Genomic DNA, 249,346 nt, shown 5'->3' on the forward strand with positions numbered 1-249,346 from the left:
TCCTTTATTTTCATTTTTATTTTTATTTTTGTCTGTTTGTTTGTTGAATCACTTAACACTAACATGAATCATTCAAGCGTTAAAAAGCAGGAAGTGGACAATCAGTGAACAATAAAAAGGAAGTAGCAGGCCTATAAAGGACTAATTACAGCAGATGAACAGTATCTGAAACTTATGTTCTTAAGAAAAAGGACAAAAATCAACCGAAGATTTGACGCAGGACTAGAGAGACGAATCTCTCTTTAGTTGGTCCATCTATTGTTCACTGAAAGCCTCATCAGAAGTGGTCTCAGTGGAAGGGTCGCTGTGAAGAAGCTTAAATTGGGAGAAAAAGCAGAGATATCTGCACTGTATGTTGCCTATATATGCCTATAAGATCTAGTTAATATATCACTAATATCTGTCTTTTCCCCTGCCCAACAGAAAAATTGTGGACCGAATAGACAGCGATGCAGACGGCTACATCACCACAGCTGAACTCAAGGCTTGGATAAAGCGCGTACAGAAGCGTTATGTGTATGAGAATGTAGCCAAGGTGTGGACTGATTATGACCTGAATAAGGACAATAAGATTTCCTGGGATGAGTACAAACAAGCCACATATGGATACTACCTCGGTATGGGCTCACTAGTTCAAGACACATGATGTATTTTGTTTTGTTTTTTTAGTATTAAAGTATTACATGGCTATTAAACCTGATTCATTTTTTATTCATCTTTTTTTTTCACCCTCTTAGCCAACCCGGAAGAATTTGAAGATGCCACGGACCAGTTCAGCTTCAAGAAGATGCTCCCTCGTGATGAGAGGAGGTTTAAAGCAGCTGATCTGAACAGGGACCTGGCAGCAGACAGAGAAGAGTTCACAGCCTTCCTCCACCCTGAGGAGTTTGAACACATGAAGGATATCGTGGTTCTGGTAAGCCCTTTGTGTTCATATGATCTTTAAGTAAGGAGTACGCACGTCGGACCTCAAAGAAGTGACGTTCCCAAAAGTAAGAGCACATCTGCCTAATAAGAAATATGATTTAATTCCAAGAGTTTTGAGTTTCTGTTCCATGTGTTTGATCTCGCTACTTAAATAAATGTGCTACATTTGAATAACCTCCTAATGAAATTTTAACTTGGCCCAGAAATGATTGAGTTCCTATATTTTTTTTGGGAACAGGTCCAGTGGGACAAACCGACCGTCCCATTTAAAACTCAATCTTTAAATATAAATTCAGCTTCGTGGAATGTGGGGTGGTGAATGTTAGCAGTGATGCACTATGCTGCTCTGTTCATAAAATTTGTACTACCCATTTGACAGAGTTAATTATTGATCTCTCATTTTTATGATGTTGCTGAATGTTACCAAAGAACGGTTCAGCCTTCACTGATTGTGGTGAATCTGGCTAGAGCTAACACGATAGTCACACATACATACATGCTGCATTCATACTTTATACTTACAATGAATTTTTCAGAAACACTGATCTTTCTAAAACTATGCAAACGAATGAGTAACTGATGGTACATGCGATCATAGGAAAAACATTAGAAAGGATGTGGCTGTAGGCTAGCGTGAACAATAACTGAAGGAGACTGCTGTGCAGGATCAGGGAGGAACATGAAGTTGGTAAGCGCCAACTGGAAACCTACACACACTTCACAATTCTACCTTCAAACTGCTTGTGTTGCTGCCATCTACTATTGGCACCAGAGAGCTCCTGCACACTACAAACGTGGAACAATACCAGTCCTTAAGAATAGTAGATTAAATTTGGCAGACGAGAAATCTTTCATTCTGAAGCGTAACACTTTGCATGAGCATTCACATGTATTTGGCCAAAGTAAACAGAACAGAACCGGTCGTAGTTAAGTCAGAGAGATGTGAATAATCAAGGAGGCATAGTTTTTGATTAGGAATTTAGGAAAACTAGTCAGGAAGCAAAACTTGGATGTATGTGGTGGTGCTTATGTAGGTCTTCATTTCTTCCTTTTAACACACCATTAAGAGAATTTCTGAATTTCAACCTAAAAAGAGTTACAAAAGGGTCAGTTTTAGTGATCTGAAACTGTTTGATGTGAAAGAAAGCTCATATAAAATGCTTTAGTTCATTGCTGAACCCATTATGTTATTTTCCAAGCAAAGACAAGATTTTATAGCAGAACATAGGTTTTAATTATGATACCGATTATACTGCTGTGAATTGTCATGTCCTTTTTGCATCCTTATAAAACGGAGAACATCTTACCCTTTCAGTGTTTATTTTGCTTTTTGCTTACCCTGCACAGGCTATGTGGGTTTAAGAAAAATATTTTCTTTTTTCCTCTTAGTGAACTATTAGAAATTCCTCCATCTGCCCTTCTGCTACTTAGCAGGGCATCCTCCCTGCCCAAAACACTGAACCTAGGAGGCATCCAGGAGTCATTCAAGTCAGATGTAGGAGTAGCAGCTCTAATCTAAGTAACTCCAGAACAGCCAAGCTGCTTGCCCTGTCTGTAAAGGGGACCCCGAACACCCTTTGGAAGAAAATAGTCTCTGCATCATGTATCCAAGATTTCATTCTCTTGTTTGCTACCCAAAGTTCGTGACCATAAGTAAGAGTAGGAACCAAACTGACAGCTTTGCTTTCATGCTCAGACCACTACAGCATCCACATCACTACAAGTGCCACCCCCACATGAACAAAACCCTGAGATACTTAAACTTCCTTCCCTTTAATTAACCAGTTAGCCAAATTCACATACTGTCAGATCCAGTATGTTACAGATAAATCTAGTGGAACCAAGTGTTTGCTGAAAAGGGTAAATCATTGTTGAGTGCAACTCATCAGCAGTCCTGTATTGTTGTGTCACTCTGCCGGCCCAGCTGTGAGCAGAATCTTATAAATTCACTTTTACACCCCAGGGCTGCACGTTTCTCTTCTATTACTCAAAGCGAAAGTTCCTCTATAGTTGACGGACCCTTGTGTCTTCCTTTAATGATATTATTAACTCATTCTCTATGCAGGAAACCTTGGAGGACATTGACAGGAACAGTGACGGGCATGTGGATGAGGACGAATATATCGGTGAGTTAATTCAAAAATTCAAAGCAATTGGTAAAAAAATAAAACCCATTAGCTCTCAAACATCCACTTAAAACCTAACAATATACCACTCAGTGTTTTTAAAACACACACTGACAATTTGAAGCATACAAAGGCGAACAGGAATTTGAATAATATAATATTTCAACAATTTGCCTCAATCCCCTAATCACTGGAAAAAAGTGGATTTTAAAGTGTTGCAGGAGTTTGCAGAAACTTTTCAGCTCTTTTTAGAAAATATGAAATATGTGCATGTCCTCTTGATAGCATTATGTGTGCACAGTTCTTTAATTATGAATCATTTAGTGTTGATGATTTTTCTATCAGTGCACTGAAATGACAACTCTGCCGAAATAACAGGACACAGTGGATTGTATAAACTGTAATTTAGAACTCCTGATAGCGGCCTTTAAATTAACCATGCCAGATAGGTCTCCAGTCCAGCCAACTAGATGGCTTTGCAAAGGTCAAAATTTGGGGATTCGGGGGGACTTTAAATGTCGTCCCAGTGGAGCTAATATGGTTTTCCAGCCTTATTACTAACAGACACGTCACCCATTGTCTGCCACAACGTGGTTAATGCAGAGAACTGTGCTGACAGCAGCGTTTCTAAGTATACTGAAAGGTATGTTCTGCTGGCTCCAAGTTGAAAGAAAAAGTTTGACACCACTACTTGAAATTATTGTGATGTCACTGCTGACATATGGCTCAGTCTGCTGAGCATAAGTGGTATTCGTTGTAGAGCAGTTGCTATTATCTCTTTCCGGTGCTTTGTAAGCTGTTGACTCTCATCTTGTTGAAAATTCATGATGTTGAACGTACTTTACAAAAAAAGGGAAACAACCATTGTCACAACACAGGAACAGAGAGCTGTATGATGTCAGGATGCATAGATTGGCATGTCATTGGTGACAACATAAATGATCTGTTTTTTTTAAACTTCACCTCCACTATAGATGGATGTTAGGGTTCTGAGCTTCAGTGTCATTAGTGTTTGCTTTGGAAAGCTTGCATGTGAAATGGTGTACATTGTGTGTATGCCATTTCTGTAGGAATTTATACCAGGAGTGTATTTAAGGTGTAAATTGTGTGTTCTCTTCAAATGCAAACTAAAAAAATGTTGAAATGTCTTATTCAAATATTCTTTCATCATTTCTTTGGGTTTCAGCGGACATGTTTGCACATGAGGATGGTGGTCCAGAACCAGAGTGGGTCAAGACTGAGAGGGAACAGTTTTCTGACTTCCGAGACTTGAACAAAGATGGAAAAATGGACCAGGATGAAATCCGTCACTGGATCATGCCACAGGACTATGATCATGCACAGGCGGAGGCCAGACATCTGGTGTACGAGTCTGATCAGGACAAGGTATACTGTTAGAGCTATATTGATATGATTTCATATCTATTGCTTGTGCCCTTGTGGATGTGAGAGCTTGTCAACACACGGTTCATTAGAGTCACCGGGTACGAGCTGGAACCTGTCCTAGCCGACAGAGGGCAAAAGTAAGTGTACGATCTGGACGGGCCGCCAGAGTGCAGGCACAGAGACGCCATGCAAACGCGTTAATTTTCTTTATTGGTGTATTTCGTATTTGTGTATTTTCAGTTCACACCAGAATTCTTCACTTGAGTGTTTTTCTGCTTTCGGGAGAGTGTTTTTGTTTACATTTAAATAAGAGCTTTTTTTAATCATCATATTTCACACGTTCTATCTCCCTTATCAGGATCAGATGCTGACTAAAGAGGAGATCCTCGAGAACTGGAACATGTTTGTGGGAAGTCAGGCTACTAACTATGGAGAAGACCTCACCAGGAACCACGACGAGCTCTGAGCTCTCACTGCAGCTTCGTGTGTGTGTTCGTGTGTGTGTGTGTGTGTGTGTGTTCGTGTGAGGAGCGCTGGTCTACAAAGATACAATCACACACAGTGACAGTAAGAGTGGGACAGATGTCAGTTTGTTAGACTTCAAACCAACATTGTACCAAATGAGAGGACGCATGAGTGTCGATCCTACCACTAACTCTGTGGGTCTGTTTCAATCTTCGTATCGATGTTGTGCTTCTGACATTCAGGAGCAAAGCCAGACCCCGTGGACTTACTTTCCAACAATGGTGCCTTCCAGTCGAATCGCCAGATTCATTGCCTCAGAGATTTGTGTAGATAGTCTGTAACAAAACTTGTCAAAGCTTAGTATTGTCAGACATGGGAACAATTTTTGATGCTAATGTGAAACCACAGCTCAGAACGTTTGTTCTGAATTTATTTATTTATTGAATTGCTTCTGAACTTTAGGTTTGAGAGGAATATAGTGTTCTACTAAAGGTCTTTTCCTTTTCACAAAAACAGACAACACAAATTTAGTTTTTTCGTTTGTTTGTTTACAGTTTTATTGTCCTGATAACTAAAGACTTTTTATATCCTTTAAGTATTTTAAGAATTGTTGATTACTGATGTTTAATGGCATGGTTTTTGCACGCATTTGGTTTTAGTGTAGCCTGTGAAAAAAATGTTTCTCCACATTTAGTTTGAAATGTATTTATTGGTATACGTAAGGCCAACTGTGTGCTCAGTGTTCACATTTTCACTTTTTGATGTTTCATTTTTAACTTTATCTGTTTACAACTGTCTGATTTTAAGGTCAATTAGGCTAAGGCCTACTGAATATGTAATAGGTGGAAATAAAGTTTCCCTTCCTTGATTTCTCACGAGTAAGTTCTTGCTTACTTTTACCTCACTCCAAAGACTTATTCCTTGTCTTGGCATTGTACCTATCAACCTGGATTATTTTTATTATCATTATTATTATTATTACAACAATGTAGTGTGTGTGTGTGTGTGTGAAAATAAATGTCAGTAAATGATCAGGATACTGTTGCTCAATCCCCCCACACACTCACACTCACTCTTACACACACCTTTTAAAAAAAAAAATAAAAATCTTTAATGTTTTCCCTGTCTTGATGTCCCAAACCCAAGTTGCATAATTTGCATACCACACAGGCACAAACCTGCATTAGAAACTGCACATGCTCACAAAATATATCCAACTACAGTTGCTATGTGATTTCACACATGTAGAAATGTGTTTTCTTTTTTACTCCATGTTACTTGCACTTTTAATTTGTGTTTGAGTTAAATATGACATGTCTTATTAGAGGCCAGCTATTTCACATTGTTCAGTGTTTGTTCTGAGTTAAAGGGCTTTCAGCAGTGAGTTGAACTTTATTAGTTAGACTTTCCCAATAGAGACTTTGATCTCTTGTGCCATCAGAATGGCCCTAATTCTCCTTCCCGTTCTTAGTTGTGACATCCAGTAGAGGTGGGAATCACCATACATCCCACGATACGATATTATCACAATACTTAACGCACGATACGATATTATTGCAATTTTTTAAAAATATTTTGCAATATTCAGATTCTGTACATAAAGGTAAACTTTATCAATATTCATTTTATCTAATATCAAAGTCTCACACTCAGTCTTTCTCTCATTTCAGTCAGTTTTATTGTTGACAAACTTGAACGGTTTGTATTACAGTCTAGTCCAACTTAACTGAATGCAACCATCTGGTACAATTATAGCTATTCTGAACTATGTAATTTATGAAAACTATGCAGCCCATTCAGCAACTGAAGAATTTGAAAGTAAATTAAAACAAAATATAATTTTACATTAAATAAAAAAGTTTTAAACTTAATTAAAATAAAACATGTCTTAAATTAAAATTAGTAAACTGTCATGTTTATTGCTGCCAAAAAACAAGTTAAACACATTTGGACAGTGAAGGAATGTCAGGATTCTTGCTCAGAAAAAGGAGCTGATCAACATGCTCTGAAGTCAGAGCATGTTCCAGTCCACAAAAACTTTTTTGTAACAAAATATCGATTTCTGCTGTCCCTGTATCGATACATTATTAGCAAACAAAATATCACGATACTACACAGTATCGATTTTTTCCCCCACCCCTAACATCCAGTGTGGTCTTCTGCTGGTGTACCCCATCTGCCTGAAGGTTAGACTTTTCCAATTAGGTATGCTCTTTTGCATACCTTGGTAATAAGTGGTTATTCGGGTTACTGTTCATCAGCTCAAAGCAGTCTGGCCATTCTCCTCTGAATCAGATCAGAGGCTCTGATCTGTGGCATCAATAAGGCTTTTTTTCTCAGGGGTTTGCCACAGACTGCATATTTCTAAGTGCCAAAATAGCGGCACCAACAACAATGCCATGCTTAAAATCACTTAAATAACCACGTTTCCTCATTCTGATACACAGTTTGAACTTCATTTAAGGCAAACTGCAGTTTTAGGTTAACTATGTCTAAATGCAGCACTGTGACACGATGGAACTGATGCCTCACTAGAAGAAGGTCCTGAGTTCAATTCCACCACCTGGCTGGGGTTTTTTTCTGTGTGGAGTTAGGTCTGTTCTCCCCGCGTTTGCATGGATTCCCTCCGGCTACTCCGGCTTCCTCCCACAATCCAAAGACATGCAGTTGGTGAATCTAAATTGCTCATAGATGTGAATGTGAATGCGAATCGTCTCCCTCTCTCTGTGTTAGCCCTGCGCCAGGCTAGTGACCTGTGTTAGCCTCGATAGGCTCCAGCCCCCCTACGACCCTGACAAGGATAAGCAGAAGAGGATGGGTAGAAGTCTAAATGCTTAAATGTATTGGGTTGGGAATTCATATAGCTAATACTATTAGCTAAATTAATAACCTCAAACATAATCCTGGGTTTCTGCAGTTTCTGAATCGTCAACATTTACATTTATTTACAGCATCATCGTCACAACTTAATAAAAATCATTGTGCATGTAGAAAACCAGTTAAAATACAAATTTTCCACTGTCAGTGTGACATGGTGTCATGCTCTCTCTGTGTCCTTGCTACAAATGGTAACAGGTACAGGTGAACACTGGTGTTCATCTGTTTCACTGACTGGACACCAGCCTACATACAACACGTAATACTTTTAAACACACCACTGAGTTTCTCAAAACTTCCTTCCTATTGTGCTGCAATATTTATTTATTTATTTTTTTGTCAGTCTTTTTTGGGGGCTTGCCTTCCTAACCTCTGTAAAAAGTCCCTGTGTTTGAATGCTGCCTGTCTTTATAGCTTCACCAATGAAGACAGCTAATCGTCCAGGCAACTCAACTTTTCAAGTCTGGATTCAACTTTTTTATTCGTTGAACATCAGGAACAAGCGCACGCTATTAACACTTCTCAGGACTAATTACAGACTTCACACACACACACACACGTGTGCGTGGAAAGCAGACATGGAGTTAAGCTGACTTGCTGTTGCTCCTGGCTGTTGCAGTAAAACTCTCAGATGTAACTGAGAAAGCAGTTCTGCCACCCAGCCTGTCCCCTCTGCTTGCTCATGTGGAACATATGGATATATGTGTGCCAGTTAGCAAGACAAGTCAAGCGGGACCAATGCGATAAAGCTCATTAGGAACAAGGGACAGAGCAATGTATGTGTGGGCTGTTTTATTCTGTTCTAATGAAAGACCTCCTTCTTCTTCACTCTCAAACTAGAAGCCAAAAATGGCTACAAAGATAACCTCCAAATATCCAAGTCATGTTTGATATTTTTACTCTGGTTTGAATTACTTGAGAGCTTTTTTTCAGGTTTAAATAACAATAAGAATGTTTGTTTTTTTGCTTTTCTCCATAAGAATTTGTTGAAATAGGCTAACAAACATGGGCATGGCTCCACTTGTACAGTCATCCAAGAATACATGAATTTCTTTATCTGTCAAAAAGAGAAAAAAAACAGGTCCAGCTCTGAGGAAGGTTCAGAGCGGAGGTGTCTGTATTGTCTGCTTCTTTTTTTCTCTCTGTTAGATAACATAATATTTTCTCTACTGCTTTGCTAAGGAGTGTGGAGTCAGTCTTGCTTCATACATTTGAATAATTGCACTAAGTTACTCAATGTACTTCCTCCAGATACCATATGAGGGTTGTCATGTGTCAGGGTGCATCTATGTCCTTGAGCCAATGTGTGAGTGAAGGTGGACAAGTATTAGTGGTGCACAGAGATGTAAAAGAACCAAATCTGTGTTTGCATGAACAAGATGGGGGACTGGGGGGGGGCGTGGACTACCTGCCTAGCGGCCATGTTTAACGGTCTGCTCCTCCTGTTTATGATAGGTTCTAGTCATTCACACTGGGGGAGTGTGTGCACATTAATGCCTTCAGACGGCTCTCATATGAGTGTCTGCGTAGATCAGCTCCTCTCCTCTGACAATAATGAGCCCTCTGGGTGAAAACAGGGTGGAGACAGTGGGAGAGGAGGGTCATAAAGTGCAACATATTAATGTCTACAACCTCACCCTCACCCACCCTTCCGATCCAATACAATTTCCAAGTGTCCACCAACAATCTCCTCTTAAAGAGCTTTTTTATAGCACACTTCTATTTCCATATCAGCAATTAACAGCTCCAAAGCCAAAATGACTGCTACAATTAAACAGCCACCATAACGAAGTACACATAGCATCCAGATCCCCCTTAGCTCCCCTGCTCCTCTCTGACTCTCATAATCACGATGCCCTATTTTTCATCCAAGTGTACACTCCCTCATCTTTGTCTATTATTATGTCCTGTGTTTGTTCCTTCCACCCTGGGGATTTATAGCCCAGGGTGTTGTTTATAATGATCTTTGGGACATCTGACCCATCCCGTTCTGAAGCTTTCATAACAAGCTTTATACCCATTATATAATAACAGGCATAAAGGCGAAAAAAGTCCAACTATTTTTTTCATATATATATGATACGTGGCTTAATGTGACAGCTCAAACAATATTATATATTAATTTCTGTACTTATTAGGCTAAACATTTGCTGTAAACAAAGATGTTGTTAAAAAGATACATAACATTTAGAATAGTAACATTGTTCTTAAGATTATTTATTGTTTGATACAAGTATCACACCTACTTCCTGGTTACACAAGCTGTGTAGTCGATAGATGTACTAATGAAAAAAAATATACATATAAAGTGTCCAGTCAACATGAACTTACATTAGCTTACATTAACTACAGTGAAATGTACCAGGCATTACCACCTACTGAACTTTAAACACTGCATCACAAAGAATTTTTTGTTCAGTTTCTTGCTCACCAGATGAAATTTCCCACAATCACTGTTCTAGAAGAACTCATCAGAAATGGACATTTCACTGAAAGAGCGGATCCCTCCATTTGTCATAATGAACATTAAAACATCCAATCATCCTCAGTCTCACTTAAATCACATAATTAAGTCTTTCCACTATGTAAAACATTCAGCATGTCTTTATTTGATGTTTTTTTGGCCAAAAATAAATAAATAAATAAATAAAAAAAAGGTATTCAGGATTTTTCCACCAGACTTATTCAGGCTAATATGTACAAACAGCCTTTATGTGAGGAATCGTTTGTGTGTGAAAACATTTCAAACATCCAGATGACTACAGAAATATATTTTTTCCTTCCTGTCTAGGCTGATTTGAGGGAACTGCCCTCATGCAAAGGCCATTACGTCTGTCATCCAATTCATGTGATTGTATTTAATTGTAAATGTGGGCTAATAAATGTGTTTCTACTTATGGACAATGACTCTTGTATCTTTTCTTTTACCAAAGAGAATTATCCGAGGACTTTACTCCTCCTAGTGGTGGTGAGACAGAATAAGACGTACACCCTGACTTTTTTTTTTTGTGAACTGCACTTGCGCTCATCTATCACCATGAGTTTTTATGTGCCCATCAACACAGTGTAGATAGGGAATCAGCAATTAATGACTACACAATTAGAGAGAAGGCTTTAAAAAGCAATATATTTCAATTTAGGAACCATAAACTTAGTGAGTTGGCAACTAATTGTAACTGCCTCAGGAGAAATGGGAGCCCTTTGGACTGAGGTCAGGAAGACTCAAAATCAGTTTCAAACAGATTTCAAATGGCTTCTTCAGTCACTCACACATTCTGGCAAGCTGCAGCATATCTCACATGATATACGCTGAGAGGAACTTCTCAAGTTTTAATTAAAAAGCAGGCAAAGTGGCCCGCAGTTGAGTTGTTTTGAAATTCATCACAGTGAGGGTGTAGAGAATGCTGTCCCCGTGAGACTTGATATCTTTGGACAAAATGACTCTCTCGCTCCATTTGTCGACATTTTCATGTCTTTTTCTGTGGGTTTCTCTCCCCATGTCCCAGCATCTGGATACCTTTGGGATGGAGAGGGGAGACAAGGTCTTTCCCATCCCACTGTTCCCCCAGGGGGCATGAGTTGGTTTGTGAGCTTCTAGATCACATGATAGAGACACATCTAATCCTGTTAGACGTTAATATCTTCCCGTGGCACAGAAGAGACAGCAGGAGGGAGAAATGATGGGAAGATAAAAGATGAAATTTCTGATGAGAACGTGAATACATAAAATGTGCTATCTGCTTCTCCTTGCTGTCCCACATATTGGTTTGTGGTTAGGGTATATGTAAGTGTGTGTTTGTTCCCGTGTCTGTGTACCCTCATGGGATCTTTCCGGCTGCTGCCTGCATGTCTAACAGACTCCTCTCAAGGTGTTTTCCCCTCGCTGTCTTTCTGTATCTGCTCCATCTCTGCTCCCTGAGTGAGAAAGTTTACCCTGTAGGCCCCATCTGAGCTCCAGGCCCCCCAAGGCCTCTGCATTCCCAAAGCTCCTACATACCAGAGCCCCTCAGGCTCCCTGCTTTACTACAGGGAATACCCCCAAGAACCCCTAGACCCCCTCAGACTGTGAAGCAGCAGCTCTGCACCAGAGAGCTAGCCTGAAGGGAGGGGGAGAAAGCTGTCTGGGAATAAAACTAACAGCATGCTTCACTTAACATGTGAACATTACCTGACAGCGCCTCCTGTTGGCATAGCATTGTTTTTGCATGCGGGCCTCCTTGTAACCCTTCTGAGTTGTCTCTCTGGAGGGTTGACCTTGTTAACAATCCCTTGGGGCTCCTAAGAGCCTGTGTGTGCTACATGTGCACTGACCTTTCCAGTTCCTGGAGGTTAAATAACGTCTTTTGGCCCAAAGAAACGCAGCAGGAAATGTATGCTGATGTTGGAAGCACCTGGGACTTCACCAAATGACATAGTGAAAAATAAGACCACTCCTTTTTAAACCAACTACAAAAAACAGCTTGTTGTTCCATACAACTAAATCATGAAAAAGATGCACCTTTTCTTTTGCTTTCCTTGTGACAGTGAATTTAAATAACTTTTACTTTTGATAGAAACCTTTTCGGGACATTGCATGTGGTTGTGGAGGCTGTGAAGCTAGCAGGCCTGCTGTCCTACAGATGTCTTGGGCTGTGCCTTACCAGGTGTACGTCACCTGAGATTACCCATGCCGACACCCCTTAAAGGCAAACTGCCAGCAGTACAGCTGAGGGGGCATCTGGTGGCGTGTGCGCGAGCGAGTGTGTGTACGCCTATGTGTGTGTTCATGCATTCAGACTGGGGGTAACATTTGGCAGGATGGGACTGAGTGCATACATTTATTGTGTTGTTTGGGTAATACACATGCCCGCAAAGAAATGCAGAAGATCAGTGTATAGGGCACAGATCTGAGTGAGTGTGATAGTCATTGGTAGTAAAGACTGAGGACATTTAAAGCATCAGAACCTCATGCGCCGTAAAGCCTTGCCAATATCCAGTAAAGAGTGAACTGAAGTGAGTAAAATGTTCAGCTCTGTCTTTCACTCTGTCCGTCTGATCTTCCAGCAATTCACAACACCCCCGCTGAGAGAGAACAAAGACGAGCCCTTCTTAATCAAAGTGCACTGGATTAAGAAGCAGAAAAAAACATCACAGAGAAACTACCTCTCTGCCATTATGGGAATTGGAAAACAACCTGAATCTGCACTTCAAATGAGCCGTCCGTGACCCTGAAGTAGGAGAAAGGCATTTTAATCTTTGTTAATTCGTCAAGTGTAAAAGGGCTGCCGTGAAAAGAGCAGGTACATACTGTACCCTGTTTGGGCTTCTGTTGACGTATGTTCCATATGCGAGCACACTGATAACAGTTAAAACATACTATGAGCCATGCAACAACACTTTCTGCCCACACTGAGTCATATTTTATTAACACACCCTCTGAAGCTGAATCATCCCATCGCCTTTCCTCTAGATTTGCAGATAAGCTGAAAAACACACATTCTATTGAAACCATGTATATTTCACGGACCAAAATATAGTCTGTACTGATACTCAACATGACGACGGGCAAGAATAAATTGGACATCTTCAGGCTGAGGTGGTAAAATATAAACAGTATATGAATTCAGTCACAGTCGAGAACTCTGAGTACAAGTTCCATTTGCAAGACGAGAAAGGATGACACTGCCATCATGTGGATAAAAGGTGTAAAGTGTTGTTCTAAACTGCAGGCTATTATGTACAGCAAGAACTCAAGCATGTGCATGTGTGCATTTTGGGGCCCAGCCTGCGTAGAAGGGGGCAGTCAGTGGAGAGCAGCCTGCTGACACTGAGGTATGTGTCTTTTCTAATGAGATTTATTGGGCTCCAGATGTTCCTAGTTATGAAGATGTGTGCTTGAGATTTAGGAGGGTGAGATCTGCACCCTGTCAGAGTCACAGAGGGGTGCTGTTTTACTGTCTGTCACCCACCTCACACCCCCACCTCGTCTCATAGGTGGCCTCTTAACCTGACAACACCCACACCTCCTTTGTCTCTCGCCAACACAAGCATGCACTGATGTGACTCAAGATTTTATAAATGCACAAGAATATAAAAGGCACCATATATTGTGAGCAAATGCACCACATGAAGTATATACAAAGCAATCTGGGCAGTCTAATGTACACTTTAGGAAGATAAAGATGTCGACATTCCCACAACCGAAGATTCTCTGTGTTCAACTTAACAGACAAACACTGAGGAGTTGTTCTTATTGCTCTAAATCCAGTTTACAATATCCAACATATTGAAGAGGTGAGACCATTTTAAAAACAAAAGAAGAAGCCAGTGCATGTGTCGTAAAATATTCAAAATAGTATGTCAACATTTTCCTCATCTCATGAAGTTAAAAACAAAAATCTTGGCTCAGCGTTACTGTGGCATTATACCCTCTCAAAATGGCACTTTTATTGCTAGTAGTAGTTGAAGTGCATCTTGACGACCTTCGGGATCATCTGTGAGTCTTGACGTTGACGCAGGCATCAGCTGCGCTCGCCACTTCGGTAAGTCTGGCAAAGCACCATAACCGCTGACCAGGATCCAGGCATCTTTTTCTACTAGCTGGCACAACATACTGTCACATTCCTCTTTGTCCTCCTCCTCCTCCTCTTGCTGCTCAGATGGCAGGCTGCAGCTTGGTCAGGTTCCTCTGGTGCATGCTGTGGTGGCGCACCAGCTCGTCAGAGCGGGCAAACTTCTTCTGACAGTTGGACCAGCGGCATGTAAAGGGCTTCTCACCTGACAAGGAGGGGACACGCAAAAAAAAGGGGAAAAACAGGAGAAAGCATTGCTTTAGAGTGAATTCAGTGAAGGCACTTATTGTGTGTAAATCAATTCGAATGGAGAAGTAGAAAATAAAGGTATACGCACTTGTTTTACCTGTATGAGTCCGGGTGTGTGTCTTAAGATGATCTGACCGTGAAAACTTTCTCTGACACGTCTCACACTGAAAGGGCTTCACTCCTACGCAGAGATGACGGTTGTTGTTGCACCATCAGAAACATGAATGAGTGTGGAAACGGTAAGAAGAGGGTCAGAAGTTAAGTGTAAGATTAAGTGGTTAAAAATTGCTATTAAGAAAATGTGATCAAATTTACTCTAGATTCATTCTAGATATGGGAATTCTAGCATTCATGGATTATAATTGATCACTCTGGTTATGCAGCATTCAGTATTATCAATTAAATAAATACAAAATCACAATACATAGAAAAATTATTTGTTTCTCGTAGTGAATTAATTTCTAAATATTTATTTTGTTGTCTTCCTGGATTGAATTATATAGTTTTATGCATTACGGGGTCTTGAAGCAATAATGATGGCCGCTATATTTTTAGAAAGCAGTAAGAAGGTTTAAGAAAAAAGAGTTAAAAGGCGAATTAAGGCAGCAGCCAGGATTTTATAAATAATGAAACACTAATTACAATGACTAATTTCTCGCTTCAAAAAATATTCATTAATCATTCAAAACTGCCTCCTCCACACTACCAGGAAATTCAAAATCCTTTAAGTAATTAGTTTTTAAATGTATTGTCCAAAAAGGAAACCTGATGTACCTATCTATAGTGGAATGAGGGATTAGATATACTAGCTTAACACCACTCTACCTGTGTGTCTGCGCTGGTGTCTCTTTAACTGGTCCGAGCGAGAGAATCTGCGGCCACAGTCTGTGAAATCACACTGGTATGGTTTCTCTCCTGCAATACAAACCAGCCGTCATCATCGAGGCCTAAAGTCGTCACATTTCAAAGTGGGCAGGACAAATGAGTACAAATGTTCTAATCAGCCTCCACCTGTGTGTTTGCGGCCATGCATCTGCAGATGGGACAGTTTGAAGTATCTCTTGCTGCAGCCGGGATAAGCGCACACAAACGGTCTCTTCTCACTGGCCTCTGAAGTCTTCGCAACAGGGGAAGTGATACCAGATACCCGTCTGACATCCTTTAGGAAGAAAGGAGAAGGATTTACACTGAGGAAGTTCACCTTCTGTCTTTGTTCATATGTGTGACCAAATCTTACTAACCTGAAGTCCTCTGAAGACGCCGTGGGTGTGTATGTGGTACTGGGTGCTGACAAGCATGGGTGGAGGTGGGGCTATGGGGTCACTGTCATAGCTGGTTGGATGGCCGCTGGTAGGCAGGAACAAAATATTCTTCAAAATTACAAGTTAATTATAACAGTGGAGTAGGTAGGAGATAAATGCCATGTTTCCTGAGGGATTTCCAACTTGAACAAAAGCCTTTCTCCTCTTCTCTTCCAAACAATCCTTAAACATGCCTGCCTCTAACAATATATCCAGGGCCCTGAAGATATTTTTTCTCACTCAGCTTGTAAATTTAGGTGACGGGATCCTACATAAACTTCATCTGAGACTTTTTTTTTATTTTTTTGAGCAAGGAAAGCTTCGTCTCACATTCTTTAGCACAAATGGCCCCTTCTTTCTGTTTTCCTTCTTTCTGTTTTCCTTCTTTTTTCTTCCTTTTTTAAAGTTTGAATGACTTTATAGTAACCTAAACCAGAAAACCTTCAAATACTCAACTCAGTATTTAGAACATGCATTAGAAGTGAAAGACTGCACATAAACAAAGCACCAGTGAAGACTAAAAACTGTACCATATGGTGTTGAAAATAAAAAGCGACAAAGTCTCACCTCTTTATAGATGATGCCAGGGAGTTCATTTGGTTCCATGTTACACACTCCAGCTGAGATGCCATTTGGTACAGGTTATCACTGAGTAAAACATACAGCATACGGCATTAACAGGGTTAACATTGCACTTACAGAAGAGTTAGGAAAGCGGGGGAAATTAATTTATAGACTATGTTCAGGTTTTTTTTATTTATTATTTGGTTACTTTTTGGAAATAACCTTGAAATTAATAATCACAGACAAGATTTACTCTGAATTCCTCCTGACAGTTTTCTTCCCTTGTACATAAAATGAAGATGTTTCATTCAGGGGAAGTCCAAATGGTTCACTTATTAACACATGCTGTCCACCCACCACACTCCTCACTGGCCTCATTAAAAGACACAGGCACTGAGCCATTCTTTACCTTGGCAGATCACACTACTTCACACAGACACACAAACACAGCACACAAACTCGCACACTTGAAGATGGGATTGTGCACTCATTGTGGGGGTGAGAGCCTCTGTGCCTAGTACACCCTGGACCCGTGGATGACATCACTCTGTCCTCGGTATCATTAATGGCGGGAAACACTTTCAGGGGAATTCTGGATCACATTCCTTCAGAAGTCCTTGAGGGAAGGATTGCGATGGCTCACTAATCAGTTCTGAACTATGTAAAACTGTGCAAAGACTCACTGATATCTGACATATATACACCATGTGTATGAGCGCGTGCACCCGTGTGCATGTTTGTTTGAGGGTTTCCAGTTCATGCAATAGCTCTAACAACAGTGCAGTCTTCCCCGTTCTTATCAGCTGCCGTCCCAGTATTTGAGTTGTACATGTTCCTTTTCTTCAACAACATCGCAGGCCGGCATTTGAAGAATTTCATCCTAATTTACCCTTTGAGATGTTTTCCATCCAAATGAAAACAAGTGAGAAACACGTCTACAGATTCAAATAAGCAGATTTTCAGTGGCAGCTTCTCCGCCACTCTCGCAACTCTCACTTTCACTTAACATTTCTCCTTTTTACTTTTCTCCTCATTTTTCCTGAGGGTGGACTGAGACACATCAGCAGTAGATCACTTAAGTGTTTGTTTTGGCCTGCTGAGCACCAGTGGGCAGCACTTAACCTCAGAACAAATTAGGATTCACAACCCAGACGCTGTAGAGGCAAACACGGGGCTTAATGTGGGATCAGGGAGAGTTCACACTTCTAAAAATTACCAGCAAGTGAGCAAGCTGCATATGGTGTCAGTGGAAAGAATCTGACATTAACTGATGACTGAGGACCAGAAAAAGGGGAAATAAAGCAAAAACAAACTCATACAGGGATAAATTATTGTACCTGTTGTAATTTCGCAGCAGCAGCGCTTGGCTGCTCGGACAAGAGTCTGAAGGATTATGGCAGCCGAACATAGGATTAGGCGCTGGAAATTGCTGGTCAACTAAATCAAATGAAAAAAATACAAAGGCTGGTTTAAAATATGGATGCAGTGTTTACAACAATTTCATTTTCAGATTTTAAAATAATATGCTTTTTTTAAATGAAAAGCTGGGAGTCTAGAAAAGATCATGAAACTGTGAAATACATAGAAAAAAACAGAAAACACTGAACACATTGTTAATTTTAGTGGTTTTTGGTTAAAACTATATATTACATACAATACATCACTGTTCGACTTGCGATATAAATGCTTCTAAACCATTGATATTATATTGAATCATTTTCCAGACACACTAAATATATTTGTAAAACAAATATGAGTTCATTTCAAAGACACAGGCATGAACAGCAAGAGAGAAAAAATAACAGAATGGAGAACAGGTCGTTGAGAACCACTGGTCCTTTTCAGGTTCACATAGTATATTGGTCCCTAGACAGTTTTTGACATTCCAACAGAGTCGCATAAAGCCATTTCCTCAAGTTATAATTTCCAGAATCATTAACCTTTTGTATGCTTGAAGAGCAAGAGGGACAGTGTGTTTATGTATGTCTGCGTATATGAATATGTGTGCAGACAGAGATGGGGAGAGATGAAGGGAAATGGATAATAGCGGTTCTGTTGTGATATGAAAAATGATGGGTTACTTATATAACCTTGCTGTGACACGACAGCCTTCCAGTCTGCAGATCAAATGAAAAGGCGTCGGGGCGTAAAGAGTTACCTATGCTGTTTGGCGGTGACAGTGTCTCCTCGTGTTTGAATGACAGGCTGGAGAGCTGAGGAGTGTGGTGAGACGGCGTGTGACCATAACTGGGATTGCTGTCTAAACCGACTGCTCCATAACCTAAGAGAAAAAACAAAAACAACAAAAAAGAGAGGTGATGGAAATAAAATGAGCCTATTTGCCTGCTCGAGTCATTAGATCATCATCTCAAACATCACTGCAACATTCTGAAGCTTGCAAAGTCTTCAGTATCTGGTCAGTTATCTATATCCCCTTGATAGTAGCTCTTAGTCCCTGGCAGGCTTACCGCAGGGAGACATTCATCGCACTACTAAATCCTCTTTCCTTGTAACATATTCTTTTTCCCCCCATCTATCTTTGGCTTTGTGGTTGCATTATTTATGGCAGGTGGAAAAAGAAATTTGGCAGACACACCACAGATGGACTGATGTGAGCTACTGTAGCATATGCTTTGTTAAAAAAAAAAAAATAGAAGGGGAGAGAAAAATTAGATGAGTATCATTTTAGTTATTTGACGGGGAAAGAAACGTAACGAAAATGGTGCAACTATTTTAATCTATTCTGCTGTAGCACACAAGTATTGTACAATCACAAGTCCATACTGTGTTTACAAACACAGTATGGACAGTTTGTGATATCCAGTGTCAGGCCCAAAAGGGATGTCAGTAAATTTCTAAGAAAAATGACTCACAAACTCCCTGATTCCTGCAACGTGCAGAAAACCACTCTGTTTTATCACTTCATCAAAAACTACTTTGCGCTGGGCAAAGAAGTCTCACTACCATGCATACTTCCTCTGAAAGCAGCAGGCGAACGTGTAGGTTAAATGTACCCCAGCAGATAGCAAATGCAAGAATTGTTTATGACAGTGGCAGATGTGTCTTTTCTCCTGTATAGAAACATTGAAACAAAATTTATGTCGTTTCATTTTTAATTATGATTCCAGATAAGAACCAAACTAATCTTCTGTTTTGTATAAAAAGTTGCTCAAACAGCAGCTGAAGTCAAAGGACTCAATTTTTATTTTTTATACTTACACTTTTTATGTGATAAGTATACATGCAATACTGTGTTAATTAAACCCAAAACTGAGAGGTAATAATAATGATGATGCCAAAGGACTTGTTGTGATTTGAAATGACCTAGTAAAGAACATGACATGCTGCTCAGACACAACATTACTGACAACCCTCTTAAACATCAAGAGCACATTTAATGGAAGTATAGAACGATGCTGTCTCTAAAAAACATTTTATTGACTGATGGTATCACAGAAGGGATTAGCAGTAAGAATGCTTACCCTGATTCCTAGGTGTAGGAGGGCTGTCCACACAGCTGGGCAGGTAGGTTCCATTGGGAAACATTCTTGGCTGGTTTGAAGGTGGTTCTCCAAAGGCCCCGGTCCGACAGGGGCCCGAGCCTGTAAATTGGCCAGTGAAATGCACTGTGAAGGCCCCAAGTCCACAGTGAGGGTCCTCTATCGGATCAGCGGTGCCCCAGCCAGGCTCCTGCTTGATGAGGGAATGGTGGGAGGGCAGGGAGCTGTATGGAGAGCCAGGGTGGAGGTCCAGCATCTGGGTCCACGGGCCCCCGCCAACAGACATCCCACAGCCGCCACCAGCTCCTGGTAAGGATGGCACAGGAGGCGCAGGTTGTAAAAGGGTCAGATCGCGAACATCTGAGCCCAGTGACATGGTTCCACACGGTTCGGTCAACATTAGCGAAGGAGGTTCAAGAAAATCCAGTCCAAAAAAGTAGTGATCGTATTCCAAAAGAAGGTACGACTAAGAAATCACAGTAACATTAATGAACTCTTAAGCGTGTAACAAAAACAATATCTGAAGAAACAAGAAGCATGGAGGAAATACTTCTGCAGAAACAGACATCAGTGGTCACAATGCGCTAGAGGAGCCATGTTTCCAATCTTTTGTGAGAAAGTGAATAATGAAAATAACTGACTGTTGAACAAAATCTGGATGCCAAATTTCAGGCTCCCTGGGTACCTGCCGTGGATTTGGAGTGAGAGCCTGTGAGATAAACAGTTCCTTGTTCCTCTGTCTCTATAATGTCTGGCTTTCCTTATTCTCTTGAAGGCTCAAATACTGAATAACTCAGTGAAGAAGGGGAGGAGCAAGAGAGGATGAGAAGAGGATGACTCCCTTGCTTTTCCCCAGCCAGCTGAGACTGCAAATCTTTTTATTGTTTTTACAGACTGCACTTCTGAGTAGATTCTAACTAATGTCACATTTAGATTAGAGGGTGTTGTTCTTCCTTCTTTGTTCAAGTTTAAGTGTTTCTCATCGATTGCACGTACATGTGCACGAAAGAGGGAGTCAGTGTTACATGTCCAGTGTTCAGGATGCAGAACAAACTAGAAACCTGAGCAACTAAAAATACAATTTGAAAATAAAAAATGTTTTCAAACATGTGTTCAAAAACAGCAAAATGAAAATGTTAGTCAGTGCACTGGTGACCTGAGCCGTTCTTACAAATGCTTATCGTTCTGGACTCCTGTGACTCTGACTCTGACTCATTTGTTTTCAGAAATATACACTTTCAAAATTTATACTTACTGGATGAAGCAACAGTTTAGCGAGCAGCAAGACAGCTGCTTGCAAAAACACTGCACTAGACTGAATAAAAACTACAGGTGAAACAGTAATTGCTCAAAATGTAAAAATGGTAAAAACAAAAATGCATAAAATATGGCCAGAATGTTTCCATTTTGGATATGGTGCTGTTTTTTACTAAAAGCAGCTCACATAAACTCCAGGGCCTTGGACCAAAGCCACATCACACTGAAGGATAATTATTTATTAGAAGAGAGGGTGTGTGTGTGTGTGTGTGTGTGCGCGCGCGCACATGTGTATCTGTGTGTGTATGAGCACGTTAAAGATTGGGTTTTGACCTTAACTCTAGCTTAACTCAGAGGAACTGCACAGGAATGCAGCAACTTCAATATGCCTATAAAAACCAAGACAGCTGCTTTGGATCTTTTAACATTACAGTATTTGTGCGATCAGCACTCGGGTTCCTCCTTCTTTTCTTTAAAAGCTTGAAAGAATCACAATATGTGCTATAAGCAGTGCAGTATAACAATCAATCATAGCTGGCCCGAGATAAGACCACGGTAATCATCAAGCTAAAAAAGTGCTTGTATCGTTTTTAACATTTGTTTAAAATGCAATATTATAAAAAATGTGATTTGGTATTGGATTAATGAGGTTCATGTTAGAAATCTTGAAACATGGATTATGTGCAAAAACTGTCTGTCCTCACCATGCCTATCGACTGAGAAAACTGGGATCTAAAACACAAAACGTACTATTTCTCTTATAGCCCAGAGTGTGTGGGTAATATGCTCATACTCTGTGTATAATGTTTGTTCTTTTCCTCCTGGGGACATGAATGAGAGCAAAAAGAGCAAAAGTCTTAAGTAGTCTGTCACTTCCAATTACTTTAACTCTGAACCGATGCCAAATTGGATAACTTTACGATTCAGACCACAATACTGTGGATAAATTGTCCATCAGTGAATTAGTGTGAGACATGGTAAGAGTGTTAACCAGTTTCTTTCATCACTTTCTCCAATGTAATTCAAGAAACCAGTAAATGTTATTGACCCCAGAATCAACTTAAAAAGAAGTGGTGGGTTAGTTACTTTTGAAATGGGAAACAGAAAGAGAAGGAAACAGTGAAGGAAAGAGGTGACAAGCTGCTTTGAGTGATGAAATAACCCGACAAACTGCTGAAGTAGCATTACAGAGACAATTGTCAGTCATTGTTGCAAAATTACAGTGATGCGTCTTTCAGTACTCATAGTAAGTACTTTGAATTGCTGCTTTCTGAAATATTCCAGGAATTTATTGACCGTATCTGATGAAATCCATTACAGTGGTCATAACCTTACGATGCCCTTAAAATTTAAAGCACAGATTCATCTGGGTGGTTTGCGGACATGGAGAAGATTAAGAGTTTTCCGACTTGCTCTATTCTTGGAAATAAACAAGTGCAAAGGCAGCCCCACATCCCTGAGGAACACGCTGACATTTAGAGGATGTCCACATCGCAGATTTGAAAATAGAAGCGAAGAAAATTAATTTCTCCCAATGCAGTTTTTAAAAACCTTGTGTGGTCCGCCCATCACAAACAAACAGAAACTAAAATGATGTCCTTTATGGACAAAAGGTTGTGGCACATTTAAAAGTATCTTGTCAAACTTAGAAAGAGAAAGAGGAGGAAATGCAGTGTGTCTGAGCCAAGGCAAATGCTGGCCGTGCCTTCCAGAGTGGAGCCTTTAATGGGAATTCATCAAAGGTGACAGGGTCGGGAGAAAACAACCCTTTCAAGCCTTATGACGAATGGCAGTCCCCAAATACACCCATTCTTCAGATCGATCTATGGTTAACTCAGGGTTTAAAACAACATTACTGTGCAGTAGAAAGGAAATGGTCAATACTGCCTCTGACCCCTAACAAGAAATACACAAGACTGGAACTTTCTACAGCACGATGACTAAGGGGGAATTTGAGAAGCCGGAGAGATCCATGATAAACTACAGAGATATTTGACCTGGCAGGACAGATGCAAAATAAATTACTTTTTCCATTTTAATAAACATCTGCGTTCAAGCTATTGGATCTGAACATAGGTTACAAGGCAGTTTCTGTTTTTTCAAAACAAGAGCACTGCTGATTTAAAATGATTTATTAACATTTTTGAAACATTAGTAATCAGCAGTGCAGTAGCTTTGTTATAGCATTTAACAGCAGCAGAGAAATGCCAAAGAGCAGCAAGTGTTAGTTTGATGTGCTGAGAGTGGCACAGAATAACCCAAATCCCTGCTTATTTCTAAATATGCTGGTTTCTGTTAAACAGGAAGGGTACACATGGAACTGTTTGTTCCTTACCCCAAATTCCTTTTTTCTTCTTAAAGAGAACACCAAGCTATGTTTTATAAAGCTTGTACACTTGTTTTAATTAGCCCATATCAACTCCAAGCACTCTTCAAAGCGTGGTATATCAGACTGGAGATAAGAAACAGAGAAGAAAGGTCTGTGGGAGAATGTGCGTTTCTACAGGTCACGTGTCAGCCTCAACACTTGTCCAGTGATGTTTTAAACACCCACTGGTTTCTTCTTATTGGCCACTTTTATTCATTTGAAAAGTTTCAGTAGGTGAGCCTGTGTGAAATGCAAAAAGGAAATCCACTCACTTCCCACTTTTTTAACTACAGCTTGATAGTTACAATATATATAATTCTTCGTGGCATGGATTCAACAAGGTGTTGGAAACATTCTTCAGCAATCTTGGTCCATATTCACATGACAGTTGCTGCAGATTTGTCAGCTGCACATCCATGATGCAAATCTCTCATTCCACCACATCCCAAAGGTGCTTTATTAGACTCAGATCTGGTGACTGTGGAAGTCATTTGAGTACAGTGAACTCACTTTCAAACTCAAGAAACCAGGTTCAGATGATCTGAGCTTTATGAGAGCATTGAATGATTCACTGTACACAGTCATCAGGGATAAAGGGATGGGCATGGGCAGCAACAATACTCAGATGTTTAAATGATGCTAGGTTGGTACTAAGTGGCCTGAAATGTCTCAAGAAAACACCACCTACAACAGCCTTAATTGCAGATACAAAACCGGATGCAGCCATACTTTCATGTTGCCTATGCCAAATTCTGACCCTACCATCAGAATGTAAGAGCACAAATTTTGTAAGACAAGGCAACGTTTTTACAAACCTCTGTTGTCCAGTTTTGGTGAATCTGCTTGAAATGCAACCTCAGTTTAGTGTGAGTTTAGCGTTCTTAGCTAACAGGAGTAGCAGCCGATGTTGTTTTCTGCTGCTGTAGCCCCATTTTTCTTCCTATCTTGGTCGTAACAAGTGGTTATTTGAGTCACTGTTGCTTATCTATCAGCTCGAAGCAGTCTGGCCATACTTCTCTGACCTCTCGCTCATCAGCATGGTATGTTTGCCGGAGAAGTATTGCTAACTGGATATTTTCTCTTTTTTGGAACATTCTCTTTAAACCCTGGACATTGTTGTGCAGAAAATTCCAGTAGATCAGCAGTTTCTCAAGTACTCAGACCAGCACATCTGTCAGCAACAATAGCACCACACTTAAATGACTTTTTTCCTCATTCTGATGCCCAGTTTGAACTTGCTTAAATGATTGAGTTGTTGCCATATTGGTTGGCTCATTAGATATTTGCATTAATAAGCAGCTTAACAAGTATATCTAACAAAACTCATGTCAACCAAGATAAATGCTTTCAAAAAAAGAATGAATGAAAAAAATTGGATTTAAAATGCATTTCTGAAAGCTTTATTAATCTCAATAAAGTCAATAAATTACACAGATCATTGCACTAGTCTTTTTCTCATTACACGACTCCACTAGTAAAGACACAAATACATGAATTAATTGTAAAAGGAAATGAAACAATCAGCAAATTGAGCACTGCAGTTTTTAACTTGTAGCTATTTTCAGCAGCAGAATAACACGTCATCCACCAACAAGAAACAGGGTGGTATATGTGTGATTAACGAACAGCAACAAATGTCAGCACCCTTGTTCATTACAACATGTTAGTCTGCATTTTCTTTACGAGTTGTGGGACAATGAAGCATTAAGGCACAGAAAGAATTTTTTTTTTAATGATATCCAACGACAAGAAGAGTTTGAATTGTTTTGTTGCTACTCTCTGTGATCTGTTAAAGAACAACTATAAATAAAGGCACTTTATTCACATGTTTGTATTTGTAATCTCTACTTTAAAAAGGTAAATGATCCTTGTGCAAGCCACCAAAGATAATGATACTGACCTTGCATAAAGCATTGATTAAAACATCTGGCCATAAGACGACTATATGACCTACATCTCACTCTGGGACATATCTGTGACTCAGAAGGTTAAAATTCTGTTAAGAGTGGTTTGTGTCACTTTATGGGAATGTATAAGTACAAGCATAAGCATATGATGCATCATCATCATCATTAACCCACAATTTGAAATAATCTGAAGAATAATAATTTTTATTATTGTTATTATTTATAGAAGTTAAGAAACCAACTTTGAATTCTGAGGAACTTCTCATTTGGAAAGTGTAAATTATTATTTTACACTCATTTCATATGTCAGTGCCGCACTAGTGAGTTTTCCTCAGTGATGTCTCATCCTAGCAGATGGGTGTGTGTCAAGATCAAGGTCAGTCTTTATCGGTTCTTTACAGTAATTCACAACCTCTTCCACGCGGTCGCACCCTAGCAGCTGTGGCTGAGGCTTACACAGTCATCAGAAAACATTTTAAGATATCTGTAGCGGTTAGAGACTGTTGTCATACCCTCGAGGCTCATTCTGAAGGTAGGTGAGGAAATGTTTACAGGATAACTATGAGATATGCGAACAGTGATGGGAAAATATACAAGTTACTGCAATCAGCACAAAATGAGACCGTGAACTCTGACACATGGTTGTAAGGAAATACCGATTTGCTGCAATTTTCTCAGTCCTGATACAAACATATAATAAAGCTTTTGTATATTATTATATTGATATTGGTTTACAGAAATCTGCTGACTATCAAAATCCTGAAAGCAGAAGCAGAAGAGGAACAGCAGCAATGTTTTACTCTAGTTTAGTAAACCTTAGTGGAAAAACACAAAAACACCTGTTTTATTTGTCGTTATTTGTCATTCACCTGGCCCTTTTTCAGAGTTTCTACTCATTTTCTCAGATTTTTTTTATTTTTTTACTCCCTACTATAAACAAAAACACAGGCCAAAATGCAAATAACTCATAAGCATGGAAGGAAAAGTTGATGTCCTAATGTAGACGATCTGTCATGATCCTGGGTCATGTTGACCCAGCATTCTTAGTTTTCATGTGTTTTTGTATTTTGTTCTTTATTTATGCCATGGTTCCTAGGTTGTTCTGTTAAGATGTTGCTTATTTGATTTCCCCTCGTGACTTTACCCCGTGTGCCCCCTCTGTGTATCTGTGAGTCCTCGTTTCCCCTCCTTGTGTTTTATTCCTCTCTCTCCCCCTGGTCTGCCTCTGTGTGCTTCCTGTTTTACTTTGATGGTCTCCCGTCAGTGTTGTGTTTGCTCCTGCCGTGTCTTGTTATGGTTATCAGTGTCACCTGTGTTCCCCGTGTGCTCCCACTTCCCTCGTTAACCCTCTGTGTATTTATGTCCACATCTCCTTCAGTGTCGCGTTGTCAACGTCTCTTCCCTGAACCTGTGTGCCTTTCTCTGTGTTCCCTCGGTCCATTCCCAGTTTAGTTCTGTTTCTTTGTGAAGCCTGCAATAAAGCAGAGATTTTGAGTTCAGCTTTTGTCTCTGTGAGTTTTGCATTTGAGTCCTCATCTGCCTGCACACAGCTAGTTCATGACACGATCTTTGTTTGGCCTGGAAAATAAGTCTGTTGCTCTATTAAAAGAAAACAACAACCTAAGTTTGTTTGTTTCAACACTGTGATACACTGTGACGTAAACAGCACATCTTCACCACTCAATTTTTTTCCATTCCCAAGTCTTTGTATAGCACTGCCGCATGCCATTCACTTGTCTTCTTACTTCATTACTCCGTGTATTGTCCTGTCTCCCTATCCTCTTTTCTTTTCTCTTTCAGCCCCTCCCCCACCTTCTACCCAACCAGTTTGCTAGATGTTCCTTCCTCTTAAAAGGGATTTTTTCTTTCCCACCGTCACAAAGTGCTTGTCACGGGGGGGCTGATTGATGGTTGTGGTTTTATCCAGAATACTGTAGGATCTTTCCCGTACAGTATAAAGCACCTTGCCTCAACTCCGTTGTTATGTTTTGGCAAGATATAAATAAAGCTGAATTGAATTGAACTGAATACCCTAAATAATTTCTGGAAAAAAAAACAAAAAAACAATTCTGCTTTTTTTTTGTCAGTTACATTCATTACTGAGAAAGTTTTAACGGTTGTCTGTTCTCTGTCTTCACCATTGCATTTATCAGCACTGATGAAACAGTCTAAACAGAATCTTGCAGTTACAGGGTCACGTAGTTGAACATGCCTCTAATTAGTATTTCTGAGCTCTGGCATCTATAGCTTCGCGCCAGACATTGCACAATGTATCCCCGGTGGAAACACATTTGATTTTTTTTTTTGACTGTGTCTGTGACTTTTAAACTCTTATTGCCCCTACTAGCCTGTGAGAGTGTGTAATATAAACACTCTCTGATGACAAGAGGCCATTCCATCATCGACAGAGCCACAGTTCTAGTGTAGTGACTCAATCTATCTAGACAGGAACGCCAGAATTCCTGGAAAACAGCAGCTTTTATTCCCTGCTGATGCCATTAGGTTGAAACAGAGCACACAAATTCCACATTGAGGGATTAGCAACTTCAGATAACTCAAAACCACAAATGCAAACTCACACTGATTGATTGCTGTGATCCTCAGTGTGATATAAAGCGGAGCATTAACAAGGTAAGATAACAATGGTATTTGATTATTTTTTTTCTGGTGATCTAAAGACTTTTTTTCACCCATCTAGAAGGTGTACACAACACAGCCGATCACCAGAAATTCTATGTGGACTAAAATTATTTTTTCACAAATGCAGAGGTGTGACATTAGCTGCAGTGCATGATTGATTATCTGCTTGAGGAGGAGATAAGTGATCACAAGAATAAACAGGCATTCAGCTTGATGAGACTGCTCATCAAACATGTATTCAGAGCGTGAAAATGAAACACACAAAACTGCAAAGGACATTACACAGGCTTATTGTATATCCATTTCCTGTAGACTTAACCACAATTACTAGTTGCCCTTACAATTATGTTGAATTTAACCTAATCAGCACTTTTTTAGCCTCAGGACTTTTTAAAAAACTATCTAAAGAGGATTAAAGACAAATTTCAAACCAAAATAACTTCAGTACGAAGCAGAAAAGGTAATTAAAATAAAATAACCAGTTTACTAGTTTCTGTGCTAGTAAACTGGTTATTGTGAAATAAATAAATAAAAACCCAGAGGTCATCAAAGTGATTTATTATACATTTCTTGCCTGCATTTATGAACAACAAAAGCCCATCAGATTGGCCCCATAGGATTTTATATGCCATGCAACACTTTGGCCTTAGACTTATTCATACTTAAGACCTTGACTTTAATGTTTTATTTGTTAACTGTATGTGTTTTTACCTTTTTAAGGGAGGATGGGTCAGCTTATAAGTAATTAACAAGCAATTTGCTCCACCTAGAGAAATAGGGAAGTTACTCATGCGATGCTCTCTGACAAGGTCACTGGCTGATAGATGAGTCTGAGCAGGGGGATCTTTTGGAGACTGTGAAAGCAGGCAGAACTGTGGGAACCAGACAATTAGTGGGTGGAAGGTAGGCAGCCATGTTGGATGACAACCATGAGACTGGTTTACATGGATACTCATCACTTGGCTGGTCGACAGGGAGAAAACAGACACCTGGGCTCAACCAGCTATTATGACACAGTCATTTATCTTTGAGGAGGCTGAGCAGGCAATTTGCCAGCAGTTTAGCATGAAAGCGTGTGCAATTTCCCTTCAAGCAAATAGGGATGAAGTCAGTGTAGACATTTAACAATAAATATTGTTTCCAATTAGCTTTAGCAGACATATACTGTGGGTTGAGGAATATTAAAGATGGAGCATGAACCAACACCTAAAGTTCTTATTTGCATTTTAGTCATTTTTGAAGTTTTTCTATAGCTACAATGCAGTCTTTAAAAAAAAAAGAAAAAAGTAATAGTTACAAGATAAACACATGAAAACTATCACTTTCTGTTCCCCCGAGAAAAATAACAACCTACTGTAACACAAAGACACACACACACGTACACACAAAGGAAAATTGGAATTTACCATAACACATGTCCCTAAGAGAAGATTTTAATGAAAAATCTTTGGCAATGTCTACCATTATTTCACAACCTTATACGGGAACAATGCTTGACAAAAGCAGAATTACAACTAGCCTTTCACAAATTCTGCTAACAAAAACAAACAAATGAATAAAAGAGGGGAAAAAATACACCCTAAGACACATCAGTGTCAGTACCTGAAAAAAGGGTGATATCTGCTGCTAGCCTATTTTCTTTCCTCTAAAGTCATCTATGCCAGTTTAGATTTATAATGATATCAGACAGACTAAATCCCAGTTTAATACATGTACCAGGTACGGGCTTCTCTGAGTTAAAAGGTTTATTGCACTCCAATTTCAGTGCTATTTTCAGAGCACTGTTCGACAAATATGATAAAGACTATTAAGCATCATAACATTCCATGACACTTTAAAGACCTTTTAAAGAAGACAAAAACAATGTCTCACATGCACCTGGAGCTTCAAAGCACACAAAACTCTTATTCTGGACTTGAAATACACCAGGCACTTGACAACAGCTGTTAATCAGATAATGAAAGCCTCGGTGTTACACAAGCACACTTGTAGAGAAATGGCTATAAATTCTTTGCCATGACAGCTCACAAGGGCAGGGAGATCTTGAAGCTGGGATATGGTACCAGGCACTTGCCTTCCCAACAAGATGACGCATCATACGAGCACTATGATGAAATGCTTCTTCAGCCATTTCCCCTCAGTCCACTATTTTGAGCTATTTATCCTCAATGCAACAGATTTAAGTTCCCTTTCTGTAAGTGCTATGAGAAATAACTGACTACCAGCCAGTGATGATGCAGTGTCATGGGTTTCCATAGTTTCCGATTTTGTGAAAAATACACAGATCCTGATGGCAGATGAGGTGAATGCTGGAGCTTGGAGTTTAATAAGACTCCAGTGTCGTCACCCTGTGCTTAGATGTCAGTAACTCGACTCCATAGTTTCAGGGTGACCTCCTGCTGCACTTACCCTCTTCACCTCAATCACCAAGTAACCTGCCATTGTAACAATACACAGGATCCCACATGGTATAGGGGCCCAACATGCGCACCCATAGGTCAGCGGGTGTATGGTGAAGAACACTGCCCTCTGACACTGGCGGTGTTTACTACTTTGGAGAGCTCTTGGCCAGGCCTTCCATGGTGGTCTGCAAAGATGGACTACAGCTAAATCAGATAACCTTTCACGGGGTTCAGGTTCACCTCTCATCCAAGACATCCAGGGATAATCCTCCAGGAAAGGAGAGGAATACATAAATTAGAGGCAATAGAAGTCAGAGGAAGTCGTGACAAATACAATTTAGGAGTTTTCACAATATATAAACCATCATGGACAGGAATCAGATTATAGTCTAATTCGTGTCCATTAGATTAATGCTCGGCGTATTTAAAAGTAGCAATAAGGACAGACGTACTTCGGCTATTACACAAGCGCCAACCAACAGCCTTCGGTTAAGGCTACTGTGGCTTTAACAAAACATGACCCGGAAGAAGAATTTTGTCGCCGGCAGTCTCCTTGTTCTTTTCCGGTCAGAGCTCTGTAGTGGTGCGAGCGTGGATTTCATCATCTAGGCTCACAAAATCACAAGAAAATGAGCGTACCAGCATTTATCGACATAACGGAAGAAGATCAGGTACAATCTACGTTTACAATAACTCGTTGAGTAGATATAAGCGTTATATTGTCGCGGATGAGTCGCTAAATGATACCCAATCAAAAAACTTAGCATGCTCGCTAGCTAAAATGCTAACCGTCGGTCGTAGCAGCTGATATCTGCACGCTTATGTTTAGAATATGCGTGGTAAAGCATTTTAAGTAAATATGTTAAATATCCTGTCATCCACATTTTCTTGTAGGTAATTTAATAGGTATATTTTTAAGATCATCGTGCTTGGGGTTTAGCGTGTCGTAAGTTTCTTTTGGGGTTTAATAATAGCTAATGTTGCTAGCTGTTTAGCCGCACATCTAAACAAACAAAGGCGTAAAAATTCTACACACACGATTCAACAGGCTGCATATAGATGGGATAATACCTTCACTCAAACAGTTGCTTGTTGCTGTCCACTATATATCTACAGTCCATATTTTAGTCAGCCACAACAAAGAGATGTAAGAGTATAGATAAATAAAGTCTTCCAGACCTTTTTCTTAAATATAATGTCCACTCTGATGCGAGCACGTAACTTGCCGCTTTTCGTTCTCTTAAATGTTGAAATGCTCTGTATTTACTGTGTATGTTATGTATTGTTTTTAATATAAATGTATTTTGTACTGCAGGCTTCAGAGCTGAGAGCCTATATTAAATCTAAAGGAGCTGAAATCTCAGAGGAGAACGCTGAAGGCGGTCTTCATGTAGATCTGGCTCAGATCATCGAGGCGTGCGATGTCTGCCTTAGAGACGATGATAAAGGTAGGCGATGAAGAAAATTGCTGCTCCTTTTTGATTAGTTCATCCTCTTCATCCTTACCTCAGGCTTCACCTCCTGAACTGAAGGCAGGACTCTAATGCACAAAATATGCATAAAACGTGTAAACTCTTTCAGGATATTGTCACAGTTCCTTGTTGTTAGACCATCCCATCTTGGGGACAACAAGCGTGGTAAAACAACACCATCTGGTTACAACATAATGTTAGGCTCGAGTGTCTTAAAAGTTACACTTTCCCTCTGATAAACAGTTTGATTACATTCTCACATTGTATGAGTGTTCATTTGCTGAGTGTCAGAGTCTGACAACATTAGAGCCACTTCATATACTTTGTCTATAAAAACATTTTTGTACATCAACAGTAGTGGAACACACCGCCTGTCCAGGCGTCCTGTTTTGTCCATGTGTCCTGTCCATGTTTGTTGTGGGATGCAGAGGGTTAAGTTAACTTGTCTGGTTAAATTTGCTTTCTTGTTAAATGTTTGTTTGACAATTAATGCCCTAAAATTGTGCAACAGTGTCTTAATGCTCATGGCCCTCTCTCTCTCTCTCCACAGATGTTGAGAGCGTGATGAACAGCATCGTGTCTCTGCTGTTGATCCTGGAGACAGACAAGCAGGAGGCTCTCATTGAAAGCCTATGTGAGAAGCTTGTGAAGTTCCGTGAAGGAGAGAGACCCTCCCTCAGAATGCAGCTGTTAGTCCCATCGAGTCCTTTCCATGAAGACAAAATAAGAGGTTGCTTATTTAATTGCAATTATGTAATCTCTTTTACTTTCTGGTGTCACAGGCTGAGTAACTTGTTCCATGGCATGGATGAGAACACTCCCGTGAGGTACACAGTCTTCTGCAGCCTCATCAAAGTGGCCGCCACCTGTAACGCCATATCCTTCATCCCCACTGACCTTGATCAGGTATATACATTCATGGTGATTAATCCGTATGACTGGCCAAAAACACTGCTAGTGTTATAATGCAGTGCCTTGCTTTACTGAGCTAGTAAAACAATATTTCTGCATTTTCTTTTTGCCCTTTGTAATTAATGTATCATATGTATTTGTGCCCATAATCAGGTGCGCAAGTGGATTGTTGACTGGAACCTGAACACAGAGAAGAAGCACACACTTTTGAGGCTGGTATACGAAGCACTTGTTGACTGCAAGAAAAGGTAAATCCACATAGGGTTTCTTTGTGTACGGATTACTTCAAGAGAAAAGAAAAAGGACAAGATAAAATTTAGACATAAGACTGTATGAAAATGTTCTGCATAGATTATCTCAGTAGAAGCATTTTCAACAATATAATTATTTATTTTATAGCGAAGCTGCAGCAAAAGTGATGGTTGAGCTACTTGGAAGTTACACAGAAGACAATGCTTCACAAGCACGCGTTGATGCCCACAGGTAAGCTTGTAGAACTTGTTGAACGCTTGACATTACACTTCAGCATTGTCCTCCTCAGCAGTACATTAACGCATCTGTCTGCCGTCTCTTAGATGTATCGTCCGTGCTCTCAAAGATCCCAACACTTTCCTGTTTGACCACCTGCTCACCCTGAAACCTGTTCGCTTCTTGGAGGGGGAACTCATCCATGACGTAAGTGCTAAAGATTGCATAGAGCATTTATAATTATTTATTTATTAGGCTTCTGCCGCCACGACCCGGCTGCAGATAAGCGGAAGAATATGGATGGATGGATATTTGTATATAAATGGAAACATCTGCCCCAATAACCCTCATCACAATTTGCCCTTCGGTGCCTTTCATACTCCACAAAGCACATAAAGCATCAAACAAATTTATTTTTATAATGTTGTGTCATGACAGTACAATCCACGTCACACATGAGACTTGTTATTAAGTTTGAGTGATTCACTTGAGGAATCTAGAACATTTCTACCTGAGTGCGTTCAGTCTATGACAAAAAATTATTCAGGGTGCGTCTACAGTTTTCAGCAATCTGACGTAGATAATTATAACAATTTTTAGCCTGTGTGAACAAAACAACAATCAAGCTGATTGTACATCATACAGTGGCATTTGACCCTCTTCTCCCTCTTCTTTTTCAGCTATTAACCATCTTTGTGAGCGCCAAATTGGCAGCATATGTCAAATTTTACCAGAATAACAAAGACTTCATTGATTCTCTTGGTAAGTAGCCATGATGTGAGCTGTTATACACATGACACATGTAAATGCAAACAGAAACCAGAATACAAGGTAAAAAAAAGTGTATAGATTATTAATTATATGTAATAGAAATACACGGATGAGATTTTCTTTTAAAGTTTACATGTAGCTGAGCATCGTTTGTGCTTTGAGGAGCTAGTGTTTCTCACACAATCTTGTGCTGTGTCAGCACTACAGAAAAGTGCGTTCATGTTGTTATCGTCTCACTACTAAAGGTTTAAGTGTAATTAAAAGCTTGTGTAGGATGGACTCTCAAAACAGACCCTGTGGAGTGATGTTTGTGTTAATGAGTAGATTCCCTTACTGCAGTCTCCTAAATCTAGAAACAATTAACACAGGGAAACTCCCTGAGTCAAGACTAATTGACTGTGACTGTTTTGTGCTTAATGATCCCTGCATGTTGCTTTCCAGGCCTGTCTCATGAGCAAAACATGGCCAAGATGCGTCTGCTGACATTCATGGGCATGGCGGTGGAATTCAAGGAGATCTCCTTTGACACCATGCAGCAGGAACTGCAGATTGGAGCCGATGACGTTGAGGCTTTTGTCATTGACGGTATGAACAATTCTTGCCACGTTCCTCCCTTTCCCAAAGGAAAGTGATTGAACATGATGTGAAGCGATTCTAATGAATCATACAAGACCAGTTAGACTTCATTGTTTGTTCATCAGTAAGCAGAGTAGCCTATTTTTTCTGGTTTAGTCCCAATTTTGCATTTTATTATTCAGTAAAGAAATAAGATAAGTAAAAAAAAATTTCAGTAGTCATTACTTCACTGCTTTATATAAATCTACTGGACAGATTTCAATCTATCAATCAAAACAGTCACTGAAAATATAATTTCATTTGGGAGAAAAAATGAGGTACATGTTTTTGCTTTGTTACAAAATAATCTTTCCCCGTGTAAAATCCTTCCACTTAAACATAAAATTTAAATCTTTTATAAGGTTATTATGTTTTCCACCAGTCAGGTGTTAAATCTTTAGAGCAAATGGTTTTTCCTGCCATACAACTGCAGCTGCATTTTTGTGAGGTTTTTCCTACCTCCAGGTGTATTATGTCACAGCAATTTGGGATCAAGTCGGTTTGAAATCTTAAATAGCATTTTCTTTGTAACAACCACTTGATTTTATTTTTTTCGACAACAAACCTGTTGATGTAATGTCAGAACTCTTGCTGTCTTTTAATCACCTCTTACCTGCTTTTTCATTTTAGCTGTTCGGACCAAAATGGTATACTGCAAAATCGACCAAACACAGCGAAAAGTTGTTGTGAGGTATGTGGTCATTATACATTGTTCTCTAAACATATTGCGTCATTATTCTGTTGTTATATTATTCTGTTTTGTGTTTTGCTATTAAAGACAAGACTTCCTGATCACCTTGGTTGCCTTCTCACTGGTTTCAAAAGTAGAAGTGAAACAACTTTAAAAAACTGCAGTTCTGTTCATTTACAAAACTTCAGGTTTATATTCAAGGTCTCACATTTGTGAGGCTTTATTTTTTCATCTTCTTTGATTAGGGTTGCTTTTTTTATCTCTGTTATGCTGGAGGCTGCAGAAAATGTAATTGTTTTTGTTTTTTAAATTCAAACCTGCCTCCTTTTTGAGTGTTTAGTCATGTCTTAAACAAGTCTGTATGGCATTGTCATTAGCTTATCATAGCACATTTATCGAGCTCTGTGTATGACTTTGGCCTGTGTCATTTTTAAAACAAAAAAATTCTATCTCCACCCCTTCAGCCACAGCACACACCGCACCTTTGGCAAGCAGCAGTGGCAGCAGCTGTACGACAGCCTCAGCTCCTGGAAGGCCAATCTAGCAACCGTCAAGACCAGTCTGCAAGCCCTGTCACCTTCTGCTTAATCCCACTTTACCCCAACTGTTTAGACTGGTTCTTAGTGCTTTCCAAATTCCCAGACTGCAATGGTCGGTTTTTTATTCATCCAATAAAAGAACAGCGACAGTCAACTGTGTTGCTCTTCGTGTCTTAATCTTTTTTTTGTTGTTGTTTTATTAATGCTCAAACCAAACTTAATTTATGTACATTAAAGTGCCATTAATGGGTAATAAATGTGCAGTAATGAATCTTTTTAGACAACTACCCCATATCATTATCTAACCAAGCTGCACAGTGACTTTAATTGGGGCTCATCCTCTAGTGGGTCTCAACATCTGGTTTTAGTTAAAGGTAAGCATGGCGGTAAACCAGATGAGCTGAGGCTTGGGGTGAGAAATGGCTCTCAAGAGGAGGGTCACTTGCGTGTGAACACAAGAGAAGTGACAATGGCAGTGTGAACTTAGAATTACCCTGTCTGCTGAGGTCAGAGCTACAATACTGTAATATCAACACTTACGGCACTGGCTGATTCAGTGCCTGTGCAAATCTGAAGCTGTCCTTTGGGTTAGTAGATATATTGTTCAGCTGTGGTCAGCATGATGCATTGTGTGAGAGCATCTGAAAAGTTTAAAAATAAGTTTTGCTGTTAGATTACTGTGGCCTCGCCCATTGATATAAAGTAAACTGCCATTTCTTTAGCACAATAATCTGTTTCAGGCACCACTCCAGCGCATCAGGATGTGTGAAATCTAATGATATATTGCCCAGGCATTAGGTGTAAAAGGGGTCTGTTATCTCCCTCAGGGGCTATGGTTTAATCAGCACAAACTGACAAAGTGCAGAGTACTGACATTGCACCCTGAAATCTCCACCCCCTAATCTACAGTGCTTTTTCTTTGACAGTTAAACCTACAGCTGTTTACTTTTTGTATTGGACTGCCTCTAATTCTGTAAAATTAGCTCTTTAAGTCTTGCTAAGAAAATGTTTTACTAAGATTAAATGGGCACAGATGTATACATTTCTTGCTATAGTACACTGTTTTTTTCCTATCATACCAGAGGTCTGCTATGGCTCACTGCTCACTTCTGTCCAGCTGCCCACAGGGAGCAGCATCCCCCGTTCTTATCATAGGGCGTAAATCACAAAACACCTTCTCCGAAATATAGCCACCCGCAAGGTGGAGCACAGAGCAGATAAAATAACAGAATGTGTGCAAATTCTTATATCTTACATTCTTTCAGCATATACTCCATTTTCAGTGAGCAGTTACTTCTCAGGTGCTTCTATTGTTCTGGGTAGTGGTCCTTTCCCCTTCCTGTATCTAATTTATCTCACTGGATTTAAGTAACAGTTTCACAGTTGTCTTGAGATTCTTAGATGTAAGTGCTATTTACCATACTTGGTATGCAAGCAGCATGACCACTTGCAGTTTTTAATATTTCAGTAAAGAAAAGCAAATTACTTCATATTGCATTTGGGAGCTAAGCTGCTAAATCGGCCTCTTTTGCACATTACAGCGAAGGTTATCAGAGGTGGACAAAAAATATGAACGATATCGGTTTACTCTCATATCTACGATTCAGATGGTTAGTGGTTCGATCACTGGTTTCTCCGGTCTGCATGCCAAATATCTTTGGCCAAAATACTAACCCCAAGTTGCTCTCCAGTGCATCCAGCATGAATGTGTGTGAATGTTGGATAGAAAGCACTTCAAGCACAGAAAGAACAAGTGCTTGTGTGAGTGAGGCAAGTTGTTTAGAGTGCTCAGAAGAATAGAAAAGCACTTTATAAGAGTCCATTTATCTTTTAGCCCTTTATTCTAACATTGTTCTTTTTATTCCATCACGTGTATATTATTGCTATTGGAAATCAGTTTCAAATAAAATAAACAAACAAAAACACATATGTTAAAAAAATGCACTGTTTAAAATATACACGGTGGTTTCCTTTCCCCTTACAAAATCCACTTATTTAGTTTGTGTGGTTTCAGAAGCTCATGGGCTGCTTGCCACAAGTTTTAAGCAATGTTAGAAGTTCCACCACAGAAACAAGCTTGTGATGTTTTGGAAAGGCCCTAACCCCATGTGACCCACTGAACTACTAACTGTAAAAGAAACAAAAAAGTCAAGTTCAAGTTCAGTCTCTACCAGTGTGGGGTATAACGTGTATTACAGTAACATCACATTACATTTCCCAGCATCGCAGTAATGCAAAGCATTACTTTACTAAATTTAGTAATTGCATTACAGTTACAATTATGTCGTTAAAAATGGTTCTTCAGTTATCTGTGTTCCAGGTAAATAGAAAGAAAAAAAACATATAAAAAATCAAATAAACATCTTTTTTTCTCCCTGAGCATCTGTGCTACAATCAGTTGATTTGAGTTCCTAAAGCTGAGTGCCAAAGCCAGGCCAGCAGCCAGACCCTGATCTTCAACATGTAACAAAAGCAGTGATGACTTTTTAAGTCCTTTAGGGCTTGTTTTCGACTTTGCTCTCTGAGATAACACATTAGCTAAAGTCTGGAATATCTAATTTTCCTTCATACCTTTTCTTTGGATTGACATTCCTCTGGGGAATTCTAAGACTCTGACAGTATCCAGAGATGTAGCCTAGTACAGCACAGAGGATCTCACTGCTGTTCAATTAGCTCCATCCAGTAGGCTGCAAGATAATGTTCTGTTGTATCCTATCTCTGCTTTACATAAACACAGAGTAAGAGGCCCAGAGGCTCTGAGACAGATATTTACATGGAAGAGTGTGAAGCATAAACACTATTATAGGATATGCTTTGCCAGCCAAAAACAAAATGAAGCAAAACAAAATTTCTTCTTTAAATGTGTCCTCCCATTACTTTGTTGGTGCCTCATGTATTCCTATTTGTTTTGTCTCTAAGGTTTCTATAGCAACTATTATTTGCACTCGAAAGGGCAAAAATTTGATGTAACCCGCATGCCTCTTCTTTGTAAAAATGACTCCAGACTCCATTACACAACACTTCCCACACAAGCCCTGTGTTTAGTGTTGTAGTGTAGTCACCAGTTCCTGAGCTACTGAGAGATCTCTTGAGACAGAGTTTGGTGCTTTTAAAAGAGATCTGATGCACAGATCCAAAAAGATAGCATTGTGTTACAGCAGTAATTTGTGCCTAACCATTAAACGTGAAGATACAGCACTGTAAACATGTGAGACTCAAGCAGTTCAGATGTCTGGGCAAAGTTTATACGTTTGTCCCTTTTAAAGGTCACAAAGTAAAATGACCCCCGTAAATCAAAGTTTATGTGAGAGAACTCCTTAATCCAAGATGTGAGTGTCTGAGATGGAAGTATGACACCTGTGTTTAATAGCTATCTTTATGAGATTGTGCCGCACAAACGCATTTATGTGTTTATTGCTCATACGACACATGTATAGATATATAATAGCAGAGCCGTGACTGGTATTTTTAAGGCTGCGGTGCCTTACCACTTGGATGATTTTAATGAAATTGGATACAATCGCATTTTTTTTCTTTTATTGTAATAAGCGATCAAATAATGTTTTTTTTGTTTTGTTTATTTGTTTAAACGCATATCAACAGCCAGTTGATGCTTAGCAGAAGAAAGAAAGAAGAAAGAAAGAAGAAAAAAAGTCCCCAAAACTATCTTTCATTGTTCATTGGGTGGAGTAACATGCTATCTGAGTCATATAAAACTTTTTCAATACTTTGCTGTGTAAAGTTAACTTTCCCGGCTTCAGCTGCCACCTAGCGTTCACTGTTGTACATATTTGTCATACAGTTCAGGTAGGTGATTGATTAGTCGAGTCTGCCCAGGTAAACGTGAGAGATAGCTCGCCAGCGCAGGCAGTGCGAGAGTAGCTGACGACACATCTATTTTGAGTAAACAAGTCCTTTTTTTAACCGGAACTTTTTTAATCTGCTTTCAGACGAATTCATCCTTCAAATGATCGTATTTTTACTACAAATAATGATGTCATTTTTTCTTTCGCCGGAGGAACTCGGCAAGCTCAGCCGGTGTTTGTGAATATCACCGAACGTTTCCTGACTGATCTCATCCGCGCCGAGCCTGGAACACCTGACGCTCCTTTGGACTGGTTTCGTTTTGTTGACGCTGAGCTCTGTTCGTCTTTATGTAGCATAATGTAGAGGACGGAAATATTGTGATTTGTCGTTAAAGTGCGCACACAGTATTTTCCAGAAGCAGGGTCGCTGTTGGTTATCATCTGCCTTCTGTACTCTTAGTTAATGTCGCGCGATTGTCAGTGCGCAGGTGCGCTCATGGCAATGTTGCTTCATCTGTTTGTTCTTTTTCAATTTTTCACCTGTGGAGATCTGGCCTTTGTGGGACAGTTACCTTCCGAAAGTGAAGAATCACAAAACCAAGGTAAGATTTTTATTATACTTTATTTTAAGAATTTGATTCTTAAAAGTTCGTGTTACCCTGTATACATCCCGATATTGTAGCTTTCCTGGAAATAATCTCTTTGGATCCGCCCAGTGTTTGTAGATGAGGGGCACGCAAATTCTTTCCTGGGTCGCCACCTGCTGTTTAATCGGTTTGACTTTGAAATGTTCGTACCTGGAAACTTGGAAAGGGAGTGTATTGAAGAAGTCTGTAATTACGAGGAAGCAAGGGAGGTGTTTGAAAACATCCCAGATACAGTTAAGTGATGCTGATGGGTGGAATCATTAATTAACAATTAAGAGGGATTGCCATGTTGATTAATCTTTTGTTGGTTTGTTTTTTCAGGAAAGATTTTGGAAGGAATACACCGCAGGTAAGAGGGGAATAAGAAATACTTCAAGTTTATATAAAATGTGTCATCCAGGAAGTTTGTTGATGAAACTATGACTTGACTGTAGTTGTTGTTGTTTGTGTAAAACCTGTTTCACCACACACCAATGAATGCATGGTAAATGTGAAAGTACAGATTATATACGTTAAATCAGTCAAACTGAATTCCAATTCATCAGTTCTCTTTCCATCCAATTAGTAATTTAGACTTTTTTTGTATTCAGTTTACAGATGAGTGACAAATTAGTGCTAGGCCTCACATGCAAAAGATTCCCTGTTTGAGGTCGGGAGGGGATACAGTACAAAAACACCCTCAGGAGGTCACACGCGAGTATGATTCTTGTGTCAGTTTGAAGCTGGAATAGTTGGAACGATTATGTCAGGGAGGGGATCCAGTCTGAGATCTGCTCCAAATCTAACACACAGCTTCATCCACTGTAGCAACCCAGCCAAAAGTACCTATATTAGGTGCTGGGCTAACAGTTGATTGTTGCTCAAAGAAGTTATGACATTTGAGTTATTTATATTTGCGTATATATAACTCAAATATAACTCAAATGTTGTATATATATCTTTCTACTCACCAAGTCATTCATTGATCCCATCATGTCGTCATAATGGTTGCAAGGAAAAGATCAATCCCGCTCATTAGAAATGCTTCATCACAAGATACCGGTGATCGCTCAAAAGCTTTGTATTGATGTACGTTAACTATGCCACCTACCCTTTATTATTCACCTATCAGATATATCAGATGTAAATGAAATGATGGTTGTCTACTTGGTAATAACTTGCACTGCCATTATGAAACAAGTTTGACACTTCCTCTGTGGTTTGTGATGATTTATAGACAAGGGTGGCCGCTCTTCACGTGTTGATGTGGTAGCTCTTTTGGTGGGACTCATTGCTGGTGGAGTGGCCATTGTTATCTTTGGCATCGTTGTATGGCTTTTGTGTCAGCGCAGATGGAAGGGTAACTTAAGCCATGAAAGGTGAGAGAGAAGAATTTGTGACACTGTCCCAGTAGGTCTTTTTCACCTGTTTATGAGCATATTCTGCCAATTATTTTCTTCTTTAGTCATTGTTTCTAAAAAGTAAAACAATGCATAAATTATGTGTCCATTTCCCAAATCTGATGAAAGCAGACTAAATAGAAATAACTTGTAATATTTTTCATAACCCAAAAATAAATGAAATAACCCATTCAGTTTACCATGATTATGAAAGAGTCCAAAGTACTCTGGATGTGTATTTTTCTTTGCACTCATTGAGTTTTAAATAGTGCTGCTCTTCTGTTACCCCTTTTTGCTACACCAACTGTAACATCTACAAATGTATTTCATTGTGCACGGTTATATAACAAGAACAAAGATGACTTTCACCTTTGATACTTGCACTTTGAGCTTGAAGTACGTCACAAGTGAATGACCACTATGCTCCTCACAGTTCCATTAGGGTGCGCCAGAGGAGGAGTAATGCTTCTCTAATAATGCGAAGGCTAGAGGAGGTCTCCCTGCACCCTGTGCCTCCCTCCGATGACCCACCCGGGCTTCCTTCCTATGAACAGGCAATCGCGAGAAATGGGCCGCATGACGCCCCACCTCCTCCTTATCCTGGGTACGTGCATGTTTGTGCTTTTGTTGCAGTCCATGATGCAGTTTTATGCGGTTTTTTGTTGTTGTTGTTTTTAAAGATATCTTTTCTCTTTCTTTTAGCTCACGAACTGGGAGTACTCGGCAGTAGGCTTTCAGTACAACACGTGTGCACGTCTGTGAGAGGACAATTAACAGCTAACACCTAAACTGTGCAATTATGATGTATCAATTTGTCAAATATCACAAAATACTAACTTTCCTTGATTAGCCTCCCTTTTTCCTCTTTTATATTTATTTTTTTCCTGGTCTGTTTGGGTAGTCTTTTCTTTATTTTTTTTTCTTAAATATTTTTCTTGTTCCACCTTCTTGATCTCCTAGTTCCAAACATTTGATTCTTCTTTGTAATATAACTGAAGTCTTGTGATGAATAAGCTTTCTAAAATATTTTATCCACTTTGTTGCTTTTTTAATCAAGATGAAAATGAAGGAAGAGCTGCTTTGTACACAGCATGTATAGTGACACTGAGAGCAAGATCATGAAGATGTTTTATTATACAGTGTCAACTGTAATAAAACAGAGATGGACGGATTTTTGTAGTCATGCAGCTTCATACAGCTGTTGCTCCTTCAGAAGGAAAACCTGCAATACTGCTTGTACTTGTCTAATGGTAATGTTGACGTAACTGGAAAATACTTTTACAAATACTACCTGTGTATTTAATGCACTGGTCTTCCAGCATACCTTTAATATTCACTGCATATTTTCATTGTTTTTGTAAACATAGGCAGATCTATAACTGTTTTACAATATGTCAAAAAACATCTGCATGTTTGACTGTTCTCTCCAATGTGAATTTATTGTTTTTGTTTTTTTCTCATCTACATTGTGATAATATTTTTTAATGCAATACAGATATGTGGAAGCACAGGCTTCACAAAATATTTCTATTTATCTAGAACATTTAATTAATTTGAGTGAAATGACGTCAGCTACTTAACTGCAGTTTTGATAAGGATCTCACACTCATTGTGTCCCTGTAAATTATTGCAAGGGCTGAGGGGTTTCACAGAGCCACCTTTTCCTCTGAATGGATTTCATAATCTTTTTTTCCAGGTCTCCCTTAAAAAAAAAAAAAAAAGATTTTAATCTCAAGGGACTTCCTGGTTCAAAGATTAAAAAATTTGTATAAACAGATTTTGAGAATTTATTGATATAGCTATGTTAAAGCTGATCTGATGCAGAAGTATTTGAAATGGAAGTCTTTTATATTCCTTTTTAATTAAAATTGCTATTTTAATTAACTTGGTCTTGTCTTTTGGTGTGTGTGTCTATGTATGACTTTGTGACATGAAAACAGCAGTTGCAGGAGCCCATGGCTGTTATACCAAGTTGCCTTGCAGTAGATGTTAGGAGCTATTTTATGTGTTCCTGTTTCAGTGGATATATTTAGGGTGTAAATCAGTATTAAGAACAATATGTCAGTATCATTTTATTTTATTATCTATTGCTCAATATGGCTTTCTTTCCTTTATCAGCACACTGTTTATGCTGTTCCCAGGGGAATGGTAAATGGCCTGTATTTGTATAGTCCCTAAGGACCCCAAAGCGCTTTTACACAACCAGTCATCCACACATTCACACACTGGTGATGGCAAGCTACATTGTAGCCACAGCCACCCTGGGGCGCACTGACAGAGGCGAGGCTGCTGGACACTAGCGCCACCGGGCCCTCTGACCACCACCAGTAGGCAACGGGTGAAGTGTCTTGCCCAAGGACACAACGACCGAGACTGTCCAAACCGGGGCTCAAACCGGCAACCTTCCGATTACAAGGCGAACTCCCAACTCTTGAGCCACGATTGCCCCTGTGTAGTCTCTCTGAATCTACACAGATCTGACTTGGGACATACAGGATTAATTCTTGTCACTAACATAGAATCGGTGTTACTTAAAAAAAAAAAATATTCAAAACTCCCCACCTTGGACATTTGTTGTAGTATGGCTTCAAGATGCTAGTATTCAGAATAGCACAGGATACTAGCATAAAAAAAAACTTAATTAACTTCATTTTTGCACATTCAGTGACTTACCAGTGTAATTTAGACAGCCATCCAAGGCAAATAATGAAGGATTTACAGCAGTTTTAGATTTTGGAGCACCTTACATGCGTTCTGTTTCTAATACATGAGCTGATTGTTCAGTCAAAGAGGTTAATACAGCTTTTTCACTCTCTCACACTCACCAAACAAACATGCAGACATGAACAGCTGCAGCTTGACCCACAGCTCCTGAGCAATGAGGCGATATCAGACGTATCTGTTATCGCTGGTGTTATATGTTGGTGTTGTGACTGCAACATCGTAATAACGTTCGTCCAGGATCAACATAGCAACTGACCAGTTACGTGTTTTGATGTTATAGCTTTGGAAGGGGAAGGAAAAGGGGGAGGGAAGGGGTGCCTTTGTTTATATAAAACTGTTGGAACAAATGGTAAGCATTTCAAGTACTTTGTTAATTTATGCAATATAACAAATGAATTATCAACCTAGCTTGACAGTATAAAAAAAGTTAAATAGATTTAAATTAAAACTAAACCGCCTACGAATGTATGACAAAACATTCAGCTGAAAATTACATTTCTGTTATATTTTTTTACATTATTTTTTATCTTTTATTTTATTTTATTTTATTTATAGTACCACCCATCTATTGACCAGACTATTTTGTGTATATTTGTACTTGTGAAGAACAAAATCAGATAAGAATAAAGACCACATCATGTAAATGATTGGGAAGCTAGATTTAACACTGATGATGGTCATGGATATTTTGTGGTTAGGGTAAATGAGGAAATGAACATAAGTTCAGCTAGCATTATCTGAAGTAAAGAAAGCATAGCATTTTGTACATGCTGCTGCTGTTAAACAGAAGGTCAAAGCTCAGGTAGCCAGATGCTTGAACACTTGTTTTAGTTCAGGGAGAACAGAGTTCACAACTCGCTGTGGCAGACCGGTGGGATCACCCTTCATTCAAAGGCAGCGCCGCTGCACTGGTACCGGGTTCGCCTGGTGGTCACGTGACTTTTTTCGCGTGGCGAAGCGAACCGTCGGTACAACATCTCGCTTCGATACATCTGCTCGTGAAGTCGATACCGTGGCTTGTCGGAGAAGTTTGCTTCTAGCGTGACACTGCAACTCATTTCTAATGTGAGAAGTTTCAGTTAGCCAGCTAGCTGCAGCCAAGCGTCAGTGCCTTAGAGAAGTCTCGTGGCAGACTAACTTTACGTGACGGGAGATGAACAAAAAAATAACGAAATCACCCGGTGATACTTTTTTCCACATGATAGCAGCTTGACGCTGTTTTTTTCTGTGGACTGTAAATTGCATTGACGGGACTTGCCTCGGTCGGTGGGTCCCGGGCTGCTACGATGTGTGTCCGCTGCTCCACGAAGCTCTGCTGGGGAAGTGAATCTTTCACCGGATGATGGACAGGAACTACCCGAGCTCCAGCTTTGCGGACGCGCTGGCTCCACCAGCACAGACCGTAGCTTCGTGGGCCTATGACCGCGGCTCAGCTACTATCAAGCCAAGGTAAAAGATGAAGGAGAGGGCGGGTCACCTTCCGAAGGAAATTTCGGTGATGGAGGGCCTAGCTTTGCTTTTGGAGAAAAGTGCACAGGTCCTTGCGGTTGTCGGGAACACTGGGAGAAATGGTTAAATGTCACAGACGCTGACTTGTCAGTGGTTTCTTAGCCGTGCGTTACTTTTTCCCCACCTTGCTAATTTTTGCTAGCATATCGTGCTTTCAGCATGAGCACACACAGAGTCAGTGAACACAAACTACTCAAGATAATTGCTTTATATCTCTATAATAAGGTGGTCATCTGGGTATCCTAAAGTAGCATTTAATCGTTGTGTTTTCTTCAACCACAGGTGCTCGTCAAAGGTAAAACAAGAGAGACAACTAGCAACCGAAGCTAGTTACTATATAACAGTTACAACACTTCAAATTAGTAATTTTCTTTGCTGTGGCGACATGTCTACATTTTTGTAAATCTGTGCTTTTGTTCTAGTAATGAAAGCTTGAGGTCCTTCGTTATATATAGTCCGTGTAACCACAGAACTTGCAAAAGCTGTTGAGGTCTTAGTTCGTGACTTATGACTGATGTGTTATAGTTTGTTCTAATTTGCTATAAAGAGGGGCCATCCTTCATGGCAACATTGTTTTATCTGCTACAAATAAGCCACATTGTTCTCACAAGCGGAACAAAAGTAACAGTCTTTGTAGAACAGATAAACAAAGAGTATAAGTTAGCCTGTAAAAAAAAATAAATACTCTGTCATGTGCTGGATGGCAAAAAATGTAATAATTATGAAAATCAAGTGGCTATGATAAATAATGAAGTAAATTATTGTGGCTGATCTCTGCTTCAGAAAATCTAAGATTACACCAGTTTGTCTTATTTTATAACCTGAATAACATAAGATAGTGGCTGCTGATTAGCAGGGATGTTTCCATTCTGAAATCTAACTCATCAGAGTAACATGGTAATTAACATGTTGTGTGTTGCACTTGTTGTTATTGATTCTAAAGTGTAAAAAGAAACTAGCAAAGATGAGTAGGGAAATAATCTGGTGTGTGCAACTGTTGAAAGGAACAGATGAGGGAAGAGACCCTCCTTAGTTTGCTTCATCCACCAGTATTTACCTTTAAGGCAGCACTTTAGCTCAAGCCAAACTGCATCTGATTAGCTGGACAGCAAAAATGTCATACGTCAGATTTTAATAAACATCCCCCCAAAAAAGATGGATAAAAGTTACTTGACCAGTCTATTTATTGATGACTTTTCACACCATTTTCACATCCAAATGTTCACACCAGCCAAATGTTTACAAGATATAAATGCCTTACTCACTTAGCCAAAATGGTTGCTAAAGAATGAAGTGCCTCATGTTATACAGCAAAATGTCAAATGACATTCCTAAGCAAACAAATTTTGACAAATCAGTGTCCTGTATTGTTATATAATTGTTGTTAGCATTTGCGGTGGTCTCTCGGACTAGCGTTTTTCCATAACAGACAAATAGCCACGAGAACCCTTGAAACAATAATACATTCATCCAAGAAATCTTTTGGACGGTTTTACCACACTGGTGATTGGTATTGTTTACTTTACATGACACATACACAACTTGGGTTGCTATGTTTTGTTATACCTATAATACAGAGAGCTGCAGTTTTCTTCCTCTGCAGAGAAAGTGAGTCTACTGAATTTGTCGACAATAAACTGACAAAACTTTACAGACTGATTACTTGATCTTGCTTGCTGTGCATGAAGAGCAATTCACAGCTACTTTAGAAATATTCGTACATCTTCACTTTTTGCATAGTTAAGATGGTGTAGAGCTGTGTATAAATCAGACTATGAGTATAACAGTTTCAGTGTTTCCTTGAGCACAGCAGTCCCAATCATTTCTAAAAGGAATATATATCAGGATATTTTTGACTGTTGTCTCTTATGCTAGCCTGATTAGCCAGTCGAGTAAACCTTGATCAAGGAGATACATTTAGCAATTTTATTGCAGCCATCTTGGCAGCACTCCATCAGTCACAGCATGTCATAACTTTGTCAGTGTTTAATGTTAATTTGTGAATAGAGTGGCAACTTTATTATAAGTGTTTCAAGAAGAAACTATAAATTCTTATTTTAATCCACTGTATATACTCATGTTTGACTTGGTTGTGCACTGCTGTTTGTAGAGATGATAGTTCTAATGAATCCCCTACATTTGTTTGTATATGCAGCCCCAGTTACGGTGCAACATACCTTGATGCCGAGCTCCTCCAGCGGCAAAGCTACACTACGACACACCAGCTTCCCACGTACACTACATCACATATTCCTGTTGCAACAGGTGAGTTATGGCATTATAATGAAATATTGTTTTAAAGTGACCAGTTTTACCAGGTAATATGTATTCATGCAGAAATTTTTGGTTTAAGCACAGATGCATCTTTCTCTTCCTCTTTTGAATGTCAGGAGCACTAGAGTCAAACAGTAGTACTCCAGAGACCTCAATCATGAGCTTCCTTTCAGCCATGGAGTCGAGAAGCCTTCAGGCTGGTCCTGTTAGTGCCTCATTGCTTTCTCCTTATAGACCCCCATCATGGCCTGCTGGTGAGAACACATCAATCTTTCAATCTTAGTTATATTATTTAAAGAAGAAATCATTAAGTATAGAGAGAATGTAACACGCCATACTCTGAAAACCATGCCCACGAGATTGGGGAAAAATTTAGACCCTAAAGTGTGCAACCAAATGTTGGAACGGTGAAAAAAACTAAACTTACTAGCTAAAAATATTTGGTTTCACTATGTGTAGGGATTGTTTTAGCAACCTTAGCTGTTAGAAACTGAACGTTGTCTATATTTGTAAGCTGCTGTAATCTGATAAGGCACATGCAAGTGCAGTAATATTACTCTTCGCTTTTAACTTATCCATGACAAAACACATGCTGCATAGATAGCCATGCAGTGTCAGTATCTTTCCATTTTCCCATTACTCTTGCTCATAGTGCTTCAAGTCTTATTGACAGTATCCATTTTTGTCTTATAAAAAGCTCAGTTTCAAAGTTCTGTAGTTCTTCAGCTTATAAAAACTCAGTTCTGCATTCTTTGCCCTGTTGGTAGTGCATGCTACACAGCAGCTTTTAGGTATTTTTCAGTTCAGTGCTAGCAGGTGGATCTCACAAGGAGGCCCTTGGATCTCACAAGGAGGCCCTTTTTGTGCAATGTAAAGTCAATAGAAACAATTGCACAATTTTCTTTTTCTCCAATTTGGGTGGGACCTAAATGCACTCTGTAAGCATCAATTTGTCACTATTTCACAAATTGCTTAGAAGCTTAGGACACAACTTGACTTTGCACCACCATCAATTCTGCTGGCTACATTGTTACATGTATACAAGTACTACAGATAGGGTATTGTAATGCTCTCTGTTCTGCTTTGGTAGACAAATTGATATATGTGATGACACACTTTATAAATTACCTTTAGCATCTTTTTTTGTGAATCAAGAAAAACTTGCATGGATACAAAATATTTGTCCAGCTCTGTTTCTCAATTCATCTCACTAATAGAGCAAACAATGTTTGTATGTCTGTCTGTTCTTCACTTTTCTCCTGAGTGTATTGCTGAGGACCTGTGTAAGTGTTTGATGTTTATGGAAAGGTGATAACATTTTAATGCCTTCTTCCTGTTGCAATTCAACCACTGGCCACCACTATATTACTGTTCTAGCACCCTGCCAGGTCTTTGTTAATATATGCTAGTAGAGACCTTGCACTGTGTACCTATGGTCCAAAGGCTGAGTATGATTAAAATGAAATATGTTGGGGGGTGTTGGCATTTCAGATTTTGTATTACCTTTTGCACATGAATTTTGTTTATTATGAAAATATTGCTTGTGTAAGATGCTTGTACTTATGTTCTGTGTGTGTGTGGTTTCCATGCAGGTGCCAACTCCTCGACCACAGAACTATATTTGACTGGTGCCCTGCCTTCTACAGCTACTTTCCCCTCTACACCTGCGCTTTCATCCTGTCAGCACACAGGTGCCTATCCTACCAGGAGTTATGCCACCAACCCTTCCCTGACTCTCCAGGATCCTGCCTTTAGCACTTCTACCAATGGCCTGTTTTCTCACCATGATCCCCTCCTGCATCTTAAGTCTAACCAGACTGTGCTTCCCACTGCCTTGGCCTTCAATCATCTTTCTGCCTCTGCTCTGGGCTCACCTCTCCCTGTACAGTCCTCCACTTACCGCTCAGCCCAAGAGTCTGCACCCCACCTCCTACAGCCCCAGTTTAGCCTCTTACCTTCTGCCCTATCTGCCACTCATGGTGCGAATCAGCCATTTGGGGCTACAGTTTTCTCAGGCTCTATTGAAAGAGCCCTTCAGCGTGAATGTAGTGTGATCAAACACCACCAGAGGCCTTCTAGTATCCATATAGCCTCAGAGCAGTTACCTAGTTCAGAGCAGTCCTTACAGGGATATTTCGGTTCAGGCAGCGAAGCAGATGTATCCTACCAGCAGGAACCATCCCATCAGCCCTCCGTGTCCTGCAACCCCTCCACAGGAGCAGATTCCTCTCAAGGAGTCAGTGGTTCCCTACAACCCAAAACAGATTGTACAACACAAGTATATTCATCCACTTCGCTGCAGAAGACGAATGAATGTTCTTCCAAACTAGCTCCACAGCCTGCAGGAAATGAAGAGATGCACTCTCAGAACCTGTCAGCGGGGTCTCCTGAGCGTTATTCCTCCCCTGGACTGAAGCAAAACTCTGTGATTATTAACCAAGAGGCAGTCCAGCTGTCTAGCCTAATTTCCAACACTTTATCTCAAACTTATATCACACCTCATACACAGTCACAAGCCTCCAATTCCACTTCAGACAAACTCTCCTCCCTTTATGAGACTCTCCCTTCACTCTCCAGCCAGTCTGACAATGTGGCGTCCATTAGTCAGTCTCTTGTTTACTCATCTACTCCTGGGCTGAACCAAGAGCAGGGCATCCAGTATGGAGCCCAAGTACAGAGCTTGTGTCAAGGAAATCTGTCTGAGAGCTATCCCACATCCCACTCGCAGGGTGCCTCAAATGTGACTTATACTTCTCAATCACAGGTGCAGAATTCAGTGACCCAGTCTCAAAGCTTTATCACGGGAGAATCCCTTAACTCTTCTTTCCCACCCACATGTGTACAGAGCCTGCCCACATCATCTACAGTGGACTACACCCTCATGCAGGCCTCCGTGGGAGGCAAAACACACGACACTCTGTCCCACCAGCAGCACTCACAACCCAACACATATGTTTTGTCTGCACCTTTGCCTACCTACTCTTCAGCGGCTCAAGCCTTACAAAATAACATATCCTCAATACAGGACATAAAGCCAACATATGGCAAACAAAAACTTGAAGAGGTGCCTCTCCAAGGCCTCGAGGCTCTGCGGCAGGTCTCCGTGGAGGCCTCCATAACATGTAACAGTATAGTTTCGCATAACAATGTCATCTACGTTGTTTCAAAAATGGATGATCACCCTAAAGCACAGAGTGTTATTCGAAGCAGTTCACGTTCTGATGACCAGATTATGGGACTACGTCATGTAAATACAGTGCCGGTAAAGGATGAAAGACTGGGTTCTCTAAGCCAACAGCACATTCATTTAACTAGTGCCAATGGACATGAAACTTCTAACACAAAAACTACAGACTCCTCCATTGAATCCTCACATATACCCCTGTGCTCAGAGCCGCTCAAGCAGCATCCTCTCCAACTTGAATCTGCTGAGGCACAGCAACAGAATCAACAGAACCGTAACCAGACTCAGGCTTTAGCAGCCCACACCCAGTTTATTGCTATTCCCAGTGCTCAGGTTCATCCTGAGACCAATCAAGTAATTTTGCTCCAGCAGCCACTTTTGAATAATAGTCAGAACACATCAAAGGTGATTCCAGTGCAAGCTATTCAATCGGGACAAGGCCTTGGCCCTGTTCATATCCAGTATCTTCAGATGGACCGAGACCTGCTGGGTCCAAGTGTTACAGAAACTCAGAGTCAGCAGGGCACAGTAGTGTCTGAACCAAGCTCAGAATGTCCTACGTCTAAACATCACTACAGCCAGTTGACAAATCAGCAGTCAAGCGATGCCAAAAACCACTTTGCTGTCAACTCTATTTGTTTCTCTGACTCTATTCTACTTCCAGATGACAGGAATATTTTGTCAAATGTTGATGACATCCTTGCTGCCACAGTAGCTGCCTGTGGCGTGTCACCACAGGACTTTGTCAAAGCTACATCCTCTGCTGAGGCTGATATGGCAGTGATGGCAAGTCCTATTGATTCCAAAGGTCACTTCCAGACTGTTGATTTAAGACACATGTCACCTAGTTTCTCTTCAGCACAACAGCCAATTATCACTAACACTATCTCCCAAACCATCACCATGACATTAAACGGACCACAGATGACAACAGACTGTCAGGGTGGATCTGGTACCCACAACAACAATAATGAGCTTCATGCAAATGGAGACATAAGGTGCTCTGACAATAACTATCACTCAGCTGGGCAGGTATATGACTCCTCAGGTCCCCAGAATAGAATTCAAGGGAATGCAAAGTGTATTAAAACCGATGATGGACTCATGGAAAGTCCAAATGGTGAGGACTTCACCAAAAAGAAGGCTCGCTCTAAGTCATTGACTAAAACAGGCAGTCATGAAGAGGATGGTGGACTGGCCAGACCAGCCAAACGTAGTGGGCAGACCAAGCGGCAAAACTCGAGGGGTAGTGATGTGAGCTCACCATCTGCGGCACACGGTTTATATGATGGTTGTCCACAGCAGGAGAGAATCAGGCAAAAGATTCGTGAAGTGGAAGAGAAACAACCAGAAGTCAAAACTGGCTTTATTGGCTCCTTCCTAGACTTTATCAAGTCTGGGCCCAAACAGCAATATTCTCCAAGTCCAACACGAACAATTAATCGCCCTAGAAAGGCTTGTACCTCATCCAAACAGTGTACTATGCCAGCTTTGCCCCCAAAACTGCCAACTTTGCCCACGCCCTTAATTCCCCAGGACAGTCCAGCAGTAAACTCCCAGCAGAAACGTCTTGATGAAGATCTACAGAAGAACTTGGAGACCCTGCCATCATTCAGCTCTGATGAAGAAGAGAACACTGGAAAGAACCAGGCTCTGAGGAACAGCATCAGCTCAGCTCTCTCAGCTCTGGATGAATCTTCAGATCGGAAAACTAGGACAGGTAATCACACTCTGTAGCATATGGTACATGCTCAGTAAATAAGTATCGACACAAGAACCGTGCCCAAAAATGCCAGGGTATTGATGCTAATGAAGCGATAGTAAAGAAAAAAACAACCAAATTAAACTGATGTTTAAAACCAGAAACTAGGTTAGTTGGATCCCATTTGTATTTATTCCTGTATATTGTTATAGAAACCTGTAAAACATTGACATTCTGTAACAGTGTGTATCTCATGCTCGAGACAGAAATATTGTTTGCCTAAATACAAGACAGTGAACATTGAACTTTCATTTTCCTTTTTCTGTCTGTGGCTGTGAATTTGTGCTTCTTCAGATAATCAGTTTCAAGGTTTGATGTTGAAGCCAGAAGAGGTTCCCAGCATGCCCCACGCTGTCACAGATCGTGCGCCTCCCGTGACATCCTGTGTGCTGCAGGTACCCACTCCTGCACAGACAACAAACGCAGCCTCAGGAAAGACTGTTTTTGCAGCAACAGAGGAGTCCAAAGAGACACCACCTGGCCAGTTGGCTATGCCTTTAAAGAGTGTAGCCATGGCAGGACTCACTGATGAGGAGCTGTCGGACAGCGGAGGAGAAGGAATGTATCGTGAGAGAGACGAGTTTGTTGTCAGGAATGAGGATATCGAAAACCTAAAGGTACGGGAAGTGAAATGAATGCTTGTAACACTTGATATGGGCAAAATTGAAAGTGTAGCACAGGTCAGAATGTTTATAATATAACACTAGCATTTCAAAAGTAAGCCTTGATGCAATGCAGTGTAACTTAATTTAATTCCTCTTCAATTGTAAGTGATAGACTAAAAAAAAAACTGCTTCCACATTCTGAAGCCTATTCTGCATTGTGCTGTGTTTCTCTGTGCAGGTGACAATGAAAGCAGGCAGCGAGCCTCCAGCCATCTGGAAGGTACAGAAGGCTCTGCTGCAGAAATTTGTGCCTGAGCTGAGGGATGGAAAGAGAGTTTTCTCAGCTACAAACAGTGTAAGTAGACTATGTATATATAGTTTGATTATACAAATTAGTTTTGTCAACTAACACTTTCTTCTTGTCTATTTAGTATCTTGGGTACTTTGGTGATGCCAAGACAATGTACCAGAGGGTGTATGTGAAATTTTTGGATACAGTTAACAAAAGGGAATATGTACGAGTTTGTAGTCAGAAGCCACGCTGCAAACCCATGAACTCACTAAGGTAAGTGTAGACTACTGGCTCCTATAATTCATAATAGATTTTTCTGAGTTATCTCAGCTTTTTTTTTTTTTTGTCACACAGGGGTTTTCAGGTGAAAACTTTGCTGGGCTTGACAGCCACTCCTACAGTTTTCCAAAACCAAAAGCCCAGACCCAAACAACTTAAGCCAAGAGCAGAGCCTCCACCAAAAAAGAGGAGGAAATGGAAGGAGGAGTTTTCACCTACTGCCTCTGGATCATCTGCAGAAGAAGGAGGCGAAGAGGATGGTAAAGAACATGTTTAAGTTTTTAAGGAAATCTAGTTTGTTGTCTAGATTTTGTCACACTCTCACTGCCCTTCGATGCCTCCTGTGTGTTTTATCTCTCTCCCGTACACACTCAGAGTTAAACCCTCCGCTACCGTTTGCTTCCCGATTACTCAACACACGAACCATGAAAGAGACATTCAGGAGCTTCGTGGAACTGCTTATCAGTATTGCCTTAGATGAAGATGTAATGACAGCACTTGAAAGGGCACATGGTGAGCAAGATACTTTTTGGACACAGAGGAATTGTTCTTAGTTAGATTGGCTTAACAGTTTAGGATCCCTCACATCATTGCTTGCTGACTTGTCTTTTGTCTCATCCATTTCAGATGAATTGCTGCTGCCACATATGAAAAGAGTGGATGGAATGATCACTGACAACAGAAAACGTTTACTTCACAAACTACACATAGAGCAGGTGTTGAAGGTGAGTGTGGAAATGAAGCTGCACATAAATGTAGATTTGTGTTGTCTTGATGCATGCGCAAGGTAAGGAAATCCCCCAAAATATCCAGAAGAACAGAATACATTTTTTTAGGGTCGATTTGTGTTCTAGTCCCATGGGCGGTAAAAATGGTGGATGTGTACCGTACTATGCAAAGGTCGCGAGCCACCCCTCATTTCATCACAGTCTAGCCCTGGTGCCTAACCATTTTTAGAGAAATGTTTCTTTTGTTTGTTGAAGACATGTAACACAGCCCTATGAATCATTCAAGGATATACCTAACTCAAGGGAGGAACCGGTGTTGTATCTGCACATAACAGACAACTTGGCAAAGAACTAGTTTTAATTTGTGTCTTCAGGCACCTTGGTACTGGCTGACTATCCAAAAAAAGATACATTTATCCAAATTCGTTAGTTGAATCTATGACAAATGCCACAGATTGTGCAGTTTGACAAGCCTAGAAGGTGATTCCTGAAGAGCTACTGGCTGAAAAATTGGCATATCTTAGAATACGGTATAATTGACATTAAAAGAAATTAGAAGAAAGTGGACCAGTGAAACTCATGTCCTTAAGAAAAGGAAAAACAAATCCAGCAAAGTCCTGACACAGAAGAGATACATCTGACTCATCAAAACAACAGTTTAACAGAGTCTGTAATAAGGGTGTCAAATATAAGGCCCAGGAGCCAAATTTGGACCTGCAAAGATCCAAATTCAGCCAGTTGGTTGACTTTGGAAAATGTGAATGAGATGCATATTTTTTTGTCATTTTACAGCTTTTCTTACCCATAAAGCTCTCCTTCATGGCCATTCACAGTACACCAAAGATATTTCATTTTTAGAATTCTGTCATTTCCCACATTACTTCTTACAATCTAAGCTGAGTCATGCTGTCAGATTTCTTTCATTCACTACAGTAGCATTTCTTTACCATGTAGGGAAAACTGAGACATCATGTTGAAATTGCACTTTTTTGTCTTATATTAAGACATCTCATTGATTAAATGCATATTTAAACTTTTTACATTGACAGAAATTGGAATTTCACCAGTCTGGCCCATATAAGATCTAAAGTGGGCTGTTTGTGGCCTGCAATATAAAATGAGTTTGACCTCCCAGGTCAACAGCCATCTATAAAACATGGTGGACTGTCATGATTTCGGACAGCATTTCAGCAAGTGGTTGTGGTGATCTTTTAAAGGTTTTTGGAATTATGAACACAGAAAAGTAGCGTTAGTTTTTGATTCACCGTATAATTGTATGACGTGTAACATCTTCATGTTTTCAGTATGACAATGATCCCAGTCAGTCATCAGTTGGTAGCCAATGAGCATGTTGACTCATTAGTTTCACTGTCGGAAACCCTCCTCTGGCTTCACTTCTGGTTTCGCATGAGTAAGATAGTAATGGCAAAATGCAAATGTTTTACTTCAAAAGTTTTGAATATGCGTTCTAGATCTACTTTCATTGCAAAAGGAAAATAAGCATTAAAGGAGCTTTACTGCACTGTGTGAACCTAAGTAACTTGTGTTCTTTAGACAGCACTAGACAGCTTCCCAGAGATCTCAGTGGTGACTGAACTGAAGAAGGATGGGGAAACGCCAGCCTTCAAAGTACGTCTCAGTGGACGTGCCTACAACAAGAAGACTATGAAACCCCAGAAGAGCCCCAACACTATGCCTCAGGTAATTGTACTTCTAATGTCTGTCCATAAGAGGGCGCAGGTTCACCGTTTGTTAATCTTTAGCTTTGCTGAGCACTGAAGCGACTACCTCCTGCTCTCATGCTGTTTGACTAATATAAAAAAAAGAAATATACTAATTATTCAAAAATTTTTAATATTATGTTTCCCTTTTTCAGGAGTATACAGTAGACCAGCAGAAAACTCAGTGGTTTTCTCTGTACCATTCTTTGCAGCATTACAAGTACCACACATACCTCATGTGTAAGGATGAGGTAAGACAATGTGTCTAGTTTCTACTGAATGCGTAAAGCTGTTTTGTTTAGTTTTAGATTTTATTGTGAGTAGTGTAAATATTATTTTGCAGATTTAACGTCACTTGCATACTTCCACATGGAATTTATTTGAATTAATTGTATTTTATGCTCTGTTTGTGGTGTTGTCCTTCAGATTGCATCTCTGCGGGTGCAGGCAGGGGACCTGGGGCAGGAGGAGACTGTGCAGAAGTGTCTGCAAAACGGGGCTTGGGTAGAGGGGCTCTTTGATCGCTTTGGAGAGCTAATCAATCAAGTGCAGCAGGCCTGCAGATGAAAGCCTTTAACATGCTTGGTTTAAAAAAAAAAAAAAAAAAGTCCAACTTTTGAAAACCAGAAAATGCCTCCAGCTCAAAATGTGACCGAGAAGGATGGAGTGAGTCTCTTCTTCAAGCGCAGGGTGTTTCGGATCAACTGATTTGCCTGTTAAAGACTGTTGGGAGACTGTGGAGTAAAAGTGGCACGAGTGCAACAGTGAGACACACACTGTTTATCACTGCATCCCAGCAGAAACCTGGAACTTCATCAACAGAGGACAAGAACTTTGTTCTTGGGAGCATTTTGGAAGGCTCCCACCTAGTACTTCTCCTAGTCTTTGTAGGTTTTTATAGTTAAAAGCCCACTTTTATGGGCTTTTCCATAGATTTATATTCTTTTTAATTTGTTTTTCTTTTTTAAGTTAAATGCCAGATCATGACCAGATTGTATGCACAATATAGAAGGCAATCAGCACAGGAAGTAGAACACAGCAAATACACAAGCAGAGCAAGCCTTTGTCAATCTTTTAAGTAAGCTCACATGCAAAGTTGATCTGTTGTTTTGTTTAAAAAAAGAACTATACATTATATATAACTATAGTTATATACTGTTTGCAAAACATCACATTTGTAATACGGTGCCAGCTTATATATATGTATAATGTACATTTTGTAAAAAAAAAAAAGGAGAAAAAAAATAGCAGGACGTTGGAACAGCAGCAAATCTCTCTTTAGCAGCTACATAGTGCGTCTATACTATAGTTTAACATTTGTGTTTCAAGCCAACCATTTGCTTATAGGAAACATCTTTGATTGGAATCAATGCAGTTCCAGTACTGCTTTTTATTAATCTTTTTATTAATCTCGGACATTGTTACCTTGGCTTATCTATGGGTAAATGAATGCAAATGAATTGCTTTACAGACATAGCCTACATTTTATGATAAAAGTATATATTTTCACAGAAGAAAATGGTTATTTCTAAGACACGTTTTGATTATCTTTTCACAGTTTTCCAGAATTTACTCTAAGTCATTTATTTTATTCTGTCAAAAATAATCTTGTTCTTAAAAGATGCAGTTTGTAAATAAAACACTGCATGTATTAGGTATGTGTTTTTCGAGGATATTTTTTTGCCAGGAACTCCGTGAGATTTTTTTCTGGAATCCCATTTTTCAGAGCAATTATTTCTAAAAAAAAAAAACAGGGTGTGAGGGTGCATACAGTGGGGCAAAAAAGTATTTAGTCAGCCACCGATTGTGCAAGTTCCCCCACTTAAAATGATGACACAGGTCAGTAATTTGCACCAGAGGTACACTCCAACTGTAAGAGACAGAATGTGAAAAAAAAATCCATGAATCCACATGGTAGGATTTGTAAAGAATTTATTCGTAAATCAGGGTGGAAAATAAGTATTTGGTCACCTCAAACAAGGAAAATCTCTGGCTCTCACAGACCTGTAACGTCTTCTGTAAGAAGCTTTTCTGTCCCCCACTCGTTACCTGTATGAATGGCACCTGTTTGAACTCATCATCTGTATAAAAGACACCTGTCCACAGCCTCAAACAGTCAGACTCCAAACCCCGCCATGGCCAAGACCAAAGAGCTTTCGAAGGACACCAGGAAAACTATTGTAGACCTGCACCAGACTGGGAAGAGTGAATCTACAATAGGCAAGCAGCTTGGTGTGAAAAAATCAACTGTGGGAGCAATCATCAGAAAATGGAAGACATACAAGACCACTGATAATCTCCCTCGATCTGGGGCTCCACGCAAGATCTCATCCCGTGGGGTCAAAATGATCATGAGAACGGTGAGCAAAGATCCCAGAACCACACGGGGGGACCTGGTGAATGACCTGCAGAGAGCTGGGACCACAGTAACAAAGGCCACCATCAGTAACACACTACAACGGCGGGGAATCAAATCCCGCAGTGCCAGACGTGTTCCGCTGCTGAAGCCAGTGCATGTCCAGGCCCGTCTGAAGTTTGCCAGAGAGCACATGGATGATACAGCAGAGGATTGGGAGAATGTCATGTGGTCAGATGAAACCAAAGTAGAACTTTTTGGTATAAACTCAACTCGTCGTGTTTGGAGGAAGAAGAATACTGAGTTGCATCCCAAGAACACCATACCTACTGTGAAGCATGGGGGTGGAAACATCATGCTATGGAGCTGTTTTTCTGCCAAGGGGACAGGACGACTGATCCGTGTTAAGGACAGAATGAATGGGGCCATGTATCGTGAGATTTTGAGCCAAAACCTCCTTCCATCAGTGAGAACTTTGAAGATGAAACGAGGCTGGGTCTTCCAACATGACAATGATCCAAAACACACCGCCCGGGCAACAAAGGAGTGGCTCCGTAAGAAGCATTTGAAAGTCCTGGAGTGGCCTAGCCAGTCTCCAGACCTCAACCCCATAGAAAATCTGTGGCGGGAGTTGAAAGTCCATGTTGCTCGGCGACAGCCCCAAAACATCACTGCTCTCGAGAAGATCTGCATGGAGGAATGGGCCAAAATACCAGCTACTGTGTGTGCAAACCTGGTAAAGACCTATAGTAAACGTTTGACCTCTGTTATTGCCAACAAAGGTTATGTTACAAAGTATTGAGTTGTATTTTTGTTATTGACCAAATACTTATTTTCCACCCTGATTTACGAATAAATTCTTTACAAATCCTACCATGTGGATTCATGGATTTTTTTTTTTCACATTCTGTCTCTCACAGTTGAAGTGTACCTCTGGTGCAAATTACTGACCTCTGTCATCATTTTAGGTGGGGGAACTTGCACAATCGGTGGCTGACTAAATACTTTTTTGCCCCACTGTATATAAACACTGCCTTTATTATGTAATCTGGATTTTCTTGGGTGAATACCTTCTGAGACTGATTACAATCTGAATCAATGAATTTTCATAGAATCCCTACAGACACGTCACATAATGCCACCATTGCATTTGGTCATAGTTTGGGAAGATTGCAGCAGTACTAACTAGTCATGTGACACCTTTTATCTGTTTTTGCACAATCAGCAAACCACATGGGGACTTTTCTGCAGTGTTGCCGTAATATTATAGAATAACCAAATAAGATTTTTTTCTTTTTTGACTAATGTTTGATCAAAGTCGATATAAGGAGATTGTGTTTCATTATCAACTGTAACCTTTGTAGAACATAGATGTACTGTTTTCAGTTTTATTTGTAACTTTGCTATAACAGGGGCCAAGTGCTACATTTAACATATTTGAAATGTTAATCAGACAGAAGAGCCCAGCAGAAAAAGTTACAACAGTCTTGCTGCAACCAAATAGTCTGTATGGATTTTTCAGCGTAGCCAGTAGCAGTTTGCTTCTCAGCTTCCTGAGGGGTCTGGTTATGTTAGATTTCTCTTGCTTGTTGGAAGTGTGCTGTTAATATTGGCTCACATCTTCCATGAGGACACAACGAAGTGAGAAACTTGCCATGTTGCTCGCCCACAGTGCTCTCATGACCCGAACTTTTCACATATTTATGGGTGGCTGACTTTGTGTCGTCTGAAAGAGTCTCTGGGCTGTTGAATAAAATATGACTGTCCAGCCAGACCAGTCACAATGCAAAAAAAATGACTGGCAATCCCCAAAAAACAAAAGTGTCTCTGTACTTCACTGACTGCACTGTGAGGAAAGCCACTGTCCTCTGTCCTTTGGAGTTGGAGAGGCTCGGGGGTGGAGGACAACCAGTCAGGCAAGCGTTTGGGATTCCATTACGGGCACAACGGGTAGGGAGAGATACTGAGCGTCTGCTCTCCAGATGAAAAGCATATGAATTTTAATGCACTGCATTGTTCCATATGTGGGAGACAGACTGGAGGCACCCCCGAGGCAGCATGAGAATGTGAGAAGGGCACAGAAACGAGATGGCTGTGTGCTGCGTAAGGCTGCATATCACTGACAGTCTTGAGGTTAGAAATAAATGTCTCTTCGTGAAACCTGATGCACTGAGTGTCGATGATGATCTAGTTTAAAATCAGACCTGTCGTGTGCACACGTGCAGGGTGAAAAGTAGTTATCTGTGGCAAGTAGAGTTACCAATTTGTATTTGCTGCAGCTGGAGTCTTCTACTGACAAAGTCAAGATCTGTATTTGGGCGTTCGTTAGCAAAAAACCAACTACGTTTTTATTTACGGTCAGTCTTGAAATATTTGTTCTTTACTTAAGGTTTTCCACTTTTGTTGCTGTAGTTTATGCTGGGTTTTACTCGACTGCAGCACTTCAAAAGTTGTCTAACACTTACATACCATTGTGAGACGTTTACATACATTCACGGGCATTAATACTATGGTAATTTGAGGCTTTTAATCATTTTTGAACTGTTCTTTTTCTAGAGTGGAATGATTGTACAGCCTACATTTTTAATGAGTTTGAATTAATTTAGGATTTTCTCTAATCCACACAGGGTCAAAAGTAAAGATACAGGCTCAAATAAATACATAGAAGCCCAATGATATTTAGTTAAATACCACTTAGAAAGTTGCACCTCGCCTAGACTTTCCCAGGTGTTTTACAGATTGCCATCAACAAGCGTTTGGCGTAATTCTGCCTCGATAATCTGACCAGAGTTCATTTTTATTGGTCGGTCTCCCGGCACAGACATGGCTTTAAAGCATAGTCCATAAATTTTCAATAGAGTTGAGGCCAGGGCTTTGAGAAGGCCATTCCAGAAGCTTAATGTTAGCCTGCTCTATAAACCAGTTTTGATGTAAGTTCCAACCATCTTGCCGTTGACTTGAGGTGAATTTCAAGACTTTTGGAGTAGTTCCTTCATTATTCTTTATTGTACCAGTGCCAATTGTAGCAAAACAGCTCCAGACCATGGTGCTACCACCACCATGCTTGATCAATGCTGCAGTGTTCTTAGGTTTGAAAGCTTAATGTTTCCTCCTCCAAACATACTTCTTGTCATTGTGACCTAAAGGCTTAATCTTTGTCTCAACTGACCATAAAATGTTTCTTCAGAAGGGATTTAACTTGTCCACGTGCGTGGCTGTAAATTTCATCTTGGAATCTGCAGTTGTTTAGTCATTCTAAGAGACCTTCCCAAGTTGTGTAAATCTAATATTCTCCTCTTATAGAATACAGTTCATGGTTAAATATTAATCCAGCACTATCTTCGTCTCTGGCTTCTTCTCCGTCAGTGTTAACTTTATTAGTGCAGTATTATTCCGTGCTGAGAGACTTTACTTTTTATATGCAGTTGTATAAAAAAATCTAGGTACACCCTTACTGCTTCCAGAGGATAAGTAGCAGCCAGGTGCTGCTAATCAAACAAACTTGACTAACTGACCATCAGTAAGTGTGGCCACCTCTATGAAAGCTGACTTTTTGGCAGTTTGTTGTTCTGGAACAAGTTTGGCTTGTTTGGAAGAGTTGCCAGGAGAAAGCCCCTTTTTGTTTAAAAAGTACGTGGCCACACAGCTTAGGTTTGCAAGTTGTATCTGAACAAACCACAAGAGCTCTGTCATACTGTTCTTTGAACAGATGAGACAAAGTGGAGATGTTTGGTGAAAATGTCCAGTGCCACGCCCGGCGAAAACCAAACATGGCATACCAACACAAATACAAAGTGCTGTAGAGTCGAATGTAAACACATCTGTCCCAGAACTAAAGTTTGCTGAAACTGGGTCATGCAACAGGACAATGATCCCAAGCACAGTAGCAAATCTACAACACAATGGCTGAAAATTTAAAGAATCAAGCAGCTGCAATGGTCTGGTCAAAGAAAAGACATCAAACTGATTCAAAGGCTGTGATGGGATCTTGAGGAAGCTGCGAATAAACAAACCTCAATGAACTGAAGGAACATCATAAAGAAGAGTGGGGTCAAATTACTCCCGAGATGAGGCACTGATAAAATTGTACAGAAAACAATTCAAGTTATTTCTGCTGAATGTGGTTCAGCAAGCTACTGAATCGTGGGCTGTACTTAGTTTTTCACAGAACTGTAGTCTTCTTATTTGAATTAATTTTCTTGGAGAAAATTCCTAGGGGATATTTTTGTTATCATCTTACCTGCATGACTGATAAGTGTGAAGGTGAAGGAGAGGGAAATATACAGGAGCTTCCAGGTAATTGGCGAATAACAGAAATGTAAATATTGCTTTGACCTTGCGGGTTAGAATTACTAATGGTGTTAACAAGGGTGCTTTCTCTGTGTCCGTCAGCCATCAGTGCTGGCATAAAACAGGTTTTACTGTTCAGCGCACTCTCAGCACTCTTGTAAACTGTCGTCAGTTTACAAAATGCCAGCATATTTGACCGCTGTTCATGGGTGAAACCAGTTTCACCTGAATGAAAGTATATGTGCTCTTCATATGTAGATGTGTGATCACTGCATAAATCCACAATGGGAGACATGCTTTGCTAACACACATAATGCTCGATATTATACATTCCAAACCTGAGGTACAACAAGTGTTACCAACCAGTTTGGCACTACAGGCATCCCTGGTTTTGTTTTCTTATGAGCCAAGAATGTGAGGCAGGTATTTCGAGACTAAGCGTCATGGGTATTTTGTCACAAAGTCACAACACACGCACAAAAAACCCCGGATATAACAAAAGCTGAGGCAGAGACTTGGTGTCAAGCCTGTAAAACATTGAATGTGAAAGTAAACAAGAAAACCAAAATGCATGTGTAAATCAGTTGTAAATTAGAAAAACTGGCCTTGCTCAGAAGCAGCTCAGGTGGATGCATGAATAGGGGATTCAAACCACATCTGTCTATCTGCGCTTGATTAGAACAAATGTAGGATCTATTGTGGGCACAGACTGGTCTCTGCTCATACCTGCTGATGAATAGCAGCGTATTTCAAAATAAAAGATACGTAGAGCCCAGAGGACACTGATCGAACCGGTTTGCCTCGGTTGCATACCTCACTTCTTGCACCATACTTGTCTCTTGTGATGATAATAATAGCTCTCTGCCTTTCAGTCTCCTTTCCTGCAAGTAATTGACATTTTGTCTAGAAAAGAACAAAGGCATCAGTTTAGAGTGTAGATTCTGAGTTCACAAAAACCTTTTCCTGCTACAGCTCATATGTGTTTGCTCTTGGGTGTGTAAGTATTTGTTTTTGAGATATTTAAGCTCGGTATTTTCAACAGTACGGTGTTCACATGACCCCAAACGAGGTGGAATAGGCCAGGTTTGCTTTTGACACTTGAGGTCCCTACAGTCCAACTTGTGGTGTCTACTGTTTTAGCAGTACATGGGAAAGGTTTCTCTCTCTCTCTCTCTCTCTCCCCCCCCCCCCAAAATGTCCTTATTCTTAAATTAGAACTTTATCCTGAAAAAATGTTTAATATCTTCCCATCTTCCTGGGAACAGCTATATCTGCAGGTCTTTATCAGGCCAGATTTACTTCCACTGTAGGCTTTTAGGGTGTGACATAGTAAGTAAAAGGTTATGTGAAAGCTTCCTAGATGCTGGAGCATTACTTGAAAATGAAAGGCATTTACTGTAACTCCAGATTGCACCAGTCAGGGAGGTTTTTTTTTTATAAGCACCTTTGCAGATCACACTGCATCCTATTATAATGACCAAATCTATGATAAAATAATTAAAGCTAACGCCGATAGTGAAATCTTGTTTGATTGTAACAGTGGTAGTAATCGCTTGCCTTCCATTTGTTTAGTTTCAGTTGGTGGAGATAAGCGTAAAAAAATGTAAGATGCAAAATAAGGCACTTAATGCGCCTTTGTTAAACTTCAGGGAAACAGTGAGAGCCTCGTTATCACGCTGGGAAGGCGGTGATTGGGTCATGAATAATGTATCAGGGTGGGAGGAGACAGTTTCGAATAATGTATCAGGGTGGGAGGAGACAGTTTCGGCGTTGACTGTAGTTTAGTTGCGAGCGTCACGGTGTGTATTGAAGACCGGGACATGGTCTGAATGGCTTTCTTTACAGTCACTGGAGGAAGTTTTCGTTCATCGAACACCAGGTAAGATCGATATAACCACTTCACGGACTTCACCAAGCCAGATGTTACGTTTTTTGTGCGTGTGGTAAATATATTGTTGCAATCTGAGGAGTTTCCTTACTTCGGTTTGTAATCTGCGTTATCGACATGTGTCTTTTAATCCCAATTTAATGTAGATTTCATGGATTTTACGCACGCCGTGCGTCTGGAGCAGGAAAGAAATCAGAAAGCTTGATTCAGTGAAGTCGAATCGTTGTGAAAAATGACAAACCACGGTTAATCTTTACAGAAAGTATACTTTTAAAAGGAGGATGACCTTCATAAATTCCAGCCTATTTTTTATGCTCTGTTAACTCTTCAGAGAATGAGTTAATAACTGATAGGTCGCAACTTTTTTGGGACAGTTTGACATTTGCTCAGTGTAGCAGCAGGTGGGCCAGTGTTTATGTTAAAAACAGCGGGTAGAAGAGGGTATTTTGTGTTGACGTGGGCCAGCGTCTATGATGTGGATTCCAATCCATAGGGGCCAAAAAGCCAAACGGGGTTCAGCCATAGCGTGTTCATGTTGTGCCCTGAAGCTTGATCAGTTAATCTTACTAGTCACAACATGTTGGACGAATGAAGGAATCTGCCACAGGCTATTAAGAACCTGCTGTTTTAGGTCTGATGGTGCTGCACTGCTTCTCATCTTAGACCTCTTTTTAAGCATTGGTCCTCTTTCTTGTTAAAAAAAAAGAGAAAAGAATCTAAATCTTTTCCCTTTACTGCAGTAGGAACACCTGTATGAGCCAGCATTCTCACGAGGGAATGATCACAGTGCAGAATGCTCCCTGTGGGATTATTTACCGCCACTGATGTGTACAAACAGAAGTGCACTATTATCCTGAGCTGAAATGCAGACCTGACACTCCTTGCATTCTCCCTTTTTATATTATTATTATTATTATTATTATTATTATTATAGAGAGAGGACAATAGTCATAGGGAAGGTGACTAGGGTCAACTATGCAAACAGGGCTCAAATCTCAACCTGGCGCAAGCAACAAGAGGTGACAGAGCACAGCCTGTTCCCAGGATTGCTTTGACCCATATCTGACCTCCCACTTTTTTTCTTTTCTTTTTAACGAGCATTAATAGAAATTGATCAAATCCGAATTTACTGTGGTAATCCCGCTAATCCAGGGACCCCTGAAGGGATTCTCCAGATGGTCTTGCTGCAACTCCTAAATCAAGGATTTCATTGTGATAATGCAGCTCTTTCCTTTTGCTAATTACGCTTAACAAAAAGCATGGTAAATCTTTAAAAAGTCTTTCATTGGGAGTTTACATTTATTTTTGACGGCCATGTGCATAGTATGGATTTAGATCTTTTCTCAGTGTCTTAAAGTACTGAAATAAACATTTCAAATCAGTGCCTCATCGCCCTGTTATGTTCCTATTATGCATACAAACCTTTGCAAGGTGTTCTTCCTTGAACAGCTGCAGCCCCAGTTGTTCTTTCCCGATATGTAAATCTGCACTGAGGACAGTTTCTTCCCTCCCAGAGGAAGAAGTGGTTTGACGTAGCTGTATGTCATTAGGCAACAGATCCCCGAGATTAGCGAGCACACACTTCTCTGTGTTCTCAATGAGCTGTTGTATCTTTGAAAAGAGTGGGAGAACATCTGCTTGCTGCTGTATTGTTCCCAAGTGCTTTTCACATTCCAGTTTTACAGATAGGTCAGTAATCATTTTTGTCATGTTGTGCTATCATAACATGGAGTCTGGCTGTTGCTGTCAGTTCCTGATTTATGGCACCTGGCCTCAGCGAGCCTCTCTCCGATTCACTCCTAACATTTGCTCAGCAGGCTTTAAATGTTTCCTGTTGTGAGATGAAAGCCACACCAACATCTCAACAAGGCTAGCTCTGCTTTCTTTCACCAGTCTGGCTCGTGGTGGATGACACAGTTTTTTTGTTTTTCTTTCCAAAGACAAAAAAGGAAAGACCCAACAATCAAACACAGAACAGGAAAGAAGATTTGTTGACAAACTGCACAATCAATTGTTGAAGATGTGGTAGTAGTTAGTAGAACATGGGTTAGGCTATCTGGAGTGAAAGACAACTCACAATATCATCATTAATCATTAGTCACAGCTTTCTAACACTTTCTCTTGACTCCTTCCTTCAGAACGAGGCATGGCTGGGAAGCCTTTCCGAGCCACCTACATCTGGACCAGCATCATTTCAAATCTGCATACTCGCGTGGAGGTCAAGCGTCGGCGTCACAACCTGAAGTCTTACCATGACTGTTTCTTGGGTTCAGAGGCAGTGGATGTGGTGCTGGCACACATCACCCTCAACCGTTTTTTTGGAGATGAAGAAGTACCCCGCTATAAAGCTGTCAAACTTTGTCAGGCGCTCATGGACTCAAGGATATTTGAGCCGGTGGGAATTAAAGTATTTGGGAAGGAAAAGAAGAAAACTACATTTGAGGACAGCAGTTTCAGTTTATACAGGTTCCTGAGTCCAGAAAACAACTCGTCTTCTACACTGACTGGCACCAATTCCCTTTCCACTAATACCATTGAGAGTGGCTATGACTCACCGAGCATTGAAAGAAACACGAAGGGCTATAGTCCTCTACGGGAAAGGTACAGACATAAAGTAACTATTTCAAATGTAATCTGTGATTTGCTTAGCTCTCATTCCTTTAAGGTAATTGTTAAATCCAGTTTAGCTTCAGATAGTAAGATTTCTAAAAACCGGTTTGGCATGAACAAGAGGTTTTAGAGTCAGAACATTCAGTCATGCATTAATTTCACAAATTTTCAGTTTCAGTTGATAATTTTCAGTTAATGCTTTTTCCCAAATCTAGTATTTTATAAATGATGATTAGGTAGATATAAATCATACTGATTTATCTCCCAAATATTTGATTTGTTTTCAAATTGAGAGTTTGGACTGGAATGGTACTAACATGGTGCTTTTCTGCTCTTATTTGAGCACTCAAAGCGCTTTCCTACTGCAAGCCTTATTCACCTATATTCATATAAGCACCTTGTTCTATCCCTAAGCAGTTTTGACATAACAGTCACACACTCACACTTTGATCGATGTATTGAGAGCAACTGTCCAAGGATACTTTGACATGTCAGACCCTAAACCATCAAGCTCTCAGTCGGTAGCCAACCCGCTTTACCTCCTGTGCCACATCCATAATAGCGTGATTGTCTGAATACTGAAAATAAAGCTGAGCACAAAAACAGAAAACGGGTGGGATGATTTGCAGGCCCGTATAGATCAAGTTACGACCATCAGCAATCAAGGTGTTATGTTAATATGTGAGACCTCTTTTATAACATGCACAACACTAACTTCTTGGGTGACCTCCCAATTGTGACTCACTTTTGAAACACAAAATTGTACATTTTACTGTTTAATTTATTTAAGCTTTATTTAACCAGTTAAATCACTGACATCAAGGATCTCTTTTACATGGGATATCTGGCCAAGATGAACGCACCACTAATGTATCAAAACAAACATCAGATTAAATTAACGATATAAAGACTTGCTCACATAAAACACTTGCACACATTCGTAAACTGTAAGGATTTCGATCAAACTTCTTCTTCTTGGCTTCATCTCATCTGCCTCGGCTTGAAAGCATATAAACAAATATCGTGGTGAGCATCTAAACTTTAAAATTTCCTTTACCTTGATGCTGGAGAGTTCAGAGTTTTACAGAGGCTGTTAGGATAGCAAAGGTTGGCAGAATGCATTAAGCATACGGGCTAACACATGGCCTCAGCACTTTGTGTTTACACTCTTTTGATCTCTTTAAAATCTGATGTTGTTGTGGGAGGGACAGACATGGGCAGACAGCAGGTCTGATGGCTGTAATGAGAGATGAAAGATTCAAAGGAACCATATGCTGTTTTAGTGTTTGGACAAGGCTTTTGTTATTTGCAGCATGGGTTAAGTCAGTCTTAATAGGTATAATTTAAACAAACAGGGAAAACAGTGGCTTTTGTTTAATGGAAATCCTGTTTGTCCTATTTAATTTCAGTCAGAAATAGCTCATATTTGCAAAATAAGCATTTTTTAAAATGAAATATGCACAATCAAAACAGCAGCAAACTGTGATTGAATCAGACATACTCCATAAAACATTTGTTTACTGATGCCACTTCTCTTCCTGTAATATGTCTGTTTATTTTGCCTCCTCTGTTTTGACTGATTGCTGCTATTACGCAACTCTGCAGGAAAGAAGCGCAAACAACAGACAAATCACTTGAGGACGTGCTGGGAAACCTCAACCTCAGCTCGACGATTACCCCTCAGATGATCAACCTCGGCCTCTCGCAAGAGCGTAAGTTGCTTTCTGTCTTTGATGAGCGTGACATAAAACAGGCGTCGTGTTTTCACGCTGAACATGACTCAGCATTCTCGACGTGTCTGTGTATTTGTGACTTATATGGTGTTTTCACAGTTGTAGATGAAGTGTGGCACCAGCAGGCAGTGTTCAGACTGTTGCAGTTAATAGAGCTCCCCCTGTTGGAGAGTTTGCTAGAGGGTAAGGAGACATCGAGGCGTGCCCTACATGGCATGGACAGCGACCCGGACCTGTTGTATACATCAAGCTACCTAGACAGAGAGGTTCTGAAGGCCTTCAGTGAGGCTCAGTAAGTCCACTCATTTTTTCTTCTTCTTCGTTTTATAAACGTTGATCAATTCACATGAGTGTTTCTGGTGACCTTTGTTAGACTTTAAGACCTTCACGCCACGCCTCACCAGATTAGCTGGTCTGCTGATACTCATTTTCTGCTGCTCTGCAGACGTAGAATGTGTATAGAATGGCACAGCATGTCTATTTGCACTTGTCCTGCTCTTTAACTTAAAGAAAAGCGCTCACCAATTGACCACTGCTTTTTTTTATTTGGTTGTAAAATTATGTGGAGGTGTAGAGATAAGAGTCATCGTAATAATGGTTATTCATTGGAACTGTGTAGCGTCCCTGCATTTACATGTAGTAGTTATATGCACACCACAAAACTGCAAAACCTCAGTTTGACTTCAGACTGTCTTGAACTTTGTTTATTAATTCTAATAATAAAGGCAAAATGTCAAATTCACATATAAATATTAAATCATAATACTTTCCTCTCTTCAGGGCTGATGAGTGGATGTCAGGAGCAGTGGACTGTCTGGAGTTTCTGCCTGATGAACTGGTGGTGGAGATCAGCCGAGGTCTGGCCGCCTGTGGAGACGACCTGATCCGGTGTAAAAGACTACTGTATCAAGTCCTGACTAAGCACTACGGACACACACAACAGCCACCTCTGCTTAGCAACCAAATTTTCGATATCCACTGCGGCATTTCCGAACTACTCGGTATGAGAAGGCTCTGTCAGATCTTTTGTACAGATACAAGTTTACAGTGATAGATGTGAATCAGATTTTAGGTTTATGTAACTGCATCCCTGCCTTTTTAATGCAAATTTTGTGCTTTATCGACAGTGAACGGGAAGCGAGAGCAAGCTGTGGAAGCGCTCCAGCTGAGCCTGAAGCTGCAGGACTCTCGCAGCAGGGAGGAGCTGCGTCGGCTCCTGAGATTCATGTCTGTTGCAGCCAAACCGGAGGAGGTCAAACTGCACAAAGAGGTCAGCGCTAAGGGTGTATCTTGTGGAAGTCTGTACATTTTTGCTGGCTTTTTACTAACCCTAGATAATTCTCCTAGATTGAGAACAGAATGGCAGTGAAAAGGTCTTTCTCACGTGCCATTGTCTACAGCAGAAGACTCTCCAAAGGAAAGGTGGACTTGATGGTTCTGTTCATGATGGATAACCACTGTGATCTGTTCAAAGTGAGTGTTTCCAGTTTGTCTCTTTGCTAGTGTGTGCCCAGTGTTGTAGGAGGGATGTTATCTTATGTCCTTTACAGCCGCTACAAACAAGTAACAGCATATTTGTTTGTAGGAGAAGTTATAATATTTTGCTGTCTCTCCCACCAGATTCCTGTCTCACTGCACAAGATGGTTAGTGACAGAATAACGAATATTGTGAAAGGGAAGGATCCAGATATGTTGACAGGTTTGCAGATTTCTACCCCTCAGTCATCATTGCGTACATTCAGATATTTAACTGCTATTTCTGTTAACTGGGGGCATAAAGAGGCATTAATTTTTGGTTTTCTGTCTCTCTTTACTCCAGGATCAGCGTACTCAACAAGAGTAAGCACTGAGGTGTATTCACAAAACGCACGAAAAACCACTAAAGAGGAGCTCGTGTCTTTATTGCGGACAGTCCACGAGAGCCCTACGCTCTCTGATAAAGAAAAGAGACGGCTGCTTGGACAGTTTTATAAAGGCCATCCGGAGATATTCGTTCAGTACTTTGGAAATAAATTGTCCAGTATCAACATGTTGTTACAATAATATTTATTAATTTAAAAAGACCATATACTATAAGGTAAAGAACAAAAAAGCCAATGCAATCCAGATGATGTGAAAACGTCCATGTCAGCGAGTGGATTTTATTTAGACTACTGAACGCAAATGTGAATCTTAATAATCTTAATTATTTAAGGAACTTGACATTTTCTTTTGGTGCAGGACACTAACATGAAGTTTTAAATGAAACTGTTACTTTCCGAGAAAGACAAAATGTTCTTTAGTGATTCCCCCCCCCCCCCCCCCCCCTTTTCTCACTGCAAACCATCTTGATGGCTTGATGTTTTGTAGCCAGAAAAGGGCAAATCTGCTTGCCAGATTTTTTTTTTTTTTTTTTAAAGATGTAAATGTTCCGTGTGTTTGTGCAATAGAAACAGTGTTACCAGTCAAAATGTTCTCAATGCGATGTACAGTATAGCTATGTGTGAGTAACCCTCAAACGGAAATTTGAAACTGGAAATTTGAAAGTCTGATGTTGAACTGTAGTAAACAATAAGACGCATTCATGAGAATCAACCCTCTGGGTTTTTGTTTGTCGCATCACATCAACAAAACAGATGTTTGTGCTTTTTTTCTTTTGTAACTGAAAACCTTAGCTCCATTTTAGAGGCAGCTTCAATGCCTTTTAAGTAAGGTTCAATAAAACCCTCTGCACGAGACAAGGAAATTGCTTCCATATTTCTATGGAACACTATATAAACTTAAGAAGGATCTAAAATTTGTAGATTCCACACAAAATGTGTTTAACTGAAAAAAACAAAAACAAACGTAAATAATTTGCCACCAGAATGCTGAAAAAACCATCAGTGATCCAGTTGTTAGTTTACTTTAACAAATTATTTTTGTGTTAAACAGACCGTTGCATTCGTTTTTTATTACTTGACTGACAGTACTGAAATCTAATGTTGCTTTCAGCTGAGTTTAAGAGGAAATGTGAAACAGTTTTCATCCTTTGTTAAATAAGAAAGTGAATGGTTACTGAGTCCTGAGATAATTTGAAGCTAGAACACTAAATCACAAAACTAAAATATCTGTAATAATTTGAAACTACTAAAAGCTGTAAGAGAAGACCGACAACTACTTTACTTTATATGCGTTATTTGCATCATATGCATTGTGTTTTTGCTTCTGTAAGAATTTGTCTTATGGATTGGGCAGATTGTATGTTGCTAAAGAGCATACAAAGCTGTGCTAGGTAGAGAAAATTACCTTCTGAGCACCATGTGAAAACAAGCAGCTGGTTGATATTAAAAATGTTTGCTTATATGTGCAGTGTTTTTGAATTTGTCATAAAATGAAGATCTGCTTGATAGTGACAGCAAAATGCTGCTAACCAACTAATTGTTTAAGTCTTTAGTTATTAAATTTATAGACAAAACATCGATTCTCCCACAAATTTTAAAGTTTTATATTGTGCTCCCTGCTGGTAGTTGTCACAATGAAGCGTTACTTCAGTTTCAAAGTCAAACCCCCCCCAAAAAAAGAGCTCAGTCGGGTTACTTCTTTCTCACTTTTATTGAAAGAAATTCTTTCCTCCAGTTATCTAAAAAAAAAGGAAAGGGAAAAAAGGAGCTTGCTTCCACTTTGCAATTCCTCATCAAACATTGCCAAAACTGGGAGGTGTGCCAAAATCAAAGGCTGAATTAAAAATTTTGTACAGTATAATGGTCAGTCTTTAAAAATAAGAACTGCTGACAAAACAAAAGCCACGAAAACACTCAGGTGCGCAGACTTTCTGTAGGTTTGTGTGTGTACACTGCTCTTCTGTACCAAGATCAGCTGATGTATAATCTGTCAGGTGGACATGTACATTTATCCTATAGGACCAGTGGTTAAAGATTACATTCTTTAGTTTATCGAATCCTCTTCTGTTGGCGTGCGCGGTAGATGTCGTGTATGGGAGGAGCAATCGCTCCTTTATCATCCTCCTCGTCTGAGTCTGCGTTAGGCCTCTTGAGTGACTTGGCAATAGTGTGGTTCTCCATGGATCCGTTGCCCTCCCCTCCTACATCAGGCTGTCTACCAGTGATCAGCTCTACAGCAGCATCAACAGCTACAAAGAGCAGGGGTAAAAAAAGAAGCAGGTCAAATGAAAAGTACAACAACCTGTTAACACACAATTAGGCAGTGTAAAACAGCTGCTCTGTCACTACAGCATCCATCACCACAGCTTTTCTTCTAATGTGACTAAAAATAGAGGTTGTATGGATTCATCCTAAATGCAGACTTACTCTCAGGAAGTGTGCATCTCCTGAAAGTTTCCATGAGCTCATCCACTTGAACAAAGGGACCCTGCAGCAACAAACAATCACACACTCTTTTGAATCCAAGCAGCAAGGAGAGGGGAAAAAAACTGTTCCTAACATCTTTTATTCATTGCCAGTAAATATGAGCTTGATGAGTGTTAAGCTGCTGCTACTAACAGTGAAGCACGTAGGCGGAGGGAGCAGCTTCATTAGGATGACAGCAGCTGGGGGGACTGGGAAAACTCCACCAGGGACAGGGTGTAAACCTGGAGCTGCAGGGAGAAACACGAGAAGCTACGTCAAAGATGAATCCTTTCATGCTTTATGCAGCAGAGAGAGCAGTGGAAAGATGCATCGTGCTCGTAGGTTTACTGGATTTGAGGACTACGTACGGGCAAGGTGACGTGGCTGGAAGGGGATCATCTGATTTGTGTCTGGTTTGGGATACTCAGGTTTACGGTCAACTTCGTCCTTTAAAGCAGGTACAGAGGGTGCCACCACAGTCTCTGGGAGAAGTGCTGCCAGTTTGGCACGTGACACATCCTACAAACAAGACGCAGATACAAATTAAGTATCAGTTCATGTCAGCAGAAAAGCTGGAATCTGCTTATTTCAGCAGGAACAGGATACTGCGACGCCAAATGGGAAAACACACACCTTGTATCCAAGGGCCTTGAGTTCACTGGTGGAGCAGGGATAGAGGTCCATAAACTTGTATCTATCTACGAGTAAGGCCGTTTCTTTGCCCTCGTATTCATCCTTAAAGGCCATGAAACGCCTGCGCTCGACTTTCAGAATACTGGCTAGGTCTCCTATGTTGCTCTCGAAGGCAAGGAACCGGGCCCAGATCTCACTGAAAAAACAAAACACACATTACAGTTAATAAACACTGATATCGACAGTTATGAGATAAACGTACATGTATGCAGTTTATTCAATATTTGACATTACCCCGATTTTTCTGGTGATAAGCTTCCTGAGGTGAGGACACGTTCAAACAAAACCCTGGTGTTGTTATCCTCTGAAAGCCAAAAAAAAATCCTGATTATTTACAACAACAACAGGAGACATTTTTGCATTACAAAGGAAGAAACTAAGACATCACTATTTCTTTGATATCAAAAGTAACCCACAGAACTTGCTACGTACCATTGAGGTGTGAGAGGTAATCGATGTATGCAAGTATGTACTCTGGAATGTCGCCATACTTCTTCAAACCAAGCTCAAAAATTTTAAAGGCCACTGATTTATCCTTTTAACAAAAAAACAAAAACAACAAAAAAGCCCTTAGACGTGTATGCGTGAAAAACACACAGTTCATACACTACACATCTGATCACGTGTTCTTACCTTGCTGCAGTAGTATTCCATGAGCGCTGCGGTGACGTACACATGGTGGCGTGTGCGTGGATCTTCTCTGGCTTTTTTAAAGATGGTGCGACCTGATTTGATGCCCTCGGCTCTCCTGGCGAACTTCATGTACTGGATGTAGACCAGTGTGGGGTCGATGTCTTCAATCGCCAACAACTTATTATAGATGCTGTGGACCTTTTCGTACTTCATGCGACTCTAAGACAGCAGAAAAGGAAATGTGCCGATAAGCCAGCGTGCCTCTTACAGTCTGGGTTACAGAGTGTGCAGAGTTCGGAATGGACCCCCACCTCCTCATAGTCAGCAAAAGCAAAGTATAGAAGCATGTTCTTTTTCAGAAGAGTCCCGATGGCACGTTCATAGATGTTAGCTGCCTCATCGCTGAACAGCTTTGAGTTATTCATGTCCTGAGGGGTAGGGGGAGAAATACAGACTCATGGGACTGTTTGAGCTGAAGTTTGGCTTTATTTGAAAAATACTTAAGAGCCTTTAAACAAAAATACACATTAAATTTCACAATGATAAGGTTCATCTCTCACCCCTTTCTCTGCCAAAAGTTTGCTGGACTGCTCCAGGTACTGTGCTGCCTCATACCATATGTCAGGATGGTGGCCCAGGACCAGCAGGCACTGTTCATAGGCAAACATCACTGCACCACAAAAAATAAGAGTTAGTGACTAAAATATCGGCTCTTCAGCAGCTGAGGTTAAGCACATCTCAAGAATGCACGTGGAGAAAAGCGTCAATCCGCGCCCTCTAGTGGCTTCAATCCCACATGTCATGCATTACCCACTGACTACAGTTGAAAACGTACTAAAAAATTACATATCAGCATAACAACTGGAATTACAGTCCTCCCGACACAAACACAGAATAACATTTACCAACAACAGCTTGGCCACAAACAGTTACCTCTCTTTGTAATGAGGGTCTGGTCTTCTGTGCGCAGTGGGTTGCTTTTTTCCCACTGAATGTACTTCTTCCACATTTCCACCTGCTGTGCTTCCTGAGGGGAGTTCTGAGGTGGTACTGATGGTGCATTCCTGTCCAGCCCTTTCATCACCGTCTCATACTCCTGAAATATGGAAACAATACAGAAATCTGTATTAGCTTTATAATGAGAGTACACAGGACTGCACGTAGGCCTGTACATACTTGGGACACTGTGCAATATCTCACCTTAGCTACTCTCCTGGCATTCATGTAGTCTCTACTTCGATCCTCAATCATCTTTTTGGCCAAATGTACATTGATACCCTGTTTGTGAGACAGACAAGTCAGTCTACCAGTCACTCGGTACTCATGATGAAAAACCAAAAACTCCATATAAGAGCAGAAAAAGGTGGACCACCCGCCTCTTCATATTTGCTATAATCTCTCCAGAGCTGTTCAATGTTGATCATAGGGTTCACGCAGCCTCTCTGGTACACCCGCCGTACTGCGGTGATTCGCTGGTTCTCTGCATATGAACCCACAGCCTCACTAATAAAACAAAAATTTCAACATTAAAGAGATGCTAAGAGAGCTGAGTAACAATAAGGTCATGAAACAAAAATCACTTACACTCCCTTGAGGAAATTGATGTAATCCACCCAGATCTGAAAGAGTAACAGATAACGGTTATGCAATAGTAGTTTAAAAAACACTCATAACATTAGTACAAATACATTGTTCAGATTTGCATACCTGATATGACATAATTTCCATGCCAATTTTATCCAAGGCAAAGTCATAAGCCTGAGCCATCTTCTCTCTGATGGCAAGAAGAAGAGGTGTAAAATTGTATGGCAGTAAATAAATGCTCAATAAAACAATGCAGCTTGTCATCTTACTTGTAGCTGGGAAGCTTTCCTTTGGTCTCTCGAACATATGAGAGGTAGCATTTCCACAGGTCGATGTGCAACACTTTCATTAGGCATCTCTGAAACAACTACAGGGGCCAGAAGATGTTAGACAACAAAGCAGATGGAAACACACTTTTATATGTCACATACAGTCACAACACTTTCTCCTAACTATCTGACTCTGGATGCAGATCATCTGTTTACAATGTAGCAGGATTGCTACATTTAACGGCATGAAGTTAAACCCAGAATACCAGATTTGTTCATGTTCAAATCTTTGACCTAAAATGTATTTCATGTATATCAATTTATTGTTTTTATTTAATATTTATAAGGGGGATAAATGTTGAAAAGCTTAAAGACATCTAAAGACACACTGCTAGTGTGGAAACCTAGTGAGAAAAATCCCCCAAAGTGTCATCAATTGAGTTCAAAAAAGCAACTAACCCACTTCTAACATTTCAAAGACTTATTGATTTATAAAATTAATATTTTCTATTTAATCACCATTTCCAGGTGCTTTTTAATGAGTAGTATAATTGTCTGTATGCATATTCCCTTTGAAATCAGAAACAATACTTAACTAGTGTATTTAGGAAGTCATACCACCCTTCCCAGATTTTAAAATTTCACTTTCAGATTTCATGAGTGAGGCGGACACTTACCTTTTCTACCTTGTCATAGTTTTTAGCCTTGATCTGAAAATAAGAGTGTAATGCAATGTTAATTTTCCTGTACTTTTATGGCTTATCGGAAACATGCATTCATGCAAATGTAACAACCATTCACAAACGCACGCACATACACGACCTCAAAGATCAACAAAGTGAAATTCACACAAGAATGACAAACTACTTTTAGAAAGGGGTTTATTTTCATTGTAGTTGCGCCACATTACCCAGGAAAAATGCTGAAATTGGACTTCAGGCTGAGAAATCCAGTATTCAGAGAAAAAAAAAGGGCCCTTTTCCACATAGCTCAAAGCCTCAGGTGTGCTCGATCCATTAGTAAAAATTTGCAGCGATGAATTTCTTACGGCCTACTACAAATGAGCTGAAACCATCCTCCGGTACGTAGAGGTAATGCTGTTATTTCTGTGGCATAAGCACTGTAGAAATGTGTAAGCACATCCATTTTATCCATAGTGCAATAATAAAAATTTGAAAAATGATTAGGGGGGGTGGAGGTGGGTGCGCTGAATTAGGCTTATGGTAACAAAAACAATAACTTTGCATGGCTACACTGACAAAGCAAAGGTCACTGCTATAACATACTTAAGGAGGCTTAAATATGTAAAAAGTCACAGAGACGTCATGAAATTATTAACAATGTCCTGACACTGCAGCTTAGACAGTTTACAGATTAATGTTAATATTTACACAGAAATGTGGACCAAATTCTAAACTAGTTGTTTTTGTGCGACCTATTAAACAAAAATACTAAGACTGCAACGTTCCTATGGCTGTAAGGCCCAATGTAACTGCACTGGTATATACAAAAGCCATTTTAGACCTACAAGAATAACATTAACATAAAAGATTTCAAGGTCAACTACAATTAATTAACGGTGGAACTCAATTTTCAAATTTTTTCAGTCATTAGGAAATGTCTTAAGGCGCTTAAGAAATAACCTACACTTCCTACTCTTTAAAAAAAAGAACAACAAACCCAGACATAAAGCACCAGTAAACCTTTAATAATAAAAGAGGAAGAATACAGTGACATGTAAATCTTTGAACAACTCTTCATAACCTCTGTTACTGTTACTCTGAAAGATATGAAGATAAATAAATACTATTAAATACTCTTTAAAAAAAATAGGAAAAGTTGCAAAGGTGTGCAGCAACTTTTGCATGCGACAAAACTTTTCTTCGAATGTAAATGTTGCTCAAAAAACAATAAAAATCTAGGGGACAATTATATCACCACATCAGATTTAGATGAAATATTCAAGTTAAAAATCCTTTACCACCAAACACTGTACTTTGTTGATAAAAAAATGAGATCATAAACTCTTTAATGGCCAGCTTAATATCTATCGATCTATCTATGTATATAGTAAAGTAAAACTTTAGTTATTTAAGCAAGCTTTGACATAGGAATAGAAATGGCATAAGATTTAATACTAGAATGTCTAAGCTTTCTGAAATGTAGTGTATTTGGTTGGGTTACTTGCTGAAAGGGTTAAGTGTGAGAGAATCACAGGTAGCTTTGTCAACAAAAGCTTTTACTAGAGCTGATGCAAATCCTGTTTTTGTGTAATACTGCAACAGAGAAGTTACATAATGTGCACAAATTACACTGCAGTGATGTTTTGTTTGGATGCATCTGCCTAGGTGGTTGCAGAAAAGCTCCTCCTGATATTTAACATGCCACATCCCTTTTCGCACTAAGTTGCATAATCGTTTCAAGCACAAAATTCTACTTGAGATGACTTGCTGCAACACACCTTTTTGTTAATGATTTAAAGCTTACTATCAGCTTACTTTAACTGAAAAAAAATGGAAAGCTCACAAGAAAAACATGAATATAATTAGACAAACAGCTTTAAGTAGAGAAAGCACTTCAAGGCAGAAGATTAGTAAAGCCACATAATTTCTATTAAAAAAATTAAACGCAACTTCTCCACTATTTGTTGAAGATAACTACACTGAACTTTCCTTGGGGTGACCTAGTTTCTGAGAAATGCAATCAAAATGGTCCTAATGTATAAGAGTGCAGATTTTCTAAGTTTCCAATTTTTGAGGTCCACCATCCAACAAATGAATACAGTACTGGCTGCTATCTTTCAACACTGCTGTTAAGGTAGCGCAAATCTGCAGTTCATATGTGAATACACAGTAGCTCAACTGCATTTAGTTCCCATAGTCATAAAGGTTATACAGAAGGATCCACTCTGAGAGAAAACAAGACACGAACTTAACAAACGTAGGCACACTTTACCCTGTTGTTTCCTCTCAAAACATTTTTATCCATCATAGCACAGGCTGCTCATACTGTATAACTCAAACAAACAAGTTAATGCACCCTGAAGGAAGCCCAAAGTAAGTTAGCCCCATTAAGCTCTTCTTACAAACTGCGTGTAAAATATTTTAGTAAGGGTACAAAATATAGATAAACCTCAGTCTAAACAGTTAAAAACAGCTGGTTAGTCTCTCTATACAGTGCCTATATTAATCAGACATAACTTTGTATTTTGATCAATGTGCTGCCTCAACATAAACCCAACTGAGCCGTGGGCTCTAAAACTAGGTCTTCAAAAGTGGTGAGTTATGAAGAAGACATGCTATGATCTGCACAAAGCAAATGAGGTCTTTAGAAAATGTGCCTAACACACACACACACACACACAAAAGAATTTTGCATCGACTTTAAGTGAAGAACACTATGACGATTTTTGACTACTTAACTCTTTAATTTATTTTAAGTTGAGATCATCCCCCACATACTTACCACACAGACTTTCTTTCTACATTATCATAAAATAAAAAAATAATTAAAAAAAAAATACATATATTACTAACACATACATCAAACTACGATAGTATACAAAGGCCTTCTGTTGCTGGGGGAAAAAAAACCTTTGTCTGTTTTAGTTATTGACTGTTATTTCAGCTAACAGAAGGCTTAATGCAAGTATGCCGGAATAAAAACTGGGTTTGGGGTTTTGGAATTAACTGTTTGGTGGGGAAAGAGGACTAAACAACGTGGGTTTAAAAAACAAACAAAAAAAAAAAAACAACACTTTAAAAGTATTGTATAAGATCAGATTCAAAAATCAGCTTTATTAGTCAAGTATGCTCATCCATATAACAAATCTGACACTTGCTTAGAGCTCTTCCCTGCCATCTTCTGTTGCTACTAGCTGACCTCTAAAACTACACACACTAAAAGCTTACTTAACTTGAAATGCAACATTTTTTAATGTCAGTACTGTTTACATTTTATTTGCTTGCATTTTATTGTAAATGTTAATATTATGTATAGGGGAAAAAAAATCAGTCTACTGTCATGTCTTCTGCAGGTCCACAGCTTTGTTTAAAGCTGACAGTAGATGGTGTACCTACTATTCGTTTAAAATTTATAATTACTTTCCTGCTTTAAAAAAATGGATCCTAAGCAAACATCTAAAGTTAGAAACCACATATGTTCAAGTTTTGTTTTTTTAAATAAAGCGACTTTAAATAAACATATTGTTTACGAGTCAAGCTTCCAGACCAAAAAAACAAAAAGGCACCAGTGATGTGTAGATGCAACTGTTTTATTTTAACCCTCTAGCTTGTCTGCAGCAGATTACCAAGCAATAACCCAATAATAACAGTAATAGTAGACAACTCTTTAATAGCTTGCTGTTGGTATTTTTAGAGGGCCTAAAAAGTGTGGACTTTAACAGTGATGCTTTACTGATGCAAATTAAGGAAATTGCTACTGGTCGTTTTAGAAAAGACTAGTCTGTTTGGAAAAGCACATCTCTCCCTGTATTTCAGTGTGTGAAGACCAGGGGTGGACACATGGGGGTGATGTAACTTCACACAGGGAAGAAACCCCCTCAACCAGCCAACTACAGCCACTAGAACCTCAAATAAACCCACATTCGGTGCACAGCACAAAAGTAGCAAGTCTCCAGAAGGCAGGAGTTGCCTTTTAACTGGAAACTAAAGTCTGATGGTTTGGTGCAACTTCCTGTGTAACTTTTGGAAAGCACTGGTTTAAAATCAGTTGCAGTCATCTTCTGCAAAGGTGAAGGGCATCAAGGTTATTTTATTGGGTTAGCAAAAATTATTTGTTTGGGGAGGGGGGGGGGGGGAGTCATTCTATCAGTAGCAGCGAAGCCTGTTGATGGCATTGAGGCAATAGGGTCACTTGTCTTCAGGAGGAGTGGGGAGAAAGAAAGGGCCACACAGTTAAAATGTTTTTATACAGTTACCCAAAAGAAATGACACAGGAGGCAATAAATTGACACAACAAGTGAATAAAAGGCTAATGCACTCCAATACTATTAAAATAGTTTTAATACTGTTGCAGACCAAACATGCAACAAATGCACTTTACCCCATTAAAAATATGGCGCAGAAAATGTGTACTTTAAAATCCTGGGAACATAAGAAGAATTTTGTGGAAAAGATACTGTTAGAACTAATTCCCCCTTTGTTTGAATTTTTAAAAAGGCACAACTCTTAAGAAGTCAAGCAAGAGCCTGGGAAATATAAAGCGTTTCACATCGTTCTTCACGCATGTTCAATCCATGTCCTTCAGGTTTAAATCACTTGTTAATCGTGACTGTTGATGACAATCTTGTAATGAAAACTACAAAATTTAGGACCAATAGTTCCAGCTGAAGTAGGCAGGCTCAGTGATCCAAAATAAGAGTTGCGACTTTATTGGTCATTAAAGTAAGACAGTTTGGTCGTGTGAAAATCACATTGTTGATCATTTGAGGAAAAAACAAAAATCCCAGCCATGCACACTAAATAAAATTAAAAACAAAAGAAAAGTCTTAACCTCAGCTTCAATGTATAGCTTCCAGAATCTGCCAGAACTTGGGAACTGTGAGACAAGTCGCTCATATGTCTTCCTTGCTTTGTCTATGGGTTGGTTCTAAAGAAGGAAAATGCATTGACACCTCACACTATTTAACATATCAAAAACCAGTCATGGGAGGAAAAGATTTTATGGCTGCTTTGTATTCTAACAGTTTATAACCCAAGCCCAACCACCCTTATTCCCCAGTTTCCTTAACCCCAGGAATACAACTCTGTGTCACTAAACCTGTGCTTCTCGAATCAGAATGCTCCATGCGTCAAGGTCATATGGGTTTTCTTCCAACTTCTTCTCTGCCTTCTTCACCTTCTCAGGGATATATTCTGCTGCTGCCTGCAAGACAGCACAAAGGCACAGGGACAACATAGTTATGCCTCTGAATAGTGCTGGGGAACAACTAATCTAAGGGCCAAGCGCTAAGTGAGGCCCATCCTGAGGCTTAGAACATACATAAGTAGGTTTAGTATTCTATGGTAGTCAATAATAGAATAACTGGCTACCACACTGCAGGTAGAGAAATTTACGAATATTTGGGTGGTAATTCACATTACAAATACAGAACAATGTCCGATTAGCTGGCATGTTAACTCCTTTTACGTGGCGCGACTAAGACTACATTCGATTAATGTGTACTAATAGATTATAAAAGTGTTTAAATTAACTCAATTGGTTTAACAACAAGCGTTAAGTCGCGACTTTACTACAAACGCTTATACTCAATATGGCGAACGACGGGCTAAACTTGCAGCTTTCAGTCGTAACCCAAACATACATATCTGCTACTAGTACTAGCTAAAATCGACGTAAAATAAGTCGAAACATAAGCAAATACTACCGCTTTGTCAACTTGCTAACATTATCCAAAATAACACGGTGTAAATCATGCATTCTTTTCAGCACGGGTTAGCTTGACCCGCTGCGTGTAGCTACCTGTTCGGCCGTTGCCTCCGTCGACATGGCTGGAAGAGTAACCTAGGTTAGAAATGTCTTTATCAATTGTGTGAACACTCAAAGAATAACGCGATGGCACGTTTTTAAAAACACTTCGTAATCGGCATAGCTTCAAAGAAGACGATCACATTGCCATCAAGCGACTAGCCGCTCAACGGCTCGCCGATGTCTTAAAATGGCGTGACACTGGTGTTCCGCTCCGCCAGTGGCAACAACAATAACAGTTCCGGCGCGAGTCCTTCAAAATAAAGCGCCGATCTCTACGAAAGCGAGTTTGACAGTGTGCCCTTTGCCCTGCTCCTCTGAGTGCAGTTTATCTAAAGTTACATTGTATGTTCTGTACACTACATTGTGTAAGAAAAATGATTTACACGATTAAAACTATAGTCTATTTGCATTTTTTCAAGTTTATTATTTTTTTAAATAAATAAATAAAATACCATGAAATTCTAAATGTGCCTTGTAAATTATGTTTTACTGTGATGTGCATCTGCTAATGTGCACTCAGGTGATTCCTATGCGACTGCAAACCCGTGTTACAATTTTGACCTATAGGGGGCCTCTAGTAGTCAGTCAGTTTACAAATACTGACTTGTACCTCGACCCCTAGGCTTATTAATCCTTTTTGTGTAGATAAAAATACATAAATAAATTAAAACAAATCCGTTGTTTACTGGAATTGCAGAAAATATGGCAATCAGTAAAACAAAGCTTGTTTTGTGCTGCAGACTGCTGGCCACCTCACTGGCCAATAGGGGGAGACAAACGATAACCATCGAGAGCGCGCACTTTCATATAACCGTCTGGCAAAATCCAAGCAGACCAAAGCAAAAGACCGCGGAGCCAGTTCACGAGTAGACGGCTACCTTTTTTTCTTCTTCTTTCTTCCATACAAACTATTTCAGCAACAGCAACGCCGTGTTCGGTCTTCAGTGCTAAAGGAATTTATATACGGGGCCTTCTGCACATGTGGGTTCTTCTGATTACCCCCATTATCATCCCAGCTGTGTTTACCCAAGATAAACCAAGTTAGACAAGAGGTGTTCACACCTGTTTTCCAGCTGACCGGGCAGGCTCTGTGATTTGTTGTGTGTAACTCGGGTGAGGACAGATGAGGACTGACAAAGACAAATGCCTTTTGGTGGATTACATTATAGCTGGTCGACTCAGACACAAGGGGCTTATGGGCAGCTTTTTTGCCAGCTGGGTGCCTCCTGCCTGTCTGAGTAGTAGATTTCAGCTTGTATTTCCTTTGAAGGCTAGTCAGCGTGTTTTTGGCATCACTAGTCCTAACTTTCATCATATTGATCTAGATTTCATATCTCTTCCAGGATCAAAATTAGAAAAAAAAAACTGTTATTGCTGGTCTTTTCACAGCAGATCAAGCGAGCAGTACAAATTAAAATAAAATAAAAAAAAAAAGTCATTAGTGGAATGAAGATGTGCTTGGACAATCGGTTAAGCAAATACCTCCTATCTGGGGCATTAGGGGTTGTGTCAATGTGAAGCCTAGAGTAAGTACTAGCTAGCTTATTTTTAGAACACATGATAGAAGGGTGGCTAAAAAGATGATGCTGCTGCCTTTGGATTGTACATTTTCATATTCTATTTTTATTATTTTCTTCTAACTTTACTAGGCTATAGTAAGTATGCTGCTGACACTTTACTAGAGGAACAAATCATGAAGCAATCACATTAACAATTCAAACTTTATTGTTATTATTCTGAATATATGTAAACAAAAGTTGGAAATTGTATTTCACATTGTCATTTATTGATGTTAGCTATAAATCCATCTCATCCTGGCAAAACCCGAAGGGGACTATAGTATTGCATTAACACTTTGCCTGTGTTTTATTATACTTCAAATGTAAGCTACATCTCTGTGTTCATTCTTTTGTTCCTCTCATCCTTCTCAACCCCTTTGTCTTTATTCTTTATTTCATGTATGTTGTCAGTAATTTTCAGTATACCTTATTTCTTTTTATGAAAAAAGCTCCCCATTGTAGTGTACTGTTTTCTGTCTAACCGACTTCCCAGAAACGAACCAGTGAATCCCCCATCTTTGCACCTGCTCTGTAATCATTTAATCTGGACTGGCCAATGCCGTCAGTTCGCAAACATTCGCTTCCAGTTCCTAGAGAAAAGAGACATGTTAGAGGCTGGCAGGCCCGCGGAGCGGTGCGTCTAGACAGGGTAACGGACACCCTTTACAGAGATGGGCAACGCTGCCCAAAGAAGACGGAGACGCGTTTGAATTGTGTAGCTACGACGTGGGTTCGGTGTGGTGTTTCTGGAAGATCATATGCAAGAGTTATTTAGTGTTTAAAATGTGGGAGATGGTGGCGTTGCCGAGAGCGAGCTCTCCCTTCCTGTCGTCTAGGACAAGATGGCAGCAATGCAGGCGAACTGTACATGGTATGGATTTATAAGTCCATAACATGTTCAGAGAAGCCCTGGATTATACTTATAGTGACTCTATGTGAAGGTAAGCAGCGGGGTGGTGGGAAGGCTATTTTTCTGTGGTGTTTATTTAGCCTAACCTTTGAAATGGTAGTCTAAATGTGACGCAATACTAAGTGACAACTTAGCTACAAACTTAGCTAGCGAGCTTTTGCCTTTATAACCCAATATGTAAGCGTGCCTTTCGTGCGCAGGTAGTTCCCCCAGCACTTTGGATATTTGATTGGTTAAACCTGAATTAATTTTCTCTTTTAGTCAAACTGTGGTGTTATTGTGTGCAAATTATTGGCGTGAGTGCCAACACTGACGCGTTTGCTGTTTTCAGTGTTGTCACGGCGACCAGTTGATTTCTTTTAACACAAGGTCGACTCGTTTAGCTTTGGAAACTACAATCGCTTGTTCTAATGTTAACTAACTCTAAATGGACGATAAGGATCGTGTGACTTAAGTAGTGAGTGCTGTGTTAGTTAAGGTTACATTGGGTTTCGCCTGTGAGTCAGCTAACATATGCTAGTCAAAGATTATCGCATAATGTTAATACTTTATCATAATCAGGCATGGCAAAAATAAGCAGACCTTATGTACAACCCAGTCATACTTTTTGGTTTAAATTTGTACCAGATGTATGGCAGTGCCACGTGTTGTTAAATTGTAGTTAACTGGGAGTATAATTGTGATGAAGCATTTGAAGTGTCTCTGTCATTTTCAGACGTTTATGTTTTTCGGTAATGATGATCTAGAAAAAAACCCTTTCAAGTTAGAATGCTAACAACAGCTCATTGAAGTGCACCCAGACTTCGTTTTCCTGGACCAAAAATATGAAGCTGTTTTTGTCAGCAGGCATAAACGCGTTGGAAGAAAAAAGGTTTAAGAACCCAAAGTATCAAGTTAATCATACAGTATATCTGTAATTATCTGCTTGGTGTTTTGCCGCATTGACTGTGGTGGTTTTGTGTTAAATATAAAGATTAGGACGTATAAGTGAGTTCCTTTGTGTGATCCAGCAAAATTAAAGTGTGCTGTGTAATTGTAGGCAAGATTATTTGAACAGCCAGCTATTTATGTGGCGGCAGCCATAGTGAGGTTCCTTCTCCTTTTAAAACTCAGAGAAATTCAATACCCAGACTGTGGCTTGTAAAGCTAATGTACTTTCCCTGCCTTAGTTTTTTTTCTTTTTCTTTTTACATTGCCAGTAACACTTGTCTGATGTAAATAGCATCAAGTGACTATCCAGTAATGTGTTGCTCATTTGGTTATGAGTAACTTAGATAAACTAGTCTTCAAGTTTCACAGCCTATTATAATACCTTGGTGACGTTACCACCAGTGAGCACTTGTGACACTCAGAGTAAACTTCAGCACTGCACTGCTATTTTTTTGGGAATTTTTTTCTCCCCTCGATACTCTTGTCTGCTGATTATGTCTGTGTTCTTCACTTTATCAGTAGCATAGAAAGGCCACTAATGCATGGCTGTGGGTGGCAATGATGGCAGTAATGACAGATGAAAGTCAGGCCAGTAAATAACATAACTAGTGGTTTACCTTACAGTAATTGGTATTAGTGAGCAATTTTGGTTGGTGAGTGAGGGAATAATGACTGCACATATCTACTAAACCTGGGGCAACTGGTTATCTGTTTTGCACTGTGGCAAGCTTAAAGACCGGTTCTTGGGTGATGTTATCTTGAGGTGTGGGTACAGACATGAGGTAGTAAACTGTTACGCAGAGAGGTGTGGTGAGGAAAACATCAATCTTCACTCTATCTTAACTGAAGTAATTGCTTTATTGTCTCTTGCCAATATCATGCACATACAGACAGCATCTTCTCAAAATGGCCCCCAACCCACTTCCTGCCCACTTTAAATACTCTAAAGACCACGCCTTCTCAATTCAGACTTGCCTATAAAAGAGCTCCAATTGAGGCAGGCCTCCGCTTTACTGGGGAAACAAGATGGCCACCACAGAGGTAACCTGCAGAACACTTTGTTACATTAGTGCTTCCCAGCATAAACAAAACGGAGTGATTGAGAGTGTACGTAAGAGACCACCATGGCAAGAAGAAGCTGTGATGTAGACTGAATTGCAGAAGTGTTGGGTGGTAACTGTGTGTTATCTCAAAAGTAAACATCTATTACAGCTCACAGGGGATAATTACCAGTGATCTGGTCAAAACCTGGATTTTATTTACATTTCAGTTGCTTTTGTTCAGAAAGTGGAGAGGTAAAATAACTCTCTCTGCTAGTCTATAATGGCTTAATGAGTGTAAGACCATGTGGGTGGCTATGATAAATAATTACCTGATAGAAGTAAATTCTTATTTTTGTCAGTAGTATTTTGTTGTGTAACTTAGTTCACAAGATGCAATAAGGCAGTGGGTAATTTTTAAGAAAATGAATGAAGTGAATGGAAAAAATGGGGAAAATCTCATTATTACTCCATTATGGAAAAACAAGACAAACTCCATTACATTTGCAGTATAGAATACAAGACAGACTCAATGACTCAAGACAGATGTTTGTGTTGAGCTTTTTATTTATTTTTTAAACCCAGCACTACTTCAGGAATACACTGGTGTTTGTGTATGATAAAAGTCATGTACATTATGTTATTCTGTACTTTGCAGAATCATATTTCACCAGAATCTTGTCAGAAGTGAAATGTTTAGTCTGCACAGGATCTTTCATTTTGAAAAATCACCTGGATTTTCTATGACGCTTGTATGTCTGATTATGTGCGCTCCTTATTTGCAGATTTACACAGTTCCCATTTAAAATACACCCGGTGCTGTTTTGAACTTTTGAAAATGCTGCAGTGCTTTTGACAGACATTTTCTTGAGTAAACCTGATTAGCTCTTGTAGTTGTATGTGGCCCGTTTTAACTTTGAGTTTTAACTATATTTTTTTATTCTTTTTTTGGAGGGGGATTGCTCTGTAATTGACACCATAATTAATCTCTTCATTGTAATAGTTAACTATACTGCGCATTGCCTACAAACTGGAGCTATTTCAACAAGAAGACTGCTAAATGATAGTCATAAGTTCACAGTTGAAAAATCATGAGGTCACATGCTTTAGGAAATAGAGGCTTTTTATCTAATGAGCATACAAGATCAAGTTCACGAGACACAGCACCACACTGTGCTGTGAGGCTGTAGGCCTGCAATCTAAAACAGCAATGACTGTTTAATTCTCAAGCTTACATGGCAAAAGCTGAAAGTTGGGTTTAGGGCTGTTCAATATAACGATATATATCGGATGACGATATAAAAACGTCTGTGGTTTCATTTTACGCATTTTACGCATGTTTCGTGGTGTTGCAAAATAAACTGTTTACAGCAATATTTTTTCATCGTTTTGATGGTCACTGTAGTGGCTATATAAATTTCTTAAAGTTCTCTCTTTCTCTTATATTTTCTATAACCACACTACGGACGGACAAGCGCCTGTTTTTATGCGTTGTGGTTAGCAACAACGATGGTAACAGCATCGCGTGTCCGCTTGTTTATGTTCCACATAAACCTTTCACAATAAAGCTCAAGATCCTGTTAAGACTTTCCAAAATAAACTGAATCACGTGAAAGAGCAGATTATTTACGGATGAGAATTAAAAAAGAACCACCAGGTGCTAAAAAATAAACCTTAGACTCAAACGTTAGAACAGGCTTTTCCCCGCAGCACGCCGTGTAATAAATACTCACAAACAAAACGGCGGCCTTTACAACTTATGTCTAAAAATGTATAGTTTCATGCATCGGTTAAAACACTCGACTCCAGCTACATGACGCACAGCTGGAAAAACTTCCCGCTAGACGAGCTGCCCGAGATTCACATAATTTACAGAAAATGTTACATTTTTGTGATTTATATCGTTATCAGGACGATAGAATTCTTATATCGGGATATGAGATTTTGGTCATATCGCACAGCCCTAGTTGGGTTGGTTCAAAGTAGGTGTTTTATTTCCACAATGACCATCTGTATTTACCTTCATCATCTGATGAGAACATGCCTGTTTTTGTTTCATGCATAAACATTCATATTCTGGGTCCTGTTTGGTAAAAAGTAGCCATAATGAGTTTGTTCTTTAAAGTTGGTCTTAAGAATAAGAAATACTTTATTTATCTAATATTTGGGAAGTTATTTTGTTACAACTGCCGGTAGCACATCTGACAAGAAATGCAACTACTTGAAAAAGTGTTTTTAAGCAAGACTGTTGTTTAAACTTTGGTAGATCAAGATGGAGAAAAAAGACACAAGGGATTAAATGTTACCACTTTCTGCCAATTAATAATAAGTATAATTATTGTCTGTTATTAGTCATCAGACTTGAATCGTGTGTTTTGAAGAGGACTGGTGTTTATGCTTGGTGTTACACTGTTCCCCACTGGAATAAAAAGTTTATATGGTTCAGTTTTGTTTAAAAACTGTAGCTGATTTAGTCAAATATTTATATATAAAAGGACTTCTGTTTTACAGATTGTTTTTTGTTTGTTTGTTTGTTTTGATTTTGGTACAGTAAGCAGAGCTTCCTAACAGAATGTGTGAATGATGTTTTGATATGCTATATGACAAACAGCCACACTAGAGGTCGGCGATATAGTCCTAAAATTATACTGCAATTTTTAAGAAAATTTGTGATATTTGTGACAATATAGGGAACAAAATTACTGAACTTTTTGTTTTTTAATTGGAAATTTTAAGTAAACGCATAAAAAGACTGCTTAACGCTTATAACAATTATATAACAATATAAAGTAATTAAAATAATTATCCTTTTAACTTGCCAGGAGCCTGTACTTAGCAAATATTTTTCAGTTTTATTATTTTCGATTGTTGGTCAAGCTTAAAGCTACTTAAAGCCCTATTTTTTCCACTGTGTAATTGCATCAGTAATTGCCAGCCACTGCTTGGTCTCTCTGTTGTATTGAGTGCCGTTATATTTGTTTATATTTGGGTTGCACATCATCAGCTGCTAGCATCTCCTCTGTCATAGCCTGGTTGTACTTGTTGGTGTGTTTTTGTCTAAAGTGGTGAAATGCGTTCATCGTGTCTTATCCAAACTTGTCTCATTGTTGTATGCCCTAGGGAACGCAAATCCATGGAATTGCTATGAGGGCTGCCACGATTAGTCGACTAGTCACGATTACCTCGACTATTAAAATCGTCGACGACTAATTTAATAGTCGACGCGTCGTTTGAAGCTTTGTAAGATCCCAAAAGACGCAGGAATAAGTAGTAGGATTTAATAGTATAATAATGGACTGAAACAGAAGATGGCAGCACTGCATGTACAAGGATGCCAGCTGCTGTTAAACCTCGAAGAAGCAGTGTCCGGTATCGTAGCTGTGTCCAAATTCAGGAATCGGATCCTCCTGTGCCTGAATTTGTAGGCCGATTACGTTACAGCGCCACAATGAAGACTGTCCAAATTCGAAGACTCCGACAAATGCGGCCTTCATTTCCCCAGATTTGAAGGATGGGTCGGGTGTATACTTCGTGGCCCAACCTATCCCAGAATTCATAGCGCAGCCCTGCTCAATTTCCAACAATGGCGGCAGCTAGTTAGTTTTAATATTTAGGGCCCGAGCACTGACAGTGCGAAGGCCCTATTGTATCTGCTCTGTTTATTATTAGGGCCCGAGCACTGACAGTGCGAAGGCCCTATTGTATCTGCTCTGTTTATTATGTTTATTATTATTATTATTATTATTATTATTATTATTATTTCGGCAAATGAATCGGCCTTTTGAGGGCCTAAACATGCTCAAAAACTCATGAAATTTTGCACACGCGTCAGGTCTGGTGAAAATTTACGTATTTTAATGTTCTCAGACATGGCCAGGGAAAATTGGCTCAGTAGCGCCACCTAGAAAAATGAAAAACGCGAGCCCCCGGTATGGGTATGACCTACATGTTTGAAAGTCGGTACACGTATATAACGTTCAGAGTCGAACAAAAAAGTCTATTATGGCCATGTCCTAAACCCAACAGGAAGTCCGCCATTTTGGATTGAAGGTGACATTTTGGCTCTGATTTTACCGTTTCCATGCCTTGTACTTTAACGAACTCCTCCTTGGGATTTGGTCCTATAAACTTCAAATTTGGACAGTGCCAACTACACACCTGGGCCATGTTAAATTGCGGAGCTTTTGAGTTTTCACAATACGGTGACGCCGTGGCGCCGCGGCGAATTTCAATGACTCGCCATGAAAATCTTATTGCCTCTCATTCTGTCATACATTGTCCGAGCTGGACCAAAGAGTACACATATGATAAGGCTCCACCCCTGAACACATTTCAACTGCCATATTTGACATCAGGGACAGCGCCACCTAGTGGGAACAGGAAATGTCATGTTTTACACTTTGGGGTACAGTATTGTGATGGGTGACATCTGCAGCCTCAAATTTCTCCAGGAAAGCCTTAAGGAGTTGGTCTTGGGTTACAGTGAAAACTGTGACTTTTCGCGAAAGGGTGTGACCCCAGCAGCATGGCGAACTTTGATGTCTCGCCATGGAGAAACAAATTAGTATAACTCAATGAAATCCAAGCTGATCAGAACCAGACTTTACAGGTATGATGTCAGACCCGCCCTGAACAGATTGATGTGCCCATTGTCGGGAATACGCAGAGCGCCACCTAGTGGCAACGGGAAATGTCATGGCTTTCACTTTGTTGTACTGATTTTCACAGGTTCATCGTGGCCACCTCAAAAGCGGTGAATATCACCATCAGTGCCTCATGATGCTTCAGTGCGAAAATTGTGACTTTAAACTGAACGGCGCACCCTGGTGGGAAGGCGGTTGACCATGAAAAATGAAGTGGCTTTTGAGGGGCTTGGAAAGTTTATATAGGCTTTAAATTTGGCCCACACCTCCAATGTGATGAACGCTTTGTTGTTATGTAACCATTTTCCTTGAATAGCGCAAAATGGCTCCACAGCGCCCCCTACAAAATTTCAAAACCACAGCCCCTGCTCTGTGTTTTATCTATGAGTCTGAAACCTGGTAAGCTTATAGGAGATATCAAGATGTACAAAAAAGTCTCTTGGAGCAATATCCCAAATCCAACAGGAAGTCAGCCATTTTAAAATGAATGTGTAATTTTGGCGAGATTTTCCCCTCTTTTCAGGCACCGTACTTTGACGAACTCCTCCAAGGGATTTCATCAGATTGATGCGATCTCCTGTATGTGGCATCTAAAGACCTTTGTGATGTTAAATTGCGAAGCTTTTTACGTTCAGGGAAACGGCGTGGTCATGGCGGCACGTGGAGTTTATATCACTCGCCAAAAAGCAGTAATCTGCTGTCACTCAAAAACACAATGTTCAATCTCTCCCAAAGGTCATAGGCGTGATGAGACTCAAGCTCGGAAATGTTTGTTATGCCATTTGTCAGTAATGGTTAGAGCGCCACCTAGTGGGGCGACTATAATCATGATTGAATGAGATGAAATGTTAGCTGGTGGTTAAAGGCATGAATTCCATCAATGTGACATCAGATCGGAGGTGCTGGTTTTAGGTGTTGGGCGTGGCTCGACGCGCCGGGGGTGCGAGGGCCCTTATAACGCTGCTTGCAGCTTTAATTATTATTATTATTATTATTATTTCGGCAAATAAATCGGCCTTTTGAGGGCCTAAACATGCTCAAAAACTCATGAAAGTTTGCACACGCGTCAGGTCTGGTGAAAAATTTTGTATTTTAATGGTTTTACATATGAGCACTGGGAAATGGCTCTAGAGCGCCACCTATGCCTTGTTAAATGCAGCCCTACGACCACATCGTTTGAGCTACATGTATGAAATTTGGCACACATATGTATCATGCCAAGACGAACAAAAAAGTCTGTGGGCCCATTGACGCAAACCCAACAGGAAGTCCGCCATTTGGACGTGAAGGTGACATTTTGGCTCTAATTTTGCCATTTCCATGCCTCGAACTTTTTCGAACTCCTCCTTGGGATTTGATCATACAAGCTTCATCTTTGGTCAGTGTCAACTACACACCTGGGCCATGTTAAATTGCGGAGCTTTTGAGGGTTCACAATACGGTGAGGCCGTGGCGCCACGGCGAATTTGGATGACTCGCCATGAAAATCTTATTGCCTCTCATTCTGTCATACATTGTCCGATCTGGACCAAAGAGCACACATATGATAAGGCTCCACCCCTGAACATATTTCAACTGCCATATTTGACATCAGGGACAGCGCCACCTAGTGGGAACAGGAAATGTCATGTTTTACACTTTGGGATACAGTATTGTGATGGGTGACATCTGCAGCCTCAAATTTCTCCAGGAAAGCCTTAAGGAGTTGGTCTTGGGTTACAGTGAAAACTGTGACTTTTCGCGAAAGGGTGTGACCCCAGCAGCATGGCGAACTTTCATGTCTCGCCATGGAGAAACAAATTAGTATAACTCAATGAAATCCAGTCTGATCAGTACCAGACTTTACAGGTATGATGTCAGACCCGCCCTGAACAGATTGAAGTGCCCATTGTCAGGAGTAAGCAGAGCGCCACCTAGTGGCAACAGGAAATGTCATGTCTTTCACTTTGTTGTACTGATTTTCACAGGTTCATCGTGGACACCTCAAAAGCGGTGAATATTAACATGGGTCCCTCGTGATGCTTCAGTGCGAAAATTGTGACTTTAAACTGAACGGCGCACCCTGGTGGCAGCGCAGTTCACCATGAAAAATGAAGTGGCTTTTGAGGGGCTTGGAAAGTTTATATAGGCTTTAAATTTGGCACACACCTCCAATGTGATGAGGGCTTTTTTGTTATGTAACCATTTTCCTTGAATAGCGCAAAATGGCTCCACAGCGCCCCCTACAAAATTTCAAAACCACAGCCCCTGCTCTGTGTTTTATGTATGAGTCTGAAACCTGGTAAGCTTATAGGCGATATCAAGATGTACAAAAAAGTCTCTTGGAGCAATATCCCAAATCCAACAGGAAGTCAGCCATTTTAAAATTAATGTGCAATTTTGGCGACATTTTCCCTTCTTTTCAGGCACCGTACTTTGACGAACTCCTCCAAGTGATTTCATCAGATTGACCCGATCTCCAGTGCGTGGAATCTAAAGACCTTTGTGATGTTAAATTGCGAAGCTTTTTACGTTCAGGGAAACGGGGTGGTCATGGCGGCACGTAGAGTTTCAATCACTCGCCAAAAAGCAGTAATCTGCTGTCACTCAAAAACACAATGTTCAATCTCTCCCAAAGGTCGCAGGCATGATGAGATTCGAGCTCGGAAATGTTTGTTATGCCATTTGTCCTTAATGGATAGAGCGCCACCTAGTGGGACAACTATAATCATGATTGAATGAGCTGAATTTTTAGCTTGTGGTTAAATGCATGAATTCCATCAATGTGACATCAGATCGGACGTGCTGGTTGTAGGATTTGGGCGTGGCACGACACGCCCGGGTGCGAGGGCCCTCATAACGCTGCTTGCAGCTTTAATTATTATTATTATTATTATCATTATTATTATTATTATTTCGGCAAATGAATTCGCTTTTTGAGGGCCTAAACATACTCAAAAACTCATGAAATTTTGCACACGCGTCAGGTCTGGTGAAAATTTACGTATTTTGATGTCCTCAGACATGTCCAGGGAAAATTGGCTCAGTAGCGCCACCTAGAAAAATGAAAAACGCGAGCCCCCGAGATGGGTATGACCTACATGTATGAAAGTTGGCACCCATATCTATCATTAAGGGACGCACAAAAAAGTCTATTATGGCCATGTCCTAAACCTAACAGGCAGTCCGCCATTTTAAAATTAATGTGTAATTTTGGCGACATTTTCCCCTCCTTTCAGGCCTCATACTTTGACGAACTCCTCCAAGGATTTTCATCATATTGAACCAATCTCCTGTGTGTGGAATCTAAAGACCTTTGTGATGTTAAATTGCGAAGCTTTTTACGTTCAGGGAAACGGGGTGGTCATGGCGGCACGTGGAGTTTCAATCACTTGCCAAAAAGCAGTAATCTGCTGTCACTCAAAAACACAATTTCCAATCTCTCCCAAAGGTCGCAGGCTTGATGAGACTCGAGCTCGGAAATGTTTGGTATGCCATTTGTCAGTAATGGTTCGAGTGCCACCTAGTGGGACGATTATAATAGTGGTAGAATAAGATAAAATGTTAGCTGGTGGTTAAAGGCATGAATTCCATCAATGTGACCTCAGATCGGACGTGCTGGTTTTAGGTGTTGGGCGTGGCTCGACACGCCGGGGTGCGAGGGCCCTCATAACGCTGCTTGCAGCTTTAATTATTATTATTATTATTATTATTTCGGCAAATGAATCGGCCTTTTGAGGGCCTAAACATGCTCAAAAACTCATGAAATTTTGCACACGTGTCAGGTCTGGTGAAAATTTACGTATTTTAATGTTCTCAGACATGGCCAGGGAAAATTGGCTCAGTAGCGCCACCTAGAAAAATGAAAAACGCGAGCTCCCGGTATGGGTATGACCTACATGTTTGAAAGTCGGTACACATATATAACGTTCAGAGTCGAACAAAAAAGTCTATTATGGCCATGTCCTAAACCCAACAGGAAGTCCGCCATTTTGGATTGAAGGTGACATTTTGGCTCTGATTTTACCGTTTCCATGCCTTGTACTTTAACGAACTCCTCCTTGGGATTTGGTCCTATAAACTTCAAATTTGGACAGTTCCAACTACACACCTGGGCCATGTTAAATTGCGGAGCTTTTGAGTTTTCACAATACGGTGACGCCGTGGCGCCGCGGCGAATTTCAATGACTCGCCATGAAAATCTTATTGCCTCTCATTCTGTCATACATTGTCCGAGCTGGACCAAAGAGCACACATATGATAAGGCTCCACCCCTGAACACATTTCAACTGCCATATTTGACATCAGGGACAGCGCCACCTAGTGGGAACAGGAAATGTCATGTTTTACACTTTGGGGTACAGTATTGTGATGGGTGACATCTGCAGCCTCAAATTTCTCCAGGAAAGCCTTAAGGAGTTGGTCTTGGGTTACAGTGAAAACTGTGACTTTTCGCGAAAGGGTGTGACCCCAGCAGAATGGCGAACTTTCATGTCTCGCCATGGAGAAACAAATAAGTATAACTCAATGAAATCCAAGCTGATCAGAACCAGACTTTACAGGTATGATGTCAGACCCGCCCTGAACAGATTGATGTGCCCATTGTCGGGAATACGCAGAGCGCCACCTAGTGGCAACAGGAAATGTCATGGCTTTCACTTTGTTGTACTGATTTTCACAGGTTCATCGTGGCCACCTCAAAAGCGGTGAATATCACCATCAGTGCCTCATGATGCTTCAGTGCGAAAATTGTGACTTTAAACTGAACGGCGCACCCTGGTGGGAAGGCGGTTGACCATGAAAAATGAAGTGGCTTTTGAGGGGCTTGGAAAGTTTATATAGGCTTTAAATTTGGCCCACACCTCCAATGTGATGAACGCTTTGTTGTTATGTAACCATTTTCCTTGAATAGCGCAAAATGGCTCCACAGCGCCCCCTACAAAATTTCAAAACCACAGCCCCTGCTCTGTGTTTTATCTATGAGTCTGAAACCTGGTAAGCTTATAGGAGATATCAAGATGTACAAAAAAGTCTCTTGGAGCAATATCCCAAATCCAACAGGAAGTCAGCCATTTTAAAATTAATGTGCAATTTTGGCGACATTTTCCTCACTTTTCAGGCACCGTACTTTGACGAACTCCTCCAAGGGATTTCATCAGATTGATGCGATCTCCAGTGCGTGGAATCTAAAGACCTTTGTGATGTTAAATTGCGAAGCTTTTTACATTCAGGGAAACGGGGTGGTCATGGCGGCACGTAGAGTTTCAATCACTCGCCAAAAAGCAGTAATCTGCTGTCACTCAAAAACACAATGTTCAATCTCTCCCAAAGGTCGCAGGCATGATGAGATTCGAGCTCGGAAATGTTTGTTATGCCATTTGTCCTTAATGGATAGAGCGCCACCTAGTGGGACAACTATAATCATGATTGAATGAGCTGAATTTTTAGCTTGTGGTTAAATGCATGAATTCCATCAATGTGACATCAGATCGGACGTGCTGGTTGTAGGATTTGGGCGTGGCACGACACGCCCGGGTGCGAGGGCCCTCATAACGCTGCTTGCAGCTTTAATTATTATTATTATTATTATCATTATTATTATTATTATTTCGGCAAATGAATTCGCTTTTTGAGGGCCTAAACATACTCAAAAACTCATGAAATTTTGCACACGCGTCAGGTCTGGTGAAAATTTACGTATTTTGATGTCCTCAGACATGTCCAGGGAAAATTGGCTCAGTAGCGCCACCTAGAAAAATGAAAAACGCGAGCCCCCGAGATGGGTATGACCTACATGTATGAAAGTTGGCACCCATATCTATCATTAAGGGACGCACAAAAAAGTCTATTATGGCCATGTCCTAAACCTAACAGGCAGTCCGCCATTTTAAAATTAATGTGTAATTTTGGCGACATTTTCCCCTCCTTTCAGGCCTCATACTTTGACGAACTCCTCCAAGGATTTTCATCATATTGAACCAATCTCCTGTGTGTGGAATCTAAAGACCTTTGTGATGTTAAATTGCGAAGCTTTTTACGTTCAGGGAAACGGGGTGGTCATGGCGGCACGTGGAGTTTCAATCACTTGCCAAAAAGCAGTAATCTGCTGTCACTCAAAAACACAATTTCCAATCTCTCCCAAAGGTCGCAGGCTTGATGAGACTCGAGCTCGGAAATGTTTGGTATGCCATTTGTCAGTAATGGTTCGAGTGCCACCTAGTGGGACGATTATAATAGTGGTAGAATAAGATAAAATGTTAGCTGGTGGTTAAAGGCATGAATTCCATCAATGTGACCTCAGATCGGACGTGCTGGTTTTAGGTGTTGGGCGTGGCTCGACACGCCGGGGTGCGAGGGCCCTCATAACGCTGCTTGCAGCTTTAATTATTATTATTATTATTATTATTTCGGCAAATGAATCGGCCTTTTGAGGGCCTAAACATGCTCAAAAACTCATGAAATTTTGCACACGTGTCAGGTCTGGTGAAAATTTACGTATTTTAATGTTCTCAGACATGGCCAGGGAAAATTGGCTCAGTAGCGCCACCTAGAAAAATGAAAAACGCGAGCTCCCGGTATGGGTATGACCTACATGTTTGAAAGTCGGTACACATATATAACGTTCAGAGTCGAACAAAAAAGTCTATTATGGCCATGTCCTAAACCCAACAGGAAGTCCGCCATTTTGGATTGAAGGTGACATTTTGGCTCTGATTTTACCGTTTCCATGCCTTGTACTTTAACGAACTCCTCCTTGGGATTTGGTCCTATAAACTTCAAATTTGGACAGTTCCAACTACACACCTGGGCCATGTTAAATTGCGGAGCTTTTGAGTTTTCACAATACGGTGACGCCGTGGCGCCGCGGCGAATTTCAATGACTCGCCATGAAAATCTTATTGCCTCTCATTCTGTCATACATTGTCCGAGCTGGACCAAAGAGCACACATATGATAAGGCTCCACCCCTGAACACATTTCAACTGCCATATTTGACATCAGGGACAGCGCCACCTAGTGGGAACAGGAAATGTCATGTTTTACACTTTGGGGTACAGTATTGTGATGGGTGACATCTGCAGCCTCAAATTTCTCCAGGAAAGCCTTAAGGAGTTGGTCTTGGGTTACAGTGAAAACTGTGACTTTTCGCGAAAGGGTGTGACCCCAGCAGAATGGCGAACTTTCATGTCTCGCCATGGAGAAACAAATAAGTATAACTCAATGAAATCCAAGCTGATCAGAACCAGACTTTACAGGTATGATGTCAGACCCGCCCTGAACAGATTGATGTGCCCATTGTCGGGAATACGCAGAGCGCCACCTAGTGGCAACAGGAAATGTCATGGCTTTCACTTTGTTGTACTGATTTTCACAGGTTCATCGTGGCCACCTCAAAAGCGGTGAATATCACCATCAGTGCCTCATGATGCTTCAGTGCGAAAATTGTGACTTTAAACTGAACGGCGCACCCTGGTGGGAAGGCGGTTGACCATGAAAAATGAAGTGGCTTTTGAGGGGCTTGGAAAGTTTATATAGGCTTTAAATTTGGCCCACACCTCCAATGTGATGAACGCTTTGTTGTTATGTAACCATTTTCCTTGAATAGCGCAAAATGGCTCCACAGCGCCCCCTACAAAATTTCAAAACCACAGCCCCTGCTCTGTGTTTTATCTATGAGTCTGAAACCTGGTAAGCTTATAGGAGATATCAAGATGTACAAAAAAGTCTCTTGGAGCAATATCCCAAATCCAACAGGAAGTCAGCCATTTTAAAATTAATGTGCAATTTTGGCGACATTTTCCTCACTTTTCAGGCACCGTACTTTGACGAACTCCTCCAAGGGATTTCATCAGATTGATGCGATCTCCAGTGCGTGGAATCTAAAGACCTTTGTGATGTTAAATTGCGAAGCTTTTTACATTCAGGGAAACGGGGTGGTCATGGCGGCACGTAGAGTTTCAATCACTCGCCAAAAAGCAGTAATCTGCTGTCACTCAAAAACACAATGTTCAATCTCTCCCAAAGGTCATAGGCGTGATGAGACTCGAGCTCGGAAATGTTTGTTATGCCATTTGTCAGTAATGGTTAGAGCGCCACCTAGTGGGACGACTAACTAATCATGATTGAACGAGATGAAATGTTAGCTGGTGGTTAAATGCATGAATTCCATCAATGTGACATCAGATCGGACGTGCTGGTTTCAGGTGTTGGGCGTGGCACGACACGCCAGGGTGCGAGGGCCCTCATAACGCTGCTTGCAGCTTTAATACTCTTATTATTCTTCCTGGGTCACAAAATAAATGTTTAACATATTTTCAGGCGAGAATGTAGCTGTGTAAACTTCAAATATCTGCTCAGTTTATCAAGACATCACATATTTTCAAAAGCGCTCCGACGTTTTTGGAGACGTCTGTTACCCACTAGCTCGATAGCTAACCGGGGTTCAAGGCTCATTAGAGCCGGTGAGAACACTGGACCCGCGGCAAATCGTTTTCAAACCCACCGCCGTCTTTCGCTACTCAGGTTAAACATGATATATAAGTCACTTAGATAACTTAAAAATGTTATTGTTTGGCTTTTTTCAGTATTTTATTTGTTCCTGAGTAAATCGGTTTGGCTGAGAAATAAAGTTTTTACACAGCTGAATAAACGTCAAGCAGACAACTGATTATCAGAAGTGTGAGATGCTCGAGAATATACTCCGGTGTCCTGTTATATTTTAGATAGCAAGGAGCAGAAGGCTGTTTATTAAACTCCACCGAGACAATCTGCAAATTTCAGTAAAATTTAATAAACTATCATCTTGTCTTTATTTTTAGTTAGCACCTTAAACACTTAAAGCTGTAAGCTAATGATCGTTATATAAGAGCAGATGCATGCTGGTGCAATAAGCTGTACATTTTGCGTCCAATGGATGCATGATCTGATTAGTCGACTAATTGCAAAAATAGTCGGTGACTAGTCGACTATCAAAATAATCGTTTGTGACAGCCCTAATTGCTATAGCAGCGATATCGCAATACAACATTTTTAAAGCACAGAAGAATTTATGCTGTTATTGTTGCTAATGGTGTGTGCATGGCCACAAATAGCGTGTATAGTTCCTAATTCTCTTCCTGCAGCACTTTATGTTTACGTGATTGTTGAGGTGTCCTAAACTGCATCGTTATTATAAAAAGTCATTAGTGTCACTCGATGTTAAGCTGTACCATTTCTGTTCTTATCTGATTATAAAGAATAAAAATAATACTCAGGAGAGGAAATGATAGCTGTGGAAAAAAATATTGATGGACATCATGTTGGATGGCATTCATAGTAAAACAAATGTTTAAATTTACGTTTAAATGAACACAGGGTTTGTGAAAGAAGATTAGTGCTTGTATATAACCTTCATATACAAAATCTGAAATTTAAAAAAAAATGTTATGTTGTTATCTTCTGCAAAACATTGAGGGTCTTAATCTGTCATCTCACCTATTATGACTTCAGTCAGTACCATTTGTTCCTTTTGGCCAGCTGTCTAGTGTTTATTTTCTTTTCCATTTAATTTTGAGTCGCTCAGGGTCAAAAGTTTAACTGTGAGCAATTACTTAGCAGCTCAGGCTTGCTGAAAAGGTTCTGCAGCGTTGAAGGATGTAATATAATGCCACAGGAGGAGCGTCACAGCTGACCAGGGGAGTATCTGGATTCAGATGGTAATAATAGCAGCAGCTGCCATTTCTTGCCTTAGATTATTAGCCTTGACAACTAAGGCTGTCTGCTTTTTACAGCCTTGTGGTATGCTCCTCCAACTTACTTTATATAGTGATTGTAATTTTGTAGGCATCCAAATTAAATCAATCTTAGTTTCCTTTGAAATCGAGTTCTAGATTGAAATTACTGGAAGCTCACATCCAAATCTAGACATCCTAATTGTTCAGTTGGGCTCCAAGCGCTGTCTCCTGTCTTGGGACTCCCATCAATTAATGTCTCAAATCACAATGCACAAAGCTGAAACTGAAAGTATAAGTATTTCATATGAGGGTCAGGAAGAATATTGTGATCATGCTGGTTAAACGGTGTAAAACTTGACTGAATGATGGTCTCAGAAATGTCAGTGGTGTTTTGTTTTGTTTTTCTTTTTTGCTGTGAATGGCTACATTGTATGTTTAGTGGTTGCATGTGGTTACATTTGGATTACTTGCATAGTTGTTAAACAAACAGTGGAAACACAGAGGTCATCCTTTTGTAATGTTGTCCACTTCTGTACAGGATTCATAAAAATGGAGCTCAAAGATGGGTTCGATATGAGTAAGAATTGATCCACCAATGCATTTTCCATTGTGTTGGGAAGTATTTGGTTACACAGGTGACTAATAGAAAGTGTTCATAAATTGACATTAGTCTTGAGTTTGAACTTCAAGTATCTTGCAGTTAGTTTGGGTGTGTCACTTGTGCTTTTGACCCCCTGGAAACTTGAGCCCTGTGTGCAGAAACAACTCTGAAACAGTAATTGTAAATAAACTAACCTGAGTATCTGGGACAGATCAGTATATGTGTAAAAGCAAATAAAATATAGACCTAGTGTGGTTGATGAATAGAGAAAAAATAATATAGTATTTTCACAAGTGCTAAAGTGAGTCTTGGAGGTCTCACCTGGGATAATTTAAATCGTGTTAACAACATTAAGCCCCCGATTACGTTACAGCGACACGACTAAGACTGTCCAAATTCGAAGACGCCAACAAATGTGGCCGACAAATGCGTCCTTCATTTCCCCAGATTTGAAGGATGGGTCGGGTGTATACTTCGTGGCCCAACCTATCCCAGAATTCATAGCACGGCCCTGCTCAGTTTCCAACAATGGCGGCAGCTAGTTAGTTTTAATATTACTCTTATTATTCTTTCTGGGTCACAAAATAAACGTTTAACATATTTTCAGGCAAGAATGTAGCTGTGTAAACTTCAAATATCTGCTCAGTTTATCAAGACACCACATATTTTCAAAAGCGCTCTGACGTTTTTGGAGACGTCTGTTACCCACCAGCTCAATAGCTAACCGGGGTTCAAGGCTCATTAGAGCCGGTGAGAACACCGGACTCCTGGCAAGTCATTTTCAAACCCACCGCCGTCTTTCGCTACTCAGGTTAAACATGATATATAAGTCACTTAGATAACTTAAAAATGTTATTGTTTGGCTTTTTTCAGTATTTTATTTGTTCCTGAGTAAATCGGTTTGGCTGAGATTAAAGTTATCGTTTTTACACAGCTGAATAAACGTCAAGCAGACAACTGATTATCAGAAGTGTGAGATGCTCGAGAATATACTCCGGTGTCCCGTTATATTTTAGATAGCAAGGAGCAGAAGGCTGAGTTTGTTAAACTCCACCGAGACAATCTGCAAATTTCAGTAAAATTTAATAAACTATCATCTTGTCTTTATTTTTTGTTAGCACATACCTTAAACACTTAAAGCTGTAAGCTAATGATCGTTATATAAGAGCAGATGCATGCTGGTGCAATAGGCTGTACATTTTGCGTCCAATGGATGCATGATCTGAGTAGTCGACTAATCGCAAAAATAATCGGTGACTAGTCGACTATCAAAATAATTGTTAACAACATTAAACAATGATTATATAATTACAGCTTCTTAACTTTAACCTACCCAAGTCTAATGAACACCATTACAAGTTCATTTTGGTTTGAAGTTTAAAAGTAGAGTCCTTATGTCACTTCTTTTACAGTGGATCTCAGGACACTCTCTTTTTGGACTCTTATTCTTGTTATCTTTTTCTCTTTCTTTTTCTTTTGAGCCCTATTTGGGATAAATGTGATAAAGTGCTTCTTACTAAAAAGACGTTAAATGGTCCCACCAAATAGAAACACAAGTTGTGATTGTGCAGAGAGCTGCCAACAGAATAGGTTGACCTTATCGCGTTGCTCAGAATAGAGTCAGAGGGATAGCGCACAGTGCTAGTGTTATCACAACAACACAAGTGGGCATTCCATCAGGGATATTTATTTAAGGAGACATTACAGAGGGACCAAACAGCCCATACCTGTCTAAGCTGTGTACACTTCTTGTTTTTTGATTGATCTTTTTCAGTTAGTTGGAGATAAGACATTAAGAGTAACAGTGCTCCTGTTTAGCATTTAGAGCATTTAATAATATTTGTCCAATTTTGTATTTAGATCAACATGCTTCTTTTAAATGTAGTGTCAATAGAAGTATTAAAGTCTTTGGAGTCCAGAAGCATGCATCTCAATGAATGTGGTCCAACATAAAAGTAGGTCATGGGGTGCAGCATGTTAGAGGTAACCAGAATTCTGAAATTTGTTATACTTTTTACTCTTTGTTGCTTTTTCCACATACTTTAGTTTCAGAATATTTTAACTATGCAGGTTTCTGTGAGTTCTAAGTGCCTTACCCTCACTCACAAACATACACAAATGATGGGAAAAAAAGAATAAACCACTCTTAGACAATTGGACATGTGGGATTGATGTTGCTATATAACTTTATTCTTATGTTTATCTGTCTCTCAAACTCGCTCCCTCTCCATTGGTTGCCTAGAGACCTGCAGTCGGATGCATGGAAATGGCAGGAAAAGGTCCGGCAAACCTTTGAGAAGTTAGTCATCTGCTATGTGGAGGTGTTGGTGGGATTGCAGTGGATAGTGCAGAACGGTGAAGGTGTTCTGATGTCGTCCACTACAACAATCTTTCTCTGAGCCGTATAACATATGTGGATGTGGTGATGGGTGGGTTGTTGTTAGTGGTGAACAACTCATTGCAGTGTCATCAAGGAGGGGTGAGACAACAGCAAAATTAGACTGGTGCCATGGGTCAGTTTTTGTGCACTCAAAGTAAGTTAGTCTAGCCCTTGACCAAGCAAAGAGAAAAATGCTCTGGGAAATTTAGCATGTATTTTCTTTTCTTTTTTTTGACAGATTCTAAAGCTGAGTTCAAGTGTGCTTAATTGCTCTTTTTTTGTGGTAACATGACAAAAATGGACAACATTAATTGCTGTGGATCTAATTAAATTCTTTCTATTCTTTATTCTCCACAGGTATGGCCTCACAAGTCTTGGTCTACCCACCACACGTTTATCAAACCCAGACAAGTGCCTTTAGCAGTGTGAAGAAACTCAAAGTTGAGCCCAGCAGCTGTGTGTACCATGAGAGGGCACACCCACGGACTTTTCTGAACAGCAGAACCTTTGGCATTGTGCATCCAACGAAACAAGCCCACTCGTTTGTGAACCGAGACTTGGCAGTGGGCCTGAAAGTGCGTGGAAGACAAGAGTACCCGGTGCAGACGGTCGTGGTGCGTGGTGTACAGAGACAACAGCCCGGTAAAAGAGGTGGTGGAGCACCAGGCCCATTTGTGGCCCAGCAGCAAAGAGAAGCAGGGGTTGTCCAGTCACAGGACAAGGAGCAGCAACAGCAGAAGACAGACATAGCAAGTGGGAGCAGCAGTGGAGCAACAGGGGCAGGAGGAGGAGGAAGGGGAGAGGGTGGTGAGGGAGGTGAAGAGGAAGAGGGCGACAGAGAAGAGAACTGTGGAGGTTTGAACTCAGCTGACAGCTCTCAGCGATGTGGGCTGAAACGTAAAAGTGAGGAGCTGGATAACCGAAGGAGCACCATGCAGATTGTGGAGGAACTGTCAATGTTGCCTGCCATGTTGCAAACGACGACTGTGGGGAACGCAGCCATGACAGCCCCAGCGGCTGTGGGGGCTGGAGCGGGCCCCTCCAAACAGGGTGTAGGGCATGGGGCTGTAGGGGCAGCAGGAGGGACGGGAGGAGTGGATGGAGACTATCAGGTTGTGCAGCATGAAGTCCTCTGTTCCATGAAGAATACTTATGAAGTTCTCGATTTCTTGGGACGTGGCACATTTGGTCAGGTAGTGAAGTGCTGGAAGAGGGGCACAGGTGAGGTAGTGGCTGTCAAGATCCTGAAAAATCACCCTTCATATGCAAGGCAGGGTCAAATTGAAGTTGGCATCCTTGCTCGTCTGAGTGGAGAGAATGCAGATGAGCACAACCTGGTGCGAGCCTTTGAATGCTTTCAGCACCGCAGTCACACCTGCCTGGTATTTGAGATGCTTGAACGGAACCTGTATGATTTCCTGAAGCAAAATAAGTTCAGCCCACTGCCCCTGAAAGTGATCAGACCTGTGCTACAACAGGTAGCTACAGCTCTGAAAAAGTTAAAAAGCATGGGTCTGATTCATGCAGATCTTAAACCAGAGAACATAATGCTGGTGGACCCAGTGAGGCAACCCTACAGGGTGAAGGTGATAGACTTTGGTTCAGCCAGTCACGTGTCCAAAGCAGTGTGTTCCACGTACCTCCAGTCTCGGTACTATAGGTGAGTACAGATATGAATGACAAGACTGTATTTGTTTTTTCATTTTTTAATGGGTTCGGTATTAGTTCAGTGCAGTCTTGTACTCTGTATCCATCCCAGCATAATTAGTTTAAAAATGTCTTTTCTCAAGCAAAACAAGGAAATGTCTCCCTACTGCACAACATCCTGTGTATTTAGAAGGCACATACCATAGACTGTGAAAAAATTTAAAAATGTGACCCTGCAGTGTTTACTAACAGACTACAAGCTAACTGCTCATCTTCCTGGTGCCACTGAAAAATATGTAAGATGTGGAAAACATATTTTAAATCAAGTTTAAAAAAAGTGTCTTTGTGAATAAAGATCCACCCTGCAAGAATGCAGGGTGGATCTTTGGATTTAAAAGTTAAGAGGATTAAATATATTATGTTACAGAAAACAAAGGCAAAAGCAAACATTTAAAGATTGATATTATGTGTACATGTAGATTAAGTAAAGAAAGGTAATGACAGAAGTTGGTGAATGCCATGCCAGAGGATAATGGGGGTTCTCTTACAGGGCTGTGTATAAGATGCGAAGTAGATGTAATGTCTTTTGTTTATGCAGGAAAAAGATCTGGGCTTCTGATAATCTTTGGCATGCAATAAAAAAAACAGTGAGACAAATTACTTTTGGCATTATGTTATGAATGCTTTGGTTTGAATAGAAAAACAGGCCTGAAGTGATATCAACTGCTGTGTAAGTCAGGAGTGACCTAGTGCACTGTTTGGTTTCTGTCTTTCTTGTATAGGAACCTTGAAATGATAAGAGGATATAAATTAGTCTTTTCATACTAATAGGTTCTCAGATGTCAATTATTTGCCATAGCTTGCGTATATATTTCATAAAGACAACTTTCCCATTGAGACTCAATGTTTCATTTACAAGAGACCTATTTCAGAGAAACATTAAAATGACAACAACAATAACAGTATTCTGTACATATGCTTTTAACAACAAGATATTTTTAACTAATATTGTAATTGGGGGATTTGTTTAGTCCAACCACATGAAATTTTATATTGTGTTTGAGATCGGGGGTAGAGGGGAAAAAACGTTCAGTCTAGTGACTGATTGGATGAACACAGGGTTGACTAAAAAAAGGATTTATGGCAAGGTGAGGTCTGTTTCTGTTTATTATTTAAAAATTTAAAAAGATGTGGAGTTTGTTTCAAGTATTTAACTTAAATTTCATCGCCCTTCACTGAAACTCTTAATATGAGGTACAAAGAGATGGCCTCCTTTACTTGATTTGACATAATCAGGCTGAGAAACCAAAATAGAACCTGCCAGAGAGAGAACAGAAACTTTAGAAATTGCCAAATCTGTGGTGCGACCGTGGCTCAGGGGGTTGGGAAGCGTATCTGTAACCGGAAGGTCGCTGGTTCGATCCCCGTACTCTCTGTCCTGGTCGTTGTGTCCTTGGGCAAGACACTTTACCCTACCGCCTACTGGTGATGGCCAGAGGGGCCGATGGCGCGATATGGCAGCCTCGCTTCTGTCAGGGCAGCTGTGGCTACAACCGTAGCTTGCCTCCACCAGTGTGTGAATGCGAGAGTGAATGAATAGTGGCATTGTAAAGCGCTTTGGGTGCCTTGAAAAGCGCTATATAAATCCAATCCATTATTATTATTATTATTATTATAAATCTAGAATGTAGTATATTCTAGACTATATTCCAGACTGGTCGTGGAAGACCACAGAAAATAACTAAAGATTGTGACTGCAAATTCTTTCCTTGGATAAGAAAAGCACTCCACAAAATCTAACCAAGTAAACCACACCGTTGAAGGATAGGCATATCATTGTCAGTCTACAGCCAAGAGGCGCCATCATCAATGTAAATACAGAACACACTTAAGAGTAGGAGTGATAGATATAACATAACATCATCTGTCAAACACGGTGGAAGCAGTGTTATGTAATGGGCATCAATAGCTGCCAGTGGTACTGGGTAATTGGTGTTTCTTGCTAAGTTTCAGACAAATACTGCAAAACTGATTGGATGGCACTTTGTCACAGTGCAAACAGAGTATGACCCAAAAGCAATACCTTCTCGAACCAACAAAGCATGCTTTTTAGTTAAAAAAGACAAAACAGAAGTAAGACCCACAAACCAGCAGCAGCTGAAAGTGGCTGAAGGAAATGACCAGCAGAACATCTGAAGGGAGGAAGCATTTTAGAAGGGCCTTGGGTTGTAGGCTTCAGGCATTCATAAGGATTTTCATGTAAATATTAAAAACAAGCTTCATATTTAAAATGTGAGCTTGTCCAATTACTTTTGAGCCTCTGAAAATGGAAGAATGTGCATACTTTGATAATTTGAATAAAAACTGAAAGTCTGCACTTTAGTCACATTTAGAATTGTTGGTTTTAAAAATTCACTGTAGTTGTACAGAAATGAGGTTCCAAAAAATGATGTTTTACTGTTTAAAAACTTGAGAACTACACTTTATCAGAGCAGTTGTCTATTCAAATGGAAAGACTGAGATATGAAGGGCTTCATACTCTTGGTGCTTCTAACTTGGTTTCTTTGCCTGGGACGGTTGAGGATTTATGAGCCACATTCAGAACTGGCTATTATAGTGAGCAGCTTTTGCATAGAATTTGAATAATTGTTCCTGCCTGCACAGTCAGACAGTGGAACAGTGTGCATTGCAGGCAATTCTATACTTTGAATAAAAATGGATGCAAATAGTATTTGATAGCTGTATTCATTTGCTTTTACTGTAGATTGTTCTTTAGTGTCTAAAGTGAGAACTTGGCAATTACTTTGACCGATTCCCTGCTCATTGTTTTATGGGAACTGTGGAAAATACTTGCTAATTGCAATTATTCCTTGTATACTCCTTTCATTCCAGGAACTCATCAGGCTTTTGTGTGAATGTTGTTGCGATGCATATACACTTCATTTCAGGAACTTGTTAAAAATAAAAGTGTCAAGGTTCTAGAAACCAGTCTCACCACTTTAATGGTTGCTGGGAAATAAATGCTGCATGTACAGCAAGCCAAGAAAAATACCCTTACTTACATCTTTACTATGATAATGTGTAGATATGCCTGCAACTACACAGCTGAAAGTGTGACTTAGTAACATGTTTGGCTCATATGTTTGCTGGTTCTGCTGTTTATTTTTTGTGGACAGAGGTATGACGTAGCACAGGAAATGGTGACCGAAAAAAATAAATAAACCGAGAAACCAAGCTATGCATAAAAACAGCCAAGCAGTGACGCAATTAAGAGCTGGACTTTCCAATATTTCCATTATTTGTCATCTTAACTTCACTGTCTCTCAAAACTGTCTGAAAACAATTTCTGATGCATGAATTTCAATTCTTGCATTATTTCATCACAAATACTCATTTAGCAAACCTCTTGGCTGTGAGGGGAAAAACCCCACTTAGCAGCTGTGAGCTGGCCAGTCAGCCAACAAAATTTGTGATTTGGAGCAAAATGGATGCTTTCATGAGTTATACAATTCTTATTAATTTCTAATTCTAGCCTTTCCTTCCAAAGTCATAACAGAGCTATAACTTTTTTGTTTTTCCTCCACACTTTACTCTTTCCATCAATTTGATGGAGGCTGGCTTTTGTCCTATCATTTCTGTTCCTCAGCTCTTTTGGATTCTTTGTATGCTGCTGGAAAGTAACGTCAGGCCTTTCTGTTTTTGCTGTTTTCCTATTTTCCATGTACCTTCTTTTAGAATGCACAACTGTTGAGCTTTGATCAATATTTGATGTCCCATCTTTATCTATCTTTAACATCTATTCTAAGATTTGTCAAACTGTAAGCAGACAGTTTTTTTTTTTTTTTGGACTATATTGACGTTTTATTTATTTTTTACCTATGTTTGATTTCATTCTCCTGTTACAGCAAAATTGTTGGAATGACAACAGACTAATGAAGTGAAATATCTATTGTAACTCTGTCGTCCCTCTGTAGTTTACCCCTGTGGGACAAGAGTATGCGAAGCACACTGTGGGGAAACTGCGTTGCTGAGGGTGAAATTGGAGGGTTGCTAAAAATAGCTCATGGGATGCTGGCCAGTGTGCTTTGACTTCTATAGATGGTGATGCACATAGGCAGCCAGAATGAAATAAGGACAGCTTGAAATACTAGAGAACTCTGACTTACTTGTTCAAGGTCAACTAGCTCCACAATGTCAGCTGTTTTGATTCCCATATGTCGATGCACATTTCTGTGTTCGCTGTGCTGACTGTTTAGTTCACCTTTCTGAGACAGGAGATGGTGGACACCTCAAATCTATCACCCACTCTTACCAATAAGTTTGACAGATACACTGACTGCTGCCACAATTTACAAGCATTTGGCCGTTGGCCACTTGTAATTTGCCACTCCAGTTTGCATAGTCAGCAAAGCTGGAGTGCTCATAACTCCAGGGTAGAATTGACATCTAAAAATTACAGTCCCTCCAATCATCTGCTATTTTAATATTTGGAAATTGGAAATATTAAGTTGTATTTATTTACTGTGAACATATCATGGTAAGTATCCTGAGTCTTTACTGGGAGGAGTTCATGACATTTTCTGCTAGTTCATTAACAAGCCTCCCCAGGAGCAAATACCATTCTCTTGCAGGAAATGTTCTTCAAAAAATTTTTTTTAATGGGATAAATCACAGAAATGAGTGATTGAGACAGGTTTACATTGACATGGTCATTAATTCTGTGAAACAATAAGCTGTGCGTCATTCTCCTATCCATGTGTAGAATAGTTGGCCTAAGACTGATGGATTAAGTGTCCTTGAAAAGTAGGTCTGTGAGCATTTATTCCATTGGACACTCTTAGAAACTTATTTGTGGGCATGGAAACTTGTGCACACACAAGCATCTTCCCTTTTATGAACAAAGTCCTTCTCTAGACTGTTGGGTAAAGGGTTTTTTCTAAGTATTGATGTGGTCAAAGTAGCTTGCACTGGCTTGCAGTCTGTCATTTGGCAAGCACTTAAAAGTTATGCACTGTCGAGACTAGTTCTCATAGTACTTTTTGTTATTCTAAATGCTCTCACAAACAGCAGTAGGTTTGTTCCATTATTATGTTTGTGTCAGAGTGGTGTGGATGGCTCCTTTTGTAAACTCCCAACGGCACATTTGCACTCCCACCAGAGTGGTATTAGCTGTTGTTGGTGTCACGGGGTGAAGTTTGGACTCAGGAGAATATTCCCCAGCCCTACAAACAGTATGATGGTATGAAGAGCTAAAGCTGGTGTTTTTTTTTTTTTTTTTTTTTTTTTTTTTTTTTTTTTATTGGAGCAGGTAATAGAGCATTTTACCACAGGCAATATCAGTAACCCCACAAAGAATGTAGAATTTTATGTTTCAAAAGATTAAATATATGTGAACATAACTCAGTATAGACACTTTTTTTGTTTTGATACAAATATTATTTGAATAATGAACTTTGTAGTATTATTATCAATGCTGTAAAGCTACAGTTCACTAAAACATTGTTCTTTTAGTTGTTAGTACTGCATCAAATTAAATGGTTTTGCTTTTGTCTCTTTGAGTTGGTAGCTTAGAGCACAAACATAAGGGGGAAAACAAAACTGCAAGTTTAGCTTTAAAGCTTTGAATCCAATATCTGCTTTCTACTCTGTTCTGTAGTTACTTCGTTTTAGAGAGTAGTATTTTAGGGGTAAAAAAATGTAAGCTGGCAAGTACATGCAATTTTTCCACAGTCTTCCCAGTGGATTTTAAATATCCAGAGGTATTTCGTTTTCCTGTCACCCTAAGCCCAGAAACAATTTCTTTAGGCCATCTTAAGTACCTTCTTAAAACCATCAAAACAGTAAAAAACACATTACACCTGAACTGGAAAAAAGGCTTTCCTAAAGCTCAGCTCTATGTCAACACGTTGAATGGTTTACATCTGTGAAACATGCCTGAAAGCTTTGTATCCTTAATCTAAAGCCTGTGTAGATCAAAGTGCAAGTGGTTCCCCCGCCCTTTGTTACACTGCCTCTGTGTTTCACTGAATAATGCAGGAAGCTCTGAGTGTGTGTGTGTGGTATTGCAGTTCCTGGTAAAAGCATGCAGTGTGGCTCCATTCTTCCTTCATGGAGGAACCATGTTGTCAGTTCTTCTTTTTAGCTGACCTTATAACAACTGCAGTGTGGTTCAAATAAATGTCTCTGTCACAACAGTTTTACTCAAAGGCTTGTGTAAGCATGCAGCGACAGTGATCCTTCCCTCTTCTAATGTGTAACCACCCTTATTTGCTCTTTTCTGTATGAGCTAGTTAGATATCTCTTTACACTTTAATCCACCCTGCTTTGTCCTCAAAGTAAAGACCCAAGGACTATTTCTGTATTGTGAGATAATGGCCATGAATAAGAATTCATGTTTAGTAGGATGATTTCTGTCAAAGGCAAGGTAGCGGTCAGTGCAGTGTTATTAACGTATTAACGCCTTGTTCTGAAGTGACCTCACCAAACCAAATCCTACACTGTGTCGGCCTAAATATTTTATGTGTCTATAAAACCATAGAATTGTTCAATCCACACCAGTTAACAAATTACTTACAACACAGCACAAACACGTGGATTACTTATGTTCTTCCAAGTAAAATTTCTGGTTTTGTCCATAGAAGGTATTAAAAAAAAAAGATATAATTTTGGGCTTTGGAAGGTGAAGCCAATGCAGAGGTCTGTAATCTGTAAAAACCTTTCTGATCAGTATATTGGCTCGGTCACCTATTTTGAATCATAATAAATGAAAGATTCTCTGAAAATATTGCCCATTGTCAAGTTCAGAAAGGAGGACTGTCTAAGATATGCTCATTGGCTAATAACCTGTGATTGACAAGTTTTTCTTTTGGGGTTTGGCAATCAAATCCACCCCTGTTCTCACATCTGGTTTCAAAATTCCAACTTGACCACAGTGAATGGTCTTTACAAACCAATGGGTTATATTGTTGCCACCTCCATCTTTTATCCTGTTACTAGGACGCTGGGAAGGATGTAGAATGTGAGATATTGGGTATAATTGTTGTGTATAGTTACTGTTAAGAATTTTTTTTTTTTTTTGTGTGTGTCTGTGTGTGTGGCTCCCAATTGTTTTGCCATGGTCTCTGTTGGGAGTATATGGCAATGTATTGTGTCGTTTGCCATACACAGTTGGCAAATATCTGTTTCTGTTAAAATGTTCAAGCACTCTTAATTCTTGTGTCTATTTGACTTTGCACCAGTTTAAGGACTTTATTTGATAAGCAGTTATTACTAATGCGGGTAAAGTGAACAGAAGCACTTAAGTAACCTAACATTTGGTGAAGAAGAAACAAAGTAAACTTATTATATTACCACATTATTAAAATTGACTAAACCTGATAATACAAAGACGCAATTCGTCTGTATTGTCCCTTTAGTCTATCTGACTGTGTCTCATAGAATCACTGTATTGTAATACCATCATGATTGCTAACATGCTGATGGTATTATATTGTGAATTGGGCTGTTATTCCCCGTCCTTCAGCAAGACTTTGCTTAGCTTCTGTGCCAGAGGGGCATCTGGTTCTTTTGTTTGCTTGTTTTTCCTCTACATCTCTCTTTTCTTTGGTAGTTCTTAGATCTTAAAGTTAACTGCATCCACAACGTGTATACTCGGCACTTTCCCCTTACCTCTGAAGACGTGGGCAGTTACTTAGATGCTTGATAAATTCTTACCAACTTGAAAGGGAAGCCATACACTTGTGGGCAGAGCAAGAGGAATGCAGGTGTTGTGCAACTTCAATTTTTAAGACTTTTTATTTTCTGCACTTTGAAGGTGCAATTAAGAAATAAGTGCTTAAAGTTTTAAAAACATGTTTAGCGCCATATTCTGTCAGTACGGAAGGTGACCTGGAAGGTCATGTGGTTGGTTGCGGATAATAGACTTAAATTAATTTATGTTAACTCGCTAGTGATAGAATTTTATGTAGAGGAGCATGACGACACTAGAACTAAAAATCAGTTTAAGGGAATCACTTTAGTGCTGCTCCAGGCTGCAACAATGAGTTTTGTTAGGAAACAGAGGATATACTGTCCACTTTCACTGTCTGTCTCTTCAGCAGTAATTGGCTGTCGCTGTTTGGCTAGCTGCAGTCATACGGGAAAATCCAGCTGTTAGCTGTAATGTTCGAGTTTGCAAAGCACCTTATAAATAAGATCAGTGTGGAAGATTCACTCTGTTTGAGTCACCAGACTGACAAACTGGAATCCACACTTCAACTGGGCCAGGTGTCCTCTTTAAAGCTTATTGAGAATTAGGGCTGCCACAAACGATTATTTTGATAGTCGACTAGTCACCGAGTATTTTTGCGATTAGTCGACTAATCAGATCATGCATCCATTGGACGTAAAACGTACAGCTTATTGCACCAGCATGCATCTGCTCTTATATAACTATTATTAGCTTACAGCTTGAAGTGTTTAAGGTATGTGCTAACTAAAAATAAAGACAAGATGATAGTTTGTTAAATTTTAATGAAATCTGCAGGTTGTTTCAGTGAAGTTTAATAAACTCAGCCGTCTGCTCCTTGCTATCTAAAATATAACAGGACACCGGAGTATATTCTCGAGCATCTCACACTTCTGATAATCAGTTGTCTGCTTGACGTTTATTCAGCTGTGTAAAAACTTTATTTCTCAGCCAAACCGATTTACTCAGGAAGAAATAAAATACTGAAAAAAGCCAAACAATAACATTTTTAAGTTATCTAAGTGACTTATATATGTTTGACCTGAGTAGCGAAAGACGGCGGTGGGTTTGAAAACGATTTGCTGGGAGTCCGGTGTTCTCACGGGCTCTAGTGAGCCTTGCCCCCGGCTAGCTATCGAGCTAGTGAGTAACAGACGTCTCCGAAAACGTCGGAGCGCTTTTGAAAATATGTGGTGTCTTGATAAACTGAGCAGATATTTGAGGTTTACACAGTTACTTTCTCGCCTAAAAATATGTTAAACGTTTATTTTGTAACCCAGAAAGAATAATAAGAGTAATATTAAAACTAACTAGCTGCCGCCATTGTTGGAAACTGAGCTGGGCTGCGCTATGAATTCTGGGACAGAGCTTCTTCTTCTTCGGGGTTTAACGGCAGCTGGCATCCTTGTACATGCAGTGCTGCCATCTTCTGTTTCAGTCCGTTATTACACTCTTAAATACTACTACTTATTCCTGCGTCTTTTGGGATCTTACAAAGCTTCAAACGACGCGTCGACTATTAAATTAGTCGTCGACGATTTTAATAGTCGACGTAATCGTGACTAGTCGACTAATCGTGGCAGTCCTATTGAGAATACAAAACTGCCAAGGCAATATGCGAGCTTTCTTGTCAACTAACCTGCTAAAAGAGCACTTTTTCTGTAACAGAAAGGTTGAAATGCCAAAGCTAAAACTGTTATATAAATATCTATTTTTTCTCTTCGTTACTTCTGAAGGTACGTTTCAGAGATAACAGATGAGGCCTTCTGGAAGCTTTGAAGCTGTGAGGAAAGTAATATAATAGTCAACTCGTATCTCACAAATTAGACTTGTTCTTAACTCATGCAGTAGCATCAGTCAACAAACCTAATGGACACTCTTTTGTCTTCTAATGGAGAAAAACATTGTAGGTTTACAGCACACTAAAACATTAGAAGCAGATTGACTGCATTTAATAGCCTGTAAAAGTAAAATAATGCAGCATTGATCTGTTGCTGTATTCTGTGCTTGTAAAACATAAACTGGTTTTGGATGAATTGGTACCCATTGCGGAGTAGCTATGAGGCATCAGGTCACTGCTTCTGAACATTTGTGCTTACCGGATGCTTTATCATTTGACTTTGAGTTTTTTGTCTATTCCTCCATTCATTTATTCCCCGTGCACACTTATTCCTGCTCAGTTTTATGAAGTGGGTCTGTAACATGATGTAGACAGTTTTGTTGTACCTGTCTTTTTTTTGTTTTTTTTCTGGGATTCTTGCACGTGGCAGTGAAGAGTCACAAGGCTTCACTATCTCAACTTGTGCGTCATATCCTCAGAATGAAAAACAGATTCAGTTTCATAGAAAGGCGGTGAGCTTGAGTTAGGTTGATTAGGATGGAGCCCGGCAACCATGGCAACATCCACTTATCCCCCAAAACTAAATGAAGGAGTCCTGCAGTTTTCCGTTTTTCTGTCTTTCTTTGTACTCTTTATTTCCGTTTGGCATTTTATGTGTCGTATTACTATTGTGCATTCAGAAGAGCAGAAGAAAATGCACTCATTTTCTATGTGTGCTGTATGTGTATCAACAAGAATATTAATCTTTATATTTTGAAATAAATAAATGAGTCACCCGCTTTAATTCACATGATTATTTATCAGACCTCTGATGCATTCTTTAAGTCCATGATTTTGTTGATGGCTCAGGGCTCTTGCAAGGAAAACAATTAATGTGGTCAGCAACCATTCTACGCCCTCATGTTGACATTTTGTATATTTCTCTGACAAAAATGCTGTACTGATGCTTATAAAGCCATAATACTGGATTGTTTTGAATAAGTGGGGGCATTGTTTGTGTGGGACTTAGTACACTGACTTTGACTTTTAGAAATAGAGAAGGATTGTGCATAAAGGAAGGTTATTGACACCAGAATAATTGTGTGAATCTTAATTTTTCTGAGCAGGTAGGGTGTCACAGATGAAGATGGAGCTGTTGTTCGATTTGATTTGGCATTTCGTTGTGAAAAGAACTTTGGTTTTTAGTTACACAGTGGTGCCTAACTGGAAGACATACTTAGTGATGCCTTGCATTTGTTTTAATGAGACTTATCAACCCTATGCTACATTGTTTCCCCACACACAGACATTTCTTGCTGGCTGCTAAAGTATATTAATAATCAGTGATCCATTTTAGCATTATTATTTTTTATTTCCTTCCGAGAGAATATTAGCATCTTATTTTGAAAGCTCAGTTATTGCCAAGCAGCTAGTCCCCCGGCCTTTACTTCTCATGCTTCCTTCCTGCTCGGCGTGTATGATGCTTTTTCTCAATGTTATTCAGCTGCCTCTTCAGTGAGTCTTTTTTTTTTTTCTGCAGAAAGACTAGCTGATATTGCCCCGCCTTAGACTGCAGCTTTTTATAGTACTACTTTTCTGCTCTGAAGAGCTGCTCTAAGCTGGAGGACCACTTCAGCCAAAACCTGTGTCAGGTGAAGAAGTGGTTCGTTTTTCTCTATGCCTTCCTCTCTGAGAAAGCACAGAGGACAGTTGACAGTTGTAGGCTAAAATACAGTCTGTCTGTGGGACAAGAGACTCACTGAAAAGGCAGCTGAACGTGTGGGTAATTTGTCACAGTGGTTGGACATTTCTCGTATAACATGATACTTCCATGCATATCTGAATGAGAGGATGTGTTGATATGTGGCTCCTCACTCCTCAAGGGGAAAACCTCTTTTTTTTTTTTTTTTTTTTTTTTTAATATAAATAGGACAGGCCTGTAAGGCGGAAATGGTTCGCATACCTTCTACCTAGGTTTTCTGGTACTATGTTGGCTACTCAAGCAGCTGTTGCATTTGTTTTTAATAGGTGACGGTTGGTTTCCTGTTTCTCTCCATGTGTCCCACGCCCTTTAGTCTGATATGACTTCACAGAGTTGCTGACTGCTTGTACCCTGGATCCCTTTAATATGTACATTGAAAGTACAGGATCATCTTGGTTCATATGTCCAGTTTGCAAAATGGCAGACCCAAGATATTTCATGAGCAGATTTCTTTGAAATTAAACTGTGTGTGTGCGCCTCTGCGCGCGCGTGTGTGTACGACAGTTCAATGCAATGGATTATTTTACTGTTATGTATATGCTTAATGGAAATTAAATAACTCTCTATTTCTTGGGTTTCTCACCAATGTAATCTTGGGGCCAAGTTATTCTGAGCAATGCCATTATCTGTAGTTATTTGTATCCACCCATCATCAATCCATCCATCTTCTTCCGCTTATCCGGGACCGGGTCACGGGGGCAGCAGCCTAAGCAGAGAAGCCCAGACCTCCCTCTCCCCAGCCACCTTCTCTAGCTTATCCGGGGAACACCAAGGCGTTCCCAGGCTAGCCGAGAGATATAATCTCTCCAGCACATCCTTGGCGGGTCATCCCCCTCATCCCTGGACTCTGCTTCCTCTTCAGAAGACGTGTCAGTGGGATTAAGGAGGTCCTTGAAGGATTCCTTCTGCCGCCCGACAATTTTCTCAGTCGAAGTCAGCAGCGCTCCACCAGCACTATACACAGTGCAGGTAGAGCACCACTTTCCCCTGAGACGCCTGACGGTTAGCCAGAATCTCTTGAAGGCAGTCTGAAAGTCTTTTTCCATTGGCCTCTCCGAACTCCTCCCACACCCGAGTTTTTGCTTCAGCCACTGCCGCATTCTGCTTGGCCTGTCGGTACCTGTCAGCGGCCTCCAAAGTCCCACAGGCTAACCAAGCCCGATAGGACTCCTTCTTCAGCCTGGTGGTTCCCTTTACCTCTGGTGTCCACCATTTAGTTCGGGGATTACCACCACGACAGGCACCAACCACCTTGCAGCCGCAGCTCAATGCAGCAGCGTTGGCAATGGAGATGCTGAACATGGTCCATTCGGACTCAATGTCCCCAGTCTCCCTCGGAATGCTGTTGAAGCTTTGCCGTAGGTGTGCGTTGAAGATCTCACGGACTGGGGCCTCTGCTAGGCGTTCCCAGCACACCCTCACTGCGCGTTTAGGTGCACTGGGTCTGTCCAGTGTCCTCCCCCGCCACCTGATCCAACTCACCACCAGATGGTGATCAGTTGACCTCTCAGCCCCTCTCTTTACCCGAGTGTCCAGAACATATGGTCGCAGGTCTGGTGATACGATTACAAATTTGATCATCGACCTGCGGGCTAGAGGGTCCTGGTGCCACGTGCACTGGACACTCTTATGTTCGAATAAGGTGTTTGTTATGGCCAAACTGTGATTTGCACAGAAGTCCAATAACAAAACACTGCTTGGGTTCAGATCAGGGAGGCCGTTCCTCCCAATCACGCCCCTCCAGGTCTTGCTGTCGTTACCCACGTGAGCATTGAAGTCTCTCAGTAGGACAACAGAGTCTCCAGGTGGAGCACCTTCCAGCACCCCACCCAGGGACTCTTAAGAAGGCTGGGTACTCTGAACTGCCACTCGGCGCATAAGCGCAGATGATAGTCAGGACCCGTTCCCCGACCCTAAGGCGTAGGGAACAAACCCTCTAATCTACCGGGAAGAACCCCCCAACGTACAGGCAGCAAGCCGAGGGGATATTAGAATAGTCATCCCAGCCCGCCGCCTCTCACCAGGGGCAAAACCCCCCCTCTCCAGGAGACTGGTTCCAGAACCCAAGCCATGCGTAGAGGTGAGCCCGACTACATTTAGTGGTACCTCTCAAACTCACACACTAACTCAGGCTCCTTCCCCACCAGAGAGATGACATTCCATGTCCCAATTGCCAATCTTGGTAGCCGGGGATCAGTCCGCCGGAGCCTCCGCCGGGGCCTCTGCTCCTGGCCGCCACCCAGCACGCAATGCACCCGACCCCTATGGCACCTCCTGCGGGTGGTGGGACTGCAGGAGGATGGGTCCATGTCCCGTTTTCGGGCTGTGCCCAGCCGGGCCCCATGGACTAAGGCCCAGCCACCACACGCTCTCCCTTGGGCACCCTCCCCGGGCCTGGCTCCAGGGCGGGGCCCTGGTAACCCTATCCCGGGCAGGGTAAACTGTTCCCTCGATGTTTTCCTCATAAGGGTCTTCTGAATCGCTCTTTGTCTGGTCCGTCACCCAGGACCAATTTGCCATGGGAGACCCTACCAGGGGCCAAAAGCCCCCGGACAACATAGCCCCTGGGATCCCTGGGACACACAAACCCCTCCACCACGATAAGGTAGCAATTCACGGAGAGATAGAAAATAGAAAATGCATCCATAAGCATCTGGTACGATATTTAAATCTGTATACTGATACATTTTTCAAAAAGTTGAAGAAATTATGTTGAGTTTTCTGTTAGCCCTTTGGATTAAAAAATTGTATATATTGATTTTTTTTTTTTTTAAACTAAGTTCTTGCACATACTATTCATAATTTTAGACATGGCATAAAAAAAGCATTATTTCTTTCTGCAATGAACTGAATGGCACTCTTAAGACATTATTCTGAAAAGCAGCTTTGTGAAGCCTCTGTTTAGTACGTACTGTTGGTGTGCTAGATACTGCTAGTGTCTTATTGATTTTAATGAGCTTGGAGGTCACTCCTGCACATTAAGGTTTGTGAGCTCTGAATACATGATCCTGTCAGTGCTCTGTCATGTTGCTAAGGTTTGTGGTGTGTTCTGAATACTAAGTTATTGACTGTCAGCATATTTTACACATATTCATCCTGACAGACTTGTGTCACCATGAGCCTTTCCCTTGAAGTGGCATTGCAGTGCTTTTATGGAGACGTAACACTGAGCAAGCATGTGGGGTTAAATAAACTAGTGACTACGGCTCTTATTTTCTCTCAGACTTGAGCGTCAAAGCCTGTCAAAGCTCTGATCCCAGCCTGGCTGACCTGCTAACCCACTGGCATGGCCTGCTGACGCACTCCAGCTCCAGAACACACACAGTACTGGCTTACAATTCTCTTGGCACTGTTACACACGTAAAGCACAATCCTATTTGACTGGCTATCATCAGGAATTCAGTGCCACTGTTTGCTCAATACTTCAACTCTGGTTTATACGACTAACATTTTCAGCAAACATTTGTTTTTTCTAATGAAGGAAAGATTTTAAGGTGTTATTGATGCATGGATTATGTCTGCACATTTTAAATTTGTTAATAGCTAAGCTCGTAACTCTTGCTTTTAAATGGCTGTAACAGCAAAGGCCCTGCAAAATGCAAATTTGGTATTTTTATGAAGATTTGTAGTTTGCAATTAAAAAAATAAATAAAAAAATAAGTGAAGTGGTTGGATTTATTTGTATATGCTCTTTTTCTATTAAAAAAGGCACAATAGAACATTTATTTTTAGTACAGTCATGTATGAATTTTAAAAGCATTTTGAAGGTACTTAAGTATTTTTTGTTTTTTCTCTGCTCCACAGGGCTCCAGAGATTATTTTGGGATTGCCGTTTTGTGAAGCCATAGACATGTGGTCCCTAGGCTGCGTGATAGCGGAGCTTTTTCTGGGCTGGCCTCTTTACCCCGGGGCCCTGGAGTACGACCAGGTAAACAGCTAACCTTCTCACCGTGCACTCTTGCCTCATTTCTTTTTCTGGGGATTTTCTGCCTCTTCATCTCTGCTGTGTACCTGCCCACTATCCCTTCTTTTCAGTTTTTTAAGTAACTTATTAAGCATGTCCAACTTCTACTTTTACTTTCTGTGACTCAGTTTCTCCTCTTCATCAAAACACAGAAGCTTTTAAAATAAAACTTAGGAGGTTTATGGAAACAAAAGCTCTTGTGCATAGTTATGCTCTGAAATAAATATTGCGATGGATTGTTTGAGCAAAGAAAGCGACCAGGAGTGTAAAATTGCAGTTTAAAAAAGAAGAAGAAGAAAAAAAAAGAGGCGCTTGATGTTCTGGTTTCTTTGTGATGTACTGACCCTGAGGACTGTATTTGTGGCACTGAGCATTAGGGTATATTTTTGTGGTTGATGGTATGTCTATTAAAAGCTGTTGGATGCCTGCCCCTCCCAGTGGAGCCCTGACAGTGTCTTCCCAGGACTAGACTGATCTGGGCTTATGCTGAGCGGCTTTCCCTCCCTGCCTCGGAGCCCCATCTACTCAAAGCCTGCCAGCAGAGCCTCAGTCGGATCCTTTCTGTCCAATGCAGCACTTTACATTACTCACCTCAGCCGCGTGCTGCACACTGTAATCATACCAAGGTATTTTTATGCCCTGGTATCATTTTTCACTCTCTGTTGGGCTGAGACAGGAGAGAGAACTCAACTCCTCCGAAAGAGATTTGACTCGAACACAGCAGGACAGGCCTAAATATGATTAATTTGTTTTTGTACAAGCCAGACAGAATGTCACAAGTGCTTTAGAGGTATCTGGAGAGAACCACCTCAAGTTAGGATTAAATTTTATGTATTTGAATCTAAACACAATGCGAACACTGGCGATTGTGGCAGTGGTTTCATGTAGAGAAGAGTTCATTCTTTTTTTTCTTTTTTTTTTATTTTCACAAAATGGTTGAAATACTGATACTTTTTTTTTTTTTTTTTTTTAAAAAACTGAACTGTCCTGTGATACCAAACCCACATGTCTGAAAGACTGCCCACTGGTATAAAGGGTTCCCTGTATGCTTATTGAATTGCCCCAAGAATGGGAAAACAACCAGTACAATTAACCTTCTTTGAATTTAATCATCAGTCAGTCTGACTATTTTTTCCCAAAGAGAACCACAGCTCTGTCAGTAAAAGAAAAAATGCATACAAAACTACTTTCTTTCCATTTCAGCCTTACAGTCCTTTAGCAGAGCCTACCTACCATCACTTATATTGAAACATGCTGAATTACAAAATTGTAAACATTCCAAATTTATACATGTTAAAGAAGATGTCTTTCAGTCTAAATGTTCTGCTAGGGTACATTGGCAATTGTGTTAGTTTCCTTATATGAAAGCATTTGAGAAGTTTAAGTCATGAGTAATCATTAACTGGCAATTCCATTGCAAACCTTAGCAAAGCAGTGGTTTGTTGGTTTGAGGTATTTTCCAAGAGTCATAGGTTGATTTGCCAGGAAGTGACTGACCCTCTGCCACCCTTTCTTCTCCCTTTTTCTTCTCGTCTTTCTACATGGGGTCTTATTCCATCCTACACAGCATATTGTATTTATAACTCTAGCTCCTCCTGCTTCCTTGCTTTCCTTTTACTTACTCAACCCCACTTTTACCTCATCTCCTAGTCACGTTATATTCTACTTCTACATGAGGCCTCTTTTCTGTTTTTAATGCACTTAGTTAGTGTTGCCTTATTAGTGGCTACGATTAGCTAAGATGCTGTGGTCTCCACTATACCACCCGTTATCTCTTTGGCCTTTTTTATATCCTTTCCGTAGTTCTTTTTGTTTCTTCCTTGCTAAGCCGTGCAAGTGAGAACAGTGGCAGTCAGCATGTGGAATTGCAGAAGTAAAATGAGTCCTTGCTATCATTTCTTCCAATATTTTCCTTTGGTACTCAACCTTGTATAAGAATAAGAGGTTGTATGCATGGTCACCAATAAAGAATGTTGGGTTATTAGGGGTTAAAGTGTCAAAAGAGATATATATCTATATCTATATATATCTATATATCTATATAGATAGATATATAGATATATAGATATATAGATAGATATATAGATATAGATAGATAGATGGATATATATAGATATCTATATATAGAGATATATAGATCTATCGATATATATATATATAGAGATATATAGATCTATCGATATATATATATATATATAGATAGATAGATAGATAGATAGATAGATAGATAGATTTTTTTTTTTTTTTTTTTTTTTTTTTTTTTAATTGTACATTGAAAAGCATTATTTATAGTCTGCTCTGTTATCAGGACTGTCATAAAATAAAAGCTGCTGTGCTTCCTGTTTGCCCTGCAGCAGGCCCAGGCTCGCTTGATAGTTGTTTTGCAAAGCTGTAGCTTTGCGCCAGTGATCTCACTGGTTTAAGCTCTTACCAAGGGCATGCCTTCAAGGAAAAATAAGGGTTTTCCCATCACAAAAATTTTCCCACCCACGCACATTGGTTTTTTTGTTTTTGGTTTTTTTTTATGTTTTGTTTTTTTGGCTGTTGCTGTTGACATGACTAAAGCTTAGCTGCAGTATTTCATGAAAAGAGGGGAATTAAGGCTAGGGGTACTTTTGGGATAAAGTTTATTAGAATTGGCAGTTTCAGTAATCTTTGATTATTTTATCAATAGTTCTTGATGTACTTTAATCAGCCTTTATTGGGGATATGGGATTTGATATGAAAGGAAGAACATTTCCAAAAGCAAAAGTGAAATGGACTGTGATGCAGTGTGCTGTGTAATAGTTGAATGTAAGGGGATCTCCACCATCCCATCAAAGTCACTTAACAAACAAGATTGCGCTCATCATGCATCCCATCAGAGTGGGAGCGAATGCAGTGCTTTATAACCTCACATATGGCCAACTGATATGAATGAACTGTCCCACCCACACACAGACACATTGCAGAATTTGCACCTCAATAACACTCTGATGCAAGTTAGCTAACGCTTAAGCATCACGGTGGCCAAAGAGGCCAAGAAGAACATTAACGGAGTAAATGATTCCAACAAAAACATGTAAGTTTAAAAAACAAACCTGCATATGTTGAAATGACGACGCAACATTGGCATCCCAGTATACAATTGGGGACATGAATGTTTCTCTGCCTTACAGTTATCTTGATTTCACAGTGTTATAGGATTATGTTCGTCTATTAGTGCTACATATGAATGTGTGTGTGTGTACAGTTCCTTTAATCTTTGTCATTCCTACAGTGTGGCTCTTTGCTCTCTCTGCGTCTTAGCTTTGCTGAATCTGTAATGATTGTTGTTCATTACACTTGGGTGTGATTGACGTCAGCCAGGCTTCTCACTGCTGTCCTTTCATAAACCTGTGTATGACATTCTTGTCTCACAGTGTGTGACTGACAGGCGCCGTTGCCCAGGAATGTATTTGACTTTGAGACCATGGGAACCTTGTTTTCATACGTTTTCATGAACAGACAGTGACATCTTTCAGACATCACAAACTAGACTCGATATAAGGTCTTATTTGGGTTTAGACCTTTCAAGAACATGCCACATTCAAGGTCTTTTCAGCAGTTACCACCGTGCGCACATCCACACAAAGTAACTCTGAGGGACCTGTTAGTGTGATGTCACTGCCAATGACCTTGTAAATTTCCATTTGTACACAACAGTGCTGCAGTGATGTTAGTTTTATGAGAGAGTGATAATGATGGTGAAAACAGCCTTCCTTTCTGAAGTGACTATTACAGTACTTTATTTTCTTCATGGAATCTTTTCTCCTCCCTTTCTCTTCTCACATTCAACAGATTCGCTACATTTCTCAGACGCAAGGTTTGCCAGGAGAACATTTATTAAATTCGGGGACAAAGACAGCTCGGTTCTTTTGTAAGGAGTCTGACTCGCCTTATGCAGCATGGAGACTAAAGGTGAGGAGTGTTTATATACAAGTCACAGAAATGTATAGAATTTGAATTCCTTATTTAAAGCACCTAGTTTCTAACCTTTTTGGGAAAAGCTTAAAGGTAAAGATGAATTGGAAATACATTCTTCCTGTCGGTAAACAGTAGTTGCTGTTCCTAGTATAGACATGGCGGTGTCTTTCCTGCAGTAAACTGAAACTTGTACACATAATTAAGATCATTGTCTTATCTCAAGTACAATGGAGATATTGTATTTACACTCCACAAATTTCAGTATCAGATTAGGGCTTTTCTTTGGACTTTTCTGATGAAACAGTTTACTGGCAGAGCCAGTATATATTGGTAGCTGTAAATGACCCAGCTACAGCTAAAGCTGTGAATACAAATGATTCAGTTCATAGTAACAAAATATTCAAATCCCAAGTAGCAAGTGATCTACTTCATTCATATGGTACATCTCCACTAAATATTTTCTTGTCTACAGTCAACAGATGAGCATGAGGTGGAGACGGGAATGAAGTCAAAGGAAGCAAGGAAGTACATCTTCAGCTGTTTGGATGACATAGCGCATGTATGTTCAAAAGCTTGGACCACAATGTACTTATCGGGACTTCAGAGGAAGTACAACATCAAAGGTTTAGACGTTGTAGGCTACTAGGTCTTTACCAGAGGAAGTACACCTACACATGTATGAGGAGAAGACAGCACACATGTTATTACTGTGAAAGAAAAAAAAAAGTTGCTCTTGAATTGCCTTCCCCCTTCAGTTGAATGGTAAACTTAAATTCAGAAGCAAAAAGGTTCAAGTTTCAGTCACACAAAACAAACCACAGGTGGAAATTCCCACAGTGACTGTCGATGCCTGTTCACGTCTGTACTTTTGATTTAAACGTCACTAGAGATTCTTGTGAATTATGTTCGTTTGCTTTTCTGGAAAATGCGTGTTCCAATAAAAGTGCTTTAATTAATTTTAAGCAGATTATATTATAGAGTCATAATTTACTTTTTTTTTTTTTTTTTTTTTAAGATGATTATTTTATCTGCTACTTGTCAGCTATTTTGACAAGTCAGCCTAAATAAATGTTTGTATTCCAGGTGAACTTGATGATGAACTTGGAAGGTAGTGACTTGCTGGCAGAGAAGGCAGATCGCCGGGAGTTTGTGAGCTTGTTGAAGAAGATGCTGTTGATTGATGCAGAAGAGAGGATTGCCCCCGCAGAAGCTCTCAGCCATCCATTTGTGACGATGCAGCACCTGCTTGATTTTCCACATAGCAACCAGTGAGTTACCTTTGCTTCATATTGTGGAACTGGTGCAATTTTGACCTTCTTATATACCGGTAACTTGTACTCCCCATGTCTCGGTCTTCAGTGTGAAGTCATGTTTCCACATCATGGATGTTTGCTGGACTCGTCCCAGTGCATATGAGGCCGCAAACCGAAACAAAGGGCCTTTCATCAGGCCTGTAACTACAACCGCTGCTGCCTCAGCCAATCACCCTTTCAGTAAGATGACTGCTGTCCATCCTCAAGTAAGTTGGTTTTGATTCTTTTTACACACAGTAATTATTGCATCCATAAATTAAAATATTCAAAAACAAAGTTTTGTTTCCTGAATGATGGAATAATCCCACATGATGTGAATTAATAATAATAATATGCTTTGTTTTTGTGCTTCTGTGAAGAGTAATTGTACAGACCTTGCTTTTATTGCTTTTTTGTGTACTGACTTGTCCGTCTTATTGCGTCCTCGCACTGCTGTCATGGCAACAAAAACACGTCATGTTTCTGAGGTCATGGCAACAGTGCAAATCAGTGTTGTTGCTGAGGAGAAAAGAGCAACTGACCCTTTTTTGGGTTTTGGATCTTTATAATGCAAAACAACTCAGTTTATTTAACATGTACTCACAATGAACATGACTAATAGTGACATGCATGCATACATACATTACCTGAATAACAATGTAATGGTGACATAGTTAACCATTAGTACACGGGAAGATCACATTATGTCTCCCTCATTCCAAATCAGAACTAAAAACGGATAAGAGTACCAGATGGCATTTATTGAACGATAAAACTGATGCACTGTCATTTCTGTTATGTTTATGGGCCGCTATAAAAGAAAGTCAATGTTTATCATTCAGGATGTGGTGGCTTTCTTAGCATTACCGATTTGAAAGGCTGCTTTGCGTTTACAGTCATGTGTGCGGGGGCTGGGATACATGTAGAAGCTGTAGCAGACTGTATAGACCTAGTTGTTGTTAGCCAATAAATGTGATTATACCCAGGCACGAGAGAAGCATTAGTAGGGAAGCAAAGGAACATGCTCGACTGTTTACCCCCAAGGCCAGTCAACTCTTGAGCATGTTCATAGCAAAAGGTGTCTTAGAACAGGGAATATCAACAGCGTAAGAGCATAACCACAATCCTTTAAGCTTAGTGACTTTCATTTCTTCAAGGACTGCATTAGTACAAAAGTGGACCTTGAACCTGCTTTGATTCAGCGACTTAGGAAATTATGTGTGATATGGGTTTCAGGTGGGCCTACACCTTGTGAACCATTATCTGTAGACTTATATACTACTGTTAAGCCAAAGGTTAACTGACTACCCAATAATTTCTCTATTTAATATGTTTCTGATCTCTCTCACCTGGGGAAAAAATGCTGCTGGCATGTTGCCATCTGCTGGCTCTTCAGTGCTACTGATCGTAATTACAATAAATCTGAAAAATGCCATTATCCCCTTTTTATTATTGTTTTTTTTTCCTTTAGGGGTTAGCTCCATCAGCGGCCTCAGTAATGCACCCTGGCATACCACTGCAGACAGGAAGTGGTCAATTTGGATGCAATGAATCATTTCAGCAGGCTCTCATTTTATGTCCCCCAACCATTCAAGGTAGGACATGTAAAACTTTATTTAATTTATTTGTCATGCTTTCAGTCATTCTTATATTTATTTGTCACTCTCCTTTTTGTGGATAGACTTAACATAGACATTTTCTATTACCTCCCACAGCAGGAATCCCCCACAACACAGCTAAACCAGCAGGTTACTCTGTTCGAATGGAGGCCTCTGTGCCACTAGTCACACAAGCACCCTCAATCCAGCCCATACAAATCAGACCTGCAGTCATCACACAGGTAAGGAGGCACTTAAAATGACAGAATATGTACTGATATGAAATGTTAGCTTGAGGTGATTGGCGTGCTTAGATCAATGAAATGTTTTTCATTTAATATATATTAATCATTTTTGGGAGTCATTTAAAAGGGGAGAAATAACCACGTGCGAAAGAAGTTCTGAGTTGACCTTTAATGTACAACCTGATGAAAGTAGATTCTGCAGTGATGCAACTTTGCTTCTTTGCACTCCAACAGTCTTGGTCAGCTCGTGCACAGCAAATCTTGGTGCCCACTTGGCAGCAGGTGACATCGGTGCCCCCACCACCAACCACTATGGCGTCGGACACAGTGGCAGGCTCACAGAGATTGGGTGACTGGGGGTAAGACATGCATCTATTTCAGGAGGTTACACTACACCGTCTTCCTGATGTGTCATCCATATCATTTCGCGTCTGTATTTATAGTTCCATCGCATATTATAAAAATTATTGATGCTTAATTATCTTTAGTTTCCGTGTGGTAGGAATGGACATGCTGTTCTCATGCTGCGTGCTTGCTCCACTGAATGTTAACGATCTATGAGTCATAAGCTGCATTTGTGCTGCAGGAAGTTTCCTCGGGGACCACAAACCTTTGTCAAAACTCTGTGTTATTGTCAAAACTTTGTGTTATTCCACCACAGGAATTACAGTTTAGAATAAATTCTGGGGAAGTGTGTGTGTGTGTGCGTGTGTGTGTTTTTGTGTGTGTGTCTTGCAGCACCAAACATTTATTTGAACCAGACTGCCTTGGTCATTGCACATTCAGTCTTCATAATAGCTGATAAAACATGTTTCAACTGTTTTTAACATTTTTGCCTTTTTGAGTCCCCACCCAAAGTGGTGGATACAATTAGTCTAATCTTTGTCATGGCAGTCCAGACATCCAACAGTCCAAAGCAAGCTTTTAGTTCCTTAAAAATAACTAAAGCTTCTTAGTAAGTACTTTTGGTAGAGATGTAGCTATACCTACCAATTTTATTGAAAGCTGTGCACAATTTGAGATCTTTGCTTTATTTGCAGGAAAGTGCGTCCCCATGGTAACCATTACAGCTCCATGATTGCACACCCTCAGCCATTCTTAACCAACCAAATGACCATGTCCACCCACCAGCCAATCAACATAGGCATTGCACATGTGGTGTGGCCACAGCCAGCTGCCAACAAGAGAGCCAAGCCGTCTGTGAACAGGTATGATGCATGTTTTTTTTTTTGGTTTTTTTTTCTTCCCTTAGGAAGAAAAATAAGGACACAAAAACATGAATCTGACAAAGCCTCCTCTGTTCTTTTCTAGGTGTAACATCTCCCAAAACACTAACATCCAAAATTTAGCATGTCAGTCCCCAAAGATGGCCGATACAGCAAAGAATGTGGACGAGGTACAGGAAGCCAGATGTCCAGAGGAAGGCCACGCTATTGGAGAGGAGCAAAGAACAGAGCAGGTGGAGGAGGAGGATGAGAACTGCTGCAAAGTGGAGCCAGACTGCGAGGAGCTTTCAGTTTCACAGGAGCAGAGACAGGCTATGGTGATCTCTGACCTCGCTAGCCCAACTGTTAGCGTCATCAGTATCAGCAGCGATGAGGAGGAGGGCGCGCAAAGACATTCAATTGGAGAGTGAGTATTGACTACGATGCTCCTCTTCCTAACATCTCTTTAAAACATTCAAATTGAGTGTTTGATTTGATACATCTCTCTGCACACAGATGTAAGGGGAGTGCAGATTGTGAAGCATGTCAGAGCACCGTCAGTATGGAGAGAGTCTGTTCTCTCAGCAGTCCAGACAGTACGCTCAGCACCAGTTCTTCTGCCTCATCTCAGTCCAGCACATCTCCCTGCAAACACCCCAACAGGTAAAGTAGGGATAGTAGCTTCAGACTGTGCTTGAACAGATGAGATACTGCCTGGTTTTAAAAGTCTCCATTGGACAGATTAGCCCAAATTTTAAAATAGTACATGACAACCAAAATAAGTGTGCAACATTGAGAGATATTCTGTTTAGCTAAGTTCTAAGCTAAGTTGCCTTCTTCATTCTTATTGCAGCATGTCGGACGATGAACAGGAGAGTGGTTGTGACACCGTGGACAGCTCGCCTGCATCACATACCTCTGGCCATAGCAACAGTCCCTTCACAGAAAGGCGCTATATTGCTGACAGCAACCAGAACTGCGAGCCTTGCGTCGCATGTGTTGCCCCGGAGACCGAGCCCAGCAAACCAACAGTTCGTACTGTTGTGGTGCCTCCAATGCGGGTGCAGAACAACAACAATAATAACCCTGCAGTCAGTGAAACTCATGGCAACACAGGTAATGGTTTACATTTGCTGCCAGATTTATACACGTTCTTACTCTACTTAAAAGGGGGATGAGCAGTAGATTAACACACTGATCATTCTAAACTAAAATGATAGTTAATGATATGGTTAACATGACTATATTCCTTCATTGTGCTCAATTGCTAAGTGTCTGAAGTATACTTTAAATAATTGTTGAGTCAGACAACTTGCAAATCCATGACTAGGTCGCGCTAGCTCAAAGGTCTTGTCACCACTGCTGCCGTCTGCTCCACAGGTCACGTGACCTTGGATTATGTCGTTTTAGTAGGCCACAGAAGTTCTCACAGGTGATTATGGTTTACGTGCCCTGACATATCTGCTCTGATTGTTGGAGTGGATATCTGTTTGCTGTCAACACTTCTTACTCAAGGCTGAGAGACCCTCTGTTTCTGTGTGGATTTGCATTTCTTGAATCTGCATAAGGCATGTGCAATTGCCCCAAAGATACCAGTCAGTATTTCTTTATTGGTGCTAGACTGGACACATGCTATATGTAGACTTTATAACAGTTGTGGTAAGTGGGACCACGGGCAACAACTGTCATTTAAGATCTGCCTTTTTTTTTTTTTTTTAATAAGACCCTTTAAAGTGCAAGGTTTTACTGTAAATCCTTAGAAAATCATACAGATTCATATTACCTTTATGTCTCTAACCTCCAAACTATTACAACTAAAGGCACACATAAAAGGGCACAGCTTCCTATTCTAAGGCTGCCATGTGTATTTTTAGCCAGTGGTCTGACCCCCACTATAAGCTCTATGAACAAGCTTAGTTACAAACTCCTCCCTGATCCCCAAAACATATCTATTTATAATCATCTAAATGAAAGAACAGATATAACTGTGTTTAATGGTTTGGAACTGATCAAGCACAGCTGAAATCACCAATAAGCCTTCAGAGCCTCCTGCCACAAATGTTGCCATTTCTCTGGATGTAGTTGGATCTCTGGCTCAATCTTGTTTGCCTGTTATTTACAATCTAATATTGTTAGTAGGACACTGTGTTGTTTGTGTTTATAAGCGTCATTTCAGTCTTTCCGTTTTCTCTTCTGTGCCCCTTTTCACATGACCTGCTTCCTCAGGCTTAGAGTCTTCATGCCAGTCCAAAGGGCGCAGTTTTCCTGGGCGACAACATCATCACTCCACTCCCCTCCTCAACAGGCCTCAGAAAATTACCCCTGCATTCCAGCCCCAGCAACAGCAGCCTATTGGCTTTGGGCAGGTAAGCACATGCAGTCGCATACCGTGAACGTAAATAAAGACACTAGTACAAGTTAGAGATGGCACGATACCACTTTTTTATGTCCGATACCGATATCATAAATTTGGATATCTGCCGATACCGATATGAATCCAATATAGTGTGTTGTTTAATCAATAAAACAGTTTTTTTTAATATCTTGCTGCTTTTTGTATAAGTTCATACTCAAGTTTAAAAAAAAAAACAAAAAAAACCCCAAAACCACTAAAGCTATTCTGTTATACCTGTATGCAAAAAATACACTGCACCCAAAATATTTCATAGTTCAGCAATACTGATCAATCTAATAAACTTAAACCTACTCCATCCTCCCTATTCTGGTATTTTAAAGAGTAAGCAACCTAACTAATAGGGTTCTAAAACTCCCAGAAAAAAAAAAAAAAATAGGGAACCACCCCCCGCCTCATGATGCTTAATTGACATAATCAACTTTAATTTGATGCAGTGTGAAAAAAATGCACAGAAATAAATTATTTTCCAAGAATAATTAAATAGATTCAACATCTTTCTTCAACAGAATTGCAGACTGCACAGATCGTACCTTCCCAAAGGAAAAAGTACTATAGCTTACTAGGGTATATTAGACTTAATAGTTACTATCTACAGTAATGGACTTCTATACATTTTACATCAGATTAAAACTTGGGTGTAAGATTCAGATAATTATTTATTAAAAGCTAGACATTTTAAATGAGAATAAGAAAGAAAAGTATGTCTTTGTGCCCCCCTTTTCCCTTTTCGGCCCCCCTGGCTAAACTTTGCTAGATCCGCCCCTGCACAGTTACCAGCCGTCAGCTACGTAGAAAAGGATCCTGGTGTAGAACATAAAATTCTAAAAACAGCTTATTAAGCTTAAACGTGCTGATGTTGTTCAGACACTGGTTTCCTCTTTCTGGCGCAAAGTGGGCAATAAACAAACAAGAGAGACGGACTCGCGACAGAAAAGCCGATCAGCTGATCATTAATCAGTTTCACGTTTGAAGTAGCAGCAGGAGAGAGAGAGAGAGAGGCAGTCGCTCCATATATCGGTTGTTAAGCTTAACGCGGGAATGCTTTACAAACATTCAGAGATGAACTTACACATTTGCTTTACTTCTCTCTGGGATAACTTCCTCGGAGATGAAATGCCGGATTGCTAGCGAGGCTACAAATACACACAGCCGCTCTATCACGTGACGCGTACTGCTGCGACGTGCTACGGTCATGAGCCGAGTTACGCCATGTCGCAAGTTTTGTGAGGTGCTTTTTTTTTGATATTTAATGGATCGGATTACATTTTTTTAATTTTTCTCCGCTATCCGATCCAGTAATTTACGTCAGTATCGGACCGATACGTAATATCGGATCGGTCCATCTCTAGTACAAGTAAACTTATTTTTGAAAAAAAATTATATCTGCCTCATCAAGTAATATTGACTGTAAAATTATTTGCACAAATTTGAGATTTTGAGAACAACAATTTTGACATAAGAAACTTATCCTGAAAGGGCAAAATTTGTTTCTTCTTCAAAAGAAGTCTGAGCAAAAGCATAAAAAGCTTGGTTTTAGCTCCAGGCAGAAATAATCCTGGTGTGTCTTTATGAACGTCTCATCTTATAATTTTTGTCAGCGTCAAGTCTTTTTCTGGAATGCGAAGCAGCAATGGCAACTTGTAAAATAACATGATATTATTAAAGTAACAGAGGTACTTGTGACTACACTCACTACAGTTTAATGTGTGATAAAGAGCACAACATTTGAATTTCAAATATTTCCTTTTTGAGGTAGTGCAGCAGTCAAGTTCATACTGTAAGTGGAACTTCCCTGGGAGGAGCAACATCATAGCAGTGCTCCCAAATGGTGTCAGATGATTTAAGTTTCCAAATATTTTTAAAGATGAAGGTATTTTACTTTGATACTGTTCATTTACTCTTATGTGCATTGGTACACAAGCAGATGATGCCGCTGTCGGTGACTGATAACATGGAAGATGTTTACATGCAAGCGCATGGAAACAGCAGCATCTAGTGGCTCGCAAAGACTCACTCGGTACCGATGAATCTGAGGTCGTTGAATGTGAAATGTTGTTGTTCTTCGCTCCTTCAGGTGCAACATTTCAGTTCCTGCCATCAGGAATGGAACGGGAACTTTTCCCACCGGAGACCACAGGCCTACATCCCTCCCACCATGCATGGGCACACTTTCACTCTCTCCCACAGCAGCCCAAACCACACTACGGGCCCCCACCCACACCTTGGTGGACATCCGCACTCCCAGCCCACCATACTGTCTTACCCTCCGTCTGGTCCTCTGGTCACAGCTGCACCTGTGGCCCACCTCCTGGCCTCTCCTGGGGCCACCCGCCCCGTCCTTCAGCCAACCTACAGCATCTCCCATCCGGCAGGCATTGTGCATCAAGTCGCAGTAGGCATCAACCCCCGGCTGCTACCTTCCCCCACCTTGCACCCCCAGGGCCAGTTCAAGCCCCTCTTTCCCCCGCACTCCTACATTGCCTCTCCCGCCTACGGCAGTTTCCCTCTCAGCCCTACCAAAATAAACCAGTACCCTTACATCTGAGCATGGCTGCTCAGGTACCCTTCATACCACCTGAGGGCTAAGTGAGCAGGGCGAAATATATCTTTAACCACAAACAACATGGTTTTTATTTCTGAAAAACCATGGCACAACCACAGAGAAAGCAAACTATTTTTTGAATCATGTAGACTTGAGTGTAATTGAACTTCAAGCTTTAAAAAACAAAAAACAAAAAAAAAAAAGAGTTCCAATGGTAGAGATGATTTGGCAAAAATTAAGAAGGAAGTAACGTATGAATGACTGAATGAAAGAATGAATGAATAGTTAAACTCACACTTAATGTGTTTTGCACATTTGATATATCTTTGCATTGGATCTTCTACGAATACTCCTCAAGACAGGTGAATAATTGGGGTGTTGTTGAATAGTTAGACTTTGCACCCCTGATCCCAGCTATTTTTCTATATTGCCTTCTTACGTGTGTGCAAGACACATTCATCTTTGTAAAGCCATCCCAGTCTCTAGCTCTAGATTGACAGATGCACATGTCGTCCACAGTGTACGTTGTACTGCGTTTGAAGTATTTGTACCTTTTCGGTGTCTTTTGGTGTTTAGCAATGTCAAGTCAATTAACCGAATTAAATAGGGTTATTCCTCACGCTGCATGTGGTCTTGCATGAGCAAAAATGTAAACGGAAAGATGCATAGACGTTGCTCTTATTGTTTGTGTCACAAGACTCGCTGCATTGTATAACTGTCCCCAGCCATAGTGCCTTACATATTTGAGGTTGTTAATGTTACTACTTATATATGACTATATACATGAATATTAATGTACTGGACTGCAGCACTTGAAATTCCAATCAGTCGATGCATCCTATGTGTGAGTGTATATATATGCACATGTGTATATGTCCATGCATAGCCTGCATGGATGTGATGTATCGCGGATAGCGGTGCTTATATTTTGGAGTCTGTGTATATTTCAGCGTGTAGTGAGTTAATTTTTTTCCCCTCTGTTCTTTCAAGTAGAACAGCGTGCTTTGCTGTTGCAAATGCCTGCTGTTTCATTCGGTTCATTTTATTCTTTTATTTTTTTCATTCTCCAGTTCCCGAATGAACTAGTGTACAAAGTGCAAGTACTGAATATTGCTTAATATTTGATAATCACTTTCTATTCAGTGAAACTCTTACTACTAACAGTATTTGTACTGTTTGAAACTGCAATACAATCTAAATAGTCGTTGATTATTCTTCATTTTTCGTCTTCGTATTTTCGTTTTTGAGTGTTTTCACTTTGTTTTTTGCTTTTTTTTTTTAATTTTTTTTTAGATGTTTAGAAGTGTGGTGGGCATGGCTTTGATTAGGTAAAGAAAAAATGCAAATTAATTCACAGTATGGAATCTTCTAAGCCTGAGCAAACCATGCAGTATTTGATATACACACATATATGGACATATATTATAGAGCTAGACTATTTAGTACAGATGCTTGATAAGGTGTGAGTTAATTGTGTGCAATTCTCTCATTTATGCATGTGTGACAAAGTTAACTTTTTCACTTTACATTATACCATTTGTTAAAGGCTTACAGCTTATCGGTGTCAACTGCTTATTTTATACATTCCGTCAGGGAGGATATATATACATATATAAGACGGTAGCACCAGTCTATATATATGTAGATATGCTGCGTGTGTGCGTTTTTGTTTTGTTTTCTTCTGTTTGTTTTACTAGTTACATGTGTGGGTTTTTTTTTGTCTTTTTCTTTTCAAATGAAGTTGCTTGTGCAGCACCAAAGACTGTAATTCATTTCTTGAGCAAGGTAGCTATTCTGTTTGCATAGACCTCAGTTGTACTGTAGTTGTAGAATGGGGTTAAATTAAAACAAAAAAAAGTTGTATTTAAAAAAACAAAACAAAACAAACAAAAAAAAACAGCTGAGGTTTTGTCTAGCTTATTGGGCAATTAATAAGTCGTATCATTTCTTTCTTGAATGTATCATAGATAAGCTGCTATACGATTGCCACTTCAATAGCTGTGAAATTAGGTGATTTCTCTCTGAGTTTAAACCTAGCGTTGCTATTTTTGTATAGGTCCCTAATTATCTGAAATAGAAGTGGTTTTGATTTTTGTGTTTTGCGTTCATATTTGAAGTGTCATTGTAACTACTGTATTGCTGATGATGAACATTAGTTGCATTTGTCGTTTCTCGGGGTGCGTGTTTTTTGCATCAGTATTTTATCCTTATTAACCTTTTGGGCTCGTCACTGCATATAAATGATGTATCGATGTAACTTAATTTTTGTATGTTTTCATATTGACGTTTTGTACACATCTGAAGCTGTAGCTTGCAGGATTGAGTTAACTTTTTTATTGTGAGTAAACGGTGTGCTACCAGTACTCTCGTGGGTTATGAGGGCACTGCGAGATGCCGGGGGGGGGAAGAAAACAAAAACATTGTGTTCCATTGGAAGACTTCTGTGTTGTTTCCACTAGTCACACACAAACGCACTTGCCACTAAGCACTTATAGAGGTAGGGAGGCTTGTTAGGGTTTGGGTGATTAGACTGTAAGAGAGAAATTTAGCCCAATTTTTCTGTTCTAAAATGACGTTTTCTGATTTGTTTTTATTGTTAAATTGGTTTGATCAAAGTATTTATTGCAGCCCTTTTATCTGTTCAATGTTATATCTGGCTAGGATATCAGTTTCACAGTTTGATATTCTAAACTGCCTTGAGTTCAGATCGCTCTCCCCTTTATGAGTGTCTAATATCAAAACGATGTTTTGTCGGTGCGAAACCGTTACCGTTGTGATATGTCCTTTCTTGAAATTGAGACAGTGTGAGCAGCACTGTTTATGTGCCTTGAGATTCAGAAAGTGAGAATTCATGCTGGTGATTTCTTCCCAATTTATTTGAGGAAGGCGTAGAATTCAGTAACAGTTCCCTACAGTGTAGAATGGACAAGTTTTTAACAGACATTTGACCAAGAGTTTAAAGAGGAAAGTAAGAAAAACAAGAAGCAGAGAATAAAAACTACTCAAAGTAGGACTTCATCACAGTGACTCTGATCAGCTTATACACATGAACAGCGTAGTGGTGGTTCTCCGCTTGTTTCAAACAGTCGCCACGTAAAACCTCTCTGATTAACACACACATGCGTGCGCTTTGAATGACACTCACTCAATGGTCTTTGGATAGTCACTCTGGCTGAACAGCAGATGCAATACTTTACATTGTGCGGTCATTGCACCACCAAGTGTTCTTAGATAATCTCCATGCTTTACATTACCTTGCATGTACACCTTAGATGCTTCACTTTGTCTGCCTAGAAGCTGACTGCCTAGAGCAGCGCTCCTATCATGCAAGCTGAAGCTGAGTGGGAGTAACCAGAGCATGGCTGACAACACTGGCCTTTTAAAAATCAGAAGCTATGTTTTATATCCAGCAAGAGTATATCTGGGTGTTTTTGTTCTGGGTACTGGACGAAAAGAGCTCTGTCGAGGAGGTTGTCATCTTCTCTGTCAGTCATGAGTGCAATACTCCACATTTCGCCACTGACATTGATATGGTTGTATGTTTTTTAATAGCTTTTGTCTGACTTGTATGCTTTACTGATCATACTCAAATATCCCTTTGGGAAAGAAAGCTTATGATGACAAGGCATGGACTTGGCAGATTAGTGCTTGAAATAGTTCCCCCAATAATAAGCATGTGAAATGTAATCTGTGTTTTGATTCCTTCAAAGGTATTCACCAGCAATGCGCCTGCATAAACTCTCCCGTACTTGTTTAGGAAAAGAATGGATGCAAGAGGAGAGAAATCTTAAAACTGTTTTTAATTTTCCACAAGATTGACACCTTGATTTCATTTCTTTTCTTTTCTTTTCGGTTTTTTTTTTTTTTTTTTTTGAGGATTCATGTAACATTTAACAGATAAAACAGTCATTTGTAAAATTACTTCTATTAATGTTATGACTTTGATATGGAAAAAAAATCCTCTGCTGCGGTATTATCCTTTAGAGATCTTAATTCAGGGTGTGTATTAGTCTAATTGTGCTACTGTGTAACTGTTTGATTTTAATATGAGATTTGTTTTACTCAAGCTCTTATTTTCAGTTTTCTGGTCACCTGTATCAATTTCAGAGTTAATTCACACTGCAAGTTATGGAATCATCTGTTTGGATTGCTCATCAATTAGACTTGATAATTAAATCTGAACTGTTACTGTTTTAATACCTGTAGATTTTTTTTTTTTTTTTTTTTTTTTTTTTTGTGGCTTTTATTTCCTCCTGTTTTTGGTTCGTTTGCTTTTTTAATTTTCTGCTACACTAGTTTGCCATGTAGCAATTGCACTGTGCAATATTTACAGTATGAGGACTGGGAAAACTAACTCTATGGATGTGATGTCTCTTTACAGTTTGCGATAGTGTTTCCTCTCTAGTTCTCAGTGATTTAGGTGTGACCAAGCCTTCTCTACTTTGTCACATTAAGCGGGTTTTCCAGGTGACTCTTTTGGTGAGTGTCAAAATAAGACTTTATCGTGTATTATTGTTAAGATTCACTTTGAATTAAAAAAAAATCTATTGATGCAGTTCTTTCTGATTTGGTCTGTTCATTCACATTAATGCACATTAATATAAATGATGGATTGGACTCATTTCTATTGGTTTTAGTGGGTGAATGGCAGGAAAAGTAGAGTTTGCAAGGTAGTATCTTGACATTTATTGTCATAAACAAAAAGACTATCCTTTAGAATTGTTTCAGGAGAAAACTGCTCAATTATCAGACATGAGAACCTGGAATCAGACAAAAGATGAATTTTCTGTCAGTTAATTTGTTGCATTTAATCTCCAAACATGAATATGTTCGGATGAAACTGAAATTTGAACCTGAACACAATAAACTGCACCTACTGAAGAAGATTGTGTGCTGTGATTGAAAGCTCCAAATCACAACAGTTCCCTCAATGAGCTTTATATTGTACAGAGAAACCCAACAATCAGATTAGCCCATATGAGTAAGTACTTTGGTGACACTGGGAAGGAAGGACTCCCTTTTCTGACAAGAAGATGCCTCCGGCAGAACCAGGGTCTGTGAGGGGAAGACGCCTGCTGCGACCGGTTGGGGATGAGGGGAGGAAGACCGGACAAAAGACACTGTGAAAGAGTAAAAAAGATGAATAATGGCTAATGACACAGTGATAAAACGTTAATAAGAAGAAAGCTCCCAGCAGCCTCGATCTACTGCAGCGTCACTAAAGGGGAGGATTCAGGGTCACCTGATCCAGTCCCAACTATATGCTTAAAATCTATATTATTAATAATTTATTTATAATATAATCTATTATATTTAAAATTAAAAATCAACAGCTGTCATCTGTAGAAACTCATAGGAGGTAAAAACGGGAGGGTATGCGTCAAAAGCAGAAAAACATCGGCGGCAGAAAAGTGTCTCCCGAATTAAAACCTGGAGCTTGTTCCACACATTCTTAAATAAGAAACACGAGTGAGCACAATTCTGAAAAATTTCAAATGATTATGGTTGCTAAATTACCTCAACCGGAAAGACGTGTTAATGTTCAAATGAGGTTCTTTTGGTAAAAAATCGTGTTCAGTGGGCTTTGGTGTTGACGACCTGCTGTGTTTTCTGGGTCTGGCCTGCCATCCTGTGGACATCAAGAGGTACAACAGCCATTATCCGCACAATTAGGTATTCACGCATTAATTACGGTAACCATTAAGAAAGACAATGTACGTGTTAATAGGCTAGTCTCACGTGATTATTGTCGTTTTTAATATCAACCACACATGCAAGAGCGCAAAGAAGACCAACCATCATTTTTTTAACCAGCTCCACATAGAAATCTGATTCTTAACGAGTTACCGCCAGAAGAGGTCGTCCTGCCCTCTCGCTTCCATTCTCACTACAATTAACAGAGAGGTTAATTCGCCCAGTTTGGCCAGGAAGGTGGCACACTTCAAAATCATTCAGTAACCAATCAGCGGTAGGCTGGCCTTTCTTTCATGACTGAATGTTGCCTGTGCACAAGTAAATGCCTGCCATCCACCTGGACCAGGTCTGGATGTGGCACTTCACCGCCAACAGCTAAATGTCAAACCTTTGGCAAAGTGCGCGCGCCGCCCTGCGCCACACAGTGATGATGGGTGGACCGAGCGGAGAGGGGCGATAGGGCACATTTCTTAATTTCCCTTCAGCGCCGCTTCCCCCACCATCCAGACCTGGACACGCGACGAGACCGCGGGACGGCCCTGTTTCCCGTTCACACAGCGATCCAATGTATTATTCACGAGCGAAACTTCAGCAACTTGTCCACTGGATATGGCTCCCGGTTTGAGGAGTGGGCGGACAGGTCACCCCAGAGTGGCGGGAACCGGCGGGGCAGACCCCGGTGGGTGCTCGCTGCTGCGGACGGATGCAGGAGGAGAGGGGAGGTGTTTGAGGACCAGGTTGCGAGTCGGAGCAGCGGGGATGCTTGCAAACTGTCTGCTGTCTGTAGCAGTGCTTTTACTTCTTGTCCGGTGCTCTTTGGCCGCAGAGGGTAAGCACGCGCCATCGCGCTATCTGCTCCAACATGCCGTGGCAGAGTGTGATTTTTATGCGTTCACATTTTTCACATCTAGGCTGTGACATCTGCTGTGGAAGAATGAGAACATGCTGAGTGGAAAATGGATCTTTTGTTTAACACGGGCAGCGTTTTGTAATCCGCTGCTGGGTGCGTGATTCACGGGCTGTGTGGATGCAGCTGTGGTCTGCTCAACAGATTTCTAAATCATTTTTAGGAAAGGAAAAGAAAACTTCTATCCTTTAGCCATGAATCCAAATCTCTACAGTGTGATACACTGTTGGGCTTCTGCAATGAATGAGATTAGGGAGAAAATACTCCCCTGGACAAGGTCTCTTATAAACGGCACTGCCACGAGATGATATTTTAGGGATGCTGTTGATTCTGGTCTACTCGGGGTTTGCTCATATGTGATGTAACGCTCACCTGAGCCTGAAGCCTTTGTCTCACTGATCAGATTGCACTGCACAGAGCACAGAGCTCCGTTTCTCCTCAGGATGAGCAATCTCATCCTCAACGTTGTCTCCCAATTCAACTTCACTTCCCCATTGTTCCTTTGATGGCATTTTATTTGTGTTGCATTTCAATGACAGAGGCTATTAAGCCCCATTATTACAGCCAGTAATGAGCTGTAAGGAGTTATTCTGGGAATGCAGTGCAGTGCGGTCACAGGACAGTGTTTCAGAGCATCTGGGTCAGCACTAATGACACACATACTGCTGCCCACTGTTGGTCTGTTTGTCTCCTCTGGCATGTGAGGCAGCTGGGGTAAGGTTGGCCGACTTAGCTGCCCTTCAGCCATCACCGTTTGCCGGGAAAAGTGGTTGAAACAAAAGAACAAGACAGTCAGTCTCTTCATGTGCACTGCCTCGACTGCACAGGTGTCCTTGAAATCTTGTGTGTGTCCACGAGTGAAAACAGAACAAACACAAGGTGTTCTTTGCAGGAACTAAACTGAGAGTGGCTCTATCAGCCTTTTCCAGTCTGCATACTGTGATGTAGTGGTGGCTGTAGTCTCACCTCTGCTGATGCACTGCTACAGTAGCAGAGTCTCCTCCTCCTCCCTCCCACCACCTCCTCCTTTTCACAGTCAGCACATCCATTCTTAAACTCATGAACACAGCAGCAGCACCTGAGTTGTACAGATAGAAGTGCATTTTTTTTACAGTATTTAAGTGATGTTTTTGCATTTATCTGTGTGCTGTCTTTTAGGTAGCATCAGTGGAACCTGCACTCTTTCCTCCAAAACACAATTTCACCTTTTCTTACATTTGATTCAGCTGATGAGAGTATGTACACCACATGAAGTTTAATTGACAGATTTTTGCATTTAAATGTCCAACAAAGGACATAAAACATTCCTTTTATGAGCTATAGCAAAAAAAAAAAGAGAAAAGAAATAAAATACAAATAAAAATAATACTATTACATAATGGATATAAAGTACAAAATTATTACACAGAAACTTGAACACTGCAGTCTTCTATAAATTAATTCATGCAACATTGACTGGGGTCCATTACGTTTTCTCCAATTATCATTGAGATGTAATGGGAAACGATGGGAATACTGATGCTATTTTTCTTTTTCTTTATCCTCTATGTATCAAGAAAAAACCTAGTACTGTGTGGAGGTGGCCAACACTAACAGAGGCTCAGACATTTATAAAATTAGACCTCGATGTCTAATGAATTCTCTTTTTAGCTTAAACTTTTGTAGGGCATCGTTAAATGTGTAGGTACTAATAGAAAGCATTCTATAGCATTGAATTCTTAAAGGAGCACAATGGGGTGAAGGTGACGTGAAAGAAGTTTGGAACCTTCAGGACGCCTGAAATTGGCTATCTGGTGGTTTAGTGGTTATTGCTTAACAGCAGGTTACACAGGGGTTCACACAAGGGTGTGGGGTTCCCCTGCTCTCATGCTCCCTATGCCTATGCTGAGGAGGTTCTGGTGGACTTTCTGGTTAAATAAAGGAGAGGGGGGAAAAAAGGAAAAACAAAGCTTCAGAAGCCTTCTACAGAGACCAGAGGACGACTGTCTCAGCAGCACTCCAAAAATCAGGCTTTTATGGTAGAATGGATAAACTGAAGCCACTCTTGAGTAAACATCACCGATGGCCTAGAGTTTGGGTAGAAGAAAACATAATTTTCTGGTCTTATCAGGAAAACAAAAAAAGCCATCAAACTGCAAAGACTTAGAGGAGGCAATTCACAGATGCTTTTCATCCTATCTGACAAACCTTGATAGGATTAGGTTATGCCTGGGAGATCTGGGTAAACTGGCTAAATCCAGGTGTTCAAAACCTGCAGAAACTTATCCATAAAGCTCTGCCAAAGTGGCTTTTACAAAGCCCAGAATTAAGGATTTATGCATGTTTGTTAATAAAACATTTCAATTTTCTGTCAGCACACTTTCACCTTATCATTATAGATAAATGCTTGACCTCTGTTATAGAAATTGTCCTCATTATACTGTGCAAGAAACAGCACTGAGCAGCTCATTTGTTTTATTTATTTTTTTTGCTTAGGATTTCATTTCCCTAAACTAATATACAATATATATTCTGGTTTAGTGCTATATTTGTGTATGCCTTTCTAAGGATTACTAATTAAAAAAAACACTTAGTTTTCTGAACTCACTGCTGAACCAGAACAACATGTGGTTTCTATGGTAACACCAATTTTTGACTAACAATGACATTTCCCCTTCAGAGCCCTCACCAGTCAGAGTCAATGTGAGATGCTGCGTCAGCGTGTGTGTCTCGAGTAATTTTCCAAGCAAAGACTAAGCTTTCGCCTCATGTTAGATTGTTGTTGAATAAATTCACAGAATCTCGTGCTGGCTTTATTGCTTTCTTATTAACAGCTGCTGAAATTATGCCCAGGGACATGCAGAAGAGCGAGCTAAGCAAAGGCTTCTGTATTCCTTCCACGATCAACTGACTTCTTCTGACGTAAGCTCTGTTTACTCCTGCGAGCACAGCCCGCCCGTTCGCTTATGAGTGCTGACAGCTTGGTTTTGACGCGGGGTTAACCTCATAGACCTCTGAGTATGAGAAGCCATCCCTGAGCTGTTGCCAGTCATCACTCTGTGCTTAGGAATTCATTGAAAGCAGGCATGAAAGTAAGATTTAAAGCCATTTCCTATTTGCAAAACATTCTGGGGGGGTTTTACTCATAAAATGAATGGTAATGTGAATTGAGTGGCTCGTGACACTATCTGTGTGCCTGCGTTTTTTAAGTCTTTCTCGCTGTGCAGTTTTCTTTTTTGTGTGTGTTTTCTGTTTTCTTGCATCTAGATTAGTCTTTTCGGAGCTGTCAGGATGGTCAGTGTGAAACTAACTTCTACAGATTGTTTGTTTTTTTTAAACACCACTCCCTGTTGGTTTGGTACACTGTCTACATGAGCTGTGGGTTTTGAAGAGTACAGGGTGGGCCATTTATATGGATACACCGTAATAAAATGGGAATGGTTGGTGATATTAAAGTCCTGTTTGTGGCACATTAGTATATGTGAGGGGGCAAACTCCTCAAGATGGGTGGTGACCATGGTGGCCATTTAGAAGTCGGCCATCTTGGATACAACTTTTGTTTTTTCAATAGGAAGAGGGCCATGTGACACATCAAACTTATTGGTAATGTCACATGAAAAACAATGGTGTGCTTGGTTTCAACGTAACTTTATTCTTTCATGAGTTATTTACAAGTTTCTGACCACTTATAAAATGTGTTCAATGTGCTGCCCATTGTGTTGGATTGTCAATGCAACCCTCTTCTCCCACTCTTCACACACTGATAGTAACGCCGCAGGAGAAATGCCAGCACAGGCATCCAATATGCGTAGCTTCAGGTGCTGCACATCTCGTATCTTCACACCATAGACAATTGCCTTCAGATGACCCCAAAGATAGTGTCTTAGGGGGTCAGATCGGGAGACCAGATCGGGAGATCTCCAAACCAAGCACACCATTGTTTTTCTTGTGACATTACCAATAAGTTTGATGTGTCACATGGCCCTCTTCCTATTGAAAAAACAAAAGCTGTATCCAAGATGGCCGACTTCTAAATGGCCACCATGGTCACCACCCATCTTGAGGAGTTTGCCCTTTCACATATACTAATGTGCCACAAACAGGACTTTAATATCACCAACCATTCCCATTTTATTACGGTGTTTCCATATAAATGGCCCACCCTGTATATTCAGTTAGGGTTGTAGGCCTATTAACTTCTTGTTAATGATCATGATTGACTACAACTGGTAGTTTCTCTTTGTCAGCATAAGGATTTGATTTATAGCACTCTGAACAATGGCAAAGGCCAAGGAACTCAGTGAAGATCTAAGAAGGTCTCTTGGAGCCATTTCTACTACAGGTTACAAGATCATTAGTTTAAATGACTGTATGTAAGTACTTTGTCAACACTTTGCCAAGGACTGGAAGAAGACCCAAACTGTCACCCTCAAATAAGAGCAAGTTGGTTAGGATGTTCACGAACAATCAATGAACCACCAAGGCTCAAGCCTGCCACAACTAAAAACTGCTGAAACACCGGTGTCACTGTCCACAGTGAAGGAAGTTTTACATAATCAAGGACTAAGAGGATGGCGACCAAGAAAGAAACCACTGATCCAAAAACCCAAATAGTTGCTTCTGTTCATCTGGACATTGTGTTTTCACTGGGAGAAACGTTTCGTCACCCATCCAAGTGACTTCTTCAGTCTCAGCTGGCTTCCCCAACCTTATAAGCAGTACGTTTGCGTAACGACTGAAACTAGCACCACTGACTAACAATGGGCCATGAAGTCAGTTTCATGATCATTAATAAGCAAATTGTCATGACCATTGATCAATGAGTACTATTCACATGTACTGAATAGAGGTATACGTTTGGAGGCGTAAAGGTGAGGCTTTGCAAAATAAGAACTCTACCAGCTTTTAAGCACTGTGGTGATAGCATCATGCTTGGGTGCAGTTTTGCCACCGGTAGCATTGGTACATTGCACAAAATGGAAATGGATGAGGGCTACCTCGAAATTCTTAAACTTCACCTCAAATCGGCAGCTAGACGGTTAAAGCTTGGACACAATTTGGATGTTCCATCAGGACAATAATCCCAAACACACATGAAAATGAAGTTTGGAATGGATAAATCAGAGTAACATCAAGCTTCTGGAGTGGATTTTCTAAAGCCACAACCTCAACCCTATTGAAAATTTGCTGGATCTGTGACAGGAAACCAACCTGTTTAAATGAACTTTACCAATTCTACCAAGAAGAGTGCCAAGTTTGTTGATGGCTAACAAAAGCATTTGGTTGAGTTGCAATGTGCAAAGGGCCATGTGACCAATTTTTAGTGGGGTTCTATATATTTGATCCTGTATATATAATTTTGAGAGAAAATCCAAAATAAATTCAAACTTTTGCACCCTATTCTTGTTTTTAGTATTTGGTCATGAAAGATGTATGCTAAAAAATCATTCCACCTAGGAAAAAGAACAGTTGAAAGGCATCATTAAAAACACCAGCTGATTCATGCCCCATATAGAGAACAATTTACCTGTTTATTTTGTTGGTTTTGTCTCATTGCAGAGACTTACCGCACAACTTTAAACATATTGCGTGGAAGTGTGTCAGGAGGGCTTGAGATCTATGTTTATGTCAGGAGTGTGTGTAACTCTAGATGGTTGGAGCATCAGCTGTGCATTTATAATTTAATTGCATTCTGTTGTGCTGCAAATGTTTGTCTTTCTGACCAGTTATTAAACTAAAAACTCAATTTATTAAAGCAAAAATGCTGCAAAACACACACACAAGAAAAACAACTTTGTTTCGTTCTCCATCTGCCGTTTTTTGCAGGCTATGCAGATGTTTTACTGGGAGACAGTTGGACTTTAAAATTATAGGAATGAAAAAAATGAAAATGCTGAACGGATATTGTGAAGTAATTAAAATCTATTAATGCTGGCAATCACTCTGAGAACAAAGAACATTTATTGTTATTTATCTCTGCTATAATTCACTCTCTTTCAGACTTTTCCCATCTAATCTTAAAGGGGCATGCCTTGTTTCCCCTCCTCCACTGCCATGCAGGCAGCATTTCTACAACACATAGATGTGTTCTAGGAAGGGCAAACTAGCTTCTAATTAATATCATAGACCATCTGCCTCACATTGCCCCATGTATAGTTCTGTAAAATCAGGACCTATTGTTTGTGTAGAGAGCTTTCTGCATGTTTCTCTCCAGTATCTATCTATACCTATGTGCTTTCTTCTTTTTCCCTCCTGTGTCCTTTTCTATTTTGGCTCTTTGGTTTAGCTTGATGGCCGATGAAGGCTTGGCTCTGCTGCTGCTTAAGAAAGAACAGCGTGCCGTCTGATTTATTGGGACACGCTGTATAATACACCACACTGCTCTGCACAAGGCCACTGTTGAGCACACACTGCATAACACTGGACTGCCTTACAAGATGGCCTGATCCTTGAGGAAATGTCAGGAAAGATCAACTTATGTGACGCAATTGTATGGATAGAATCTGTCTGTTTGAATTTAGTGATTATCATATTAGGGGAACTGAAGTTCAAGTGAATTAAATTCAGAGGTTTATGTTAGTGTTTACAGGTACTGCATTCTCGCATAGCTGCTACAGTTATCATGCAGTGGCTGAAGGTGGGCCGAGCTACACAGGTTGTCACCAGCCTTCATGTAATAATATAACTGATGAGGATGATGCGTTATTTATCTAAGCCTAGCAAATCAAGAGCATCTCGTAGAATGTGGAAAAGTGACCTAATGAGCTGAAGTACATTCATTCAAATGGATAGGGCTTTATTAGCTATTTTAGGTTAGCATTTCTTGAGTTTGTCGCATGCTTGAATTTTAAAGACGTAAAGGATTTAAGACCTTTTGGCTCAAACAAACTAAGATGTGAACAGACCAAGATTTTGATATCTGGGTGCATAAATAGTCAATATAGTTATAGATGGAGTGATTTAAATCTTGTTTACTGTTTATCAGATGTTTACTGACAAATTGTCAGTCACATCTAGCTTTTGTTAGATATTGTAAATGGATGGGTTAAAATGCCAAAAATGCTTCCTACTTTCAGATTTGTTGAGAAAACTACATTATTGTTCACGGAATGATGACCTTAGCAATCACGTTGCTGATCAATTTAAAGTCTTAGTTACTAATTTCAGCAGTTTTTTAATACAAATGATATTCATGCAGGGTATTCCTTAGGATATGGCTACCTTTCCGAAAAAGAAGTCACTCCCATGCCAGTGTGCAGTGTCCTCAGTTTCTGAGACAGGTCAACCCCTCAGATGTTGATGAGCAAAATTTCTTAACTTACTGCATAAACCGTGTATGGTTCCTACTCAGCCCTCTCACAGTGTTATGAAAAACGTGCCACGCACACAAGTTGCAAAAATCAGGAGGCACACAGCTAGCCGTAACAACACTAAAGTGCGGCGTGTGCCAGTAGCTGTGTCTTTCATTGGTGTCATCGTTGCCAGAGACAACAATGGCTAGCATGAAGTAGGCAAAATACCATAATTGCAGTTTTTGGCCACTAGGGCAAAGAAGAACTCCACAAGTCTCCACCACACAGTGCTGATGCTACCATATCCAACAGTCTGCATATTTACGCAAATCAAAATTGGAACTTAAAATGAAGTCACTGAAACTGATGCTAAAGAGTTTTTGTGTTTAGCACACCAGTGAGTTATTGGTTATTAATAAAAAACTATGTATGATAAAGATAAAGTGTAATTTTGATGTAACAAAGAGTCAAAGGAGCTTGCAAAGAAAAGCGTCTGGACTTCTTTAAGTTGCTTGAAGACGTTTCACCTCTCATCCGAGAAGCTTCTACAGTTCTAAGGTCAAATGGTGGAGAGTCCCAGATGTAACAAAGAGAGGTTTGCATAGTTTAGTGCTTGTTGTTGTTGTTTTGATTTTATAATTTTAAAAAAATGTGTGCCAACAACAGTTATTACCAATTACGAATGAATAGTTCATTGTTGGTCTGTGACCCTGTTTTAGTCTGAGAATTCTCACGTTCCGACCTATCAAAGCGCTTTCACATTGCCGTGTAAGTCTGAGTATGCTATTCTTTTGTGTGCTTTAATTGGATTATATAGAAATTGGGGCTAGGCTTGGATAATTAATCGTCTGTCAGTTTCCAAGAGAACTGGATCATCATAACATGAGTAGAACTACAAACAAATTCTGATTTTACAATGTAAAAGATTCTCCATATAAATAAGGGTTTATTTTAATCTTGTTTTTTTAATCTTACAGTTTCCAACCATATAGTGATATGCACATCCTCTTATTATTCATAAAAATAGTATTACTTTATCAGTATTAGTTATCGGTTCTTCACACTTCTTATAATCTAGAGTGCAGACTGTCCCCAGGCTGAGGCTGATTTAGGTCGTTTTTGACTCTGGAAAATCACAGTGCCATTGACAGTATACCATGAATTTTTAGACTCAATTATCATTTACTCTGTTTTTCTTTCTAGCTTCAGTAAAGCAGGCTGAAAGTGGAGGCAGCGTACTTTATGTGAAGATGACAGAATCAGTGAAGCATCAAGAGTAAGCTCAGTTCGTGGAGAGCATTAAAGGAGAAATTTTACATTTTATAAGTATCTTTTTAATCAGTAATCCAGTTGTCTTGTGACCTTAAAAATGTGCTCTGACAGGATACAGAGGTGGTTTTAGTGTTCACACGTGTCTCATTTGCAGGTGATTTGAAACATTTGCACAAACTGAACTATAGCCATTAAGTGCTGAAATATAAGTGGTCTGAACTACATCGTCGTGTAAAGTATAAAACATGCCGTGCATTTTAAACACGTGATGAAATTACTCACTTGCACGCACATTCATAAATCTGTAAAACTTTACTTTACTGTAAAATTTGTTAGATTTATCTCCATACCTTCATGCTTTTAACCATGTCACCCACAAAGTCTAAAAATGAAACACGTTGTTCCCCATAGGCTCATTCATTACTGGAATAATCTGTGTGTAACTGCACTGTCTGAAATAGAAAAGAGCTTTACACACGCTTCTGTTCATCTGTGGAAAAGTTATTCAAGTTCCAGACTTTGTTTCTCTTCAGTTTTCATAGATAGCCTTCTCAGGCTTCAGATACTAGTTCATTTGTGTTTGTGTGATTTTTGTTATGTACATCTTAGCACTTTGTAACACCCAAAAATGAAAACTTATGATACATTTTAACATTATGAAGTCATTGTATTAGTTGCTGATATTGTGTTTTCTTAATATCAGCTGTATCCCATCTTTTCTTTGTCTAATTTTAGGTAGAACTATAGCAAAACAAAAGCCCCCATATATTGGACAGGAGAACTTGAACTCAGTAATTAAATAACATTAGTGAATGTCTCAGTTTTTCATCCACTGGCCAAAGAAGCAAACCGAATTACCCATTTTACCGCATGGTGCAGTATGTATGAAATACAGTTAAAAGTGCGACTGTGCTTCTACCTCAGTGTTTCTTTATTTCCTGTGAAACTGCAGCATGTTGTATGATTAACAAAGGCAAAAAAAACATGTCTCTCCAGGATTAGATTATAATAACACACAGTACATCTCAGTAATGTTATTGTCAGCAAACTGGCCACTCCTTAACAGTTGATGTTGATAGACAATTTGTGGATAATAAACATTGTAGTAGAGACGGGGGAGTGTGTGACATCACATTAAAAGAATCACAGAATATCCAATTCAAGAAGAAAGTCTGTAAGCAAAGAAGACAAATAAGTGGAGCTTGGTGTTGATATAAAGAGACAGAAACTCTTTGGATTGAGATTCAAACTGATGGAAGAGGGCTGCATTGTTCTGTAACTGAGAAGACCTTTAAAATTTAAATCATGTATCAAAAATCAGGGCAAAATTGCCTCATTTGTCTTTTCATTTTTATAAAATGACTGATTATAAAGTGGTGCAGCAAATAGTGGGAATAAATAGGAAAAGATAATATGACAGAGCGATAAGAAAAAAATTACCCCACAGTCTAATTTTTACATGCTAACACTTTGAATCATATGACATTAAATGCACATCAGAAAAATGTCCCCATTTTGATACAGATGTGTCCTATTTCTCATTCTCAAAAAAAGGGTTCTGTAGAAACATCCGTCCGCTTAATAGTATCTGTCTGCCCAACATTAGAGTCTCGAAAATATCTTCAGCATTACAGTTCATGTCGCTGAGTGCATGTACTGTGTAATGTTGGTTAAAAAGATGAAGATTATTAGGATTTCTTCTTAAATTATAAAATGTCTGCCAAAATGTCTAAATTAGAAAACATTACAATAGCAGATGGTTCAATTTGACCTTTCACAGTTCCAATAACATCATCTGTCTACGTGTGGTCTATATGCGGTCCACTAGAATAATCTAGTGTGTATATATATATATATATATATATATATATATATATTAGGGGTGCAACGATACACAAAATTCACGGTTCGGTTCGGTTCGATACTTTGGTGTCACGGTTCGATATTTTTTCGATACAAAAAAATATGTTCATGCCTTTTTAATTTGTCGTTTATTAAAATTATAAATATATATTTTAACTCAAAAGTACAGTTTTTAAATTTAATGGGGCTGGACGGCCAACACGTTAACGAGCTAACTGCGCTAACGCACTAGTTCCCACCAATGTAATTGAGCACTGTGTGGCACATTCAACATACTGTTTTACTTTTGTCCATGACGCGCTTACCTTCAGGGTCATACTTCACATGAAAACCAAAATAGTTCCAAACGCCACATCTGAATGAGGGTGGGGGAGGTTCAATTTGCCATGTTGCAAGGAGAGCTTAACTTCTGTCTCGCTAGCTTGCCCTGCGCTCAGTGAATCTGCGTTCGACTACTCCGCCTAGGCTGCACTGTCGAGCGCAGATCCACTGAGCGCTCAACACAGACAGCATCGTCAGAAGGAAAGTTGATAAAATAAATTAAAAATTTTGTATTGTTCGATACATATGCATACCGAACCGAAAGCACTGTATCGAACGGTTCAATATCGATACGAGTATTGTTGCACCCCTAATATATATATATATATATATATATATATATATATATATATATATATATATATATATATATAACACAATTGAGCTAATGAGCTGACAGCTTTTTTTGTTCATAATGCCAAAGCAGCCACTGCTAAACTGCTGCTCTTATTGCACACAAATAAAACCCTATTAGGACTTACACAGGCAGACAATGAGCCAGCTTTATATGTATGATTTATGCATGATTTACATTTTATATACTACTGCTCTCCCCTCACACCCAAAAGGAAAAAAATATAAAGAAACATAAAAAACTATGAAACTATCTTAAAAATAAAATATGAACAATATTATTATTATCCATTCTAAGGAGCTTGGAAAGAAAGCGTCTGGACTAAAGCATAAAGGTCACTCTTTTGAGGATACTAATGTTCTCATTTTGGGCAGAGAAGATAGATTGTTTGAAAGAGGAGTTAAAGAAGCCATCTATGTCCACTGTGAACGACCATCTTTGAACGAGATCTCTTCCCAGGCGCCTCTCGCAACCTGCGTCAGGTAATCTCAACGGGTCACATGACAGGGTGAGGCAAGGTCTCACAATGGTTTACCTGAAACCTCTGCTAATAATGACCCACGCTTTTTTTTCCACACTTTGGCACGTGTTGTGAAACACATGATCATTAGTGGGTCAACAACCTTCTTAAGGGAAAACTCCCACTAGGGTTTAAATACCTGGGACTCTCCACCATTTGTTTTTTAGAACTGAAGAAGTTTCTCGAATGAGAGCTGAAAATTCTACAGGAAACTTAAAGAGGTCTAGTCACTTTGTTTCCAAGCTTCTTAGATTAACATGACTGAGTACCTACGCAGGCATTATCCATTCTGTTTCCCCTTTTCAATCTCTGTCAGTTCTTCATTCAAACAAACCTTCTCTGTCTAGCCTAAATTTTTAATTTACTGACAGTTCATAAGACAGTCTGTAAAAAGAGTTTATGTCCATAAATTCTATATGCAGTATCTTTTAGATATGAGCATGTCTTATAAGTGCTCTCTGTTCACATAATTATTCCCGTAATTAACTAGCTTAATTAGATGTTTGTGTTTTTGCTGAGCTGAAACAGTCTTACGTAATTACTTCTTAATCATTTGATTACATGTAAGTTTCTTACTTTTTTTTTTAAATATGATTTTTTTTAATCTGCAATATGCAATTACAGCTGCCTTGCAACATGCAACAACTGAGTAAAATAGCATGCAGTAGGCCTAACAGCATATCCTTTTCATAACCAGTTCCTGCAGAAGTGACATAAATAAAACCATTTCCAGAGTGGACACTGAAAACAAAAGAAGGATATTGTTTAATAATGTGTATGTTTAAGAAGTGGGGGTTGCTCCAGTGATAACAGTTTATGCAACCAGCAGGATTTTCACCATTATGATCCTATTATAAATATCTGCAGAATTAGCATGCTCACTGGCTTGTCAGTATTTGTAGCCAGGGATCTTAGGTAGCCACCATTGCAGAAGCAGCTGCAGTGTGACAACCAGTGGCCTTGCGGTGAATTCAGGCTGTAATGGAGGTTTTTGCTTGAGAGCACATCCATCATTCTGCCTGTTGAAGTCAGTGGTGATCCCTTTGTTTGCTTCGACTGTGTGGCATGTCAAGGTTGAGCATCTACTCGCTGTGATATGAAGATGAACAGTGTCAGTGTTGTAGCGCAAACATGCATTGGTTGACCTGGTATTCAGCTATGGTAAACTGCATGGTAGACCAATGTCTTTTTTATTATCACTTGCATGAACTTCTCTAGTTCATGCTTCAACAAATCATTTTGTGTTTTTTTTTCCTTATTAAAAGGCAGCATGTGGACATATGATACTGCTACATTGAGGTGAATTGCCCTGCAGTGCATAACCAAGCCTTTTCCCATTTTGCTGCTCACAGACATTGACAAAGCATAGTTAGCAGTTATATTATTTCTGACAGGGCTACTTTAGTCAAAATAGGGCTATTATTTCATCTGCATATTGTTGTTCTGGGACCTTCCAGCACTTACAACAGGAGAGCAGCAGCAACACAGGACCTCGGCATAGATCAGAGCACTAATCAGAAATAGTATGAATATTGTAACGAGGAGCTGGGATGAAAGTCAGGTTGCAAAGCGGCTTGCAGAGGCAAACGCATCTGTACAAGCATCTTAAATAGCATCCTCCATATGAGGCTTTTTAATAGAATGTGTAGAACAGCGGTCCCCAACCTTTTTGGCGCCACGGACCGGTTTATGCCCGGCAATATTTTCATGGACCGGCCTTTAAGGTGTCACGGATAAATACAACTAAATAAAACTAGTACCGGTACCGCAAAAAAGAAGATTTATTCATAGCACACGTGAAAAGACCCAGGAAAACCGAGTTAACGATAAAAACGATAACAAAATAATGCTGAAAACCGATAAAAACTCTGAAAACCATATATTTCACACCTGAGCCTCAACTCTCGCGGCCCGGTACCAAACGACTCACGGACCGGTACCGGTCCGAGGCCCGGGGGTTGGGGACCGCTGGTGTAGAAGGCTATGAGATGAACTGTCATAAATTGTGCAAAAAAAGAAAGAAAATTACTGAAAATTTCCCAGAGTTCAAATAGTTAGTTAAACAGTTTGCTTATAAAACATGAGTTTATATTTACATACATGCTTTGATTTTAGACTGTTTTTATGTGGTTGCCATGCAAAATGATGGCAAATAATATATAATTTAACATAATTCAAGTATTTACGTTATATTACGTTATTAAATTAAAATCATATCATCACCTTTATAAGGTGTTTTAAGCACATAAAGGCTACAAATGCCTCGTTGTAACCCATTCAAAAGATTGATTGCTAAGCATCATGATGACATCACAATTTCTGATATAAATAAGAAACTTCGGAGGCATAGATGTGCCTGTGATTTTGGCCACACAAACCCTGATCATGCAGAGGGGATTTGTGGGCGAACAGAGATTTCAGTACTCTAGTGTGAATAAAAAATTATTCAAAAGTTCAGTGTAAAAATGAGATCTTAATCTAGATTCAACATCTCTTGCATATTCAGATCACATGAAGAAATGCTTTTTATGCACTTGTCTGTGAAGGTTCTAAGTCATCCAGGTCATTGTAGTCTAAGGAGCTTGGAAAGAAGCTCCTTACACTTTTATACACTTATTTGCATTTCCTACTCATGTGCATTTGTCTCTGTAACAAGACGACTGGCTTACATGTTCCTCAGTTCAGCTTTGGTTGCCTCTGTGGTAGCAGAAGCAAGATGACCGCCATGTTTGCTATTAACAAATTCTTCTTTAGATTTTTATTAAGTATTTTCTGAGTGCCTTCTCTCTGAAAATACACATTGTCCATTAATAACAGTTGGAAACTTGATTTTCCAAATCCCATAGAATCCCATTGAATCCCTTCCCAAAACAGAATCAACATGAGCCAGTGACTTTGGGGACTGTTGCTGCAGTGACCCCAGATTATAGAGCATTGTGATTGCATTACATAGATTTGACATTCTTGTGCTTGACTCCAGTGTGGATTTAGAGGGAATCCCAAAGGCTTAACAGGCTTATCCCACCTTGTTATCCCTCATTGTCCTCTTCCCTCTATCATCCTCATGCTACAGCTAACCTCTGCAGCCCTGTGGTCAAGAAATGGGATCAGAGTCCACACATCTGCTCTTATAGGTCTTATAGATCACTGATTTGGAAATCGAAAGGATTCATAAGACAGTTCTGGTGTTGTTGCTTTAGGGATATATTATCAGTTCTAGTGTTTTCTACCTTTCTTTAAATTGTAGTTTTCCTTGACAAATACTCAGTAAATCCAAACCTGACCCAATTATATGAAACAGCATGAAAATTTTGGTCTTTGGTTGAGTGGCTTCACCATCCCATGTGCATGATCAAGGTCAAGTCTGTGCAGTGTCTTTGTTATGTCACTTAAGAGCCTTGTAAATATTCAGCTTTTGCTTTTGTGTTTATGTTAATACGCTTGAGAGCCAAGTTGGTTTGACATGGAAAGCATGAATTATGGCTGCGACAGAATCAGAGTCACCATTACTGCAATTAATTACATTGATGTTAAAACTTCAGAGGCAAGACGGCTTGTCTGACAATTTACCGTGAATGAAGTTGTTTAGCTTAATGAGTATTTATACTATAAACAAATGAGACCTTTTAGAGGTTAATTGTGTTCTTTGGGGATTAGATTTATGCATTAGTCAACTGAAAAACCAGAGAGAAAAGATTTTTGCCTTTAGCACACATGGAGGAAATGCGTAGAGGAGGTTGACGTTTATTCATATGCTATTACTTTTTTCTTTTTAAATATCTGCTCATCCTTTTTCATGCTTTGCAAAACACAATTACTTGCAAAGACATGCCAAGGGAGGACAGCAGGTTTCAGCATTTAGCAAGATTTGAGAAAAATGAACAGAATTCACTGAAAAAATGTAATCAATTTTTCTAAATTGTTACTCCAGGTAATTAAATCATAGAGGTAGAACTGATTTGACTGTAATCTAGACATGTTCAGAAAGTCAGGCCTTTTTGCTACTGGAACAATGAGATATTGTTGTGCTGGGGTTTAGTGCAGGGTATGTAAGATACAGCAGGTAAATTCACTGCTCTGTCACTTTGCAGGACGAGCTTTGACTTCCTCTGAAGTCTCTCTGAGGACCCAATTAGATAGTGAGTGCAGAAACTTGTGATCTCCTCTACAGCGATACCAGAATAGAGTAGTAGAGGGTGACACGGGTGACCAAGCTGAACTTTACCTGCTGTGATGTGATGGTCTTTTAAATAGCAGACTGCAGGCCACAGCTATACTTAGAGAGGTCATCCTGCAAGCAGATGTTGATTCTGATATATTGTGTAGACCTTTGTGGGGCCTTTTTTTATTGTTAGCAAGGATGTGGTGAATTGTACATTTATTTAAATATAGTTTTGAATGGGGATCATAAAATCTATTGGATGATGTCAACCTTGTAGATGGCTACTGGCCTGCTGTCAAATAGGATTACATTTGGTTGCTGTTGTTTATCTGTTGTGTGCAATCAAATTAAAAAGAAAATATAATAAAGCTAAAAGGCTTCAAAAATAATTTTTCATTAAGATCTCTTTGTTTCCCCACTCAAAAAGGGGGGATGATAACAACAAAGCAATCAAACAAGAAAATCTTGATTAAATCGATACATTTACTTATGTTTAAACAGAAGATAAAACTCGGATTAGTTGCCCACATGTTAAACTGTCTATATAAAGAACCAAAATGAATATGAACACAATAATGAACAGATTGTGCAAGTATATAGTATAAAGGGAAAGCTGACTAGTGACTTCACTCCAGTTTAGCAAAAGAGGCCCATGATTTTCTATTTCTATGCTTTTCTTAAGCTTTTAATCTTACACTGTGGGCCATCTAAGGTTGTTTAGAATGGATGGCTGGATGAATGGATGTTTTAAATTAAGTGGTACAATTGCATACCTTAGAAGGAACCTTCTTCTTCACTCATATGCAGTCAGTTGCTGCGTCACTATCTGATGATAGCCTGCCATGCCAAATGGCTCCTGTAATCCCAGGCCCGTCATAGCCCCCGGCATGCAGCTAAACTCCTACACTTGTACCCTCGCCTGCTCTGAAATGTATGTTCCCAGGAGATGAACACTTTGGTTTGATACAATTCCTTCTTCTTAAAAAACAAAACAAACAAAAATTCTGCCTACTGATATGTTTTTGGTTACTGATAAATCAGTGAATTCACATTTTTGCAAATAAGACAAGCACACTAACACTAGCTTAGTTACTTTTTACTTTTGGGAAAGTCAACTCAAGGTCATGATGACTATAGTTTATGCAGCCTATACATACTCAGAAATTTGTCATAATATAAAAAAACCACATAATGCAATGTGAAAGTAGCAACAAAAACAAGAAAGAAAATCAAACTAACTAAAATGCAGTCATTCACTACGAACTAGCAGTGGTACAGATGACTGATGTGACTTTATGCCTACTTTTAAAGATCAGATTGTCTGCCTTTTGTTCTCGCAAAACATAAATGATTTAAAAAGACTATTTCCAAAAACTATTTTCCAAAAAATAAAATTCAACCTATAATTTCCTTTTTTTCTAAAAGGATTTTTTCTTATTTGCATGTAGAGCTTGGTAGAGTTTGGGTTGAAAGGAGCTTTCTGTTGGCTTGTCTTTTTTTTCAGATAACATGAAAACACAGTTGAAGGTGTAGAAGTGCTGGTGTGTACATTCAATGCTCAATCATTTTAATAGACCACCACCCAATGTAAGGTATTGGCATTGTGAGAGAAAGAGAAAACTGTAGGAGTAAGAGGATAAGTGGCAGATGTGCAGCTGACAAAATACAACAACTGTGTGATGCTATCATATCAATATTGACTAAAATCTCTGAGGAGATTGTCTTAGATAGGTGTAATTAATGAATTGAAGTGTTTGTACACTGTAATCTGTACAATAATCAGTTCCAAAAGGAAGATGAACAAGATTTGGAGACTGTGAGGAGGACAAACTCCCTTTTTAACAGGAAGAGACCTCACGCAGAAGCAGGGCAGCCACCTGCAACAGCTGGGTGGAAGTTAAGGGAGGAAGAGTCTAGTGGAGGAGTTCAATGCACCATGGGACATCACACAGTGAAATACAGTAATCTAGCCTAGAAGTATCAAATATCTTGAGTAGTTTTTTTGCGACAGGATGCTCCTAAATTTTACAGTAGACGAAAATTGTGTGTTAAAAGAAATATTTAGATCAAACATTTCTCAAAAAGTCCTTTGCACTAGTAATGAAGGCATAGGTTAATCTATCAAGAGTAATGTGCTGCGCTTTTTCACGTATTTGCTGAAGCACCACCTTGATTTCCGAATTTACATAATGAGCCATAGAAATCAGTTAATTTTGGATTCAGTTACTCTGTTTTTTTGCCAGAGGGTCTGAGCAAGCAGATATATGATCTCTCATGTGAGAGTGGAGAGAATGTGTCCCCTGTCACCTTCCAAAAGCTTGCTAAAAGCCATGAATTATTGCACTCTGGTGTGTTGTACTAAGCCAGTGCTGGCCGAGACAAACATAGAGACACTCAATAGGAACATTATCCCAATACGCCATATAGTGATGCAGATACTGGGAGGAATTAATTAGTGTTGGGCTAATTAAAGACTACAATGTAACAGCACTGTTTTAGTCTCTTATGATACCCCAAAGTGATTGTGACCGCTTCTTAAATTGTTTTTTCTTTTACATTTTTCAAACCGATCCTGTGTACCTTTTCGTATCTTCAAAAATCAGGATAACTCATAACGATCAGATTTTTCTAATCTCACAGCATCTAATGTCAAACCTAAATGGGGTGGGTTAAACTCAGACACGGGGACAAGGACAGCCTTTGTAAGCAGTAATATGAGCAGACAGACTGCAACAACATAAGCCATGACTACAGTGTTCTGAGCTACATCAGGACAGAAGTCAGTGTGTTGACATGTCAGGCTGAAAAAGCTGAAGAGCCTCAGCGTCAGTAGAAAGGCTGACTTTCATCTGGAGGGACAGAGAGAGGAAGTGAAGAGAAGGAGAAGAGAGAAAGAGGAAATAGAAAAAAAATAGGTGGCGAGAGAGAGCTCAGCTTCTCCTGAGTCAGGGCATTGTCAGGAGATAATATTTCTCCTCTGAGGACTTAAAAAATCTCTTCATCAGTGGAAAAAAGGGACAGTGATTGGGCCAGTGGATTTTTCTAAACAAATACGATTTATGCAAAAACATTATTAAAAAAGTGCAAAAAGCACTGTAGGTGGATGGATGCACTAAGTGAACATTACTATTACACTTAAAAAAGATTCCTTTCAACTGGTGGTGTCAGTCAGGTGGTGACTTCTTTGGTTGCTAAACAAAGTAGTAGAATACATTTTTAAAAAATAATTAATGGTCTCCATTATGGAGTTTAAATCATACCTAACACTTGACTGTAACTTATTTAGTAAACTGTGGTCACATTTAGTGTAAAATGGATGGCTACCTGCCTGGTGAATGACAAATAGCTACCAAATGATCATGCAGTGTCAGTCACACATATGATGCCTAGTTTCTACAAACCGAGATGCTCAAATTGAGACTTCACAGCAAGATTCTGCAACCCAGTTGGTGACAGTGGCTATATCTGTTTTTTTATGAGTGGTATGTGGCAAAAAGGCTACAAAATCAGCATGTAAAAAACTGGGTGGCTGTAGCTCAGGAAGTAGGGCAGGTCACCTGCTAATGGCAAGGTTGGTGGTTTGATCCCTGACTGCTCCAGTCTTTGGGCAAGATATTGAACGACTAGTCGCTCTTCGATGGGTTCATCAGAAGCTTGTTTCTGCCACTAAAAAACTTTTTTTTTTAACCATCGGTATTTTAAAATTTGGTTATCTAAAAATGTCAACTTAATTCAGTTTTCAAGGGTTTTTTTGTTGTTGACTTTGGGTTATTTTTTCATCATTTTGAATTAGCAAGTGTTAAACCCTAACCCTAATTAAGTTAGTAAGTCAAAATTTTGAGATATCAAACTCAATATTTTTAAACAGTAACCTGAAATTTCAACATAATAATCCAAAACTTAGACTTACGCATGTCAAACATTTTTGCATGTCTAATTAATATATAATATGATAACAATTTTTTGTATTAATGAGTATCCAAGTATCAATTTTTCTGACCAACCTTTCTCATGCAAAAAAGAACCCACTGCATTTTCACAATTTTAGTATAAAAAAGTATTGTTTTACCCTAGTAAATAGAAGAATATGTTTGTTATTGTTTAAATAAGGTACATAATTTAAATTCACAACACAAACCAACTCTTGGTGCTTGGGTCTATCCTGAACTATTTTTAAATGGCCAAACCAACAAAGAGTAAAAAAGAACCAAAAGCAAACGATAAAGTCTTTGTTCGAGTTCATGACTGAGTGAACGAACATCTCTTTTAGTACACTGTACGCATCTCTGCGTGGCTGCAGAGTTAAGTGTCCACTGGGTTCTGTTCCAGACAGATGAGGCATGTATCATCCTGCTGCGCTGTTTGCACCCCATGAAAAAAAAAAAGACAGAGCTGGGTGTGTGACATTCTCCCTCGCATCCACACTGCCACCACAGCAGTGCTTGGCATCACTGCCAAATGCTCCTTCTACTCGTCTTCCAGCCCTGCACAAGCATGATACCTCCACAGAGAGAAAAACAGCGACAGTATGTGAAATAGATACATTTTTTATAATTTAAAAAGAACAACAGCTCAGAGCAGTTCTATATGCTGTTTCCTATCATAGACAGCCAAAAATGTAAGAGGCACTTCCTCGGCAGGAGTTGGCCAGGCTTCTCAAATTGGTTTCTATGCTCCCAGGCCTCCATCCAGTTCACTATTGAATTACACTCACTTGTTTACCATTTTCTACACATAAGAGAACAAAAACAGCTTAAAGCAAAAGGGGAAGCAATGTATAATATGAGTGCAGCACCAGGAGCCCAGCAGTGTCATGTCTATGTCCTGGTAGCTCAAAGATAGTGTTGGCTGAAGAGAGGAAAAAAATTCAGTCTGGATTTGATGTTTAGCTGTCTTTTGACTGATAGTTAAACAGTTTATTTTTCACACACGTCTGTAGTTTTGACTTCTTGCAGAAGGCTATAATGTTGTTATTAAACCATGATTAGTTCGTGTTTTTAGAAACTGACTCTATACTGCTTAATAATTCACTTGCACAAATCATATACTGTGTATTTCAACAAATTCCAGCTCTTTGTTTAAACTACGTGATACTGAGCTAAATAAGTAAACCCAACACAGTGTTTTTATGGCTGCAGCATTCACATGGTATCATCGCAGGTGTGTGGCGTATATTCTTATACACATTTCCAAAACGTGTACTTGGTGTCTTTCAGACTGACATCCAAAATAACAAGTTGTTGCAAAATGTAATTAATGATTGATGTCTTTTACACGTTCACATTCCATCTTTTTTTTTATCTTAACTGGATCATTTTTAGTCTTTCAATTACAACAACGTTAAAATCATAACCTGTTTTGTCGATACTTAAGTAACCTAAACAATCAAACACCCGCTTTGCATTTATAACCCATTTGAATTGTTCTAGTTTTGGTCGAGATGCAAATCTATACTGATTGATTGATATTTTCTGTTTTTTGAGACAGATGCCTGATGGTGTGAACAGTCTGTAGACTTAAAGGCAGTTACAGTTTTTCTTCCAAATGACCTAAAATGTCATCATTTTCTTCTTCTCCCACTGCCATATACACTTTCATAGCCCATCCTTTTTATTATACTTTCACATTTCCTCTCGGCTTTTATTTGCAAGTATTGTCCTCTGTGGTCCATTGTTAAAAATCCTTCCATATGCTCAGCTCCATCGGAGCAGGTGGCAAACCACAGGTGGAACTTACACCTTCACTTGGGCTGGCATCCATCCCATAAACCAAAAGAAGTTGGCTTGCTAACTGTGGGATTGGGGATGGGGGGTAGAGGATAGGATGGAAGAATGGAAGGTAGTATCTCTGACCTTTTAGTAGCCTTAAGGAAGGACAGATATCCTTTATTTTGTTAAACTCCTTTGTGAATAGATGAGAGCAATTACCTTATTTCCACTCTTTTGTATCGCTGGATTTTAAGAATGGATTAAAAATTGCTGTATAGCAGTTTCACTAATCACATTTTACCATGTTACAGATTTATTGGAGAAAAGGAATTAAGTGGGATCACAAATACAGGATGAGGGGGCTGTGTTTAAGGAACTAATACTGGCAGATAATAAAATTCTGTGATTTACTTCTCTGAAAACAAATTATAAAAAGCATTATGCCAATTCTCTGGGATATTGGTGACATTTAAGGCTACATTCACAGTTATAAACCTGGAACTTTTGCTAAATGCATGGGTATTAAATTCTATTACAGTTCTCATTTAATATTCTGTAATTCTACTGATAGAAAAAAGTGTTTTCAGTCCCAGCTGTGTTAGTACACACTGCCGTAGGCTAATCGTTATGTGTTGTACAAAAAAGTAGAAATAGACTCAAAGGCCTCACAGAATGTGCTGGACACTTGTCTTATATTTTATTCTATCCTCAAGTATGTATTTATTAAAAGAAATGAAATTGAAAAATAGATCTGGCAAAATAACATTTACACTATTTGAGTATCTTTTTTGCTTTTCTGAGTACTCGGGTATGTCAAAACAGTCCCCAGAACTCCGTCTTCTGTCCATGTCTCTCAGACACTAAGGGGTTTGCTAGTTAGACGAAGTTTAGCAAGGGAAGCATGTTGAGGGGGTGGAAGATGTGACAGGAATGCTAAGCTTCATAAATGCATAAAATAATCCCTGTATGGATGTGTTGACGATGTGCCGTGAATAAAAGAAGTGGTAGGGACAGGAATGGATGAGAAACAGCTCAGCTTCAGCACATTAATGACCTCCAGCATCTTGATGATAGCTAATATTCTCCAGCTGCCTCTCTCTTTCTTTTACTGAGATGTAATTTCTGCAAAGGCACAAAACACAGTAACAATAAGTCCAAAGTGTTTTTTTAGGCGTGCCATAATCTTTGCTGTACTTTAGAACATGGTTGCTATCTCTTGAGTAATTCTGTTTGTTCCACTTTGAAGACTGTGCCTTTTCCTCTATTTTGGGAATACATGTTTGCCCTTGGTATATTGTCTGAGACTATTAGAAACCTATCATCATATTCCTCTAACTAAGTAGTATTTGTGATAATTCTCACAATCTTAAGAGATTGTACACTGAAAGTATTATTTCTTTTCTTTTTTTTAAATGATAGCTTATCCAAAATATCACAATTACCCCTGACAGCAACATCCATTTGCACATGTGCTTTGTTTGATCCTGTGTGACAGTGAGACATACCAGTCTCTATGTAATGGCCTCATCGGTCTTGTTTACAGAAAAGTAATACTGTGCTGACATGCAGGCTGAATGAGTACGCACAATGCAGTGGTAGTCTGATTTTTCACACTGTCATTTAATAGGACAGGGCATCAACATGGCATTTCATACAGGTTCTAGGGCTTAAAAATTCAGAAATGTGTTATTCCGTACCACTGCTTTTACCTTTAACCTTGTCCTGCTTTATGTTTTTCGATAGCTCATTAATTAATCTCCAACTGACTGTTGGACAGCAGAAAGAACAGGAGAGCATCTGGACCAACATCAATTCATTAATGATTTATTAACATTTTAACTGCAAACTTGAAGGCTTCTAAGAAGTTAGCTTTGATGAATTCATAACTCCATGACTGCAGTAGAAATCTCAATGTATTTGTTTGTTGCTGATTTACTGATGTGCATGGGTACGCAGAACAAGAATCTGTTTTGTTTGTAACTTACTGAACCATCTTTCCCCCTTATGCCCTCATAACAGAAAAATCCACCTACGATGCCTCAGGCTCCTCACCTTTACCGAGCGACCCAGCAGTCACAGGCGTTCCTGCTCACCCATCGGCTGACCTGTCAGTGGCTGAGGAGGTGCCTTTCCCAGTTGTCCATTCAGACAGTCACTCAGACACTGATGCGGAGGGCTTATCGGGGCAGCCTGCTTTTTCTTCTGTCTTAACCATGATGGCAGGAACTGTCAAACATCCAGTGAGCCTTGATCAAAGTAGAACCTTGCCAACTATCACCAGGGATGAGATCCATACCACCCAATGGCCTTCACGTAATTCCAGCCAGGGCTCAGACATGTCCTCCTCATCGTCACATGTGGGAGCCAGCTCAGGTTTGACTTTTAGCATGTCTCAAAAACACGCAACACCGCCTCAGACTGCTGGTTACACTGTATCCAGGCTGTCACATGTATTCTTCACAAACGGAAACAACATTGTATCATTGTTTCCATCATCAACAGAGTTGACACCAATAATGTCTTCTCCATCTCCATCCACACTGTCTGTGCTTTCATCCTCCGTGGCTTCATTTTTCCTGTCACCTTCCACTGAGTGGATAGACAAAGCCCTTCAGACAGAAACAGCAGCGTTATCAGCAAGGTCTCAGGGTTGGTCAGACAGTTTAACATTCCTGCAGTCCACCACTCAGTCACTTGCTGACCTGCAATCTGTAAGACAGGAGAGACAAAGCAAAACAAGCAAACGGCCAAACTCTTCAAGTGAAACCAGCATTGATAAAGGCAATAAAGTAACAACACATTCATCAGTGGACAGAATCTACCCAGTGAGTGAATTATACACTAGAATTGCAACGCCCAAAGAAATCCAGACACCAGCAACCAGCACATATACACTATACTCTACTCCTAACTATAGTCAAAATCTTTTAAAAAATTTGTACAGACCTACTCAAATGCAAAATCCAGGTATGAACTTTGTACCCGCCAATAATCTTGAAATGAACGCCTCATTTCACTCTAAACTGGAGAGTCAAGCTGTTCAAAGGCAGCAGGAAGCTTCACAAAATCCCACATCAGCACTGCTGTCTGCCCATCCTAAAGGCTACTCAATTTCTAGTCATATCACACAGTGGCTTCTAAACCAAACGGCATACACGGAAAAGGAAGTTAAGACAACAGGAGAAAGTCACACTTTTATTCACGAAGGTCATGCCGTCATGTCATCACTCAGCTCGCATGTTGGGACTCCCACTGTGTCACCAGTAATGGCGATCACACCAGGTGAATCATTTTTTACAGTTTCCTTGGAGACTCCACCAGGTAAAGTGACTCTCTCTGAAGCTGCAATCACCAAGCTAACAGGTAGCCACTCTGGCATGATGTCCTCAGAGCATGTATCTAATCCTGGTGATTTACTGATCGCAGCGGGTCACAGCAGTCCCAGAGTCCCTGCCACTGATGTAATTTACAACCAGGGAGAGATAACGGCAGCAGAGCTCAGATCTGTTTCCACTCATGCTCACCTGAATAACTCACTTTCACTCACACAGCTGAAACCTGATTCCACTATTCGTTCTATCCCCAGTTTGAGCACCAGAACAGGAACAACATCGTCTGCACTGGAGTCAGATTTGTTAAATTTGAGACCCAGAAATATTCAGGAATCTGTAACTGGGTCTTCCAAGGGCGTAACTCACTTGTACATAGATTACACAACCTCAAAAACTTTATTTTCTAGCAATAAGATAGAATCTCTTTCAGGATCTGCAAATGATATAATTTATAAAACCAGAAGCCATTCACACCTCAATCAGCCTACGTACAACCCAAACTATAATAATATAGATGAGCTATCTTCCAGAAGTGCGATATATTTTGCAAACCAACCCAAATCTATTTCATCACCGCAAATAATTCCCTCAGAAAGACCTCTTCAAACAAGGCCTTTGCCTGATTTTTTCCATAAATTGTATACACTTGGTTTAACTTCTCAAAAATCTGAAGAGACAGTGGTGTCCTCTGATGAAACCTCTGCTCATATAAAATCAGAGGGAGTGACTGAGATCCACACAAGAGCAGAAAATAGTAAAGTATTGCAAGGTTCTCCTGTATTCAATGGAAACAATGAATCTTCTCTGATCAGTGCTGCTGTGTTTTACAAGAAAGAAACTCCATCAGTGTTCGCAACACGCTTCCCATCTCTTGGGACTAAAACAGATTTTTTCATGCTGACTAAAGGCTCTGCAGGTTCTGGAAAAATCTCTACTGAAATCCCCTTTTTACCAGTAACAGCTGAACCTCTTATGAGAGTTTTTCACAGAGACAATGTGACATTAGTGGGTCATAATGAACCGTCAGAAATGACCTTAACACAAACAACAAACTCTTTTTCTCACTCTCAGGGACCAATCACTAGTGTGAATAGCAATAAATCTAATTTTCACCTGGACAGAGAAACGAACATGCCCTCCGATGTTTCCCCTGCTGTAACTACTTCCTCCAGTGATGGACAAAACAGCATGGAGACATGGAGTGCTATTTTCAGCTTGGGCACAAAACTAATGGCACCATATACAGAGTGGAAAACCACTAAGCCTATGGCTCTTGAAAGCAGTGGCTTTAAATTAGAAAGCACATCTATAACCTTTGATAGGGTAAAATCTAATTTACCAACAGTTGGTCCCTCATTTCAAAATCCAAAGCTGGAAGATGGACAAGACCGTAATGCGTACATGCTGAATTCTGCTGATTCAACAGCTGTTGCCAGTGATCCATATCCAGCTCATCCAACTGGTGACTATCCATCTTTTGCAACTTCCGACTATAAGGAATGGAGCTTGTCCCCAGCTAATTTTAGGTCATCTGTGGCTGTTAATGTACAGCAAGATGTTTTTTTGCCCCTGTCTCATATAACTACTGATTCTGCAGCATTTTCCCAAGCTGCTCATGTTGAATTGATATATAAGACCAGGAACAGCCCCTCGCTGACAGCTGTTCCCTCTCTTGAATCTGCATTTGATTCTGCTGTCACACTTTCAAATAGCCCTGTGCATAGTATCTCTGATACTGACAGCAAGAGTAAGACAACTGATTCCATCCTGAAGGCATCAACCTTCCCAGCTGACCTGATTTCATCCTTCCCATCATCATCATCATCATCATCATCATCATTTTCATTTTCATCGCCATCTTCATCCTCATACATAAGACCCACCACAAGAAAAGCAACCATGGATCAAGGCACTGCATCGTTAGCCGTCTCTCTAAATGTTGAGCAATCCCCATTTCCATCATCATCACCAAGTTTGATCTCATTATTAGATTCTAATCGCTCACCGGTAGTGACTGAGACATTTGTTCTTACAGAGGCAGAGACGGATGAATTAACCGCTGGAACTTCCAAAACAGTTGGACTCACTTTCCCCAAAGAAAAAGAGGCTAGTTTAAGCCCCTCTCAATCAGTCAGAATTACCCATTCTGCTGGGCCTACCGAGAGGACAACTCAGGTATCACCTCTGACCCCTCGACAAGACACCACGACAGCCTCTGTTAAGCTTTCCACCACTACGGCTTCAACCACAAAAACTAAAAACGCCACCACTACCACGCCTTCCATAAGAGTCACTACGCAGTCAACCACCACTACCACACCACAGACCACGTTCGCGACCGGGAAAACCACAACCACCACAACCGTCAGGACTCAGTCCAACAGGAGAACATTCACACCGCCTGTCCTAAGAACGAGCCCTCCCAGGGGGGTCACGGCTGTCTTCATCTCACCTTTCACCACTACCACAGAGACTCCACCACAACAGTGCAACATCACTGAGAGAATGTGGGTGAAAACAGGTAAACAGTACTTTTTGGAGAAGTCTTAGAGAAAAATAATATAATGATATGTTTTTTTTTTATTTATTGCTCTGACTTGTTTTGTCTGTTGCCTGTCCTGTCTTGTCCTTTTTGTCTGTCTCTTAGTTGTTTCCATCTATGTGAGGAGAAACAGGCTAGACAGCATTCAGAGGCAAAACCTGCGAAGGGGACTAAGTCAAGGCCTCAGGAAAGCTCTCAATGATACCTCTGCCCAAGCACAGGTCAGACTTTAACCAGTTATTGCTTATTGTGCTACAACATCTTTTTAATGTTTATAGATGGATAACATAACTTGATTTCTTCAAATATGGTTGTATTTTTTTTTACAGCTTCTCTTGAATTGCAACTTAAGTTAACACTTTCATTATGCGTTTATGGTCTCTCTTCTCTAGTTTAACAACCAGTTTAACAATAATAGAAAAACAGTGTTTTTTTTCTGGAAATTACGGTCCTATTTAGTGAAGAACAGAAGATAAAGTAGGGTATCTTCTAGGGTGTGGATACCTTGTGATTGTTTCATTGACAGGGTTTTAATGTCTTATGAGCTTGCCATGAGCTCATGTGAGTCAAATTCCCTTTTTCAGAGGTTTGGTTTAAAAAAAATAGCTTGAACCCTCAAGAACCCCAAAAAACTATTCAGCTTAGACAATAACTAAATAAATGAATAAATAAATACATTTTTAACACTGAAGAATCGTTTTCCGGTTGTGCACTCTCCAGAAAACCAGAGGTTTATAAGCATGTGTTACACACTCATACCAAGGACCCTCATGTAGGCTGTGTGAAAAGAAATGAAGACTAATATAGAAATTAGGTTGACTGAATGTGTCCCAGAAGGCACAGAGTGATGTCACATATTTGACTAAGTGTACCAAGATTAAAATAAGATGCACGTTAGGACTGTATCGGCGCTGTAGATATTTACAAGACACAACCTGAGTGTCTGCAGAACCTATCCATATTTCACACAATCATCTTTTTGTGTGTGGATAGGTTAGTTGTGAACCAGCCATAGTCCCTGCACTGCCAAAAGCCACCTTGTCCTTGCAGTAAGCCTCCAATACCTTCACTCAATGTGACTTAAGTGTGAGAAAAGCACCAAGTGAGGAACAGAAATGTTTAATTGTGAGGATCTACCAAAGATTTGCTCTTGTGATGATGTCAGTAAGATGGTAAACATATGAATATACGAATAAAGCACATGCAAACAATATATTTTGTTATAAAAACAGTCTTTTGAGGTCTGGAAGTGAATACAGAGAAATCTGTCTTCATAGCACTGTCACAGTCACAGTCATTGCTCCAGGAAATGTAAAGTGCACCTGTGTGTGTGTGTTTGTGTATGCGTAGCTCAATGAAATGCCTTATTGTGTTGTATTTCTCAATCTGGAAGTATCAAATATTTGAGAGGGAGCCTTGTGTATTTGTCCTGGCGATGTGAAGGTCAGTGCTCTCACATGTTCGCTCTCTGTAGTCTCTGAAGGTGTCTTGCTTCAGTGCACTCCTGTCACCCATTTCAGCATTGCCTGGTTTCCTTTTAGTAGCACTTCTTTCTCATCCAATGAGAGGCAAGCTGATGGCTGGGGAAATTGCTTCTGTGTTTAATTATAGGTTATAAATGGTTGGGAGGAGAGTGATGTGCTGAGCTGATGTTAAAAAGATCACGAGAAATAGACTAAATGAACTGAACCTCAGGACTAAGACCATTAAAAAAATAATAGTGAACTATTTCCGTGTCTTTCATGGAGTTAGGATTCTGCCACAACTTGAGAGTTTTTGAATGCCAATAGTGGGATCTGTTCGGTCTGCTGCAGTCTGTCACACTCTTTGAGACTGAGTTGGTGTGTGTGTGTTCGAAATGCAATCTCTTAATAACACCTTCACATGGGTGAAGCCCAAGAGGATGAAGTGATAATAAAGGGCTCTTTTCACAGAGCTCGTAACAAGGCTGAATTGTGAGGAAGCAGAGTGGTGACTCTCAGCTACAGAGACTAGGCTCTCAGTGTTTCGGCTAGTGGATCTCCTTGTCAGCACAGGCTTTCAGATGGGTTTAGATAACGGATTTGAATGGTTTCACCTCTCATACACGCACGCTAGATCTGCCATCATTCCCTTTTCCACTTTCACTGTACTCAGAGTTCACGAAGAAGTCAAACTCTTACTGACAAACACATACTGTATAAATTTTATTCTGTAATGAGACACAATTTCCCAAACACACAGATTTTGCATTTATATCCGTGAACGTATTGATTCCAGTCGTCTTGTGTTAGAGGTGCAGGAACATAAGCGTCTTTGTCCCAAACTCACCTATTTAACAGTCTCGCTCATGTCTCTCTTCTCAGCAGCCCCTCAGGCCCTCATGGTTCTCGCCACATATCTGTATTCCACGATCACTCCCTCCTCTTCCTGATGCTCTCATTAGTGACTTGGATAACAAGTGCATCTTCCGATTTACTGTGAACGATTTCATAGCATGTATGCAATTTCTATTTGAGTGATTTTTACTATATGGTAAGATTCATTAAAATAAATTTAAAAAACGTTTTAGTTTTTTTTTACAGTAGAAATTTCTATTTGTTATAGCAGGAGAAGCAAAAGGTGTGGCTGATGACATTAACAAGCTATTCTATTCAGTTGTCTTACTAGTAAGTCAGCAGACATAACATATGAATCATCATGTTTGAACATCATTAACTTTATTCTACATGTGTTAATGGCCCTATACAACACACAGAAAAATGTTTCTGAAAAATTGTTGTTCTTTGAGACCTTTAGAAACAATATTCCTCTGATTATATTTTCCCCCACAAGCGGCACACCAGTGACTTGGACATCTAGTCGTTGTCTGCAAGTGATTTTCATTCCGTACTAAGATGAATAAAAAGGCAAAAAAGCAGCGGCTATCTGAAAGGTCCACTTGAGATGTCACTTTACTTTTTGTGGTTGCATTGTGGGTAATGATGCAAACTGGTATGCAGTGCTGCATATAACAGCTTTATGGTGACATTAGATTTGCATCATCTTATAATAAAGTATCTTTTATTCTGATTTAGGAATGTGAAAGGAACCACTCAGACCTTTAAGGATGTTCTAAACGCAGACATTAATTTTACTTAATTTATTTTATTCCTAGCCTGTAATATCTTGTTTGGATGATTTTTTTCCTCTACAATTTTACTTTGCTTTTTATATTGTTTTTTTGGTATTGGATATTTTTCATTTTGTAATGTATTTTTTATGTATTTTTTATGACTACATTTAGTGGGTTAGCATATTTGCTTTCTTCTTCTTCAGAAATCAGAATGTATTTTATCTTAATATACTGTATGTTTAAGTTTCATTAAAAGTGTAGAAGGGATCATTTTTCTTCATTAAGAGTGGCTTCTTGACTGTCGCCCTTCCAGTGAGGTCATTTCTAATCAGGCTTTGGCAAACAGTAGATGAATCAAATAGATGGGCCAGATGCATCTCTCAGGTCCTGTGACAGATCTGGATTTTTGCCTTTTCCTTAAGGACATAACTTTCTGATATTGATATAGATATGCTCATAGGCCTGCCACTTCTTTTGTCATCTACTTGTCCAGTTTCCTCAACATTTTAAGGAGACACTGCTGAGATATGTTGAGTTTTTGGCTAGTAGCTCTTTGGAAATCACTTTGTTGGTGCAAAAACAGAATTTTATTCCTATCAAACTATGTAATATTTGGTAGTTTTTATAGATTTGTATTAGGAAACTAGAACAATTTGTGTTTTTGCGTGTGTTTGTGTGACAGGCTGTGGTTAGAGACACAATTTAAAATAAGTTATTTGCCAAGTTGTCGTTTTCTAGACAGAACACTGGTTCATCCCATGGTTTTGGTCACTTTTTTATTCCTGGATGATTCATAGGTATGTGTTAAGCAAAAAAGAAATCCTCTGAAAATTATTAGATATAATGACTAGACTAAAAATGTCTGAATAAATTTTGAAAGCCTGGAGAACTTTTGCTCAAGCCCATTTTAAAAGAAAATACAAGTTGGGCTCTAGGTATGGCTCAAAACTTTTTCATAACACTTAGCACATCATAGAAGACATGTTGAAAATACCTTCTTTAATCATGGATTTGTAGAGGTAATCATTTTGTAATTAATGGTAAAATGTAAGCAATATGGCTTCTCAAAGACATCCAACTCTCTTTTTCTTTTTCTTTCTTAGGTGGAGACTGTATTTGGTTCTCCCAACATGACAGTGGCTTATCACGTGACTGGAGGGGATATAGTTTACCCTCCGTCTGTAGTGATGGAAGGCTTGGCATCCTATGGCCGTGATAAGCTGATTGCAGACCTGCGGCAGTACCTCCCCATGGTAACAGCCCTGCCCCTCCCGGTTGCATTATGGAGACCCAGCCCAGCCACAGGCTTCCAGCTGAAAACAGGTCAGCCAGTGCTCAGTCAGGTTGAAAAGAAAAAAATAAGTCTGCTTGAGACTTGCAGTTATATGTTCCTTCTTTGACTGTGCACTGGAAGGGTATGAAGTGTGAAAAGAAATTCTGTGATACCACATCAGAGACAGAAAAGGCAATATGGCATGTAGGTACTTATAAAATAAGCACAAATAAGTCAAATTCTAAATGTTCCTAATATAGTTATATACTGTCAAAGATAGCAAAACACACTCTTACAGGCTTTTGAAGAATTCTTTGATTTTCAGAATGCAGTTTGTCAGTTTGTGTTGTTTTTATGTTGCAGTGCTACAGTTTGTGGGAGTAGGTGATGATCCTCGGTCCTGTCGCTTCTCTCAAATGATGGAACAGAGGCTTGAGAAGGTTTTTTCCGAAGCGCAGGCCAAAGTGCTTAACGCTAACAGCAGACTCTCTGTTCAGGTACTGCGGGGGAACCTTTGTGTTCTAGTCCTGGAATTGCGTAGGCGTTCCGCATGCTGTCAGGATAGATATTGATGATAAATAACTTAATTTTGTCCCCTGTTACACTTCAGTATCACCATGTGGTTTATGTGATGTGGCAGCCACAAACAGCTGCAAACTGTGTGCAGTTTGAGCAAAATTGTCCCTAAGCATATTGGGCTGTGCCTTTTTTTAAAGAACTACTTAATTATGCTGGAGAGGCATTGGTTATATTAATTTTAATGTGCTGCCACATTAAAGTGCACCCTATATTAAAACTAATTTGACGTTTATGCATGGATAAAGCTACTGTATTTTTGAATTCTTTTATTTATACATACATATTTCTCTGCTGTCGAGATTCTTGATGATATTTATCATTAAAGACAGTTACTGTTTCCGTGCCTCCCCTGTCATTTAGAAAAATATTTCTTAGAATTTGCAGATTACAGTATACAGTATAATCCTAAGCATTTTGCTCATATTACCCACACTTCTCTATGCCTTGTTCTTTTTCTGACCTCGACTTTTGTGTTTTTCCTAGATGCTGAGTGTCTCTCAGGCAGCAGGATCCCCTGCTGTGTCACTGGTCTACACTGTAAAGAATGGGACTGGCTTTCTTAATGGCACTGCTGCCTCAAATCTCCTTGGTCAGCTGTCAGCTGAACTAGTGGGCTACTTCCTCTTCTATCCGCCACTTATCGTTGCTGAGCGTAAGTTGCAATTTGCATTCTTAAGTGAGTGTTAGTCATGAGTAATGCAACAGGCCCTACAAGAACAAGCATCAGAGGTAGTTCTTGGGTTCTCCTGGGAATGATTTGTTCTCTAAATACAAAAGAGATTCCAGATTTTTCAGGTTGTGTCTCACAGGGCTTTCATGTTTGGCTCTAGTTGTTTGGACACTGAAACTTTAGTATTGATTAACTATGCTAGAAATCATGCCCTAGTTAATTTAATGCATTCTGAGCTTTTTGCATTCACATGGACTCAAAAAGCTTCTCTAGGCATTGGCAAAAATCATAAATTTCTTTGCTAAGCCTGACTGACATCCAGTTTTTCAGTAATTGGATGTTTTTGACTGTTCTTATGCTATTACAATCACAATTTTACATTTGAGTCATTTAAAGAAAGTTGATGAAAAGACACAACTAAGCCTCTGCCTTTCATCTCAGCCTCCTTTGAGGGCATACTCAGCATCCATCTGTGTTAGCATTGTACTTGGAATAAAATAAAGAGTGACAGGGAATCAGCAGGAGTCTAAACTGCAATCCCAGTAGCGTCCTATGGCAGCCTGTTACTATCCCTTGTGTAACTGCTCAGTGGATGGAGATATGGTCGACATGGACCTCAGATGCATGCAATATAATGAGACTTATTTTTATGGTACGTTATTAATCCCTAAAGGAGGGATTGTGTTGTTTTGCTTGACCCGGTTCACAGTAAATGTACAATAAAGGTTCACACTTCACATACTGGCTTCTGGATTTGTGCTTCCTTGATGCGCTGCAGTTTGTGTAAACAAAAGCAATGGGACCTTCAGAATGTGTTAACCAGAAGAAGCAAGTCAGCAACAGCTAGATATAATCTATCATGTACCCTGAAGTCAACCTGTCATATTACATCGCACATTTTTCTTGAAACCCCTGCAGATAATAGCCAAATGCATGGAAGAGGAAATGATCTTTCGTGTTCACAGCGAGGCACTTTTTCAGTTTTTTCTCTCGTCCTTGTCAGAGTTACGTTTTGATCATTACAAGTTCATACAAAAGGTGTGTTTCCTAACCTGAAGGCATCCTGTGCAGACACTGAGAGCAGTGATGTCCTGCTCATGCTTTACCTGTAGCATTATTATCTTAAAGATTATATGTGCAAAATGGGCCTTAGTGTCTTGCATTATGTAATCCAGTGTAAGCAAACCTGTTATCTAGCTCAAACAGGTCTGGAGAGATTCTATTTAAAGACTCACTGGGTCAAGCAGACTTCAGGAATACAGAGGAAGCCACGGGACAAGCTGTGGATTTAAAGAGGCTGATGTGTTGAAACTGCACCTCTGGTTAGCTTTCTATTCAAGCAGAAACAAGACTCCCCAGCTTGATTGCAATAGTTTCTAACCAGGTTCAGTACTTGAATATTTCTAGACTGTGGTCAGTTTGAGAAATTGTTAATCATTGGACTTGGACATGGTCATGGTCAGGATCACACCAGAGCTGATACTTTATATAGGACTATAGGCTTCCTTGCAATAACCTCTGCCTGATTTCAGTCTTAGTTACATTTTATTTGAACTTTTAGTCTTCTTCATGTTCTGTTGTTGCTAAGGACATTGTGGGAAGAGACCAAACAGATTTTCTAACCTTTAGACTCAACTTGTTTGGATCTTAGAAGGATTCAGAACTGAGTGTTAATGTTTGTCAAACAGTGGTAATAATGTTTTCCATTCACATCACCAATAGGAAGTAATTTAATAACATGCCAGTGATTGTAATGAATCCTCACCTCTTCTTGTGGATTTTCTAATTTCTTTGAATCCTTTTATAGCCTCTATATTTTCAGTCCACATCAATTTTCTGTGTGGTTTATGCTTAGTAACAAGTTAAAGGAAATTGTTATCAAAATATATGAGATTTCGGTGTCATGAGTCAAAGATAGTTGCATTTTCTCCATCCCATATGAGCTCAATAAAGCTATGACCTCTCTGTTGGTTAATCTTTTAGTTTTTTACCATGTCTTTTTAAAAATATATAATATCTAGAGTGTCACCAGTGTTGCACTCATGTTAGCTTAATCAAGATAGTACTTCCTATGTATTGGGAAGGAGAAAAGCCTCTAAAACTGAATTTTAAGAAGTAAGATGATCCAAAGGTTGTGCTGCTGAGACAAAACAAAAGGGGTACTACTTCTAACAGTTAAAAATACTAAATGAAGATCTTATGTTTTAAAAGCATCTGCTTGCCTGTCTAGAAAGAGCAGTTTCCCTGCTCATAGCCTGGTGTGTCCTGGGCAGAAGAAAGAAAACAATCTAAGATTAAATATTTTACATTTGGTTTGCGTCTTCCAATCTGACAAATGTGGGATCTGACCTAAGTGCCTCTGAGGATAGATAGCAGTCTTGGGTTTCACATTGTTGAAATCAAGATAGATAGGATTTCCAGTAGTGAGCATTAAACTAAAAACCACTTTGTGTTGAGCCTGAATTAAGTTAGAAAATCAAGTTTCCTACAGGCATATTGTTTCAGTTGCTGAGCACAGAAAGAGAGGAAGGCAATCTCGGTAAAAAGAAGAGACAGAGGGAGCAGATACTGACATGGAGGAAAATGCCAGAGAGACAGTGGGGTTAAAGACAGAAGTGTGTAACAGTGATTTTGTTTGTTTTGTAGCCTCTCAGTTAGTGATATTACACTGCTCACAGGAGGTGCAAGCATATGCTAGCAGCGGCTGCCTCCTCACTTCAAAGCCAATTATTGCAGTAAATAATTAACTGTGGGGGATTCTCATGCCACCTTAGGCTCTGCTCTGACAGCAAAGGCCCGCGATCTCATACGTTCCAACGTGCAGTCTGGACTGCTGAGTTCAGCTCTTTTACACCCCCTGATTTGCAACAACCTTTCTCAAATGTAATGACTGAAGCTATTTGGAAATGTTACCATTTTAGACTAGATCATTTAACTTTTCAACATGTGAAGGTACAAAGTAGGGAAAATTAATAATAGCTTTTGCTGGAGAACATTTGGGATTTTCAACGTTCTCATCAGAAAACAGCAGAGGTTCATAAAAAACCTTGCTAAACCTTGCTGATTAATAGTTCAAATGACTGAAGCTTATAGACAGCACTGAACTGATTTTGCTGACAGCCTTTCAGCCCTATCCATTATTGTTGCTAAAGCCCTTACTATTCCTCTCACCCTTCTCCCCCACCCGTCTCTCCTGTCATGCCTGAGTGTACAGTTCTGTGAGTGTGCTTTCACAGACCACTGATACAGCATTCCCCAAAACACTGCACCAGTCTCTAGCACAACAGCTTAATCAGGCAGGAAATAGATGTAAGAGAACACAGAGACAACCAGAGCTCAGACTGCTTAAAGCTTCCCTTGCTTCTGTATTTGTCTGACATTCAGTGATAATGAGGCTTTAAAGTGAGATATCAACACACAAAATGTGCCAAACCTTCAACGGCTTACTGTACATTTTTCTTGAAAGGTTTCAAAAGTGTTGGTATGTTCGGCTCAAATTAACACCACCAAGATGATACATTCACACTTGCATCAATATATGACGGGCTTTTTTTGCATTGTTGATTATATTCAGGTCATATTCAATTGTGCAACAGAGCATTCATCGTAAAATCTCAGCGTGCAAAGGCAAATGTAGGCTACACTACTGTGTGGAAATCGTATATTGGTATTAACTTTGCTTTCAACTTTTTTGTTGTTGTTACAGCAATGGAATATCACAATCTGAACACTTCAATAGCAACCAGAGACTTCTGGGTTGTTACAGGTAGGGATATCATTGCTTACTGACTGTTAAAATCAGAGCTAATTGGGAAGCCCGTTGTCTATAATATTGAAAAATGGATTTTGATAATGCTTTGCTCTTGCTTTGTGAGTGGATTATTTACTTATGAGTCGCCATTTACTTATGACCAGTATTCAAATGCAACCAATTCCCAGTCCTCCAACGACATCCTGGAACATTCTACTTCTGCAGTTTTGAAAATATTCATGGGAACTTTAAGAAATGAACTGATGAACTGTCTCATTCCAGAGGAGAAATAAAGTACAAAATGAGTCCTAGTAAATGTTTTCTCTGTGGGTGTTTTTAAATGACTAAATTGGCTGAGGAGCAATACACTGATCAGCCTCAGAATTAAAACAACCTGCTTAATGTTGTGCAGATTTTCACGTTAGTGCTAAAACAGCTGTTACTGTATCTGTTGGGATGTGGGCATGCCACGTATGGTGTTTAGCAACAGATCCTTTGTGCTCTGTGGGTTGCTGTGGGTGGGGCATCCATTAATTGGGGTAATTCCAGTACATTCCGCAGACGCTCTATCTGATTGGGATTTAGGAGAGTTTGGAGGCTCTGACAATGCACATATTGTTGATTTTCTAAAACCTTTCCTGATCAGGTATATCAGCGTGCAAGGGTGTAATGTTCTGCTTGGAGGGAGGGAGCAGAACCCTGATTGTCCGAGCAGAACATTTCATTATAATGAGACGGTCAATAGTATTTGCGACAGCTGTCAGGGGTTTTAATGTTGTGGCTCACTGGTTGTTGTATATCTCTAAGTTGTCAAACTGAACGAGTCTTTCAGATCACAATCTGTTGCTCTACACCTACTCCAGTGACACTTTGAATCAGTTGAAAGTCAGCCCCACACTGAAGATGAGATCCAACCAGAATTATAGCTTTTCTGCTTTTTCCTATTTATAATAAGGTTCTGAATGTCTCATAAGTTCATATCAGAATTAACAGTGCTTTGGCAGCACTTTAACTGAGTATGGTCATGCCAATAATGAAAGCTGAATTGAATTCCGAAGCAAGCCACACTATATTACAACCCGCACACACACAGACACACACATTTCTAACTGTGCCTCTGTCTTTTCTTTTGTACTCCTTTCTGCCCTTGCCAACCATGTATTTTTTTCTCTTCACAACAATCTGGCCATCCTCTTTATTTCAACTACATTTGCAGTGATCCAGGATGTGGATAATGCCAGCCTGGAGGGACAGTACCAAAGCTTCGCCAGTCTAATGGAACAGCGCCTGGCAGAGTTGTTTGTGTTGGCGGGCCAGCAGGGCACTCGTTTTAGACGAGCAACGACTGTAGGCAGCTACACTGTCCAGGTAAGAAACTGGCACTGCAGCCTGTAGGGAATGCCAGTCATCTAAGATTCTTATTCTGATGTTTTGCCTGACTGCCTTGGCATGTCAGAAGTCAGATTAGTCAAATTTGTTTCGTGGGCTTTTTTCTCTCAACAGTATGAATATTTCATAAGATGTACACTTTGATACGCACTTCTGCACATGCTTGCACGATTATTTGTGGTCAACCCCTGATAATTAGGTAGCTTCTCCACTCATCATGTGGTAATTGCTCATCAAAACAAGTCAGAGGTTGAATATTTTACCCAACAAGTCCTTTCTTTTTTCATACAGTTTTTCATCTTAAGAAACTCTCCTAAATGCATGATTTTATTTTTGTTGTATTTTGTGAAATTAAAGTTGGTACATAAGACATTGTAATAGCCGTTGAATAGGTTTATGCTGATTGTACAGCAGTTCACACACACACATCCCTTTTCATACCCAATCAGATGGTGAGCATCCGCCGGATCTCAGGGTTGAAGAATCCGGCCGAGATGACCTACTATGTCCAACACAATGGCATTCCTTTATTGGGCACATCAGCTGCCAAGGTCCTGAACACAGTGGATTCTCAGACTATGGCGCTCACCCTGGGCTACTTTGTCCAGGTGCAAGCAGAACGTAAGCAAAGCATCCTTCTAGCATTTGACAGCTAGGAAAAGTGACACAAACACAGAGACAGGCGAACCAAAACACATTCATGCCGAGTTTGGAAAAGAAAAGCTGGTGTTGTGGTGAGAGACATAGAAGAAAAGGTTGAGAAAGCTCTTTGCTGTCTAATCTCTCTGAAATGCTCCCAGCGGGACATTGTTTGTTTGGGCTACAGTGCAGCTTGCTGCTAAGAGAAGAGACAAGGGGGGGAAAAGGGTGAGACAGAGTTTGTGGGTGGCAGGGGTGGGAGGGGGCATGCAGCATTCTCCTATGCACTGGATTGTCGCCTGCAATAGCTGAATGAGGCGCAGTGTATGTTAGCTTGAGCTGTATGCAGTGCTGCAGTGTAATGAATGATTCTTCATGTTTTGTCAATACAACATGCTGAGGACTTCATTATATTTTAATGAGCAAATCAAAGGACAAATGGTTATCATTTAGAGCCTACTGGATGTCATAAAGTAATGACAGGTAAAAAAACAAACAAAAAAAACACAACAAAGAAACAACAAAAAATAAAAAAAAAATCAACAACTTATTTAAATTTTTTTCAGCTGTCGTCAAGAACCCTCCTAATAACCTTTGGATAATCGCTGCTGTTTTGGCCCCGATCTCCGTAGTAACACTCATTATTATCATCATCACAGCTGTGCTGTGCAGGAAGAATAAGAATGACTTCAAAGCGGATGCCATCGGTAACCTTAACCCTCGAGCTAAGGTATTTATCTTATTCATGTACTGAGCTATATTTTGGTAATCAATTCATTGTTTAAATATATTTTCAGGCTTCGTGACCATTTGCTGCTTGTCTTAATTTGAAGGCTTGGATTCTTGGCTAGACAAAGACGTGAAGACCTTGAGTTCAGGGATTTTTTTCCCTGATAGAACATTAAGAGACGTACTGTCTGTCACTTTATTTAGTAGCTACAGACTACAGATTGTGTGATGTCTGCCATCTGTCATTGCGTGATCAGGGTCAGTGATGCTGGGATATGTTAGCGACTTTTTGTTTGTTATTCTTTCGGATTTTGTGTTTTCTGTATTTTATTCCACAGTATCTGTGTTATCCCATTTCAGTGCCTTCTTTTAACGCATTAGCAGAATCCTAGTCAATTCTGAACACAAACCCAAATCACACATATAATGTTTAAAACATTTTCTCTGGCTTTTAGATGGCGTACCGGAGAGATGTGGGCTATTATCACCAGGTATCTATTTCTCTGTATTCCTCCTCATTACTGATCTGTGTTTTCATTTTCAAGGCTCAGCTGTGCCAGCAGTGGGATTTGAATGGGATTTTGGGCAGACAGCAGCTATTATATATTGTAATAAATCCTGCTGTGCTGATGGAAACTAAGGATACAACAGGAATTCTGACTATCAAACCTGCAACAATGAGATTTCCCTAGATAAAAGAATGCCATTGCCTGTACTTGTTACAGTATAGCAGTCACCACATGACAAATCTGAAAGACTAAGGCTTGCAAAGAATGGTTTACCAGCAGAATGAGCGCTTTTGTTTGTGTGTATGCTCACAATTGCTTAGTTTGTGTAGGGAAAATGGAAAAGTGGTTTAGTTATTGCTCCATTCAGAGTTTCTGTAATTACCTAATATCTCCAGCTGCATGCGTGTCATTTTTGGACTCAGTAGTTTACTGACATACATCACTGTAGATACATGAAGATGCAAAGTATAACTCAGCGTATCCCACTGTCTTATTTATGAACTTTCATTAGTGAGACAGCAATAAAATCTTCACTATTAGACTGCAAAAGCAACTTCAGCGCTGCTTTCAGAGCGCCAATTGTACACACAGGTCTTGCATGATGTAAAAAACCCCACCATACCAGCTAAATTCTATAAAATATGAAATACTCAATGTTATGAAAAATCTTTAGTGAAAGAATATCCAATTCCTTCTAATAAGTAATGTAAAAACCCTCAGTTGCTCAAAGATAGCTTCAAATAGGTAAAATTTAAATGAGTCTCTTGTGCTAGCTCTTCTACATTACTCAGCGTCAGCCAGCCAACTCGTTTCATCACACACCCTTGTTAGAGTTTTCTCTTTTGAAACCAGCAACAGTAGTGGTTTCAGTTAGTGAGAAGACAGGATTCAGTGAAAATCGTTTCTCTCTCTCTCTGTGTGTGTGTGTATGTGTGTGTGTGTGTGTGTGTGCTCTATCAGCAGAGAGAGGATGAATGTTCACAGCAGTGTCACACTTTGTGATTTTGCACCATGTCTGGGTTACTTTGAGGCAGTGATGTGTGTCTGACAATTTATGACACCGTGATGGGAGCGGTCCTAAATATTTTAACGTATGTGTATGTATTAGTGAGTGGGTCTGAAGTATTTTGGCTACCACTGTTTTTTTGGTTTTTTTTAGTATATTGGCTTCAAGTGTCAGGTAGAAGCCTGTACCTTTCCTCGCTTGTCCTCAAATATTTTTTAATATATAACTTTATTGCTGTATTTCTGTGAAAGTCTGCAAATCCCATTTTTGTCACCGCCCACTGCAAGTCATTTATTTGACAAGAATTTGGAAGAACATGAAAAAGGGCCTCAGTTAAATCTGTGCTTATCTTTTTTAAAGGCGCAGCGGTGCAGTAATCCCCACTTCTTTTTCCTAAATCCTTTGGACATCAAAATATTCACTGTGTATTTTAGCTATACTGAGATATTTGTAACACTCGTTCTGTGCAGCATAGTTCTGTGTTGCTTGAAATGGTTACTTTTATTGACAAAGAGGTATGTAAAAAAGAAATCACTCTCACTTCAGCTATACTTTTTGTCACTCTGCATTTTCACCCAACTTGTCTATCAGCCAGTCCAAGGTTTTGACTATGCCAAACAGCACCTTGGCCAACAAGGAGGAGATGAGGAAACACTGCCTGTCAGTCAGGATACCTTAGTGATGTCTCTACAAATACGGGACACACCACTTTCACTAGAAAAGGCTTTGCAACAAGATGGAACTGCCAACAAGAAAAGTCTCACCACTGACAAACACAAAAGGTATCACTCACTCTAAATGTTTTTTACCTACGTGACTTGTATTGATCTGGGGTTAAAAAAATGCATAATGTTACTCAGATGATAGAAATTATTATATGTTCATTAGTTAACAGTTAACTTAGGTGTTTGTTTGTCTACAGATTTTGTGTGTGTGAGTGTGCGGATAGTCTAAACAAACCCCCCAAAATACTTGAAAACTTGCCCGTGACATGTTAATTAAAAATTGTGTCATAATTGTTTCAGAGTGTAGTGCAAGCACAATAAGCAGAAATGGACCATGCAAACTGAAGTATTTTGGCAGTTAGACTGATTAGAAGTGACATCATAAAGCAGAGTCCAGTGACAGTAGGAGATAGTGACAAGACCCCCTGGAGCCTTGAAGCTGGTGGTGGAGCAGAGTAAGCAGATGGCTGATGGAGATTTTGAATGAGACGTCTTGGACATTACAAATGAGGTGGAGATGGAGAGGAAGAGAAGGGATGCATGATGATTTTCAAGGCGGGATTTAAAGTACAAGGAGAGGGAGCTGATTGGCTTAGAGAAAGCAAACAGAAACAGAACATAAAAATAGACCTGAGGGAATAGCACAGCTCTGTTCATCACAGCCCTCTTGAACTTTGTATTCCTTTAACTATCAGTAGTAATGACTTAATGAGCTCCTTTACAAATAAAGTTCTGACCATTAAGAAAAGAAGAAAAAAAACCTAGCCTCCATACAGAGCTGGCAGATCAAGTAGAGCAGCTTTAGAAACTGCTGATCTTTATTCAGTTTGTTTTTCTTGGCATTAGCTTTGAGAATAACTACTATGACACTAGACATTAAAGAAAATGCATTGTGCTGGTTTCAGTCACGCTTATCCAATAAATCCTTATTTGTTCATATAACTAATGAGTCTTCCTCACACACAGATGATCATGGAGCTCCACAGGGTTCTGTGCTAGGCCTGATGCTTTTCACAAAAGAATAAAAAATAAAATAAATAAAGTTTTTACAGGCCATGTAGCTTTAGCTATCATCTGTTAGTGATTTAAACCAAGAACTCTGAGGACATAAATCATGATCCGATATGATGATGGTGCTGAGGAAAGGTCACATCACATAAGGTTAAAACAAAGCTACAACAAAGCTCAACCTCCCAGCTGTCTGAGTTGTATACTTCAGTCAGCATGCTGATGTTTTCTAAAGCAGGGGTATCAAACTCAATTTCACTAGGGCCAGACTGGGAAATGAGAGCACTAACGTGGTTTTATTTAATCAAAAATAATAAAAAATATCCTGAATTACATTGTTGTTTATGTCCCGTAGAGCTTTCTTATACATAAATTGTTCCACAGAAAGCCCCTAAAACTTCCACATGTTGCCTAACCATCATTTGTTTAGTCAAACAAACTACATTCTGGTGTGAGTCACTTAATAAAGAAGAGACATCCTGATAAAAGCAAAATAATTTAACCTTTTTTTGTGCACATATTTTTACAAGTGTAGTATTGTCTTTTTCACAGACCTCAACATGACAGCTCAGTAGCTGTGTGTGAATATCCTCCACTAATGGGCTTGTATCTTCTATTATGAAGCTTGCCTTTACAGCTCCATCACTTTGGGATTTGGCTTGTAAAATCACATTTTTGTAGCTGCCTGCCTCTTTTTAGGCAGTAACTTTTTGAAGCCTCTATACCCTCTACATGGCCCTGTAACTTTGCTGGCATGTGGTTTCAAAATGACAATAGAAGTATATGAGATTGTTTCTTGGGAAATGGATGCACATGGTCCTCTCTTTATGCTCAGCGAAGACATCTGTTGTACTACACAACTGTCTGTCTTCAGCATTGGATTTGCATCTTTGTGATATAGGTTAAGGTTGTTAGCTTGTACATAAACTAAAAGGTGGGCCAGATGAAAATTTGTGAAGGGTTGGATTTTGAGTTTTACGTGTTTCCTAGATAAATAATTTAATTGATTTTTTTTTTTTTTTTACAATATATGTGTTATCACACGAGATCACTACTCATGTGCAAAGTGCCTGAGTTATATAAAGAAAGGCAGGATGATAAAACATACATTTTCCTGTCCTATGCTCTGTCCTCATTTTACCTCAGTGCTGAGTGATAGGCAGCTATAAGCAGAGTTCTCTGCACGGGCAGGTGAAATTGACCTTTTTCCCCATCTGACAGTCAGTCGCGCTGACTCGGTAATTAATTGCCATGTTAAATCATGCTAAATTATTTAATCAGGGAATGCAAAAGGGCATAATATTTCAAGGCCATGCAAGATAATGATATCGAACAAAATTTATGTAATAGAAAAGGGAATCTATGGACTAGTGGTCCTGCCTTAATGATTTTAAACAATCCTGAGGCAGCAAAAGTTTTTAATTTGTTATTCATCAAGATACTAATGAATAACAAAAAGCTATTAAAGTCTTCATATGTCATCATTAAGTAGATTTTCCTGGTTTTTAACCAGCTATATGCACTTATCCTAAGACGTAACAAGCCCATGATTTACCTTTTTCCACCCTGCGGTCTGTTCTCGCTTCATCTGTTATAAAACAAAGCCGGGCTCCAAGTTTTCAGAGCACAGAACATTTGCTGTAGAGGTTAGTTTGGAATTCTTGTAGTATTTTTTTTCATTCATTCATTTCTGTTGCAAATTTGGTAGTGTTTTGCCTGGTCGGTTCAGAATACAACAAAGAAGGGAGAGCCATGCTGAAGCAATTTCAGCTATGTCAGCATTCATTAATAGTAGCTCAACAAATATAAACCAAACGAACAAATGAAGGTGGCCACCCAGGAGAATAACTGAAAATCAATCAAATCATAGAAAATGTAAATCTTGCTGGGTGGCTAAAAGGCACCAGCCTTCAAGGTGGGAGCAGAGAGAACCACGCTCAGAGAAAAGAAGCTTATACAGACTCCTGATCACGTGAATTCAGTCTGTGAGTGCGAAAACAGAGTCAGGGATTTGTATCAGAAATAAAAAGGAGGAAGCAGAAAGCAGGCCAAACAGCAACTATTGACGCAAGGCCATCACACTAATTAGTTTTAAAAACAGTTCCAATAACATCAGTGTCAGTGACTCATTTTTATAAGACTATTATACTCTCCAATTTCTAAATTTGATTAGGCAGACGTAAAACTGCCAGTATTAATTAAAATCCTGCTATTATTATTACTATGGTGCTAAAATACAGGAAGCATGTGCTTCAAAATTTTCCCAAGTGTCGCTTATCCAGAGATCTCAAGGTTGTTCATTTTTGTTTACTGTTTGGTAACGTCAAAAAATAAGCTTTAGTTTTAGCTTTTTCATAAATTTAGACACATCAATAATGTAAACCGATAGACAAGGAATACTGTGGTTTGACTTACTTTGCCATCCTGTTAATTTAGCTCATCCAAAAGAATGGCTGATGACCTTATGGGATATCGAAGCATCCATCGATGGTCTGTTAGCTCGACTATCTCTTCTGCAATGCCACAATTCAAGTATTGGTCAGATTTTAGTGAAATTTGTGCACAATGATCTGCTAATGGGGCTTCACCGAAACTGTTCCCAAGGTTATGGTCATATTTGTAATTTCACTGGTGCTTTTTCCATTTTTACAAGAATTGCTACTGAAGTTTTTGCAGATATAACTGTTTGTGAGCCTCCGTGGATTTTAGATGTCATTAGTTTGTGTAATACAGCCAACAAATGACAAGAAACAACATAACATTCTTTCTGTACTTCATCTATTACATTAACCTTTCAATTGTGATTGATCATGAGCCGGATGAGCTATTTTCTGATTGACTTTCCATTCAGTATAACAAGAGAGTGGAATATTAGATATACTTTAAACTTAGATTAAAGGGGGTAAAATGCCACACTGTTGCATTTCAAAAAATTGTTATCATGCATCAACTAATACACATAGCTTGTAAATACCAAAACGTTAGCTCTTAAAGCCAAAATCACAGGCAAGTAAATATTGTTAGCTAAATCTAATGTGAACATCTAAAATCATTTCACAGGATAATTTTATTACATGATTATGTGCATCCGTGTATACTGTATCTCTAATAGCCTTAAACCTAAAACTCTCTCACACCGACAGGGTAACCACAATCTGTCCACCTCTATAAATTTTTATATGTTTCTATGCAGCCTCAGACTATAGAGTGGGGCTAGCTCTGCAGCACTGCCTCGGTTAGAGCACGGGGAGGGTAGCCACTGTTCCACTGTCTTTCTTTGCTGTTATCAGTTTTAGGCAGACAATTAGGGGATAGACCATAGTGCTTTGATGTCACTGTCAGCCTCGTGGTCTTTTGAGCCGAGGCTTGATCGGCTCTAATTCCAAGTAGAGTACGGCGTTTGAAGCGAGTAAAAACAACAGTTTGGATGAAGCAATTGTTTGTCCAGCCTTGCTTCACTCTGGAAATAATCTGACGTGTACTTTGCACATACATCGACACTGCATATGTAGTACAGACACAAAATGGGAAGATAAATGTCCAAAAATCCTTCATATTACTAATTTTTTTAGCAAGAGAATTAGAAGATTATTTTGTTATTACATGTTTCAAATATAATAAGTTTTTTGTCAGTAAGATGATTTTTCTATCGTTTGCTTTCATTTTACTGCAAAACGAATGAGTCTCAGTGAACAAAATGAACATACTTGATTGAATAGTCTTGATTTCACTGATATACTAAGAGCAGGCAGCATTTGGTGATGATTTTAACATGAGCACACATCTCTTTTATCCTTTTTTTGCTATGCAAAAAAAAATAAAAATACAGTAATAGCACATTGTGGTAATAGGACAAAGGCTTGAGTGAGCAAGAGAGGAAGGTGAGGTTGTTAAAGCGAGGGATGACATAACCTGGCTCTGAGCCCAGCTTCCTGAGAGCTCACCGCCTTTCTTGTTGCTATGGTTACTTGCAGCAAGTTGCCAAGTGAGGATGGTTCCGTCATCAGCAACGAATCAGAGAAGCCCAATTCCGGCAGAGGCCTGACGGTGTCGAAAATCACAGCACAGCAGAAACTTACAAAGGAGGAGACTCGCAAGAGGGACGGTGAGAGTTACACGCTGATGCAAATACAAATAATTTGCTCTATAGCTCCTTTGCGGACGAGGTCAGGTGTATGACAGGTGTTTTTCCATTCTCTCCTATGCAAAACACTTGCATAGGAGAGACGTCTACTACATTTCTACTGCAGCTATTTTTATATTCTAAAGTAGGTACCTCTTTAGCAATAAGCATAGATAGATCTGATCAATATTACATGAAACAGAGAGTCTGCTGGCATAATACACCGTGTCAGACTAGCAGATGCTGTGACACACTGACACAAACACATGCTTGAACACATGTATTAATGCAAAACATAAAAAAAGCCAAACGACCATGTGAAGTCAGCCTTCTCGTGCTCTTTGAGCATTCTGTGTAGTTTATGCGAAATCCATTTAGATGTTGAATTATTTGCTCTTCTATTCTCGTCCACTGAAGCTAAATGTTCTATATGTGGTGGATGTGAGTGAAATTAATCTAATACTCTTTAAATTAGAGCAGGGTTGCTCGATTATGATATTCTTAATGCTTAGATTTGAATAATTCATCAGCTGAGTTAAGGGAAAGCTAGGACTGAATCTAGTTTGTCTGATGCTGAACGAGGAACTAAAGTGCAAAGTCAGTTTTTCTTCATTTATCACAGAGATGCAATGCCACAAGTTTGGAAGCCAAATCTATCTTTGTGATCTATTGTCTCCATCCAAAAACTCATTTGCTGACACAGACAACTGATGTTTGACATAATCCCAAGTGTGAAGAGGTGACAGGAGCCCTTGGGTGGGCAGGCGGGGGTGGTTATCAGACAGACAGACAAAGAGAGAGTGTGACCGTTTATTCCTCTTTGACTGACAATGTAATGATTAGAGGTATTTGTAGTCTTTTTGTGAGTGAACTCCTTCTCTGTTCTTCAGATCCATATGACACCTCCTCTGGCTCCCTGCAGCTTATCTCCATAAAGCCAGTGGCAGCACAGACCAACTACTCACATCCGGCATCCTCTGACCGCAGCCAGGACTCGGCTATTGTCAATGGAGAGGTGATGCATATGCACACATCCTCTCAGTCGGATACTTTTTGAACAAAAAAAATGTGTCATAGAAGCTGGAAGACATAGAATTCTGTCCTTGCATACTTCTCTCTTAAGTTTAAAATCGCCAGGAAAAAGTTGGCACAAGGTCACATCTTTCTGTGTGCTACCCACAAATAAGCACATTTTTAATCAACATCTGATATTTATAGGAACCTTATCCAGCTGTCATTTCCAAGAAGGATTTCCAGTAGAACATTTTTATAAAACTTACAGTGAGTCTAAAGAAGAACCTGGAAGTGGATGGTTCAATAATTTATTCTTGGGTTTTAATTTATTTTTCATGTCAGTTGTAATACTGAAGCAACATAATGAATTTTTAATAAGGGTTCATTTTCTATTCACACCTGCCTTCTAAGACAAACCTGTAACCGCATACAGAATAACCTCATGTCTGCATTTGTTCTGATTGTCCCCTGTTCTGCTACATCCTGTGGCCTACCCTCTCTGCAGGTGAACTTGGCACTGAAGCAGAAGTCAGACATTGAACACTACAGGAACAAGCTGAGGCTGAAGGCTAAAAGGAAGGGCTATTATGATTTCCCGTCCACCAATGGCAGCAGCAGTGGCCGGGCTGTGGCACAGAGACAGCGACACGGTCATGAGAGGGCTGCCGATGAGCATGGAAGACCGCTGGAGCCTGATGATGAGCGAGGTTCTACTTATGTCAAGTCTCACAGAAGGTGAGGGGAGAGTAGGGAAGCAGCTGGAAACAAGATTTTACTGACTGTCAACACAAAGAAAGATCCATTCTTGCTTACAAGTTTGACCCACCACATGTATCATGTTCTTCATATTGGTTGATTGGACTTTTAATCATGGACCGCTAGCAATCTCTGCTCACCCCTGCTGTGCCTAATTAGCTTACCTCTATAAGTGAAAGTGCCTCCTCTAATACTGTTATTATCCATTTATGCCATAGTAGGTAGTGGGAGTCCCATTGGGCCTTTCTGATTAGACTGATCCAAATTCAGAGCTTCCCTAATGGAGATAATTGAGGGTTTTGGATGGACCACTATGCTGGTTCTGTCCTGTTTCAACCATACAGATGCACAAAAACATGTGTAGTACTTGTACTTTACATTTAGACATCAGAATAACTCACACTCATCATAACCAGCAATGTTCAAACCAGAAAGTGGGTTTGTGTGTTCACTTGATGACCATTTTACTGTGAAAAAAATAAATGATTAATTATTAAATTATTATTAAATTAAATTATTTTATTATTAAATTATTAAATTATTAAACAATTATTTGAAATCTGTCCCAGAACTTTTCTTTGATATTCTTGGGATTTTCTAACATATCACATCTCATCCCTCTGTGTTAACATTTCAGGTAGCTTGTATATTTTTCCTCGCCCTGTTCATAATGTCTGGCTCAATAAAACCTGTAAGGTTTATTGTCTTCCTTCACCCATCACTACTTGCCACTGCGGGGAAATTAAAACTGAAAGAGTAAATGTTTTAAGTTAATAACAAAACCAGATTTGATTTGCACTGAATCCACTCTTTACTCTAATTGGCAGGCACTCGCAGGTAGGGCAGGCGGCCTATCGAAGCAGACAAAGCTTAAGCAGTCCGAGCCCCGGAGGAACAGAGATGGACCTGCTTGTAATGAGAGAGAGACCCAGGAGAGGCATCCGCAACAGTGGCTATGATGTGAGTTATATTTCAACACCCTGTCTGCCCAACTAGATCATCCAGCTAGCAGTTAAAAGATAACTCTACACAGGTTCAAGTCTATTTTAAAAAATATGCACCAGTTTATTAAAGATTTGGTAATTTTAACTCTTTTTGTTACTCTTGTCCTTGCTGCCTGTGAAGCGATCCTCTGATGGGGAATTAAAATCCACAGGCTTCATTGTGAGTAAAAGATATTTCCACAGTTCAGCTAAAACTATAATGAGGGTTCATCTGTCTGTGTTGGGCAAACAGAATGCATGTCTTTCAAATTTCCAGTTAATTTTAGTGCAAATTTTCCCCTTCGTATTTCTGTAGACATTGTTAAGCTGCTGTGCAGCTGTAGAGGGACACTTAAGACAAGAGGAAATTTTGTACAGACTACCAGCAAAATGGGGGAAGAGCAGTTTGACAAGACTAAAGCTGTTTTTCACATTTGGCACTGCAGCCCTGAACCTTTCTCGACATTATCCCGCAGAGCTGTATGCGAGAAGCGCATGTCTGACTCAGTCGGAGAATACAATAGGTAATTACCTGGAGAATTTACATCGGGTGAGTGGACGCCGTGTGTCTTGCCTCCTGCAAGCTCTACCCAGGCAGCACCCTCACCTGAACCAAACAGAGTATTTCCAGAGCTGAGAACGCAGCTTTCCTGTAAGAGAAAGGCTTCAGTTAAACATAGGGATGTGTTAGAACACATTAAAAGGCGTTTCTGCGCAGCCATTTTACACTGAATTGCATTAAGAGATCATATCATGTGGGAGTATAACATTTGTAAAAGCCTGCTTAAAGACAGAAAAAGATATTTAAACTTATTTAACAAAGCATTTTAGCAACACTGAAACAAATGCTGGTATTTATTAGATGTATTAATACGAGGTAATTTGCAACCTGTGTGTAGAAGACTGCACAAGTGACTTTTACTTTTCTGATGTATTACTGTTCAACGGTGCCCGTGTTTCTCATTCATTTTAATAGTAATTAAAGAAAAGGTTGCCTATTTGCACTGAATTAAAAGATCAAAATCAATCCCTGCTGGAGTTCAGCCTTATTCTCCATGCAGCAACAGAGCTAGAAATGAGTTATAGTCAACTCAGGTGTGGTTTCAAGTGTGCCCCAGCCTGCTGAAGGTAGAAAAGTGGTTCATTTATAATTAAGAGCTAAGATTTATTGGGTCCTGTCGTTTTGATATATAATGCATCTCAGGAAGACTGGTTTATGTCCCTACTGTTTTATTGGTCCATTATGGTTCTGTGTATGGCTTTTTTCTGTCATGAAGACCGAACACGGGTATGGGAGCTTCTAAGAGCAATCAGGCAGACCATTCCTAAAGAGGGCTTTCATTCTGAGCCAGTGCTGGAAATATTTCTCTGAACTTCCACTGACCTGACAGCCATCTGACTTTTCATGGGAGAAAAATAAAAGGGTCTACTGGCTCTTATAGCTGTAGTGTGGGCGCCTATGTTGAATGTTACTGTTTTATGCAATTCTGTGCCTTTTCTTCTGTTGCAGGTTCAAATCTGGTCTGGCAGATTTTTGCTTCCAATTTAAATAGATCACGTGTTTGAGATGACTAGCTGGTATCGCAAGCAAAACAGTGTGTTGAAGTCTTTGTTACCAACCTTTCAGCTCTGTTAGAAACATGGCACAGTGGCCAGTACAAATTACAAGATCCTTTCTCAGAACTCATGGCCCTGTACATTACAGAGGGCCTCGTGTAGCTGCAGGCTCCATCATTGCAGATATATTTCTCTGATGTTCTGTGTTGCAAGAGGGGCTGATTTATGAGGTGCACCACACTAGGTCTCCCATGACTAGTCTGTAGTCGCACAGGAAGTAGGACAGCCTCAACTCATATTAATTTATCACTAAGTATGAGGACTGATTTCATGTGGCTAAAGAGAAAGTAAGAAAAGATGGAGGAGATTAAGTCTGAGAGTGGGATACATAGAGTTGAGAGGACAGTGGTTATGTATAAAGTATCAGTGGCCCTTCTCCTAAGCTTACTGTAACCAAACTCATAACAACATTGGATTAAACTATTCCAGCAAATTAATCTAGTACACTCAAGTGTATGTTAAACAGCCTCTTCTAGCTCAGTCAGCACTTTGTTTGCAACCAAGTGACAGAGTTACAAAATACATTACAGGACTTGTATCTGTTAGCATCCTGGCAATTCAGTGTGGAAAGGCTACGTTTAAAAGTATCACAAAAATTTGAAAGTCAAAGCATGCTTTCCACAAACCATCAGCATAAAGCTACCGTGAAACTGATGCTTTTATTCTCTGAGGGCTAAAGTCATCACTGGTGACAACCCTAACCCTAGCCTAAGCTCTAATCATAACCCTGTATTTTGGAGACAGTAGACATATTTTTTTGAGAAAAAAATAGGCTTTGATGTGTCTCAGTTGGAATGATCATTTCTTTGTGACTTGATTGCTAAAATCTTAACTGTCAACCTGAGATTAGGGTTTGGGTCACCACAGATAATTTCTTAGGCCTCAGAGGGTTGTGCCAAAATTGCATATCTCATCAGTCTTGTTTGTATGTTGCTTGTAACTGTGTTTTTGTTGTTGTTGTTGTTGTTATTTAAGAAAATGAAACAGATAAATATAGGCTTTTCTACCAAATGTACAAGTTGTCAGACTTTGCAAAAGTATGTTTAGTCTCAGTTCACAATAGTTTCTCTACGGTAACATTTTCAGACTGAGCCAGAGTTGATTGAGGAGACAAATGTTGATCGTATCATGGGACCGCGGGGATACATGTATGGACGGGGCTTGAAAGGCCACTCAGAGACATCCACTCTCAGCTCGCAACCGTCGATTGATGAAGTGCGACAGCAGATGCACCTGCTGCTAGAGGAGGCTTTCAGTCTGGCTTCAGGGGGGCAGTCCACATCTGGAAGGCACTCCCACCACCACCAACCAAACCACTACAACCCTGCGCCGCCTCCCCTCCCTTATGCAGATGTGGTGACCAGTGCACCGGGTACAATGAGCTCTGGACAGGGAGGCCTCCAGTGGGTGCCATCTTATGGTACAGATATGTATCAGTGTAGCCTGCCTAAACCAGTAAGTTGCCTGAGAATCACTTGTGCTCTCTAATACCTGTAATAAAGAAACGTTAACCCTAAATGGCTTTCACAATCTGTTTAAGGCCTTTCGCTTCACCCAGCTTCCTGAGGCCATGGGTTCTCCTCCCCCTTTACCACCTCGCACTGGGCCCCCTCCTGGGACTTCTCTAAGACGGTAATGCTGAAGATATACACGAGCACAGCTGCAGACAGACCGTCATGCTGCTGCCTGTATTTCCCAAAACCCATAAGATATTCAACATTTATTCATATTTAAATGCATATTCAGGGACTAGATAGTCACTGGGTGATGTACTGTGGCCAGCGTGATTTTAGGGCTTGTGTAAATTTTAATATTGGAGCAGTGCATTGAGAGATGGGAAGAATGTTAATAAGGTGCCCACTTTTTCACTCAGCATGTGTCTGCCATCTAGTGGTGTAGTATTGCAGCATGTCTTTGTTTATTGCCTCTCCAATCTCTTTCCAACTTAGTTCCACTTCTGACTTGGGGCCTAAGGGAAGGAGCTTAGAGACATCTGTCGCTGAAATGCAGAGTCAACATGACAACAACCCATATGGGCCAACCACTAGAGCAGCACTTCCATCTATCACTGCAGAGCAGCCTGTGTCCAACTACTCAGGTAAGCATAAGAAGGAGATGACTTTGCATTTTAAAAGCAACCCACAGTGTGTTCCAGTGTGCTTTAATGCCAACATTACTTTTTCAAGAATGGAAAAATATTTGGACAAATTAAAATGCTTGAGGTGAAAAGCTGAAATTTATGAACCCACAAACGAAATGAGTCAGCGCCACTCTCTCTTCTCTATTTTTCACAGGAAACCCAATCACGGCTGTCTATGCCATCCCAGCCACGAGGCCCGGTTACTCAGAATACTTTGTGTCCACACCGCCCACCTCCTACCACAGTCCCTCTTGGATGTCTTATCCACCTGAACCCGAGGATGTGCCGCCACAGTGGGCAGATTCTGTAAGGAAGCTCATTTTGCCCGAAGCACCCGAGCCTACTGCAGAATAATTAATGTACAGCGGCAGAATGTCGTTACCAGATGTCGGAATTAAACAGGACAGTCCGGCTTAAGCTGTTGTCCCATAGCTCCAAGAGATCCTTGGACTAATATTTAGATCTTTAAAATAAACTCCTCCAAATGAATTTCTTGAAGGATTAAGAATAAATCAAGACTTTGAACAAGTTAGAGAATGGCTACAAACATAACATACATGTAAGGTTGTTTTTTTTGTTTTCTCTTATTTTCATACAGTTTCCTGAAACACACTATTAATATGATAAAGTATATTAGATAATATTAAAATGCTTCTCCATAAGTTCAATTCAAGCCTAAAGAGCCATAAAGCGTGGTACTGAACTGACATGAATTAATAATAAAAAGTCACGTAGTTGGGATACCCCTCCCCATTAAACATTTTTTTGTCCTTTGTCTCATTATGGAACTGACATTGATCCAAAACACATTTTCTGCCCAGTCTCTAACTTTGAAGATGACTGGGACTCACTTAACTTGGTAGTTGTTAAGCACAGTCCTAAATTTTCTTTGTTTTTCATTACAATTAGAAAGGCTCCATTTGTCTTGTTAGATGTGTTATTGCAACCCGTGTGGCCTATGTGTCCCTCCCTCCCTGCACTCTCCCTGTTTGTATGAAATGTTTTTTGTCTTTTTTTTTTCTTGTCTCTTTGCCTGTTTCAACCAAATGCATTCATGCAGTGTCTTTTTGCAGAACCAGTGTCATTTAGAAACCATTTGCTGAACTGAATTTATGGCTGGCGTTGAGTGGACACAACAAAACACTGGGGTAGTTGAGCACATTTCTTAAATGAACACCTTTTTAAAAAATTTACCGTTTGCTTTTTTTCCCTTTTTTTTTTTAGTTTTGTGGTGTGTAATGCTGACACTTAAAATTTGTGTCTTCATGCAAAAGTAGATTTTTGTTCGAAGCAATGTTTTAATCAAGTTGCATCTTAGTTTAATATATTTGTAGAGCTCCACACTCATTACTTTCCTTGTTAAGTTGGTCCATTTTTTGTATATTTTGCATTATCACCCATTCTTTTTAATTAGTGGTTCAAGAGAAACTGTTCACTCAGCAAGATGGAAAACTAACGAATATTCTGTCTTCTAACAAAGTCATCTTTAGTGGGCAGTAGTAATGATGTTTCTGTATTTCTGACGTCCTGTTCATCTTGTTTTTCAGGTGCCCCTGCCTGGGTACGTAGAGGCTTTTCCTCATCCTCGCTACCCACAGGGGAGCCCCACCAGGCTGCCTCTGCAGTATAACCAGACACTGGAGCAGCCACCACCTGCCCCAAGCACATCATCCCAGCAAAGTCTACCCCAGGTGCTGAAGGACATGGACAGTATGCCCCTGAGCAGCCTCTCCACCTCTGCACTTGTGCAAGCTATCCGACAGGAGGTGGCAAAGCTAGCGAAGAAGCAGAATGACATGTTTGAGTTCTAGGTTTGATTCTGCTCCCATGTGTGCAGGACATGCACACAGTGGTGGCATTCCTATGGACAGATTTTTGATGTTTGTACTCTATAACAGACTGATGTTCTTTATCCACTGATAATCCACTTATTGATTTCTTTTCATACACCATTGATGTTTTTTTAGCTCCTGACTTTAGGGAAATGAACAAAAGATTATTGCCATCCTCTGTTGATGATGTCCAAAGTAAGTACACACATCTCTCTGTAGATATGTCAATAGGAGACGCTAAATATGGAAAATGTCTTTTTTTTCCATGATCACAATTTTTTTTTGGTAATCAGAGTTAATTGAGAAGAGACATCCCCGTAGCGTTATTGTCTGTACTGAGAGGACCAAATTCTTCCTGTCAGATGGGTAAGTATAAACCACAGTGTATATGAGCATGTACAGTATAAGGACATTGTGTATCTAATCTCCTTTTATAGAACGTTAGCTTGAACAAGATGGGCTCGATCAATATCTGCTAATATCCGAATCCATACAATATCAAACCAGTGCATCGCTTTTTAATGTTTGTTTGCAGATCACATAATAACACCAATAACAACAAATGCTTGTTATCTTTGGTGGACTAATATTGTTTTTCTTTTTTTAGTTTAAACTAGTTTCTTTAAATTAAGAAATGGTTTAAATACAGTGAATGGGTATTTGTGTTTTCAGTTTAACCCAAGTTAACATGACGATGCATCCATGATGATGTGACTGATGAACTGTGTATCTCCGTGTATGCAAAGTGAGAGAATCATTCATGACTGCAGTATTTGTTGGGTGTTCAAAAAGTAAATTCACTTGGTTAGCATTAAGAGACCTTTCCTTTGAACAGTAATAGGTGGTTATTATAGTATATTACTGTTGTCAAATACTTAACCATATGTTTGGCTTTTTTTTTTTAATGTCGAAAACACAAACACTTTGGCTTTTGCAAACCCAAATGAACAACGTTGAAGTCAAATTTACATGCTCAGCTGGATTTTTATACATTATTATTTGCCGATGATTCAGCACACCTACTCTACAATTTCAAATCCTTAAACAAAATCCAGTCTCTTAACCGCTAGTAGTATCGGCATCGTTTCTTGTAAAGTTCAACTATAAAGATAGTGAGTATATGCTTGTTTACTGCCCCTAAAGCATCTCGATGGTCTCAATGAGCACATTTAATGAATAAAATGCCACGTTTGTTTAAAGTACTGACACATAATGAGGTTCTGCATCACCGCTCCCATTCAGAGGTTTAAGCGCACAATCCATCATGTCATGGTTCAGAAACAGTGTTCAAGATGAACATATCACTGTGGATCATCATTGTGCCCTGGAGTCATGCTATAGAAGACAATTACCTTCATTTTTTGGGAAGTTTTCATATGTAATGAAACTAAGCCAGGTCACACATAACAATATAAAACATGTCTGCCAACCTTGAAAGTTAAAATGTGAGTATTAATGATAGTGATCCAGGCCCAGTAAATACAGGATATATAGTATATAAATTTACAGGTTAAATAAAAGACCAAGCCTTGAATGGCATAAAGGACACTTATTACAATTATTTTAGCAGGGACAAGAAGAAAGGCGGTCACGATTATTCTCTGGAAAAATGAAAAGAAATCCTGCTGACTTTTCTAATGGGATGGGTTTAATTTAGCCAAATTAATTTGGCCATCTTTATTAACTTTGTCAGCCTCATGTTAGGACACCATATTAGGCCCCAAAACAAATGTTTAAAACTCCCATTGAAGGAATTCTTTCCTCATATTTCACTGTGGCATGAAAGGCTCTAGCAGGTTAGTTTGAACTCTTCATGCATAATTGCTTGCACGGGAACTGAAAGTGGAACTGACTGAAGATGAGTGCATGTAGGCCTACACCAGGGATGCTGCAATATATTTGTATACACACTGAGATGGTATAGATTGCCTACTTTTACTGATATTCACGTGGAATGCTTTGCTGATTATATTCTGATCAATGCTGCTGTGGGAAAGCAGTCAGCGGTGACATAAAGAGTGAAGATGCCTTCAAATCATTGTTTCCTTTTATAGAGCAGTATTGCTTTTTCAGCAATCCTGGATGAATTTAGCCTTTTTGCCTCATGATTACTTAACAAAGTCTCCTTCTTTTCCAGTAACTGTTCTTTTATACTCATCCCTGTTGATGTGTATGTAGTAATGAAGAAATCTTGTCTGTCCTAAACTCAACACAAACTGTCTGCTTGTTTTTATTAATTTTACTGATTATTCAGACAAGCACTTGTGTCTTAAAAGCTGTAGGTAATACAGTGAAACCATTTTTGTGAGTACCAGAAGTGAAGACCTTTCCACATTCTCATGCTGGATATCTGAGAAAACTTAGTGATATGAAACAAAGGGGTTTTAGGATATTATTTGATTTGAAAAAAGATGAGTATTTATTCTCTAAAATTAAATGCAAAGTGAACTAAATCTATTAAAAAAAAAATCACTGTTTTTTTTCTTCCAGGCTGGTTTCTTATTTCTCTTCATCTGTTTGACCTTGTTAGATTCAATGATCCTCTCATATTACTCTGACAGAGAGATGAAGAGAATGATTGAGAGCGACAGAAGTTTTAGCCCAGATGATTAAAATGGAATAAAAGGTTTTATTTGGAGAGCAAATCAGTCCCTCCATCGTTTTTTACCCCGAAAATCAGTTTACCTGTCGAGCATTATCGAAGAGGTCAGAGCAACTTATTGTGTAACCATGTGTGTAGTTGTTATCTTGGTATCCTAATTTACTACATGTTCCGTAAGACATGCTAACATGGAGACACAGACGTGGTTGATGGTAATTCAGAAAAACAACAGATGGTTATAAATGTGTAAAGTAACTTGTTTTCATAGACTGCATGGTTGTGAGCCAACAGCTTTTGCTGTGTGCAGCCACCAGAGGCAGCACTAAGCAACTGATTACAAAATTGAAGCTTTCTTTCATTTTAAAAGTTTTTCGGCTCAAATAGCATGGCAGCCACATCCATGATTGCCATATTGCCAGGAAATATATCTCTCCTGTAAGTAAGTTGCTTATTTTTGAATACCGTAGAAGAAATAAGCTCTGTAAGCAATTACTTTGGTGTTCTTCCACTGCAAAAGAAGCGCGTATTCCCGGAAATTCCGAGAAATTCCACAGCCATGACCTGGTGTGCGTCTTTTATTTTGACAGCGAATGCGCACCTGTAGGTTTTAGATGTATCCTTGATCTAACACAGCTGATTTAAATGGCTAAATTACCTCATCAGCATGTCTTGAAGTTCTCCAGAGGCCTGGTAATGAACTAATCATTTGATTCAAGTGTGTTGACCCAGGGTGAGATCTAAAACCTGCAGGACACCGGCCCTTGAGGCCTGGAGTTGGACACCCCTGTTGTATGGCAGCATAACTTTAGTAGAGACACATAGTATATGAGCAGGGTTCTGGGGCACACTTGGCATATTACTATAGGTGAATTCACCTGCAACCATTGAAAGCTTCAACAGGCCTTAACTTGCATAAACTCAAGCAAATATTTAAAAAGTAATGTGTCTTATAATATAGAAAGCTGTCTCTTGTCAAAGACTTCTTTGACCTGACTCGGTTCTGTAACACATCAGCAAACTGTGGAGCAAGAATATTCTTGTTTGTGTTACCTGCCAGTTCAGGTCCATGAATAAAAGTGTCATTTCTGAAACTACTGCAGAAGTTTGCAGCAAGCTCAACACCCATCAGAGTAGCTAGAGATTATATGAGCTAAGACCCAAAGTGCCATTCTGATGCCACTGAAAGTGCTACAGCTGTGACAGGTACCAGTGCAGCAAAAACTATTCTGTCATGTTGACAGGTGAGCATACTCAAATTTACTCTACTCACATACAGTGTTTGACTTTGCACACATACCATTTTTGACAGTTGAGCTGCAGTGAATCATATCACTGGCAGGGCGGATTGAATGTAGCTTTATTTTCCTTCAGTACTAATAACAGTCATAATCATACTGAGAGTAATGACTTTGTTTTCACGTGCAGACCTTTAGCTATGTTTCTCTAAGAAGAAAACCCCCCAAATGTAAAACTCAGGAAACAGCCAGTTAATCCGGTCGTTAAGTGATAACGTGACGAATCCTGCTTCCGGGCCTAAAGTAGTCTGCGTTTAATATGGCTTTTGTGTTGTTAACATGTTTAATGTGTTGTATTTTCTTCTATTTAATCTCAAAAAGCTCCTAAAACAGTCAGTGATCACTGTTGACCTCCCTCGGCTTTTATTACCGGTAATCATTTATTTAAGCTCAGTTTTTAAAACCTTAGGATGTAACTACAGCCCAGCCCATGCAGCAGTATATGAATGACTAACCTCGTATTGTGGATGGATTATCTCAGTTGTTCTCTTGGCTGAAGTTTGGTCCGTTTACAGCATCCTGCCATGCGATTACATTTGTTCCTGACCACCGAGAACACTCACGTTAACTTTTATCGAGTGGAAAAAAAGTTAGCTTGTTTATATTATGCTAACATAGCTGTGTCGCTAGCGGTCACGTAGCACATCATTATATACCAGCTAGCCAAACTTCAGTAACCCTACAAACGTCACTGCTGTTTAGTTTTCTGTCTTCATTTATGTTGGAAGTGATAACAGAACTGTATGTTTTAATTTGTTTCCAAAACCCCGCAGTCAGGACATGCTATATTGTATTTAGATAGAAGCTAGCGAGCTAACTTCCTGCTAACTTCTAACTCCGTTAAATGTCATAAATTCCGTTTTCATGGATGCCTGGATGTTAAACTCAATTGTTACACCTTGTAGAGCAGAACGCTGATCATTTTATTAAAGATAAAAGACTTTAGACAGTTTTTCAACTCTCAGTAATGCCATAGTGATCGTTTGATATATGGACCTGCAGCGGAGTTTAGGCCAAAGTAATTGAACACCAAAGTAATTGCTTACGGAGCTTGCTTCTTCGACATCTTTAAGAGTTCTGAACAAATGTCTGTCCTCGTCCAGAACATCTTATGTACGCAAACGCGCGTTCCAACTTCTTATCTGGTGCGCGTCTTTTATTTTGACCGCGAATGCGTATGGGCTCAAAATGTGGTCATAAATATTTTGTACTTGTAAAAAAGATTTGTGTGTGCGTAAAACAGATTTGTATGTGTAAAAAGAATTTGTGTGTGCGTAAAAAAGATTTGCATGTGTAAAAAAGATTTGTGTGTGCGTAAAAAAGATTTGTATGTGTAAAAAAGATTTGTGTGTGCGTAAAAAAGATTTGTATGTGTAAAAAAAGATTTGTGTGTGCGTAAAAAAGATTTGTATGTGTAAAAAGAATTTGTGTGTGTGTAAAAAAGATTTGTATGTGTAAAAAAGATTTGTGTGTGCGTAAAAAAGATTTGTGTGTGGACTTAGCCCAAAAAAACCCCTGCAAGTTACAAGTACGAATTTTGACCCTATTTTTCTTCCTTTCATCTGATTGGTCAATGTCATGTCAATCACAAATGTAACAATCCAATCAGAGAACAGATGGGTTTGGCTGTCGGAGGGGCGCTTTTTTGAACTGCAGGTCCTTGAAGGGTAATACAGTTTGAAGCTGGAGGATCTCTATATAAATATCCGATAGCAGCTAGGTCCCCTAACTTTCAGCAGCTGTTGAAAGGATAAAGTTGTGCTATATCAGTGGTTAGAAATACCATTATTACTTTAGGATTAGTTTAACACAAAGTCAGGGCTGACCCGGGACCATTGCTGTGAGTCACAGTGGGCAGCATAAAAGTCCTTTCACATCGGACGCAGGATGTGCTGCTAATTGCTAACTGCTAACTAAAAGCAAAGGATCCAGAATTTGTTGCGCTGGCTGCTGGGCTCTGTGGGTTTTTGCAGCAGCTCTACCTGTACTAGATGCACCTGCTCCTTGTCTTTTCTATCTCTAACTTTATGTCCTCTACAAGAGTTTGTTTTTTTTGCTGGTTCTTCAAATGTTCAATAAAAACATGTATGCTAATTCATAACGAAGAAAGCTTTGTAATGAAGACTGTCATTTCCAAAACACTGACCGCCCCCACCCCGCGGTCCGCAGCGCTGTTGAAAAGGCTGTGGAAGTCCCTATATTAAACACGTAAACCTGTGACACAAAAATCACCAAACTCGGACGACCACAGACTGTTTTCTTTCGCGGTGATGAAGGAAAACGCTGGGTTGGCATGTAAAAGGGCATTTATTCCCTTCAAAGACCTGCAGTTCAAAAAAAGTGCCCCTCCGACAGCCAAACCCATCTGTTCTCTGATTGGATTGTAACATTTGTGATTGACATGACATTGACCAATCAGATGAAAGGAAGAAAAATAGGGTCAAAATTCGTACTTGTAACTTGCAGGGTTTTTTTTGGGCTAAGTCCACACACAAATCTTTTTTACGCACACACAAATCTTTTTTACACATACAAATCTTTTTTACACACACACAAATTCTTTTTACACATACAAATCTTTTTTACACACACACAAATTCTTTTTACACATACAAATCTTTTTTACACACACACAAATTCTTTTTACACACACAAATCTTTTTTACGCACACACAAATCTTTTTTACACATACAAATCTTTTTTACACACACACAAATCTTTTTTACGCACACACAAATTCTTTTTACACATACAAATCTTTTTTACACATACAAATCTTTTTTACACACACACAAATCTTTTTTACACATACAAATTTTTTTTACACACACACAAATTCTTTTTACACATACAAATTCTTTTTACACACACACAAATCTTTTTTACACATACAAATCTTTTTTACGCACACACAAATCTTTTTTATACATACAAATCTTTTTTACGCACACATAAATTCTTTTTACACATACAAATCTTTTTTACGCACACACAAATCTTTTTTACACATACAAATCTTTTTTACAAGTACAAAATATTCATGACCACATTTTGAGCCCATAAATGCGCTCCTGCGGACCACTTATGTGCAGCCCTGCCTATAACCATCCCTTTCTTGTTGAAAAAATGAGGTAAAATTACCTAGAGACTCAGGTGTATGTCTTTGTTGGCTATATTTACAGCAGCTGTAGGGAATGGAGTTAAAGTCATTTTGCTTTTCTAAAATCAGAAATATTAACAAGCACTTCTGGCAATGTAGCCTAATATACATTCTACCACAGAGATGCTTTCAGGTGCGGGTCCCGACTCTTATTATCCCAAAAGAGAACAAAAGAATCTGAGATGAAATATTTAAAAAACAAATACAGACTTTTACAGAAATTTCTCTGAACTTTAACATAACTTTAACATAACTAAAGAGCTAGCATATTCTTGTTTCAAGGTCAAATGACTTGTGTTAATTCACTATAATACAGTGCTTCTGTTCATATGACCTTATTGACAAAAATACTTATGTATGTCATATTTTATTATCGTCATGTTTTGCGTACCAGCATGAGCGCCAGGCACTTTTGCCTTTTGTATGTGTGTGTGTGTGTGTGTGTGTACACAAAAATAATGCATTAAATCTGTAGTTCAGTATTTTACCACTAGGGTTCTCCCTAGTGCCATGCAAACAAATGCCCTCTCTCTGGAAATGGTAAAAAGGCTTCCAAGTCAGAACACATCTAAATCGCCTTTACTTCCATAAAGAGAGAGCTGCACTGGTAATATGCACAAAATGTTACATGAGATGGACACAGTATCAGGAAAACTATACAAAACTGGATTATACAATACAATTAAGTAGAATGAACCGAAAGTACACTAAATTTTATCATGTATCAAGTTGCATTTAAATCTTTTTTTAGTAATGCAATCTTCTCAAGAATAGATGCATAGACGGGAATATACCAGACTGAGATGTTTCTTGCCTGTTGTTACCATAAACATCAGAGTCTCCTTCACTCAAAAATCAAAGTGACGTCTTTTTGTCCACCTTTGTTGTGCAGATTGAAGTATGTTCAGTGTTGAATAGCAGATGGTTGTTTCAGATGAATCTGCTGAGAGTGGGAATTTTGTTTGTGACTTGTAACTGCAATCTTGATTTGTGACATAAGAAAAACCAGGGACTAAACCATAATTCAACTTAAACCAGTGTGATGTGAAACCTTGAAACCAGCATTGGATTAAATTAATTAAATGGACTAAACTAGTCAATTACATGGTCTTCAGGTGATGATGAAATTCTGTTAGCCCCATGAAAGATGTATATGTATTCGTTAGAAGTTAGACCACCATCATCATTCATATGACACATTCTAAAGTCAGCTCTGTGTCATAACATGTCCAGTTTGTGTCCATATACACTGCATATATTAGTTATGTAATGCAAATACACATACACATCCAAATCCACATTAAGGTTTGAAGAAAAGTGGGGAGACTTAAAACTTTTGGCAGATTTTAATGAGAATACCAAATCTGTACGGTTCACATGCTTTTGTCCATCACCAGTGCTTTGATGTTGCTGCACAATTTTTTAGGCCTCATATCCACACCTCTGCTTTTGTGCCCCCTCTCCTGACTAACTCTTATCTATTTCCCCGAATCCTCGTTTAATTCAATGAAATGCACAACACATGGAAGCAGTCGTTCTTGTATTTGATATTCTCTCTCCCAGGTAGAGTGTAGATATAGTTAGAGCCTAATTTGTCAGTTGTAATTAAATGTGATCGAACTCTGAAGGTCCATTATCTCTAATAAAGGCTGCTTAAAGTAATTATAATGCAGACTTCTGAGAAGACATCAGCACAGAGATTTGATAATTGCCACAATGATCAGTACAAGGACCGGTCAAGGGTGGAAAACAAACTTGAAAGTAACTTAACAAATTTCCTGTGATACCACAAGTGACATTTTCTCACATTGATATTCACAACTATGTTTGCACTTTTAACTCGTAAACTGAATTCTGACTGAGGTATTGCTGGGAGCAGAGAGAATTTGTGAAATGAAGCGTAACTGTTTTGGTATTAGTATGCGTCAGGAGGTCCCAATGAGGCAAATGATACATCACTTCGCCCTTAAATTACCTAATGACAATGGATATCCCCAAAGATAACATTTTCTTCTTGTATCCATATCATTTGATATGGATGAAAATGACACATTGTTTTCCACTGACTGAACTCTTCCCCAGTGGTATAATTTTAATATGTGAACTCAGTGGGTGGTGGATTGAAAGTCAGACTCAGAACCAGACAGACTGAGTCTCATTAACTGAGGCGCCTCTGAACTACACGGTTAAACACGTTAAAATAATCTTAGTGCCTGTCGTGCCTCTGCAGCATATGCTTCAGTTTGCATGAATCATGCGCGTACAGTAAATAAAGCAATGCAACTTTTTCTGTGTCAGGGCAGTTGAGCTTTAAATAGACAAACCTTTAGGGTTTTCAGTACAGTGGTTGTGTGTGGTGTGATTCAGGCTGCCATTTCATGTAATTCTATTGATTATATCTGCCTACTCCAGTCGGTGCATCATAGCAAATTCCACTCTGCAGAAGTTCAGTCCACCTCCTTAAAAATATGAGGGGACCACAGCCATGACCTGCTTACTCTAAGTTTAAAACTTTCCAAAGTTTGTCACTCTTAACTGACTCCATGAAGCTAAAACAACTGGATGTCCCTTTCTGCTTTTGCTTTTCCTTTCATGCACTCTCAGATTTAGTGTTTTTGCAGTACACTACTCTAGGGGCTGTCAAAGATACTTAACAGACAAATCATATGATAATAATGTATTGCAGTTGCTGTTACATTTATATGATTGAGATTTGTGTATTTTATTATTTGTGTGACCATTTGAGAATCAAAATGTTATTAACCTTATTAAATAAATTAAGAAATCTCAGGTGGATCAAAAAACATAACACAGACAAATCTAAATATTTGTCTGGTTAAACTGATCAACTAATGAACTAATTTGCTTGAAATACCTTTAAGTTGAAATTTATTTTTCCACCAACTTCTCTATTATCTGCCAGAGATAATGATTAGGAGAGGACCCAGATGCAGGACACAAAGGAGTAACAAACAAGAGCAATCTGTTTAATCAAGGCTGATGATGAGATTTGCGCATTAACAAAGTCCAAAAGGTAAAAACACAAGATGCACAGTGACATAGGTCAGCTAGAGGAACCTAACAGATAAATTAGATGTGGGAGACACTGGAGGATGTATACACAGAGCACTACTTAGAGAAAAAAGACACAAGTGAGGGCAGAAAAACAACCGGGGAAAGCAATCAGGGAGAAGCACAGAATCACAAAGGAGGGAGAAGACAGGAAGTAAAACTAAAATTAAACACAAAAGAAAACAAACTTCAAGATAAAACAGGCAATAGCTAAAGGACACTAACATAGACCTGAAGAAAATTACTGAATAAGAAATCAGGGACAAGCGAACACAGCAACATAGACTAATACAATTACTAATAATATACAGGGTGGGCCATTTATATGGATACACCGTAATAAAATGGGAATGGTTGGTGATATTAAAGTCCTGTTTGTGGCACATTAGTATATGTGAGGGGGCAAACTCCGCAAGATGGGTGGTGACCATGATGGCCATTTAGAAGTCGGCCATCTTGGATACAACTTTTGTTTTTTCAATAGGAAGAGGGCCATGTGACACATCAAACGTATTGGTAATGTCACAAGAAAAACAGATCCATATAAATGGCCCACCCTGTACATTAACCCAAACTAAGACTCATTACTAGAATATAGATAAGACAGGAACAAAATACTTAATGTTAGAAAAACTAGTATTAATAGTATACATGAAATAGTAGACTTTCAATACATAAACTAAAACAGCAATTAGAAACTCAAACTAGCAATAAATAAAGAATAACATAGAAAACAAACTCGATAACTTTAAAAAATCACCCCAAACTTAAACTGATGTGTAAACAATGATGTGTGAGGATATAGCAGCTAATATAGCTTCATTGTGCTTCATGACAACACGGCAATCTCTTGAAATAGAAACAGGAAAAGTCTTGTAAGTGCTCAGTAGTTAGTGCAATGCTTGTCTTTGAGTTCCTCTCTGTAGTTCATGCTTGTATTTATCCAATTCATGGATATTTCGGTGAATGAAATACAATAAGTTAAGTGTTAAATGAGTGAAGACAGTCAGGCTATATTTATTCACTTTGATGTGTTGTGCTCTTAAAGGAATAAGCTCTGTGCTCATATTCAGGGTTTCATTTAATTTTTCTGGCTCAAGTGACTATAATAACAAGAATGTGTCCTATTAAAGAAAAATGTCAAGTTTTCCACTCACACTTAAGGAAAGAACTCAGACGTAGGTGCTTAGCAGCTAAATATTCACAGGTATTCACTGCTTTTAAGTTTGTTACTGTTTCACACCAGAAAAAAAGTGTTGCCCCTGTTTGTCTTTCCAAGTATTTATGAGGAAAAGCCATCAAAAGTCTTTATACTGAATGTTGAACTGGGTTGGAAGCCACTTAGTAGTGAGTAACAGGCTGGTTCCTCCTTCGCAACTTGGCCATTAAAATCCAGCCCTGTCTCGGTTCTAATGGGAAGCATCTAAAAGCCTTTGGCTGGGTGGAATATGCAGAGCTTTGGCTGTAGCATGAGCTGAAAACTGGCAAAGCTTACCTCTCTTATTTGGATTAATATCCCCTGCACCTGTCTTCTGGAAAATTAATGGGTGTTACTGTAAGCAGCCTTCTTTCTTCCTCAAATCTTTTCTGCTGATTTCTCACTTTCTTGACCCCTTCTGCCAGTTCTTTTTACCTCTCTCTGTTGTCCTTCCATACTTTCCCTCTGTAGATTAATTGCTCAGTGATACCATATGTTAAAGAGTGCTGAGCTCCCCTACCCAGCTGTTTGAAACCTGAGTAGTCAGCAGAATTTAGCTGCCTGGCCCTCACTTGCCACTTCTTATGCATTTGCTCCTTCCGTTTCCAGTCCTCTTCAATGGACCTCCTTCTGTCTTTTATCCTTCTCACTTGTGTGCTGCTTTCTTTGCAATATTCCCAGCTAGAAATGTCATGATGTGGCCAGTTTTAGTTTTATGATTACTTTCACTGTTGCAACCTAAAAAATGTTTTCAAGACAAAAAGTTTATTTTTGCAGATTTCTACAGATTATATAGGAACAAAATATCTTTACCATTTCTCTACAGGGGAAGTGAGGCCAGCTAAAAAAGAGAGCAGAAAGGCGGTTGGTCCAAATGACATAGTTGTTCATGTATGATGTGTAGATTTTTTGAACAGGTTGTTTAACACAGTTCTGGAGAGTGAGAGGATGCCCGAGGAAAGCAAAGGAAAGGTGACTGGTACTGATTTTCATAAAATGGGTGATGTGCAGAGCTGTAGCAAAAAGGGATAAAGCTGATGAGCCGCACCATGAAAATGACAGTCTGTTGAAGCTGGGTTAAGAAGAGAAGTGACAATTGGTGAACAGCAGTATAGTTTCATGTTGCGAAAGAGTACTACAGATGTGATATTTACTTTGAGAGTGCTGATGTAGAAGTATAGGGAGTGTCAGGAGTGGCACTGCGTCACTGTGGATGTAGAAAAGACATGCATGTGATAAGGTGTCAGTGAGCAGCCTGGGAGGAGAAAAGAATGAAGACCACAGAGAAGATTCACGATGTAGTAAATGAGGACATGCAGAGGGTTGATGTGACAGAACAGGTTGCTACCATACTGTACCATCTTCTTGTTTTGGCAACCTGTAAAGTGATGAGCCAAAAGAACAAGAGTTATCTAGATATTGCATTCTTGTATTAAAAGTAAATAATTATTATTCTAAAACGTTCACAATTAGCTTGTTTGAATGAGTTCAGATCAATTCTGCTGTTTTCCTTTTTATCATTTTATTTCTTGAGGAAAAACTAATACAGTGCCTCAAAAGAGCTGATTAATTGCTTTCCTTTGCCAATCAAAATGACACATTTAAAGGCCTTATTGGCTCTGCAAAGTTGTGACTGGCATTAACTGAATGATTGCAAAATAACCACCAAGTCAACAGATAATGAAAATAATTAATTGCAGTACTTCAACAGAGGCTGTCACGTTTGTTCTTTACTATGTTTATTGTGTATGACCCAACAGTTAATTGCTTTGTGTAGAGTGATGATAAAAGAGACCTCTCTTTTGAACTGTTATTGTTTGTGCATCCTTGCTGTGGTTTGATTTTTAGAGGCTTATTGGGTTCCCTAACGTGATGGTAATTAGAATATTTACATTTTTTTTACTCTGGCAATTTCAAGTCCTTTACATGCTGCACCTACAGTCAGAAGTCACCAAATCATGTTTGAGAGTTACTACAAATATTTGTGCATTACTTTAACTCATATACATAACAAGGATAAACAAATTTCAGCATAATTCATAAAATAAGATTACCTTCCATGTTAGAAGATGGCCTTGTGTGTGATTTGTGACCGCACACAGGGAAGTGAATGGGAAATGAGTGACTCTCTGCTGGGAGTGTGTGAGCAGTAACATTATCAGCTGATTGCCACAGCCGCTGTGAAGTGCATGCTGACAGGGTGATTAAGTTATTTAAATCGGTTCCATATACTCTATTGCCTAGATAGGACAAACTTTTCAAAAAATGAAAAATAAGGTCTAGTGTCTTTTTGCATATGTGGTCCAGACACAAGGTTACAACTGTGAGCCTTTGCTAGTGTGTGGGTTAAAGTCATGATAAAACAAAAGGTTTTATGTGTGAATGACAACAAAAAAAGTCCAGCCCTTCTAATTTTATTCAATTTGTTTTTTTTATTTATTTAGCACCTAGATCTAGTTGCCTCAAGGCACTTTATATTGTCAGGTAAGGACCCTACAATAATACAGAGAAAACACAAAAAACCCAACAGTCAGAATACTGCCTATGTGCAAGCATTTTGGCGACAACTCCCTTTTAACAGGAAGAAACCTCTGGTAGAGGTTTCACAGAAGAGGGGCCTGAAAGCCGAAGGCTCTGCTTCCCACTATTGTCATGGTTCTGGGTCATTTTGACCCAGCATTTTCAGTTTCTTGTATTTTGGTGTTTTTTATGTATTATGGTTTATTTTCTGATTCTTTAATTGTCCTGTTTTGAACATTATAATCCTAAGTTTCAGTGTTGTTCTGGTTAAGAGTTTTGTTCTCAAGTTTTAGATCAGTGTCTAGTCTGTGTCTGTCATGTTTCCTGTTTTACTTTGAAAGTCTCATATGTTAGCGTATCCAGTGTTACTCTCCACTGTGCTATCATCATGTTTCATTCGAGTCAGCTGTGTCCTCATGTGTCTCCAGTTCTCCTGATCACCTCACATGTGTATTTAAGTGCTCCGTTTCCCTTTGTTCATTGTCATGTCATCTGTGTTACCTGCCACCATATCATCACAGTCAGAATCTTCACAATCATTGTCGTTTGTAGTTGAGTCTTAGTTTCTCCAGTTTAGGTTCTAGTTTAGTTTAGCCGCTGTCCCTGCTGTCATGCCACCTTGTTTCAGCCATAATAAAGGCTTGCCTTTTGTTTAAAGTTCAGTTCCGTCTCCTCGCCTGTGTCTGCTCCTGGGTCCACCTCACTCACTCTGCTCGGTTTGCCCCACAGACCGTGACAGTTATACTTTTAGATACCCTAAGAACCACAAGTAAATCAGAGGAAAACACTCTATTGGGTACTATTGCTCTATGGTACTAGAGGTTTTTTTAAGATAAGATGAGACCTGATTATTTTTTATCATTGTGCAGGAATTATCACCACTTTTCTTCCCATTGTTGCTGTTGAAGTTTGCAGACAACCATTTATGAACAGTTCTTTCAAATTATGCCAAAACCTTTAAGTCTTGTTGAGATCTGAAATTTCGACTGGGCCGTTGCAACACTTTCTTTTCTTTTTCAGCAATTCTGTTGTAGATTTTTTGGTGTGATTGGAATCATTGTCCTGCTACTAGACACAGTTTTTGGCATAGCTTTAGCTGTCAGACAAATGACCTTACATTTGACTCCAGAATACTGGCATTGTACATTTTCATCACCACTTTGATCCCACCTGTCCAATACGGAGCCCCGGAGGGGACATGGGAGAAAAAAAAAATTAAGACGGACTTTTGCGAGATCTCGCAAAACTAACTCGGGATCTCGCAAAAGTTTTGCGAGATCTCGCAAAACAAACTCGGGATCTCGCAAAACTTTTGCGAGCTCTCGCAAAACAAACTCGGGATCTCGCAAAAGTTTTAGCCGCATTCTTCCCGTTAGCTTCGAGCTAACGGGAGGTCGAGACCTACTACAGCCGGGAGGAACACCGCTTTCCCGGCACATCGTGCCTCGACCTCCCGGTCGGCTTCGAGCCGGCGTCCGAAGAATGCGGCTAAAACTTTTGCGAGATCTCGCAAAAGTTTTGCGAGATCCCGAGTTTGTTTTGCGAGATCTCGCAAAAGTCCGTCTTAATTTTTTTTTTTCTCCCATGTCCCCTGCGGGGCTCCGTAGTCCAAAGCACATTTTTCCAGAGGTTTTAAAGTTTGTTCAGATGAAGTCATGCTGCCATGTTCTTTTTGGAGAGAAGAGGATTTCTCCTTGGAAACCATTTTCAAACAAGCCACATTAGTTCCATTTTTTTCTAATCGCACTATCATATATGTTAATATTAACAACCTAATAGATGGTGGTACAGTCTGAGATGTAGCTCTTATGTATTTGTAGTTTTTCTGATCATTGCCGGGTCTGACCTTGGGGTGAATTTGCTCAGATTTCCACTCCTGGGAGAATTGGCAGCTGTCTTTTTCTAGTAGTGAATAATCATTCTCACCATGGAGTAATGAATTTCAGATTGTTTGGAAATGGCAATATAACCCTTCCCAGGCTGATGGGCAGCAATAAGTGCTTCTCTAAGATCTTTGTTGATGTCTTTTGTCCTTGACACTGTGTTAACACACACCTGAATGCTCCAGACCAGCAAACTGCCAAAAATTCAGCTTTTATAGAGGTGCTCATACTTTTTTATGGTGAATTAATCAACTGTATTTGATAAGCAGTACCTGGCTTCTGCTCATCCTCCTAATTCCTATGAAAGCAGCAAGGTTGTGTAATTTTTTCTGTCAATGGAAAATTGTACTTAGTAGTCAGTATAATCTTTAATGATATAAGTTTGCATATGGTAGAATACTGCATGTAATCATTTGTGTTTAGAAGTATATAGTTGGTGGCATATTGAAAGAATGTCTCACCCTAGGAAGTCTGTAACAACGTTGTGTACATTCCAGAGTGTTCTGCCACTTACCCCCACATCCTAGGAGCATGGGAAAGGTGGTACCTTGTCTTATTGTTTTACGGTAGGATTAACGTAGCTGTATCTGTTTTAGTCTAAGTGCCTTTTGTATAGATGAACTGTTGGACTTTCCAGACCAGCAGGTTAAGGGAAGTCGTTTATGGGGTCACACTCTGACACACACACACACACACACACAAGCACCCACTGAAGTATAAATAAAGACCGGGGCAGTTTCTCATTTGCGAATCTTGGAGCCTCACTCTGTGTGTGTGAGCTCTGGAGGCTGCCCTTGCTAGCAAGAAAATCTGTGTTTCTCCTCTCTGATTCTCTGCTGAAGAAGTGTTTTAGAATATATCTCTTAACATTTTCAAACTTAACTTTTACTAAAAAAATAATGATGCATACATCACGTGCTGCAGAGATGGGCAGTAATGCATCATCCAATTACTTTTTTCAAGTAACGACCAGTACAACGACCAAGTAAGGGATTACTATTGCAAAAAAGTAATTAGATTACTGTTACTTTCCCCTAAGCACGCTCCGTTACTGCGTTATTAAACCGTGATTTTGTTTGTGAGAATGTCTCATTATAATAACGTACAAGTGTGCGACGTCCATGGAGCAACAGACAAGTGTAGATCAACAATGGATAATATGGAGTGCGGGAGAGAGTACGACCATGCAGCATTTAAAGCTTGGAAGTACTGACATTACTTTGAGTTTGATTCCGTAAAAAGTGACAAAAACATTAACGTCTGTTGTAAACTCTGAGTGGAAAGAAAACTTTATTCTACAGCAAAATATTTAACTTCAAATATGAGCAAGCATCTCGCAAGCCAGCACGGGAATGTGAAATTCACAGAGAAACCCCCGGATCCCCCCACTGACATGACCGGCATCGGGCAAACCTCCACCGACTCCACTTCTGCTTAACAGGTGAAAATAGATTTAAGAGCGACAGGACTTAGTGCTGCTGAATCTTTGATTTTATTTATTTTTTCTTGTGTTTTACTTGCATCTATCTAAAAGAGTGAGCGTAACCACAATTTTTTTTATTTTATTTTATATGCTGGAATATGCAGAAAATAGGTTTAAATGTTAAACAAATGTCTTCAGGTCAAAGACTGTTGCATATAATTACATTTTTGCTTGATGCAATGTGCATAAAGTTAAAAGATTAAAACTAATAAAACAATTTTTAAAAAGAGACTTTTTCATTTGATTCAATTTTGTATGATGGATTATGCAGAAAAAATAGAATTGGGCTGAAAGGTCTGCTGCTTTATTATGTATTCAGGTTGTGTATCATGTTAAGTAATGGGATTACTTTCTTGGAGAAGTAATCAGTAATTAGTAACTAATTGCTATTTTCAAGTAACTTGACCAACACTGATGTGCTGTACTTCATATGACTTATGTTTACCTAAATTTATGGTAATGAGCAACTTCTTTTTCAATTTTCTTTTTCACTAATTTGCAGTGACGTGTAATAAGCTATTTAGTGCTGTCAGCATTAATCTTATTAAAATTACGTTAATGCCATAACCGCATTAACGCAGCAAATCTCCATTAGCAAGTTATCGTGGCTCGTGGATCGAAGGCTGGACGGCGCTAACGAGCTAACCGTGCTAACGCGTTGACACCGTGCAGCCCCATGCGCATTAATACAGTTATGACGTTAACGTCATTTTAACGAGATTAACGCTGACAGCACTAAAGCTATTACTTAATGAAGCCTTTGTGACACTAGAGTAGACAAATAAAGAGAACAGATTTGATCAAGTGCTGTATGACTTTCTCAGTCACTGGAGTGCAATATCCAAAACAGCATTAACCAGTGTTCAAAATGAAGATGATAATCTCAATCATATGGATGATGATTTAAAGCACCGTTTAGTTTTTAAAAAAGTCAGTTCAACAAAATCAATCTCACAGGTGAACCTCGCAAATTTAAGGTATTGATGCCGACTAGTCTCTTTAAAATTCACAGAGACACAATGTGCTATCAGTGCAAACCAACTAACACAACATTTTATTAGAGAAAGGCTACTGGTGCAATTGTATTCTCACCTACGTAAGTGGTGTCCTACGTAGGTGAGAATACAGTTGCATCACTTGGTAAATTGCACTTCCTACATTGTGTACTGTTACTTGTCATACTGCTGCTGTCACAAAAAAGAATGTGAAATGAGGCAAAGCAAGGAATGAAAGCCAGAGTACCAGAGAGGCTTATTGAATACATAAATCACTTCCTGGATCGAGGGTATGTTGTTTCATTGCTAATGGATCTCCGCTGGAAGTGCTCTGTAAATCACAGTAACCACAAGCAGTACTACTCAGAGGCAGGACTCCACAGGCAAAATGAGAAAGAAGACATTATTCTGTTGCTTTCTATTTTGTTTCCCCTTTTCCCTCCATTGCCCTCTTGCAGGGATTTTGGTCCACACAGAACTGCAAAATAAGCAGTATTTAGGTTACTGCCTTTCTGCTCTCTGGGTAAATAGGTACTTACTCAGCTCAGTGGGGGTGGTATTAATCCCTGATGCTGCACAAAAAACCCCACAAGTTTCCAGGCAGCTGTAATGTCCTCGTGCATTGTTTCTCAAAGTAGTCTGAAACATGATTTAAATTCATGTGTTTTGCATCTGATGCTAAAAAAAAAAAGGATTATTAAAAAACACTATTACTATGTCCATTTTCTTCTGATTGAACTCCACATGGCTTAGTGATTAGAGTGTTTCTCTTGTATGCTAATGCAATCAAGGACGTCATGTGAATAATACCCATGAATGTCAAGATGCCAAATTTAAACCAATGCATGTAGTTGCAAGGTGATGGTGTGGTGCACTGTGATGTGTTACTGTATCCTCTCCAGACCCATATTTGTACCACAGGCATTGAGGACCTGAACACCACAAGAGACTTACTCTGAGCATCTTTATTCATGTCAAAATAGTTTGGACATCAGGTTACGATTATTATATATTTTAGTGAACCCACCCTTTTTACTTACTACTAAGCATCCATTGTGTAGGTCATTTAAAAATATCACTGCCAGTTCCACTGTTTTACATGGAAAGAATTGTTATTTAGAGATGGAAATTAATATTAACTTGGTGAGTCTGATTCAATTATCGATATCACTTATCTATTCGATTCCTTATAGATTCACTTATCGATTTTCATTAGGTTTTCATTGGCTCCACTTTGAGATTCATCAAAGTATGAGACTGAGATTCATTACTCAAAATAAGTATTGCACATATTACACAGAACACTTTTTTTTTCAAAGTAATGCAGTATGTTAGTTAATTATTCACAGGAGAAATGAATTCATTATACAACTTGTAACATTACTTGTGTTACTCTGTAAAATGTCCTGAAATGAACGGTCACATAATCACCATTTAACAACATAAACCTTAGGCTCCAGTTCCACACACCAATGCAAATTCCTATGCTAATGATGACACACATATGATCTTTCTCTTAGTATTTAGGTATGAGTACAAAGTCAACAACATAAAGATGAAAGATGAAAACCAGCACAAAAAGACTTTGCAGCAATCGACACAGTAATTCTACTTTAGCAATATGAAAAGGTAGAAACTGAGGCTGCGGCCTATGGAAGAGGATTAGGCCACTGGGGGTAAAAAAAAAAAAAAAAGTGGTGACACCTCTTTTTTTTTATTCTGAGCAAAAAGTCAGAATTATGATTTTTTTTTCTCAAACTTCTGAGATTTAACTAATATCAGTCTGATGAGTTGATCTTTTTTACAGTACTGAACACAGCCAGTCATTAGGCTGTAAAATTATATTTTTAATTCTACATTTAATTTTTGTAGGTGAATTTTATTTTTAAGTATTTAGGGATCCACTTTAAAAACACAAGTTTTTATTTATTTATTTATTAAAGGCCATCTAAATGTGTTTCCAAAGTACAAAGTTAGCAATCATTTGAAATAATCATGAGATCAATATTGACTACACTATAACTGAGATTATGACTTCATGGTAGAGCAGCTATATTTGTCACTGGAGTAATGAGAGTTAAATTGGTGAATATGATTATAAACAATGTGTTTAGCTTCCTGCTTACACAACTATAACTTAAAACGTCAAATGTCATTTGCTTTGGTCATTTGTTAGACCATCCTATTACATATCATACATAAATACCTTGTTAAATACCTCCGATATTGTTATATGTGGAGGTGTTTTTAACGACATGATTCTTGCTCAATTTTCATAATAATTTATTTCTTTTTAAATTAATCAGTTCACGACAATCTCTGTAGGAATGATTTTGAAATGATGAGACAGATTCAGTAAGATGTCCACGGTTCCTGTCTGTTGCCTTATAAAGGTTGACAGTGATACTGACCCAATCTGTCTCTTTTCTCTGAGGGGTGACTTTGACTTAGTGCCCCTGGGTTCTGATTCCTTGTGCTTTACTAGCCTCGCTGAAGCGATTGCACAAATTCCTCAGTCAAAAAAAAAAAAAAACTTATTAGAAGGGAGCGATAGGTGAACTCTGATCCCATGTCCACATCTGGCATGGTGCATTCACTCCACACTTTCACTTTCAAGGAAAGGGTGACGCGTAATCTTGGCTTTTGGCTTCAAGGCATCTGCGTGTTACAGTATTACACTTTTTTTCTCAGTTGCTTTGGCTCAAAGTGATACTTCAAAACATACTTTTTAAAACTCGTGTATACCAAAAATACCTTTGCTTATTCATTTATTCATTCATTCATTATTTCATAATGTTTGAAAATGATTTAGGACATCTATGGACATCTAAGATGGTTGTTGGATAAACACAGTTTTTTCCCTCTTTACACTGCAAAGGAGAACATTAGGATCAGGAGCAACAGGCTTTCCAGTGAATCACAACCTAGTTCATAGTGCCTGTAATATGCCAATAACTTTCATGTTTTTCACACTAGTCCATATGTTTTCTTATGTGCAGTGCTGTGTAAATAGTTCTTTTCTTTCACTTTTTCCGTGTACTATATGGTGTGTCTATTAAAAGAAAAATATTTCTCTTTCATAATACATGCGACCCTTAATTCACAAAGTACAATCAAAAACTTTCATTCTTCACTTTAATGCAGGACAGAATTCAGTTATAAAGAAATAATGGTAAAAATGTATAGGATAAGAAGAAATGAGATAATTGTGAGAACAGTTGTTGAGTCCATTGTCATTCAGAGTATCTAAACCTGTCTTGCGATATCAAAGGGGCTTTCCATTTTGGTGGCAATAATCTAATTATTGACACAAAACTTCTGTTTTTCACAAGAAAAGGTTAATGCTCTTCGACAGTTACAACTTTTTGTGGATTATCTAGTTTGTTTGAGAACAGGACATGTAAACTGTATGGCTGTATGACTAGTGCTTCCTGCAGAGGGTCATAACAGTTTTTAATATTTTTTACTGAGCTGCTTCGGCTGTGGGAAAATTAGTTGGGTATTTTTTTTGAAATAAGGAAATTAAGTGTGTGGTATGTCTTTTGTATTACCCCAGGCAGGAATCAGGGTAAAATGTTAGATCATTTAGTTCACCCTTGAATGAACAATTCTTTCACCCAAATAGCCTTTTTTTAAATGCTTCAAATGTAAAACACCATTACTGTGCAATGCTCAGAGAAACTGTGACAAGACCAAGAGCTACTTCTCTGGCTCTACAGGCCTCAGTTAAATTTTAAAGGTTAAAGTTCACGACAGTACAATTAGGGAAAAACCTGAACACATGTGTTTTGTGAGAGATGAGGCAAAAGTGGAGATTTTTGGCCATAGTGCATAGGGCCTCATGTGATAAAAACCAAATACAGTATATCATCTGAAACACATCATACAAACTGTCAAGCACAGTGGTCATCATTTGGGCTTGTTTTGTGGCCACAGGGCCTCGGCACCGTGCAGTCATTGAGTCGACAATGAAGTAGCGTATGTGTTCTACTGTCAAATGTGAGGCCATCTGTTCAACAGCTAAAGCTTGACCGAAACTGGGTCAAGCAACAGGGCACTGATTCCAATGACACCAACAAATCTACAACCGAAAAAGAAAAACTGTTGCAGTAGCTCAGGGAAAGGTCAGACCCTGTAAAAATTAAATTCAATTAAAAAAAGTAAATTAGTGCTTCAAGTGATTGCTGCTAAAGCTGAAGCTTTGTATGATCCTGGCTGTGGGGTCATTATTGTTTAATGTAAAATAAAATTGGGATCACTTGTGAACTTAAACAGCCAGTTTCTTAAAACCTTTGCTGTATGTTTAAAAATTACACACTGGAACTTATGAATTTGTAAATGGTGTGTTGCACAAAACTGCTGTGAAAAACTGCATGAATTCACCAGAATACTTTTGACATTTATCCTAATACTTTATACATTTTTCCACAGGAGTGTAAGCTAATGTGAGATGGGAAGAAAAAATAAGCTTTTGTTCTGTTTCTTTACTGTGTAGCATTTCCAAAACAATGAATAAAAATTTACGGCACTAAACCTCATGTTAGAAATGTCTTTTATGAAATTATCCACATTCTCTAACTTGAGGAGTAATGAATAGTGCGAGTTGTAGAGAGCAACACAGTGAGGCTTTCATGCTCCCTAATAAATACGAGGATACTGAGCAACAAGACCATGTAAATATACTGACCATCACCTTTTTTTCTCCCCTTTCTCTGGAATGAAGGATTCTCATTCGGATAATGTGCCATGGATGAAATAGCAGGTACAATAGCCAGTCTGCCAAATGGTTCCTAATTAATATATTTTACCCACTCTATTGACTGTAAAAACACATTTTGTATTTTTGTAAGCCTGACATTCACTTTGCTCTTTAATTTATATAGACACAAAAGCATAAAAGAAATAATACCTGAGAACGTCTGGCATTTCAGGGCTGTCAGAATGCAATGATTAGTTTAGCCTTTTCAAGGATACAGCTGTCAGTTCTTTTCAGGGTTTGGGCTTTCTTTTGAATTGGTATGTTCTATTTAATGTTCGTCAAGAGCACAGGTCTGAAAGACTGTTAAGGAGAATAGATGTAACTCTGGAGAAATATTATTAATTGTTTTAATTATTACTGTGCAATTTTGTTTGCTTCTTCAGTCTCTTAAAAGTTGTACAAATTGAACAAATTATTTATCATTGTCACTCTGACAGATTGCATGCTGTTACTTGAGTGAGTTTATTAAATTCGTCTTAAATTAAAATGCATGAAAACAGCAGGTAGCTTGTACATTTACTAAAGAAAGAACTTTTTTCTGCATTTTGAGACATGGCTAAGGTATTGAAGAAACTGTTTTACAATTATGAACAGATTTTGCAATTTTGTTATCCCTGTAAATATCGCAGAATAACACATTTATAAATAAGTGACCTAAAGCCATTACAAAGTTTCTTAACCAGTGTGCTGCCTGGACAACCAGATGTGTTTGGAGCTTAATGCTCGAGTGAGTCTTAGTCCAGTGGAGGACTAACATGTCATATCAGTGAAAACATTCAAATTACAACTGTTAGCTCTTCAGAAAAAAAAGAGCCCTGCATTATTTTTTAATGTTGTTGATTCGGCTGACTTGATGGGCGGACATTTTAAGTAATGCTGTATGCTTGTGTGTATGTGTGAAACAGCATTATTAGTAGTGACAATGTGTCCAGTCGACTATGCGCCATCTCGCTTGTTGCAAACAATAGAAATGAACTGTAATCATTGCTATTTGCTTAAACTTGTCCATTTATTTTTTTTCTTTTGCTGTGTGAGAGATGCAGTCCTATTCAAAGAGAAGTGCTTGGCTGACTCTGACTTCTTTTCAAATGCAACTTGCATCTATTGTTCCATCTATACTGAACTAAAATGAAAAATAGCTGTGATCACTTATGAACACATTAGTCCCACTTCTTTCTTTATTTTGACTCACGTCTGTGAAAACATATTTGATATTAATAGCAGCCATATGGTATTCTTTTCTAAAGAGCTCCAAAATCTCTGTCCTCTCTCTGTACAGTACTATTTTGGCTAGCTCAGGTTCAGCAAGGCAGGGATTTGTACAATAGGTGGCCTCTTTCCACAGGGGGAGAAATGATTTCTAATTCTGAAAGAACCCACAGCTTGGAAATTGCAGTTCTATCACACTACTACCCTTCCCGGTGAATACTGACAATCCCATATCTTACACTCAAACTGACATTGTTGAAGTGGACAGGGAAGGAAGTAGATATGAGAGCTTTGTTGTACCCCTTTAGTGGAAGGAGTGAGAGGACACTGCTGTGTCCTTGTGAAACTCCTGAGGACTGCATGTTAAATGTCATTACCTCTTAATCATCCACTGCATCATGATGCAGGCTCTTTATGGGCTGTCACTTTCCATCCAGAGACTATGTACTTCAGCCACTGTGGAAGCATGTGGCCACAAATAGCCAGACTTCAGAACAGGACTATGCTGCTTTGTGCTGAGCTGTTATATTTTCAGGCTGTGAATCGTCCATATGTTCCATCCTCAGAATAAGATATCTTAGGAATGCCTTTGGAGAATCTCATTCACAAGTGGAACAAACAGTTACTTGGACAAAAGGATGAACTGATTAGAATTTGATAATCTAAAGTCAAGGTCATAGAAGTATCAAAAACCAAAATATTCAGATTTCAAAGGTCAAGTTTATTTATTATCATTATGAAAAACTCGATCTAAACAAACAAGTCAATTCAAAGCAAATCTTTAAAAAAAATGTAGTAATGTTGAATTAATTAATGTAATAAATTAAAAATGATCACAGTGACAGGAAGCTAACAATGAAGTGATGTGTTCTCTTTTTTTGGTTTTAGTAAAATTTGCTGCTGGATTTTGGGTGACCAGTAGTTTGTTTAAACTATGCTGGCTCAAATATGCATATAATGAATTGCAGTAGATGAAAGCACCTATGGCTATCTCTGGATTCCTTTTAAATATAATTGAGCTGACCTTACTGAGTCTCCTAATCTGCATAAAACGCAAGCGGGCAACTTAAATAACATGCTTGTTTGCTGTGTGAGGTGTCAAAAGTGACACCAAGGTTTTTGTAATACTGGCACAACAGGTAAGGAGCTCAGGTGTATTGTAGTGATTGTTGTAGATGCATCAGTGTACACTTCTGTCTTATTCATATTTAGCTGCAGTGCCATCCATCGTTTAATGTTATGGGTACTGTCACTGAATGCACTGAGTCATTCTCATGCCCATTATTATTATAGGGTCTTCACTTTACAAAATAAAGTGCCTTGAGGCAACTGTTGTTGTGATTTGCTATTTATTTGGTATATGAATTGAACTGAACTGAATTGGGGTTAAAAGGGATGCACAGCTGCGTATCATCTTTACAGTAGTGAAAACTAGCAGTGTGCCTTTGTAGGTTCAGTCACAAAATGACCTAAACAGAACCTTCTTCTGAGACTTATCAGAGCATTCAACATCACGAACAGATGTCTCACAGGTCTTCACATGGCAACTTCATTAAAGTGCACTTTCAAACCACCAGCCTCAACTCTGCCTTCTAGGCATAGCTGGAAATAAAATAAAACACTCTAAAGTGGGCACCACAGCGTTTCTCATCATCAGCTCTCAGCAAGAAAGTTCTGTGTAGAGTTTAACGTTCTCCCCATGTCGGTGTGAGTTCTAAAACATTTGTGGGTTAGGTTAATTGACAATTCAGTGGGTGTGAATGAATGAATAATTCTCTGTCTCTCTGTGTAAACCCTGCAACAAACTGGTAGTCTGTCACTTTATGACCACTGGGATAGGCTCCAGCCTACTTGTGACCCTCAACTGGATAAGCAGAAGAAAATAAATTAATGGATAAAGTACAGAAAAAGTGGAGAGTCACATCAGAAACTGGTCAAGGAAAATAATAAGATGGGTAAAAGACAAAAAGACTGTAAAGAGTAGGAAAACAGTGGTACAGATAGAGCTCGGCTTAAAGTACTTTAGTAAGAAAAGTAAAGGGGGAATCTTATAATGTTTGATTTTTTGACTCAATTTCTTTCTTTATAAATTGCTAAAGATTAATTGCTTGGTGGTGATTTGTCATCACCAAGCAATTAACTTCTGTTGATTGATTAAATTCTACTGGCGTTCTCTTTACAAGACACTTTTATCATGTCTCTCTTATTTAATCTATTAAAATAATAATATGTACCATTTGTATTGAAATACTGGGTTCAGTTGGAATGCGTTTGTCCTTTGTGTTGAATAGTTCAGCTTTCACAAGCTATTCATATATACAAAGGAAACTCTATTTAACTGTAACTGTAAATAAAAATCTTTCTCGGCTGTATTCAAAGTCAGTGCATGATTGGCATGCCCAACATGTTGCCATAGTGGCAAATCTATCATATGTACAACGTACTGGAGATAAACATTAGATTAGTATGCAATGGTCAGTGACTGTTCTTTTCAATTTCAGTTCAATTCAATTTTATTAATACAGGGCCAAGTCACAACACCAGTCACCTTTATTTTGTAAGGTAGACCCTACAATAATATATATAGAGAAAAACCCAAAAATTATATGACCCTCTATGAGCAAGCTCTTGGCAACATTGGGAAGGAAAAACTCTCTTTTAATAGGAAGAGTCCTCCAGCAGAACCAGGCTCACGGTTGGGGTGAGCTTTTATTTGCAGTTTGTCACAATTAAATTTATTTTCTTCAAGATCAAGAGGAAAAAGTAGTTTTCGGGAGTGATTCCTAAACCTCTTTTGAAGTTAATAAACTTTTTAATGAATGCTGACGTGTCATTAAATGTCCAATTTTTGAGTCTGAATGTCCAAGTGAAAAAAAGAGTCCAATAACACAACAACCTTGATCCCTCTGAATTTGTCAGAGCTGCAAGACAAATTCTAAGCTCATAGTTTTAGTTTCACTTCAACAGACAAATTATTGGTTCTGCACTTGTTCTCCTGGGTATATACACACTATATAAGATACTTTTTGCTAAACTCTATGCTTTTATAGCTTGATATGCAGAACTACACATACTTTCCATTCGACATTCACACTGCACCTACCTCAGGAAAACATAAGGTGATGTTGAAGTTTTAGGGCCACACTTAAGCAGTCAGAAAAAAACAAACAAAAACAGCAAACAAATAACCCCCCCCCAAAACAAGGGCCAATAACTATTACACTTCTAACAATTTTCCTGACTTATAGTTAAACTCTTCTTGCATCGTGATACTAAGGTTCCAGGTCCTAACTGGCTTAAACATTGTGTGCGTCTTCTCAGCAATAAATATAGGGCTGGTTAGTTAAAATATTTCTCCGGCAATGCATAAGAACTTCACTTTGTAGGGCACCTGAAGACATAGTTTGTGGCCAAATATAAAATATGTAATGTCTTGTATAATTAATATAATGTATCTTAGATTTAGCACCACATTTCTGAAGGCGGTGTGTTATTTTTGTTATATTTAATTTGGTTCTAGATTATACAAAAAAAAATAAATCTTTTGCCAGCTTGTTTATATGGTTATATGGCCGGTACATTTCACTCCATCCAGCCGCAGTCCTCCTGATGTTTGAATGAGCTTTGCCAAATGCAGACCCAGCAGGAGTACCAAGCCCTGCATCTAAATGAGTTTCAGTAATAACCACTTAGTACTCCAGAGAAACTGAGTGACTCTGTTGCTGCTATTTCATCCCCAAATAACTTAATCCAAACTTCGAAATTAATGAAAATAATTAATGGGAAGACAATTTTAGATTTTTAATGACCTATTTTAAAGGGCTCATTACTTGCATTCTTTTAAAGTTAAGCTTTAAATGACTGAACTGTCCAGATGTTTTGTATTTACTGATAGAGAAATTGAGATTACCATACACAATCCAATTAAAAATAAAAACTGGAAAACTATATGTTTCTTATTTTTACTTTGTTTGTTTGATGTATTGTTCCATAATGCCCTTAGGAAAACAGGTTGATCAGCTGCAAAAAATTACCTGCTACCTACTTTTACTTGACCTTGGTGGAAAATATCACAAGATCAAGGAAAGGAGTGACAGAGAACGATTCAAAGTGTAGCCTACTAGAGACTCCTTTCCTTGGACTCACACTGGACAACTTAACGAATAGGATGGCAGATATGTGTTATATAGAAATGAAGATGGACTACATATGAACAGCTTACTCCACTCAAACATGTTATTTTGCGTAGATCATATTAACAAGAACCACTGGTGAAAAAAATAAATCTTCATCTTCTTTTCCTCCTGATTCGAGTAAATTTATTTCGGGTCCTAGTTTATTTCATGATAGTGAACATTACTAATGCATAATGTTTAGCTTAAACACACTTTCACCACTTAATATAGTTCATAGTCTTGAGAATATGAAATATGGAAATATACATTCTTCATGCAAGCAGCACCTTTAATCTGACAAGAAGCAGTTTTTATTACAGCAGTGTGATGCTCATAGTTCAGCTGTGAGTTTAACAGCTTGTTCCTGAAAATTCAAAATGCAGGTTATGGAGCTGGACGTGTGCATTCCTTACCTGATGTAAGTCTTCACTTTTAAACAAATTAATGTGAACACAAAGTCCAGGTCAGTACGATTTGAAACTCTGATGCAACTTAAACTTGCAATCATTTTTCTATTTCTATTTTTTCTTTGCCTAAAAAAATCTTATGGAAAAATTCACTGAATATGTTTAAATGTTTGACTGCAGTGTTAACAAAGAGAGAACGGCATTCACATCTGTTTAAGTTGCACTGCGTACAATGCAATGTGCCCTTATAGATTATAGATAGCAAGCTAAAATCACTCAATAATTCATCAGCCATCATTATTTTAAGGAATCATTCCAGATGAATGCAGATGAGGGTAACCTGCTTGAAGGTAGCATATGATAATGAAAGCAAGGTTGAAAGCACATCCTGAAAAAATATGCAGTTTAGTTTAGCTGGTTTTAATTGGAACTGACGTTTGGCTTTATTTCACTGTTTTCTGACTCCTTACCTCTACCCCAGTCCCAGCCCCCACACATACAAACATACACAAACCCAAGGAAGCCAATGGGGAACATTGCTTTTAGATGTCAGATTCCTACTTGGGCTTCAAGCTGTACTTTTCATGTTACATTATGGAAAAAACAAAATCTAATTATGAATTAAATGAAGGGTATTCATATAGTAGTATAACATGATGAGGCTAGCAATCTGTAGATTAATTAGAAAATGTCTGCATATATATCTAAGTCTAAGCCTGTGTTCCATGCTTCCTTGCGTCTCATTATTGGAAACATGTCTACAACAAAAAGGGTTATTGATCCCCTCAGAGTGCCACGCTTCTTTCCACATACTAGATTAAAGGGCAAAAAAGTTCCTTAAATGAAGTCCTGCAATTTATCTCATTACCACCCATCTCAAGTGTAGTGTAAGTGCCTTTGAAGAAAAAAAGTGTTCAAATTAACTAGTGATGGTGATGCAAAGGACACAGTGTTTCTATAGGGAAATTAAAAAGACATTTGTACATACTGGATTTCCCTTTTTTCTTTGCTCTGCTTTGTGTAATAATGAGCAAGATGTTGAATAGAATTAGCAGCAAATACTAGATTAAAAATATTGTAAATCATCATTAGTAATTTCACACTTTTTATCTTCTGTTGTGTGTTGTTTTTTTTTTCATTTTAAAAGCCATTTTAACAGTTAGTAAAACTATTAATAAATCTTTTATTCTAATCAGCCATATTTATTATTCATTTTGTGTTTGGGGTCTTAAGTATAGTGAATAAAATAAAAAAAATTGATTACCCCAACCATGACTCCCAAACCAAGGTTTATACCATGCCAGCAGTTTTGTGCATTGGTGCAACACTAAATTACAGAAGTGTCAGAGGTCACTGATTTGATTTTAGGTCTCTATTTTTTCTTTTATCGTTTTAACACTTTATCTCAGCCATCTGTTGTCTTGAGTGTTTATTCGGCTTATGCGGGTGGGATGTCTGGAGCTTATGTTAGCTGTCATTGCGCAAGAACTTCTTAGAACTTCTTGCACAACTATTTATAAATGAAAATATTTATATATCTAAATGGCCTATACAAATACAGGCCATTTAGATATGTAAATATTTTAGTTTATAAATAGTTGTGCAAGAACTGTGTCACATAACAGAAAAACCCCAATTTGACAGAAATGACCTGCTGTAATGAAATATCTGTTTTTTCTAATAATATCTATATAAATAGATATTATGTATATAGATATACATGTGTGACAGATGTGTGATATCTTTAGTTTCCCTAAGCCCACTTTTTGTTCTCATCTTTCCCCTAAGGTTGCCCCTTCCTGACCTTTGTTTGTAGGTGTCTTCCTATTGATGAGCAGTTCTTTTATCCTGCTGTTTTCAATTGCTTGCTCATGAAGAATCACCTGGTCATCGGTTTTCCTTCAGTATACTGTGCATTGTATGATACTTACTCTATCTTATTTACCCTATATTTACCCCAGTATAAAGCACCTCATGATGTTGTTGTGAATTGTCACTATACAGATAAATTGCATTTCATCTTCTTCTTTTTTAAAAATGAACATGAACATCTAAGTCAAAATGTTACTGTATGCATATGTTTTATCTTTCAGCAACTATATTTCCTTGTTGGCAGAACAAACTGTGAGTAATGGTGTTGTTTCATCAGGCACTATATGGGACTTTCAATCTTTCAACTTTCTTTTTGAAATTGTGTAACAGAAGCCAACGACTACCACATAGTGATGGCAGGACTGAGGCAGGATTTTAGTGCTTAACAGAAGGTTGCCACTGAAGATTTTGTTGGCAAACAATGTGATTAGACAGTATGAAATCCAGGCACCAGCAACTGCAGATTAAGAATCATTTAGAAATAACAATGTCAGACTGTCTACACTTCAAGTCCTTATACAAAATCATTTACAATGAAACATCTTCACAGAAATGAGGAACTACTCCATTATGTGCAAGCTTTTTGTGTAATATTTTATAATAGGATGGTTTTATAAGTAACCAAAAACATTTCCATTAAAATTTTCCTCTTTTCTTTCTTAGAAAATAATGATGCTTGAAGCAAAGGGGGCATGTAGAATATTCACTTATTCACAAGGCCAGCTTCAACATCTTTAAAATATGCAGGAAGAACATGACTGGGCAGAGGGCTCTTACAGTAGTAGGTGCCAGTATCACCGTATGACTATTGGCTCACACAATACAAAACAACTTCGCACATTTCTTAGTGCACTCACAGAGAGGGTATCAAAGGTGGACATAGCCACCTCGAGGCCCTCTTGAATTGAACATTTTGGCCCTTGCCATCCACTTTGAAACACTGTATTCTCATACAATATTGTTTTGTCAGACATAGGTAAGTTTAGTTTCAAGGAACTTGAAACTAAACCATATTAGTTTCAAGTTCCAGAAGATAAAGGTAAGATAAAGTGGAATAATGTCTATTTTCAAGTTCACACTTTTCTCATTAAAGATTCTGTTTTTAATGAGAAGTAATGAGAAAATGTTTTATCCTCTCCATGCTATTGGCTGCATTTTCCACTGGTAGCAAGCACATCCTGTAAATAAAGTCTACAGATGTTCTGAATCAAAGACCACCCGAAGAGAGAGGGATGTTAAGGCCTCTGTATATCATGGTTTGGGACAGCATTGTTCACTGCTCTCACCTTGTGAGTGAATAGGTTTGTAGCAATCTTGAATGATAATGCAACTCCTCACAGCATAGTCTCTTTATCCAAATGCCATTTGAGGAATTTTCTGGCAATAGGTGCAAAGAACTGCTAGGGATTGATATGCTTCCCTTGGTGCAATGCAGGGGAAAACAATGAGATTTTGATAACCACTTGTGACCCATTTTATCATGGTGATGATGCTGCAAACAATCTTTAATGACAAATAAGATTATTTAAGAAAATAAAAAGTTGGGTATAGTGGAATGGGTGTAAATTAAGAAGGTGAAAACCTGCACTTTCAGTTTAGTGTTGTTTTAGCATTGGTGGTATAGTATTATACTTTTATACTTTTATACTTTACTTTTGGGAAACATCACAACAATGACAACAACAGTCTTTACTAAAATGCATACACACTGTAAATAAACAAGATCCAATGACTTTTGTACAGACAAGACCAAAATGGAAAAATATGTTTACCACAATGCACCATTTAGAGAAATCCTCACTCCTCCTCCACCACCACCACCACCACCACCACCACCACCACAGAGGGGTGATGATTTGGGCTTGTTTTGCAGCTTATGTTGTTTACCTTGATATTCTAGAGTCAAATGTGAGAACATCTCCGTGTGACATCCAAAACTGGGTGGTACAATAGAACAATTCCAGACACAGTAGCAAATTTTCAGCAGAATGGCTGGAAAAGAAAAGAAAGTGTAGCAGGGTTCTAGTGAAAATCAAGACCCCAATCTGATTGAAATACCGAGGCATGACCTTAAGAGAGCTGTGCATTAATAAATGTCCACAAACCTCAGTGAACTGAAACAATAGCGCTAAATCACAACATTTGCCTCAAGGCGCTTTATATTATAGTGTAAAGACCCTACAATAATACAACAGATATAATAAAGAAGAGTCAGCCTGCATTCCTGCACAGTGATGTGAGAGATTGATAGTCATAGTGAAAATTGTTAGTCGAAGAGATAATTGTCAGCAATGGTGGTATTATGTAAGCTACTGATTTGTGGTTGTACTTAGTTTTTCCACAGGTGTCCTTTAAAACCTTTCTTTTTCACAACATTCATAATTAAACACTGAAATGAGGAAACAAATGCTGACAAGTAAAAAAAAATTCAAAACAAAAAACAACCTTAATCGAAAAAGAAGAACAAGGCAGACTAAATCTGAAAGGAACAAAAAGGATTGTGCACAAGTAAACACATGACTTGAGGAACACAGAGCTACACATTTACAGATCCAGAGGAGTAATTGGGAATTTGTTACAGATGGGGGTTACACAGGTGCAGTATCGGGTGAGGAGAAATAGACAGGAAGGAAGTCAAATCCACTGCAACTAATTGACAGTACTGAAACAAGGAGACACTGGAATATGGAAAAAAAGAAAAGAAAAGAAAAACATGAATGAGTTAATGTAGGGGGAACACAGAAGGACAGGTGCAGACAAAACAGAGGAAAAGAAAAACACTGAAAAAAAAATAACAATAATAACAACAACAAGAGGAAGAACAGCAGAAACCAAAAACACGAAACTGAAAGTCAGCATTGTCATACCAACAAAGTTAAGGAATAACACTGAACATCAAAATGAAAAATATAACGTTTTTGAAAATAACAATAAAGTTAACCAAACTTGATCTCAAAGCAAGAATCCAAAACTGAAGGATCCAAATCTAAAGACTGTGACAAAGTTTAACAGCCTCGATCCATGTTTTTAATGTATGCTTTGAAAGTCATTCGGTAAAGCTACTCTTCTGACTTGATTTATCTTCATCTTGAATTATTCACCAGAACCCATCAGATATGAGAATCTTTAGTGAAGTATGATCTGAGAACACAAATGTTCACTGCTTATGTTCCATTTTCGATTTCACAGTGCTGGAAAATCATGACATTGCTACCAGTGATACACATAACTTCAGTTCGCTTTGAAGAGTAGTTCATAAAAGAATATTTTTTAAAAGAAATAGTCTTGTAGTTTTAAAACACTAAGCGTCATGTAAAATAAAGAATGCCTTTTAACACAAGGCACTAAAACGAGCTTAAACATGAATTACAAAGTGATGTCATAAAACGGCTCTTAAAAATATCACAGTCTTGTTTTAACAACACGTTGTTTATCAGTTTACAACATAGTAACAATAAATCAGTTCAAGCATTGCTTTTTGTATGTCATATAAAAATTTATAATATAATTATAGCATTTTAAAACCTCTGGCCCTTTAATAGCTTAAGTGCTTCGTGACTTTTTTGGGAAAAAGCAGTCACAAACACTGCCCCACTGGCTCAAGGTGTTGCTCTCTTGCTGAAGGCTCATCTCTACATTTATCTTGTCAGGGTGTGAATGAGCAGCACCTGAAATGAGCTGCTTGCGTATGTGCATTGTTGTTCTTGTGGTTTATCATCAACCTGCTGAGAGAGATGGACTTCTTTGCTGCATATGAAAAACCAGTCCTCTTTAGATTTCTATGGTCTAGCTCTATCCCAGACACTACTGGTGTTATGTCCAACTGTAGCCATAGCAGTATACCAGTCAAATAATATTGCACCTTTCATGAAAGTTTTGCTTGCACTCCTCAAAGGTGTGAATAATAGATTTTGTGGATGTTTTACAATGATGCCATCTCCAAGATGAGTTCTGATAAGCAGAGACAATATAAGTGAGAGACACTGCACTCAAATAATCCTGAATACAACTAAACAAAGATAGTGCGGAAAAATAATTTTAAAAATCATATTTTTTTACCCAGTTTCCAGATACCTGCTAATTGGTAAAACTTGCTTAAAATCAGAAGGTATCCTACTTCAATTTACATATTATGTGATAGTTAGATAAAAGCATTTTGTTGGACAGTCAGCTTAAAGGCTTACTAAAAACCAGCTGATTTTATTAATTATCTCCAAGGTTACCATTCTATACTCACTACAAGTTTCTGTTGCATGCAACTGCATATAACACAATTTCAGTTTCCAAAGATTGAAAGAAAAACCATTCTTCAGCAGCACAGAAAATTACATCGCTGCTATAAAAGGACATGCTGTTCTTCCTTGTTTGATGGAGAATGATTTTGTCAGCACTGATGAGACACATTATTTGAAAGACAATGAATGAATGGGATGGGGAGAAAGTGATGCAGCAGATAGGTGTAATTAAAATCTCCTTCCACTGGGATTACATTTATCTTGCTTCTTCTGTCGATGATTTATTAGGTAGACTGGGATGCAGCGCTTTACGTGACTGACTTTTGTCAGTTTAATCATATTTTGCTGTTCAATACAAAAATTATTTCTCTTTTATTTTGGTAGATTTTCAATGACATCAATGTAGTGAAATTGAAGAGAGCCACACATAATTTTTCTGATGCTGCCTTTCTCTGTGAAGTTTGTGTGTTCTTCCTGACCTTGTGCAGACTTAGTTGTAAATGCTGCCTATCTGGCCCCAGAACAAACTTTCAAAAGATAATCTTTTAAAACTCAATAGTTTCATTTTACTTGTAGACTTAAATAAAGATGAAAAAAGATGAACTGTTAGAAGGGAGGACTTGGATTGAGAATAAATAGATTCATAGATGCTTGGTGGATGGGCTTTGAATTTAGTTGAGGAATGATTTTCATAAGGTTAAAAGCCTATATGCGCTCATTTGTCATATGGAGTTGGTACGTTTCTGTGCCCTCGCTTGGTGGTCTGTGCTGAGGAAGCCCTTTGCTGAAAGACTGCATGGTCTGTCACACATCAAGAAATTTCCTTTGAGCTTTTCCCTCTGCTCTGTGAAATGCTTGTATTTCTTTCATTTACCTTTGTTTTAGCAAAATAATAATTTGAAACTGCCCCGTGGATCACGTTAATAGGTTTTTGAATAAAATTAGGACTTCTGTATCAGAGACCATGTTTGAATCCAATTTCCTCTCTAAGTTTATGGTTTTGGTTAAATGTTGGGAACTATGATGTTTTTTTTTCTTTTCTTAAATCTGTTCACTGCTGATCTTTTTTATGCATTATTCCAGGGCACAGTTATTCTCTAATTTCAGAGAAGATTTGGGAACTTACTGAGTTTATTAGATGTAATGAGGTTTTTTATTTGATAGTATCAAATTATGAACAGTGATTGAGTTATGTGTTTTTTCTAGTCTCACCCGCCTATTGCGCTGATTAATCAATCTTTGTTTGAGAGGATGGTATTATTCTAGTCGGTTCCTTAATTAGTTTGGATAGATTTTCTTTTCTTCAAAGAACTCCTACAGTTTTTCCTCTTCCAATTTATGCTGGCTTTGCTTGAAAAGTATAATTTCTTTTATAAAATCACATATTCTAGTTTTCCAGATGCATCATAAAAACATTGTTAGATGCTGGTGGGAGACAAAGAAAAATAAGATCAAATGTCATGTGAGACAAGAGTGTGATTGCTTATCCTGCTGCAGTGTTTCTCTTGCACTACATTAAAGCTCACAGATCCTTTAGAGCCAGCCCTCATTTCTATATACGTGGATATTGCTAGGAAAACGAGGAAAGGGAGCAGAGGTTAATTAAAATATCTGCAAACATACATGGACATTGTATATAATGCAAAAAGAGGGTTTATACAGTCAATATTTTGTATGACCACCTTTATTCCTCAACATAGCTTGTCCTTGTTAAGCGAGCTTTCTTGTAAATAAGTAAGTAGTCTTAAGTAGTCTTCAGGAATAGTTCTACAACCTTCTTTTTCTTAGGACATTCCATTCATGCTGGAAAATGAGGCTGTTGCCAATCAGATGCTTTCCAGATGGTACTGCATGAAGGTAATTTCTGCATTTATGATTCCTTCAGTTTAAATATCCTCCAAAACAACTGGTTAAAATGCAGTCACAGACCATGTGACTCACTGTTTTACCTCTCTCCTGATGACTCGTCACCACCTAAGATATTGATTGTCAGTTCAGTTCTTGTGTAGTTTGGCATACCTTGACCGTTTATCCCAGCTTACTTTCCAGTTCACCTTTTCCACTGAGACATGGCTGAAGGGCCATGTTTCAAGTCCTGTGTCAAGTCTCTGTTCTAAGTATTTATTTTAGTGTTCATCACTCCTTTTGTCCTCTTTGTCCAGTTTCCTTAAAATTTGAAAGACACCCTGCACACGATGCTGACATACGACAAATTTTCAAACTCACAGGTTTTTGGTATTCACCTTGTTGTTGACACAAATTATGTGTTTTTGTGACAGGCTGATATTCACATGGTGTTTAAAGATACAATTTAAGTTCTTTGCTAAGTTTTCTGTTTTAAGCAGCCATAACACACTTTTAACCTAACATAGTTAGCTGCCTTTTTTTATGCTTGAATGATTTATAGATCAGTGCTAAGTTGGTAAACAAACAAGAACTTGTAGTTAATGCTGCTATAATCCACAGCTCACAACGCAGTGTGACTATTTTGTTACCTAAAATTCTGCTCCCATTATGCATTTAAGAGGTTTGCGTTGGTTTTGTAGTCATATGATATGAACTTCTAATTTTATTTGAATCAATATCAACTGTGTTTTTCTTTTGTTGTGTTACATTTTAGGCTTCAAAGTTTTAGGATAAGTATTACGCTTCACACCGAATGTTTTACTGTGCTGTGTTTAAACTGGAAAGTACTGGCACTAACCGTTAATCAAGATTTGTTCAATCAAACGCTGAGTATAAAGCATACTCTAGAGTGCAGTAAAAGTGAGTGGGAGTCAGCATGGCCAACAGCCGACATCCACGTCAAAAGACCATGTTAAAAGAGATTCTGGTATGTTTCTAAGCAACACACAAATGGACAAACACACAGAGATAAAGCCAGGAGTGGGAGATTTACTCTTTTTTTTATATTCCTCATAGTGTGCTTCAGCCTCCTCTGATCCCTGATAGGCCTACATTTTTCCTGTTTCCAGTTGCAAAACATCACAAATGTTCCCCATAGAGCTCTACGCCTCCAGTCTCTAGGGGATCAGTCAGCTCTACACACTTGCGGTTCAGAATCTAGTACTTTCCAAACTCCCCTCTCTCCCACTTGTTTTTATTGTAATTCAAATAGAAAACACACGTTTAATTGCTGCTGGAGTACATAGAGGATCAAGTGGTGTTCGCTGAACTGTTCATGGAGATAATAATAATAATAAAAATGAATCATTGCATAATCATTAAAGCCACAACAGAATCTGTGCATTGCATCGATTCATTGCAGCCTGACATTCACCACTCATTCACGTCAACTCGCCCTGTACTGTTTCTGTTTCTGATCTTCTGCAGCCCTGTGTCAGACAGCCTCCTTCAAGTCTCTACCTCAGACCAATAGAGTGCTTGACATTGTCTCCTCCTTGCTAAAGTCAAAGTCAGGTTAAGATCACAAGCTCTTCATTAGTATTCAGGTGTAGGAAAGCACACTGGAGCTGAGTGGGCCTCAACTGTGGCCAGAGCCTGACTCAAACAAAGAGCTATTGAGAACTGTTAAGCAACAAGCATCCAAATTCATCATTCGCATCCGTGCCAGTCTGCAAAAGTTGTGAATCGTTGCAAACCTTTTAAATCTACCAGTTTTGAACTAAGCAATGGTATAACAGAAAGGACCGTGCTATATACATTTATGCCTTCATGAGAAGTGTGGGAAATAGCAGTGTGGTTACCTCCAAATCACAAATAAAGTTATATTCCCTGCATGTGGATAGTCTCAGTGTTTACCATTGTTGATTTTAATATTTGGTCTAAAAATGATCCTTTCCACACTGGGAGCAACCCTTATGTAAGCTTAACCACCTCTGTTGCAGGATTTATACCACTACATTAGTGTGGTTTGAAATGGCCAACCCCACTCCTCCCCACTTCCCCTTCCATTTTCCCCTCGTTCCCTCTCTTGCTCTATGTTTCTATTTAGTGCCTGCAAGCCTGCATCAGACTGTGATGCTATGTAAGCCTATATCTTTAGTGAAGTGACTGAAACATCTGCTGCTATCTCAGATTTCTGTCACACCTGCTCTCTTTGCAGTTATAACAACATCTGTACCCAAAGGAGTCATTTTAAACAAAAGGTGCCTGCAATATGAAATTAGTCCTAAGATTGTCTTTTTGTCTTTCTGTGTCTTGTTTTTCTCTCTATTTATTTTTTGTCTTGTAATATTATACAATCAATCCACTCATAATAACCCTTCAGCACAGAAAAATCTTTTTTCTTTCACACAGACTTATCTTTGCGTGAAACAAATGGACGTTTCTGCTCTCACAAATTTCAGGCATTGAAGGTTGTTCAAAAAAAGGCTACTTCATAGAAATGATAATCTAATTTTACAGGGACTGATAGAAGGAATATCGCAGTTATAGCCTTTTTTTTTAAAACAATTCCTACTATCGTTTTACCCAACTGTCTTGACTATCATCAGTCAACATGTGTTAGAAGGCTGTCAACACACTGCCCGTGCCATCTTCTGGGGCCTTACACTCCTACTGCAGTTACGTATCAGAGACAGACACATGCACCATGCGCTTCTTTTGTCCATATTCTTTTGAAACACACCTCCCAACGTGCCAGGCAGTGATGAGTAACACCTGAGGCGGAGATTATATTGGGAAGTAGGGAATGGGAAGAGTGGTTTCATGTGAAGGTACTGGGGTTTGGGGGAGTTGATTGTGTGATGAGAGAAAACAAGCAAGTAATGCCTCGCTGTTGTGATGATCCCTGAGACTGAGAGCTACCCAAATCTATATTAGAATGTACATGTTAGAGAGAAATGCATCAGTTTATTGTCTGGAGGGTGGTATGAAAGTGTGTCTTTTAGCGTATGTGCATGTGTGTTTGTGTGTGTTTGGGTGACTGCGGTGTAGTGCTGGCAAGTGGATGGGTGTGTGCTCATCTCAGGATAGAGAGTGCCTGCAGCCCCGTAGCTTTAATGTCTGACAATTTGTATTGGACAATGACTAGTGTGGATTGTCTGTGAAAGGATAAATTGTTTGATTGTGAGACCTAGTTAATGTCTACAGGTATACATGGAAGGAAGATGGAACACAGAGGAGAAGGGATTACATTTTCTTCTGCTGTGGCTAGCATTAAAAATAACATCACAAGGTTTTCACTTAAGATGATGTTTGTCCATTTAATGTCTTAAAGGATATGTATGTAAACATTAGTCCAGTCTGAACACTTTTCTACACTTATTGCTGGTAACAACTTTCAAAAGTGAATATTTTGTGGTTGTTTTCATTCATTTCAAAAAGCCAGTAATTCTTAGAGCAGACTAGTTTACAGATGGAACGCATCAAATAAAGACTTTTGAGAGCACTCATTTCTATAAAAGCCATCAGCATGGTTAGCCTAACTATTAATCTGGATTGAGGAAAGATGGGGGTTTGGGCAATGGTGGTTAGATGTAACCTTAGTATCAGAAGCAGCTGGCAGGAGTACATTAGGTTTACATCAGGCATGCTCATTTGGGATTGGTTTCATCATAAATGAGAGGTTAGGTTTGTTTTAAGCTTATTGATTAAATGGAGTGAATTGGGTGGTTCCCTTTCGAATTTTAAATGACCAGAAGCAGGAAACCTCATGAGCCAAGAAGTGTGTAAGGAAAGAGAAGAGAATGAAGTACTTTTCTATTCCCGTTTAATTAAACTTTCACCAACATTTTTTGTAAATCATTGCCTTTATGCCTCAATCACATTACAATAGTTCAGTCTAACAAAAGTCACTTCGTGGCATGATACAAAATTTTAAGCTTCTGCAACAATGAAAGAATGAAGCTGATGCAAGTGCTTTATCTTACTTGATAGGACAGTTGTGTTTACAGTGAGATGTCAGGCCCAAACTCTCTGAGTCTTGCACTCAGTCTGAATGTATTATAATCATTATCTGTTATTTGGTGTTGTTTAGCAGATCTATTCAGACTTCAGTCATTTTTCTTTTTACTGTCTCTTTTTCACTATCACACGCTGTTTTTTGAGTGCTGTGCAATGAATAAAATGGAATACGTATATGCTGGATATGGATGTTATTAATGAAGGTTTTCTGACCCCAAAAGAAACTGGCCTATTTCAAAGGCACTTATGTGCAATTATTTGGCTTTTAGCATTCTGTTTTTCCACACTTTCATCTCTGAAGCACTCAGCTCAATGAGAGAGATTCAATGTCTGTCATTGTTAAAACATACTACAAAACGTGAATATGTATTTTAAAAAGTTTAATAGGACCTATTAAATCTGTATTGTTCACATAGACAGAGAATATAGGTAAGAAGAAGAAAGGTCCAGCTGGACACTAGTCATTGAAGGGTTTCAGCAACTAAATACATTTAGCCATTCTTCCCAAACCCTGATATATCTGTGATAGACAGGAAAAACTATCAGCAGAGTCTCCTAATTTTATAATGCTATTTCTTGATATATTATAGATCTTTTTATATATTATATATTATATATATATCCTTTCACACTGCTTCTAGATCTACTGATAATGCTTAACTTACATAGAGTCATGTATTAAAGAGAACAAAAAACTGTGTTATTTGCAGATGACATATTGTTGTACCTACCCAGTCCATACCATTCTCTTTGTGCTATAATGTAATTGCTCTGTCATGGTCCTGGGTCTACAACTCAGTTTTTGTTATGGGTTATGTACTAGTTCAGTAGTGATCTTTCTATAATGAGATGGTGCTACCATAGCTCTCCTCTAAGGCCTTCCGAACATGTATATGTTTTAGGATACTGGTGGATGCGAGTAAAAAGGCCATAACAAAAATGGTTTAGTTAGAAATTACCCACGCGAGTACACTGGTTCATTGAGATGTTATATATGAAAAATATGATCATGTATGATATTTGTGCAATGGATATATTTAACTTTTGATTAACTTTTTGCCCCATGGCCTTCCAATCATGGACCAACCACTCTACTGAGCTTCCCACCCCTACATGTTTTAATTGTCAAACATTGTCAGATGTGTCCAGTGCTGAACAGGTGTCTGTATTACTTGTTTTGGAGAAGAGAGTTTATAGAAATCAATCTGTCTTAAACTGTCTAAACATCACAGATATTTTTTTTAGATATTGCATAATATTGGATATTATTTTCTATGTCTTTGTCCCTACCATACACACATATTATTTGATTATATTTGTGTAAAAATAGAAATCAGAAGATAAAACAATATAACATTCTGCTTGAGGAAATTTTGCTGAAGTCTTTTCTGAATGTCTTGCTATATGTATGAATACATTTGGACTGTAGGTACCCCCCCCTTTTTAAGATCAAATCAGCCCTTGCACTGAGAAGCAATACTCATCTTATCAAGTAATAAATGGTTTGTCAATTATAAGCATATAGTACAAGACCATTTGGTACCCTTTTAAATGAGTTTGCATCCTAACATGATTTTTAAGTGGTAACAAAATAGGCAGTGTTTAGATAAGAGATACAGACCTGCAGTGCTTCTGGGCATGACATTTGAGAAGAGAGAACATGAGCATCTTCAGCTAACACGTGTGGTTTCCCAGCCAAAGGTCAGGAACAAGTGGAAGACTGAGCTTGCGAAAAGGTCAAAGTCTCTTTGAAAATGCTGCTAACAAAATAGTATCATAAACAAGTATTCATATCAGGTTCATGAAATCTACTAACGTGCCGTTAGTTTTATTGGAAAATATGATAGATAATGAACTGAGATTCTCTACTGACAAACTATTGTACAAAAATATTTTGAAAGATGAGTTTGCTACACAAAGGAACTTTGGAGAATGCCACAGCACTTATAGCTCTGACAGGATAGATGTTAATGTGACATTTAAAGCAGACCGCACAGTTGGATGTCTTGTATTTCAATTTTTATGTATAATATATCCAACGGCCACTGAAAGATACAACCCCAATTTAGAAAAATAATGATGCAACGATATGCAAATCTCACAAACCCATATTTTATGTGGCAATAAATGTTTACATTGAGAAAATTTGCCATTTTGAGAAAAAATTGATGGCATCAACAGGCTTTTTATAAAATTAGGATAGCCCCATGTTTACCACTGTGTAGCATCACCTTTTCTTTTAACAGTGCTGCTCAACAGTCATGGGTTTTCTTTATGACATTTTTTTTTGTTTCATGAGGCTCAAAATGTTTTCAATTGGCCTGGACACCAATTCCATTGGCACTGAAGCACCCCCATATCACCTCATCTGAAATCTGAAGTGGTTCCTTACCTCTTTATTCCAGAGGAATACATTTCTTTCAAAACTTCCAGTTCTTTTAAAAACAATTTTGAATTTAAATTCATCTGACCCCCCAAAGGTTTTCCAATTTATCTCATTCCATCTTAACTTAGTTTTGTCCCAAAGAAGATGGTAGTGTTTTGGATCATGTTCACTTCATGAAATGTATTTTCTAATACATGTTTTCTAAATCACTTACCCAATTATTGTCAATTAGTAATAGGTTTGTGACTTTGTTACTTTAAGCATCTTTTTTCTTGCTTACTTTCTTTTTTTGTAATTGGAGTGCTGCATTGTTTACACATAGGACCAGCTGATAGTGTTGAATAGTGAATAGATCTCTGAGGACCTATGAAAGCAACAATGGGGATAGAGTACTGGAACTAAGCGTAGAACTAAGAGAAAGAGATTTAAACCATCTGTTCCAGCTATCATCATGAGAAATGTGATGTCCTTGGGAAAGATGGATGAGTTCGGAGTGGTGATTAAGACCCAGGGAGAGTACCATTAGTGTAGTATGATGATGATAAATGTGAATAAACTCACAATTCCTTGAAAAATTTATCTGAATAGAAGAAGAAGACTACACAATTTAATTCACTTTAGCTCAATTTAATTTATATCAAACCAAATCATTACAACAGTTGCCTTGAGGTGCTTTATAATTCAAGGTAAAGGTAAAGACAATAATCCAGGGAAAACCCCAACAATTGGATGACCCCCTCTGAGCATGCTCTTGACGACAGTGGGAAGGAAAACAAACAGTCTCTTTTAAGAAGAAGAAATCTCAAGCAGAACCAGGCTCAGGGAGGGGCAGCCATCTGCCGTGACTGGCTGGGGAGGGGAGGAAAACAGGACAAAGACGTGCTGTGGAAGAGAGCCAGAGATTAATAATAACTAATGATTAAATCCAGATAAACATGCTGTGTAGAACCCATGTCTATTGGAAGCAGAGTTTCCAATAAACATGGGTACAGTGGCTTAAATCATATCCATCTAATAGACTCCAATTTGTTCATGGAAATGGAGAGTCCTCGTCACATACTAAGGTTAAATATGGAGTTCCACAGGGTTCTGTAATAGGACCATTTTTTTTTTACACTATTACATGCCTCCCTTAGGCAGTATCATTAGAAGGCATAGCTTACATTTTCACTGCTATGCAGATGACACCCATGTTCTCTATCCATGAATCCAGATAACACACACCAATTAGTTAAACTGCAGGACTATCTTAAAGACATAAAGACCTGGACGACTTCTAATTTTCTGCTTCTAAATTCAGATAAAACTGAGGTTATTGTACTTGGCTTTAAAAATCTTAGAAATGTGGTATCTAAGCAGGTGCTTACTCAGGGTGATGTTACCTTGGCCTTCTGTAACACTGTGAGGAATCATGGAGTCATTTTTGTGGATATTTCCTTCAATGCTCATATTAAACAAATATCTAGGACTGCTTTCTTCCATTTGCACAATATCTCCAAAATTAGAAACATCCTGTCTCCAAGTGACGCTGAAAAACTAGTTCATGCATTTATTACTTGTAAGCAGGACTACTGTAATTTGTTATTATCAGGATATCCTAAAACTCCCTGAAAAGCCTTCAGTTGATTCAAAATGCTGGTGTAAAAGTACTGACAGACAGCAAGAGCATAGCTTTTACTGGCTTCTCTTCATTGACTGTTAAATCCAGAATTGAATTTAAAATCCTGCTCCTCACATACAAGGTCTTGAAAAATCACACCCCATCTTATTTAAATGACCTTATAGTACCACACCACCCCATTAGAGCACTTTGCTCTCAGACTGCAGGCTTACTTGTGGTTCCTATAGTATTTAAAAGCAGAATGGGAGGTAGAGCATCTTCAGCTTTCAGGCCCCTCTTGTGTGGAACCAGTTTTCAGTTTGAATTGATTTGGGAGGCAGAAAGCCTCTCTACTTTAAAGATTAGGATTAAAACTTTCCTTTTTGATAAAGCATATAGTTAGGGTTGGGTCAGGTGACCCTGAATCCTCCCTTAGTTAGACTGCATTTTTCCTTTTTAAAAAGTGGGTCCCCTAAAAAAAACTTGGGAAAATATTGGCCTAGGGGAAGCAGTCAGATGTACCATGGCAGCCTCCCAAGAAGGCTGCCAGATGAGGTGATGTGGCACAGAGTGGCAAAAAGTCAAATGGAGCAAGCTGTGGAGTATGAAAACAGACCGTTTCACTGTCAGAGCTACCTATAATGTGTTGGCCTTTACAACAAATTTACATTGCTCCAGTGGTGAGGATCAAGCCTATCACCATTGTGCCACTCCAGCTACATTCAAACACATCCCTCTGTGTTTTAAGAACAGTTTAATCCAAGGAAGATACACTTGACACCATAACCAAGTGCTAGACCTGAATACTAGAGAACAAAAGAATGTCAGTTAATGTCATCCCCCTAAATGCCTAGATCACCTTCCAGTAACATCTTTTATTTGGGAAGGGGGGAAAGAACAGACCAACGTTACACCTCTGAACTCAGGCCAGCTGAATACATCCAGGGATTGGGAAACGAGTGTAGACCTTTCTCATGAGGCTCAAAATGTTTTCAATTGGCCTGGACACCAATTCCATTGGCACTGAAGCACCCCCATATCACCTCATCTGATAAATATATATATATATATATATATATATATATATATATATGTATATGTATGTATGTATGTATATATATATATATATATATATATATATATATATATATATATATATATATATATATATATATATGTATATATATATATATATGTATATATATATATATATGTATATATGTATATATGTATATATATATATGTATATGTATATATGTATATGTATATATATATATATTGCTGAGCTCACAGTTGCTTGGGAGGAACTTCTTGAGGAGCCATATTAAAGGAAAAAAAGCTGTGCTATGTTTTAAAACATGTCTGTATATCTACAAATTGATACATAAATTTAACTGGGTATCATCTGCATCATAAGTATTGATCTGAGCACAGAACTCTTTTAAATCCATGGATAACATTTGTGTACGAAGATTTCCAATTTAAATATATTAATTGTAATCTTTTAGATAGATACAATTCAAACTAATGCAGGGCATTTTCTTTGAACATTGTATTCTGGTCTTGTATTAAAATGTTGTGATCAGTGGTATTGACTCAAATGCCTCAATGAGGTCTAGCAATACAAGCAGAAAGATGAGCGCACTGTCAGAGGCCGGGAGAAGATCATTAGTTACTTTTACTAATGCTGTTTTTGTGCTATGATTAATACTAAATCCTGGTTTGAACTTATTTACAGTCAGGTAACACAAGGTTAGAATGGGTGGTGTCATCAAAGAATATGATTCAACTTTTCTCTCATACTGATAACCGAATATGATTAGCAATGAAAACTGCAGCAGATGAATTGCTTTCAGATAACTGTTGTTGTGATTTAGCATTATGTAAATAAAACTTAATTAAACTGAAGTGAAGTGAACTGAATTGAATGAAGCACCTTTATTTGTGTGTGTGCGGGTTTTTTTTGTTTTGCTTTTTACTGAACATTGTTCTGAGCATCTTGGAGTAAATGCCATAGGTTCTCTGTAGATTCAGGCTGCCTGAGACGGAGTTTATAATATTGAAATCTGTCCTCAAATTGGTCATATTCTGTTTAGGAGGGTTTGGGCCAGATTTAGTAATGTATTGTACCAGTGTAAACTTGATTTTGGCATTAATAAAGTGCAAAGAGAACAAAGTGACAAGATTGTGTGTAAGAGGTGGAAATTCAGAGATTTTTGCGACTGACAGTCTTGTAGGTATATACTGGTATTTCTGGGAGTTCATTTCTGAAGGTGCAAAATATAAGAAGAATAATATGTAAAGGAAGCATGTGACATAATTTCCTAAGGTTTGCAGTGTGAAGTTTAGTACTAATTTGGTGATAGTTAATGTAGAAAAAAAAAGTCTTATTTTTTGTGCTTGATTTTGAAATTAACTGACTGTGCCTGTGTTTAGCTTTTTTAGACCCGCTTTGGTAAATCACCTGTAAAAATATCGAAACATTTATTAAACTGAAAACACTATGTCCAGATGAACACAATGAACTTTTGGGGATTGTCCAAAGACATTTATGCTAGGTCCCCAGTCAACAAGTCTTCAACAGCTCCTGTATATAACTTGTGGCAAACTTTGGCCAAGGTATTCGTGTTTCAGCAGCTGACATGTAATAGTTTCTGACATTTTGTGTGATTTCCTCAAAGCCTTTTAGATATGGCCCGAGTCTCCTTAGTGTTAAAGACAGGATTCAATAAGTAATGCTTCAACAAGCCCCAGCACCTGGCGGTCCCCGTCACCCTCTGGCTGACTGTAATCATTTGTGATAGCCCCTGTACGCTTGCTGGTCTCCCAACAGCACATGTTTCACTCAGGCTTTTAGAGGGACATCAAAATGCATTACCTCCAAAGCTGTAGATGGGGGTCTGAATGCATGAAGCCATGGTGGAAATAAAGACATTAACTCTATCTCCAGACCAAGGTTGCTGAACTGAGCTGAGTGACATTACAGTTGCAGTCGTTATGCATACTACTGTACATCAAGGGGTCATTTCTATGTGAATGCCTCTGCCTCTCAACTCGATGTACACAGTAATAATGTCTGAACTGTATATCTATTACTATAAGCAGCATTAAATGATACAATTTTGTGACTTTCATATTTGTTTTCCTTCTCTTTTCTAGCATTATTCTGTAGCTACCTCTTTTTCTCCTTCAAATTAAGTGGAAACAACATGGTAAATCTTAGGTTTTCTGCACATACTGCTGTTGCATGGTAAATATGGCCTTAATGACTTTGCAGCAGGGGGTTTGGCTGTTTAATGAGCACACTCTCCTGCTCCACCATGTTCAAATGAGAGCCTAATTTCATTTTCCCTCTTGACCTCTATTCCTCTTAGAAAACAACAAAGCACAGGGGATTTTTTTTTCAAAGGCTTGTGCTGCGGTAGAGAAAATAAGAGGTGTGTGGAGAAAGAGGATAATGATGAGATTTCGCCCGTGATGATAGACGGCACTTATATCACCACACTCTTCCTTAAATTCGTGAGCAGTATCTTGAATTTTTCACCTACACAAGCAGACATGGAATGAAAAAAAAGAAACTCAAAGGGGCACAGAAGAATATTTGATACTTTTTGGGGAAATGTGAAAAGTAAAGCTATTACAAGCAGCTAGTGGACTTACCTTATTGCAATAACTAGAAACTATTGAATTAAATTGAATTAAAGGGTGTTTAAGACTATAAACCGATGAAAGTGTTTACTGATGCCATAGTGGAAATGAGTGGTAGGCTTGTTTTCCTATGGACTTGAAAAATGGCAAATGCCTTACATATTGCCCAAGTAAAAAAATTTCTTGTATGTAAAAAAAAAAAAGGAAAAAGATAGATAAGCCAAAATGGCAGCTTTAAATGACAGCCAGAAAAGATAGGATCTGTTTTTTTCAGACCAGCTGTTAGAAAACTGTCCTAAGATTTGATGCCTTAGATGTGGCAGTTGATGAAACCACTTCACAAGCAACCAGCAGACCATGGCGTCACTTTAGAGGAAACCACGCAGTGGGTGTCTAGACCAACAGCAACACTCTTGTGTGCTGATAACACCACATCCACAAGCCACATGTGTTCTGTTCAACAGATCGAATGATTTTAACTTGAAGTCATGAATCCTTAAAAACTATCCCCTTTCTTTTTTGCCCATATTAGGCCTTTCCAATAAATCATGTGCACAACTGTGCTCAGTCAAAATTATTTGTTTTTTTTACATTTCTCTTCACATAGTTCTGTCCATCCAACATGTAGACTAGACAAATGTTGTGCTATTTCATTTACTTTTGTGCCATCCAACTGAACACAAATTTAGTAATACAAGAAAAAGTAATGACATCTGTTCTTGTCCAAAAATTGTCACCAAAAACAAAGGCCGTTTTCAACATTTCTATATTTTGCATCACTAGTTGCACACCGACATACCTGTTAGTAACTTGCTAGTAGCACATTCACGGTTTCCTGCTGTTGCTTTTGAATGACTGGCTCCCTTGAAGCTTTTTGTGGCTAAGTGTCCCACTCAAGGGCAACTGAAGAATAACTGCTGAAGGGCTGACAGTTCATTACTCATTCAATTTCATCACTCGGCTTCTATTAACTCGTGTGGTTATTTAAGGCATAACATCCCTGGTCTGGTTAAAAGCTACATGTACTTTATAAAACAAAAACACAAAGAGATTTGCTTCAGAGACTAGAAAAGCCAGACTGCAAACCAAAATAAAAGTCACCTATATAGAAATCCATATTCAACAAGTCCAGACTCTTTGTTGACTCACAATTGATTGTGTTTTTTTTCTTTTTGCATTTTGCATTCACAATACTGTACACTTTGTTACTATCAGTCTGTCACAAAAGCACATTATTTGTTCCAATTTCTACAGAATCTATAGAACGATAACACAATTTGGCAGGTATGAAATAGTATTTTTCCCCAACAAGGTGATTCTCATAGCTAGAGGACAAAATGCCTAAAAGAAACTATCTATAGCAAAAATAGTATCTGAAATTTTTATTTTTAAGAAATAGGACAACAAATCCAGCAAAGACAGAGATGCATCTGGCCACAGGGGCGTAATTTCCAGGGGGGTTAGGGGGGTTATGACCCCCCCACCCCCCTTTAATTATCAGACCCGACCAATATAACCCCCCCAATAGAATGATGAATTATCTTGCATAAATAGGCTGTTGGTTTTCTTTACTCATTTCAGGTATTACCAGCAAAATAGTTGCATGTTTAATCATCTGGGAATTTACCCAGATGTACTTATTTATTTAGACAGAGATCTTGCCACATTGGAAAGCCATACTGGAAATGGTCTCAGTGGAAGAGTGGCTGTCAATACCCCATTCTTAAGGAAAGCAAGCAGGGAGAAAAGGCAGAGATATTACACAAGAAGTATCTGTGAAAAGGGGTTATACAGAGTAATGAATCCAAAAAATTGTGTTTACAGCCATCTGTAAAACACAGTAGAGGCTTAGTCATGGCTTGGGGTGATTCACCGTGCTTTTGGGGATCTTGTCAAAATTGATAGAATCATAAACATAGTAAATTATCTCATTTGATATCATGCAATACCATCTATATAGCATCTGATTGGTAACTGCTTTATTTTTCAGCATGACAGTGATCCCAAACATGCTGCAGCAAAAGCATATCTGAACAGAAAAACACACAATAGGACACTGTCAGTCATGGGCTGGTCTCCCCAAAGCCCGCATCAAAATATTACTGAAGCATCATAGGATCATATAGGATAGGATTATCTTGACAGAGAACAGAATAAAAGCCAGCCAACATCCAAAGAAGAGCTTTGAATGTCCTTCAAGAATCCTGACAAACTATTTCTGAAGACTACTTAAATATAATAAAAGAACCCTTGCCTAAGAGAGTTCAAGATATGTTGAAGAACAAAGGTGGTCATACAAAATATTGTTTTTCAAGCTCACTGGAATTGTAAAAACAATGTCTTTGCCTTATATACTATATTTTTATGTATGCTTGCAGATGTTTACCTATTTTCAATATTCTTAGCAAAATATAAAGAAATTAGGGGCGACTCAAGACTTTTGCAAACTACTGTACATTTGTGTGCCAAGTGCAAAGATTTGAATTGCATGAACAGATGGGATGTAATGATTGTGCAAATCGTGTTCTCATCCACATTATATTTTGTAAAAGGCAGTGAATAACCTTGGCTCTGAAAGTAAGGAAGACATTCTGCTCAGCAGGGCAATGAGACAAAATGCTTTCATCACACCTGCTGGTTTACTGTTCTGCTATCTAAACTCTGTTCCTTTCCTTCCCCATCATCCATCCATCAACACAGCAGTAAATGCACAGAGCATAGCCACTCTCCATTTGTCAGTGCCTATCAGAAACGGTTGCATGCCCATTACATGCCTGCTGACCTCTCTGAAGTCTAAAATAAACTCTGGGGTGTTGCAAGAAAAATGTCACAAATGATAAAATATAGCCTATACCACCCGAGAAAGATTAAGAAGCAAAGAAACAGAGGGATTACATCAAGACTTCACTTTTTATCATCCAGTGGTGTCATTGTCATGTTTTTATTTCAAAGCCTGAGAACTGCCTGAAACAGATATGCTTTGGATGAAAAAAAGGCACAGGAGCAAAAAGGGCAGAAAAGAAGGTGAAGAAGATAACAAGAGACGGAGGCAGTAAGTGATCAGAAGAAAATATTTTATTTCTCAGCCTGTTATTGAGACACATGAGGTCAAAATACAACAAACCACAAGATGGATTAAAAAAATTATAAGCTATGTGTCTATGTTTTTCAGACTAGCACTCATTTCAGTGTTTCTTTCTTTCTGTTTTTCTTCAGGAAATGGTGAAGAAAACCCAGAACTAAAGCGCTTCTGCTACTGAGGTTGAGGATTTGTTTTCGGAGGTATTAAATGCTTAACCAATAAATCAGTAGAACAATACCTGTAAATGAAACTAGCAGATCAATGCATCATAAATATTTTAAAATAAATGTTAGTGAAAAACACAATTTCCCCGAAGGAGAGCATCTGGGCACACTCATGATTATGATAGCAGTTCTGCACTGACTTTAAGCTTATTAATTTGAACTAAAAGTGTAAAAAGTGAGCAGGAGTATGGATATAGCA

The 249,346-nt window shown here is 39.2% G+C and overlaps 9 protein-coding genes and 1 long non-coding RNA gene across 16 annotated transcripts in view; 7 read left to right on the forward strand and 3 right to left on the reverse strand.

Moving 5' to 3' along the window:
* Window positions 1-5,772, forward strand: part of rcn1 (reticulocalbin 1, EF-hand calcium binding domain) — a 7,146-nt gene extending 1,374 nt beyond the window's left edge. Inside the window, exons 2-6 of the mRNA XM_084932091.1 lie at window positions 424-617; window positions 738-916; window positions 2,993-3,053; window positions 4,240-4,439; window positions 4,798-5,772. Of these exons, the coding sequence (XP_084788217.1) occupies window positions 424-617; window positions 738-916; window positions 2,993-3,053; window positions 4,240-4,439; window positions 4,798-4,905 (742 nt within the window). The 3' untranslated portion in view covers window positions 4,906-5,772. The remainder of the gene's footprint in view (window positions 1-423; window positions 618-737; window positions 917-2,992; window positions 3,054-4,239; window positions 4,440-4,797) is intronic.
* A 6,964-nt stretch (window positions 5,773-12,736) lies between these two features.
* Window positions 12,737-20,675, reverse strand: wt1b (WT1 transcription factor b). Its single transcript, XM_084932098.1, has 9 exons — window positions 19,929-20,675; window positions 18,605-18,727; window positions 17,784-17,883; window positions 16,450-16,530; window positions 15,823-15,928; window positions 15,593-15,740; window positions 15,407-15,496; window positions 14,670-14,762; window positions 12,737-14,537 (listed from the first exon to the last, which is right to left on the reverse strand). Exons 1-9 carry the CDS (start codon window positions 20,344-20,346, stop codon window positions 14,416-14,418), a joined length of 1,281 nt encoding a protein of 426 aa, XP_084788224.1. The 5' UTR covers window positions 20,347-20,675; the 3' UTR covers window positions 12,737-14,415.
* A 10,378-nt stretch (window positions 20,676-31,053) lies between these two features.
* eif3m (eukaryotic translation initiation factor 3, subunit M) lies at window positions 31,054-36,142 on the forward strand. Its single transcript, XM_084932106.1, has 11 exons — window positions 31,054-31,191; window positions 31,836-31,968; window positions 32,543-32,681; window positions 32,775-32,898; window positions 33,058-33,152; window positions 33,304-33,387; window positions 33,480-33,579; window positions 34,053-34,134; window positions 34,585-34,728; window positions 35,389-35,449; window positions 35,914-36,142. Exons 1-11 carry the CDS (start codon window positions 31,150-31,152, stop codon window positions 36,035-36,037), a joined length of 1,128 nt encoding a protein of 375 aa, XP_084788232.1. The 5' UTR covers window positions 31,054-31,149; the 3' UTR covers window positions 36,038-36,142.
* A 3,631-nt stretch (window positions 36,143-39,773) lies between these two features.
* Window positions 39,774-43,700, forward strand: prrg4 (proline rich Gla (G-carboxyglutamic acid) 4 (transmembrane)). The gene is made up of 6 exons (XM_084932119.1): window positions 39,774-40,396; window positions 40,511-40,674; window positions 40,763-40,790; window positions 41,658-41,799; window positions 42,254-42,424; window positions 42,523-43,700. Exons 1-6 carry the CDS (start codon window positions 40,258-40,260, stop codon window positions 42,548-42,550), a joined length of 672 nt encoding a protein of 223 aa, XP_084788245.1. The 5' UTR covers window positions 39,774-40,257; the 3' UTR covers window positions 42,551-43,700.
* Window positions 43,701-45,402: 1,702 nt separating this feature from the next.
* Window positions 45,403-58,556, forward strand: qser1 (glutamine and serine rich 1). Of its 2 annotated transcripts, XM_084932131.1 has the most exons (13): window positions 45,403-45,993; window positions 48,209-48,318; window positions 48,444-48,581; window positions 49,920-53,231; window positions 53,568-53,890; window positions 54,117-54,233; window positions 54,310-54,443; window positions 54,525-54,709; window positions 54,825-54,962; window positions 55,077-55,174; window positions 56,732-56,878; window positions 57,054-57,149; window positions 57,325-58,556. In XM_084932131.1, exons 1-13 carry the CDS (start codon window positions 45,884-45,886, stop codon window positions 57,463-57,465), a joined length of 5,049 nt encoding a protein of 1,682 aa, XP_084788257.1. In that variant the 5' UTR covers window positions 45,403-45,883; the 3' UTR covers window positions 57,466-58,556. The 2 variants fall into 2 exon arrangements, with proteins under 2 accessions (XP_084788257.1, XP_084788268.1); XM_084932142.1 differs by lacking the exon at window positions 48,444-48,581.
* A 6,751-nt stretch (window positions 58,557-65,307) lies between these two features.
* On the forward strand, window positions 65,308-72,071 carry depdc7a (DEP domain containing 7, paralog a). 2 transcript variants are annotated; one of them, XM_084932162.1, is made up of 9 exons: window positions 65,308-65,423; window positions 67,571-68,033; window positions 69,648-69,754; window positions 69,875-70,067; window positions 70,556-70,776; window positions 70,903-71,045; window positions 71,123-71,248; window positions 71,396-71,474; window positions 71,595-72,071. In XM_084932162.1, the coding sequence occupies exons 2-9, from the start codon at window positions 67,579-67,581 to the stop codon at window positions 71,816-71,818; spliced, it is 1,548 nt and encodes a 515-aa protein (XP_084788288.1). In that variant the 5' UTR covers window positions 65,308-65,423; window positions 67,571-67,578; the 3' UTR covers window positions 71,819-72,071. The 2 variants fall into 2 exon arrangements, with proteins under 2 accessions (XP_084788288.1, XP_084788297.1); XM_084932171.1 differs by lacking the exon at window positions 65,308-65,423 and having other exon boundaries at window positions 66,856-68,033.
* Window positions 72,072-73,329: 1,258 nt separating this feature from the next.
* On the reverse strand, window positions 73,330-83,996 carry cstf3 (cleavage stimulation factor, 3' pre-RNA, subunit 3). The gene is made up of 20 exons (XM_084932152.1): window positions 83,766-83,996; window positions 83,064-83,168; window positions 82,797-82,892; window positions 77,960-77,992; window positions 77,283-77,380; window positions 77,137-77,203; window positions 77,014-77,048; window positions 76,806-76,932; window positions 76,630-76,707; window positions 76,363-76,525; window positions 75,990-76,099; window positions 75,741-75,857; window positions 75,430-75,648; window positions 75,229-75,331; window positions 75,031-75,100; window positions 74,737-74,932; window positions 74,472-74,622; window positions 74,257-74,351; window positions 74,065-74,125; window positions 73,330-73,886 (listed from the first exon to the last, which is right to left on the reverse strand). Exons 1-20 carry the CDS (start codon window positions 83,790-83,792, stop codon window positions 73,687-73,689), a joined length of 2,151 nt encoding a protein of 716 aa, XP_084788278.1. The 5' UTR covers window positions 83,793-83,996; the 3' UTR covers window positions 73,330-73,686.
* Window positions 83,997-85,909: 1,913 nt separating this feature from the next.
* hipk3b (homeodomain interacting protein kinase 3b) lies at window positions 85,910-140,247 on the forward strand. 3 transcript variants are annotated; one of them, XM_084932231.1, is made up of 17 exons: window positions 85,910-86,274; window positions 105,886-107,188; window positions 122,287-122,410; window positions 126,266-126,385; window positions 126,864-126,950; window positions 127,475-127,659; window positions 127,751-127,910; window positions 129,155-129,278; window positions 129,402-129,523; window positions 129,761-129,885; window positions 130,567-130,734; window positions 130,838-131,158; window positions 131,248-131,394; window positions 131,585-131,847; window positions 132,112-132,163; window positions 132,964-133,097; window positions 135,222-140,247. In XM_084932231.1, exons 1-17 carry the CDS (start codon window positions 86,202-86,204, stop codon window positions 135,731-135,733), a joined length of 4,020 nt encoding a protein of 1,339 aa, XP_084788357.1. In that variant the 5' UTR covers window positions 85,910-86,201; the 3' UTR covers window positions 135,734-140,247. The 3 variants fall into 3 exon arrangements, with proteins under 3 accessions (XP_084788357.1, XP_084788338.1, XP_084788348.1); XM_084932212.1 differs by lacking the exon at window positions 132,112-132,163 and having other exon boundaries at window positions 129,399-129,523; window positions 132,958-133,097; XM_084932222.1 differs by lacking the exon at window positions 132,112-132,163 and having other exon boundaries at window positions 132,958-133,097.
* Window positions 138,545-141,353, reverse strand: LOC146393633 (uncharacterized). The gene is made up of 2 exons (XR_014800551.1): window positions 141,207-141,353; window positions 138,545-140,809 (listed from the first exon to the last, which is right to left on the reverse strand). It is a non-coding gene; the product is annotated as an uncharacterized LOC146393633 (long non-coding RNA).
* A 333-nt stretch (window positions 141,354-141,686) lies between these two features.
* On the forward strand, window positions 141,687-199,950 carry kiaa1549lb (KIAA1549-like b). 3 transcript variants are annotated; one of them, XM_084932193.1, is made up of 23 exons: window positions 141,689-142,212; window positions 165,782-166,135; window positions 169,130-169,615; window positions 169,742-169,857; window positions 173,834-174,053; window positions 174,367-174,500; window positions 175,066-175,234; window positions 178,959-179,018; window positions 180,220-180,371; window positions 180,842-181,013; window positions 181,598-181,761; window positions 182,216-182,251; window positions 183,867-184,057; window positions 188,983-189,113; window positions 190,022-190,146; window positions 190,651-190,880; window positions 191,729-191,861; window positions 192,027-192,065; window positions 194,588-194,956; window positions 195,042-195,133; window positions 195,451-195,599; window positions 195,796-195,947; window positions 197,189-199,950. In XM_084932193.1, exons 1-23 carry the CDS (start codon window positions 141,993-141,995, stop codon window positions 197,450-197,452), a joined length of 4,158 nt encoding a protein of 1,385 aa, XP_084788319.1. In that variant the 5' UTR covers window positions 141,689-141,992; the 3' UTR covers window positions 197,453-199,950. The 3 variants fall into 3 exon arrangements, with proteins under 3 accessions (XP_084788327.1, XP_084788319.1, XP_084788309.1); XM_084932201.1 differs by lacking the exon at window positions 192,027-192,065 and having other exon boundaries at window positions 141,687-142,212; XM_084932183.1 differs by lacking the exons at window positions 141,689-142,212; window positions 165,782-166,135 and having other exon boundaries at window positions 166,249-169,615.
* The last annotated feature ends 49,396 nt before the right edge of the window (window positions 199,951-249,346 follow it).

Source organism: Perissodus microlepis, chromosome 1 (genome assembly GCF_051167445.1).
Source record: "Perissodus microlepis isolate ML-2025 ecotype Zambia chromosome 1, ASM5116744v1, whole genome shotgun sequence".
NCBI lineage: Eukaryota > Metazoa > Chordata > Actinopteri > Cichliformes > Cichlidae > Perissodus > Perissodus microlepis.

What these genes read in the sequence shown, in the direction of transcription:
- eif3m (XM_084932106.1), top strand. Translation starts at nt 31,150, where the DNA reads ATGAGCGTACCAGCATTTATCGACATAACGGAAGAAGATCAG. An exon ending in CCCTCCCTCAGAATGCAGCT is followed by an intron (nt 32,682 to 32,774) that starts GTTAGTCCCATC and finishes CTGGTGTCACAG; the next exon opens with GCTGAGTAACTTGTTCCATG. An exon ending in CTTGTTGACTGCAAGAAAAG is followed by an intron (nt 33,153 to 33,303) that starts GTAAATCCACAT and finishes TTTATTTTATAG; the next exon opens with CGAAGCTGCAGCAAAAGTGA.
- depdc7a (XM_084932162.1), top strand. Translation starts at nt 67,579, where the DNA reads ATGGCTGGGAAGCCTTTCCGAGCCACCTACATCTGGACCAGCATCATT. An exon ending in CCTCGGCCTCTCGCAAGAGC is followed by an intron (nt 69,755 to 69,874) that starts GTAAGTTGCTTT and finishes GTGTTTTCACAG; the next exon opens with TTGTAGATGAAGTGTGGCAC. An exon ending in AGGTCAAACTGCACAAAGAG is followed by an intron (nt 71,046 to 71,122) that starts GTCAGCGCTAAG and finishes TAATTCTCCTAG; the next exon opens with ATTGAGAACAGAATGGCAGT.
- kiaa1549lb (XM_084932183.1), top strand. Translation starts at nt 166,279, where the DNA reads ATGTCTTCTCCATCTCCATCCACACTGTCTGTGCTTTCATCCTCCGTG. An exon ending in ACAGCAGACTCTCTGTTCAG is followed by an intron (nt 174,501 to 175,065) that starts GTACTGCGGGGG and finishes TGTTTTTCCTAG; the next exon opens with ATGCTGAGTGTCTCTCAGGC. An exon ending in TCCGCAACAGTGGCTATGAT is followed by an intron (nt 191,862 to 192,026) that starts GTGAGTTATATT and finishes CTGCCTGTGAAG; the next exon opens with CGATCCTCTGATGGGGAATT.
- prrg4 (XM_084932119.1), top strand. Translation starts at nt 40,258, where the DNA reads ATGTCGCGCGATTGTCAGTGCGCAGGTGCGCTCATGGCAATGTTGCTT. An exon ending in TGAAGAATCACAAAACCAAG is followed by an intron (nt 40,397 to 40,510) that starts GTAAGATTTTTA and finishes GGATCCGCCCAG; the next exon opens with TGTTTGTAGATGAGGGGCAC. An exon ending in GGTAACTTAAGCCATGAAAG is followed by an intron (nt 41,800 to 42,253) that starts GTGAGAGAGAAG and finishes TGCTCCTCACAG; the next exon opens with TTCCATTAGGGTGCGCCAGA.
- wt1b (XM_084932098.1), bottom strand. Translation starts at nt 20,346, where the DNA reads ATGTTGACCGAACCGTGTGGAACCATGTCACTGGGCTCAGATGTTCGC. An exon ending in GCATGGCCGCAAACACACAG is followed by an intron (nt 15,497 to 15,592) that starts GTGGAGGCTGAT and finishes TTTGTATTGCAG; the next exon opens with GAGAGAAACCATACCAGTGT. An exon ending in GACTCATACAGGTAAAACAA is followed by an intron (nt 14,538 to 14,669) that starts GTGCGTATACCT and finishes CCTCCTTGTCAG; the next exon opens with GTGAGAAGCCCTTTACATGC.
- qser1 (XM_084932131.1), top strand. Translation starts at nt 45,884, where the DNA reads ATGATGGACAGGAACTACCCGAGCTCCAGCTTTGCGGACGCGCTGGCT. An exon ending in AAACCCATGAACTCACTAAG is followed by an intron (nt 54,444 to 54,524) that starts GTAAGTGTAGAC and finishes TTTGTCACACAG; the next exon opens with GGGTTTTCAGGTGAAAACTT. An exon ending in AGAAGGAGGCGAAGAGGATG is followed by an intron (nt 54,710 to 54,824) that starts GTAAAGAACATG and finishes GTACACACTCAG; the next exon opens with AGTTAAACCCTCCGCTACCG.
- cstf3 (XM_084932152.1), bottom strand. Translation starts at nt 83,792, where the DNA reads ATGTCGACGGAGGCAACGGCCGAACAG. An exon ending in ATTATAGCAAATATGAAGAG is followed by an intron (nt 76,708 to 76,805) that starts GCGGGTGGTCCA and finishes TCTCACAAACAG; the next exon opens with GGTATCAATGTACATTTGGC. An exon ending in TTACCTCTCACACCTCAATG is followed by an intron (nt 75,101 to 75,228) that starts GTACGTAGCAAG and finishes TTTGGCTTTCAG; the next exon opens with AGGATAACAACACCAGGGTT.
- hipk3b (XM_084932231.1), top strand. Translation starts at nt 86,202, where the DNA reads ATGGTATGGATTTATAAGTCCATAACATGTTCAGAGAAGCCCTGGATT. An exon ending in ATGCAGCATGGAGACTAAAG is followed by an intron (nt 126,386 to 126,863) that starts GTGAGGAGTGTT and finishes TCTTGTCTACAG; the next exon opens with TCAACAGATGAGCATGAGGT. An exon ending in GCCAAGCCGTCTGTGAACAG is followed by an intron (nt 130,735 to 130,837) that starts GTATGATGCATG and finishes GTTCTTTTCTAG; the next exon opens with GTGTAACATCTCCCAAAACA.